The sequence below is a fragment of the Patagioenas fasciata genome, chromosome 1 (assembly GCF_037038585.1).
Source record: "Patagioenas fasciata isolate bPatFas1 chromosome 1, bPatFas1.hap1, whole genome shotgun sequence".
NCBI classification, from domain to species: Eukaryota; Metazoa; Chordata; class Aves; order Columbiformes; family Columbidae; genus Patagioenas; species Patagioenas fasciata.
Genome location: NC_092520.1, coordinates 146,326,476 through 146,559,153, shown reverse-complemented (window position 1 = coordinate 146,559,153; position 232,678 = coordinate 146,326,476). Strand labels below are relative to the sequence as shown.

The window sequence follows — 232,678 nt, the reverse complement described above, 5'->3', positions numbered from 1 at the left end:
AAAAGAAGAGCATCACAGTACCATGACTGAATTGAGGAGAGGAGTTCAGGAGTCTCTGTGGTTCTTTTTCTGAATGCCATTGAGACTGGGGTGCATCAGTGGCATAGAAATGGAGAACAGTAACAATATAGCTGCACAACACATTTCCCCATTCACAACAGCCAGGCAAAGAGAGCATGAGGACAACTCCATCATCTCACCAGCTGATCTCTGGGACAGGTCTTTCATCTCCTCCTGTGGAATCTTTGCAGAGAAGGATCCACACTGCCATTTTTTAAGTCAAGTTTCAGAAATATAAAGGTAATCCTGCAAAGTTTTGGACCCGGGTCACATAAAGTGAAAGACTAAAGAGGAAGGCAAAAGTAGGTGGATTTTTTTAGCAATATTTACTCTTTGAACAGTTTCACTTGCATCCAGAATGTACAGAACAAGACAATCTGAATAGTGGAAAGGTTTTGAGTCATCCATATAGTTTTAGAGGAAACAACCACATATACAACTAATAAATACTTAGCTCTTTTCTGATCTCATACAAGTTTAATGTCTGACTTCAGTAGGATTAGTCCCAGTTTTTACTCATGTAATAGAACTTGGAATTATGTCTGTGACATTTTAAAGCAGGTGGTGGTCTCTATGTTTGATCAGACTCTCAATTTCCCTATATCACATAGCTGCTCCTTGCATAGCTACATGATGAATACCAATCAAATTATTTAAGGTGACAGATTACAGGGAGCCTACACTTCTGTGCTGTAACAGCTTTATACTACATCTGCCTTGCGTGGAGTGATATTTTGGTCAGATCTCAGGTTGTTTCAATGCAATTCACTGGGTAAAACCAGGGGTTTTCCAAGGTACCAGCTAAATAGTCTCCCCTAAGAGCCACCATGCATAGAATTCAAAATTAACCTTACTTCTTGCATCAGATGTAACTTCATTTGGCCTTGTTTTGCTTGACGAAATTATGAGAAACAACTGAAAGCTAAATTTGCAGGTACCGGTATTCAGAATTAAATTCTGAAATCTATAATTATTCACAACACGAGAAACACTGGAAAATTAAGGAGGAAAGGCTGAGGGATCTGGGTCTCTCAAGCTTGGAGAAGATGAGACAGAGGGGTGACCTTACTAATGTTTATAAATATATAAAGGGTGAGTGTCATGAGGATGGAGCCAGGCTCTTCTTGGTGACAATCAATGGTAAGACAAGGGGTAATGGGTGCAAACTGGAACACAAGAGGTTCCACTTAAATATGAGAAGAAAATTCTTCACAGTGAGGGTGACAGAACACTGGAACAGGCAGCCCAGGAAGGTTGTGGAGTCTCCTCCTCTGGAGACGTTCAAAACCCGCCTGAACACCTTCCTGTGCAGCCTCGTCTAGATGTTCCTGCTCCAGCCAGGAAAATGAACCAGATGATCTTTTGAGGTCCCTTCCAATCCCTAACATTCTGTGATTCTGTGACACTGTGATTCTGTGGTCAAGATAGCATGTGCACACTACAAGCTCAGTGAAGATGCTCTTATCCAGAAACAAAACTGCTTCGGACAACAGCAATCTATTCTCAGCTAAGAAAAAGAACCCAGTCCTGCTAAACAAAGGTGTCCACCATAATTTCTTTTTAATTCACCACAAACTTCACATTTTGGCTTTCCCAAGCATTTTTCAGTAAGCAAATTTTGAGTGTAAGTAACATGATCAATTTTACTGCATTAGAAACACACCAGACCTACAATCTGAAATAAACTGAAACGATTAATTCTAGATAAGTATTACATCCTTGGTTTTGGAACCTTCACCAGCCTTCAGTGATGACTCAATTTGTGAACTAAGGTATGACTTTGTGGGCTTGGAAAACTTCTCTGAGATTTTTCTCTTCAACTACTTTTTCATAAAGTCTTCATAAATGCCAAAGATTTTATAATCCCTAAATATAATCTGAAGTGTCTGCTTCTGTGAGCCCTAAGGTCATTCATTATTTCACAAAGTGTTTACTAAATATTCCATTGCCCCAAGCAATTACATGCTCAGCAGGAACAGTGCAGTCTCCATAAGTGAAGAACTGCAGCAACCAACACAAAAGCTGATACCGTGAAACTCATTAGAAAGCCAAAACTGGAGCTTGACAAGGAAAACAATAGAAAAGAGAAGCAGAAACTGAGAAAAAAAAAAAAAATCCAAAATTTTGTAATCTTAAGAAAAAAAATTCAGCTGACCTTTGATAATAGCAATAATACCTTCTTTTTTCTTTTTTCTTTCTGATTACTGTCTTGTAAAATTAATTCCTTTCCATGAAAGTAAAATGCAATAGCTTGAGCTGAAATTCTGCTCTCAGGGAGATTTTTGCACTTAAAACATTTAGTGGGTCTCTACTGATAATCAGGGAACCACTTCTAACAAATTCCTCAGTTAGACCTGTAATCCCACTCTGTCCATCTGGCTGTGGGAGTGGTTTGTCATTTCATTCTCAAAAAAAATACGCGGTCAGGATTTATTAGGAGCCAGTTCCATGGCCTGGGCTGCATTTAAGTGGACATAGTGCACTCAGCCTGCTTGCATCCTCTTTATCCAAAATAGCCCTTAAGCACTTGCCAAACTTCAGAGAGAATAACTGTCTTGAAGTTGGCGAGATTAACCCTGTATTTAAAACTAAGCACATAGTAAAATGTTTTTATGGACCAGGGTAATAATAAGGTTCCTTAGTGATTTTATTACTATGGAAATAATAGTAATTTGCTAAAAACGAACAAACAAAAAACTGTACCAAACCAGAACAAGAATATGAGCAAACCTGTAGTTCCCATCCCATAAATTTTGTTTAAAATTCCTAGGAAGAAAAAATCACAGCAGGTAATCTCTAAATACTTAAGACCTGATCCAAGGTCCATGGAAGTTTCTAGAAAGCTCAATAAATTTCCAGTGGGTCTTGGATTATATACATAATAATTGAACCATGATCTATAAAATGCCATGGATTTGCGGGATAAAGAACGCACCAAATAAAACTCTTTTTTTTTTTTTTTTTTTTTTTTTAATCAACAAAATTAGCAGATAAAGTAATATCTAGGGTGTAGTAAAGGATTTGGCAGCAGTTCACAAATTCTTATTTGAAAAAATAATTCAAATAGACTTGGATATGAATGCAGTCACCTGGATGGGGAGCTGGTAAAGGAATATGAACTACATGCAAAGAAAACTGGAAATGTGCTGAACTAGGAGAAGTCATTCAATGGGTGACTGTGGAAACAGCTTTAGACCTAGGGTGAAGTACTCAAGACCACCTCAGTGACTTAGATGCCCACTTCACATGTTTGCAAATTAGACACTTCCCTTTGAAGGAGTGCTTTGGCAGCAACGCTCTCTAAAAGGTGCTGAGGAAAGAGAAAAGAAAATATTCTGGGAAATAATTTGAAATTACTTCCTCTTTGTGTAGTAATTCTTATTCATTTAGCTGTTTAGAAGCCTGTTACAACTTCAGATGTATAGTCTAGTCACATGCCCAAAGAAACTTCCTTGTAGTTTCTTTGGATTTATTCCTCCTATCATTAATATACCATATCAAAGACTTAAGTGAGTTGCTACGAGGTCTTCAGCCCTTCTGACTCCCTGATAGATGGCTCCAGTAATTTATGGAAGATTTAAAGCACATGGAAAACTCAGTGGTTACTCCAGCATAAGACTGCTTATTTAGAATTAGGGCAAAAAGAGTCCTTGGCATAGAAGTCACATTTCTTGTCCCTACATAGCAAGAAGCCTGAGAGCAGACTCACCAAGCAAGGATGAGCACTTTTTTTCTCGCATACTGGTTCACTCAATGTACATTGCATCCAAAACGAAAGAAACTAAGTATCATCCACTTATAAATGGAGTGTTTCATATGCAAAATAAGTCCTATTTTCTTGCCTTTTGGTTTCTGTTGGTAGATGGGCTCAGTATTGCCTTAAACTCAGCATCAAAAAAAATTATTGCTGCCACTGTGAAAAGTGATTATTGCTATAACTTGTGTGGCAGAGAGTGGGATGCGCTTCTGCAGTTTGGTTGTCCCCGTTCATATTCATGAACACTTTACATGAAGGTGCCTGACTAGGTGCTGTGAGGCCAAGGCACTTGCATCCCTTCTAGAAGGAAGAAGTCAGACCTAAAGTGGCCTGACAAAATAAAATATCAATTGCGCAACACAATCACCGCCACTTCCTATTCTAGTTTTACATACATGGGGGAAGTATTGTGAAAGTGATAAAGTAAATGTAGACGTCCTTAAATCTTGATTGACACCGATCACCAACAAGGGAGCACTGGCAAACACATCCTAGAAACAAGCAGTGGTGTGCCACCATTTGCATTAAACATAGCTGATGCCAGCCTCCTCTTTGCTTGCTGTGAGTACCATGAAAATGATGAGTGCAGACTTCTGTGCCCAGTTCTTGCCCAGATACAGTCCTCAATGGCTGCTGGAAGAGGAATACACGACTTGCTCTTTAGGAGCAGAAAAGCAAGTACTTATTAACAGGACACTTTGGAGATCCAGTCCCCACTCAGTGCTAAATACTCTAGCACAAACACTACTTCATTGTCAACAGATGAAGGAAACAAGCAAGGAGACTTTTCAGACACAATACAAGATTTGGTTAGAACAATGACAAGTGATTCTGGTATATTCACGGTCCTTATCAGCAATGGAGACTAGATACTTAGGGAAATGGATGAACAAACACTCACTTCTCATGTGATCTCAGTAGTACTCCAGATGCTTGAACTTCATGTGGGATAGTGAAAATACTTGGGCTTGTCCTTTCTGTGTGGCTCCTTCCTGTACTTTTAACTTAAATGCTGGTTAATGCCATTCTTGCTCTCAGGATAGGTGAATACCCTTTACTGTGGAGATCCAGTGGTGTTAAAAGAAAAGGACAAATGACTGTCAGGAAAGCTGACAAACAGCTGTTAAGATAGCGTTAACACTTGCTTTCACCCCTCTCTCTTCCCTTCACAGTTAATTTCTGGTTCTGGATAGAAGTGTCTGTGTTCCCTGGCTGCCTCGGAGTGGCTGGCAAACAATCACAACTAATACAGGGAAGTCTATGAGGTTATATGCCATGTAGTTCAAGAAAAAGTTACCATTTCAGACACAACAACTAATTCTCTAAAAAAAGTCAACCAATTCTAAATGAAAATTGAGTTATAGGGTGCTACTCAGAGTAAACCAGATTGCTGTTCCTTTCCTTCCTAATTAGTTCTCCAGATTAATTTATCAGTCTGTCATCCACATGTGAGGAACTCTAAGGAAAGGTGGCCAAAACCAGACCATGAGATGAATTATATGGCCAGCTGGAAACAGCTTGTACGCTGCAGGCTGGACATCCCTGTGTTAGGGAGTGATGGATTCCATCACAGGCTTAAAAAGAAGGACAAAATGAGGATATATTCCTTTTCTGTTAGGATCACAAACTCATTTGCAGACCACACTGTTTGCCTTCCAAACCAATGTACATCAACAGAGTAAAAGGAACTATGTATGAGAAGAAAGGGGATTTGGTTTATTGAGAGAGATTTTTGACACTGTCAGAGTCAAATGCTCAGAAAACATTAATCTAACCCGTAAAGAAATTATTTTTCCCTTAAAATAATGAAAGATTTAAAAGGTCATGACATGTAAATATAAATTTATATACCTATTGATTCCCTTTTACTCTTGGTGCTAGACTGGTTATGACATGGCTGTGATTTTTATTTATTTTTTCTTCCACAGACCTACTGTGGTCTGGAATTCCAGAAGTCTCCCATGGACTTGAAGACTTATCCCTAGTACAGTTACCTATAAATCCCAGCTGGGTGAAGGAAAGGGGCATGGACTGAGAAGCACAAGACCAGCATTTTGGCTTAAAATATTCTGTGAAGAGGAGGTCCCAGGTGTTTTCAGCACAAGTGTGAATTCTGAAAATTGAGTTAAAGCTTTCAATACTGACCAAAAATGAAAGGAGTCATGTGACACCACACATAGGTCAAAATCCCAGGGTAAACAGCTTCAAAGAGTGAAAAAAAAGAGAGGGAGAGTGAGAAGGAGGGCAGGAGAGAGCAAGGGAAGAGACAATTTCTTTGGACATTTAGCAGTGGGGACAAAATGCCAGTCCTCAAAGAAAGACGTGTAGTTTACAACAGAGATGACAAATCGGGTAAAAGACAATCAACCATTTCTGGGCTGGGCAGAGGACAAGATAAACTAACAAGAAGATTGACTAAGGTTAAGAAATAATTGAGGCCAAGAAGCTGAAGGCCACCCACGCAGATCAAATGGGAAAGTGCTAATGGGAAAGACATTTTGCAAGTTAAAAATATTACCAATTCTTTAATCTGGGAACACAGAGCTGTAAAATAACAGCTGTACAGCAAGGCAGAACAAAGTTTTCTTTGGTGGTTGAATAAAAGGTGGTTGAATGGAAAGACACCGTCTGCTTTATCAGAAATAGGCCCTGCCAGGCCTTCAGCCAGGACGGCTTTTCGTGGAGAAATCCAGGGTCGCATTCCTCTGAGATGGCAACACAGCGCTGTCCCACAGGCCAGTGCAGTAGTCTTCAAAGTAACAATGAAATATTAGACGTTTTAAAAGGATTTCCCACTATATTGATGTTGTTCCCATAACACAAGCCAAGGAGTAGGAAGGCAGAACATCAAAACACATTTGCATGCACTTGGAAACAGGCATCTGTTCTGTACGAGATAATGCTTTCTACTGCCTGTAAAGACAGCATTTGGACTGTGAGTCCATGGAAAAATCTTTCTATGGCACCTGCACCAAAGTCAGGATGCTGAGAAAGTAGCCTCCATTGGGAATGGTGTTTGAAGTAATTAAGAAAACCCACTGTCATGTTGAACCCTGTGGCAATGAACACTCTGGTATTGTCCTAGTGTTCAGTCTGACTACTTTCATTGTTATGGGGACAACATCTGGCCCTACAGTTTAGGATTGCTATGACTGTAGTGGTTGACCTAATGTCAAGCAAAGACATGAAGTATACTATGATTCAGATTAATTGCATGCCACTTGTGTGCAGTTTAGTTCAGAAGTACAACTAATGTAATGCACTGAAGATGTTGGTACGGCTGTTGCAAAGGGTTATACTTATCTGTCAGTGGCACTTCTGCTTGAGAGTGAGTGCTAGTGACACCCACCACATCATCGAACCACCACTGGTCACAAGACACAGGAGTCTTTTAAGTTCCAGAACTGAAAACACTCTTCCCTATCATCACATTTTGTAACAGCACAGAGCACAGTCTGCCTCTCTGCACTCTTTTTTCTGCCAGCTGGGTGTTCCTCACTATCACAGCTCTTAAATTTTTCTTGTAAGCTTTTTTTGTTTGTTTGTTTTGTTTTGTTTGTGTTTTTGTTTTTTTTTTTTTTTTATTTTAGTCTTATCAGCTCTTCCGAAATCCTCTGAAAAGCTTGGAAGAGTCATGAAGCAGAAAAAGACCATTATCATGCAGCGTAATGACTGACTGCTTTATGACGTTGTACCTACTACTCACATACTCCCTCCAAATGAGGTGCTGGCATGCTAGAAGAAAAGGGTAGCTTGCTGAGTTTACTTATGAATTTCCTGCAGATTATCCACGTTCATACAAGAAGGCTGAGTAGGTCACTTGCTACTTCATCCAGCATTAATTTATAGACAAGCCTGTCAGTTCTTTGTATTAAAAGTTCTGATTTACGATGGAAATCAGGCTTCCAAATTCAGTTCCTCATCTCTGAAAAGTATATTTTTTAATACAAGACTATTATTTCAGTATCCTTACTGTTCCAGGATCCGTATCATCCCAGTGTTGTTCCATATTACTCTTCAGGAACTAATTCCAAAGCATTCAGTGGCATCTAGAGTTTTACCTGATAAAATATGATATATATTAAGGGTGGAAACATTTACTGATACTATTTGGTGAAGCAATGTGTGATACAGATCTGACAATAGCATCCATTGACATCTGTTTGAGATGTAGCATATCTTTTAATTATCCTGCCTCTTATCACCATCAGCTGCTACCTCTACCTTTTACTTTCAAATCCAAGAATATTGCAAAATTAAATTTACTTATGCAAAAAACGGGGCACCTGTCTTGCACCTGTTTTAAGAATTATCAATGACAGTGAACACTGAGCTGACTAAACTGGAGAGAAAAACACAAATATTACTTAAAGTCGCAAAGGAAAAAACCTACAGAAGACTGCTTAATCAAAGTAATCTGGCAAAGAGCTACATACTGGAACAAAGCCTGCTCTTCAGTACTGGCTAAAGAATAGAGACAATTTTTCAAGGCTATGGACATTCTTTTAATACTAGCAAATGATGTGCTACAGCATTTTCACCATGATCAAACACAAAAGAAAAGTCAGACTTACCGCTGGATGAACCTTTTTCAATCACATGTGTGAGATGCAGGCATAAGAAGGAGAGGATGGTGGAAAAGGATAACAGGTACTAACCAGTTAGGAGGCAGAAAAGACACCCAGCAGTCAGCAGTTGCAAAATGGCTACAGTAAGACTGGAGCAGTTCGGCTCTGTAAAACTTAAAGGGACAGATTTATACAAGCTCACTGGGGGAAAAGCCTGTGTAAGAGCATAATTCTCCACTGGGAGAAGGCAGGCCCCAGTCCCGGAAATATTTAAGCATGTCCTTAACTCTAAGCATATGAGTACTCCTATTGACTTAAGTCTGTGTATTCCTGTACAAACAATTAAGCATGCGTATAAAAGTCTGCAGGACTGTGTTTACTGACATACAAAAAACTACCCAGAAAGGCAATGCCCTAGCATTGTGCTTGTTACAGCTTTATCACAAAAGGAGTGGGGTTCAGTCACAGTTACTTCCCCCTCTGGTGAGTTACTCTGATTATTGAATAATAGTAAGATGCTTTCTAGGAGTTCAGAAAGAAAAAAAAAAATATTAAAATACACCCTAAAAAAAGTCAAATTGTTGCAACAAATACTGCTCATGTACTGAGTCTAATATTTCTAATTTATTCAGTGCAATACCCATAATAAAGCCCTGTTTAATTGAAACAATTCAAAAGCACTTTGGACTGGTCAAAGTAAGTGAAAGTAACCTCAAGTTCTGATTTTCAACTCCCCTCTCCTCTATAACTGAATCACAGAGATGCAGTCAACAAAATGTCAATATTTTTGATGTGGGAGCAGAAACATCCCAAATGATAGACCACAGGTATATTTGTAGGCTTACCACTGGCAAAGTGATTTTATGTATAGCCAGGCTCTACTTCAATTTTCTACTCTTTAATAAATTAATAACAGCATTTTCCCTACTTGCAGCATTCAGTAACCTTCACGATTGATAAGCATTTCAGGTGTCAGAACTTAGTCTTACAATGACCTAGATGGGAAAGAGACTTTAAAAGCAGAAGACAGCAAAGCAATGTCAGAGGGTTTCAAAGGAGGGTTCTTTCTTACAACTGATGCCCATGATCATCCCAGCATGGCTGCATAGGACAGTTGGAGCCTGTACAGTGTGTCCAGCCCTTTGTGCATGTCTGAAGTTTCCTTTCAGGCATGCCAGGTGGCATCATGACTTCAGGACAGTCAGTAAGGTATTTCTGCAGTTCTGTGATATTAATAGACAGCAAATTTTGACTCAGGCTTGCTCTGAAGCAACTGTTCTACATGTTCATAGGGATGCAGCTAGTGGTTTGCTGATGGGATTTATTTGCTTATATAAAACAATATAAGTAGTTAAATGTTAACAGAATTGAAACTTTTTTTTTTTTTCATAATTTTCCCTGTGTTTAGAAGCTAATCTGAGCAGTTTTTTCTTCCTGTCACTGAGTTTACTCTATACTCTGCTCAGGTTTCCACAAATATGAAATCAACATTAAAGTCTATTGGAGGTATTTTACTTTGTAAAACTTCATTAAATTTGTATCACCAAATAAAACCCTGTGTATGCAATAACTCTGACTTGCACAGAACCCATAAACCAATCATCTTTGATTGCCTCCAGACATAAGAGGCTATGACCTTCTCAAACATCTTAGCACCAGAGGAATAAGCAAGTTTCATTTGCTACAGTATGTTTCAGGAATCGTGGTGAGTTTTTCCCCCACTAACTGAAATGTCCTGAAATATTGTGAGACTCATTCTGCACTTACTTACACTAGTAATATATATTATTTTACAGTCATATCAATAAGGGTGATATCAGACTCCAGTTCCATGTGCTTAGTCCCAGTAGTTCCCACTTCACATACTGTGTAGCTGTGTGGGTTGTAGATGTTTTACAGTGTATCATTAACACAACTGATTACATGTTACTAACATGTCATGAAAACTTGCCAGATGTAGCTTAAAAATGCATTCTTAATAAATATCTGGGCCTGAATCTGCTTTTTCTTGTACTTTGTGCATTCTGGAGCAGTACTTCTAAAGGCAATATGCATTGGAATAAGATTAAAAGGAATCCATAGGCTGAATCCTACACCAAAGAACAACTGCGAAGATGTCAGGGTGGGCTGACAGACTCTGAGCATGTGGCAATTGGAACCTGAATTTTGCTTTTAATGAAACACAACACAAACATTGTTAATAGTTTGTGTATTCTGTAACCAATTTATAGGGTTAAGTTTGTCATCTTAAAACTTTTTGATAATCGAGATTCAAAGACAATCACTTAAGGGGACTTCTTTATACACTGTCATTAAAACGAAGCTTCCTTGTAAGGCATTAATACAGGTGAGAAGAATTTACCATACAGGGATAAAAAAATCAGACAGGAAATGTTCCAATGATGATTTTAAATGTCTCTGGGTGAGGTACCAGATAAACAGGGCTAAGGAGAGTTTGAAAGCTTTTGCTTTCTGAGCCAGACTGCGCTTTCCAGAGACATACTCCTAAAAAATTAGGTACCAAAAGATTTATTAGCTGGAGAGGGAAAAAGTTTTAAAATATTTTTCTTCATTGCTTTAACATGAACCAATTCAGAGTGTGTGTGTGTGTCCCTAGACAAGAAGGCAGAATAAAATTATTCCATGATACAACTGTGCTTTGATACAGTGACTCACTTTATAACTTTCTATAAAGTTTGGTTTATTTGTTTAAAAGCAGGATTTGTGTTCCCTTAATTATATGTAGATTTAAGAATTTTGTTAAGTAAATATATACTTGTTTTTACTGTACTGGAGCATAAAAATTCATCTTTTCCGATGTCAAATCCTATCATATCCCATATTAGATGCTTATACTACACATATATACTGATCCTTGGAGTGCAGCTTCCTGCAGCCAGGGATGTGTCAAGTAACGCTCTACACAAAATTGAAGTGTTATTTAACATACACTTGTCTGGTGATTATTTTAGTTAATGTGAAGTTGCCTCTTCACTGTTGTCATTTCCAAAAGTAAAAAAGGCTTCTGTAAAGACCATTGGCTGAAGGACAACATGATAAGGCAGTAACCTGTTATGTTTGCAAAAGGAAAAATGAGGAAACAAAAGAGGTAGTCCTGATGGAGAAAAAAAGACAGACTATGGAAGAGATTTCCTGTCTAGTGAAGACAATAGGCACTTGCTTGAGAAAGCAGTGTGAAGCAGACAACAGCAGGAGAAATGTTTGCATTTGTTCTCACAGAATTGGAACACGGAGTTTTCTTTGGCAAATGAATTAGCTGCAAGAGCCAAATGTCTTCAGAAACAGCTTATCCTCTGGTAGCTGTATTTTGCTTAAACTCTCTAAAAAAGCATCTGTAATGCACTGTGAAGCATGAAGCCATTCCAAATGCAATCAGTTAGATAAGGCAGTGTCCATTCAGACTTAGCCACTTGTTCTAACCAGCTTAGTAATTCAAAGCTCTGTGGAGAAGAAACTTCAGGCTGCCTGCTGCACTGCAGGACGTCATGGATTAGGTTCTTATATACAGGCCAAGTGGTTTAGCAAGATCTCAGCCAAGATGCAGAGACCAGAGGGAAAATTCTGCTCTTAGAACTTCAGGGCTTATATCAGACCCCCACATCTATGAAATCAGAGCACAGGTTTACTGCTGTGCATTTTAGTCCTATCTGCATTCCTGGGAGAAAGCACCAAGTGAAGAAACAGCAGCTACTTGTAGGGTGTTTATCCACTTGTTTTCTGTATCTGATGTTTGATGAGAGAAGGGAAGAGACACTAGTCTCTAACATTCCACAAGAAAGAACTTTTCTTCAAGGGCATGCATCAAAGCTCCCAGATAGTCAAATTTTAAATCCATTCCTTACAGGGCAATGATTTGGTAGAAGAGGAAAGTCTCAGGGGACACACTGGCTCATGAGAAGAAATTAATGACTAGCATGCAGGTTGTACGCTGCTGGTTATGTCCTTGTTTTACAGCTTCTAGCAATACAGGTGATTAGGAAAATTCAAGTCCAGTTGAAGCCTGGGTACTGGTCACCAGCTTGGCACTAGCCTCCCTGTTGTCAGGTCTTACCTGACAAAAAATCACAGTTTTAGAGTGAATCATACATTTTATCTCATATGTTTTAATAAATCATGAAAGGCACCTGAAATAAAGAATCAAAAAAAAAAAAAATTAGAATATCTTCATTATTACCTAAGTGGATTTGGGGTCAGGGCCATGTATTCTATTTAAGTCATCACTAAAGTATGACTTCAAGAACAGAAGTCAAAAGAAGAGTCATCTGAATGAAGATCCTCCTTATATGAAGACTTACACATGTGCCTAGCTTCACATAGTGAAAGAACAGCATGTGGCAACACTGTTCGCATGTTTAAAGTAATGTCTGGATATTTTGTAGGATTAGATCCCTCGTTTGCTACTTGAAATAGAACTTCTCTAAGTCTTCATATGTTGATGCATAAAAATGAAATACATTTTTAAAATTACGAGGACTCCTGCAGTACCCCAATGACTAGAAGAAGTATTTTCATAATAGATGGGCATTAATAATAATTTCCTTACTCTCATGTGTATTATAACTTTCTCTGAAGTAGAGGTGTGAAATTAATTATCATTTTTAAGCTAATAATTTGCATCTGCTTTATCCCCCTCTTTTGTCTTAGCATTGTCCATTTCTATGATAAGAATTTTTTTCAAATATGAAACACAATGATTTATGCTCTCTTAAAAGATGGAAATCCATGGAACCTTTGTTATGTTTTCTAAGGGGGGTAGGAATTCATGTGGGATTTATTTTATTTATTTGTTTGTTTGTTTGTTTGTTTAAATTTAGGGACATCATGCATTTCATGGGAAAGAGGCAGCTGTATCCTGGTCAAACAGGGCAGGAAGCTATCTCAGGATGTAAGGACTGTCCCCCTCACTACACCTCAGAAGACCATATTTCTGTCTTCTCAGCATGTGCTCAGTTATCAGAACAGAAGATGTGTTCATACTTTGTGTATTTTAACTTTCACCACTTAATTTTGATTCCTTTTCTTCTTTACCCAGGGTGCTTATAAAACAATCATGACGATAATCATACATAACTACTGGTTTTGGATACATCTGTTTCCAAGACATGACACTGTTTTGATAGCTATTACAGTGTAATTGGAATGACTCTCCTGTAACATCATTGTGGTTACATTTATTTATTCAGCACAAAGAGAGAGTGTTCAGCTCTTTCTTACTGTTCACAGAACTGCCAAAACCATTAGAAAAATAAGGGAGGTCATAAGCACCTATATATACTTCACTGCTAGGTTGAAGATACTCTTTAAAGGTTTTCAATCAGAGTTCTTAACATTCTGTATGTTCTGTCTCTTGGAAGTCAAAACAAATATTTAGACCTGAAAAGAAGCAACCAAGTATGCACATCTTTGATCTCTGGGCCAATTCCAGGTAACATTGAAGTCAATGGAAAGACTCTCCTTGACTATGATAAGGTTTGGTTAAGATGCAAGCCGAGAAAGAGTACAAAGTATTGCCATAACAGTTACTCTGTTCTGATGGCCAAGCTTCAAACATGGTAAGGGTAGCTTTGCAGGGCTTTTGGCTTTCCTACTCAGTTGAAAAGTCTATATTTGGCAATGGAAAACAGCCCTATTTAAAGTATTTTGTAAATAATGTTAGTTAGAAGCAACAAATCTTTTCCACTGCCTATATATAGTTATCTGAAGTATTGCTATGTTCAGGTCAAGAGACAAAAAGTTGTTTAATCTGATTAAGATTTAATGTCACATTTAACTGCTTTAACTCACCATTGAGAAGCAGTTGTACTCCATGAGCAGTTTTAATGTGTGTGTCCTTAGTACTGTTAAGAGCACATCTAACTTACAAAGATCAGATCACATATCAGTAATCAGAAAACCTAAAAGTGTAGCCCCAGGCAGGCACAGAGACCACCTTCGAAATTCATGCAATTCCACATCCCAAATGAGCCTGATACAGCTTCATGGGGTGTTGATTCTCAGTTAGGTAAGGAGGTACATCACAGGAACACCCAAACAGGCTGTAAGCATGTAGGGCATCTGCATGGCCGCAGTGCTCATGTTAGAGTACACCATAGTCCCAGTTGCTCCTTGGACTGTGTTTGTATGTACAGTGACAGTGAGAGCATTGATACTTCTTGCAAGAGGAGATATACCTTGATCTGTGTAAGGATGTAAGATTTCATGTTTTTAATTAAGAATGTTACTCTCAAAGCAGATTTCAAAGGAATAATCGCTTGCATGAAACTACATGAAATCTTCTGTATTCCATTGCCATGACTACTGGGTGGTTACTCAAAGGTATTTGAATGATTATTCTTTTCTCTTTAGTCACACCAAACAGAATCTGAAATAATACCCAGGGTAGAAGACATTTCGCAAACACAAAAGCCTGCAAGAAAGGAACAAAATTTTTCCACACCATTATACTGAATTATAAAACTCATTACTGTAGGATATCACAGAGGCAAAATGCATAGATTTATTTGTATAAGAAAACTATCCATGGAGGCTGGACCTATTGGCAGATATTTAGCACAATTACTTTGATGTCTGTTCTGGGTCATAATACCTCCAGAAGCAGGAAAAATGTTTGTCTTTCTTTTTCATCACCCAAATTATCCACTGAACCATCACTCAGCATGGGCTACTGGTCTAGACAGGGTTTTGGGGGGATTTAGATTGGTCAGCAGGCAGTGGTAAGTGAAGTGACTTATTTGAAGACACCAGGAAGCTTAGCAGCAGATTCGACTACAGAACCTTAACCTCCAAAACCCCACTGTTTCACTTTTTTAAAAATCTGAAAACCTGTGAGTGTATCCAGGGCTTTGGGAATATTTTACGGATCACTAATTGTTCTGCATTTGGTTACCTGACTGAATTATCCTAGTATTTGATGGTCTCAATACAAAGAGTTGGAACTAACCTTGTCCTCTCCTGTGAAAATACTCAGAGAAGTACTTTTCAGTCAATATGTGACTTGTTCTCTTTGACTCAACAGGAAATATTTCATGTGAGGTGTCTGGGGAAAAAAAGGGAAGGCAGGGAATAACTACAGCCACAAAACCACCGTGGGAAGATATGCACCTGTTTTGGTTTTCATCCAGTATCTCATGCAGCTTTCAACCAGGATGTGAAAACAAGGTTTCATTATCCTTTTCCCACCCTAAAAGCGTCTCACTGAAAGGGTCATACCCATTAGGCTAGAGAGTAATGAAGAAGGCAGTGAAGGGAAAAGGGTGTTCTTCTTAATTCTGTATAAATATCAACTTCCACCTATGCTGCAGTATCAAGCAGTCAGAGCTGACTCTTGTCTGATATTGCAGACACATTCCTCCACATTGAAACTCCAGATCAGCACATTTTAAATAAAACAGTCACATCAGTGGTAATAGCAGCGTCACAGTACTGTCCCTTGCATGAGCTGGTGTAAAAAAAGTAAAGGCAGTAAAACTATGGTTTCTTGTAAAAAAAGGCTGAATTCAAACCTCTGTTTACCTGGAAGACAAAATAATGAATCCTCTTGAAAACCTGGTCAAGCAGTTTATTGAGGCAATGGAGAGATGTCTACCTCAATCACTGAGGGCAGACTAGCTCTCCAGAAAGGGTGCTTGCCTGCTTCAGTGAGCATTTCCCCACTGGGAGTGCCACAAGCTTCTTCTTGTGCCAACAACCAATGTTTATGGGTCTGCCAAGTGAGGCGGGCAAAGGAGCTCAGTTAAGTTAAAATAAATTTTTGAACAGCCCTGCTCAGTGTTGCAGTCTAGTTAGCCATGCAGCTGCACAACAAGCACCTGAAAGGAGAGGAATTGTTTGAGTCAGTGCCGCTGGCAGGAGAAATCTCAGTGGAGTCATGGCCAGGAAGAAAAGTGCCTTGAACACCACATTTCTAATGAATTTGTTCTCTTCTGGGAATGGTGAGAGTTCTGCCTCAGTGTCTTATAAAGCATAGTATTCATCCCTGTTTATATGAAACCAGTTCTCCAGTCCATTCCTTTAATGTCTCATTCTCGCTCACCCTGTCATCCAAGGGAAGAAAATTAATTTGCACAGACCTTGCCTTTTCTTTCTGAAGAAGGTCTCTTCAGTCATGCAGAGGTCTTATCTCATTCTCTCATCTTCTATATACTGTTCATGTCCACAAGATCCGCACACAAGAGCCATATGGCTCTTTGTAATCACTAAGGAAACAAGCCAGCACAGGAGACAAAATTTCATTCCTTCTTTCCAGAAATCGTGGTGGAAACACATTAGATTACCACTTTCAGTTCATGACTCCAGTGGGTGAAAACAAGCAGCGGTGAACACCAAGCTGGGAAATGAGGGAGCTGAATTTCTAATACAGCAGTGACAAGATGCATGACCTTGACTCTATATTTCAGTTCCCCACCTGTGAAGTGGGAATAGGATGATGTACAACTAACACTGTGTAGAACTGAGTATTTCTATGTGACTACAGAGAACAGCACCTGGAGGGTTCCATCACCTGGTTCTTTGGATGCCAGTTCCCCCCAAAAGAAGACACCAGGAGAGAGAAGAAACTCCTTCTACCCTTTATCAGGCAATTCAGTGACACTAAGAAATCCTTGTACACTAAGAAGGGTGCAGCTTTGAACAGGTTTTAAAAAAAGATAAAAGTAGACACAGCCACATGGAAACACAAATGACATCCGTTCAGAATTAGCTCTGCCCCTTTTATCTTCATAAGAAGCCAAGCTGAACTCCAACCTTTGGATTCTCTCGAGGCATTAGCTTTTCATTATGAATAAATGGCTGATCAAATTTTGACAGACAAATGATCGGCAGCAGGAGGGTTTACCAACATACCGTGCACTCCCACAGTCACCGAGGGGGAAGTCTAATGAGCAAATAATCTGCTGCAACTTTCTACATATTTCCTGTAACTGAGAACTCTTCTGTACTTTGTCTGGAATGCAGATGCTTGTCAGTCATAGGGTCATAAATAGGATTAGGGCCTGTTTCTTGAAAGGCGGGCAACTAGTTATAGATGCTCAGGTGAAAATGCAGATGTGTTCTGGCTGCGTGGCTGTTAGGCAGTTGTATCTACAAGTCTATTTAAGGATGTTTGGCTACTAACACTTCCCTAAGGCCCCAGTCCTGCAACTGCTGCAGATCCCAAATAAGATCCCTCTTCTGATCTGTAGTTGAAAAGGGAAAAGTACTTTGCTTGCTGTTGGTATTAGATGTTGGGCTCTAGAGTCTGTGTTGTCCCTAGAGTCTGGGTCCATTGCAGAGGTTGCATTTGGAGGGGTAGATTGTTTCTAGAGTTAGGGTGGTGTTGATGCAGCCATGTTTAGAGCAGGTATGAATTCTGGAGTTGATGGTTGGGGGGGGTGTAGGCAGTGGGGGTTCTATCTTGCTTGTTGTTTCTAGATCACTTGCCAGTTTCAGAGTGGGTTCTACCTGAATCCTTGGTTCTAGATGGGGGATTGAGGTGTGACATGAGTGGGGGAAGGTCCTAGAATCTAGTTCAGGGGTTTCTCCTGTTCTGGCATCTCATGAGGATTTGTGGTACTTGTTGATGACAGCAGTCCTCCTCTGTTTGTTTGTTTGTTTTGTGTTTGGTTTTTCGCTTTGTTTGGTTTGTTTGTTTGTTTGTTTTCCCCTCCTGGAATGCTTTTTTCTTGATTTGTGGCTTTTTTTTAGTTAAAGGCCGATTAGATGGGGATACTATCAGCTAATAAAGGGTAACTCTCCCAGGTTTCTAGCACGCTGACTCGTGCTGCCTCTATGGTGCAGGGAGAGAGGGATCTGGGGATTCTGGTCAATGGCAAGTTGAACATAAACCAATAGTGTGCCCTGGCAGCCAAGAGGGCCAACTGTGTCCTGGAGTGCATTCAGCACAGCATTGCCAGCCAGGCAAGGGAGGTGATTGTCCTGTTCTACTCTGCACTGGTGTGGCCTCACCTGGAGCCCTGTGTGCAGTTCTGGATGTCACAGTATAAAAAAGATAATAAGCTACTAAAGAGTGTCCAGAAGAGGGCTACAAAGTTGGTGAAGGGTTTGGAGGGAAAGCTGTACGAGAAGTGGCTAAAGTCACTTGGTTTGTTCAGCCTGGAGGAGACCTCATCATGCCCTACAGCTTCCTCACAAGCAGAGGAGGAGGGACAGGCACAAAACTCTTCTCTTTGGTGACCAATGATAGAACCCAAGGGAATGGCAGAAAGAAGTGCTGGGGAGGTTTAGGTTGGACATTAGGAAAAGGTTCTTCCCCCAGAGGGTGGTAGAGCACTGGAATAGGCTCCCCAGGGAGGTAGTCATGGCCTCAAGCCTGACAGTGTTCAAAAAGAGACTGGACAATGCCCTCAGGCACATGGTGTGAACTGTGGAGCTGTCACATGCAGGGACAGGAGTTGGATTCGATGACCCTTGTGGGTCACTCTCAACTCAGGATATTTTATGATTCTACGCTTCCTTTCTGTGCAGACAGAACTGGAAACTGGACTCAGGGCAAGATCCTACTTGTCGTTGTCCTTCATTGGTTGTCAAGCTCCTGGTCCCAGGATTCTTGCCAGTGTCTCCAAGAGTCTTGTCCAACACTTGTCCAATTGCCTTTGGTACCCCCTCTTGCACCTAGAAGCACTTCAGCCAGGCCAGGTGTAGCCATGCAACTCAGAAAAGGCTCAAAAATTCTAAAGTACATTCAAGTAGTTGCACCTGCAGCTGCCAACAGTGTGCTAACCCAAAAGCCAAAGGAAAAATATCTGGGTCTCACTGGCAAGGTTGAAATCTGCTGCATCACTTGCCTGCTCAATCCTAATACACAAGATGTCACAATTGCCGTTGCTACTGCTGGCAGAGTCGTTCTGCAACTTTGTTTGAAGACCCAGGATTGGAAAGGCACAAAAGATGACACTATCTGGTCTCCCTATTGCTGAAGTCCAGTGATGAGTTTGTGATCGCCACAGGGAGTTGAAGCACTGTAAACAGTTGACTGGGTTGATACTATTGCTTTTGTACTTTTTGTAGTTTGGCCCCAGGTCCACCTCGCATCCAGCAACTAAAACCAGGTGCTGCCACCCACCCCTCCACTGCTGCTGGTATAGTGTTGTGATGACTGAAATGTGTCACTGGTTCTGGGATGTACCCAGGAGCTATTCATGGTCATGGTTGCTAAAAAGCTGCTAAAATGTTAGGGATAAGGAAGGTTTTGGATATACCTCTTCTCAAAGAAAAGAAGATGGATTTGGATCTTGGTTTTATGTATATATGGCACACAATATGGTGGGTTTTGACTGGGTTTTTTTGTTTGTTTGGGGCTTTTTTGTGTTTTGGGTTATTTTGGTGTGTTTTTTGTTGTTTTGTTTCTAAGATGACAAATGTGGTTTAATACTAATAGGGTTTGATTTCTGTTCTAGCATTTTCTTTATTTTGTTACATTTTTATATCAATGCAGTATTAATATTTTGCAGAATCTGAGTGTCTCTAATTGTTGACATGTAGCCTTGAGGAAAAAAAAAATCCCATTCAGTAGAAGCACAGATCCTTTGCAATGCACCTAGCATTTTTGTGTTCTGGTGCATGCTGTGATGTTACAGTTGATTACACTGTGTCTTATGCTATGAATTTGCACACTTCGCAGTGCACATAATGAGGAAAGGTATGGGATCCTATGTAAGCATGGGATTAAGTGACTGAGTAGAGAGAAAGAAACATTACAAATAGCTTAGAGAGCTAAGAGAAAACATTTCAGTGCCGTAATGTGGTTTAAATCTGAACTTTGGTAAAAATATTAGTTAATTTCAAAATAAAAGCTATTATACTTTATTGTCCTAGATTTGTGTTCTGTACTGTGCTTGAAACTTGGAGTGCGTTGTTGAGGATGTTATTTCATGACTGTACCTACATACTTTGTAGAGAGTTAAAAATTCTGAACGTATTTAGCTGGCTAATGAGATCTTAGCATGTTTGGAGGACAAGTCTTGTGAGGAGCAGCTGAGGGAACTGAGGCTGTTTAGCCTGGAGAAAAGGAGTCTGAGGAGAGACCTTATAATTCTCTACAGCTACCTCAAAGGAGGTTGTAGCATGCAGGGTGTTGTTCTATTCTCCCAAATAGCAAGTGATGGAACGAGAGGAAATGGCTTTAAGTTGTGCCAGGGAAGGTTCAGATTGGATATTAGGAAAAAATTATTCACAGAAAGGGTTGTCAGGTGCTGGAACAGGCTGCCCAGGGAAGTGGTTGAGTCACCATTCCTGGAGGTGTTTAAAAGACTCATAGATGAAGTTCTTAGGGACATGGTTTAGTGACAGTGTTAGGTTAACAGTGGAACTTGATGGTCTCAAGGGTCTCTTCCAACTGAAATGATTCTGTGATTCTAAGTGCAGATCCCTACTAATTTTTACTTATGCAATCAGTTGCAAGATTAAAACTCTTTTTAGAGATATACAGCACAGGAGTAACTCTCCAGCCTCTAACAAAATGGTCTCAGACACTTAATGGTCACTGAGATCTTCTTTCTTTTGAGATATTTGTTTCAGACTGGTGAGACACTTCATAAGCATGTAGCAACAATCCTTGCTCCTAAAGGCATTTCAAATCTCAATAGCAAGGACACAATAAGTATAGGATGAGAGCTACTGCAGTGAAGTAACTTTCTTGGGGTCACACCTGAGATCAGTGACCAGAACAGGAATAAAACTTTCACCTCCCACACCTCTCTGCTGTGTTCTGTTTTTCTTTAGTAGAAAGTAGTCACTGTTGAAGCTTATTGGTTTCATCCAAGGCAAATTCCACTGGATTTCACCATAATGAAGGTAGGGAGAGGGGCTATATCCCCTTTAATGAGTCTATAAAGCTTACAAAACCTGAGTACAAAACCCTCCCAATGCATCAGCTTATTCGGCATATGAAAACCAGATGGAAGTCTGTGTATTACACAATTAAATGTACTCTAGATCAGAAAGGAGCAATTACCAAAATCATTCAAAGCAACGATATGACAGAGTTCATTTCCTTCCATTCATCTACGTTAAGGTCACAAAAGCCTCCACAGAGATAAGAGGATGTGGTCAGTGCCCTGAAAGGCTGACACACTAATTACAGACAGAACAAAGGGGCTGGGGGATAAAACACAAGCTTTGTGCTTGGGTGATGAGGTTAAGGCCACAAGGTTATTCAGCAGAGACATGGTCAACAAGGCTGTCCGTGTCCCCTGCCAACCTTAGGCTGATCCTAGTGCAGGAGAGGTTGTGCCTCTTCGGGGGTATAACTGTGAAGTGAGCATACCAAAATGCATTCTTTTGTCACAGGACACAGAAGAATGTTTCAGAGGAAATGTTCATTTTGCTGAACAGTGTTTCCATATTCTGAGATCATTGCCTATCTCTAAGTCATAACCAATCTGTCTCTCACACATACTCAGATACATACATACTACATACTGATGTTCTACCTAACTGCCAGCTATGCTTGTGTGTTTTATTTCCAGACAGTCTATCACTCGCAGCATAAATGCATATTTTTCAGGTAAAACACACTATAACAAGAATGTTGAATTGGCAGCTGACGGAGGAGGTGGATAATACCATAAAACCCTTGTATTTTTCCTAATTACATTATAAAACATAAGATGATTCCAATTTCACAATCTGAAAGATTTGAATGAGTTTTATCTTGAAACCAACAAACAAAAAGACTGACATTCTCGCAAGTTTTCCTCCTCAAACTGTCTTTTTTCCAATTTTTGATATTGCATTATTCAAACTGCCAGGAAGAATGGCTATATTTTGTCCTGTAGCTAAGTTAAAATTTCTATCCAGGATACACCAGGCAGAGCAAATGTGGTTCAGTTTAATATGATGTTTCTTTCTCTTCCTCTAACATTATATTTGCCTCAGCAACTTCCTGTAGCAATTAATTTCACTTGTCATGCATACTTGTGCAGGCAAAAAGGAGTATTAAATTAGTGCAGGACATAAAGTAGTTCATACAGAGGGACATCACTAACTACTAGTCTCCTAAGTGTTTCCAGCACATAAGAGCAATGAGATCTAAGGCATGTCCATGAATTATTTCTATGTTGCCAATAGCAGATTGGGATTGACACTTAGATACCTCAAGCAATTAATCAGAGACTTTGAAACATGCCACAAGATGGGGAGCAGACCAGGTCCAGCCCCAGCTTCAGAAGCCCCCAGTCCACATTAGCAGATTCTCAAATTTCCCCAAATCTCAACATTTTCTTTGCTTTGCCCAGATGTACTGCCACAACCACGAGGACACTTAAAGTCTGTTACTTTGGTTCTGGTGAAGCCCAACATTCCTCTCTTGGATTAAGAGGTCTGTGGAGGAAATAGATGTCACATTTGTTCCATCACTTTGTGACCACCGTAATACTGTATGATAATGGCCAACAGGTCTGTAAAAGTATTTTGATGCCTAAAGACACACGTGGAATTAGTCAAAACTACCAAGTTATCTAAGACCCAGTGCCATAAAAACCACATTTGTCTGTCTCTGGGAAGCTAAATAAGTTGAGAAGTTTGACTCAGAAAACAAACAAACAAACAAACAAAGTAAAACTTGACACTCTCTGATTTCAGTCTTGGGCAGTGTTTGAGTTCACTAAAGAGAACACTCACAGAATCTTTAATCTCATAGTTTTTCTCCTGTTTATGGAGTATTTGACAACAAGTTTTCCTCCCCTTATTCTTTCTCTCACCTTTCTGTATCAAATGTCACAGCTTTTTCATCATCCGTGCCTGTGCACCCCATGGCTCACAGGCATACTGAATTACATTAACTGAAATTCCATAGGCACTCAAATGAATGAAAGCTTCTCAAATGCCCATTGTGCTCCTGGTGTAGCTGTTAGCTGAGGTGATATATGTGAACAATCATTTAAGTTCTTCCTTCCTTCACTGTTGTGAAGCCATATCTCCTGTAGGAGAATAAGCCCCACAGAGAAAAACAGCACTTACTGTCTCCACACATTTCATATCACCTGTGGCAAGAGGTCTCAAAAAACAGTTTTCCAGGGCTTTTCTCCTTTTTGCTTCCTCCCAGCTCCCTCATCTTCCTCCCTTCACTGTCTTCCTGTGGCAGAAGCAACCGTTCTTTAACTTTTCACCTGTAAGGCAATAAAAATCCATTTTGGGTAACATTGTCAAGAAGTTCTTAACTGGCTCAGAATGTAAAACATGTTATTTGCACCACTGTGCACATAGAAAATTGGGCAAAAAGGAGAGACCAAAAACTTGATTCTGTTGCCTTATATGCTTGTCTCTTTAAGCTCTCTGAGCATAGCCCAGCTCACTCTCAGCTGTCCTTATGGAAAGGCACAGGTCTCCCACAGGATTTGAGACAAAGCAAACAATCACATGAGATTGTTTCCAATAGCTCAGAACATCTCCAGGAAGGAGAACTTGATTGTATGGGGATAAGTGAATTGATCATCAGATGACCCTCCTCACCTCCCACAACAAGTAGGTGTGAACCTGTGCTTCCCATGCCAATGTCTCAGTCATAAACCACTGGGCAAAACAGGAGCCCTGTCAAAAGGTTCATTTTGAAGAGAGGCTTTTTTTATTTGTGTCAGGTAGACAATGGAAATGTAATGACTCAACCATCGAGAGGGATGGGCTGGGGTAGAAAAGATTAGTAGTAGTCACCAAAGTTGTTTCATGAAAGTACATGAAGGAAAATAAGAGAACAAAGAGAAAATTAATAATTTATATATTTGAATAGAACAGGACCCAAGGGCAACGCAGCTCTTTCAGCAGTCCTGCATGTGTGTTCATGAACTATCTGTACCAAGAGACTGGCAAATAGTAAATATATTAAATCTCCAAAGGACTGAAGGTAGCATAGACCTCACTGTGTTTCCTGGCCTCCAGGCAACACATTTTCAAAATCAAAAGTGTTGTCTGATGCCAGCCCTACCTGGCTGTAGACTAAGTTAGAATCCCATTAAATCTCTTTCACAGGGCTTTCCTGAATGTGGGTGTGGACACTGAAAGTGGATGACTGCCATGTTTTCAACTTTTCTACCTGCAAACACCAAAACACCTACTACCACTCTGGAGGCAACTGGGATATCAATGACATTAGCACTGACACTCAAGAGCAGCAGGAAGATCTTCAGGGAGCAGGTTGAGGTTCTTGGAAGCTCATTCGGTCAAACGCACTCTCTGTCACATCAGGGACATGGAGAAAATGTTTCTGTCATTAGACTCATCAATGGATAGTAATCAGTTTAGGGCTATATACTTATTTTGAAAAAGTTGTGCAATTATTTTGGAGAATAATTCTCCCCTCCAGAGGAAAAGTCCATCCAAAAATCACAAAGCAGCTCAACCACTATATGTCATTTTTCAAATTACCAAAGGAAAGGAATGAGAATGAAGAAAGATAGTAGACTGATCCCTTTATGCTATGGCTTCTTCCTAGTCTCTGTAGCTAGGAAAAACATATTCTTATTAAAGAAGCACACTGTGCTAGCAGTGCAAAATGTGGCTAACATTAGAGCACAGTTTCCCTAAGGCAGTATAATGCCCTGCCTCAGCCTCTTACCGTCTAGCAAGCTCTCTGATTTGCACCACTGTTCCTTACTAAACACAGTATCGGCACCGAGCTGACATGTTCTGTTTATCCTAATATCTGTGTGTTTCCATTCACAGCTGGCTTGGGTACTGCTGCCCAGCACTGCTTCTTGGTTGTAAATTCACCACAAGGACTTTTTGGTTGTGAGCACAACATACTCCTAGGCTAAGATCACTGCTTCCAGAGAAAGCAAAAAATTGTGCCAGAAATGGATATGTGAAATATCACTCAAGGATCTCTACTTCCCTGACACTAAGGTATAAACTCTGGAGACTATTAAAACAAGTAGTTTTGGAGGAGGCTGACTGAGCTCCTGAGAGGTAAAGTGAGCTGATAGAAAGCATGATATTCTACAGAGATGAGCTTTATAGAAGAGTGTAGAGAGGTAAAAGGTTCTGGAAAATAAAAAACCTGAGATAATTTTAATTGTGAACCTGGTGATTCTCTTCAACATTAAAAAAAGTGGACAGAGAAAGGTACTAAATTCCTTTTTCTTTATATCTAAGGTAACACATTTTGCACAGCACTTCCAAAATTTTGCTTTCTAGAACCACAGTGAACATAAAGTTAAGCACTCCCAAGTGGATGAAAATGAGATGGAGTACCACAAGTGATGGGAAAAAAGAAATACATCTGACACTGTTTCAAGCTGAGAAGCAGCACATATTTAGCTACTGAAAAGTGTTCAACTACGGCTTGCTAATTTTCTGATTAATTAAATATGACATACATTAATATTATCTGTACACTTAGCATGCAGTTAGATTTTGATCTTGGCTACAGGGTTTCCCACATCTGTACCACTGCTTTTATTTTCTTTTATTCCCTGCTGGCTGCCTGCACTGATAACTGGTAAATTTAGAGGTGAAGAAAAGCTCAAAAGATCCAGGTAATTCTTTACCATCCTGCCTGCAGCCCTTACAATATTTTGTCTCAAAATCCACAGAGGTGGCTTTCCTTCCTACTGCTTACTAAACCAGGAGCAAAAGTCCATATTCTTCTATAAAAATGGACAATCAAAAATGTGCTCACTGGGTGTTTTGCCTGAGTCCTGATGCATCTGTTCCCTATTTTTGTACATATCTTTATAACTATAGCTCTGTTTTGATTCTACCAGTGACTGTCACAAATTCTAGCCACCTGGCACCTGTTTTCTCCCTTAGTTTCAACTTGGGTCACTTTACACAGCATAATCTGCATGTATCTGGGGGAGGCTGTTGCCTGTGGTGACTGGGAGGACAAGACTGTAACTCAGGAGGAGAAAATCTTGCAGTTGTTTGAAGGATGGAAGGGCAGACCTTTATTCTGCATCAAAGAGGGTGGCTTTGAATGGAAACTCAACTTCTCATTTTAAATATTCCTTTGAACTGTGGAATGACACGCATAGCCTGTTCCTAAGAATAGCACCCTTTTCTATTTTCTTTTTTAGTTCTGAAGAAATCTATTTCTGCCCAAGCATGGTATCTCCTTCACTTTTGGCACTGAAAATTATTTATATCAGAAATTCAGATTCAGGAAAGAAAAGATGGAATTGATCTCATTGAAATGCATTCCCAGATGAATACCTCTACTGACTTATTTTACCTCCTTCATTTCAGCTCTGTGTTGGAGGTAATGTCCTCATTGCCTCTGCTTACTGCTCTTTGGTTCACACTGCAATATGGTCTCACAGCACACATACAGGATGACTTTTGGAGGGGACTAACCTGGAAGAGGCATCCTGAACTGTACCCAAAGGGCTCCAGCCATGAATAGCCTTTCAGTTCGGAGTACCAGGTTGGAAGTTGTCCAAAGGAACTCCCTTCTCAAAGGTGTGTAAGGTGGACATCTGGGCTACAGCTCACACTGCTTCTCTCTGCTATCCTGCTTCCATTGTCTGTACTCCTTGCTCTTGTACGCATAGACAGTGTGACCCTTAATTCTTACAACACTTTAACATATTCCTAACATCACAAACTCAATATAATATCTAAGGGGTTTGCATAGCTTAATCATTAGTTTGTGGAATTGGATTCAATTTGCAAGAAGTCACGCATAGCCTGTAGCAAGACAAGAGAAATTTCTGACCACAGAAGAAAGATACTGAAAATGGTCTAGCTAGAAAAGTTACCAGTGGAAATTACTAGATCAATATGCTAGTACCAATGAAATCCAGATACTATAACAGCATTCCAATGCTTTAAGCATGTTTATATTATTACCAAATTGGCCAGCCTTTGTGGTATCTGTGTGTACTGAATGACCACATGATCAAAATCTGGAAACTACAGTGCGTAATAAATTATCATCCCCTTCAAGAACATCTATGTGTAAGTGATGCCTATTTTTTCTCATCACTCTGGTATATTTTAAGAGAATACGATGGTAAATTGAAAATAGATATTTTTTCCATATGGCTTGGAACAAAGTTTTGGATAAACAGAAGACTGAACAGTCTGGAAACAACAGATGGCAGTGTTTTAAAGATGAAGAGATGAAAGCCTGGATAACCAGTGCCGAATGTCAGTAGTAACATATGATGGAGGCACTTACATCTGGGAATTTAGTTCTACCGTAATCCTACAGGATGGACATGTGGGTAAAGTAGAGACTATTTTTTTTAAATTAAATCTACCTGTTGTATTCCAATAGCCAGACACACAATCTTCTTGGTTTTTATTTCAATAGTGTCATTTATGGTTGTAAATAATGTTCCCAGATCAATTGGGAGATACAGAAGACTTTATACTACCAGTGCAAAGTCTTAATCTGTTCCTATTCTCTATTTGCATAAAATCCTGGGAGAAAGGTTCAAAAGAGGACAAGAATGGCAAATGTAAAAGGAACATAAAAAGGCTAAAATGCATGTCATAACTATAGTATGTAGCGAGTAAATAAATAACCTACACCATCCTTTTACATGTACCACAATTGGACATTTGTCCACAACTACTTAACACAATATAATACATTTACCATGCATTTAGCTGTGATTATAAAGCCTATTTCTTTGACTCATTGAGATGAGTGTAGCTTCATTTGAGTAATACCATACATGTCAAAGGGAGATTTGGTTCCAATTTTTACAGCAAATTACTCTAATATTGAAAGGAGAACCCAAGCCAGCTTGAGGGCTGGCTGGAATAGTTCCCTCCCTTGCTATAATGCTTAACACCATTTCAGAATGATTTTTGTAGAATAGGTAACATTTTACAGACAAATCTCTAAGGTAGAGAAGGAAACAATCCCTCTTTTATGTTTATCTCTGATAATTTATGTTCGCTTTTGGAGATGGGAGGAATGGAGGGAAAAACAAACAAACAACAAACAAAAGAAACAACCAACCAACCAACCAACCAAAAAAACATAAACAATCAAACTCAAGGATCTGAGATAAAGACAAAAAAGTAATTTATTTTTAAACTTCTTACTCACATTTACATGGTAGATTTCTTTGACTTGCCTCAGCTTAAAGATATGAGCTATGCTACACTTTCTATCAAGAATATCAAAGTATTAATGTATACTAGGTATACATGTATGGAAATGGTAGCTTGAGAAATCGACCTATGTCCTTTAAGGGCATGTCAAGAGGAGAGAGGAGGGAAAAATAACATTTCCATTTGCACTCAAACTTCTATGTGTACAACCTACAATAGGACAATACTGTCATGCTTACAACAAAGGCAATGTTGAAAATCAGGTATTGGATTTGCTTGTATGTAGAGGTCCGTCTTCTTCAGGCAAGAGCCCAGTCAACAAGCAGTCCTGTCCCCAAAGCGCCATGTATGACACCCCTGGCAACCAACCTGTAAATGTGCAGTTCTGCTGGTGCAGATAATATCCTTCAACTCCTCAGATGCACCGACCTCGACATTCTGGTGATAACACACAGCAGATGTGTAAAGGTGAAGGAAAAAAAAAAAACCAACAAATTCTGTGCCTTTTTGTGCTTTCTTCATCCCAGTAATGTGGGATAGCTCTGTTTCTGCCTCAGTTGAGAAGGGCTGGACACAAAATATCCTTCTGAGCCTCCTCTTTCCAGGCAGAGGCAGAAACCACACTATCAAGCATTATTAATATTTCTATTCTTATTTTATAATTTAGGTTTCACCTTCAGTTTCGAGACACAATTCATTCCTCTGTCTCTATACACAGACTGTTAAAATACAGTCCATCACTCTCATAGCTGGATGCTTGAGTCACAGCAGGAGATCTGTTCTCACTCTTATTTTAAGTACAGAATAACTTTTTTGACAATGTGCGAGTTAGTGTGGTTATAGCTTTATGCAATAGTCATATGTTTATTATTAATATATTTCAATGTTCACATTAAGAGAAATTTTTTCTCTAATAGAGCTAAGATTTTTAAGATGTTTTAACTGCTTTTCTTGTGAATTTTTTTGTTTGTTTGATTTTTTTTTTCATTTGTTTGATTTTTTTTCATTAGCTTTCTTGGATTTCTTTTATATTTAACAGCATTTTCTTTTTAATTTCCTGAACTTGAAATGCATGGCTTTCTGGTTCATTATAGTGTTTTTATAACACCTTTTTTTCATGTGTTGCTGGTATAGGCTCCCAAGCTTCCTCCCAACATCATGCCGCTTTGTGTCTGGGAATCATACAAATCATGGATATGCACAAGTATATGCTAAAAAAAAAAAAAAAAAAATAAGAAATTCTTCCTGAATAGTAGTGTTAGGAAATTCAGTAAGAGTACAGATTTACAGATAGTAGCAAACTGTACCAAAGTAGAAGTTTTGTATTTTAATAAAAACTTGTGTCCATGCACAATGTTGTGTTGTAGCCTATTATGCATTTAGTTGTTAACTGAGTGACACACAGGCATTTTGCACACTTATATCTCATCTTCACTTTGTGTTTTGTTTTATTTCATTTAAAGAGCTGGAGTTGTTCAGTTGGGTAACTGAAGTTACCCTGGGTTTATACAGAAAGGCAGCAGGAACAGATCAGGAGTGTGTCCTAGCAGTGACAGGGATCATGGGATCTGGATTTCCTTATCGGATTTTTGAGTGTGAGTCTCCTCTCACCTCTGCTTTGTTTATGCAGCTGATTTATGCCAGCGTCTGGGAAACGAGAACAGGCAGTCACTAAAAAAGGGTGTCTGGTCTTCATAGTCATGATGCTGTACTGAGAAACCATGTGCTGCCTTCAGCATATGCATGTTTTAAGCCATTTAGTAACTATTGGAATGAAACCCATTAGGCTTCAGGCAAACCTTGTTAGCAGCATTGTAAGGGCAGAAGATCCTCTGGGCTGCCTGGATTGCTTGAAGAGCAAGATTATGACAAATAGATTTCCTCAGGATCAGATTATAGATGTTAATTGCATCTCTCTTTAAAACGAAGAAAAAAATCCTCCAGCAAATACAGTCTTGACAGTGGAGCTGAAACATCTAAAAATTTTGCCTGGAATCAAAAAGTCTTTTCCTCTTTCAAACAGGTGAAATCAGGTGTGAGCCCCTTGGAGCCAAAGGAGTTACACCATCAACAAAGAAAGGTAATTGTAAGATAAGTCAGGCCCCAAACATCAGGATTTACAAGGTATTACTGCTCAAATGACATTCAGGCTTTGCATTAGCATCAACCATATCTCCTTTTATCCACTAATTGTGTAATTCATTCAAAAGAGCAACCAGATTGGTTTCATCTGTTACATGTTGTATGGGCCAAACCCCAGGAAAATATTTCCCTTGGCTCATCCCAAGGAAAACATTCACACACACTGTTTATTTTGATATTCTCAAATACTACTTTTATCTTATGTTTTAGCTAGATATTCCTTTAAACTTGTTCTTCTGATTCCTTGTCCCTTTGGTATCTCTTAATTAGACCTGGTGACTAATTCAGAAGGAATTATTTATTTAACAAATCCCTCTCTTTCCAATCACAAAGCATCATAAGCAAAACATTTTTTTTCCAAGTTGGTATTAATTAAAAATTATTTTCAGATGTTCAGACTAGAATTCTTGTTCAGTAGCTCTCTCCTTGTGCTTCTTTGAGATGTGTCATCACTGCTCTACTAGCATGTCCTCTGCAAAACAGTGATGCCCAAATAACTGACATGGGTGACTATGCGACAATTTGGAATGGGAAATGTTTATGTCTAGACATAGACTCTTCTACAAATACAGACTAATTAATAGTATCAAGGATCTCTCTGTTCTTCACTCAGATCTCTTGCTCACTGTTATGCTTTCCCAGTTCAGACAGAAGATGTGGTCCTGTACAGCTTGGAAAGGTCTCCATGCTGTTGTTTGTCCTTGCAGTGGCAACCATCATCTGTGAAATGCTTTGTGAGCACATTCTCCTGTCACCACTGGCTCTCTTCCTTCCCTGATACACTGGATCTCATCACTCAGATGTCTTCTACTTTTATTAAAGGCAAAGGCAGAGGGGAAGAAAATGAGAGAGCTGTATCCACACTCCTCATGTTGTCCCATATATGAATGTGCATGATCCCACATCTGCATACACACCTAGAGGAGTGTGGGTTGGTATCTGGGAACATCCCTATACCTTTCCATTGACTTTCTTGGACACTCAGCTCCAGATGCAGCTGGAGGGGAGAACTGATCTCTCAGCTCTCACTGTGCTTGTGGCAGATATGTGTTGGAGGACCACAGCAGACCTTGAGGATACACCTGAGTGAAGGGTTGTTTTGTAGGAGACGAGGGAGTCATTGGCTTCTCCAAGGGTTTTGAACCTCATGAGGGGAAGAAATTGGTAGAAAAGCTGACTTTTTTTTTTTTTTATCAAAAAGAAGAGAAAATAGGAAGCCATACAAACCTGCTGGGGTTACCTGCAGCAGAAAGAACCACTGCTGTCTGGAATGCACTACAGGCACAGACCCTCCTGCACTGGAGATGATGCAAGCCTAACTTCACATGTACATACATCAATGTGTCTATAAGGTCATAAATCACAACAGAGAACCCGAAGCTGAGGCAGCCCCAGAAACATGTAGATGAAAAGGAGATGACAAAAGGTCCCCTACAGCACTCCTGACACCCTCATGGGTTTGCTGCTGGCCCTGGGATGGAAGCCTCAGCACAGGAACCACATTTCCACTGCTCACATGCTCCACCTGAATTGCTGGTCTCAGCCCAGCCAGCCATGGTTTCAAGGTAGCCTTATAGTCAAGCACCAGCACCAGCATCTCTTCTCATTCAGGTTTTCCCATCTGACAAGCACAGGCAGACAAAAAGTGTCCATCAAAAATGCCTTTTAAAAAGGAGGCAATTTCAAAGGAGTTTAGCATCTTTGCAATATTTTTCTTGTTGTTGTGTTTGGTGTTTGGTTTTTTTTTTCCCTAGTTGATTTTTTTAAGGAACTTAACCACAATTTTTATATAGTTTTCAGAATAGCCTTTTCAGCTCAATTTTGGCAAAAACAATCAGGAAACTGCAGAGAGCTGAATCTGGAAAGTGAGGTCAAGCTGACCACTTCTGTCAAAAGACATCTGTGGAAATTGCATGGAAAATATCTGCCAGCAGGGATGATCACATAGGGCTTGGAGATGACCACATAGGGTTGACTCTCATTTTTAGAAGTTAGGGAAGACTCAAGAAGAAGAGGGGCTGACATCCTCTGAGCCTAAAAGAGGAAGGAGACCCTCCTCCTCACTGTAGGCAGGCAAAGGAGCTGTGCTCGCAGATGTTCCCTTTTCCCTTAAGCTGGGTGTCACACACTTCCTGGGCTGGTGACAGGACACAGGCCTCGCGGATGTTGCTGGCGGGCTGCCGGAGGCTTCTGTGATAAATAGGTCCTGTTAAAAAGAAAAAAATATCACTGATTCAAGTGAGAGCTCTTTGCATTCAATTTCACCAAAACAAATGGTTGACGGTTTTTTTGTCATTGTTGTTGGGAGTTTTTTGTTTGTTTGTTTTCTAGAAGGTGTTAACTTGAGGAAAACAAAACAAAAGAAAACAGTAATTTCATCCCAAATGAAGAGCTTGCTGTTATTTTGGTTCCCAAGGTGCCACAGTGCCTCCCAGGAGCTCCACTCCTTGTGCCTGTGCGGGGCCTCTGTCTACATTTCCTGCACCGCATGATGCTCACTGCGATGCACGACCTATTTGTAAACAAGGTAATATACAATACATATGGACTCAGAAGAGAGAGGAAGTGGAAAATAAGAGGCTGAAGATCATATGGGATATGTAAAGCTTGCCTCATGTAATACTTCTTCAGAGCATTAGCTTTTGTTGAAGGATTAAGCTGTCATAATCTCCACTAAAGCCAAGAGAATAACAAGCTAGTTATGATTTTATATATATATATATTTTAGGTTGGAGAAAATCCCAAGTGGCTATTTTTCCAAGGAAGAACTTCTGTCAGTGTCATTTATGTTGAGAGTTTCTGACTGAACTTGGATCCATGGAGTAGCTTTCAAAATGCTTTCTCCTCTGATGGTTTGAGGCATGTTTTATGAACATATGCATTTCACATCCTGCCTCATGAATATGTCCACCTCGTTTGAGTACTCTAGGTATGTGGTATTTTTTTCCTTCTGCTTTCTTGCTCCATCTGCTGGAACCAGTTCTACATGGCACTTGAATGGACAAAACATCTGTACATTCACTTTGTAAAATCCAACCAACCAACCAAAAAAAAAAAAAAAACAACAACAAAAACCCCACACAAGCAAACAAACAAACAAACAAACTCTTAATCCAGTGTTGTCTTTACAGTTGCTTCATTTTAGATTTATAAGGAAGTGCACACTTTGTAAACTAAATCTCCCCCTTTTTCAGGCTCTTAATCAGAGTCCTGATAGTAAGACTCCTCTAGATGTAAATGTCCTCATAAGTTCACATTCTTACTGACTTTCAGTGTTTCCCAACTTGTATGAAAGTATGTTGTTGCTTCTCAAAGGATTACATGTAATAAAACAAGTAAAATCCCTCTCCCAGCATCAATAGAAGGATGTATTGTGTAATTAGCTGTTTAAATTGTACCATGCATACGTAACTGACTTTTAATTTTTTTTTTTTTTTTTAAAGCTTCAGAACAGATGGAAAAGAAGCTGAAACTCTAGATGACAGAGGAAATTTTACACCACACCTGTAAGATTCAAGTTAACTTTATTGTCAGCTTTGTTTATCCCTTTTTAAAAGAAGTGGCTACTGGAGAAGTTTACAGAAAATAATCCTGTTAAGAACTGGCTTGTTAGGAAAGGGTTAACTTTCTGTTTAAGTACTGGGTAGAAAATGTTAGAAGTTCTATCTGTATTTGTGCAGTTAAAATCTCCACAGTTTTTTGTCTGAATTTCTTCTGTCTTTTGTGCATAATATTCAACATAGACTCAGGAATCACTCAAGAAACAGACTTTACCTTGTGGGTCAGATTCAGGTAAGGCTGTGATTTATTCCTGTAATTCCGCTTTAAGCAGAGAACAGTCTGTGCTCCTATCTATGAAATTCAAGTGAAAATATTCAAACTTGTGAAATACCAGTATTTTTGTCAAGGTCTATCTAACATTACCATTAATAGTCAATGAAAGAATAACAAAGTAGACCAGGATGTTTTATGCAGTAAAATTTAGAATTACTGACACTAGTGAATCTTTTCCTCTGGTATTGTTATGGCAGTTGGAGCTCCAGCAAAGGATATGGCTATGGGCTGAAAAATGATATTGGTGAGTTCTCAGATGCATATGTCTACCAACAAACAAGGTGCAGAGACCTTTAATTGAACAAGAACAGAGTTATTCTCACAACTTCATAGAGCTGTTCTCCTATTCCCCTCATTATACCTCCCTAACTAGCTTCTTTCTGGTTTTAATGGCATTACTTAAATTCTCAGAACAGTCTTTCCCAAAAATGCAGGGTTCAGCTAGAGGACTGAAATAGCCTTTCCAAGTTGATGGATCACATTGTTTCCCTGTTTATTCTCTCCCTGAACTTATTAGTATCAAGCACTATAGAATGGAATAACAGGTACCCTGTCACCAGAAGTTGTGTATCTTGTATAAACTACATAGATTCAACTAGATTATCAATCATTGTTTTTAGATTCCTACTTATGCTATTTATAAGAGTATCATGTACTACCTCCTCTTTTGTCAGAATTCCATAAATAAAATATTTCTTCATTTAGTTCCTCATATATTTAAATTCAAGGATCAAAATTTTCAAAAGTGAATCATAGTTGTGTCTGCCTTAAATCCATGCCACATGGAAGCACAGAGTAATAACTCTTTGGAAAATCAAGTTTACTAAAGCCAACCCTAAAAAGACATCAGTATGAATGTAGAAAAAATTGCTAGTCAGTTTTTTCCCCATCTCAGGAGAACACAGGGTCAAATCCCAAACTGCTGACTGCCCGCATTTTCCATAGCATTGCCATAGTCAGGCTCATTGAAGACCATAGCAATGGAAGAGTTTGCTGTGCATAAGCTTTTTTTTCACTACTGTCACATTTCTCTGCGTAACTGGTTGAAAGCTGTATGCAAAGTTGCCTTAAAGAAACAGTCTCTGATCAAGGTGATACTGAAACCAAAATAAAAACTTCCACTGATTCCAGTGAAGTTTGAATTTGGGGTTCTTGTCTCAGGTGGCCACATTAGAGACAGACATAACATAGTCTTGCGATAGTAAAAATTTTACTTATTAAGATTTTATCTGTAGAACTAGGGCATCAGTGGTAATAGCTTAGAAAACTCTGTACATGTGAGCAGAAGAGTTGTTTTTAATGACTTTCTTAAGAATCAGAAAAAGTAAAGCTGCAGGATTGTATTGTCGAGTGAAAATACACATAAATGAAAATATTTCATTACATCATTATGTATGAATGAAGTGTATTATCAGGCTGTCTCAGGAGTTGTTATGGAATCTGACTAATTTTAACAACTCTGTTGGTGGTGCGAAAGAAGCAGTAAGGCAGCTTGTTAATTAATGCAGTGATTAATAATTTAATAACCAATTAATAATTGAGTACATTTGCAGATGATGGGTAAAGGACGAGAACTGTGGGGAATATTCAGAGTTTGGGTAGTACTGAGGGAATTAGGAAGGGTTGAAACACATTTGGAAAATAACTAAAGCAGAATCTTCCTCGAAAAATTTGCACACAGGCCATACAAAATCTATACTCATTTTATTGCTAAAAATATTCTTCAACTTCTGTTGTCTGTGGACCTTTCAGATGAACCATATGCTGATGCCCTTTACAAGGTAAGAACTGGGAGTTCAGGTGTACATCCTCCTCCTATCTCCGTACCTCTAAGTGCAATAAAGGCTTTTCAGATAAACCAATAGAATTGGTTTATCTGAAAATCTCTTGTTACTGGACATGAGATGTCTTAGCCGGTATATGGTGTAGAGGAATTTACCTACAAGGATAAGTCACAAACAAAACTGGTTTTCTTCTCAAAACCAAAAGAATTAGACCAGATGGGGGAGAGGAAGACCATCTGTGCCTAATTAAAGGGTGAGACTGCATAACAGCAACAGATGTTATATTATTGTAGTCAGAAGAGTTTATTGCTAACAGTGGTAAATATTGTGCATGTTGAGTTCTATATTTCCAAGCAATAATTTAACAGACATACTTCCACATAGGCTACCCTTTTCTTCCTGGACTACGTTTCATTAGTTTTGAATGTCATGAAAGGTCAAGTTGCCGAAGAGTTCTCAGTAGCAATATTTTCTACACACTGAGAACCTGAGGACTGAAAAGCCAATAATACTCATCACAAAAAAGGCATCTAGTACTGACGATTAAAAAAAATGGGCAAGTCTATGTGAAGAAGACATGACAAGCAGCTTCACTCAGCTCCTAAAAGACTTCTTTAAAACTAGAGATAAACACAGTGAGAGGGTTCATCGGGTTGTGTGGATCGAATGGATTCTGTAATTCATGGCATTTAAGCATAGCATGACTTAGGAACAGGGACCCCCTTCAGTCTGGGCCAATTTCTTCTACTGAATAACTCCTGAAAGCTGCTTGAAACTATCTTGCACCGACACTCCAAAGGAGAAGCTGTGGTAAGCGAAGAAGCAAACTCTTTCAGCTGCCATGGGCTTCTACTGGCCACACAGAGGTGGACACACTTTTCCATTGCCTGGTAATTACAAGGTCACATCTGATTCTATCTGTTTTAAGGCTTTACACAAGCCTCATTCCTCCCTTTTGTTACTTCATATTCACACTGTTCTGATTAGATGTGCAATTATATATATTCCTATTAATGTGACTCCACATGAAGCCTGAAGTGTGGATTTGATGGTTTATGACTGGGTGTAGCACTCAGTGTAGTATTAACTACTCACACACAAAGGCATGTGGGGTTTCACTTTTTTGCTCATTTCTTTTAATTGGGGTTTTCTCTTAATTTATAGTTGAAAAAGTCTAAAGAGCTATGAAATTGTGAACTAAATGTGCAGAAACATCTATGCAACTTCTCTTATTTTATTCCTTTCATTGCAGAGATTTTAGCTCATTTTCATTACTAAAGCAAAGAGTGACTATAGCTCACAGGTTTTATTACCTTTGTGTTTCTACTTCAAGCCCTGTATTCCTCTTCCCTAGAGAGATCTTTCCACGCACATCTCTTGAAACAGTCATTCTCTGCTTCTGAGACACAAGTTATGGTAAGGGAGTGCTTTGTGGGTAGACTTACAAGTATCATGCTGTTAAAAAGGGATCAGATAAAGTCTTGCTTTGTCCAAAAGAGATAAGTTAGAAACTGGGAATGAATGAATGCCCAATCAGTGATCTACAATTACAGGGACTGATGGGAAGCACTTTCAGGAGAATCCAGAGGTTGCCATAGAAAAGTAACAAAGAATTCAATCCTCAGGGACTGCACCTGAGTTAAGTACCAAACATGCAGGAATTCTCAGTGAATGAATCTTTCAAGTTTAAGAGAAAAATAGAAGCCATATCACAGATAAAGATAATTGAGCTGTCTGTCCTGTTTGTGATATCATGGTAGATCCCATCTGGAGGTCAGCCGTGATTGTTGTTATGCTGCTTTCCCAGCCTTGTTTGGGTGAAATGTATAAACCTCAGGAGAACCTTCAGAGCATCGGTGTACGTCTGCTGCCTTCTCTAGTTCCTTTTGCTAGGAAATCTAGAAACACATTATCATTTTTGGACCATAGCAAGCATTTCAGTTGCTTGTTATGGAAATTCTGTGTAACAACAGCCTAATTTATTCAACTTTTGGATAGCATTTTTCTGACTCTTTTTGAGTGACTCACAGTTTTTAAAAAGACAAGAGGGTATTTCCTGGGAGAGGGAGGGTGCAAAAAATGATTTAAGAAGGACCTTAACTCTGAATATCCTTCATCAAACAAGTCACTGGAAAAGAGAGTGCTATGCAACTTGTAAGCCTCTATCTAAACCTGTTTCTGCATGCACTCCCACATATCTGGGAAAGGAAGGAAGAATTACGATAATCTAAAGGTCTGGCGAGGTTGATATTTCTACTGTTTGGAAACATAAAGTTTTTCCTCATCAGAGGCATTATGAAGTGAACAAAACTGATTGCGTTTCAATCAACTAGAGTTGCAGACAATGAACATAAGCAGTTCCAAACTTGCAAATCCACCACCAGAATACCCTCTAGTGTAAACGAGGGAACAGATGTCATTAATATTGACTTACATAATATATTAGACCACGCAATACCCAACAGGGCTTGTTGGTCTTTTGAAATTGAAATGAGACAATTTGTTTTTGAGGATATACAGTATCTTAATTTAAATATTAACCTTAAATGAGGTAAACCGACTTTTATGTCTATGCGCTGCCACAGATTTCCACCAGGGAGCCAATTTCTTAAAAATGATACTCGTTCAGGCACCTACCAAATTAAAACAAAATAAAACAAGCATGATCAAATAGGAATCTAGCAGTCACTAGTTCTTTCAGAGATCTAAATATTTTAAGCTCTCTGACTGGGAAAGTTAGGTTCTGATCTTCTGCAACCTAAAGCCCAAGAGCATAATCTGAAATGCAGACATCAGGCCTTCCACTACAGTGCAGGAAAGAAGACAGGCATCCTCTAAGTGCATGCATCTACTGTGAGAGTCAGTCCGAAGATGAAGCAGTATTTGCCTGAACATTGCCATCAAGAACTTAGAGAACTGAAGCTGAAACCAAAAGAACATATGGACAATGACTTGGAGAGAGGCCCAAGGAGAAGCATTGTGTTGCACTGTTTCTCCGATTCGGGGGAGCTCCTACTAACAATGGCTGCTGTGTGGACTTTGCCTGCTGCTTCAGCCAAACGAGCACCAGCCTCCTGAAAGTGATTATTATGAGGGTCTCTTCGACCCAGGGACAATAGCTGCCATCCAGATGTGTTCTCACCTGCAGCCTCAGTTACATGTGTCCCTCACCTGCTCCCTCAAACAATGGCCAACAAAAAGGAGCATGCCCAGAAGCTCACCAGGGGTCCTGAGGTCACCCAATAGACCAGAGAAAGACTGCTAAATGCTGGACACGTAAGCGTTGGCAAAAGAAAGCACGAATCTTTCGAGCCTGTGCAGTACAAGCCTGGGTTGCAAAATCTAGGCAGAGACTGGCCTCAAACAATGGGAGCAAGAGGGGGTGAAGAAGCATAAAAGGTGACTCCAGAATAGACACCATGGAACATCTTCCTGTCAGAGGATCCTGAACCACGACGGAGGACCGGCAGGACTCCACGGGACCGAAGACCAGAGTGACGCCTTTGGAACTCGACTGGTGGTAAATGCAACCTCATTTCTCATCTTTACTTTTACGTTTCCCCATTTCTTTCCTCTTTCTTTTCTTACTCTCTCTCTCTATCGTGTGCCACTTTACAGCAAATTAATAAACACTGCTTGATTGAATTATAACCCCTTGGCTTTTTGATCACCTTAATTTTGTGCTCTGAGATCAAGTTAAAAGAACCATCATGAGTCCACTGCCGAACGGACCATGACATCTGTCCATCGCAGATATCAGTCTCTAAATGGGGTGAGTAAGCTGCCTGCTGGTGCCTTTCTCTCTCTGGTGACTGCAGAGGGAAACTACATAAATTTTAACGGCCTATTTTGTTCGTACAAATCTCGTCATAGCTGAGTCTCCCCAAGATGCAATAGCATAACTTCCAGGACTGGCAAGAATGTAGTTCACATGATCACAAGTGACTGTGAGGTATTCATATTAAGAAAAAGCCTAAACTGCATTTAAGGAAAGGAGCTCATTAGCCTGGAGAAAAGGAGGCTGAGGGGAGATCTTATTGCTGTCTACAACTACCTGAAAGGAGGTTGTAGAATGGAGGGTGCTCCTAAGTAGCAGGTGATAGGATGAGAGGAAATGAATGGCCTCAAGTTGCACCAGGAAAGGTTAGATTAGATATTAGGAAAAAATTACTCACAGAAAGGGTCACCAGGCATTGAAACAGGCCCAGGGAAGTGGTGGGGTCACCATCTCTGGAGGTGTTCAAAAGATGTTTAGATGAGGTTCTTAGGGACATGGTTATTACTAAAGTTAGGTGATTATTTGACTCGGTGATCCTGAGGGTCTCTTCCAACCAAAATGATTCTATGATTCTATATTTTTGCACATTTTCAAGCTGTATTTGTAATTTCAAGAGTATATAGTCAAACTGAGATTTGAGCAATATCCCTAGCAATTAAAAAAAAACCCACAGCTTCAGAAGAGGGATGAACTCTCTCTGAAATCATTTAAAATTCTGCAAATGAGTTTTGACAGGGCAAAAAGAAGGAAACATTTGGAGAGGTCAGACTTTTTTTCAACAAAGTTAAACATTTGCAATTTTATTCAAGTTGACATTGTAATTTCAAATTCGATCTGTTATATAGAAGGGATAGACAACCCTAAATGAAATTTTAAAAATGGAACTCCAAAACGAGACTTTTAATTCTAGCCTGTCCTGAAACAGTTATCTCATTTTTGTTTTCTTTAGTTTAGGTAATGAAAATAAACGAACAAACAAACGAAAAAACACCACAACCAAAAAACAAACGAAACAACCAAACAAAAAATAAAAATCCATAATTATTTTTACATCTCTCATTAAAGCACCAAAAGTTCTTATAGAAAAAAAAATCTTTCCACCAAAGAGAACAATGAAGTTATTAGGCTTCAGAAATATATAAAATATCATTATAAAGTTAAAGAGCAATCATACAGTACACAATGCCTGAAACTGAAGCACTACTTCTTTTGGTTTGTGTTTTTGATGGCTGTGAAAGCATTTTTGAGAAGACAAAATAAGAAGAAAATCTTATTTCCAGACTCTGAATTTCAAGTCAGGTTAGAGGCAGAATCTACAGTAAAAGAAACAGATTTTTTAACAAATATTTATTTTCATTTGTAGCAGAAAAATGTTATTCATTAAGTGCTTATAGATGAAAGCTTGCTTAATGTATGTATTTATGTTCCCATGACATGTAGTTCTGCAAAATAATTTAGTTTACAGTAAATGCACAGCAGCAACAACTTTTGTTACTTCACACACAATGTACATGAAAATGCCACGTGATTTACAAGACTTGCTTCCACTCTCACTCATCAGTTTCACACTGGTGTTGGTTTAGTCATGTGATTCCTCTTGATACTGGCTGAATTCCCAGTTTAAACAAAAGGAGAACTAAACATGCAGGGTTTTTTTTGTGGTTGTTCGGGACAATGAGTAACCATGAGCTCCCCTGGTTCTAGCAGCTTTATTTCATTCTGATGCATATGTTGGTGGGCTCTCTGTCCATTACCAAATGCATTCAAGCTCCTGCTAAGCAAAACACTGTAAATCTGTAGATGAAAGTGCTCAGTGAATTTCATTCTTTTTGTTCCCACAGCTCTGTGTCCTTAACAACAGCTCTACATGCTCTACAGAGACAGCACCAAGTGACAATGTACATCAGGAAGGCACAATGACTCTTGAGACTCCAATTGTTTATAAACCATCCTCTGGCAGCTACAAGCTGTGAGAAAATGTGTTGCGTGCACCCTGTCATGGTCAGTCAGATCTGCCAAAAGATAGATACTAGAGCATGAGTGTCCATTCTATCTCCCATGCCCCACAGGGTATCTTCAAGACAAGGGATGGCTGCGGTCCTACCACTGAGCCTGAACAAGTGAGGAATATTCCTGTATGCCTACCCAGGTCACATGCATCACCACAAAGACCAGCTACAGCTACAATGTAGCCCTTTATCTTGCCTTGAGAAAGTCTGAAAATGCTGCAGTCCAGATAGCGTATAAAATGTAACAGAGATCCTTGCATATAGAGTTTTTAAGCACGCAAAACAATCCTCCTTTTTGCTCCCTGTCTCTTCTTTGACTGTCTCTCCCTCTCAGTCCAGGTTCAGAATCACATCACACAGTAACAGGTATTATGGAGATAAGCAAATATGTTACCTCTCTCTAAGGACTCACACTTCCGTGTGCTGTGACCTAGAGGAGGCAAAGCTGCCTTTCTGACTTCGGTTAAACTGACAGAAGCTGGCAGCCCGGATCCTTTCACCTTTAGTCCCACTTTTGTGTTTCTCCTTGTCACGTGCAATAAAGCTTTCAATCAGCTTCAGTTTTTCATGCTCTTCCTTTAGGAAGAAGTCAACAAGTACACTCTTCTCCTTTTTGATCTGTTCACTGATGTCCTTGGGGATGTCAGGAATCATCCAGTCAACCAGAACACTGAGGAACATCACCAAGTTCTGTAAACACAACAACAGACAGGAAACAAGTACAAAAAATCCAAAACACTTAGAGCAAAACTAAAGTTTTGTTATAGCTATGAGGCAGATATCAAACACATTTTGCTGACAGCATGTAGTATTAAGCAGCTGAGTAAGGTCTTAGTTCAAGAAAGAGTTCACACTTGTACACAGCTAAGCCTCAGCGGAGCGGCTGAATTAAACACATGCTTCAATTAAGTTTGAAATGGGAAAGGACTTGGATTCACCAAATGAATCACAGTCTAAGTAGCTAAAACAACCTTATTCTTTACAGGCGTCTAAAGGTTCTTAGTTTTCAACATAAAATTCGTTAAGATTGAATCCAGAATTCGTTACTAGAAGTGCAATGTCAGTGAAAGCATCCTCCAACACAGCCACACTCATGTGTTTCCAATGTGGCCTGAGTAGACAGCAGACAACTTTCATGGTCAGCCTGTCCTGAAATCCTTCAGTCTGCTGACAAGCAGGATTTTTTACACTACTGCAGCATCCAAGCCACAACCCTGAACCTCAGGTGTCAAGGTCATTACAGGTGATGCTCATAACACAGAGGCAGGAAGCAGCTTGGGCAAAAAGTTTTACTTGTTTGTGAAATTAATAGATAATTTATGCTTTGCAGTCTATATTTTCATGATAATGCTTTGAAAACTGTTGTGTTGTGCAATGCCTCCAAATGTGTGAGCACATTTACTGAGAAGACTACTAGCGTGAAGTCTCTGTTCCATCTGACACAATGGAGCTAATTATCCAGGGAATGTACGCTGGCAGAACAATGTGCAGGCTAGTTGAAGCTCAGCATAACTAGTTGATTTCAAATGTTTTGCAGACAGTGGTGGAAAATTACTGAAGACAGAGTGAAGAAGCAGAAGAGGGCAATATAAACCACACAAGACTCACAGTCACACTTCGGAATATTTGGCAGGTGAGGAGAAAAGACAGGTAGGTTTCAATACAATGAGTGGGCCCCATTTGACTGTAGAAGGATTCCAGATTATGGAGGAAGGCAGAAGGCTTCTGCCATTCAAAAGGCAAGCCATGATAGCAAATCACTTGCCAATGAAATCTCGACACGGGGGAGAATTTACTTCGTTAACTTGTAGAAAGTAGCAGAAGACCTTGGAGGATTTATTACTTCTGTTTATTTCTTGTTTTGGGTAAAGAACGGGATTTAACAAGCCTACATAATATTTATATGCTTTTTACAAGTGGTGTCTCTGAGAGTATAAAAGCTGACAAAGTCAGCTTAACTGAAACGTTCAAAATCCTGGGGTATTTGGGGGATCACTGCTAGTGCCAGGGGCTAATGCAAGCTGTGAGGCTTCCCTTCCATGAAGGGAAGGGTCTGCTGAGGAAGTGCTCCAAAAGGAGAACCTGTGCTGCAGCCCATTGGCATCTCACAGATTGGGTGCAAGTACATCAGGCTAGGTATTTGCAAACAGAAAACCTCTATTGGACATGAATTTATTTGGCACATGCATTTCCATCTATTTATTATGTTATTTCTGTGACTGAAACTGCAGTAACTCAACAGACTTACCTGAAATAGAATAACAAAAGCCAAGCGAGCAGATAAGACTGCCCAGTACTGTTTAGAAAACTCGTACTGATTAGGGGACCAAGGCGGTTCTCTGTAGTCTTTGAACCTGTCAATAGAGACAGCTCAATTATTACACAGTTCCATCAGTACCCTCCTGCACAAATTGCTTTAATTAACATGATTTTCCAGTCATAAAACCTGAAGACTCAAGTCCTCCAGATGTTCATACTTCAACCCTTGTTATGAAATACAACTCCAGAATTAGAATTGAACTATGTCCACTGAATTTAGCAAGCTTAGAAGGATTTTCACAGTTGTAACCAAAATCAGAGCATAGTTCTAATGCTGGAAATTTCCAGATTTTCCTGGATTTGCAATTGTCCTATTTTTTTTTCTTCCTTTTAAATTCTAAATTGACACAAGAAAATAACAACACAAGTCTTCATTCATCTCACTTAAATCTTGATTAATTTACGTAATACTTCAGGCCATATAAAATCTGATGCTTTGATTGTTCCTGTCTTTCCGTTAACGACAGGGGGAGCCATGGGAAAGGCACTCCCTAAATTAACTGTGTAGCCTTAGACAGTACAAAACAGAGCTACAGTGGTTTGGCTTGAAGTCTGATGTTTTTAGTATTATCATAAATCATTTGGAAGTAAACAACAGGCTAATAAAACTCACAGATGCTCCTAAATTAGAAAGTTGTGGAAATAGCAGGAAACACAGAAAGCAATAAGAAATACAGACAGGAAACACAGTAAGAATTATCTGGGCAAATGAAAAACAATTAAATATAAAACAATTGAAGGACCTTTAAAAGGGTAGAGTTTGAAAGAAAGTGCAACGCAAATAGCCCAGATTCTACAGTCTCCAGCAAGTCAGCACAAGTTTGAAATATGGCAGCAGACAGTATGACTTGTGGATGTATAAACAAAAGGCATGATGGTGCTGGGGGGTATTAGTCTTTCTCTGAACAGCTCAGGTAAAGCCACACTTGTAATGCTGCTGCGTTCAACCATTCAGTTGTAGGGATTTCAGAGGAAGGGGAAAAAAAAACAACCACAAAAACAAAAACAAAACACCACAACAAAGAAAGGATAGGAACAAATTGAAGGCAGTTTTAGCAAAATAATGCAGGCGCTGAGAAGACTGACTCACCAGAAAAGATTAAAGAAGAGCACATGTATTGCTCCATTTTGGTAAGTAACAGCCGCAATTGGACATGATAACCATGCACAAATTGTGCCCTTAGGACTGAAAGGGATAATTTAGTGCTGTTCACAGTGTTTGACTAGGAGTAATGGGATGGAATTAAGAAAGGGAAAATCTGTTTTGAATACCACAAAACCCTTCCTGACAGCAAGATTCATTAAACTGTGGAAAAGCCTCCATTGGAGATAATGGCAAAGGTTCATAAAATCTGTCAGCTTCAGTTTGCAGGTGTGCTTACCAAAATTACCTTCAGGTTCTATCCACATGATTTTGCATGTTAAATTACACATTTACAATCCCACACAACCCTACATCCCACCCCTTCCCCTCTTCCTCCCCTCCCCAAAGTTCAGTCTGAAATGCTAGATGTAATTTTGTGCTGCAACCTACTGGAGTCAAAGGACATGAGGTGCAACTCAGGATGGCAAGAGGGAGGAGAGAGAGGAGAGGGAAACAACTTTAAATTGGGGTCTATATTAATTTATGGAAGCACTATCTGGGCTGTGTTAGACCCTGGATTATTTGTTTTGTGCAGTGGTGCGTGCACAGTAACAGAGCTCTTTGTCCTGTCTTACATGGGACTCCTCTTTGATCCTATGCTGTGCCTGCACTGTGAGTTTCCCTCTCTGATACCTTCTGTATAATGTGGACTCTCACATGTTGCTCAAGTCTATGTACAAGGGCTTCAACAAGGCCCAGAGTCAGTTCCCTTGAACATCAGTCAGTTCTGCTTGAACATCAAAGCAGAGGAAAACCACTGCATTAGTTGTGGATTTTGCCTGGCACTACAAATCAGTTTCAGTCTTGATATGGAGCCCGTGTTCACCTGCAAGGGTTACCAGCTGTGATGGGTTTTCTATTTATTGTACTCTGAGTTTCACAAGTTGTGTAAGTGTTGCAGGACATCAGACCCCATGGAAATTCCACCTGGCTCAGCTGGAAATCACACTGCTTATGATGTCTGAATCTACATTCAACAGAACACTAGCAAATGATTTATGGTGAAGGAAGGTATTGTCCGAGTTACAGACAAGGTAGATGGGTTTTCTCCTCACCTCCCTTTCTAATTATTCTATGGCATATGGGACATCGAAGTGCAATAACCTGGTCCTTTTCTAACAACTATATTTTACAGGTAGTTTCTTTTTTTAAAAAGACCATGTTTTCCCTGGCATCTTCAATTCTTCATTCTTAAAATACTTGATTAAGCAGATATGCTAGGAACAGCAAGTGACTTGTGGTGCAAAGACTATTGTGTTTCAAAAGCATTAAACAACTCTAATTCCACTGAAAAAGGACAAGACTATGAAGTAGCCAATGTGGTTTAAGTATAGTGTACATGAAAGTTCTGAAGGAAAAAAAGAAAAATGTACACTGGAAGTAGAGAAATGTTGGGGAAATGAGGATGAATGGAGAGGACTAGGCATGACTTAGACAAAACTGAACTGAAGCCAGATTTAAGAGAAATATGCTAATATATTTCTTGAGTATATTGCATGGGGAAAAAGAAAGACTGGCAGAAAAAAATCAAAATGTAACTGTAAATGGAACTACAAATCAGTCTAAATAAACAGATCTGTTTAATTGTCATTTTCAGCTGGTCTTTGAAAAGAAACTGAAGGAAACATGACTGAATCACAAGGAAGTATTGCTTTGACAGTGCAGGAGTATATAGAAATTGTTCAGGGAAAAACATTAGAATCCACCAGTTACTATTGGGAGTAGATGAGATGAATACCAGGGCATTAAGAAAATTAATTCATTCAAAGACACTTTATAAATTTGCTGAATATTGGACCAGATACATATTAAGAGAAAAGTCCCTTTAATGATTCTGCTTTCTTCTTTTCAGTGTGATCAGCCTGCTTTCATGTACTCCATTATCATACCAGATTATAAAGATTAAAAGGGATAAACCAATAAAAATGTCACTTAACAAAGTAAAGTTTACTCTTATTTTGCCTTCAGCTACAAAAATATCATTTTGCTCTGAAAAAAAAATCATTACAATTAATGCTCTGCATTAGACTGATGTTACAGCAATGTTTATTTGAAAACAATGTTGAACAGTTCACAGCATTGTACAAAATGCTGTTCAAAATATTCAAAGAATGTATTCTGGAGGTTCAGTGGGAGAGTTGTTTCTGGCTTGTTATGGTTATTTTTGAGATACCTTAATCTGTGGCAATGCCCATAAGGAGCAAAATGCAGGCTTATTGTAACCACATATATCTCCAGAGGTCACAGAAATCTAAGAATAAGGGAGGTCAGCTTGTTCCCAACATATTTTCCAGAAACAGAAAAGCAGATTTTATTTCCAGCATAAGGGACAATGTTTGTTGTCTGTCTCTTGGGACACAAGCTAGATACCCCACATTTTATCACAGTGGTAGTTCTGTCCAAAACGGAGATTTTGATAAGATTCAAATGAGATGAGTGATAATGAGAAACAGTGAATAGGGATGATGGCATATTTTCCTGATTATTTCCTGCTAATGAAACAGAAATTCTCTCATAGTTGCTTTTCATTCAGACTAGTACATGATCAAATATTTAGTATATCCTTCTTGTTTGCAGTCAATTTTTTTATTGTCAGTGGCATAGATATTATAAGGCAGGGACCACTTTTATACCTAGTGTGCATTATTCCCTTATTCTTGTATTTTGCTGCTGTTCAGTCCATGTTAATCTGAGGACTGCATTTCATCACTGTTGCTAATGTACACATTTCCAAATACACAGCAGACTTACACCATAAATAGAGGCCAGTGACTGAGGCCAGGTAAATAGTAGCAAAGTGAAAGCAGCAAAGTCACAGCGAAGCAGGAGATTCATATGGATCAAGATGCTTGTTGAAGGAAAACACAGGCTAATTTAGGGATACAGATTAAAAAGTGCTGGAAACTGAGAGTAGAAAAGCATTTTACAGACTTACAAGTCTATCAGAAAGTATAGAGGTGATGCATACTCTCACATGTAACATTATACTGAAAAATATCTTCTAGCAGCAAATAGGGAATAGCAGAGCTCACATGGAACAACATTTGGAGAAAAGCGACAGGCCCCAGGTTTAAGGTGCTTTACCCTGTTTGCCAGAAGCAAAACAGCAGGTACAGCACAGCATGCAGCTTTTAACACTGGAAAGCTATTTTTTTTCCTTTCTGTCTGCCCTCAGGTCCCATCTGACTGCCTCCTCAGAGGCAGCACAGATGTCCTTGACAAAGTTCCTGACATTGGGAGGTGGCTGTGCTGCCTGAATTAAATGCTTCACCTGTTTAAAAGTTGGGAGCCTCACCTATGCATTCATATAACCTCCTCCCCTATTGTCAAGGAAGGAAGGCTGGTATGTCCCCAGGACAATCCCAAGAGCAGTGCCCGAGATAGAGGGACAGATTTACCTCTGCATTTACTCTACTTCCAGTGAAAGAAGCAAGACATGCAATTTTTATGGCTTACAGTTGAGTGAGACAAATACCTTGTTTAAAATTAGTGTGAGCCTAAGTATGATTAAAGGTTGCTTGCACAGGAGCAGGAGATAAATATGTACAGACTACACTGAATAATGCCAATATGAAGACTTCTTTCTTGGAAATGATTGCATTATGATATTTAATGTTTTTCTTAAAAGGGGTATGGATTTGTAGGTCTCATTAAAGATCTTCCACTTACCCCCTCTCAAGCTATTTCAACTTCTTATTCCCTAATAAAATCAGAAAGAAAACAAAACAAAACAAAACAAAAACAAAACACAAAAACAAACATGATTTTGTGGGAGATTGGTCCATAGCCTACATTTTAAAATGTGCAGTCTTTTAGAAGTGAGGGGAAGTTTTTGGCTACTTCAGGAACACAGCTAGAGTATGATCCCTTAAATAATCAGTGAAAAGAAGGGAACTGTTCTGAAGGCCAATTTGGAGCACCTAAGTTAGAAACATAATTACAAAGTGAATTTCCTTTGAAGTAGCTGCTTGTTTCTAGATACATTTAATTTTAGAAGGGTAGAATCAGCAAATACTTTTAATTAATTGAATTTTGTGGTTTCGATTTTTTTTTATATAATCAAATTGTTAATTTATTTACAATATTTTTTCCTCCTTAACATGAAGAGAAAGGTTTTGGTAGGACAAAAATTCATGCCCTAACTTAGTTACAATGTTTCCATGTCACACTGTGAGCTGCTTCTACAAGTTTATAGGAGACTCCAGCAGTCATAACTTAACAGTAACCCTTCAAAATTTCCAGCTGCTCTAACTATCTCTATATTCTCTGTAAGTATAATTTCTTTAAGAAACTCTGAATGTCAGATATGTAAAAACACAGGGATTGCTGGAACCTATAATGAAGAAATCTATTTGTGTATTGAATACCAATTTGTCAAGGACAATTAATTCAACTGAATCGGAGGAAATTAAAAAGAATTCTGAGCACTAATTGAAAAACACTATTTGATAGCTATGATAACTAGCAGTGTTTTCTGCCAGTATTTCAGTATTAAATAAAGAAGGCCAATCTGATGATAGAGTATATGTGAAAGTCACCTATAAGATTTGTCTTACTCTGTTCTGCTTGGTAACTGATTTTCTGCTTTTGCTTTGACACTGATATCGATAGAATTTGGCTATAGATTTCAACATACCCATTTTTGGCACCTTTTTTTTTTATCTTGGAGTAAAACTGCACAAAGAAAGCAGGAGACCAAAGAAGTGAGTTAGAGACAGGAGACTGGGAAAGACAAAGGTGAAACCAGGGTAGGCTCAGATAGCAGCTATCTGAAGTATCAGCTTCAAAACCTTTAGCACCCATCAGAAAAAGACTGCAGATGTACGCAAATATATCATGCAACAAAACAAGGGAGGTCAATTAGAGACCTGTGTATAGTCAAACATAAATGAAGAATCTCCTTCCAAAGAAAATGGAAGAACGAGATTTGTGATGATTTCTTGCCATTGTAGAGGCTAAGTACAGTGTGATTTCAAGTGAGTCCAAAAGGAAGATGAGACAAGCTGTCAAACATAGCATTGATCAGAGGGACTCAGTTTTGAACAGCCTTGGTTTGTACTGCCTTAAAACAGTTCCTTGAATTTCTGCATATTTTTATAAAAGGTAGAGGTTAATTTGAGAGCCCTGGAGCCATGTTAGTGATTTCTCATGCAGACCGGAACTACCCCATCAGTATCTGCACTGTGGGAGAAGCGGACTAAACATTCCTGACATATTTTAAAGGAAGTTGAGCCTCGTTTCCCCAGTCTGAAAAGTTTAAACTGAAATTCACATATAGATGGGGAACAACATAGGTTTTGAAGATGGGCAGAATATACTGAAAACTAAGATCTCATTAAGTAAACACAGAACTTAATAAAGAGAAATAAAGCCTGATTCTATTTAGTGAGGTCCATTTTAAAAACATATTGTTTTTAATGAAAGTTATGCCTTTTAATACAGAAAGGATTTTTTTATTTTAGAAAGTCTGCCTAAATTGTTTATTTTGCCTCTTAGTGCATCAGAAAAACACTTCTAAGAACCTTCTAAGATAGTGAGAATACTGTTAAATACTATATTCTTAAAACCACCTTCCTAAAGACAGAAATATTATCAGCTCCCACTTGGAAAAAATTTGTCTCGCAGGAGACCCCCAAAAATTACTTTGACTATGCAAACTGTCATTAGAAGTACTTTACCTGCAGAATAAAATGTCCCGTGTGAACAGGGAGTTTTCTGGCTGTGTTCCAGCCTTGAGATGACTGACATTGAAATATGAGAGCGTGTGATTGATGAAGCCATGCATGGTTCCATTTTGACTGTATGCATATTGATACATAAGGCGTGGAATGAAATCAGATGTGACAGCAATTACAAATGCCTGAGAGACAAATAAAATGATCATACAATCACAAAACAACCCAAAACCAAACCAAAATGAAACCAAACCAAACCAAAAAACCAACAACAACCAGAGTCATGAGTCTATGTGTTTCAGATTAAGTTAATTCAGGTTATAATTTTCATTTTCAAGTAAGTTTAGAGTGGTGATGAAGTGAGAGTTAAATGGGTGTTGCTGGTACAAAATGTACACTTATATAAATGCACAGTAACCTGCTCTGTCTCTCCAGGGGAAGGCTGTCATTAGGGAAGTGGAATATTTCTTAAAGCAAAGAGCAGAAAAGCAATTAATGTACCATACATTTCCCCAACTCTTTTCATCCCTGGAGCCACTAGGACATTTATCACTAGTTTTAAAAGAACTACAAAAAAGACATAATAGCTAGCTGGTATAATTGGGAGCATAATTTGGTGTAGTTACATAGTATTATCTGAGATAAACCAGTTGAGCATAAAGTAGTTGTCCTCCATTTCCCCCTTGGCGTTAGGATTTACACATCTGACATCGGTGGATCTCATGCTGGAATAAAACTCCTGGAATTGCTAAATGAATCAGACGCAGAATTATCTACGTAATACCGGCAGGAATTCATTAGACTAATTTAGAACTACATTTTGCTAAATGGTTCTTCTGCATCAATGTTATTCAGATGGTGAAGCAGAACTGGGCATTTAGTATTTTTAAAAACTGAGTATGCACATATTTACATTTCTGTCAATAAAAAGTAGCTTACTGATTTTTTCAATGGAATCCACAAGAAATAAAAATGTTCAGCATTTGTTTGATGTAGAAAATAAAAAAAGATCATAAGCCTGCAAACTATATTCAGACAAAACTGAAAGGCTGCAGGGTTTTGCTCATCTACCACAGATCAGTGCTCAGAAAGCCTGAAATCTATACCTGACAACAAAATTATGAGTATGTGCAAGGCTGCACAGATTTCCTACCTTAAATCCGGGAAACTGCTGAGGCAAAAGTGAACAGTGCTCCACCCAAGTCAAACAAAACTGCTTCTTCGGAGGCATTATAGTTCTCCTAGTTGTAATGATAGCTTACACACTGCTACAGAGTGCTGTTGTGCTGGAAGCTATTGTATTAGATAAATCGCACAACACTTCTCCACAAGTTTCCCCTTCAGTACTGACAATCAACTGCCTTTCTAAAGAGCTTTAATATCTGTGAGTCAAAACCTCACTAGATAATATTATGATTAAACTCCTTGGGCATGAGTCTTTTTTATCTTAAAGCAAGTACAATAAAATTTTACTTTAGAAATACATTTAGAACAATAAACATATCTGTATACCAGACACACATTATGTTAATGTCATCATTCTTTTTCTGTTAAATAATATATTTTTCCATTAAGATTTTGTAGCTTGTGGAGTATGTAAGCCAACTCAAAAAAAACCTACTCTTACATAAAGACTCAGTCTGTAGGAGAAAAGATGTTTAGGGTTATAATGATACGTCTATATGTTAGAACAAATGTTACTGTTTTTTCATCTAGCTAAGGACTTTCTGCTCCTAGAATCTAGGATGTTATGTTACATCCTTTTTATTCATATCAACAGTTATACTAGCAAAGTAACAGAAAAAAGCATGAGTATGAATGAGAAGTAGGATAAATCAACTATCTGGAGTGTTGCCTGCTTTCTTTGCCTTCATTAGTTGTTCTAATATTAATTAGTCTTCCTGCCCTACATAACACAAGGATAAAGGAGAATGAGATGAGTGAATGGTCATCTCTGTTGTAATTAAACCATGTTTTACACTTCCACAAGAATGAACTGGATAATTTAGATTTTATTTTATTATATTTCATAACAAATGGGAAAATCAGACATCACTTTTAAATTATTTTAGAGGGACAATATAATCTCCCAAGATCATGGTTAGAAACTGGTGTAGCCAAATACTTACATTAATGATAACGGAAAGCTTTCCAATACCACTCAAAATGTTATACCAAATTCCTGTAAGTTAAAAAAAAAAAAATTATGGATATACTATATTTTTTTTTCTTCCATATTGAATTGTTAGTGTTATTTTTACTGTAATGTTTTTTCATTACTTACCTATATCTTTTTCTCTTACTGTGTCTGGCCTCCTTAGTTCAGTAACAAACTTTTTGGCATCAAGCCGGACTTCTATGATGTTGTTCAGAAGGGCAAAGAGAGGTGCCAGAGGGAAGGAGGCAACAAAGAGTGTGACAAAACCAAACTGGATAACTGGAAGAAAAATATGAAATGTTTTGTGGTATCTTCTGAAAGGAACCAGTAAATGAAGCTGACAACAAATAGTTGACGAGCTTTGTGGGTTACAAAACCCATAAAACTCCACAATTTAGTCCAAATGATAAATATCACTAAGTAAGGTTACGAAAGAGAGAAAGGTATGGCATTATGCTTAATGAATATTTCTAATAATGCTTCCAGTCTCCAGCACATCAACACAAGCCATTGTAAACAATAAATCCAATAAAGGACTAGAGTTTTAGAGTGTATTCTTCTGCTTTTGTACATAATTAGTAGATTAAAACGGTGCTCTTCTTCTCTACCCTTTTACCTCTAAGGAAAATGATACACAAGTAAGCAAGAGGAGAAATTCTACAAGTTGTCACTGTTTCTTTCCAGCTTCTTTTGAAAAACTTTGTGGCATTCTGTCAAGAGCAGGAACGGAATAAGTATTTTTGTGGATGCATGAGCAACTCTTATGGTCTGTCATTTTCATCCCTCCTTACATCACTAATATCCTCCAAAGTTAAAAATCTTCCTCTTAAGCACTAGAAGCATTAGCAAAGGAGAATTCTGCTGTCACTTTTTTTTTTTTTTTCTTTCCACTGGGTTTGCAATTTGGGTAAAGTAGTTTGGGAGAAAAAAAGTAACTGGTCCACTGGTCCTAAAGAACAAGCAGTATTGCAAAGCAGCGCAGACCTCCTGAGTTCTCTATATTTCTTCCACAGGGTTAAAAACTGACCAACTAACCAAAGAAAACCCTCTCACTTCGCAGGGTGTGGCACATTTTATATCATCCTGTGCACAATACTAGACTACTACACCCATAGTATAATGATATAAACAAAAAGAACACATCATTTTCAGAGTGAATTATGCCTGTTTTCTAGGGTATAGAATGACATGTCTCCATTCAAACAAATTATCTTCTAAGCAGCTAAGGAAGGAATGCCACCCTGCAAAACAAAATGCTGAAACATCTATGTTTTTTTCTGACAACTCTCAGTGCTCTACAGAGGCTTTGAATAATGTAGTAGAAAACTATGCCCCTCCAAATCAGCTTCTTCAGTTTTTCGATGGGCCAAGTACAGAGTATCCCTAAGTTCCCCTTCTTTCAGTGGCATTTTAGGGCACACACGAACTACTTCATCTGGGTGAATCTCATTTGGGTATAATAAGAGTATGAAAAGGGCTGACCTTTTTCTTTTTTTTTTTTTTTTTCCTTTCTGCAAGGTGCTGAGGAATCAAACTGCCTAAAAGGCTGCATCTTCTATGGAAAGTAGGAGGCATCAGCGGTGAATGTTACTCATGAGACTAGATAATTTCCTCGTAAAAATGCTACATTATTTAAAAGTGATACTTCAGGGAAGTGAGAGGGGTTTATTACTCCAGAAAACTAGTGAGCAGAAGAAAAAAGAAAGACTGACAAGCATGTTGCCCAAATGCAAAGGCAGTAATCCCAACAGGATTAAACTAATAAATCTGTGATTTGCACTTCAGAATTAAATAAATAGTATTATAAAAAAAAGAAAAAGATTGATGTGTATGAGGCATTATTTATTATGGATTCTTTTTCAGCAAATCCCTGTATAAGTTCTCTCTCCACTATGGGAGAAATCGATTGTACTTCTTGTGAAAATCAGGGTTTTACACAGCCCAACTCCTTACTTTAAAATCTTTTCCTTAGGCACTGTTTTCACAACCTACAACTAACTGATAAAACAGCTTTCTCCAGGATTTTCTCTCGCATACATCTTTTTTGTGTGTAGCTTGCAAGTCTTCTGACTGACATACCTGCTCTTCTCTTCTCAGTGACAATATATTTGCACAGTAAAGCATTATCTCTATATTATATATACAGTCTTTTGATTTTCCTTCTCATTGTTTTACTTTCAAAGAGCATATCCAAACATACACTAAGATGGAGCTTTTTCAAGGCATACAAACATCCTATCCCTGAAATCATACTTTCCCGAATATTTAATGTTCAGAGTCAGGAAAAGGAATTAACAAGGAAATAAAAACAGATGTTAGAATAATGTCCCAAAAAACTGTGAAATTCTTAGAAATGCACATAATGCCAAAATATGCCTTATTTGGTTTTAAGTGAATTTAGTAGGAATAGAGCTGGAAAAAGAAAAAAAAAAAAAGATATTTGCAATGTTTTAAGTATAAACCACACACACGTTTGCTTTGATGTTGTTCGCAGCTCCTTTTATTCATTGCTGAGGAAAATGCAGTTTAATGCTTTTTTCATGTTCATGAAAGAATTTTCCAGGTATTCAAATGACTTCTGGGCGATTGTGTAAGTATGTCTTTATATGAAGTGCCAGAAGTGTTTGTGTGGCCATCTTGAAATCTCTTCAATCTTCTAGTCTCCTTTTTATGAAAGTGTGAATGATGCAAAAAGCAGGTAAAAAAAAAAAAAAAATCAGGAAAAATAAAATCAAGGACACCATAATTTAGATGGTCTTGTGCAATAAATTCGCAAACAATCATTCAAAACAAGTGGTCTGTGAACAGCCTGGGCAATTTAAAGGTACTTGTTTAGTTCGACCAGTATTTGTAGAAAAAAAAATATGTTTAAAAAGCTCTAGGGATTAAAAAGAGAAGAATCCCTGATGTATGTACAGTTTGGGTCCCAGAAGCAATCTAGTCACAGCAACCTGGAGTTCTGCAGATGCATCTCAAGTCACAGTGGAAACATTTACAGCACTTTCAGGGCACTCACAGAGACTCATCCATCAAGGACAGCTGATGTGAGACATCTTATATTTGGTGGGAGGACTTGATGGCAACTCTGGAATACCCTTTTTACATTCATGCTTATGCCACAAGGTCTCCTTACAAAGCTCTTCCAGTGTTCACATAGAACCCTGTGACCCCACATAGGAGTCCTGCCTGACTTGGGCGATTACTGAGGGCTTTGAGGCAAAAGGCTAAGGACACCTGTGCCAGGAGTTGGACCTCTGGACATTCAGCCTCTTTCATAGCTTTCCTATTCAACTGGTAGGCCAGCATGGAGACAATAGTGGTGAACATCACCCATCCCCGTGGCACAAGCTAATGAACAAAGTGACTGAGGATTGTATATAAGGACAGGTCAAGGAGCAGGAAATTAAAAGTGCTGTCAGTGACAAAATACTCTATTTCTGATGAGAGAAAACCCCAAACCTCATAGTGTTGTTGCCCAGGACAAGTCACCTTTGCTATCTGACTTAGACAGGAAAGAGGCAAAGGACTTGGAGGCAGTCCATGAAATTCTCAACACCTGATGCCACATTTGCATTTCATTCAGGCTTAGGCTGGCTGAGCCCTGAGACAAAAACTATAATAGACATATAGCATGAAGAGAAGTCTCTCAGTCCACAGTGTTTCTCAGAAATCCACTTTTCACAGAAAATGTTCCTGTGTACCCAGGGCCTGAACAGAACCCAACCCCAACAAAGACATAACACACACTGTCCCTCGAACTCTGGTCTCTCCAAATTGTGACTAAGAGCACAGAGGAAGGCTTTTAAATTATGGATCTGGACAGTGTTGGGTAGTGTTCTTGTGTAAGTGGCACAGAATCAGTTCCTAGCATAAAACCTGAGTGAGTATCACTCAGGTTCTACCAGATTTACACACTGAGTAGTGTGAGTAACCCTACTATCTTTTACGCCAAAGCCTAACCTAAGAGAAGGTAATTTTTTTATGGTTCTGTTGCTTATTTTCCTTCTTCTGTATCAATAATATCTGCCATAAGATGATGTGTTACTGGAGGTAAACAATGGAAGCATCACTCCTGTGCTAAGAAGCTTTCCAAGTCCTAAAATGAAACTTTTAAAAATATAGCCAAGCCTGTCTGAGAAACTAAGGAAAAGGTGTCATTTACTACTTTTTTTGTTAATACATCTATGCAACAAGTCTACACACAACAGGCTATGTCAGCATTTTCAAATCCATCCTCATTATAGAGATTATAGAGAAATGTAGGTTTCTCTGCAATGATTTTTTTTTTTTTCTCTTTTACTGCCTCGCAAAGTTCTTCCAAAAATCTAAGATTAATCCTTATGGTAATCGGTAGCTACGGACATCAGATTTGATCATTTTCATCTTAAAATTCAAAAGGGAGTTTTTCCATTTATTTTTAACAGAAGTTGAATGATTAAACCCTTTATTATTATTTCTCTTTGAGAAAAAATGTTTTCAATTAGTTGCCACATGAACCTTGGACTCTTAAAGGGGTTAGACTGGAGAAGGGAAGACCAAATGAAATAAGAATCTGAAAGTAATTGCTGATGTCAGTTTCTTCTTAAGAAAAGAGTAGCGGTGCAAATTTCATACATTCACATGCATCATTTAGCTGGCTTTGGAGCCAATTTCAAAAAGTTTGTTTCATTAGCAATATTTATGGTTACTCTAAACATCAACTTCTTGCCAACTCCTATCACTGCAGGCTAGTTACACATGTTGCAAACTTGCTACCAGCTGTATGAGGAAATTTTTATACAAGCTGCCTACTTTGGGAACGCATGTGGTCTCATATATTGGGCTGGGTCAAAAGTCATTGCGTAGTTCTAGAAACAGGAAGAACTAGTGACAAATTTGACACATGTTAAAAATGACAATTTATGTTTCGGGATTCCTTGAGCAGAATTTTCTGATCACTAAGGACCATTAAGACTGTGTCTGCTGAAGAGTGTCTTCTAAAAAATACAAATATATATCAGTTGGTAATATCAAAACAAACAGTCATCAGAAATTTCACTGGTGCAAATCAAAACTATGTGCATACATGCTATTGACTGACAAGGCCTATTCAAAAAAGAAGTTCAGCACAGTCTGCTGACAGAAATCAAATTCAAAGTTCAGCTTGCTGAAGAAATGACCCACAAAAGCTTTCCCCAAAGGAAAACTTACAGTTTATTTGCCATGGTAAAGTGTTGGCCTCTTCCTCCCACACTGCTGGTATCTGTAAAATGCCACTGAAGTCAATGGAAGTCTGCCTGACTTTTTCTTTTTTCTTTTTTTTTTCCCCAAGATTTATACATGACTTTTAACTTTAAATTAATAGAATCAGAGAGTAGTTTGAATTGGGACTTCCGAAGGTCATCTAGTCCAATCACTCCTTGCAATAAGCTGTCTTGAATCACCTCCCTGTCCTCCATGTAACTTAGCAGAGCTTCTAGGAGGATCTGTTCCGTGATCTTCCCAGACACAGAGGTGAGGCTAACAGGTCAGTAGTTCCTAGGGTCCTCCTTTCTACCCTTTTTAAGAAATGGGTGTGATGTTTCCCTTTTTCCAGTCACTAAGGGACTTCACCTGACTGCCATGATTTTTCAGATGTAATGGAGCACCTTGGTAACTACATCAGCCACTTCCCTCAGGGCTCTGGCATGCATCTCATCAGGTTCTATAGACTTATGTAGGTTTAGGTTTCTCAGGTGGTCATGAACCTGATCTTCTCTTAGAGTGGGAGGGACTTTGCTCCCACAGACCCCATCCTGTGGTCCATCCAGTCAAAAGGTGTGGGAAAAGAGCTTGCCAGTGAAGACTGAGGCAAAAATGTTGTTCAGTACCTCAGCCTGTTCTCTGTCCATTGTTACCAGTTTGCCAGTCTTGCTCATCAGAAGCGGTACACTTTCTTTCACCTTCCCTTTCTGGCTGAGATACCTTGTTATTCTTTCCATCCCTAGTCAAGTTCAGCTCCAGCTGTGCCTTGGCCTTCCTGATGCCATCTCTGCATGTGTGTTTCCCTCTTGCCCTTTTGTTTGACCGGAAGGTCTCAGCTCAGCCGTGCCAGCCTCTTGCTTCCCTTTCCTGATTTCTTACACCTGGGTATTGAGAGCTCTTGCGCTCTATGGAAAGCATCCTTAAAGATCTGCCAGCTCTGTTCTGGTCCCTTGTCCCTGAGGGCCATTTCTCAGGGGCTCCTGTTGACTAACTCATTGAGAAGCTGGAAGTTGGTTTTCCTCAAATTCAGGGTCCTGACTTTAACCTTTTCCTGACTTTCATCCCTCAGACTGCAAACTTCATCAGTGCATGACCACTGCAGCCCAGGCTGCCTCGAATCTTGGCATCACCAATTATCTCGCTTGCATTGGTGATCATCGGGTCCAGTATTGCATCCCCTTGGTAGGACTGTCTATTACCTCGCTTAGTATGTTATCCTCAATTATTTCCAGGTGTCTCTTGGATTTCCTACAGCTCTCTGTGTTAATTTTCCAGCAGATGTTGGGGTGGTTGAAGTCCCCCAGCAGGGCAAGAGCCTGCAAGTAAGAAGCCTCCTTTAGCCGGAGTAAGGTTTCTTCAACAGGCTCCCCTTGCTTGAGTGACCTGTAGTAGACACCAATAGCAAGGTTCTCTTTGTTGTCTTGATTTCCAATTCTTACCCAAAAGCTCCAAACCTGCTCATGGTTATACTTCAGAGACAGCTGTTCATGCTCTATTTTTTAATGTACAAGGCAGTGCCTCTGCCACTCCTTCCTCACCTCTCCCTTCTGAATCACCTGTAGCCATCGATAGTTGCACTCCGGTCATGGGATTTGTCCCACCAAGTTTCAGTAACTGTAACTAGGTTGTAGCTTTCTAGCAGCACAGTGTTTTCCAGCTCCTCCTGTTTGTTGCCTATATTGTGCGCATTGGTGTAGAGGCACTTGAGCTGGGTTGTTGAACATGTCAGCTTCTCAGAGCAACCCTCCTAATCTCATTATTTCTACTAACTTACCTAGACTTAAAAAAGGTGAGGGGTGGTGGCCAAGGGAGGAAGCCTCTCCAAGGCTTTGGCCTTCCTAGTATAAGAAATCAGAACAAAAGGAAATCCCAGCAGCTTTGAAATGGACATTCCAAATCTAAAGTGATATAGTTATAATCAAAAATGCCTTTATGTGTGTCATATCATACTATAAAAGACATCCTGATACTGCTCCAAACTCTATCCTTCAGATAAGTGGTACCTCACCGAGGATATTCTGCTTGATAAGGGAATGTAAAGATAAGGTATGATTTGCCGCTTGGGGAGTGGGCCAGATTCCAGGTTTCCTTCGGAAGGGTCACATGTCAATCCTTTTGAAACAAATTAGCAGAAGAAACTCCATACAGGTAAAAAAGGCAAGGCCTGTTATTAGGGTACAGTCTAGTGAATGGCAGACCTGTAGTCAAGAGTCTCACCTTGTCCAGGGACTTTCTGTGTAGAATTAAAGATGTCACTCATCCTTACAAACAGAAGCATTCTAGAAGGACAAATCTGAATGTAGTGAATATTCACACACAGATACATAATCTGTTCATGCTTGTTTCTGTATGAAACCCCATCATGATCTGAATCGGAGAACTCATATGCTACAGGAAGCCAAGCCTACAGTTTCTTGTTCAACAGCTTCATTCCTGTTTGAGCAGGTAGCCACTGATACCAGCGGGACCTTCCCTGAGTAAATCAGTGGGAAAATTAAAAATAAGTTCTGAAACAGAAGTCAGATTTCTTTCTTCTCCTTAATATCGTACCTCTTTTTACATCACAGTAATTCTGCTTTTTTTAAGCAATTCAGGAAAAAAAAATTTAAAAAGCTTCCTCTGCACTTGCTGCATTGTTTCCCTTCCCTCCCCCTCTCAAAGTAAACTTACAAAAACTGGTAAAGAAGCTGTGTAACTGTGTCTTGCCTCGCAATTTCAGCTTGATGCCCTTCAACAACCATCCCAGCTTACAGGTTCAGTGCTGAGCTGCACAAAGTGCTTCCTGTCAGTGTGGGTGGTCTGAGTCACTCCACGGTGAATCTGACAGCTGAGTGCAGTGATATGGACCCAGGGCAATGAGCAGGCTGGGGAGGTGCAGCTTGGGTTTCACTTGCTGACTTGAATCCCACAGGCAGGACACAGCTCACTGTGGCACACCACAAGGCTCAGTGAGCTATTCCCTTCACTTGAGAAGCTAATTCTCCTCTTGTAGACAGATGTTTAGATTAGTAATTCACCATTCATTTGCCAGGCATCTATCTAATTATCCCTGAATGTCTGCAAGATGAGGCACTCAACATTTCTTATGATCTAGGCACAAGGGACTAATCTAAAATACAGGCTTAGTCCAGTAATTTATAACATCAGTAGCTTAGACCTTGTTGTCGTAAGTTATTCCAACAAGGAAGACCTTTGCATCTAAGTGTTGTCCTTATCAGTGGATCAAGAGTGATCTCTTACATAGATGTCTCGAATCAGGGTGACAGCATCATCTCAGATGCAATTGAAGTTTGTCACAGGTAGCAGAGAGCGGAAAATAGTTTCCTCCCACACCTGAATTCACGCTTTTCGGTAGGTCCAGCTACAATTAAGAGAAAGTACCATATATAATGTTAGGAAAGTGGGATATTCTAGTTCATAACACTCAAGGCTCCATTCTACCTCTGTATCAGCCAGCCACACTTCCTCGCTATCACACAGAGTACTCAGCAGTCTCTGGCCCTTCAAAACTGGGAAGAACTCTGGGTCTTCCTTACCCTGCCCATGGTTTTCACTGTAATTACCCATTCATGCTGAAACCAATCACATGTTCTAGCTCCCAGAATGAATAAAACAAATTACCACAGATGTGCAAGGAATTAAATATTTATAAATAGTTGTTTTTACTCTATCTGTTTATTACCAACAACTACAGATCCTTGTCCTCAGAGAGAGCTAGCTAACCAGGAAATTCTGGATGTTAAAGACATTTCTGAGTTATGTTTGAGCATAAAAAACATAAAAATGCAAGAGGAAATGTCTGTATTTTTTCACCATTGTTTAATTCAAAAATTGCAAGTAATTTTGCTTAAAGTTTCCAGGAAGAAAAATTATCTTGAGCTGAAACGCCTAGAAAAAATAAAACCTAAAAGACACTTTTTCAATATAGTATCATCATGTGCAGAGGGGATAAGGTAGTAGAGGCTGCAACACACAGTCACATCCTAAGGTGAGTTGAAACAATTGAGAAGTGGATCATGGCAGGTAAAGGCTTTCTTATATCAAGTTAATGGTACTACAGAGGGCAAGGTTCAGATCCATAAACATATTCATAAAAGAGATCCCCAAATCTGCCATTATAGAAAATAATTCATATATACATGCATATTTTTGTATTTACATAAGTCCATATTTTTATAAAATCCCCTGTATGTATTTATAAATATATTATAAATCATATATTTAAATCAGTATAGCTATTTCTATAGAGAGAGATAAACTATACATGGTCTTAACTCTTTTTTTGTCATAAAATACATTCTCTTTCAGAAGTTTTGTGAATAGTGGCTGGTTAAAACAGAAGTTGACACATGCAGTGTTTAACAGATGTCTGGTTTTAGATAATATGCCCATTGACAAGCTGTGGTTCTCTCCTAAATACATTTATGACCTAAAGCTTGGGTTTTTCTAGATTATTTCTCTCCTTTCCCACACCCATACCAATCCTCCTTTCTCCTTCCCTGCCTCTCCGGGGTCTACTCATGAGGCAGCTACAGGGCTGAGCGGTAGACTGCAATTTTTCATTTGCATCTGGTGTGAAAAGCCTGGCCTTTTACTTACTCCCTAACATCCCTGTGTGCTGCTTCCTCTCAGGTTCATTTCCCTGAGGACAACTGAAGTTGGACTGTGTCCCAGGGCTGCAAGACTGAGTTATTTTGCGATTATTTGCACCTCTGTCCTCTTGGGTTCTGTTGAGTCATAGAGACACTATTTGGAATTTATAACAAACACACATTAGAATGAGAAGAAGGCATGTATATATTTCACTTTGGAATTCTCTATCAGATGTTTGATATTTGTCCTCAGCTAGTTCATCTATAGCATACTCCTTTATCCATGTTTGACCTGCTCCTGCTGTAGCAGTGGATGAGTGTTAGCAGATGTACAGAGATGAATGTGATCGAACAATCTCAGTGAAAGCTGAAAGGAGGCAACAGAGGATTTCTTAAAAAGCAGAACTATACCAAAAATGCCTAGTTGTTGGGCTTGGTCTCTGTATCTGTTTATATAAGACAGATACTGTACTCAGAATTTCAAGCATAATTTCATAAGTATCAGAGCAACTTGGGACAATGGAGTTATATTTTCTCTTGAGCAAAGTGCAATCAAGATGTCAAAAGGATCAGACTTTCAAATTATAACTATTGAGGATGATGGCACAGTGCCAAACATGTTAAAATGAAAATAAATTATTAATGATATTTCATTTGAACCAGCTCAGTGTTTTAAAGAATCTTTCCTGACTTCCAGATAGCAGAAAGCACTTTAATGCTACATCTCTGATGACATATGGTGGGCACACTGACCTCAGATCCTAAATCAGAGAGTCGTTTAACAATATGCAAAGGGTGGATCAAGTCACTAAGATGTCGGCAATCCACACCTGCAGATAATAGAAAGTGCATATAGTTCCTCTCTGGTAAACATTGCATCTTGAGAGGGGCATTTCTGTGAAGCAGCAGATCCAGGTCCTGGATCCCACCTTGTGGAAATCAGGAACTGCTGTCTTCCTGGCTTGACAGTATGGTCACCAAATATACAACTTGCCACTTCAATAAATATTTTCTCCCAGCTCCACCTGGTTTTCCACCAAAATACTTATGTTCTCTAATGTGGAAAAGCAAACTGTGGAGAAACCTCGAAAAGCTACAGATCTCTCCCGTAGTTTAACAGCAATTTAAGTGGAAAACAGCAAATGCATACGAATATATGGATGATGCACACATGGTGGGCACCAGCTTTATAAAATTAGGATACTATTGACTTTAATAGAGTTGCTCCTACTTTACATGGGTTTGAAAGGTGACCAAATGTCTGGCAGTGTGCACTGTTAGTGACGTCAGTCACTCCAGCAGGGTGATGCATGCAGAGGAAGTACGCACATGCTATTTAAAAAGCTACAGAATGTGCTGGTTAAAGAACTGTTGGGAGACTGAGAAACAATTCCCAAGTGTACTCTAGATTTGCTTAGAAAGTATGATCATCTCAATACCTGCATGGTGAAGCGATCCATGAATAAAATTGGAACAACAGCTCTCTATTCCACTGTCTCTTTCAGCTGACTGAGAAGCTCTCCTGTTGTATATGCTTGTGGATTTTAATTTAAGCATAACTGCGTAAGTGATTCAACATGTAATGTTCAATCATGAACTAAGTCATCAGAAAAAATAATCCTACAGTGTTCAGTTGTAAAGGGTAATCTACCTCTATAAGAAAGTACACATTTATATTTTGGAATCTACACATTTTTACTATATTTGAAATATTAATGACTGATATTAATTTTGAGAGGAGTTATACCAGATGGATGTGCTGCCATCGAGAAGGACTTTAGCAGGATGGAGAAATAGTCCAAGAAGAATCTTACAAAGTTCAGCAAGGGAAAACACAAAGTTTTTCACCTTGCAGAGGAAAAAGCGCAAGCACCAGTAGATACTGGGAAGTGACTAGCTGAGAAGCAACTTTGCAAAAAAGGACCTGTTATCCTGGTGGACTATGTGCTGAATATGAATGAGCAATGTGCCATAGCTACTAAGAAGGCCAATAACCTTCTGGTTAGGCAGAGCATTGCCAGTAGGTCAAAAGAGGGAATCCTTCCCCTCTATGCAGCACTACTGTGAGCACGTCTGGACTGGTCTTTCCAGTTCTATGCTCCCCAGTACAAGAAAGACATGGACATATTGCAGCGTACCCAAAGAAGAGTCTTTAAGATGATTAAGAGACTGAAGGACCTGGCATACAAGAAGAAACTGAGAGATTTGGGATTGCTATATCACAAGAAGAGAACGCTCAGGGGGAACTTATTAATGTAATGTATTCAAATACCTCTTCGGCGGATTAAAGAAGACAGAGCTGGACTCTTCTCAGTCATGACCAGTGAATGGACAAGAGGCAATGGGCACAAATTGAAATATAGGAAATGCAATTTAAACATAAGAAAAAGCTTTTTTTTATTAAAAGGGTGATCAAAGGCTGGAACTGATTGCACAGAGAGCTTATTGAGTCTCCATCCCTACAAATATTCAAAAATCAACTGGACCAACCCCTGAGCAATCTGCTTTAGCTGACCCTGCTTTGAGCAGGGGACTGGACTAGATGATGTCCAGAGGTTCCTTCTAACCTTAGCTACCTGTGATTCTCTGGTTTCTATGCACTTATCTCGTTTGAGAACACCGGACTCCCACAGTATAAGTGTTAACAGATACTAGGACTCACCATCATTACTATGCTGGTAACACGGTAGTCTCATAGCTCAGTTGTCTTGCATGTAATTTCTGCAAGCTACAATAGTTTTGGATTTTTTTTCCTCTTTATCACAACAATTTATGACATACCATCATATGATATATAGTTATTAGTCCTATGTAAAGCTATGGATATTGCAGAGAAGGAAAGGGAATTAAGAAAACCTACTCATTTCCATGTATTCTGGAGTCAGCCCAGTGAAAGGTTCCAAGATGTAGTCAAGTTCCCACTGTTGAGGGTCCTTTGACTGACTGATGTCCATTTCCTTTGGTTCGGTTCTTTCATCCTTCAGCTTCCTGAAGAACTTCTTTAACTTCCTGAGGAAAAAAAGTTCGGATTGAACCAAGTCTTTTTTTTTTTTTTTTTTTTTTTCCACTACAAGATTTGGTGTAAGTCTTTGCACAGCAACACGAAAGATCACATTACTTTGGTGACCCATAGGCTTTGCTTATACCATCCTCTGAAGATTTCATGATGCTTATTGCCAGGTGACAGGTTGCTGGGACCAGCAGTTGCTGTGTCCCTGTGTGAAGAGGAAAGTTACAACAGCATAGTGCCGTTAAAATGGAGTTGAACCTAGTGCTTTTTAATAACTGTTTCTCTCTAAATACATGTTGAATGGGCATCTTCCTGAAGCACAAGCATCCTGGACCTAAATAATATTAATACTAAGTAATGCTCCCAAAACCAAGATGCTGACCACCTATCCCTTAAAAACCAACCAAACAAAATACCAAAAAGTGATGAGATATCTTAATACCACATATCTAGGACAGGTGCACTTTTCTCTCACCATGAAACCTGGGAACTTCCAATATAGTATACTTTTAATGTGAAAATGACCAGACATATTGCCAAACAAAGTGCGGGGGGGGGGCAGGGTGCAGGAATGTACTGATTCCTAAACATTGTGAACTTACAAAAATTTTAGCTTGTTGTTCAAAGCAAACGGAAATAAGCACCTCTGCCTATAAATCTGCAGCACCAAGAAAAGAAATGTCTCCATGATTCTGACAGGTCCAAAGCCATTTAGGACTCTAAATATGAATATTGTTGACTTAAAGCCAGCCCTGTGACCACTAGGAAACACCTAGAGCTCTTCAGGCTCCAGTACTCTCTTGTCACAAGCATATATACCTGAGTTTTTTTAAAACAGACAAAAAAAGATACTGCTTGTGAAACCTTAAAGGGGAAGAACTCTCCTTTAACCAAAATGATGCTACAACTAATAAAAATAGTAATATATGTATCCATGAAATGTTAAGTATAAGCAGTGTCTTAATTTTGCTAAGGGCATCAGAGAAACACAATTCCCTTGTTTCTATCTACTATGCAAACAGGGTTCAAACTACTGGAGAGATTTGAGAGACAGTTTCAGCAAAGTCAGTAGAATTTCGTCTCAGAGAAGTATATAATTCCTGTCCCGCACAAATGGAAATCCTGCCTTAGTCACTTCAGAGTCAGTAATTAATTATTGCTAGAAAAGTGTTACTTCAGGTATATGCAGTAACAGCCTCTTCAGTAATCCACAATGCAGCTGATACTGGAACTCACTGAGGATGAACTGGAACTCACTGGAGCTTCTCTGCAAGTTTATTCCTAAGCCAGTGGGAACTACAGAGTTTGATAACTATTATACTAACATAAAAATTGAAACATTTAGTGAATGCTTATGTGAAAAATATATATTTCTGAGGTATTCTTTTTTCCTGAGAGTCTACTGATCATGCACAAGGCAACATATGCAGATTTATGTAGACCCTGAAGAAATTTCTTCACCAGGAGTTAGATGCTTTGTCTACTTCCACACCTGTATAATCTTCCTTCAGAGATTTCTCATAAGAGTTTTAGAGGTTCTGGATTTTCCTTCAGATATACCATAAGGTGTATAAAGATGGAACACTGGGCTAGCACACAACCACTATTATGATGAGACTTGGAAATTCCCAATTTCAGTCAGGAAATATTTCTGCCACCAGAAAAGTACACATCTTTCAAGACCAACTATACTGGTGAGTTTTCACTGCCTCTGAAACAGAAAAGCAAAACCATTTCCTACCATGAAGTGAAACACAGATCAATTATGTCTCCCAGCTACTGTAGATGAGAAGAGGTTCTATCAGAGGTTCTTATTTTGACCATGTGTTAGAAAAATATTGTCCATTCTGGCCAGACTACAAATTACTCATACTGGTGAACGATTATTTGTGCAAGTATTTCTTTGGACCGCAGTAGGAATAGTAGTATCAATCACTGTCCCACTGAGATGGGAATACAAATTTAATGGCACTGACAAATACATGAATTTCGTAAGCAGTGTGATCCCGTAGTAAAATGAATCTGCCTCTAAAAGAAGAATAAAGTACTTCCAATGCCCCCCCCACAGATGTTGCTTTAAATGCATATGTATCACGAATTTCATGTTATTTTACACATAGAGAAATTCAGATGGAAAAATGCAATAGAATGAGGTATTTCTTTAAAATCAAGGAAGCAAAATAGAGCTGAATTAGCATAAAATGTCAAGACATACATATTTTATGTCTTCCTTTTGCAGATGAAATTTATCTTTCACAAATGTGTACAAAATTATTTTATAGTTCCTCACACATGTTCCATGTGAGTGAAAATCCAGACTAATTCCAGTGATGTTCTGCCAGTAGTGAATGCAAGGCTCTCCCATGAACTTTTCCTCCACAGTTTGTGATCAATCCTTTGAACTAGAGGTGTGTGGCCTGGAGACAGGATTGTGTGGGGAAATGGTAGGGGTTTTCATTTGTACCTCCAGTGAAGCAGAGCCGTTTTCTCAGATCCTAACATGGCAGCAGGGCAAGACTAGCTGGCAAACACACTGAAGGCTTTGCTGGGTAGGTTTATTGCTTTGTTCCTGAATACACAGTGAACCACACAGGAATACTGTGTTACCACATAGAACAAGGCTTCATAGCAGCCTGGAAATGACCTTAGTGGCTACAGAATTTCTACACCAACCGATGTTTACAGGACACATTCACTTTCATCGCCAGTATGGAGGAAAAAGGGATTGGCAGACACTGTTAGAACAGATCTAGGTTGCATCATGCCCTGTCAGTGCCAGGATCACAAAGCTTCAAAAATCAACAGATTAACTCCAACTTTTATTCCAGGTACAGCTAAGATGTAGCTCATTAGTCTGATGGTAACATCATCAGTATTTTAGCAATAGTTAGATATATTGGGGCTAACCAAATACTTTTGGTACACAGAACATTTAGTTTACACAGTGTTAATGAAAGTGTGGAGATATTTAAAATGCTTCACAAGAAAGAATTAGATGTATCCTTACAAAGACATTCATCTCCTACATCATGCAGACTCAGCCATTTCAAGACACTAAAATTTCCTTTCTCCCCCCTCTGCTTTTATGGCAATCAGGGGAACTTGTCTGTGACACAGGTGATGTAACATTCAGAGGGTAAGAGACTGGGGGCAAGATTTAAAACAATCTAAGAATTCCCAGGAAGCTCTTCCAGCATATCCTAATTAATTTCCTAATGTGAGGGACTCTCAGAAGACAGTGAACAATAAGTTCAAGACAATACTGATTTCTGTTCCAATAAAATGACACGAGTTACAACGTCCCTCACATTTCCATGGGCAGATGGGATTGAAGAGCATCTTTCTGTTGTTGTGCAGCAGCTGAGATAAAATTTGAGTGTGTCTAGATGTGAAGTCTGTACATGTGTGATCTAATCCTCCGGTTATAGCACCATGGAGTCACACATAACTCCCCTGAGAAACCAGTAACTAAAACAATAGTTGTTTTTACTGTTTATTTGGAAATAGAGTAATTCCAGGGCTCAGTTACTTAGAATAATTTTTAATTTTTGACCTGGTTATCTATAAACCAGGCACAAGGAGTGACACCTTTAACCATTTTGAGTTAAGCTTTGATGCACATTCTTATTTTTATGTGATTTTTTAAAAGAATCAACTCACTGATTCTTTCAAATTTTCCTCAAAAAAAAATAAAAAAGTATGTTTGTGTCATATCCAAGTATGTGAAGCTTCAGATCAAACTGAAATGTGTTAGAAAGTTAAAGGAACAGAGAATGGGGATTTGGACAGTGTTCTCTCCAGCTATATAGCAGCAGGGCTTTTAAAATGAGTTTTGCAGGAATATAGCTGCACATATGATTGTGTTATTAAAACTGTAAGCTTTTTAAATGCACCTGTGTGAAATCTGTTTCTTTAATTACTCAGGTCAGCATTTTTAAACACAATTGGCAGACAACAATAATCAAGAGCTATTCTAGCTTCTGATTTCTGCATGACAGGCAGCCCCATCAGTGAGAAAACGGTAGGTTTGCCCACTCAGGATGAGTCTCTGAGAAGCTTTGTGCTGAAGACGCAAATGCAGCAAAGTTTCATGACTTCACTGGTAGCCATATGAATCTGGACAGAGAAAAGTGTAGAACTGTAGAATAACCACTATTTCTGGTTCTTTTGCCAGTGAATATCGAAAAGCAAGGTCTATTCTTGAGGAGACTGATTTTCATGGAAGAATCAATGTAGGATCAGAGAGAAAAAAAAAAAGGAAGAACAGGTTTTTGTCAGAAAGTTATGTCTAGAGCAAATAAAAATGATGCTGCAGTTGCTCACAAGGGATTGACACCAAATTGGTGTGTTAGATAAAAAGTGTGAATATGGTTTAATTATGCTGTTTGTAATTCCTACTATAACTAGTAAGCATCCCATTATGCAAGGTAATCAGCATCTGAAGAGAGTGCAAAATAACTGCAGGAAGATTGGAAAATTCCCCAGCCCTGAAGGACCCACTAAATTTTCGAGAAAGAAAAAAAAAAAAAAAAAAAAAGAGGAAAAGAAGAAAAGAAGAGAGAAATCAAAATCAAGTGATCCCGGTTGGGCTACAAAGACATGGTATACTTACAAAAAGCCTCCTTCTCACAAAACAGACAGATGATGCAACAGTTGCTCTGTTTACACAGTAGAAAGGAGTAGCAGGATTTGGTGGATCTAGGAGAAGATATGAAGATGACTTAAGAAAAAATGAGAAAGTTGTGTAGTGAGACAGAATGAAATGTAAAGAGATTGGAGAGGCAGGGCAGCTGGGAGACAGGCTGAAATAGGGCAGATGCAGGGAAGTGATTTTGTTGGCACAAATATCTTTGGCTTTACTGGCTGTGCAGTCCTCGCAATCTATCTTCACCAGAGCTTGCTAGAAGGATTGGAACTGAAGATCCATTTACCAGTTTCTTAAGACTCTCAGTTAACAAATGTCCTTGGGTACTGCAAAGGCAGATCACCTGTGACAGCCACCAAGAACTGGATTTGAAGTACTGCAAGGCAATACTTGCTAGAACAGAGATGTAAATGGAGAGTCTACATGAAATGATGGAAAACCCCTAGAATTCAGCTGCCAGGGATGAATTTTTATTTATATCAGGTGGTTTCTAAGGTGTTCTTTCCAGTTGGTGCTTTTTCCTTCATAGCATGATAGAAAAGGGTACATGGAGAAAGCTAGACAGTCAAAACTACTTGGTAGAATAGCTGGAGCACTTGTGTCTAGAGAAAAGGAAGTGCAGTGATTCAGACTCTTGTGTCTCTGCCTGCAATTTTGTTTGCTTCTTTGGGAAAGGAGCAGTGAAGGTCCAGACTTTTCTTCAGTCATATTACTGCAATCTGTTCACATAAGGAGACCTCCTCATATTCACAGGTAGGGGGTACAAGAAGGAGGCAGGGGGAGAATGAAAGGGCTTTAATCTCTCATTCCATTCCACAAATTTATGGTGTAGTCATGATTCCTTGGCACAATCAGGCCTCCTGGATTCTATAGCAATTTCAGTTGATTTTGGGTGTTATCGGTTTCTCAAACAGAAGAAAACAAAACAAAACAAAAAAAAAAAAAAGGAAAAAAAATCCCATTAATAATTATTTATTAAAGGTGAAAAGAAACATAAAAGATCATTACTATGAAAGGGTGTCTTTAAATTGATTTCAATAATGGTAAGTGATGGAAACGTATTGAATAAAAAGGCCAAAATCATGGCCCCACTAAAGTCAATGGAAGTTTTGCCATTGACTTAAACAGGGCCAGGATTTCACTCTGAGGGTTTATCACCAAGATCAAAGTCAGAGAGTAACAAAATAACCACATGGATTATTTTCAGGAAGTTCAGAAAAACAGAACTGAAGAAGATGAGTGTTATAGAAACTCTAGGTTAAGGCTCTCAAGCCCTGCAGCCTTTTAGGGTCAATTCCTGTGACAACAGTAAAAGAATTATGGTATGTAACACAACTGGGTGAACTGTGACATATTTAAACTTGTGAATTCCAGACCCGTGGAACACACATTGTAGTTCAAGAATGCTTAATTTTCCACAATTCAACTGTTGTTGCATTTACCTAGATGTTTTGACATTCTTGGGTGCAGAAATTGAAAAAGAAATCACAGCAAAGATTTAGAAGACCAGCAAGTCCAATTTCTCACAGCTGTGCAACAGTTTCTCTGGAAATACTGAAGAAAAAGGCAAGAATGTGGCCTAGTGACCCAAAACAATACAGGACTGCCATCCGAAGTTTAGCTCCATATCCTTTCAGTGAGTACTGACCATGGAGAAGCCAGAATGAAGACACTGAATGATGGTTCCCAACTGCAGCAACATAGAGATATAATGGATGGTTGTTGTTTATAAACTCAGTCTATCATTTACTTAATTTTTGAGGGGCAGACAGCAAATGGAAGCAAGCAATTAAAATTCCTTGGATTTTACGATGAATGAAATAGAAAGATTTTCTGAAAATAATCCTGAAATCCCTGAATTTCAATAAGGAAGAAAACTCTTTTGGTGTGGTTCAACATTTAACTTAGCAGAGAGATACTTCCATGTTACAGTAAAGAACAGTTCCAGATTCTGAAGGACAAATCCCTTCTGCCTCTCCATATGGATAAGGTTGATTGCAGCCCTTGTACTCTACCTTCAGTGAAGATGCAGAGTCAATGGAAGAATCTGTGCTGTTCACACTCTGACTCTCATTCCCTCCAAAGAGACATAAGGTAAGAGGAAAAAAAAAAAAATCAGCTGCTGAAACTGGAGAAAACTAAAAAAATATATTGGTAGAAAAAAAATGATCTCACAGAGGAGATGAGCTGACTATAAGAGATTACCAAGGAAAACAGGTGGCAGAACAGAGTGAATAGGATACAGACAAGAAGACTGTAGGGCAGAGAGCAAGGGTATGTTTATCTACACATCTGTCACATCTTCTAACAACAGCATGTATAGACATAGTAGAATATTCATGAGACACTGACGTGCCAGAACTACTACTTGGGCAACAGGTGTGTTTGGAGTCCCTTTTTGGTCTGGATTTATATGTATACAACAGACCTATGGATGGCCCTCTGAAAATCTGTTTGATTGGCAAAGTGTATCTGTGTGGCTGTGTACGTGAGGCAGATGAGGCAGAATACAGTACCATTGACGATGTTGTCCAAACCAGTAGAGCGGTCCATTCAGAAACAGAAGGTTAACTCTGATTTATTTAACTGTACACTAAAGCACTGTGTCTCTCTCAGTGAAAACAGGTCTGGTGAGAAGGGCTGAGCCCTACAGATATACATGTGATTTTCTTGAGAATGTAGACAAGCAAAGGAAAACCAGATGTGCTTATTTCAGGATGACAAGATAGCATTGTGTCTGAAATGAGGTATTTCTCTGGGAAGGAGAGGATGAAAGCATGTTTTTAAACAGTTGTTCAGTTCTAAAAATTGAGGCGACCATTGATTGTTGGCAGAAGGGTGGGGGAGCAGAAATGAAAGAGAAAAATGGGATGAAATTGTCACATTCTTGCACCAAGAGTTGTAGTGGGGAAATTGAGAAATAATTTGCAGGAATTCTCTGTTTAGACTGGATCAGCTTCTGCCTTCGTGAGTCAAAAATAATAAATAAAGTATTCTAACATCATAAAATACCCATTAAAAAGGTCTAGTAGCAGTAAGTTTTTGGAAGACAAGAAAAAAATCACACCAGGTTTACACTGGGAAAGCTTTAAGCCTTCAGCATGTCAGATATTTTGGGAATGATTTACCACCTTTTTCTCAAAATAAACTGTAAACTCAACAAGATGGAGACAGAAAACAGGCCTCCCTATTGAACTTTGACACAAGAATAATGAAACCATCCATAACCCACATTTTATTTGTTTGGGATTTTTTTTCTCTCTAAATTACTTTAAAAAAAAAAAAAGTTTCTTGCTAGAAAAAGGGAGGAAAAAGGTTCATTTTAAAAATATTTCATAATCTTTTAAGCACAATTCATCTTGGTTTCTAGCTAGCATTTTCAAGACCGTCCTTAGGGATGTGATCCAAAAACTGCTAACACCAGAGCTGAAAGATTTTGACTAACTTCACTGGAGTTCAAGCTTGCATCTAAGCCAGACTCTTCACCTAATACAACATTTCACAGAGCACTGTCACCAACAGGATGATTCAGTTAGCAGGAACAGGAGCAAACTTCCTAAGAGGCAGGAGCAGGACATTCTCAGTGGGTTCTCAGTGACTGAAGATCCCCTTGACACTGGAGATGGATCAAGAGAGATGTTTTGCTGTGTTTGGAGCAGAGGACACTCTGGAGTAAGCATCCTGTGGCAGAGCACCACTGAGCAGTGTGTCAGCATCTCTCCTGTACTCTAGTTCCTGTGTTATACTGACATACAGGCACCTTAGAATTGTGTGGGTTTCATCTGTAAACGCATAAAAATAGTCGTAGATCAAGTAATACCTTTTAAAATCTTTTATGAGCTATTGGTTTTCTCCATGCCATCTCTCCTCCACTTTATACTAATTTGTATTCAATACTGCTACCCTGAAAGCTTCTCTAAAACTTCCCAAGAGATCTATCATACCTCGCCTGTTTTCTCAGGTTTCTAAAATTAATATAGATCAATTATTTAATATATTCAATCACTTTCTTTAAGCCATTTACTGCAGATATAGCCAATTATTCAACATAAAATACAGCCAGATCATTTAATCACAACCAAAAATGTGATTTATCATCATATTCAATTAGAATCTACTGAAGGCAGTGGCAAAAGTCCCTTTCATTTGAATAAGGATCAAGCCTTTATTTTACCGTGTCATAAGAATAATGCATGGTAATGGAGAAAGCTGGGATACATACGGGATTGCAATTTCAAACAGATTGTTTTGAATTAGTTGCTTTCCAAGCATGATGATGCTGAGCTGAATACAGAGTTCCATCAAACAGCCTCCTGGAGCACACTGCAATTAAACAAAACCATAGAGTGTGAAGGAAGTAAGAGAATTAATTTAAAAGTATCCACCTGGGAGAGATAGTGATATCTGTATGTGCCCATTGCCCTGCCACCAATTTCCACAGGAACACAGAGCTCGTTGATCATTGCAGTTCTGTGCTTAACAGGGTAATTCATCTCCACTCATAAAACTACATTATGAAAAATATACAGGGCTCTGAAATAACTTTCTGTGCCCTGGGGCTACTATATTTCCTTTTAAAATATTTACTATATAATCAATGTAATAAACATTATGCAGTATCACCAATAGTCTTCCAACCTGATGTCTCCCAAGGGTGAAGAAAGTCTTCGATCTTGTAAAGGCTTATGCATAAGCTTTATTGTAAAACCTTGAGTACGTCTATCGATTTCCAAGGGAATACTTGCAGCAGTTCAAAGGAATTTTGGAAAAAAAAAAATGCAGGCTTAACACAAAATGGTTAGAGCTTTTTACGCTATTTAAATTCCTAGACTTTTGGTGAGCTACAGGATGAGAAGCCAGTTTCCAGTTCTATCTCTGCCATAGATTTCCAAAGGGACTCAGGCAAATCATATAATTCTTGTGGCTTAGGGCCCAGCCATAAAGCATAAAGATGGTGAAGTTTCACCTAAGAAAGATTATCAGGTACTCAGGACTGCAGAAAGAACATACAGATGTCTCAGATGGAAAATCTGGGTTTATCTATTTATGTTGAAGATTTAACATCTTGTTTTAACATGTTTTCTGTTCTTCCCTTATTATCTAGACTCCAGTGAAATATGATGTACACATAGCTCTTTTTGTTAAGGATTTTTTTGTTTTAATTTCATATATACTTACTTCTTCCATTCGATAACCATCAAACACGTATACATAATGACCAGGACGGCCAACAAATCTGAAAGCAATAACAATATATGAAATAATATAAAAATAGGAAAAAAGTTAATTTTATCAACATAACTGTTCATTCATATTAGCTAAAGTATTTCAGAACTAGTTACTTCAACCTGAATTTTAGAAGACTAGACACCTATTCAGCTTTGATTATTTAAAAATATTTCAAAACCGTAGGCCTCTACAAAGGTTTTTCTACTATAGTTTGATGAAATAATTTCAATAAAATATTTTTTCTGTGCCAAATAATAATAACAACTTCTCTCTCTTGGTTACACAAAGAACTTGGGAACACATATCCTAGCTCACATTCTCTTCCATCTGAGTAATGCCCTGAATAGAGTTATTTACATGTCTATAAGCAGCCAAGGCTCTTCTGTCTACATGAAGAGAAACAGTGAGATTGTCTTCATTATAACCATACAACATACACACAGGCACAAAAAAGGTTAAAAAAGAAAATGGTAATTTTTCATTAATGTCTTACAATATTTACAACTGCTGGTAAAATGTATCATTAATTCTAAAATCAATGATGTTGAATAGGATTAGCGAAGAGTATAGATTAACAAATTTTACAGCCCCAAAAGGAACAGAACAATGGTATGAAACATAATCCAAAGGAAGTTTAAAAAATTTTGCCAAAGTTTGAGTAAACAATCATTTTAAGCTTCCCATTCAAAAGCATGTGTTATACTGTGGATAACTGGGTCCCAAAAGACAATGATCCTGAACCCATAGGAAGTCACACTTATTTAGCAAGACAGCTGAATTAGCTTTTTGGTCAACCAGTTCATTTGCCAAAACATGCAACTTCCAGTTGACTATTTCTTAATTTAACTTAGTACGGGTGAATAGAGAAAAACATTGAGAAAGTAATAGAGCAAGTGGCTCCATAAGTTTAGATGAAACAGGAAAATCTTTCAATGCTAAATGATGTTTCAAGAAAAAATAGCTAAAATGTGGGAAGTGAAGACAACTAAACACTATCACTCATAAATGCAACACCCTTTTTTAACTAGGGCAGTACTAAACGTTATGACCAGTCATTCAAAAGCAAGCTTTGGACAATCCTGTTCATGATATATTTTTCGCTGCTGGTGAAGACAGCCAGTCCCAGAAATAGTTAGGTAGCCCTTTGTGTCCATTTTTAAACACAGATCAACTAATATGGACACATATATATATATATGCACATAAGTATCTATATACACAAATAATACACAAATGAGTATATCTTACCTTCCTTTAAAAAAAGCAACGTAAAAAATTGGTGCATAAGAATTCACAAACTTCAGTAGAAATGCCTTCAAAATCAGTCTCTCCTCAAAGGTTTTCTCTGTTTTGGGTATCTCTGTGGGGAAAACAAAACAAAACAAAACAAAAAAAGAACCCAAAGAAATCACTCAGCAAATATATAAACTTCCCTGGTATCCCCAAATACAAAACCAAACTTCAAACTTTGAGGTCATACTGTTTTTTTTTCTTTTGTACTTTTAATTTGTACCAATGCACCCTAGTTCTGTCATTGACTCCTGATTTCCAGAAAGTGTTTCCAAATTTCCAGGTGGAAATCAAAGATTCTTTGCTAGAAACTTTATTAAAGAAAAGATAATTAACTTGAGTTTCTGAGAGACATCTGACAGCTTATCCCAAGTTGTTCCTGGCTGTCTGTCCAATAACATGGCAGAAAAAAACCCAAAACAACAGATCCTGACAGCTGGCCTGCACGTGACAATGCTTTACTTTTCCAGTCTCTTTTATTGCCTTGCTGAGAGACCTGGGCAGACCACATCAACTTCCCCTGCTTCAGGCCACATCCATGAAATCTTAGCATTGAAGCCTCTGTCATTCGTTCTGATACCTATTTTATTATTAAATATAAAATAAAATTAACTATATTTTATTAACACCTATTATTATTATTATTATTATTATTATTATTATTATTATTATTATTATTATTATGGATCTCCTACTAGTTATCTGGAGTTTGAAGAAAGAAAATTGGATCTTGATATTCAATTGCATAAAGCTAAAGCAGTAAAAGCAGCTTCAGTGCATATAAGCATATGTATATTAAGATACAGAGAAAAAAAAAGCCTTTAAAGCCTTCTTAACTTTGTGTGTACAAGATTTTTTTAGTATGAGTTTGTTAATGTGCTTAATGCTAAACACAAGACTGAGTACCTTTCCGAACAAGGTACTAAGTGAATTGTTACTTGTCATGCAAAAAAATGCTTTTTTTTTGCTAATACTTCTCCATTCCACTATATATATTCTGCATTTCTAGAAATCTTCAGATAACTTGTAAACATGTGTATTAAATATTTCCAGTATTCATTATTGCTCCCAGATTTATTTTCCATTTCCATGGAAATTTTCTAGCAACAGAACACATAGGTATGAGACAGGTGTTTTTCAAATTGACAGTAGGATCTTCTTTAAATGATTCTGTATGGGTTAAACTCCCATGCTCATCCTGACCAGTTAACTAACGTGAGAGCAGATAATTTTATTGTGGTATGTTCTTGACAGAATTTCTGTAGCACAGTGGAAATGTGAAATAATAAGGTAGATACAAATACTGCTGTATTTGTACAGTTTTGTTTTGGGGCACAGTTTAAGTGTCTTGGTTGCTTTGAAGTTTTTATCTCTAAAAAAGAAGAACAGTGTTTATTTGAGCACTAAACCAAACTCTAATGAGTACCCCCTGCCCAGCTTTATTTGTGATACTTTCAACCGTATTTTCATAAAAGGTCAGCACATAATCCAATGAATCCTAAGCCATCATTGGCTTGTACATATGATAAAGCTTAATTAACATTTGGAGGATTTTAACAATTTGTAGATGACCCTAGATAGATCCTCAAGACCAGAGCTCAGGGCAGCAGGAACATCAAATAACAGCGGTGCAAGTTTTAATTTGAGGGAGGAAAATCCTAGCCTTTCCTTTATGGAGAACTCCCACAAAGATGAGCTCAGCCTGAGGATGAAAATTTGCACACCATATATGGTTCCAGAGACTCACTCGGCACTTCACCCCCTCCCCACACTCAGATATACTATACCATAACAATAGAGGCATGCATAGAATTTATCCTTTTGCTGGTGGAGTCCGCTACACCCGAAGTGCATCCAGTCAGAATAGATGCATTAGTAAGAGTGAAAACTTTTCCCCAAAAAATTATACACTCATATGGTTTGTTGTGCAGAATGTCACATCAAAATTGGGCAGCTGAAACTTTCCAGGTAGAGAATGAGCTGAAATGTCTGTGGCATGGACCCTAGCTCACGAAGGAGTTGCTGCCTTTATAAGGCACAAACACAAGTACTTTTGATTTTGTCCCCATTTGACTGATCCTAGCTTGACCTGAATGAAGTTACAAGTGATCAAATGAGCTGTAAATCAAGTCTGACACCACCTGATTATTGAAGATGAGCTATTCAGCCTGAGAATACCTGAATATAATCTGCACTTTTACTGGTTTGATCTGTGATAAAGGGGGCATCAGCTGCCCACTTTGCTGGGTCCACAAAAGGTGTGTGAAGCCCCAGTGCATCCTGTATGAAATCTCTGTATTGGTTACAACAAAACAGATACTTTTTTCCCCCCAAGCATTGATTCAGCAGATACTGAGATCGATCCACTATTCTGATCCTATGATGAATCTGATTGCTATCAGTGGTACTACTCTTGTGTTTACAGGTGCAATTTTTCACTTGAACAAAGTTTCGAGTGTATTTGTGATTGGAATAGGTGCCTATGCTGTCAAGAGCTCTTTCTCCAACCCAACAAGTCTGTTCCTCAGCTTGTCGGTTAACCACAGTGTGAAAAGAGAGTATGTTTTGCTCTGCTCAGCAAAATGAAAGTTCACAAGGTAAGGAGCACTTATCAGCATGAATGAATTGTATTTTTTTTTTTAACATTTTGATTACATTTGGCATCTGAGCCTTGAGCTGGAGAAAGCTGCCTGAATGAACTTTCTAACTCATGTAATTTGTAGCACTAGAGATTACTCTTACTGGACCCTTCATAAACAAAACATCTGGTGGTTAATTAGGAATGTTGCCTAAATAAAGATAGTAGGATTAAAATCAAATGCAAACTGTCAGAGGAGCAATAATCAACAAGTAAGAAATTCTTGTTCCTTTTACAATTCAGAGTGGTGCATGTTTCAAAGGGAGAGATTTTCCTTCTGTGCTTTCCCCAGAGAGGCAACGGCAGTGGCTGGCCCTTCTCAGACTTTGCCTAGAAATTGCCAGAGAGGAGAATCATCACCTTCATCTCTTCCTGCTCTTTCCACACAGCAGTGTCACACTTTAACAATTCTGCCCTTTCTTACCTGGGCAGGTGCAGCAGACAGAATTGATCAGGTCACACACAGTTAGCAGTTTGTCAGTTACATGAAAGCTGAAAATCTGGGGTACAGTTTTCGCCTGGACAGTAAGTCTGTGCTTCCTTATGCCACTAGAACCGAGTTCGTTTGTGTGACCCTACTACATTCTGCCCAAAGTCTGATGCAAAACAGAAATAAACAAATTAACCCCATATGGAGGCATGCTGTGAAAATGAATTTCTTTGTCTTCATTACAAATGTAATCTAAACTATCAGTCCTTACTAGTGAAACTACAGGACCACATTTCAAAAATTCAGGATTGGGACTTTATTATGACAGCTAAAAAACTTGAGTTTATGCTTTTATTCAAAAATAAGACTAAAAGAGATGTGACTTTGAAACTGTCTTGAGAAAGTGAGAATAAAAAACACAAGTCTTAAGACTTGCTCAGGTTTTAATCTGAAGTTTGTTAATTCCAGCCAGCTTCACATTACTGTAGGTTTTACAGGGAGGGAATCTGCAGTTGCAAATGAATAAGTCAGGCTTCAATTGTCAAAATGTTTCTAATTTGGATGTCTAAATTTAGATGCTGACAATTGTCAGGTAGGAGACTTGCCACAATTAAAGACATTTGTGATTGCTGACTGATTTTCAATGTTTTGAATAACTGAGTTTATGCTCCTAGACTTCAAAGAATCTAGAATTAGAGCTGATGTATAAAACTGTGTGAAACAATACTTAATGACAGCTATAAGAATCTCATGTTAGGGCCTCATCAGTAAACATCTTTGTCCTAATTTATATAACAAAACAAATGTCAGCCTAAACCCTTAATAGTAAAAATCTTTGGTCTAATGTATACAAGAAAACAAAAGTATAGCCTAAACCTCTACAGTACTCAAAGGAATTACTCACTTTTAAAAGATTTAAATACATTGCAAGGCTTGTAACGATACAATGACATTCAAAAAAGAAATAAATAAATACAAACCCTAACTGAAATAGATATAATATTATAATAGTGTCCAGCACAGACATGCCCCTATATTGGCAAAAAAATGTTTTGAGTAGTAAAGATCTGGTAAAAATCACATCAACAAAATAAATGGTAAGCATTTTCCAGTGTAGCTTTTCTAGAGCCTGCCACATCTTTGAAATAACTCAATGACTTTCAGTAAACCAGGCTCCTAGAGGTGAAGATATACAACAAAATACATACCAGGTCAAAAATTTTCAGCCAGCTCTAGATAAGTAGAACTTGGCACAAAGCCAGTGCAATGCAGCAATACCAGCTGACATCCTGTAAATAGCACAGCTGCATTAACATGGCATTGCGACCAGGCTAATTAGTCCTTTCAGTGGCACACTGCATGTTGCAACTTAGACCCCCGTTCACAGGGGCATGTCTGAGCATCTTATGCTATAGGTCTGAATATTTTCACTGTCATTCTTCAGTGGAAAATATTCCTACTGAGACCTTCTTGCATACTCTTCTGTCAATACATGTAATGTACTAATGAGCAATGTGTTGAGATAGTTTTACCAATTTCTGTCAGCCATTTGGCAACAGCTCCATAAATTTCATCAAGTATAAGTATCACGACGAGGTTAATGATGACAGCAGTTGCAGTCACAGTCACTCGAACATTTGACCTGGTTGTCCCATTTGTGCTGAATGACAAAGCTGCTGCTGTGATGATTCGGTATACAATCACACCAAACACTGCTGAAAATGTCAGCATAATCTGCAAAGAAATGCACAGATTGATTAGTTCAAGTTTGGTGCTAGCATTTAAACAGAAGCTTTGATGGACATGTTGGCTTTGTCCCATGAATTGGTATTGTGTGGTTACTTCTTAGACCAATGATAATACGGAGATAATCAAACTAAAATATGAGAATTTGAAACTCTCTAACAGGGACACCATGAAGGAAATGGATGCAGAGCTCTGAACTGGCACGATGTCTCTTGAAGATGTGCATGTTCCCTCTGATTAAAGCTCTGCACATTATTCATGCAGTAGTGGTAAAACTCCAGTAGTTTGCGTTCAAATGCAGGTATTAAGTAAGGTCTTTTATCTGGCAATAGGTTCAGATGGCTTGGACTGAAGGACTTACATGCATGTGCCATTAAGTAAACCAGCTTTACTGGCTGAAACATCTTTACCTCTGCAAAACAGAAGTGGCACCTTCCTCTCCAGTTGTGTCTGCTCGATGTTCGCCAAAATTTAAAAAAAAAGAAAAAAAGTTTCCCCTTTTTATTATTTTTTAAGACTGACCAAAATAGGATTCCTAGGACTTCACTTTCAATTTCTGTCCCAGAAATCAATTGCTATCCTGGTGTCCTTCATGGGCTGGCTATAGCCCATGATATGAAGAAAGCCCTGCTACTTAAGGGCAAGTTCCCACAAGAAGAATTTGAATTTCACAGGACTGTGGTATTCTGTTTTCAAAAATGAACAAACAAACAGACAAAAAAAACAACCCACAGTCCATGATTAAAAGAAAATAAAATAACAATTTTAAACTGGCAAATTTTTGTACCCATGACAGGAAAGGAGGAGAAGGTACATTTTTCTCTTTGATTTTTGCCTTTGGCAAGAATTCCAACGTACATTCATAATTTTAGGTAAAACATCTAGAGATCCTCAGATGAAAGAGACTATCTAAATGTGAAAGATTAGACTATTGCAATTATTTCAAGGGGCCTAGGGGCCCCTTGATTCACAATACAGTTCAAGGAAATTTAATAGTTCATTTTAATGACCCAGTAATAGTTTATTGAATTCCTGTATCCACAGGAAGACTGTCTTATGAAAAAGTATTATTGCAAAAGAACCAGAACAAGAACTAGTGCTATATTAAAGGTTGAAGGTGAAAACTGGGCACATTTAATTTTAATGGGGAACTTATACTAAAAAATAATGATTTGGAGAAACTCCTGGAGATATCAGATGAAATTCACAAATATGTTTTGTGAGAAAAGAGTAGTAAAATGCTAGTTCTAGTAAAATGTGTAATTTTGACCAAGAAATGTTTAATTAATTTTAAATGAAATGTAGGTGAATGATGAGTTTTTGCTTCATGCTAATATTTTTCATTCCAATACTGATCTAAATAGGAAAATCTAAACATAAAACATTTTGAAAACACTTCAAATGACTTGAAACATTATTTCCTTTCCTTTTGTAGTATTCATTGTGCATATTTTTTATCTTTTCCTTTTGATTTACCTGCCCTACCAAACACACAGACAAAAATCTGATTCATGTTGAACATAATGATTAATGATAAGCATGTCTTGCTCTGACAGAAATGGTGCAGGAACATGAAGATCAGAACATTTGCCTAACTTGCCCCTCACAGAAGCAACCACTACATCTCAAATAAAGAGAGAAAACAAAAAAGCACCACCTGATTGTAATCTAATTCACCTTCCAGTTCTACAATCACCTTAAGCTCTTTTCTTAGTTTGGCTCATAGATTCCTTCCTCTTAATCACCTTCCAAATACTCTTTTTTCTGTTTCTTTTCCCTGTGGATTTCTTTGAAATTGACAATGGACAAGGAAAACCAGCAAAGTAAGCTTGTATGTATCATTCTGGAGATGATGAGCTCTCTGGGCCTCCATAGACACCTATCTCCATCGCAAGCTTCCACTTGGAAACAATATCTTAATAGCACAGAAAGAACAGTCATCAAGGACAGACATCACTAAACAGAGAAAGAGAAAATTTTAGGTTGTGGAAGTTGAAGAGCGAACCCTTAACCCTGACCAAAGGATTTAAGGGATTCTTAGCAATGAGTAAAATTACTGGAGGACGAGATGCACTCAGAGGCTTGCACTGTTGAGGTCATTTTAATCCATGCAGTGCCATAGCAAGATATATGAAGTTACTCAAATAAAAAGTTCTATTTGTTTACAGAACAAAGATGCTGGTTTTGCTAAAGCACCAGGGCTTCAGAAAATCTTTGGTTGCCCAGCTGTTTTTAAACATCTGCATAGACACAGATGGAAAAACACTCCTTTAGGAGTGTTCATTATCTGTGCATCCAGCAATAAGAGAAAACTGAGGAGGGCTTGTAGGGCTGTGCAGTAACTGGGAGTATAATTCTCATTTCCCAGATGGTCACTGAGAAGGAGTGGTTCCTATATCTTCACAGCACTTCTCCCATTTCTTACAATATCTTTTTTGTTCAAATTCCAGATCAGATGTTCACCTTTTATTCAAGTGCTAATTTTGGGTTTTGTTGTCATTGTCAACTTTTCATCTGGCCAGTTCTATTCCCTACTATGGCAGACAGTTTCTTCACTGAATATCTAAACTAGTCTGTCAAGGACTGAATTGCTTAGAAACAGATGTGAAAATTGGCTGCAGAAAAGGTCACCTACTGAGCTTGGTATGAATGAAGACAAACAGGAAAGCATACTAGATCTGAGAAGGAAGCTATAAAACCCCGTGGGCTAGACTGATACCTTCATCCAAGTAGGATAACAATTTAATGTCCAAATAGTTCTTGACTCCCCAGTGGGGCTATTCTAGAGTCAAGTATTATGCCATGTGAGTAAGAATAGGGCAATAACGTCCAAAAGAAGGAACAGGCTGAACTTTTGTGCCATGACACTAATTGATTTTCTTCCTTCCTGTGACAGAGCCAAATGCAATGAACCCAAAGAAAGGCTCCAGTGACGACATTGCTCCACACCATCGTGCTCTCTCCCAGCAGCTACCAACATTTTCATCACATACTCGGAAGTTTTTGTCACAACATACACCTTCTAAATGTGGAGTTTCTAAACCGTGACATATGTTATTACTAATCACACACAAGCTAAACTTGCATATGCCCAGCTGAGCTTTGACCTCCTGCTGCCAGTGGTCATATTGGGCAAAAATAAGGCCTATGAAATTCTGTTATAAAATCCCTGCAAAAGACACTGCTTAAACCAAGGTTGGTTCTTCTGCTACCTTTGCAGGGGCTTTCTGTACAACAAAAGAGTTATGATCAGATTTTAGGTATCTGTAAATGTGTAAATAATCCTTGGAATTATTTGGTAGTGTAAAATACCAAAACCAATTGGGCAACAGAATCAAACCAAACATTTTTTTTCAATTCACAATTTTAAGTAACAAACATGATACATAGCTTAATAAAGACAGAAGAAAAGTCAGAAAAAAATACAATGCAGTTCTTTCAAGAGGATTCACAAAAGCGAAGTGAACAAAAGAATTACATAAATTAAAAAGAAAGAGAAAAGGTTTTACAACAAGAAAGCCTTTAGCAGCTTCAAGAATCACCAGGGAAAGTATGGTGTGTACAGCTGGAGGAAGGAGAGACAGAATGCAGCAGCAGCATCCTATAGCAATGGATAATACCCATGGGTTTGTGTCACCAGACCCTTTGGGCCTGGAAAAGGTAGTAGTAAGAATTCAGTGATCACTTCTGCAGCACTAGAAATTGCAGCATATGAGTGTTCATTTGTGTCTGAATGTTCTATGTCTGTGTGCTGTATATGTGCACATGCACATGTAAATTTGAGATTTCATCACCTTTTATGTACATAGTGCTTACAGCTTAAAAAATTTTCTATGAGGATAACAATAACAGGGGTAGATGAGACCAATTTAGTTTCCCCACTGCAATTCTATTGCACAGACTGACAGCAAATTTGACTCTGGTCTTTCCAATTCCTGTCTAACTAACCTAGCGGGGAAAAAAAAAAAAAAACAAAAGAAACATTGCCTACAGTAAAGAGTAGATTGTAATCTTTGCATACAGTAAAAAGTAGATTGTAATCTCCACATGGGAAAGCAGAGCTGGCTCTCCCTCATCAGGAGCTGACTTGAATTTCATGCATGGTTTCTAAGTTGTCTCCTGTAAGTGCTTACATATTACTAATGCTTGCAATATACTAAAAATTTAATTGTGGCTATTTCTCCAAAAGGTGAAAGCCAGCATAGCTCCACCATTCACTAACAGGAGCTGAAGGATTGGAGTGCTACATTTTATTCTTATAAATCTATCTCTGAGATGTTGCAGCAAGCAGGGAGTGTAATATATAGGCTATGACTCAGGAAAGAACTTTAAACTCATGCTTAGGGGAGATCTAAACATGTGATGAAAGAGCCCATGTAAGCACTCTGTCTGTGAATGAATGACTTGTAAAAGCTAAATCGTGGCTATATGCTTAGTCATAGTCAATATAGTCTGCTTTAAGTCCCAACTGATACCAATTAGAGGTTCTGTCTAGAAAGGAAGTGCTTGGTATGGCCTCAGGACAATACACTCACTCAAAATGTTCATAGAATCAAAGAATCCTTTCAGTTGGAAGAGACTGTCAGGATCATCAAGTCCAACCATAACCTAATTCTAGCACTGAAATGTTTTAAGTACATACATATTTGTATGAATGATGTACCTAATATGTAGAGAAATATACTTAATCTACAATACCTTTATCTTCCTAAATAGATACATATATTTATAAAAAAGCAGACATTAATTTGACTTCAATGTGGATATAAAATGTTTTTGATTGTCAGAAAAATAAATTAAATCTTCACAGGACATCTGTTGCAGTCCCTGCAAATTCCAGTATATTAGAAATACACTTAGATATTCTAAAATAATTTAGTCCCTAATTTCCCATGTCAGATGCTCCTGTGGTATAAACAAGCATATTTCATTGCAATTTTATACTGGGTTTAGATATGAATACATGCTTTCATTCATGAATTTCTGTAATCAGAGGATAATGGGATCCTTGGCAAAGTAATTTAAGATTTATTAGCCCGGCTTTCTTATTGCTGTTTATAAAGCCTAGCAGCTTGATGACGTGTTTGTGGTCTGCTGGAAATTTCACTAGGACAGTGGTGTCCACACTTTACAGCTGGCTGACCTGCACACCTTATTCTCGTTCTCAAGTGCAGATTGTCTAGCATGATCTTCCTTGACTACAGTATAGTTCACCGCTGAATATATGTTGAATGCATACTTCTCAGCAACAGATTTATTTCACCTGTATATCATCTATTCAGTAGGTTCAACACTTCTGAATGTCATTCTGACAGAGCATATGCAATACTACACACACAAGCAAATACACAGTGGGCTTCCCTTCATCAGATACTGGAGGATGGAGCAGAAATCCTGTGGCAGAGACAGCATCTAGTAACGAGCTGCTGTCCTTAGAGCAAGTCATCCAGCCAAAAGCCCTCTCTTAAGGAGCCTTTGGAAAAAGAATAAAGCTGGAAATAGGCACTGAGCTCTGTGTCTTCGTAGTACGATACATATTTCTCACAAACTGTAGGTTATAACACTAGCTTTCTTCAGACCCATCTTAGAGAATACTAATTCAGGATTCCACTCAAGATGCTCATTGCAACATTTCTCACACTTAATAAATGTGCAGAAATGCAGATTTTATTACCATAAATAAAATCAATCCAAAGTTTGCTGCATATCCAGGCATACGGTCACTCCATGTCAGCTTCTCCTTTTCATCCTGTCACAAAACACAAAGATAAAACAATAGACATTACAGAAGTGCGCAATAGCAAATATTAGTCTTAGTAAGATCTATTATTGAAAAAAATTCTCGATTTCCATACTCCTGCTGTAGTTTTGAAGATGAGTATAAGAACTAGTACAGATATATTAAAGAATTTAGTTTCAAAGAAAATATTGTAAAAGTATAAATAAGACATATAGAAAATGTCTGTAAAAAAAAGAAATTATAGTATCCAACTATTATTTTAGTATTTAGAAAAATGTATTGAGCTCTTAACAAATTTCACAATGTCAAGAGGAAGTCTTGAGATTCACCTTAGTTTACATTTAGGCAGAGCAGTTTTCAACCATTTATTTTGAATTGCTTTTTGTAAAACTTCAGAACAATAGGGACAGAAATAATGAACAGAATGCTTTTTACCATTGAACCCAGATTTTTTGTCTAATGGTTACCTTAGCCAAATGCGGTCCCTAAGATAGTTCTTGAAAAGACACCCAAATCGTTTTCCTGATACTTGGTCTATAGAGAGAAACTACAAAGGCAAGTCACTCGTGATCTCTGCTGCCAGGCTTGTTTTCTTCATGTGCAAACAGCAACTCTTTATTCATTGCATAATTTAAAGCAACTGTGAGCAGTGAAATCTAGTATACTTTTACTCTCCCCACATGAACCTGACTCCATTTCTAGCAACATATACATCTACAGAGATATTTGAAAGTGGATTTCTATAAGAAATATAATTCCCTTCTCTCAAAATAGGTTTCTTAAAATAATAATAAGGTCATTACTTTGTTTAAGTTAAACTAAAACTATATAATCAAATTAACTAAAGAGAGAGAGCCAGCTGCTGTTTGCATTTCTGTGAACCACCATTGCTGTCGCATGAACTACTACTTCACTTACATTGGAGTTAACCCAGAGTTATTCTGAATTTAAATGAATTTAAATTAGATTAGAATTCAGGTCAAAGGTTTCAAATAAAACATTTCTAAGGCTCAATTGTCCTCAGATAAAAATAAAAATCAGGGAATATTATACCTTTGTAAAGGGCTTTCCCATGGAGTTTACTGGCATGTGGAATTAGACCAAAGATATTATCCTGTCTACACATCCATTGTGGTGATGTGGCAGTGCTGCAAGCACTGTGGGAAGTAGTATTACTCAGCATCCCCTCTTCTCAGTTCAGCTGTTGAAGCAGACAAATTAAGCTTGTCTCCTTTGGGAGAATGCTGGCAGGAGTGGGCCATAGCAAACCCAAGCAGAAGCACAAAGCACAAATAATTTGGCCCAATGTATGCAGTACATAAATACTCCATACAGTACATAAATGGAGTCCATCATTTAGTTGGAAGGCTACTTTAAATAGCATTTCTGTGAAAGCACAGATGCATTTCATTTCATTTTGGCTTTTACAACTCAGCAATTACATAGGACATAAGGAAGCTCTAAGTGATTATACTCCAAGAAGGCCTGAAGGACACCATGTCTAACAATTTTACTAGGGGAAAAACACTGAAGAAGCAAAACAGCAGAATGAGTTAATACTAGCCAAAGCAGTTAAAGGAAAGAATAAAATCTTTTGAAACCATACAGAGGTGGAAAGAGAAAATTGTGATCCATACAAAAGGGCCATGAAGAGGCAAAAGTGACCAAAACAATACAGCAGCAAAAATTTTTTGCGAAACAAGAAATCATAATATCAAGATCAAACTTTCACATATCCTAAATAATTCTTACCAAATCCTAAGGGATGAAGTGACTAAGATTTTTGTTTCATGTTTTGTTTGATTTTTGTTGTTTTTGTTTGTTTGTTTGTTTGTTTTGTTCTTTAATATTTCTGGTGATGTAAGACATACATAGTATTTTGAAATATTAGCCAGGATTCTGTCATGATCTATTGGCTTTCCAAGTCAAGGAAAAAAAAAAATCATATGCTGGAAGGCTCTTGATAACGTCAGTAATTTAAAAAACGGATAAATCAGGGAATACCTTAAGAAAGAGTTGTCCTTTATGAAAAATAAATAGCTATTTGCCATGTTTGCCCTACCTTTTCTTTTTTTTAATAGTAAAATTTAAAAAAATAGTTACAGGAAGGAAGAAAAACTAGGAAAATTGAGCAGTGATTGACATACAATTTTGGAGTTTAATATCAGAAGTTAAAGTGTGCCTAAGCCTGCATCTTTAGGCATCAAGAGACATTAGGATTTAGGGGTCCCAACTTCAGGACAGTTTAAGGACTGCAATTACAGTGTTTACCCTCATTAATCTCAGCATATGCATTAAGAATGCAGAGGCAGTTAGCAACACTAATCATTTTGGAAGTCCTAGGTTTAACACCTGAATATTTGTTTTACATAAATTATTGTTTTTCAAAAGCACCTTGTGCCTGATTAGTTCAATAAAATAAGTTCCTGAAACAAAGATTTATGAGCAAAACTGATTCTTAAAATTTCAGTTCATTACTGGTATTAAATGAAATATGGACTGCCTCTAAAAAGATTACCATGCTAAACAGGATAAAAATAGTCCTTTCTCTTGCATTGGGTTGACCTTGGCTGGCCACCAGATGCCAACCCTGCTGCTCTATCAGTCCCTCTCCTCAACAGGATGGGTATAGAAATTAAGATGATAAAGCTTGCGAGTTGAGGTAAAGACAGAAAAATAACCTACCAATTGCTATCACAGGTAAACCAGACTTGACTTGAGAAAAATTAATTTAATTTATCACTATTTAAAATAAATTTGGATGGTGAGAAATAAAAACAAATCTATAAACTCCAGTTCCACATTACTTCCCTCCCAACTTATTTCTAGGGCCAAGTTCAGTCCTTCTTTCCTGACTCCTCTACTTCTCTCCCCAAGTAGTGCAGGAGGATGCGAAGTGGAAGGATATGGAGTCAGTCCATAAGAGCCCCTCTCTGCTGCTTCTTCCTCCTTACACTGTTCCCCTGCTCCAGTGTGGATCTTTCTACAATCTGCAATCCTTCAGGGGAATCTCCGCTTGGACACCTTGGGTACCTCTTCCCCTCCTGTTGCTCTAACCTTGGTGCTTTTAGGGCTGTTTCTCACACTTTTGCCTCTCTCTCCTCACTGTCAGGCAACATTTTACCCTTTTTTACAAACACTTTTCCAGAAATGTCACCATCTTGCCAAGGGGTGCAGCTGTGCCCTGCAATAGGTCCATTGGAGCAGCTCCAGCCTCCCGTTATAGAAGTCACCTCTGCAGTCACCACTATCAGTGCCTGAGCAACAGTACCCAGTACATACAGAGTGTTGGTGCAATGACATAAGGAAAATCACGTCTGTTTTTTAACACTGAACAAGACAAAACAAGTTGAATGGAGTTCAGTGGAGTGACAGACACTTCAGCAGTGCTTTCCCAGTCTCTTCTTGAAATGGATGAGATGAAGTGGGGAATTAGGAACAGAAAAGAGGAGAGCATGTGCATGGGAAAGGAGGAGTAGATAAAGGAAAAGAAGGTCAGCATGACATCTAGTCAGCTTTCTCTTTCATGTATATGCTTTCTTTAACCTTAGGTGACTTTAGCATGTTGCCATTCTCCTCAGCATCTAGCCAAAAGGAGATCAGAACAATGTGCCCAAGTTGCTATGCCATTATGAGAAGAAAGAAAAATCTGGATGAAAATACTACCAAGTTACTTAGAGACCATACATGACTCAAACCAAATTCTGAAATTTATATCAACATAGCAGGCTGCTGAAAGATACTTTCTGTAAATGCTCTTGCTAAGAATACCAAATCTGTAAATTTATTTTCTAGCTCACCTGATTCTACTCTCTGGCAATAGTGCCATCTAGCTGCTGCAAGACTGTACTGTTAGGTATTAAGAACACCTTGTCAGTGATCAAAATGTTACACTTGCACTCTGCAGCAAGGAGTGTTTATGTTAAATTAGTGGAATTCATTAATATATTTTTCCCACCATATATTAAATACCCCATTCTAATAAATAAATTACATTGAAGAACACTGTCTAGATGTTAGATGGAGGTAGGAAACCTTTCCTGAATTTTAATCAAAATCTATCCAAACAGTCAGGGAATCTACCTGGAACAGTCCAAGAGGTATATGCATTTATTGGTGTAGCAAGATGAAACTGGTCATTCCCCAAGAGAAACTGTATTGTAGAGAAAAAATTATATGAAGACAGAAAAACTCATTATAGAAACTATTTTTTTGTGGTGAACAAGACAAAGTGAAAGGTATGTTTTAAAATCCTTCTTTCAGTTTCTTCAAATTCACTGATCTATTTGCAATTGTATTGGAGGAAAAAATAGTTGTTCTGAGTGTAGTGAAGCATTCCTGCTTTAATGTTTAACGTGGTGTTGAAAGTGTTCCGTGCAGGTATACAATTCTTTCCTATTAGAAAATATAAAAAAAACCGAACCAAACCAAACCAAACCAAACCAAAATAAAATAAAATAAAATAAAATAAATTTAAAAAAAAAATCTCACCATCTAGGTTTTACAGGTTGGTTCATTTTCTTATGAGTTACCTAACATGGCAAAGATCCAACATGTGCAGTTTTGCATCTTCAAGTGGGCCTCTGAACTGTGGAAACCTGAAGATACACTGCACATGTATGACACCAAGTGGCGTTGTGAAAACAGTTCTGTGCTTCTCTGTGAATTAAACCACAACCAGTTTGCTCAGATGACACGTATTTCAGTTATTTATTCATATTTTCCTGCAAGAGAACACCTTCTCAAAGCAGGTGCTTTTAACCATCAGCCATGCACTTGGGCAGTAAAGCAACATACTTTCTCTCTTCTGCATCGTGCCTTGTAACTCCGGTTCTGAAATTCAGGCTCCGCAGTGAAGTTGTACCTGGGCCACCCCAACGACTTCACTGGACTTGCGTAAACTTAGTACAAGATGCTCAGGGAAGAGCAGAATCCAGGACTCCTCTCTCTTGACTTCCTAAGGTCTTACACTGCTAGCAACAGCAAAAAGCTGCAAAATCATATTTCCGATCATAAAATCCAGAAGTTCATCTCTAAGTATGACCAGGAAGCATCAAACAAGTAACTGTCGTTTTTATAATGTCACTTTTCTAAGTAGAAAGAAAAGCTTTAATTTGTGTAAAAACTGTACCGTCCAAATGAGCATATAGAAATAAGAATTGTGGTATCAAATATAGCTCTTCTGTATCTGAGTAACACCCAAAATATAGTATGTGCCTTGCAGGTTCAAAATAAATAAAGTAACAGGCTTCTTCTGAAATAGAAAGTCCCTATAATTTTACTTTGAGGATGAAATAAGATAAAAGGTAAGGAGAAAAGGATTCTTGTGGGCTATTTGTAGGTGAAAAGAAGTTCAGAGGCAGAAAAATCCTGCAGAACAGGCAATTTTGGAAGACAGTCTATTCCAGGATGGTGATACAAAAAGAGGTACAACCGAGGCACATCAGCATTTCTGGAATGTTGTAGTGGCCCACAGTGGTAATTAAAGCTAAGAAACTCTTTGAACAAGTTCATGGGACTGTTGCAGTCTGTATTAGGGACCATTTGCCCTAAAATTTCTGAGAGGAAAGACAAAACCGCTGCCACCCTGGGCATCTGTCAATAACAATGTCTATCCCAGTCTGAATCTGTCCCTGGGAGTTCTGCCTTCACACTCCTACAAAGGTGAAAGAGCTTTTGGTTTAAGACCCATCAAAAGAAAGAACATTTTCTGTTCTTCTCACTGAAAAAAACAGTAAGGACATTTTAACAGTAAAGATGGCTCTGTTTTTTGAACAATGTTCTGTTTCAGGCTTTCACTTGGAAAATGAACTGCCAAGACTCATTTGACACCAATTGAAGGACTGCAAAGCCTTTAATTAGAAACTTTTTCTGATTTTGAAACATACAGAAGAGCACAGACACTCTGATAGTTTTCAGTGAAGCTTGATGGACACATTCTAAATCATTTGCAGAAGCAATGCAGAATAGAGAGCTATGAGAAGTGTGTGCAAGGCTCAGTACTAGGATCATCAAAATTAATAGAATTTAAGGCTAAGGAAGGTTATTGTTAGGCATCCAGTTGTGTTTTCCTTTGTAACCACAGAATTTCCATGAGGTGATTTTTGCTATGAGGCTAATAAATGTGTTTCAACTAAGATTCTTTTTAGAGACACCTCTGATCACAGCTTAGGCATTTCTGTGATGAACAGTCAGTCACAAGCCTTATTAGGTCATTCCAGTTGCTAATTATCCTAGCTGTTGAAAACGCATGCATTATCTCTAGGCTGAATTTGCCTATCTGCAACTTCCAGTCTTGGCATTTAGCTGCAACTTTGTCAGTTAAGAGCATCTACAGGCAGATTTTTGGTTTTGGCTGTAGGTTCTTACAGACTGTGTTCAGGCCACATCTTGGCTTTCCTACCAGCTTAGACCACTCACTTAAAATAGAAATAATCGGCCAAGTCAACAGCTGCATTTCTTCCCCTGTCATGTGATTGGAAACAAATCTCCCTCAGACATGGGCCACTCACTTGGACTTCCATGTAACGAGGCTTATGAACGCATGTGTGAGTAGTCAAGTCCCTGTGCCTCAAGATACACACATGCACGTCCCTTCCAAAGGACCAGATATAGGATGAGCAATCCAGGGAGACCTTATCGCAAACTTTCAGTACTTAAAAGGAGCCTATAAGAAAGATGGGGACAGACTTTTTAGGAGGGCCTGTTGCGATAGCACAAGGGGTCATGGTTTTAAACTAAAGGAGGGAAGATTCAGGTTAGACAAGAGGAAGAAATTTTTTACAGTGAGAGTGGTGAAACACTGACACAGGTTGCCCGAAGAAATGATAGATGCCCCATCCCTAGAGACATTCAAGACCAGGCTGGACAGGGTTCTGAGCAATTTGATCTCATTGAAGATGTCCCTGCTCATTGCAGGGGGGTTGTACTGGGTAACTTTTGAAGGTCCCTTCCAACACAAACTGTTCTATGATTCTATATGATGGTTACTGTGTTAGGTGAGTGTCATACTTGCAGTCATGGAGCTCAAGGAACCTTTGCAGAAAAGAGGACACCAACCTCTTCTCTGTCAATAGAGATGCTGGCAAAATGGAGGAAAGGACCCAATAATCCAAATCCTTTCTAGTCTTCATCAGTCTTAACACTTTATCGCTAGACGTAGTTAACTTAATACATTGTGGTTTCTCTGTTGTGTTTAAAACTAATTTTGCCTTTGATCCTCATCTTCATGCATCTACTGCATTGTAGCATATTGCAAACATTATTGTGTAAATGACATTAAGGTGCTTAGTCTTTACATCACTGTTTAAAATCATCTTCTTGATATTTACATATGGTTCAAGTGAAAACTGGCAGCACTTCTCTTTTTACGATGACAGTTTAACATATGGCTTTACAAGTATGAATTATTTATATAAACTTGATGCCATTCAGAACATTACCAGAAAAACACTACACAAACAATACAGTTACATCTGCAGTCATAAATATTCTTTGTTTATCAATGCTCTTTGTTGATGATTAATAAATCATAATGAGTCTGGTTCAGAGAAGGCAAAGGGTTAGATGTACAAATACACTTAGACATCTGATAAGATTTCCAAAATAAGCTCCTGACAAAGGTACATAGGTCTGTCATAGTAGGGAAGGTGGTAGCAGAATGCCACAAATTAAGTTCATTACATATTCTGTCACTTTCTTAATTATTTTTTTTAGTGTAGGTCCTGAACTTTCTCAAAAAAGGTATTGAAATGCCACATATACCTTTAAATATATAAATAAAAGAATGCATAAGGAAAACATATTCTGAGCTAGACATGTCTGATTTGTGTGATTAGATCAATTTAATATGCTTTGATATTGACTAGACACAGACTTATCTGGCACATTAAACAAAGGGACAACAAGATGAGTTTCAAAGACTGGCTTTAGAAAAAAATCAGTTATCAGCAATAATCATTACCTTATATTGTCCTGCATTTAACTGGATTTGCAACCACTTTGTACCCTGAAATTCAAAGCACTATTACTCTAATAGTTAATCTGGTTTCACACTTTCTTCTGTAAACTGTGAACATCTGATGGAGAAGTTAATGAAATCATAAATGCAGCACTTTTTAAAACAATGTATCTAGTGTAATTAAAAAACAAAACAAAACAAAACAAAACAAAAACGACAAAAACAAGAAACAAAAAGCAAGCAACCAACCAACCAAAAAAACAAAACAAAACAAAAGCTTTTTACTAGTTCCCATAATTTAGTACCATTTTAATATTGCAATGATTTTAAACATTTTTCATTGTAAATGATTATAAGTATAGAACTATCTTTTCTTAGTAAGTCCTTTTACATATATCAGTTACACAATCAAAATCCCAACTACATGCAGTATCTCTCCCTACAATATAAAAAAATTCCCAAATATGTTCTGTTTTGTAACTTCAAGTTTATTTGCCCCAGAAAAATAAGAGTTTACCTTAAATCTATCTGTAAAATCACTCATTTAGTCACCATTATGCACTATAAGCAACGTGTGCCCAGTGGAACTAAGTCAGTTGGCAATTTTGCAACTTCCAGAGCTTGAATTACAATTCTTTATGTGGGATACTCTTAGCAACATTTAATAGTCCTATTACTTCTCTAAACTGCATGTATTGGTTGCCTTAATGTGAAGAGAATACAATTAAAATTTTTAACTGTGTGTTTGATTTCAGTTCTGGATGAGATGTATTTAGTGTTAGATTCTGAGGAAATATGTCCTTTCTGTGTTTTGAAGCTTGTCTAACCCACATCTGGACCAGTGTTCTAGCCTGAAGAATCTAGGCTGAAATTCTTGCTCATGTGAAATCAATCACAAAAAACCCATTGACTTCAATGAAGCAGAATCTCACCCAAAGGCTTTGGCATTGCACACTTAAAATCAGATTCTCCATTGTTTTACACCATGTGAAGTCACTTATCCCCACACAAAGCGGGAGAAAGAGGCATGCGACACATTATCGGTTTCATTTGTTTGAAATTTCCAATTTAGCTTAGACAAACTGTGAATGATCACACTAACAGCAGAGGAGAGTGAAGTGGTGTACATTTTAGTAACATTTTAAGTTGCAAATTATATGTTTGAGAAGCAAGGAAATAATTAAAAAGGGATGTGGCTATACTAGATTCTTTCCCTGATTCCAGAGCATTTATTACCAGCTGTAAAATGTCAATTAAGTTTGTATTCTAACATTTGAATATGCCATAAAAATTGGCACTCAATTGCAGAATACAATCTACAGAGGTGCACTTTTGCCAGCACTATATGGATGACATGCAGAGAAGAGTTCTGGGTAAACAGTTAACAAATGGAAGACTTGAAGGGTGGGGAGGGGTACAAGAGCAGAGCAGCCTGCAACTCTCTCCATGTCTGCTCCAAAAAGAAGACGTTTAGAGGTACAAGAGTCCTGCCTGCGTGCTTTATCCTGCTGAGCCATTCTACCTGACTGTTTAAAACCAGACAGCAAAATTTACGGTTGTACCATTTCTGCATTCTCTTTAACCAGTGCTAGATATGCATCACTGTATCCTTAGCACACAAAATGAACAAGGACTGGGAGGTGGGAAACAGAAACACCAGACATGTTACATGAGCAGAAACAGATTAGGGGAAGAAGGTACTCAAAAGCCTCGCTTCAGTATAGCAGGAGTTAATTGCTACCGGCTGCCTCCGCAGTCAGTGCAGAAAGAGGCACTTCCAGAGGGAAGAGTCAGAGAGTCCAACCTGGTTCTCGGTCTGAGCCTGTGTCTAGGACAAAAATGTCTTTTGGCTGATTATGGATAAAATCTATATTGAGTAGACATCCATAATGAACACCTCAGTATCTTCACACACACGCATATACAATCTTGCCCCATAACCCAATACAAGACCGGAAGAGTATAGGATAGTAAGGAGCTGTCAATGAAACACTGGAAGGCAAAGACAGAAATTAATGGAGTTGGAAGAGTAATGAGAGACATACATTATGATACTACTAGCATTATCTTTAGACTTTTGGGAGCTGTGATTTCAGGGAACTACAAACAAGAGTGTTTGCATCAATTTTCATTTTGCCAAAACCTATTTTTAATTATAATTTGTATTATTGTAAATTATAGACATTTTTGACATTATAAAATTGGCAGTCACTTCTTATGAAGTGCAAAACTTCCCAGTGCTCCCAAAGCTGGAGTTTCAAACATCTAAATCAAAATGCCTGGTCATTTGATTTTGTGGTGGTTTGTTTGGGTTTTTTTGAGTTTGTTGTTGTTGTGGTGTTTGTTGGTTTTTCAGCACAAGAGGGTAGACATATTAGTCCAAATCTGACTGACAAGCATATCTAAACTACTTTCCACTAACCTAATAACAACTGCATATAAAACTATTTAGATCTCACAGATCCAAATATAAGATGTAGAACAAAAGTTCCTTACGCTCTAATTCCATATCCTTTCTGATTTCCAACAGGGAAATAATATCTACCCATACACATCTCTGCATTAGGTAATATTTATTCAAGTTGTATATATGTGCTAAAACTGTACAGAAAACACAGAAAGGTCTCCAGGGAGCTCCTTTCCACCAGCATCCCAGGAAATAGTCGATAGTTGGCAGTAAAATGTAAATCTATTGAAAGTTGTCTTGAAAGACACCTATTGCATTTGATATAAAACAAGTTGGCAAAATTGGAAATAGTGGGAATAAGTGTTATACAGTTTATTATCTTGAAAATGCTTGTCTGATTCTTTCCTATAATTAATAAAAATGGAGTAGGTATATCAACAAAATAAATTTCTGTAGTCTTATAGCAGAAGAACATTGGAAATAGTGACAATCTCTACATGAAACTTGGATGTAGTATCTCGTCAGAGATCAGTATACTGTTTGTCTTATATTTAACATGGCAATGACTCTGAAAGTCATGTCAATTGAATTTGCAGATCATACTAAATGAGGAGAGATCTTGAATAGTGAAGAGGACAGGGACTTAAATACTTGACTGTCGAGAAGACAGAAATACAAACATGAAATACAATGAGATTCAACTTGGATAAATTAAGGCTGATACAATTAGGAAAATTATTAGAAACCACAATAATGCTCAGTTAAGTAAAAAGTGATAATAAATAGATTCTTGGAGAGCACTGAGTTACTGTACAAAAATAAATCTGGAGAAAATAGAAATAGTGGTAACTTATACGTGGGTCATCCTTACAGGTAGTCAAGAAATAAAAGTTTTAAAGCGTGCACAAGCTGCATGGGAATAAATTCAGCATGTTTGAATTCTGCAGAGTGAACTAATTGAGTGTCACGCAAAAAATGAATCATCTAATGCATTGGGTTGAAAAAAACTCTGGTGTTCACATATAGTGAGGAATGAGGCTGCATTTATGGCAGTTGTTGTATAAACAACAATTTGGAGACTGCAAGAATAATATGGGTACATAAATACCATTGAGTGATGACTGACCTGAGCTGACCCTACCTGTGCTACTTCTAGAACTAGAGAAAGGATCCCCAAGATGACTGAATATAAGGCCACTGAGAGGACCTCAGGAAAGAGCTGGGAGTTGAATAGGGTGATTCGGGATGTTCCATTTCCCCTCAGAGACTTGTTCAAAGTCCCCTTACCAAGCTGAAGATTTTCTGAACTTCTGGTGTTGTCACAGAAAGTTGACAAGATCCTGTTTCTAACATTACTTATAAACTGTTAATAGGTCACTTAACAAAGCTGTGGGAACAGGGACAGAAGTATTTAGGAGAAATAAACACCTTCCAATCAGAGGTAAGGCTACAAGGGAGACCTCTCCTGCAGCATTTTTTGCCATGTACTTTCTGTGTTTTTAGACTACTGAAATGTCTTTTGCATCCTGGAGCATCACCACCCACTGCAGTGGCCTGTGTAGAAGACTCCGAGATACTACTGTGGAACACAGAAGAACATAACATTGCCACATAAACAATGCCTGTCTATATCTCTTCTGATACTGTCCCAATGGCATGCCAAAGACCACCAGGCATTTATGGTGATATGGACTCTTGCATTTAAACCCTATGTTGTAACCAAATTTCAACAAAAGTTAAGCAAAATAGTTTCTTCTTCTTTCAGTGTGAAGTTATCAATGTAGCATTTCGTCAAAGTTCCCAAAAATATCCAGACTGATCCTCTCATTTGCTACATTTTCTGTGCATTGACTACTGGAAGACTTTTAAGGAAGACTCTGTCCAAGAGAAAATTACAGGGATTTGTTGGAAATCCTTTGTTGACACAAATCTGATATAAAGGCTTCTATAACATGTCCCATTCCTCTGGCTAGCATATGATATGTAGCTGAAATGAAGGTGACAGTTACAGTCAAGGCCACCTACGTTGCTGGTTTGTCTTTGGACGAAGTTTCAGCTAAATGGTCTGTGATTTGTGCAAGCAGATCTGCAACAGGCATCTATTGAAGTGTCAGAGCTTCATGTTATCGTTACATAAACACACACACACACACTGGTTATATTGCCCAATGAGACAAAATAGTATCAAAATAAACAGTCTCCCCAAGTTTTCCATTGTGTATTGTAGTACAGTCAGTCTCAGAACTTCCCATTCAATCATGATTTAATGGAAGGGTAGTACTGGGGCAGAGAGAACTTGTGTAGAGACCTCACACTCATGTTTCATTCTATGTACCCAGGCTCTTTCAAAAGGCAAAGGCCATGTTTGCTTTTCACCTTCCTTTGAATGTGCCTTGTTCACTGGTATACCTGCAGAGACAAAGGAAGGAGGAAGAAAAGATCTTTGAAATCTAGAAATACTGAGGAATTCTCCACTATTTGCAGTTTTGAAATCAAGGACATACACTTTTTTATAATTTTCTGTGTGTTTTAGTTTGATCACTTGTTGCGGATTGGTTGCAGGATTCATTTAGTGAAATTCTGTAAGTTGGGTAATAAAATAAAATGGTTTATATCAAAATTAAAGCAAAAACATATTTTAAAAGAAATATATGTGAAGGAAGCAGATGAACAGTCTTCATGTCTATTGCTGATATGGGTAAAAAGTAAGTAGTGGCTCAAATTACCAACAGAAATATTTATACTGGACATGAAGAAAGTCCTTGGAACAGTAAATCCTTCAGTCCTTTAAACAAGCATAGCTAAGGCCTAGGTCATGTTCCCTAAGGATGATGTGGCATTTTCATCACTGCAGATTTTTAAGACCAGGTTAAAGAAACATCTCGTGAACATGACACTGGGTATAGCTGGTCCTGCTTTGGAGCACAGTGAGGCAACTAGATATCTTCATGAGTTCCCTTCCAAGCTTAATTTCTGCATTTTATTTTTTGTGTTGCTTATGACCTTTATGGTCTTAAATTAATTTAAACTACTAATAACTTTTTCTATTTATTTTTCTTGTTCTTCAGAAAAATATCAAATGATAATAACTCTCATGTATTTTTCCCAAATTACCAATAAGAGAAATTAAAATTGAAGGAACTACTGGTGGTTACTGACAGGATGTGAAGAGAGTTATCATCATACACAAATTATTGTCTCATTATGTATCCACACACTAACTCATGCACGTAAGTACAACAATCTAAGCACCATTTTGAGGGAACATTGGCCACTGAAGACGTGATCTTTATTAAATGAAAAAGGGTGTTCATTATTTGATAATTACCTCACAAAAATCTATTAATATACCTAGAATATAAGTACCAAACCCAACAGTAGTCTGCTTGCCCCTCAGCCTCCAACTGGGAAGTGTGACTTCCTGTCCCAGCAAACATATAATCTGAGTCCTTGATACTGACAGAGAAAGCAAGCAGAGGTGACCTGTAGACCTTACAGGTAAGCAAATATGTCTTCCAACAAGGCAAGGTTCTGAATCAATGATCTAAGGCATTCTGTCACTCAATATCAGGCCAACAAGCTATGGTCCACCCAAATCAGGAAGCTCACAAAACTTTGTTATCTGGCATTCGCTGAGGGAATAAAGGAAATAGCTGATGTCTCAGACATCAACTCCTGCTTTAAGGGTTGTGTTTGCTGGGTAATCTTCCGCTACTACTTCTTCTTCTTCTTCTGGAGATGAATTCTCCCTTCATCCTATAGTTTTTCACCAGTCCATGACTCCTCAGGAATGGAAGACAGATATACTGAAGGCCCAAAGAGTTGTGGTGAATGGAGTCAAATGCAGTTGGCAGCCAGTCGTGAGTGGTGTTCCACAGGGATCAATATCGGGACCAGTTCCGTCTAGTATCTTTATCAATGATCTGGATGAAAGGATTGAGTACACCCTCAGAAAGTTTGCAGACAACACCAAGTTAGGTGGGATTGTTGATCTCCTTGAGGGTAGGAATACTCTATAGAGGCATCTGGACCAGCTGGATTGATGGACTGAGGCTGTCTGTATGAGGTTCAGCAAGGTCAAGTGCTAGGTCCTGCACTTGGGTCACAGCAACGCCAAGCAACACTACAGGCTCAGGGAAGAGTGTTTGGAAAGTTGCCTGGTGGAAAAAGACCTGAGGTTGTTGATCGAGAGCCAGCTGAACATGAGCCAGCATCCTGGCTTGTATGAGGAATAGCGTGACCAGCAGGACAAGAGGAGTGATCATCCCCCAGTATTCAGCACTCATGAGGCCCCACCTCAAATACTGTATTCAGTTTAGGGCCCCTCATCACAAGAAAGACATTGAGATGCTGGAGAGAGTTCAGGGGAGGGTGACAAGGTTGTTGAGGAATCTGAAGCACAAGCCTTCTGAGGAGCAGCTGAGGGAACTGGGGCTGTTTTGCATGGAGAAAAGGAAGCTGAGGGGAGACCTTATCTCTGTCTACAGTTACCTGAAAAGAGGTTGTAGCATTGAGGGTGTTTGACTCTTTTCCCAAGCAGCAAGTGATATGACAAGAAAAAATGGCTTCAAGTTCTGCCAGGAATATTAGGGAAAATTTCTTCACAGAAAGGGTTGTAAAGCACTGGAACACACTACCCAGGGAAGTGGTGGAGTCACCATCCCTGAAGGTGTTTAAAAGATGTATAGATGAGGTTCTTAGGGACATGGTTTAGAGTTAGATTTAGGTTATGGTTAGACTTGATGATCTCAAGGGTCTCTTTCAACCAAAATGATTCTATGATTCTAAGGAGATGATGCTCACCTAGAGGATTTATGAGCACAAAGCCTTCCCATAGGACCCCACAAACTAAACACACATACATATGCAAGTCAGTGAGTTTAGTGGGCTATGGTTTCAGGTTGGAAATGTATTCTTTCTGACTTTTTAAGTTTGTTTGCTCATCCTTGTCTGCAAGATAGTGCAGCATCCTTGCCACAGATACATTTGATAATTAAATCTGAATTTACTGCTACAATTAATTCAAGTTCCATGAATTCCTGAGGAGGTACATATTACACGCACTCTTACTTTCCTTTTTCTGTGAAATTTACTACTACCAGTTTATGTAGCTCATGGGACTGGCACTGTGCAAAATTCACCAGCTGCAAACAGATGGTGACATTATAATTGCATCACCTATTGCTTAAAATGCACCAATGCTATTTTTTTCATGTTTGTAGAAATTGCTAACTGAAACTACAAGATTGTAACAGAACTAAGACTATATATTCCTATAAATAATAAGATGGAATAATTCCTTCAGAAATAAAGTAATTTCATTTAAGTCCAAATAAGAATGAGCAAATTAACAACAGATTAAGCATCTGGAACCCTTTAAATAATTTGACTAAATGTGCATTATTAAGAAAATATGTGTTTTCTTCTACTGAGATTTATGTCCAATATTCATATCACCACAGATGAGTTTCATCAGGCAGCAGGAGAACCAGCTGAAAGAAAACATTTTGCTTGTTGGCTCAATAAATGAATTATTATATTTGTTCTATATTTTAATGAAGGTGAAAAATAACACTGTGCTAATCCTGCCAGTCATGGCCTATGTGTGGTGGGTCAACTGAACACTGAATTCTGGTTTACAAAGATCTGGAAGAGATACAACACTGCCAGGGTCAAAGGAGACTAGTGAGCCCAGTGAACTCAAACGTCCAAGTTCAAATTTCCAGCATTGCACTCTGGGGCCTTTAGAGGCCCAGTGAGGAATTTCAGCTCCCAGTTTTGTACTAGTACCCCAACACAGAGAACCTGCCAGATAGATGCTCTTCAGAGAAATTACATGTGCACCACCCACATATAACCTTTTTCTTTTTCTGTGTTATCCTATTGTCAGTACCTGCAGGGATGCCAGGTGGCTGTTCTTCATGCCAAACAAGTTATTCAAAGATGTTATTCAGTATTCATTGCCAGCCTTTGAATCCAGAATGTCCTCTGGGGACAATGAGTATGTGAGACATTTCCCCAGCAGTTACAAAAGCAGCTCTGTCATAATTTCCAGCCCTGTGGATTTTTGCTATTCTAGAAATAATTCAGACTCCATAAGGCCTCTTTGTCACAGAAATTCTGGAGTGCATATTTGTCCATTCTTGCCTTATTTTTTAGCAAGACAGATATTTCCTCTTCCCTGCGCCCCAGCAGAATACTGCTCTGGGTTGAGAAGCAGGTGTCTATGCTGTGGTGCCTCACAGAAAACCTACCGATGACTTTGAGCACGTCATTCTTTTCTTAGCATTCTTCTTCTGGTCCTATTTTCCCATATATGCTATGTGGCTCCACCTTATAGGAACACCAGTACACACCTAACTCTTCCTTATCAAATGCAACTTTATTTGGAGACATCAGCTTCTGCCTCTCTTTGCAAAGGTCTCTGTCTTTTCTCCCTCTTGCCCAGTCTTCCTACTCTATTTGCAGAGTCACAGAATCACTGGTTCCACTACAACAAACAGGTATTCTACTCCTACTTTTTTCTCACTGCTCCTTTTCATATGTCCATGTATTCCACCTGTTCTCTTCTAGCATTCATCTTAGACTGGGTTCTTTCATTGACTGGGGTGGTATTTTGTCATAGAGTCCTGTAAAATATTCTGTTTGTTTCTAAAATATCTGCTAAAATTAATCTTAAATATGGTAACACAACGATTCCTTTTCCAGTAACCTGGTGAGATCAGAAGGATAAGAATAATGAAGAAGATGGAACAAAGAGTCAATCTTAATCTAAAAAGAGAGTAAAAAATCTGTTCTGAATAGGTGACAATGAAAAGTTAGGTTTCATAGGCAATTAAGCAAGCTAAAAAGGGTAATAAGTGATTTTTTTTTTCTCCAGTAAAAACAAAAGAAAGGAGATGTCCCAAATTAGGATGAAAAGCTAAAGTGTTTTCAAAAGTGTTTTTAATTACTGTGAACCAAATGTTTTACGTCAAAAACTTTAAATATTTTTGTTTGATTCATTCTATTTTTAAAAACCCTCTAATATAAATTGCATTTTGAAATAAAAAGTCATTTAATAACAGCAGCTGGAAAGTTGTCACTCTATAAAAGTTGAACTAAGATATTTCATTAAAATCAAAACTTGCTTTATGAAAAAATAGGATCAGTAAACAATATTTTCCAATTGAGAGGCATTTCAACTCTACAACTTTTTTACCAGCTCTGCTTTCAATATTCTTCCAACACAGTACCAACAGGTGTCTATAGAAGAAAAATGGCACAGGGAGATTTCTAGAGTTTTGTGCTCTGTGAATACCCTGCTGTTAGGCTTAACATGCATGTTGTGTCTTGTCATGTCAAATGACTTCTATTGGTAATGGTAAGATTCTGCATAACATGTAGTTGCTGGGACTGAAGACACAAAAAACTACTTCATCTCACTTGACTCTGAAAAAAAAAGCTTGACAGATCTGCAGTCTGTGCTTTCTTGTATGCAGACATATTGCATTCAACATATTCCACACACTTCAACAACTGATGGTAAAATAACCACTTTGAAAAGCAATGAGGAACGGTAAGGACCACTGCATCTGAGGTGGTTCCTACCTGAACTCAAGGCCAAAATTCACTGCTGCAGCACTACATCTTTTCGCAGGTTGTAGCTTTGTGAAAGATTGTCTTGCCCATGACTATGTCTCTCAAATCTAGAAGTAGTATGGCCCTGAGCTGCATTAATTTTGATGTTTATTTTTGGATAGCAAAGAAATGAGATGTTATGGAATGCTGTTCAGATGTGTCAACTGTTTTCTGATGCCTGTGTGCCTAGAAGAGACTGATAAGCAGAGAATGGGTAAGAGGAAGAGAAGGAAAACTTGCACAGTGACAACATGTGGTGCAAAAATTCAGCATCTCCAAATACATATATTTTTTCAGAAAGTCTTTTAAAATTTTTATCAGAACAGAAAGGTAGATTCTGCACCACCACAATATATGTCCACATTTTTATAGAGAAGCTTGAGACAAAAACAGCAAAAAAACTAACTCATGCGATAGTAATGAAAGACAAGTATCAGGTTCTTATCATAACTACATAAAGAAGGAAGCTCTTGTTAAATGTGTGTAACTAGAGAGAGAGGAAAAATACAGTGATAAAACTGATCTTCAAGTTCTGTGGATTCAAAATTCTATGTCATGTTAAAAATGGTACTGCAAGGGCCCCGATGTGGCTGAAATTCATTATCATGCTCTTGAATGGAGGAGTCCAGTCATTACATTTAAATTCCAAGCTGTAACACTGTTTTGAGTCAGTAGCTGTTTTGTATAACATGCATTATTTAATAATTCAGCACTCTCATTCTGTTAATGCAAGTTTTAAGTGAAATCAGAGAGTCCTGAACATTCAGTAACTCACCCAAGATAAAGTTATGTTCAATGACAATCACTGATGCAACTCAAAAAGTGTACACCTGGATAAATCCTTCACTTGCAGGGAAAGTCAGTGTGGCACAATCATATTCCTCACCATGCCTCACAACGCAGATAACCAGAAAAACACAGCACTTCACCTGACGGGTGTTTTCATTTTCTTGCATACTTGATATCAGATCGTGTTCTGCTACTGTCTGTGGGATTTGGACTCCTCCTGGACTCCTCACGTACAGGAGGATCCACGCTTTGCCTAGTCTCTATTCACCATTTGGCTATTATATAGATGGATAGCCACAGTATAACACTACTCATCTGAAAGTATCTCCTTAATTATTTTTTATGTTTTCATAGTTAGCAGAATTCATAGGCTAAAGTAACGATTAACCCTCTGAAGAACCTCTGCTGCAGACCTCATACACATCACAGTAATTGATATATTTCATGACCTTTTGGAAAGAGCACTGTGAACTATGATATCATACCTCATCTGAAGCAAATTTTTAGTCCATGCTTAATAGTTTGATAACACTTGTATTAATAAAGAAAAGAACTCTGCCTAATGCTTGACATAGGAAAGGTGTAGAGTCAGCAAAATGTTAATTGTAATAATAAGTCTCTTTTTACGGTATCATCTAGTTGCTCATCAATCTGCCTAATCATTAGACTTCTCAATTGTACTAGCTTTGCTTCTGCTTCTTCTGTATAAAACTAAGTAAAAATTGAGTGCTAGGGCACAAGTCAGAGAATTCAGCACTTTAACGCCTATGCAGAAACAGTTGCAATAGGCAGAGAAATACAGAGAGTGCTCGAGCACAGGAGCAGTCTCCACAGCAGCATCACACACTGGGGAAGAGTCAAGATACTGATAGGGATAAGAGGTGTGGCTTTGTAAAGGAATGACCATGATCTAGGAACTTCAGTGTAACAAGCAAATGCCGGACAATCACAGTTCATTCACAGCTCTTATCAGCAACAGGCAAGTGTTCTCTGGGATGTTTAAACATGGCTTTAGAAGAATCTAATATAAGGGCAGCAAGAAAGACCAGCAACTAGTACAGTAATGGATTATTAGAAAATCCAAATTTTTGAAACATTCAAGTCAATTTTCCAAAACACTACAAAATTTTTGCTTTATCACTTCTTTGCTTTACTTTCCTTCTGGGTTTTGAACCTTCACTATTTTTGCCATTTTGTCCCTTATCAGGATATCTAAAAGTAACAATTTAAGAAAATAACATGATACTTCTCAGCTATTCACATGAATTCAGGAAATAGGGCTTTCCAAAAGCATGAGATATTCTGGGGTACATAATAAAACTTCTATCGTTCATAAACATGAAAATCTATGGGAAGATTTTGAAGATGCTGATCCTTCACGGACGGAAAATTAGAATATGTTTTGGGTCCAGTATTGCTGCTGACTCAGCAGTTCATTTCACCATAATTCTTTTAAGAGCATATAGGTCATATAAATGCTGCAGGTGATATATTGTTCTCTTCCTTCAAGGCTTGAACCTGGGCTATGACTATTATAGATGCTGAAGTCCTGGGCAAGGAGCCAGGTCACTGGAGTACACCCTTTCCAGCCCAAAATCTGGAACAGAAAACTATTTTCATGAGCTTTTTCACTGCCGTAGTGGTGTTACAGGGCTCTATGTATCAATTTGATTTTTGTGCATATATTTCAGATGATACTACTAAAAGGTTTCTTTACAGATGACTGAATGTGGGCTAATGAGATGGTCCTCAATGAGCCAAACTGCAGGAACGCTGACACCGAGGTCCCCTGTGCTTCAGGAATACAGATGAAGGAATTACAGCTGTCAGCTAAAATCAGAGTTGAAGAGCAGGGAAAGTTTCATTCTTTATCTCACCCTACATTCACACACTTAGGTAAAACAGAAATTAACTCCCAGATTGCTGGAACTCTATCTCCTTGGACTTCCAGTTCAATACTCAGAATACTACATGCTCCTCTGAGTTATGGACAGTGGGAAAAGACTTCTGACACTTCTCCAAAGTGTGGGCCAAAGAGCAACACCGTGCTTCTAAATACACAACAATTTGTTCCATATATGTTCACCCTTTCTACTTTAATAAAGGCAAATAGCACAACAGAAATTCAAATTATTCTTTAACTTTCCTGATGAAAAACATCTGGGCCATGCATGATCTGTTTTCTCTCTTGTCGTTCCATTTTGCCAAAGGCCACTGTCAAAATCCTTGTTATCTATGTTACTGCAAGAGCCAACTACTCTATGTAAAGCACCTACGATTGGTTTACATTTTTTTTATGTTAAAATGCAATAAAAAAAATAGAAAATGTCTTTTGGCATATTTTTATGGCATTTGCATGCCAAAAGTTACAATTTAATAATATTAATTTAGTATTTAAATGCATCGAGGCTTGGGAGTAGATTTGAATTATTCCAATTTATCATAAGTGTTAAGTTTGGTTTGCTAAGTGCCCAAACTGGAGCTGAATGTGGCTGAATATGAAGTTAAAGTTGACCTGTGCTTCTCCCTGAGTGTTTGACAGCAGTACTGAAAGTGAAAACATATAATTAACATATAATTATTATTAAAGATGGTCATTATTTTTATAGGAGTTTGTGTGTGTGTGTGTGTGGATTTTTTGTTGTTGTTCTGGAGGTTTTTGTTTGTTTGTTTGTTTGGTTTGGTTGAGGTTTGTTTTGTTTTGTTTTAAAGCTATTTTATCTTGCTTGGAAAAAAAAAAAAATCACCTTCAGAACACATACATATTCTTACGCAGACAGAATCCTTAAAATTCCATTTCACTGGTTATAAACTAAGAAAAAGAAACAGTGATTCTCCCCCAAGAATGGTGCCATTTGGAAAGAGGCAGTGCAAGACCCTCTGGGATAACAGGGATAGAACATCAGAATAGCAGTTACCTGAAGTAGAATCCCCTCAGCATAACAGTAACTGCAAGGATTTGCTTAATGGTACTAGAAATCTCTCCCAGTCTCACAGTTCAGATGTGATACTTACTATGAAAACTTTTGCAAATGTATCATCTTATATAACAGAGAGCAGCAAATGATAGTTTTCCTCTCAAATGAGGAGGCGTGGTACAGAGAATGCTTTCCAGCAGAATCACTCTTTGCAACAGCAGGATCACATCAAAGCAGAACTTATTTAGGAGGTTTGGGTTCCTGATGGAGATCTAAATATCTGATCTAATGCTGCAGCCACATAATGCCATTAGCAGTATAAAGAAATCAACAACATATGAGTTTATGTACACATAAGATCAGCAGAAATAAAGTTCCTCGTAAAACAGTGGATTCTCCCTTAGAATGAAGGTCATGATTTCATGATACATCTAGTTACTGTCAGTGAAAACAAAAAAAGTCACTAGCATCAATCATATTTTACTGTATTGTGTGACGTTAATTGTTCTAGAGTGCATCATTATACTGCAGAAATGTATACATATGATACTATCTATCAAAGCATACACATACTTATTGACTTCCATTAATGTGACTGAACAAAACAAAATCCACATTTATTTAAAACAGGTCCTGGTACAAAAAAGACACAAGGGGCTACCATATAATCAGATGGACTGGGAAACGTGGTCTATTAGCTAAATGTGCTATTTCTGGTACAAGTAACCAAACATATTTACTCATTTCATAGGAACATCAGAAAAGCATACCCAATGCACAAAGTGAAGTACAGAAGTTAGCTATAAAAATACACTAAAAAAGAAATTAGTACAGGTTTTTGAGCTGAGCCCTGTCAGAACTGCTCATATGATTCAAAATTGATGGAATAATCTTACATTGGAGGAATCTCTTCTGCACGGTGGAGCTATCTCTCTGAGACAATATGCTTCAGAAAACTTACATAGGAAATTGTTAGTAATCTGATATTCCTCTGCCTAAGTAATACAAGAAAGTCTGGCTATAAGTATTTCAGTCTCATACAACACTCATTCTTCCTTTATTCAATGCATTAAGAAACATTTATCAAAGTGACATAATTTTCTAACTTTCCGGGATTATGTATTACAACCTTGCCCCTATTTAGTAAAGAATTTCTAACATATCTGTATTTGGCAAATGCCTGCTAATTGGCCTCAAATATAAAATGTATCATTCAAATGCACCATATGAATCAGGAACAACTTTTGTGGAACTTCGGACTGGTAACTGCATAACTTCCTAACTTGACTGGATTTATATCAGTGAAAGAGCTAATATGGTAAATATAAGTGTAACTAAGAAATTAAAATTAATTTTATTCAAGTTATTAAAATATTCTGTTAACAAGAGAACAAAATGTACAGTCTTCATTCTCACAAGTGTTAACAAATTTGGAAATTCAGAATCATGGGGTTTTATATTTGGTTTTGACGTTTTGTAAAGGAAACTCTTCCCACAGAACATGAAAACTGAAGAAAGTGAAAGAACAAAAAAAAAAAAAAAAAAAGAGGTGTAAAGTTCATATGTGAAAGAAATCTTCATTTTTCACTGATAATTTTGTTTTGTTTGATTTCCTTTCTTTTTTTTATACAGCAACATATGCAGTGGGTCAGATCTTGATTTCAGTTCCACATATGTAAGTTAGAAGGACTTTCAATTAAGCTTTTGTGAATTACTCCAGATTTATACTAGTTTAACAGAGATCAAGGTCTTGTTCAGAAATGGTGGCTTATATCAGTCAGAAGCAGGCTGGAGCAATTACAATTAATGGGATAATTACAATTTGCATGCACATATATTATCTATGATGATAGGAACTTCCAATTTTGGGAAAGCTAGTATATTCCTCACATAATTCTATCTTTCATTACTACTGGAGTTTATATTCAGTGGCAAACTCTGCGGTGAAATGATCATCGTTTTGACAAGCAGAATAAGTCTAATGGCATGTGCAAAATGCTTAAGCAGAAACATAAGTATGTGTCTGAATATGTGTAAAATACAAACTCCATTTGCCAGGGGATCTGGAGACAGCATCTAGATGCAGACTGGTGCATTTAGGCCTGCTACAACAGCAGATATGGTCTTGACCTCCAGGAAACAAATGAGTATTTAAAAAAATAAGATCTTCTGCTAAATCTTCTCCTTAGGCGAGAACCATCTTAAAAGCGCATAACCTCCTTCCACAGACATACACACATGCACAAACATGCTGACACATGAGAACGTATGCACAAGCATATATTTCTAAAGCTATCCCAATACTGTTTAGATATGATAGCAAGGCTCTTTTTAAATCAGGCTTTTCATGCAGAGTGAAAAAGCATTTTGATGTTGAGGGAATGTTTTTATAATCAGTTTCTCCAGTAATGACCTTCATACCATAGCATAGTAAGTGACTTTCCTTGCATCGTGATCAGCCAGTTGTCTGATATGTATTTCCAACAACAAGAAAAGGTGAAATAGCAGGCCAGCAGCAGGTTTACAGAAATGTGGGAATTCTGTTCGTGCTGTTTGCAGAAGGCAATGTGAATAGACACTATTCCTACTCAGAAAACAATCAAGGTTGTACAAATAACTGTCATTTTAATCTTCCCCTTACCTGTTAATGAAAATACAGCTGTAAGCTTAATTGTAGCCATTTCTATAGTAAATTGCAATTTGCGTGAAAGAGCAAATTATTTCTATAGTTACAATTTGACACTAGAGAATTTGATATGATTCTCATTGCAATAGACAGATCATATGTTTCCTAGATCTGAGCTCTGTCTCTCATATTTGTATTTCACTGCACATTCCTTCTAAAATAAAGAAGCTTACACAAGCTAGTGAGCATGATGTTCTTCAAAAAAGTTTTGAATACTTGTCACCTGAAGCTCAGCCCACATTGAAATATACTATAGACCTCAGGGAGATTAAAAGGAAGTGTTTCTCTTCCTTCATATAGAAACTTATGGAAAGTAAAGGGCAGATTAAGTCATGAGTGGAATTCATATTTTCATCATTTCTCTGCTGTTAAATTCACAATAACATAAGTAAATTAGAGTTGTATGAAAGCACATTGTTGTTTCTGAAAACGACATCTTGAATTTGCACCTGACTACAGATTTGTCATTTTTGGCTCATTCATAACTTGTCTTTCAATCTTCCTATCATCACCCCTAACTATAAGCCAAATTCATCTTGTTCTTGCCTCTGCTATGATTATTACATACATCTCCACTTTTCATTCTAAGTTTTATGATTCCCATGGCTGTAGTCTCCCCACGTCCCTATACTTTAAATCATAAACAAATTCAAAAAGTTATTTTCAGACATCTCTCCAGATGGACAAAAACACATTAACAGATACAAATTTACTAGTCAAGGCTTAAGCTGGTTCCTCAATAACATCGCTCAGTGAAATCCCTGTGTTCACTGCTCATGGAGAACATGGGAACACCTATGTATCTGCATGGATTTAAACAGTACTGCATTGCACCATCTCCTACAGATCACTGTCTTATCAGTATCATCTTATCCAGCTGGCCTTCCTTTCAGACACCAGTGCCTCAAATTTTCCACAGGTTTACCCTTCTCTTCCAGTCCACACCTCCAGCAACAGTCATTCATTAAAATTTAGAGAGGTCTTCACACCTTCCCATAAACAGAGTGACTGCTTATCATGTTATACAGGATTCCTCTACATATCCATAAAGAAAAAGGATTTTGTTTCTTTTTATCAGTCAGTACTGGCTGCAGAATAACACAGAGAAAATAATTACCTCTTTCTAAAGAAAATCTTACTAAGGAGATGTGTGCTATCCAAATCTTAGCAGCAGATTCATGGAGTAACTCCATAAACCTTATTGCAGATCACTACCAGAGACTACAAGCTTATGTACAGCTTCAGGCTCACCAAGATGAACAGACTTCAGTAGCTCAAAAAATACTTTCGTGCCACTAGGAGAAAATCAGTGTTTCTTCTCTGACTCAAGTAACAAGGGGAAGAACAGCACAGTTTACATCCCACCGTATACCTATAACAGGTAAACTGGAAGCCAGCATGGCACATGGGAAAAATACAGAAACATTTCTTCTTAAGACTGGCCCGTCTGAGAAGATTCATAAGATGCAGCAGCCCCAACTGTGTAGTCATTCACTGAGAGAATGTCAATGCTATAACCATTACCTTGCATTAACACTGCCTAACTTTTCCAACAGTAGAATCACCTAAAAGAAATTCCAGTACAGAAATGGAAAACAAGACTCATTATGACCTTAAGCATTACTTGGCTTCTTTTTAGTGTTTACTTGCATGATCTAAATGGAATACGATCCTTACAAACTTGTTCATTAATGTTCACATAGAAAAAGGTAAATATGCACCTTAACTCCAAAATAATTCACTGTCAACATACTTTTCACATAAAATATTGCAAAATATGCATAAATACTAATAGGAAGAACTACTTCTTCCCTCGTACTTCTTCTGAAAAAATCCATATTTTCAGAAACAGCCTTGTAAAGGAAGACCCTTGAGGAAAAAGCTTACTTAAATAACTTTCAAAGGAAAATATGAAATCAATACATTTGAAATCAAATACATATTGATTTTGCCATTTTCCTCTTCAAAAAGAAACTGCCTTAGTAAATTTCATGAAGCTCTCAAATCTTGACACAATCCTTAAGACACACAGCTTTAATTGCTTTTGTTTATGGTTAATTTTACTGCTGTGACTACTTCCCAGTTAGCAAAATTAGTTCTGGTGCTAAAATCATGCACACGCAAAAGCATTTTAAAAATGTTCAAATTGTAATGCTCTTTGTTCATAAGCTATTTTTGATGAAAATCTGTAACAGTTACAGCAGCTGTACAATCTCTAACAACCTGACTCAAAGTCAGATGAAATGAAACAATACTCCCTTACTTTGATGGACTTCAGCTAGAGTATAATTCTCACTGAACAAAGCCAGCAACTTCTAGTATATGGATAATGATGGGTTTACTACCCGATAAACTCTTGATAAATTCTGATTTTAATACTATGATAAATGAGACGATATGTGTCTGCTTTGTAGGATAAAGCTTTCCCTAATGCTCTCTCATGCCAAGACCTTGTACTGCAAGCTTTCCATTTGTAGCTCTCTTTTTGATTTCAGTAAGGTCTCTGGAAAAAGGAAAAGCACAATCAAGCCCTTAATAAAATTTATTAAAATCCTGATGATATACAACCCAATTAAGGAGTACCTCTCCATTCTAGAAGAGCTCTTTACATTCTCTATAAAATATTTTATTCCTCACCACATAAAACTTACTGTGTGCATTGCCATCTGTCAGTATGAAGTACTAGCCTTACCAACGAAAATGGGGTAACTGTCTACAATCTATTGCTGATTTAATAATGAAAAGACAATGCTGATCTGCTGAAGAACTTTTGAGTAATTTTCAGTCATGTTGTTAGCCACATTTTGAAAACCACAGCAATATTGTGATAGGCCACTTTCTAAAAGTAGGATCTTCCTAATTTCATTTGCTAGTACAATACTTCTGTCAAGTGGCAAATGTATTTCTGCCTGTTTTGAAGTTTCCTATATGTTACCAAACTGTAAAAATGCATATCATGTTTCCTAACCACCTCACATTCTATATTATTACAGAGTCTTTTTTTTTTTTCTTCCTTGCTGGTCTGTGTTGCAACTGCTTTGTTTTAGATGCAAGACCTTTTCATTGTCAACCACATTATCAGCACATCTCTCTTTCAGATATATATGGCACATTTCAGAGCACAACATCCCTACTTCTCTTGAGCTGAATCTCACTACCAAAGCAAATGATCACAGAATCTGTAAATATCCCACAGTATCTTTATAGCCAAGCTGGGCAGATAGGGACTGAGTAAGCACAGTATAAGATGGGTGAAAAATAGGTTGGGATCAGCAGTACGAAGTCCTTCAAAGGCTGATACTCAGGCAAATACAGTTTAGTATATTCATTAACAGCCTGGATGTTGGGACTCTTCACAAGTTTGCAGATTATAACAAATTGGCTGAAGTGATTCACACCCTCAGGAGTGGGGTTGCTATTTAGGAAGACCTCATCAGAGTGGCATAATGAATCAATTCACACTCATTAACTTCTGCAAATAAAAAAGCAAAATCCTACACTTCGATGGAAGGCAATGGCACAGCCTGTGGTCCAAGTGGTAGAAAGAAATTTTGCTGAAAAGGATCTGGTGGTCCCCCTGGACAGTGGTTCGAACACAACTCAGCAGTGCACCCCTGCTGAAAAGAAGGCCAGCAGCAGGGCAGGATGTATCAGTAAAAGAATAGCCAACCGGTCAAGGAAAGTAATTCTCCCACCCTGTTTAGCTCTTCTGAGACTGCATCTAAACACCTTTGTCTGGTACCTCAGTACAAGAAAGGTGTTTATATACCGGCAGAAGTTGAACATGTTTTAACCATTTCAAGATGGTTATGAGAATGTAGCTCTTACACAGAAGGAGAGGCTGAAAGAAATGGACTTCTTGAAGGTGCAGAGTGATAAATTGAGAAGTATTAGACACAAGTTGCAACAATGGAGATTCCAGTCAGGTACCAGATATCAGAGATAAGATCTTCACAATAGATTCCTCAGAAAGGCTGGAAATCTCTATCCTTGGAGATTTTCAAAACCTGATTGAACAAGACCTTAAGGAAGCTGTTCTAAAGTTGGCCCTGCTTTGAGCAGATGAGCGGACTGGAACATTTCCAGAGATCTTATCTGACCTATATTGTCCTATGGCTCTATTTTAATACCATAACTAGATTACCTTTAATACCAGTCCTTCTGAACAGCACCCATATTTCTTTAATCCTTTTTCTTCTCTGTACATGTGCACCTACATTTTTTGTTGTTTTTTAATTTGCTTTGCAAAATTTAGTTCAAGTTTGACTTTTGCCAATTCTTGTTTACTCCTGCTCTTCTTGTTTCCCAAGACACAGTTTTCTGTCTTGAACAATCTGTTTTCCTCCACTATTTTTCAACATTCTGATTGCTTTCAAAATCTTCCTTAAAGGAAAATATCCATTAATGTATTTCTGTGATCCTATTAATTAAATCGTATGGAACCCTTCTATTCAAGTGCTTTCTGTATGTTTTTATAAATCTAACTTCAAGAAAACCTTGCCCACATTTTAGTCCCTGATTACTTCAGACCAGTTAGTGTTGAAAAGAAGTTTCATACTTTTCTCAGTTTTCCTACCAAAATTAAAAACCTCATCTATGTCATGAAGAAACCTCATAATTATTTGATCCAACTTTATCAACTTTTTACAAGATTTGCTACAACTAACATAGGCAGATATTTTCAGTTGTGGATATGCACCTCAGTGTATGAGACACTTGTTTTTAAGATGGTGACTTAGAAAAACAGAGAGATGCAAAAGAAGTACCAGAAGCAGGGAAATTATTACCTACCTAACCAGGAAAACAATAAATGGCTTTGTCAAGTGAAAAAACAATAGCAACAATACAGTAAGTAAACGTAAGTTTAAAAAAAAAATCAAAATTAAAAAACCCTATGGTTTATATAATTTTAAATTACAATCAGTTTTACTAGCTACTGGTTTATTACAGACATTAAGTGATTGCCACAGTTCTTTTTGTGCTTAATCGTTTATTTCTCCAGAATCTGTCTTAGATAATACTGTTGTGTTGTGATAAAGAAACTGTTGTGCAATGAGTACCTGAATGGTATTATTTATTATTATTATTTTTTTCTACATTTAGATAGCAACCTTTTCCAAAGAATCAGATTGTTTTGTCTCCTGATCCTGTCTATGCTTCTTTTGAAGACATGCACAACCCTTAGACAGCATTTACCTTTTGCAAAGATGTGATGCCTGGTGCCAGGCTATGGATCACACCAACATTTTCATGGGGTTATCACAGTTCCTTGAGGAGGAAGATGTCTTATTGCACTGCTGTTTCAAAAATCTGAGCTTATTTAATTTCAAGAATAAAAAAATAATTACAAAAAGTTTCATTGACAAATCTTGTTAAACTACAGCTTTTTACCCTTATCCAGCCAAACAATATTCTAAAGTGCAGCACTAATATTGAAAGAACGCTGAAGGAGTGATCCTCAAATCAGATTTGTCCAACCTTTTCCATGTGCTTACGAATCACTTAAGAATTCCAGAAAAAAACAACACCATACCTCCTTGTATTTTCACTGGTTTATCTGATAATATTTCTAATTACTATCAGTTGGACTCCATAGAAGAACTACATGAGTTCAAGAAAGTGAAAACAGAATTACTCTGTTTGGGTTGTTCTGAACATGCTTATGGAATATCATATTTGGGGAGCCTTTCTTTGTAAATGACAGTGCAAGATAAGGCAGAACAGCCCTGGAAACATCACAGTCACCTCTCCCCAATGCCTTTGGAGCCTGTCAGTGATGTGGATAGGTCTTTACCTTATAGGGTCATAATCACTGGCCAGACTAAAGAGAGGTCAAAGCACCCAAAATACGGTCCTGCTCCAGTTGTTACCTTTCAGGTCCAAATATTTGAGAAGTACTAATTCTTTCAGTCCTTGCAAAAGAAAACTTTAGAGAGCTTTTTGAAAAGGCACAGCTGGCCAGATTTTCAAAAGTGCTCAACTCTCAGCAGCTTTTACTATTCCCTGTTAAGCTCTTTTGAAAACAGCCATATATAAAATGAAAATTAATTGAATTCACTCTGGCCTATATTCCTGACAGCTGTGATTAGAGCGTTATACATCAAGCTTGTGGATCAATGAGCAGCATCCCTCCCTGAGAACAGCCCAAATGTAAACTCTCTGAGACTGTAGGTGGAATGTGCTACCCTCAACAACAGTTCATCTTTTAGCAGCCACCTCTGTTGAATACCTGAGCTCCACCAGCATCAGCACAGTGCATCTGGTAGTGACTCAAGGTTTCTCTTCCTTATAAAACTATAGCCAACACGCTCGGTTGGTTTGGCAGCGAAATGCTTTGGCATGCTATATGAACTCCAATTATTTTTCAGCTGAAATAGAACGTAATCCTTAGTGAGTTTCATTGTGTACTGCTAAATTATTGTACTGAGCCACTCCTAAGGGCTGTTTCACATTTAGCGTGAGTGCATGCAGAACAGCAATGTATCTGTACAAAGCTTCAGGAGCAAAATGGGAAACCTGGAGAAACTTTGGGCTCTCCAGGCTTTCAGGATAGGCTTGCCAGGGTTCATTGTTTAAATTTCATCTGCCTGGCTGGGGTTTATTCTGCTTGCCTGAAATTTCTAGCTCCTATACTTTCACCAAAAGCTATCCAGTGATTTAAAGCAGCCTCCTAACTTCAATATGATCTTTTTCCCTACCAAACACTCTGAATGCGGCTGGCTGACCCACTTGTCATTTGAAATGATCTTGCCATTAGGTATCATACGAAAGATGATAGTTCTCCTCACCAACAGCCAGCAGTTTCTCACAATCCTGATGGTTCTGTTGTACAGCAAGAAACCATGAAATGAACAGCTATGCTAGTGCCTCATAGTCTTTTGGCCATATTGTTAAGTGAGCATCAGGTAGACTAGCTGTGTACCACTAGCACTTTGACCACATAAAGCCTTTCTGCCTTGGACTTCTGTCCAATGAATTACATCAAAAAGTATGTTAGAGTTGAAAATTTGGACATTCAGAAATTGGGAATTCCAAAATCTATTCAGAAATGAATGACAGAAGATTCTGACCTGAAGAGTTACTGTTGTACACTGTTGTAAGCTACTGAAAATACTAGACCCAACATTAGAAATTCACATCTAACAAATGACTAGAATGAGAATTGTATAATATTACAATGGAAAGAAATGAAACTACTACACATACCTTTACCATGAGGTGGTTGTTTTTGTTTTTTTTTTTTTTTTTCTTGCTTACAGCTTATATGTCCTTGTTTGTCAATGTATAGATTATGCAATCGCTAGATATAATTTAGTGCTTTTATTTGAAGGAAAATAAGTGTTAGTCTTAGCTTCAGCAGTTAGTCAATTTTGACGTCACAGAAGAGCATAGGAAATGTCAGAAACTATAAATTCTGCTTAGCCAGACCAATACCAAAATCGTATTTCATATATAGAACATCTTAAGTCCAGAGAGTGTTTCATCTTTACAACCAGTGATGTGTATCTTCTCTATTAGCTGTGTTACTTCATGTCAATATATCCTTGCAGGTCAGATTTTATTTAATTTGTATTTAATTCTTAAATTTCCATGAACAGCATGTAAGCAGTCTTCATAACAGGTCTCTAACTATAGTATTTCCACCAGATTCAAGAGAAACCGTAGTAAGTTTTGACACTCTTTTTCAGGCACATGTAACTGCTTGTAAGGCAGATATTTGTACTGTAGAATGTGAGGGGATGAAGGAACATATCATGCCCTCACCAAGGAAAAGTAAATCCAGGACAGAAAGAAATTATACCTAGTGACTACATTAAAGGAATAGATGTCTAAGAACAGATCTTAGACAAAGTTCAGTGTTTTGATACAATTAGTCAAGGCAAAATATACATATTGGCCTGCTGCTGTGACAATGCATCATGGCATGGTGACAAAAACAGCTAACAATATTTTTTTCTGAAACACAGTCTTCCCCTCTACCTCACCATTTATGAGGCCTTTTCGTCCTTAAAAACAAAACCCAAACAAACAAACAAACAAACACAAACAACAAACCGACCAACCAAACAAAAAACCCCCAAACAAACAAACAAACTAAAACAACAGGCACAAGGAGATGGGATGGAAGAATACGGTAGCAAGTTTTATTCACTTTTCATTACTTACACAACTATGGGCTTTGAACAGTTCAGTCTACATTGCTTTTGGCTGTATGTGTCCTAAATGGATAGCAATTAATTTCTGTGAGTTGTTAATAATTATTCTTTTCCTGAAAACCCTGTTATTATTTTTATTCTTTCATGATATCTTTTTCTGCTTTTAGATTTTAACCCTACTTCTAACTCTTCACCTTCGTTGGTCAGGTTGGTAATGCTCCAGCTCCCATGCAAACCCATTTAGATTTTATCTTTCCACATAGTACAAACCTAGAAAAATACACTTTTATTTTATAAAAAGACAAATGTATTTTAAAATTATGCTTAAAGATATACTTATTAGTTATTCAATCTTAGCCATTCTGAATGTTGCCAAAATTGTAACTGTCTACTTCCTTTCTTCTACAGCCTGTTAAAAAAATCTACTCAAATTTGTGCTTCACTTCATTTTTCTGATTCAGTTTTTGTCTCTCTGAATCTGCTCTAGATTTTTCATTTCATAAGGAGAAATTAAGCTACAAAAATGGTCTTAAAAGTCTGTGATGTTGCCTGGCTTGGCACTTAGCTGAAGAGGTTTAATTTTCATCAACAGTAATTTTATACTAGAATAAACAAAAGTCGATGAAAACTTACGGTTTTTTGGTGTTTTTCATTTGTTTGTTTGTTTGTTTGTTTGTTTGTTTAAATATGCAAGTCTTGTAAATCCTGAAGAACAACGTGGCTGAACCTATTCATGCTGGGTTTATTTATGTAACTGAACAAACCTGAGGTAGGAATAATTAAGGGACAAATATTTGTGTGATAGCCACTGAAAAAATGAATCTGTCAAGACCAGGACTTATCTACATTCTAAGGCTTTAGATCCTCAGACATTTTTAAAATGATCAGATCATCAGCAAAGTTTCCCACATTCTCTACACTAACTTCAAGCAAGCTATTCCCAACTCTATAGCACTTTACAGTCCCTTTAAATGTGGAGGAGAGGAAATATGTGTTGAAGTTCATGCAGACAAATTCAGCATGAGACCTTTTCTACTACATAGCCTGATACTTTGCCTCATTTCACCTGGATGAATCAACAGGTATGCACTTAAACACCTGGGAATATGAAGCACAGAAAAAAAAACATACCATACACTTAGAAAGACTCAGCCACAGGTTTGTGTGGAAAAGTAGACTAAGGGGAAAAAGATATATTAAGATCTGAAAGGACAACAAAAATAAAGGCAAATAAGCCTTCTAGTACACCACCTGCAATGCAAATAGTGAAAAATCAAACATAAAAATAAAATTGAGAAGATCTAAAGGACATGCCCTAAGTTATAATCCCCTCTCTTTCACAGGAGGTCCTGTAAACGTTTAAAAACAGTGAGATCATCTCCTCTAGCCCTGTAGTGGTAACAATATGCATGGATCCCTTGCCATTTGCCAGGAAAGAGAAGGCTCACAGGAGCAGGAAGGCTCACAGACCATGCCGGAACCCCCGTCTTCAGACAACCAGAGATAGATGCTCTTCTCTTCCCTTGAACTGAGTAAATTGTTGCTGTCCTTATTCAGAGTACATTTTCCTCTATGTTTGGAAGCACCGAAAAGAAGTGGCTGGAAGGCACTGTAGTTGCATTGCCAAATTAACCATTAAAAAAAGAAAAAATTCATTTTAATAAAAATTCTAGTAATAATTTTTCCTGTCACTTCCAGTGAAATATATTGATTTATAACCTATTAAAAATGTGATATTCCCCTTGTGGTATAACACTATGTGAGTTTACTGAAGCACACTACGTTTCCCTTCCTTAGGGAATCAATTACATCATTTAAAACAAGTTTAGATGGCATGGTTTAGTAATTTGCCTTTAGTAAACCCATGTTACTTTTTGTCCCATTTCTCAAGTACTTTTGGTAAAGCTCAAATTACATTTTTTTCAAAATGTGCCTATTGTGGTCAAACCAATTTGTCTACACTTGCTTGGATCATTTCTTTCCTGTATTTCACATAATTGCACAACAGTCAGAGTTTGAAGGGACCTCTGGAGATCCTCTAAGTCCAACACCCTGCTTAAAGCAGGATCAGTTAGAGCAAGTTTTTCTGGCCTGTGGTCAGTTAAGCTTTAGTTATCTCCAGGAATGGAAACCCCACAAATTATCTGGGCATCTTGTTCCAGTGTTTGACTCACTGTAAAAGAGTTTTTCCTAGGTTTAAATGGAACTTCCAGCATTTCAGGTGGTGGCCATTACCTCTTTTCCTTTCACTGGACACCTTTGAGATGAAGCTGCTTTCATCTTCATGAACCGGTTTCATTCAGGTATTTAAACACACTGATAAGATGCCCACAGGCCTTCTTTTCCTGAGGTTCGAACATCTCAACTCTCAGCCTCTCAAACTCTCATACAAAGGTTTGCAAGATGATCCAATACTGTAAGCAACTTAGTGACGCTTCAATGGACTCACTCCAGTATGCACATGTTTCTCTTTCACAGGAAGGTGCAGAATTGGGAATAGGACTGCAGCTGCGGTATCACCAGAACTGAATAGAGAGGAAGGATGCCCTCTCAACCTGCTGGAAACACACTCTGTAAGGTGTTTATCTCAATCCAGGTTTCTCCCTTTCAATTCTGTTCCCTATTTGGGAGGGAGATGGGGAGGTGGAAGGGGAAGGATGAGTGAGCAAGTGGTTATTGTGGTTGTATTGCTAGCTCGAGTTAAACCATGACAACTACACAGGTGTGTCAGTTATTTTGTGGGGGTTTTTATCAGTAGGTTTAAAAACCTTTCAACAATTTAAATTTTCTTTGTAAAAGCCTAATTCAGAATTAATTTTTTGTAACTTTTTATTTCACTTTACAGCTACAAAAAGACATTCTAATGTCTGATGGATGTCTTTTTTAGAGGTGACTAAGCCTAATTATATGCAGAGTCCTTTCCTGTGTTTTTTTTTGGTTGTTTTTTTTTTTTCCAAGCATGCTTTGGACGCAAACTGTCAATAATTTTTAAAACTTTGAAATGTTAAGTCTCTTCTATGTTCAACACCCGAAGCTCTCCAATCCAGCATACTTCACTAATTGACACCTTTTATTTCTCAAAGATTACCTTATTGCAGTAAAAAACTGTATTTACACAGTATTTTTCATTTATCAGATATGGCATATTTGCTGTCAGTATTGTTTCTGGAATAGCAGTGCATTTCAACAAGTATGCCTGAAACAATTTCTTAACTAGAATTTTGCTACTTTTCTTCATAATGCCTTTTGTTATGATTCACAATTTTGCAAGGATACTTCCATAATATAGTGCACTTCACTTTTTATGTACCAGTGAGTTGACAATGGATCCAGTGAGAAGAAAATCAGTACCATCTTTATGTTCAATGTTTATAGAAAGAAAACTTCTTTGAAACAGTTTTAAGTCTTTTCTTGATTTGCAAATTAAGACCATTCATTCCTCGTGTCTGGATTTGATAATATTTCCCTTTTAAATAATGCCCAAGAAGATGTAAGCTTATACCACGTTGTCTCTGTAGAACTGATAGTGATTGTACCATAAGTAAAGGTGGGATCTCTTCCTCTTTCAATGGCAGAGCCACTGTACCTTGCTATACTGTCTGTTCTTACCAAGGAAAAGTAGATGGATAGAAAATATAGGCAGACTAGAAGAGACCATGATAGGAGCTGCAGAAAACAGAAAAAGAAGAAATTCTGGGAGGAAAAAAAAAAAAAGGTCGCCTGACTAAGCGTGGCTTTTGTAATACATCAACAGGAAGACAGAACTGAAGCTGTATTTTTGATACAGCATTTGTAAAACAAATCAGCCTGAGACATTAAATATTTTCAAAGATTACAGTAGGTAATTTTTAAAGATATATTTGCAATCTAAGAGACAAATGTCAACTCTTTCCAAATGGTATTTAAGTTGTTTCAAGAAATGAGGTCCAACCCATTTTTCAGGCAATTAATCTCAATAAGAAAACCAAGTGCAAAGTAGGAAAATCAGGTCCAAAAGAAGTAAAACAGAATGCAACACTTAGTCCACTAAATTGCTTTCTCTAAGCCACTGCAATTTGTCACACAAAGAAAAGATTGCAACTTGTGTCCATGGGTTAGGAAAGCTTCCAGACTGATGCTCGAAGTACCATCCAATTCTAAACATATCAGGATGAACTTTGCTGTTGTTTGGGAGGGAGAGGTGTTGACAGACTGCCATGCCAGTAAGGTGGTAATTTTAAACATGGACCACTTTAATTATGAGATTGAGGCTCAATTTTTCCATCGGGCCAAAGATAGAAGTAATCTTTAGAACAGTTCTTACACTCTAGCATTAGACAGTTATAAAAGCTTTGTAGCATCCTCCTTTGATTTTCTGGTTTGATTTCATGGAACTTCAAGAACAGAAGAAAATCACATTGGACTGATTTTTGAACTGTTATCCTTATATACAAAGACATACCTAAAGGCACATACACATCACTCTATCATCTTTCGATGGACTCCTTGATGGAAGAGAAGATGCACTAGAGGTTTGTTTTCACTGTTCAAAAAGGTATTAGTCCATCTTTACTTATATAATTAGCTGTGTACCAGTCTCTGAGGCTAGAGTTGGAGTATGCCATTGGAAATTGTTACATTAGTCCACGTATCCAAATAAGGTTTAGATTTTCACTACATGAACAACAGAGATAGAAAGAAACAGTGAATCTGGCATCGTGTATTAATAATTAAAAGTCTGCTCTTCCTAAATTCAGTTATACAATACCCAGGTGGTATCAACAGAAAAAAAAAAAAAAGTTGACTTGATTAACCCGGTAAAAACTCAAGTTTATCTATTATATGAAATGCCATGGCATGAAGGAGCTTCTGAACACAAGGTCATCTTATCTCTAAATTAAGTGAATAGTGAAAATCAGCACATCCGCAGGCAAGTGTTTTTCAGTTAATCATGATAATAGCTGCAAAAGTTGTCTGGTTCAAACTGACTTATTTACTTTTTTAAGCTTGGAGTATGTGGAATTTCAATCTACATCAGATGGATGCCCAAAGGAATTAAATGTAAATGCAGTTTATTTCTTTAAAACTGCAGACAGGATTTCAGTATGCATCAAATAAAAAATTCTTGGCAACGAGCTTAACTGACTGTTGTTTCCACAGCCAATTTATGTAAATTTTGTCCCAAATCTGGGCTTCTGTTTTGACCTTGGAGATTAATAGCATGAAATTTACCCTATAAATATGCTCAACAGAAGGTAAAAAATATACTCCAAGATACAGGAGTTTGTCACCAGCACACAGGAAAAGAAAGCTTCTTAAGTTCAAGTATCTGCATTAAGCTAAAACCCAGCAGCCTTCTGGAGATTTATTTTTTCACCTGAGACTTTGCTGTAACCCTCTAACCTGTTATTATAGTCTTTAACTGGGTACAATGTGATAGTAAGTCATCTGCAGTAACTGCAGACGTAAGGACTAAAACTTTATTACTCAGGCAGAACTCCCATTAATTTCAAGTACTGATGAATAAAACCTGTAGGAATGAGACTTTCCATTCGGTTTAATAGGAAAGAGACCTGCATCATCTTTAATTGTGTCAATAAGAAGCTTAGGCTTCAATTCAAAAAAGCACTTAATTGTACCCATATTCAGGATACTGAGGCATGTGCTTAGCTTTAATCGTATGCTTAAGTCCCAGTTACGTGATTAAACACTGTGAGCTGTAGTACTGCCCTAGAAAGAATGCTTCCTTGAGCCAACATCTTAATAAGTAACACAAATAAGACCAACAAACAGTGGCCTGCCTTCTCTTGTTTCTGGGTTCAAAGCTCTCTTCTGAAAAAGATCAATATTTTTTTATTTTGGAAGAAGAGATCTCACAAGCATTAGATACTTTTTTCTGAAAATTCTGGGTCTGATCTGCACTGTTTGGCATTCAGCAGTTGAACAAAAAAAGTATCTAGTATTCCTAAATATCATTTTGATGTCTAGACAAAACGATGATTTATTCATTTAGAAAAGACAAACAGTGATTTCATCTACCTATAATTTCAGAGAAGAGTAATGGAAGCTTGAGGAGTAGGCTGATGTTACTGTAAGGTTGATTCTGTCATGTCTGGAAGGACACTGAGATGAGGGAAGGGCCTTGACAACCGCAGAAAGAGCAATTATGTACCCATCTTCAAATAAAGGACAAAAGGATAATCAAGGAGTCAGCCTCACTTTGGTCTCCCGAAAGTTGTTTTGAAACCCACATCTGAGCAGATAAAGGAGAAGTAGGTAATTATGAGCAGTCATTTCTGATTTACGAAAAGTGAATCATGCCGTACCAACTTGTGAGAAAACTACTAGGCTTGAGGACATGAGGACACTTGTCAATGTCATTTGCCTTGACTTCAGCAAAAATACAATTTGGATTGTCTGGCTCAAAGGGTATTAGCTAATGAGTCATACTCTACCTGAAGAACTGTAACAGCTGGAGTACTGCTGGGTTCTATACTAGGACTTCCCCATTTAACATCTTCAAAGAAGGATCTGGAGGAGGTGATGGAATGATTGCTCATTAAGTTTACAAATTACATCAGACTGAGGAAATATCAGTCAATATCCTCGAGTACATGGCTATCATCCAGAGGGACCTAGACAGGCTGAAGAAATGAGCCTATACAGACCTCATGAAATTCAACAAGGACAAATGCAAAGATTTGCCTTCGACATGGAAAATTCCTTGCAGTACTAGACTCTACTGACAAGGCCCATCAGTGTCTATACAGGCAGCAAGCTGAACATGAGCAAAGGCCAACAGCACATGGGCTTTATTAACCAGTGGTTAACCAGCAGATCGAAGGAAGTGATTACCTCTGCTTCTCAGCACTTATTATCCTGCATCTAAAATATTGTGTCCAGTTTTGGGGCCCTAAACAGAAAAAATAAATAGCTCAACTTATGTTAGTCTAGCAGAGAGTCCTGGAGCACTTGTCCCATGAAGACATGCTGGGGAACAAGACTTGCTCACTTTGCTTAAGGAGGTCATCAAGAAGACAGAGCCAGTCTCTTCACAGTGGCACATGCTGGGAGGATGAGAGACAATAAGCATAAGTTGAAACACGACAAGTTCAGGCTGGATATAATGAGAAGCTTTTATACCATGATGACAGTCAGGCAGCATGTAGAAAGGTTGTACGAATTCCATCCTTGGAGCTTTTCAAGACCTGACTGGATAATACCCTGAGCAACGTGGTTTGATATCATAGCTGACGTTCTTTTGGGCAGGAGTTTGGATGAGCTAAAATCCTATAGGCCTTTCCAACCTGAATTATTCTGTTATAGTATTTTTCTAAGTGTTTTCTTTCTTCATGTCAAGAGTATTGGAAGAGCCGCCTCCTTCTGAAGAGTGACTGGAATATAATTCTAAATGCTGGACCGCAGAACTCCAGAGATACGTTGGGTTCATTAACTTGATACAAATAAGAAAATCCCATCTCAGATTTTCAAAGACACAGGGAGAAAGTGGGACATTTTAGCTACATTTTTCTTCACTACTCCATACATAGATAACCAGTTTCCAAGACAACAATAATGAAGAGGTTTGAGCACACACATCTAAATGAGAACACACTGAAAGATGTTGTCAACCGTCTCTTGAAGACACAAATTCTATTTATGAATACTATGGTATAAAACTGGTGTAACCCAGGACTTAGGTAAACATTAAAATAATCAGAATTATAAAATTTATCCTTCAGATGTTATTCTATCCAATTAGCTAACCAAACATTGCTACAAGAAAGAGAATGAGATCTCTCTCTAATATTATCACCATAGCTGTCCTCATTCATCTTTTGCATTCTCGATTTTTTATTTTCAAAAGTACTGACGCAAGAAATAAGTTCAAAATAAATAGATAGATAGATAGATAGATAGATAGATAGATAGATAGATAGATAGATGGATGATAGATATAATCAGGTATCACACATTCCTATTTTCTCATATGTTTGGAAAGCGAAGTTATTTGCCAAGGTGAAGCAATGAAAGAGGTTTGAAAGACACTGGCTAACTTAAGAAATACTGAATCAAAATTGTTTGTTTGTTTGTTTGTTTTTAATCACATTAATAATAAGGTCCAACAAATGCTAAAAAAATATTTTCTCAGTATTAGTTATTAAGGAACTCCGGGTTTATTCACAGTTCTTGTACAGTTCTGATTGTTCAAATTAGTATTTATGACCAATTCTCTTAGTTTCTTCTATGAAGTTGCAGATAATATATAATTTTTTTTCTTTTGTTAATCTTATCAAGGGTTTGCTTATAAAGAGATGGACTCCAACATCTGAAGCGTTTCTTAGGCCTTGTGGGAGATTTACTTATGCAGAACTGGGTAAGGAATCACCTTGTAGCAAGAATTATTACTTCATGTTTCACAATGCTGACAATTTTAAAAATACATATATGTGAAGTATTTGTCAGCAGTGTACAGTTCTACCTTATATTTATCTATATCAATCTTACCCTAGAGACCTTCTTCAAACCAACTTGCTTTAATTCAGTTATGAACTAAAACAATGGTTTAAAAGGAAATATTTCTCTTTTGTTCCAATTACCAGCTGAATTAACAATTTAAATAACTTATTCTGCCACTTTCATATTTAAAATGAATTAAAGGCAAGGTAGAATGCCAGATGCTATTATTCCCAGGGTTTGCTCCAAGTAAGGACATGAGCCAAGAAACAAGCCCTCTTTTTCTATAAAGTTTTCCTTAAGAAGTATGTAGAATGAGTTATTCAGTTTCCTGCCAAATAGGAAAGATAAGAATATATACAGTGTTGCATCATGTTTGCCAGATCAGCTGGACATTTAATGAAAAGGAGACAGGGCCTGATCCATCTCTCCCAGAAACGACTGGAAGGCATTCTTTCCATCAGCTCCAGTGAGAGTTGGATCGAACCCCATCTCCATGTTTTCAGGCACAAAACCAATTTTCATTTCCTGACCTGCATGCATTTCCATTGAGAACATTACTATTGCACAGAGAGAGGAAAAAAACTTATCAGAAGATTACAAATGTCCAACACCTTTTTCAGTTAACATTCTGCAGATACAATAACCTTATCCTATTTGTTAAATATTTCTGTCTGCATCTTCTATATGACTGTGTATTAAACAAGAACAACAAAAATAATATAATTGCTTTAGTAGAATAATTGCATCTGCCATCTTTGCATGAATATGTTATCAGACACATGCATTCATGCATGAACACATAAGCATTCATTTCTGCTGCAAGGCCAAATAAGCCTTCTAACATAAATGGATCAAGAAGCTCTATTTGCAAGCCTTTATTTATGTGACTGCAAAGAATCAAACATTGTTATTGATGATATGCCGGATCCTCGCAGGTTTCCAGAATGAGTCCCTTAGAACTTGTCATTTTTCTAAATTGATGTAATAATTTATAAGGACTATCTGTTTATGCATGTGCTACCTAACCTGAGGCATTTCATGTAAATAGTTCAACTCCTTTAGCTTTAAATGAATTATCTTCAGAAACAGTAGAACCTTAGGTTGTTACTGGAAGAGGAATTTCACAGCAATCTTTTGTGAACTGCTCTTAGCCCTCACAGTTTCTTTTCCACTCTCAAAATAACTGATAAAATATTTATTAAAACAGCCTGAACCACACAGGGTGGTGTAGGCTGAAATTTTATTCTTTGCTTATTACAGCAGCACAAATGCCCTAATCAGCATCTGAAGTAAAGCTGTATTCTATAACACAAACCCCATTAGCCAAGTAGTACCTTAGATCTGTAATACTTTCTATTGCCAGTGTCATCAAGCTGATTTAGAATTTGTTGCCTGGGTAGAGTGACTCATATGTTTACTGGGCTTGACAGGTGTTGGGCACCTTCCACACTCATTAAAATTAATGACTTCAACAGCAGACGGTGAAAACTGTATGTTGAGGTAGGTTTCCTCTTAACAGGTATTCCCAAATTATCATTTAAGAGAGTAAGCCAGTGGTGTCAATTTTCTTCTGCAATCACAAAACCAGTCCATAACCAAACTCCTATCCCTTCATTGCAAAAACAACCCAATTAACTTCACAGGCACTCCTTGTTGGAGTAAGGAAAGAAAAAAAAAATGTACTGTACACAGAGCTTTCCACATTAAAGCTTAATTTCTTGCCATAAAACTAGTCACATCCTCACCGGAACAGAAGAATTAACATATTGGAAACAAGCCAGGAATTTTGTAGAAATGTATGCCTTTAAGTAAGCTCTAAATCAGTATTCTCACAATAGCCACAGATTTGGCATCATTTCTATCCCAACAAGCCACAGCTGCTGAACTGGAGACTTCTGACTTCATCTTAGATAAGTAATGAGAAGTTTCAGGCAGTGGTGCCAGAGCCTGTCCTTTGATATCAACACAACACACTACAGTTGTTGACCAGCTACACCCAAAAGATATGCCTTTAAATTACACTAGTCAGCTAAAAGTATTCAGGCGAGAACTTCACAGAAACTTCTGCTATGACATTAGACTGTCAACCAAGATATGAGGATACTGAGACCTCACAGGCATCTGTGTATTCATACAAGACCAAGAAATTAGAACTGAATATTTAACTACATAGACTTCTACTTTGATGCAAGTCCAGACACTAGATCTGCACTATTAATATGACAAAGTCCTGTACCTTGGCTTCCATCCAACAAGACAGAAGTACTGAGCCAGAGACCTCACAGAAACCTGTGCCTTAATATTAACCTGCCATGGAAAAACTCCTGAGCTAATGGTCTTGCAATGTGTAAAACATACAGCCATCTGAAGGAGGAAAAAGAAAATACTAAAACCTCTAACAATTAAGCAGAAGAACTATTGCAGTCTTAAATACTCATCCCTTTTAACATCTAACTTTTCAGGATCATCTAAAGCAAAATGTAGTGGTACATTTACACAGTTACATTAAACATAACAGTTCAGTTTAAGAACTGGGCTTTTTCCTCTTCAGCAGGCCTCACACAAACAGTTCTTGCTCTTATAATATCATGAGACAGTGAGGTACAAACCACAAAGCAACACATCTTCCAAGCCCAGACTAGTGTGCAGTTTGCTGGAAAGAATTTGAGGGAAATCAAAAAAGTGATTGCAACAGAATTAGTAAGCAAAATGTTAACTGACAGAAAACTGCTCAGAAGTTTGGAATATATTTCAGTAATTTGTGGAGAGATAGTAATCAGTAAGTTGCAGGATGGATGCATTTATTATAATAGAAATTTACCTTCAACCTTCATAGCCATATGAATAATTGTTTGATGCCTATGAGTAACTCTTTGATGGCAAATCTTGAAGTACTCTATTTTTACAAAATCTAGAAAGTGATTGAAATTACTTCGGGTAACTTTTCTAAATATTATTTCAATTACCTAAGAACTAAAATATCTTTTTTTTCAAAATTAGTTCATAATTAAATATTACTATTTTTTCCCCAGTTTTGCAGTTTGCTGTTCAAAATATCTACATCAATTTCCAAAATAGGATTTTGTATCTGGGAAGGACATTGGAGAAAGTTTCCATGCAGATGCCTCAAAAACCTGAAGTAAATCTTTTCTTTCTGAGTGCTATTTTTCCATCTACATTGTTACAAAAGGTAATTGGAGATAAAATTATTCCAGGAAAGCCTTTCACTTCCAAATGTCTGAAAGGAGTTATTCACATTTTTATACTGCTGTATCTTTACATTTTAATTGCTTTCTTTTACCTTAAATTAATTTCTAATTTATAATGCTGCTATTTTTCTGTGTCTCATTTAAGCAAGTGAATCATCTAACACTGCCTCATGACTACAGAAGTCTAATATTCTACAGCATCAATCACTGACTTGTTTCCAGATTTCATTTACTTTATGTCAGAAAAACCTGAACGAATGGCAGCAGCTGCTTTATCTGTCTTTAACAGTCTTTGATCCCTCACTTGGAAGGCCTAGAGAACTACTTAATGTGTAACGGAAGACCTCCCCATAGTGCTATGTCAGAGTCCCTGCTCATGTTGGGCAAGACGCAAAGCCCACAAAAGCAATTGAGAATCTTTCAGTTAGCTTCTGTGAGGCTTGCTTGGGCCCAACAGGAGAAAAACAGCCTCACTGAGATGAAAGGTTCAGTGGGAACACTTCACAATCTTGACAGTGACCGGTGGAAGAAAGGGGTAGTTAAGTTCTTTCATAAGCTGCAAGGCTAAATTTATTGGACCAAACCTGGAAACTGGAGTACTTTCCACTTCAGATACTGGTTCTCAATGTTTAAACAAAGTAAGTTGCTTCCTTCTACCTGGAAACTGGACATGGGTTTGCAATGGTTTGGATTTTTTGCCACATGTGGCGTAAGAGAATAAGCAATGTTTAACTAAGCTTTATGGACAAAGTCTACAGAGACTTAGAAGTGCTTAGGAAATAGACCTCAACCAGCACTTTACAAGAGAGGACTGGGAAAATAAGTCCTTGTTCTTAGGTTGAGATAGCCAGAAAAAGCCTAAATACACTTCAATCTAAAAATTATATTCCAATTATTATTTTTCCATTCCTACTGGAAATGCTATCAAAACTACACAACTGTGTAACTGCAACATAACTAAAGATGCCAATGTTACCTATGCAAATGAAATAACTATGATAAAAGCTGTTGTCTTCACTGTCCACAAAGTACTGAAATCCTAGATCATTACTATAATGCCTGTGGTGATTATCTTACTAATAATTCACCACTCTACAGATTAGAACTTGAATCACCTGTCATATTGCTACGCAAAATACTTTACTTTGCAGAGCTGGCAAAGAGATGACCTCAAAACCTTTCAATGATGCTGAAGGGCTGCATACACCAGATCCCTAACAAGCAACTTAAAAGGCTAATTAAGAGCACCAAAAAGCGCCTCTTGCAAACTATCCAGAGACAGACAAATAGATAATCATGATAAAACAAAACACATTATAAATTCAATATGAATGAAAAGAGTAAGTTGTGTCTTACTTCATGTGAATTTTCTGCTCTCGTGTTTTTATTTTTCAGCTTTTTCTGCAACAGCTTGGTTTCATACTCTGGTCTGGGATGTTCCTGAAAAATAAATAAATAAATAAATAAATAAATAAATAAATAAATGTGATTATGCTTAAGAGAAAAGAAAGAAATAAAAAATATTCTGGTCACTTATTCGTGATCCAAGACACCAAGATGATTCAACAGTATAGCACTTTTAGAGTAGGGGTATCACTACCTAGAGGGATAGGATATGTTACGGGATGCAGGGAAGAGTATTTAGTCATTGCACAGGACTTATTATGGGAAGCTTAGGGGAAGAATCAATGGTGGGAAAGGGAGGGATCTAGGCCACTTGGAGAGGAACAAATATAGAAAAATAGAGGGATAAGGAGATAAATAGGGCTGGTCACATGTAGACAGTTTGCTGGTCTGTATGGGGGTCTGGCCACTGGCAACTGGAGCAAGTGCAGGTGTGAGGCTGAGTATGTGAGCACTAGTGGAGATCAAACTGAAGCAACTGGTAAGTAGGTAAAATGCCTGAAATCTCTAAGGGTAAGACCTTGGCCAAGCAGGCCCCAGGGGAGCCCCAGACAGCTGCCAGAGAAACCACAGGGTCTGGAGGTCTCTGAGAATGAGACCCACTTGTGTGTGGCTTTTTAAGGTCAAGACTAGGTGGGTTGGCTGCAGGGGGACCAGGGAAGTCCCAGCCAGCTCTGCGCAAGTGGAATACATGCATGAGTGAGCAACTGGAGAGGGACAGTAGCCTCATAGGCTTCTACCTCTAGGTGCCAGCAACTGGGCACAGTGGGGTCCAGGGGCATCTACTGGGGCAGATTGAGTGACCCTAGAGGCCGGGGAGATCTGCATCCTACAAGCATACATATAGATATCTATTTTTTCACTAGCAGACCTCCATGCTTCTCAGCCAGGGAGAGAAGCAGGATGAGGACATTGTGCTGTCTTTGTGTGTCTGCTGTGTGTGTATGTCTGTGTGATCTGTGTGGCTGGCCATGCATATATGCAGGTATGTAGTGTATGCATGTGCTCTATGTACCTATGTCTACTGGGAATACATCTTAACCTCACTACAGATTGGACCTCGGGGCATGGCACTGCAGCTGCCTTGTTTCTCTTGGACTGTTGGATCTAGTCCCATTTCCCTTATCAATAATCTTTCAAGGTTTGCTTGCAGATTACACTTCTCCAAATTAGAGCATAAATTAAGCATGGTAGTGCAAACTTACCAGGATTTTAAGGAAAGCAGCTCATAAAAAGAGAAAAAGACTACATATCTCCTCATTCCTGCCAAGTTCTGAATTAATTTAGAGCCTCGAATTTCGATCTGATGCCTCTCACAAAAAGCTTATTCCTACAGAATCTGTCTTCTATTTTTTTGTACCAAGTGTCACAGGTTGCTAGACCGGACTAGAAGACTAGAAATAGTGTATAAACAATATCAGCAGTGTTTTGCAAATAACCGCATCTGAACAGTCCTTATTTATTCTGTTTGCTTCATGACACAAGATCTAGCTAAAAGGTGCTTCATTGTATGTAAACATGAAAATCCATGTTTTGGTTTATACAGGAAGGTGAGGAGAAGATACTGAATGGCTTCAGAGACATCATGGGAAAAACACTCACTGCTCAGAGCTTTTTCAGAAATGCCAGTATTCCATGACTAAAAATGTTAATATTCCTCTGTCGCATTCTGAGCATGAGTACACCAATCTCATGCATTTCAGAGGACCAGTATCATTTATCATACCATTTGTCCTTACTACAATTCAAACATATGCTTATCACCCAGGTCACAAAACCGACTTGATAGCACTTTTTAGTAATCTGATAGCTGTGAAGAGAATAAGAACCATAAAAAAAAAAAAAAAATTCATTAATCCTTATGGACAACAGAACAGGGGTTGCATGGAACTTCAGCAGTCTTCCTTGGGTGACACGTGCTCATTTTCTGCTATCTGTAACATTGGCACTTCATCATACACCATCTTGAACATTCTCTGTTGCACATTAGTATGGAGACACAGTGAAACTTCCAATATATTGTTTATCTTGATCATGAGATTTTCTTGATGCGTTGAACAGGTATGTGAACATGCTATCATTTAAATCAGGGGTGTCAAATTCATTTTGACTGGGCACCACATCAGCCTCATGGTGGCCTTCAAAAGGCCAAATGTGATTTTAGGACTGTATAAATGTAGGAGTAACAATTGGCTTAAACGGATATTTCTTTTTGGTTTTGAATTCTATGAACACATCATATATACTTCTGCCCTAAAGGAAGTCCCACAAATGGTACATACCTTCTGCTGCTCCCAGGGAATCTAGTACTAAGATGGGAGGCTCGAGGGAACAAAATTTCTGTAAAGCCCAAGTATGGTTGTGCCTCTGAGACTATATCACTAAGATGCTATAGCAAACAGATATAATGAAATTGCTAGAATGACAGTTTGTTTTACACTTGTAATTTCATGCACTATTCAAATTAATGAAAAATGTTCTAAGGGTGGAGGTATGACACTCTTTGCATCACAGACTTTTTTATGTTACTTATGCCTCATGTAAAAATCAATACCACAATGAATGAATTTCAGGAATCATTATAGCACTTCTTTTCACAAGGGTCACTGTTGTAATTACTTACAAAGTGCTGTGAGTGTATGTGGAACTCCACGAAATAATGAGGCATGGCTAATCTCTGACATTACTGAGGCTGATTAGCAGCAAAAATTGTGGTGAGCAGGAGGGGGAAAGGAAAGACAAAAATACAACAATAAGTGTTTAAAGATGCTGTGGTCAATGCATGTATCTTGATGTTTTGCGAGTTTGCACTAGCTTGCTGATTTGCATTAATTTTTATCATGCTTCCTTGGATAAGGTTTGGAGATCAGACGGAACAAACATCTTTAGACTTAAATGAAGAAAGGATGAAGACATCAGGCATGGATGGCTACATGAGAGGAGACAGTTTGATGATAGTAGGGAAATGAGATAAATGAAGCTGTAAGAAGCTGAGGAGATCGAACAACACTGTGGGAGCACCTGCAGAGCTGAATTGGCTCTCTTCCTTTTTTCTTATTTTCTGCTAAGCAAAGCATTCTGGGACACCAGGGACAGCTGTCAGAGGTCACAGCAACTTTTGAAAATTGGCTTGAAATGAAACAAGGTAAGAAAATAAAATGCCAAGCAAAACATTATACAGTAGCTTACTTTTTTTGTTATTGACAGTTTTGCTTTGAGTGCCTATTCTGTTCAAATTTGGTCAAGTTATACTTAGTTTTCCTAGTAAGACATCTCAATATCCTTTTATGTGAGATTCATACACCTACATCTGGATTGGAATATTAGTTGATCTTCATCATTGAATACACCAAGTCATCCTACCCTTGACTGAACAGACCACAGCACCTCCTAGAATGTATCTATATATTCTTTCTTATGAGTATATTGCATGAAACATTTATTTACAATACAGATTTAGAGATACTTGATCCTGATCATATGTACATAGACGTGAAGGAACAATTCCATTCTGCTGTGAAAAGACTGTGATTCAGAATCAGTTCTTTGTCTGAAAACGGGAAGAGCTCTACACTTTGTTCAATAAGCTAGAAATAGTTGTGATGACTTGAAGAAGGCCAAATGTCCATGTAGGGATAAATATGAATCCCATGATGCTGGAAGTTTTCCAGTACAGCTGCCAGACACTTATTGAAAACCATGTGAGCCAAGGTACTTTGAGGCCAAATGAGTGTTAAGAGTAGAAGATGATAATTCCCACCCTGAAAACAAAGAGCCAAATCATGGATTTTTTACTCAGACAAAACTCATATTGACGTCAGTGGGAATTTTCCCTGAGAATGGTTTCCAGGATTTGCCTTAAACACACAACATGTGTATCCACTATACATTGCAAATTAAGGCTGTGTAGGTAATGATCCAGTTTGATAAGATTATATATAATATGAACCAATCTCTCCTTAATTTCTCTTTGATTTAGGAAGAAAGTGACAACGGAATTTTACGAAGCATGACAAACACAACTGGGCTGCTATGAAAAAATAGAAGCTTAGAAACTACCCCTAACAGATCTAAGGAGTTACCAGCAAAACATAAGCCAACCTACTGCTTCATTTTTACACTTTAGGCAAAGTCAAAGAAACACTGTGAACTTATTGAACACCCTTATCCTAGTATGCTGAACACAAGCAGAGCAGCAAAGCTGTGCACACTGGTAGGAAGGAAGGTTTCCACAAATGAGAACTGGAATTACTCAGTTGCAGCTCTAAATCAAGATGCAAACTTGGAATGGACAGAACAGAGAGCACAGTTTTACTTTGTTTTAAGAGGGTTAATTATTACAAATCAAGCACTGATCCCCTTGATTTCTTATGAGGATGACACAGTGGGGGGTGGGGGAGGAGAAGTCCAAGGAAGAGATTGTCGTTCACATTAATTATTTGCTTAGGGTATCTTAGTAATGGGATGCTCAGCGAAGGAAAAGTACTTTTATATCTCAGCACGTAGGAAGGGATCTCTGGTAGATGTTCACAATCTTTTTAGTCCAGATGACTTACACAATAAATTTAAGTTAAATTAAAACAAAAGCTCAAATAAGTCATCCAATATTATTACAAGCTTAGGAACGTTAAATGACAAAAGCCAGGTTATATGTTCAGATGTCCCTTGAACTATGGGATTGAAAATTTTGCTTAAAATTGTTTATTCTACTTCATGATAAGTCATTGCTGAAAAAAATGAGCTGACAAACATAAAAAAGAAACTCAGCAGTAAAGTCAAATACTAGCACATTAAAATGGGGCATCACTCAGCCTGACTGTAGAACAACTTCCAGTTTGCCTTATTGCTCTTTGATAAATCAACTTTGATATATCATCTAACTTTGATAAAATATTACCTGTACTCTTGACACTTTAAGGTGTCTGTGCACATCACTGTCGTGTTTACTGGTGTAGGTGTTCTGTGATAGTAACAAGTAATCACAGCCATGGACTAGGACCCTATCACTTTAGCCATTATATAAGCATAGAATTCCTTCTCCAAATAAGTGTTCTTAAAGAATTGATCATTTCCTGTTTGTGCACTGCCCTCTTTTTTGTCTCATAATGTGAAACAGTAGGAACACTTGGCTTTGGAGGCACTCTTTAGGGGAATGTGTTTATGGAAATTTTTATCTGTCAATATTCAAGATTCAGTGTACTTTGGATGGACTACAGATTTGTCACTCTCGAAAAAGAAATGCAACAAATACTGCAAATTCCTTTAAATTTTATCTACAATAAGTGTTTCTCAAATCATAACATTATGGCCTCAAGATAAAATATCTTACAATTTAGCAAGGTTAGAAACCAAAAATTTCCTTCAACTAGGACAAGATATTTTTCTTCTAAGCAAGATCAAAATTATGAGACACTGGGCCATGAATTTGTCATTAGTGCAAGGTTACGCATTGCACACTATACACCACAGTGACCCCAAGAAACTTTGATAGAAGGTTGAAAGAGGAAGTCACTGATGCGTGAAAGACTCAAGTATTTTGTAGATTCATCCTGTTACAGCTTGTCAAAGGTCATAAAGTTTAGATCTATCATTGATCGGACAAGTAACTGTCAAAGTTAAATGCTAAATCAAGTTTACAACATAGTACTTACATCAATCTGACTGCAAACATCATTAATTTTCCTGTATTGCCATTACAAAAGACAGATCAGTGAATATAAGGTATGAACATTTCTAGCATGTCAGATCTCAAAGTCTCTATCAGTTTCTCCCATTTTAATAAGGTTGACTTATAAATAGTCCAGATTTCTGCCACACAAGAAACTCTCTTTCAGGTAATATCATATCGGATTTTTTTTTATGAAACAGTATTTTCTCAGCACTGGCTATTTATGATATTTCTGGATTTTCATTTCCCTGGAGTTTCTTCCTTTCAGACTCCATGCACCTGGAACTCATGGCTTACAGGCAACTTGGTTTACTATAATAGGTAAAAGCAATGGAACTCTGTAGCATTCTAAGGTATACTTCCTAAAAAATCTTAAACAACATATATCAGAAACAAGCTAAAAAAGCTTTACAATATCAAGAATTACCTAGTCCCAGGAGGTCTATATTCTGACCAACCACAATCTTTCCAAGCATTTGTGAACTGTTTAAGTTGAACCATGATCCAGATTAAAGCATTGGCTCCTCTTTAATGTGGAGGGATACAGATACTTTAGCTAATCTGAACTAACAATCTGACTGTAAATATTTTTACAGTCTTTATTAATTTGTTTCAGCTGTACCAGTGCCTCTTTTAATTGTTTCCCATAAATATCCCAATGACTGTATTTACAGCCAAGAATGTTCATGAAAACAACTTGAAGCAAACACAAATGTTGAATTTGTAGTTAAAAGCTTTTATACGTGAGGCTTGAATTTAGCAGCTTGAGCTTCACAGCAGCGTAAGCCAATCTAAGCCTGGGCTTCCATATTCTCAGATTCAATTTCACTTTACACAAGCCACACATTTCCATTTCTGTCCTTAACACTGACACCAGTGTATATACAGCTTCATGGCATGACCAGGATAAGAACTCCTACCCTTCGTACCCCTGGCTACCCTTTAGTTGTATCAACTGTCTGAACTGTTCACCACTCAGTTGTTTTTTTACCTTGCAGTTGAAGCAGCAGAGTAGGATTAAAGCATGAAGATGAGTTCTAAAATGAATCTGTGAAGTTCTACTGATTTGAAATCAAGATCCAGAATGAGAAAAAAGTGCTTATGTTTTCAAGGGTTAGAATGAGGGTTAGAATTTTTTCTGTAGCTCTTATCCTGAGAGGTGTGGATGAATAAAGAAAAAAAACCACACTTACGTGCTCTTGTAAAGTAATGGATATAGGAAGGCCATTTGAAACTGGTATCAATAGAACACTGTCTCACTCCACATAATTACCTCATTTATATGGATGTAATATAGGAGAGTTTTTACAGACATAAGTTTGGAACATTTCACTACTCATAAGTATCTACATGCATATGAAAATAAAGGAATTTTTTTTTAAATTAAAAACCTAAAGCAAAACTAAAGAATAGGAAACAATTCCAACTGCTGAAATATTATGAATTCTGAAACTCTGCATTCATTTTAAACAATTGACAATTTTTGCTGTCATTAAACAATAACACAAAGCACTATTCTTAAATTCTAAAAGCCTTTCCCAAGTTCAAGAGCCCTTTTAGAAATAACTGCCATGGGGCTTAGTACTTCATGTAGATTGAGAGAAGAGATAATTCTGCTTCCATCTTATTTTGGTCTTGATTAATCTTCTTGTGTCAATGACACTTCCTGGGAAAAGTCACAGAATAACAATGACCTAACAATAAATGACTTTACAGAATAATAAATGAAATTTATACCACTTTATCCTAGTTCATTAAAATAAAAATTCCTTAACACATTTCCACATTATTTACATGTGTAGTTGGGGTTAAGAAAACGGTACCCTCCATTCATACACACAAGTAAATGTAAAAAGTATTTTACATTTAAAAGGAAAAGCTCATTTCCTTAAAAACAAAGTTCTTTCTCCAAGCAAGAAAATGCATAGTGATGTTGCGCTGAGGTTGCTGAAACAACTGCCTGAACTAGGACCAAAGTCTAATCTCCTTTTTACCACCAATAGCAGGTTAATATTGGAAGCTGTCAGCATGCCTAATTTACCTAACACTGAATCAGCCCAAGACATCTTCAATGCACAGGAAAAATGCTCTTGTTAGTTGCAGCAGAGGAGGACAGAGAGGAGGAAAAATGGGGTGAGAAAAAACAATGGTGTCTAAGATACCTTTGTATGAGAGAGCTGCAAGAGGTAGGACTACGACTTTGGGGACCTGAAAGGAGCAGATAGGGTTTGTGAGAATATTGAAGCAGAGATGGTCCCTCTCTGCCTTCTCATACCCATCTCACTCAGAACATGCACTCCCTTGTACTACAAGATCCCCTAACCTCACTCCGTATCTTGCCTGTTCTGCAAGAAGCACATAACTAGCAAGCCTTGCTTATCTACCTACATCTCCTGAGTCACTGTGAGGGAAGATAGAAGAAGAAAAGACCTAGAAACGATCCCTGTTCTTAGAGTGGCAGTGCTGGCTAAGGATACAAGATGTGGTAGATCAGGGCACAGAACTATTGGAAAGCAGGACTTTCTGTTACTCATTTCGTCCAACAGTAGCTCCTATTTTCCATCATGCATTCCATGACCATGCTCTGGGGAGCAACAACTGCAGTTGAGAACTGTGTTGTACAGGCTGGAAGAGTTTATTCTAGCTCCTCCTCCACAGCTTCACACTCCAAATAACTTCCCTCACCTGCACTTACACCAGAGAATGTGAAGATGTGATCCTTCTCTCTGAACTCAGGGGACTGCAGGAGGAAAGAATGCCACTCCAGGTGACCCAGCCTTTGAGTAACCCATCACAACATCCAGAGCAATCAAAGCTACCTATAAGGAGCCAAAAATCTCTGCAGCTTGTGGACAATTCAGTCCTAGAAAGGACACATGAAATCATTATAATAGAAACTGAATTTTAAAAAAACCAAAACCAAAAGCAAATACAGAAACAAAATCATGTTGTTATGTATGGTAGAAGTAAAAGAGGAAAAGTAACTAGAGTCTCAGCATATTGCGGTACAAACCTGCATCAACAGTCTTAGAATGAAAAAAAATATAATCGTATATCTTTACCAACTTGTCGACAAGCAAAGGAATTATCACCTTCTTTGGTTCTTATGCTTTACCAATCAAAACATGTTTAAAGTGTGCCACCATGTGTAATTTTTTAACAGAGCAACAGCTGGTACTACATATTTTTCCCTAAGGCTTGAGAGATAACATCCATTTTTCAACATTCCTTCCCCAACTATGCTAATAAAACTCTTTTCCTCTTAAACATAACATGTAAATCTAATGTTGAAAGGATTTGTTCAGAAGATTGTGTCTATCTTAGGACCATTAAATAATTACTGTGAACAGGAATTTAATTAAAGTGACAGAAGATTCACTAAAAGGAGTGATTAAACCCAAGAAAAGGTAGTAAAAAATATAAATACAAAGAGATCAAAAATATTTGGAAACATGGACCCAACACAAAAATCAGAATAGGCATGGAAAAATGTAAGATCATGCATCTGGGGAAAAAGACTCAAAACAAAGATCTCGTTAGCACAAGAAACCTGAGGAGTAGAAAGGATGAAAGATTTGAGACAACATGAAATATTGTAGCTACTCATTTCCCTTTTAGCGTTACTGACCATTTTTTCCCAAGATGGCTAAGCTGTGAACATACAGTTATTGTATTAGTGTCTATTTTTCACTCCTCCATTTTTTAAGCAAACAAAGATGTCTTATACTACCTGTTTTAATAGACACTATTAGAAATTCAGTAAGGGAGTACTATAATTTGCAAAGTGGAAAACAAGCTGAAAATATCCAATTAATTAGGTCATAAAAAATTTTGAAAATATAGTAGAGAAGATAGAGTTAAACCATGACTGAATTGAGGAAGAATGGGATAAACCTGTGAACACAATGTCACCAAGTCTGCTTGCTATTTAATTCCATTTTACCCAATTTACTTTCCTTATTACTTTTGCTTAACTCAGCAGTAATCCACAGCCTTCCACTGAGGGTTTGTCACAAAGATACCCCAAAAGTCAATTTTAGGCTGACAAAAAGTTCCAAACCAGACTTTATTCTAGCTGGAAAAGTGTAGCCAATAAACCGACTAGAAACAGGGTTTATACAATTATTTAACACTCGACAACACAAAATATAGGTTGGGATATCAGTTGAAGAAATTATTGGGATATGACAACGTAAGAATAAAGGGGATCTACAACGTACACTCAGGCACTCACAAGAAATAAAAAGCAGAGGCCACTCACTCCAGGTTACCCACAAGGAATAATCACTTGCCTGGGTTAGGCAAGGGCTCGCGCTTGGGCTAGACAAGGACTCACACTTGCCTGGGTTGGGCAAGGACTCATTCAAGGATATATCCAGTAAATAATCATTTACCACAGAAGGAGGTGAGGTGCTCTCAGTCCCAGGACGTTTCCTTAGATGACGTCCCAGACTAAGGAGCGGGGTCCAGTTCACAGACCCGCTGCTCTGAGAAGACCACTCAAAGGTGGTCTTCAGCGAGAATCCCGTTTTATAGCCTGGTCAGATCTGGTTGTGGACATTACAACATAGTACAGAAGCTTCTCAGCTTCTCTGGGTATCTCCTTTGTTGAGGACACAGTCAACTGACCAAGGGTCCCACCCCTCCTGCCCCCCAGCTGAGCAGAGGTGAAGTCAGGCTGCCTCGGCGCAGGGGAGGATGTGACTGTCAGCACCTTGGGCCACCCTAGATGTGCACGTTGACACAGGCACAATGGGACACAAAAGGTGCTAAAGAGCCATCAACTGCCCTATTGAAGGTTCCAGATCTCAGGGGGATGTGCAACTGCCACAGGGTGGGGTTTTTTTTTTGTTTGTTTGGTTGGTTTGGTTTGTTGTTTTTTTTTTTCTTGTTTGTTTTGTTTTGTTTTGTTTTGTTTTGTTTTGTTTCAAGTCATGAAATAGCAAAAGGAGGAACAAGACTTCGGGAATTAAGAGAATTTTACAGAGCACAAGATTTGAACTTACTAGACATGTTTCTAATGGAGACAGAAATCTAAGTTCCTCCTTGTTGTACTGAAACAGTATAACAGCATGACTATCTAAACAATAAGAAGACCTCGAATCATCGGTATTTCAGTCAGTGTGGACTTTCTGTTCATTTATTCTTCTGAGTTCTGCTCCAAATTCTAAGATTTCTTCTTTTATAATTACATTTCTATTTCAGTTTACACAGACTGTTGGTAAAAGAAGGTAAAAACTTTTCCACGCATGAAACTTAAAGCAGGAACATACTGACTCCTAGAAATACAATTTCTGAAGATTCATTGAAGTCAAATAGTTTTTACTCCCTACATTACTCATTAGAGTCCCTCAGTATTTCTTCACCAGCTCCTTCACAAATAGAAGAGGGTAGGCATTCTTCCACCTCTACCCCTGCTTTATTGATGGTTATATCCGTTGTCACACAAATTGAAAAACAAACAAATACACAACCTGTTTGACTGGATTGCATCTGTGGCACCTTGAGTGCTTATTCATGATATTCCTAAGACTTTGTCTGTTTTCATGTTTGTAGCCTGTGTTTGTTTCTTTTCTTTCCCATTCCTATTTAGTTATCAGTTGCTCAATTTCTTTTCAACACAGTTACCTATTTTACAGTCTAGTACCCAATGCTACCTATATTTTTGCAAATTTCAGATGTACAAACAAATCCTCTAAGTCAGTACAGCTTCCAGCTGCAAATATGCATGCAAGCATTAGGGAGTCTGTTTTCTCAGACTGCCATTGCCAAGATATTTACAAATAAATTGACTAAATTAATCTCTTGTGTGATTCTTCTGAAGCAAAATATTTGGCCTAGTGTGTTCAAAGAGTAATTTTACTGAAAATTTTCTAGTCAAGAGTCCACAAAAATCACACGGAAGACATTTATTTCAATACAATTCTCACAATATACTTCGCAGCTCTTCCACTTTCATGGTTGTTTTCTTCCCTGTTTGGGTTCCATAACTTCCCTTTCTAAAGAAATTGATAAAATAAACAACTCCATCGAGTCTAAAAGCTGTTAAAGCTTCTCACCCTTTCCTTCTTCCTCTATTAAGTGATCTTGTGCATTTCACTGCTAGTTCCTTCTGGCCTAACCTTACCAGACACAATTTTCCATTTTCCGACATAATTTTCAATACTTGTAAAGACTTGAACACCTCTGAAACATTTTGCCAGTATCTGTCTTACAGACAAATTTATCCTCATCTTTATGATTCAAATGGATAAAAGGTGAAAACAACCTGTTCTAACTTCTGCATTTTTGCTGAAGCACCAAGAGCTGCTGATGATACGGTGTGTGGCTTTTTGCTTAAGATGTCAGGTCAAGAGACATGTCCATTTTGAGTATCATTCTTCAAGAAAGAGATTGATCAACTATGTAAGGAATGTTTAATAAAGAACTGTTGTTTTTACATAACTGAAGGACCTGGCACCTGATCTGAGCAGGTGGGAAAGACCAAGAGACATCAGACTATGAATCCTTAATGTAAAACACAGTCTTTTCCCGGAATATATACTGACAACTGTATATGTACTGATACCCGTATTTACAAGTTAATTTAGGGTGAAGGACCGAGAGACATCAGACTATGAATTCTTAATGTAATACACAGTCTCTTCCCGGAATATGTACTGACAACTGTATACATACCGATACCTGTATTGACAAGTTAATTTAGGGGGAAGTGTAGCCAAAGTACTGGGAATCCATATCTTAAATAGATTGATAAGGGGAAGGGTATTGTGTGTGTCGGGATAGTCTGTAAACCCTGAAGTACCCAACCAATGGGGAACAGGGGCGGGAAATTGTGGGTGAGTTTTTGAGGAGATATAAGCAGGGGCTTTTTGCCCTATTAGGTGTACCTACCTTTAGGTAGAACACCCGGTCTTGCAAAATCATTATTAAAATATGTTTTGCTGAGAAATCCTGCCTGGACCCATTATATTTGTAAAATAATTGTTTCCTACAAACTAGAAAATGTCCAGAAGGGAACAAGAATAAACAGACATCTAGAAAATGATGTAAGAACAAAGACTGAAAGAGCAACAGCTAGTTCATTGTAAAAACAAACAAACAAAAAAAGGTGACAGAGATATGATATTATGTTGAATTTTGCTGAAAAGAGGAAAGAGGTAATCTCTTTATCTCTGAAAGGAAGAACAAGAAAAAAAAAAACCTTAGTATTTAGCAAGGAGATTTAAGCTAGACACTAGGAAAATCTTATTAGAAGAAACGGTAAATAAGTATTAGAATAGATTGCCTAGGGAGGAAATGAAATCTCCACTGCTGGATTTATTTAAGAACAAATTAGACAAATGTCTTTTTAAAATTATTTGAGTAGAGTTGATCCTACCATGCACAAGGGATGACCTCTCTAGGTCTATTCCAGCCTTATTTTTATGATCCCACGTTCCTAATTCTTCAGCTAGTGCTGAGATGTGTCTGGCACTCCTTCACTTGTCATAAACAAATTATTCTTTCTGATCCCACAGTTCCTGTCCACAAACTTTACCACTTCAGAGCTCTTCGTCACAGGACCTCACAAATCTACAGATTCCTTCACAGCATTTTGCAAATAATGAGCTAAACCTTAGGATTTTGTACTGCTAGTGATGAACTTGAAATTCAGTAAAATCTGGTGCATTCATCAAGTGTGCTGCAGAGGCAAGAGTTTGCTCTCCACCCTCTCAGTCTGTGCTGTAGTTAGCACAAAATTGCTGTTCTCCCAGGTAACAGTACGATGTTCCACACAAGACAAGCAGTAATTTCTAATGTGCTGATGCACTTGGCTTGCATCACAACTTATGAAGTGCAAGTACTGGGTTGTATTGTGAGTATCATCCACTTCTTAACTGGATAGAGAACACTGAAAAAGCTGAGAAATCAGAGGTAAAATAGGGAAGGCTGTAGTCAAGTCACTAATGAAGGAGTACTCCAGCAGTCTCCCTTACACTAAAGACTGCATTTGGGGATAGTGATGGAAGAAGAATAATACTGGAGTCTATGGTCTGTTCTCAGGGCTATTTTATAATTTTATCCAATGATTCTTATCTGAGAAACAGACAAAAGTGGTATAACATTATCACCATACTACAGCATGCAATTTTTAATTACTGAATATGACCTTATTCTAGAGCTACGTCAGTATTTATTGCTAGGAGATATGTAATGGAAGCTTCAAAATCTACCTGTTCTTAGTATGATATTTAGGGCTAGTAACTGCACTTTATTTAGTTTGAGTTAGAAACTAATCCTCTGGTCAAAGTCAGTGATTTAATTAGATCATAGGCCATGACGTGAAACAATTCCTAAGAACAAATCTAAAACCAAATTTAGGGACTTTGTAAATACTAATAAACAAGAATGCCTCACCTTTTGGTGACCTCGGGTACAGTTAGAAGCCCCATGTGCTGGTTGCAAAGCACTTTAAAATTGTTCTTAAGAAACCATCTGGTATTTACAAAAGCTCTGTCAGTGAGTATGTAGAGTTCAGGTTGTTGTACCTAAGGCATCACAGATGCAGCACAACCCTGAATGCAGATACTATTTATGTTATACTGACATGCTTCAATCATCATCACAACTAAGTTTTGTTAAACATAATTAAGTAGCATCTATTTATTACACTCTGTACATAGGTATATGGCCATCCTCAGCAAATAATTATCTGCTGTTATCTTATAATCCTTTTCATCATTAATGATTAAAATTAAAGACCTTACCAGTAAGATGTAGGGGATGATTTCTTTAATTATACATTGGTACTCAGAACTGTATCAGTTATAGTCATTTAAAAAACATAGCTATGAACTGCCTTGTGCTGAAGAACACTCATGAGAAATCTAAATGTCGATGCATGTCACCAGATATAGAATAATTTACACAGTAAATTAGAACAGAGAGAGGACATTTACCTCTTCTTCTTCCAGTCCAGTTAGATCCCAGAAGTAACTCAGTCTCATCTGCAAACGCTTCCATTGTTCAAGAAACATAGTAGCTTTAAAAAAAAAAAAAAATTATAAATCCAATGTACTATGATGAATGTTTGTGTTACTTATAAGCCCCAGCATATATTTGAATCCCATTATGCTAGGTCCTTTCTAAATAAGAACTAAGAAACAATCCCAGGACCAATTTTAAAGAAAGAGCACAAGCAAAGCATGGAAACAACAATTACTGTTTGTTTACAAATAAAATAAAGAAAGATAGAACATGGATTGCCCAATGGCACTGGTAAGTTCTTTTCACAGATCGGAACTGAACCCATATCTGCTGATATCCCCCCCCATTTACGATGAGTCGTATAATTAATGAATACAAAACATATAATGAAACAAAATGTAGGTCTAATCTGTAACACTCTAACTTGCCAAACAGATTTTGCTGTTGAATGTTTTTGTCCTGCATAGATACAGTGATTTTGTCCTAAAGGACTAGCCAGTAGTTGAGTCTCATGTTTTTCCTTTTTCATTAAGATGAAAGAACAGTTGTACTGTTGTCTCATATTTATGGTCTCTTGACCTTCTCTCATAATTACTGTTTCCTCTAGATAGTCCTTTGACTAGGTGCTCATGATTTATGGACTTATGGATTTATTAGAAATAGTACTTCTTACTCTTGTCCCACAAGACACGTATTTTCAGATGTCTGTATCAATACTAAACCAGTATATACCAACTAAAATCTATAGCTATAAACAACTGAGGGCACTACTTCCAATTTTATTATGCTTCATTTCACTTTTTCAGTTGTTGAAAAGGGGATTGTGAAAATATTGTTAGACCATGGCAGTTTTTTTACCACTTTGAACATCTTTTAGACAGCTCCACAAGACAGATAATAGTGGAGAATTAGATCCAGCTTTCCTTGACTGCATCTACAGTTGGTGTGAACTGTAAGGTAACGCTGGCAAAAGTTAGAGTACTATTAGAATAAGCTGCTTTTACAAGACAGAATCTATTCCAACAGTAAACTGCAAATGTTTTCTGCACTGGTATCCTCCCATAATGTAAGAAATAAATATAATTTAAACACTGGACTCTCAGTACACTGAAAGTAAATCCAGACATTAAGTCATTAAGCTGCTATCTCCTGTTCCTTCTTTACAGAGAAGAGGACACATAAAAACTATATTTAGCATGTTTTGAAAACACAAAGGTTTTAAGATATCCTACATACAGAAACATTTGGTTATTTTATAGGGTGTTATTACTCGTTCTATTTTTTTCCTGTTATTCAAAAAGTCAGTTCCACATTTACATCTGTAAGAACTTACTTGGCTAGATGAAGTAGCTGTTATAAAATTAGCAAGTTTGCACTGATTGAAACTAGCAGAAAATTGGTCTCATGATATTCAATTGTCCTCCTATTGAATACATCTGACAACTGAAATTCAACATCCCACACCACCAGTGACATTAAGCACAATTAGCCAGGCATTACTCTGTGTTTTGTGAATATGGTCATTTGCAAACACTATTGCTGGAATCATGAAAATACTTTATGAGGCATCAAGATCAATTAGTAAAAGAATGATTCTTTTCAAAATATTAACCATATGGTAAGTCACCTGCCTTTTACAGAATGGGAGAAGTCAAGCAGGATGGAAGACTTCATGTGCCCATCATGAAGTCAGCTCTTATTACCGTACTTCACTCTTTTAACTATAAAATTGTAAGTTACAAGACACGCCAGTTTCCACATCACTACAGTATGTCTAGTGAAAAAGCACTCAGGCAACATTTAGCCATCATACTGTGAGGCAAGCTGGCTAGATGTGTGAATAAGCTTTGTCATTCAGCAGAATGAGCTCTAGATAGAACCAGTAGAGTTTCCTAGTAGTAGGGCAGCAAAATTTGTTACAATCTAATACTTAACAGGCAAGTTGGGCAGAGTTACTAAAGGATACTTTATTTGACTTTGTTGTTCTTTGTGTATGTCTGCTGTAGTTTCCTGCACTGACAAGCTCAGTTATCACAGTCTCAAGAACAGACTTTCCCAATCCATGGGAAACATTTTTTGGAGGTGGGCTACAACTCAGAAAGGGTTTTGTTATTCTTAAGTGCCATTTTTTGGCATATTTTTTTGATTTTTTTTTTGTTGTTGTTGTTTTCTGTTTCTTTACAAATTCTATTAATTTACCTTAGTATAAGGACATATCAACATTTTGCTTTGCACATTGCATTGCTGGTACTAAAATATATTTATTTTGGATGAGGCTCCATTTGCACAGATGCAAGTTTACAGTACAGATTCTCTATCAGGAAAATACTATTTATCTATGAAACAGTAAATTAATTGTCATTCATACATATGCTGTCTAAAAAGATACACTGAAACTTGGACAAGGCAGCATATTGCATGCTTCATGGCAGCAGGTAAACTGTGACACCTTATCTGTCAATCTACCTTGTCGTCGGCACCAATCTGAAATAGGAAAATGGCATTGTGATAAGCTATAAATTCATCATCTTTTGTCATTTCTCTCTGTCATAGTGCTTACATACTCTCTAACTTCTGTTGAAGGATTTCCAGGAGGTGCCAAACATAAACTTCTTACTTCCATGATCTGTTCTGTTTGCAAGTTCTTCAAAAATCCTAGCTATCCATACCCGCCACCAATCTACAGTCATTTCTAAAACAAGCTGTGAAATTTGAATAGGGTTGCAAAGTATAACACACTATTTGCTGAGGGATGGCTATAGTACAAAAATAAATTTCATCTTTCTTATAGGCCCATTTTAAGCACTGAAATGCCACAATAAGGTCTCCTTGGAGCCTTCTCTTCTCCAGGCTGAACAATGCCAACTTTCTTAGCCTCTCAGAAAAGAGCTGTTCCAGCCCTCTGACCATTTTTGTGGCCCTCCCATGGATTATCTCCATCAGGTCCATGTCTTTCCTGTGGTGAGGGCTCCAGAGCTGGATGCAGTGCTCCAGGTAGGGTCTCACTAGTGCAAAGTAGAGGTATAAAATGAAAATTTCATTTTGTGAACAGTGAGTAGGGAAATAAAAAATCATTTTACAGTAGAAATAACACCTTTAACTTTCACAATAAACAAGACCTAGAGTGAATGAGGGCAATAATACATAGAAGCACAGAACACACACTTTTCAGGGCGAGGCCAGAAACAATAATACTACAATGCATTCATTAGTCTTTATGAAGTATTTTGGTATTCTCAGTGAGACGGGGTATATTTGTCATTAAAGAAAACCAAGCTGGTTTAAGTGTAATACTTTAGAACATATTATAATTAACACAATAGTAGTCCCATTGTTCTTGGAATCCCTTAGAGTTTTGATAAAATTATGTGACTAGGTTGTCCCACATGGAAGTGCACTCTGTGCTTAAACCCTTTTAGGTACCTGCACTACACCATTCCCCAAATACATTCCTGCCCAAAATGTAGAAGGTGTTAGAGGGACCTGCCATGGGGACAGAAAAGGAAGAAAAACATAGCAAAGCTTATAGCAGTAGAGGAAGAAAGGACACATTTTTTCTTCCCTGAACTACCCAACTCCTCTCCATTTATTCCAAAGCTTGTTGTTGACAGCAGAAAGCCTTGTAATATTGCTTTCTTCAGTCTCAGCACAGGCAGCCCCTCACTGGCCCTCCAAGGCTTGCCAGCTTCATAAAGCCATATGTTCCCATTCAATCCAATATCACTTTTCTATACATAAGGCTACTACATTCTACTGCTGTGCATTACAGCTTTCATTTCTGTCAGTAGCCCAAAGATCAAACGACACTGCTAACGTGCAAAGCAATACTCACCCCAGAGAGCCATGAAGATGGAGAAGAAAACCGTGGCAGGGTTGTCAAACAAGTGGCTAGCTCGAGCAGTGGCACATGCAGAGCTGAGGTTCCAGTAGTCACAGAACTTGTCACACAGGGGGCACATGGTGAAAGCATTGCGTTGATCACACATTTCTTTACTATGAATTACAACAAGTTCTTAGATTATTACTACTCAGAAAAGGGGGATATACACTATTGATATTAAGCAGCACCTCATAGCTATTACAAGGTATTTGCACCATATGGGGCTTGAAGTTTCAGAGAACAGAAGACATGTGTCTCTTCAAGGCACATTTCCATGCACTGGAATATTAGAATACTTACAGGCATCTTACCAACAGAACAATGCAACATAACAACCAATCTAATCTCTACATTGTATTAGTGAATTAGCGAAGATTGCATCACTGAAGATTGAGGTTAAACACACTAAAAGAAAATAATTAAAACACAGTTGAAGTGGAATTTGCCATCTCTACATTCAGTTACATTATTTGATACAGATCAAATTTAAATTCATTTAAAAAAATTCCAAAGTGGTTGTAAAGGAAATTCTGTGCCCTTGACAAAACACATATTTTTAACACGATGGCACAAAAATCCATGTCAAATACCATGCTACTTCGTGTGTTTGGACTAGCCATAAAAGCTGCATAAAAGCCAGAACCAGCACTCAGGCATGTTGGTTGGTCTGGTCACAGATAGAATAAATCTGCAACATCATTCACAAAATACACCAGGTTTTGCTATAAACTGACACATGTGAACTGAATTGAAAATACTACCAAGAGTCTTGTTCTTAGCAAGAACGTTTTATTTCACAACATTTATTTTGAGATTTATCTCCACCCTGGATTTTATTTGTGAGTTATTTGTAAAAATAATTTTTGTTTACCCAGTATAGAGTTTTAACACCAATTTTCATCTGTATCACCATCTTCCATAAGGTTTTGGCTAAGTTATTCAAGTGGGATCAGTTATTTTAAGCACCTATACTAGTGCGTTTTAAGGTTGTTTAGATACTGTGTGCACACTGATTTTTGGGAAATCAGATAACTTTACATCTCAGGATTCTCATGTTTGAATGGTCATAAATGTGGTATTCTTGGTCACCATAGCTCCTTGTTTTTCTAGTACAGAATTCTAACCTAGTTTTCAAAAATATAGTTTTTTAAAAATAGGGAAAAAGTCCCCTTTTCCCCAGTAGTAACTCTTATAAAGACTTCCACTTATAAAGGCTTCCACTTCTGCCTGATCAGATATTAAGTTGTATTTCTTTTGCTCAGTTTACAGCATAGGTTCATCTGTCCTCAGGAAAATGTGAAATAAGAGGCTTTCCTATAGATCTAAAAATCTTTAATTTAAAGTGGTTATTTTATTTCTTAGCTTTTTTTTTTGCTATGTACTTACTCAGTTTCTAAAAATCTTTAAAAAATTATCAGTCTCTTTAACAAGCCAAACCCTACTTGACACTGCTGAGTATACTTCCAGTTTTTGTTTGTTTGTCTGTTTTATAAGGTTTGTATGAGAAAGACCATACCTGCACATTCTTACTCGGATGAACTGAGTAGTGCAAAGCCAAACTGTCCTTGTCAGGACTGTGAGCTAAGGAAAGACTTGCAACATTGCTTCATTGAAAGCTGGCATACTGTGATCATCATTGTTCCTGTATTGACCATTATTAAATACCATTTTTTTCTATGACTTCAAATGAAAAAATCATGATTCAAACTATAGTATCACTACATTTCATATTATGTAATTTGAAAGGCACACAGCTGTTTCCAGCTATCATACTGTTAAAAGTAATGCTCTCTTCTATTTCAAAAGGCAGTAGAGGGTGCTACAGATACATCTTAGCCATAAATCTCCTTTAAGTGTTAGCCCAAGCTTTCCCACAGACAAGTACAGCCTATCAAGATTCATTCAGATCAAGCTAAGAAAACAAACTCTGACTCTCATGTGTTGTTATTCATCGTTTACTTATCAATAATAATGTCCTACTCCAGTGATCTGCTTGAGAAGTTGCTAGTTCATTTTAGAGAATGCAGGAACTGCCACATGACACTGAGGAAGTGTCTTTTTTATTATTATTATTTTTTTTTATTCCACTGAGAAACAGACATTAACATCAATTTGGCAGTTTTTGTTTAGTTTAACACCTTCAGGACACAGAGCACAAAACTCAACGTTTTTCTGTAACTATCAAGAAGGAGAATACTGTCGATATCAAATTGCTAATTCTGCTAACTATTGTTCATATTACTTGTGCAAATAGCTTGGTTTTATTAGGAAGAACAAAGTAATCTAAGAGTATTGGACAGTGTATTTACATTAACTTTAGTGAGTTCTGCGTGATGTCTTTCTGGGTAAGTATGGACATATGTGCATTCATAAAAAGCAAATGGATGTAATAAAAAAGAATTTCCAATAACACAGTAGACTCATTGAACATTTCTCTTTCAATTGCTGCAATACTGAACAGTTAAAGAAACGCATGTCGTTCAAATATCTTGTCTACTCAGTGGAAGTATATTTCTAATGTTCATAGGGTTGTTAATGATACATCACTGCTCTTCAGACATGTTAAAAGCAATTATTCTCACTAAGGATTACAAACAAAAAGCACAGTATTACAATTTTCAAGTAACAGATTTTTGATCACAGAGTAGCTTACCTAGGGATGTCACTCTCAATGGTTATACATCCATAAAGAAATACAATAATCCCAACTACTGAAGATGGAATGAGGAATTCTGTATATAAACCCAGCCATGCAAAATAAAGTCCTATCTTTTCTCCAAAATACTTTCTGAAAAATAAGAAAAAAAAAAAAGGTATGTGTCAAGGTTTTAATTTTCAAATGTGTTTTACAGATTCTTACAATCCCCAAATATTAAAATATTAATTGTCAAAGACATGGATGAAAACCCTGAATTTCTTGAAGTCAGAATCACCAATGGAAGGGGATGATTTGGGAAGTTAGGACTTCTCCTTTCTGAGAAGTTAGGACAGTCCTGTATCATTATAGTACGTAGAATCATAGCATGGTTTGGGTTGGACAGGACCTTAAAGATCATCTAGTTCTAACCTCCCTGCCATGGGCAAGGACACCTTCCACTAGACCAGATTGCTCAAAGCGCCATCCAACCTGACCTTGAACACTTCCAGGGCTGCGGCATCCACAGCTTCTCTGAGCAACATGTTCCAGAGTCTCACCATTCTCATAGAGAATTTCTTCCTTATATCTAATCTAAATCCACCCTCTTTCAGTTTAAAGCTATTACCCCTTATCTTATCACTACACACCCCTGTAAAAGTCCCTCTCCAGCTTTCTTGTAGGCTCTCTTTAGGTACAGGAAGGCTGCTATAAGGTCTCCCTGGAGCTTCCTCTTTTCCAGGCTGAACAACCACAACTCTCTCAACCTGTCTTCCATAGAAGAGGTGCTCCAACACTCTGATCAGATTCATGGCCCTCCTCGAGACTTACTCCAACATGTCCATAACCTTCTTATGCTGGGGGCCCCAGAGCTGAATGTAGTACTCCAGGTGGAGTCTCATGAGAATGGAGTTGAGGGGGAGAACCGCCTCTCTTGACCTCCTAGTCACACTTCTTTCTAGGCACCTCAGGATACAGTTAACTTCCCTGGACTTCAAGCTGCATTGTCAGGTCATGTCCAGCTCCTTACCAACCAACATCCCCAAGTCCTTCCCCTCAAGACTACTCTTAATTCATTCTCTGCCCAGCCTCTATTTGTGCTTGAGATAGTCCAAACCCATGTGTAGAACTTCATATCTGCTCAGGGAAGACTGCAGCTTTTGCATCTCCTAAATGAAGTCAGTGAAATATCCCTCACTTCCATCAAGAGTAGCAGAATTTCAATCAAATATTTAGCAGAAAACACTGGAAAGGATTTAGCTCTTCGAAAGTGTATTTAGATAAACCATTATTCTTTGCCTCTGTAGTCCTCCTGGATTCAACTGGTGAAAGTCATGGAAATTACACCTATGGGAACATACTGATGGTGTGCTCTGGTATCTTAAAAGACCAATGATCTTGAATTTCTGTTAAACCAAAAAGGTTTATTTGTACACTTAGCACTGGCTTTTCAGAAAGAACACTTTTTTTTTTTTTTTTTACAATTAACAGTCTCTAGACAGTTAGTTTGAAAAAAAAACACGCACACACACAAATAAAAAATAATAATAATTATAAATAACAAAAACAAAAACAAAACAAACAAACAAAAACCAAAACCACAAACAAACAAACAAAAGCAAACAAAAACAATACAAAACAACCAGTTTCTGTTCTGAGGAACAGTTCCTTGTAGATGTTGATAAATATGTGCTAGTAGTTCAGCCCAACATCTTCATGAATCACACTGTAAGATGAAACTCACTGGTCATTCCAACATACTGTTAGGAGTGATTACAAATATTACAAAACACTAAGAGCTGCAGGGAGCTCAAGAATTCACCATCATTAAAGTGAGACTAAATTTAGATAAAGTGCAACATGGTTAGAAACATTTCAAAAGCCAGAGAATATGATGGAAGAATGTTGGACAGAAAGCAGCTATACAGAAACCACTCAGGGCATGAAATTGCATTTGAATTAGAGAGACATACATTGATGTTGTGGTGGTAGAAAGAACAAAAACAATCTCAAGATAACATGTCCAATAAAAGAAAGACAAGACCTGCTTCTGTAAACACTGAGCAGAATCCCAGTTTGAGATTGATTCTGAACTCATTCACACTAAGAAATTTTTACCTAAGCGTAGCACCCTAGATTTACATTATTCCTAAAGAAAATGGCTAAATGGGATTTTTTGAGGCTCAGGATTTCTTCTAACAGACATAGTTCTATTCTGACAGACATAATGACAAACCTCCATATCTGTAGAATTGAGCTCAAGCCTGTTCAGCAGCATAAGCAAAACTGATTTTTTTCTACTCCCGAAAGCAGGTCTCAGGGCCAGGCTGCTCCTGCCACAGGAGAGATGGGGGCAACAATGCAGGCAAGGCAGACAGCCATGAGACAAGCTAAGCCTCCGCAGTCAAGTTTTTGGCTCAGATTAAAGGAGTAAGTGTAGAAACAGTGGGGTTTCTTCTTATTACTACAGTTCCTGCTGTTGTTCTTACACCATGACAGCTACAGCTAACTTCACATTCCTAGGCTTTCACATAGGAAGGCAGTCAATGCAGTCATGTCCATTTCGGTGTTGCCTTACATGAGTATCTATATTTGATTATGTTTAACCAACCTCATCCTTTAGGAAGGGCATATGCAATAACGAAAAGGAAAACAGATCAAAAGCGCATTAAGGTGATACACAGACAATATTGTCTTCAGCATAAGGGGATGTCATAACCTGGAGAATCAGCACAAAAGGGTGGAAAATTTCGTAATTCTTCTGAGAAAGCAGTACAGCCCCTACAACTGACATTTGCATGGCTGTCATATGTAACATACTGTGTGAAGTATCAAACAACATAGGTGGAATCATGACAGAGTGATTCAAATGACAATAACTGAATTAGCTGTATAATTCTCTTTCATTTCAGGAAGAAAACTTGTGGAAGTCAGGAGGGGAATACTATTTGCAGTAACCAGTCTTTAAACAACATATATGAGCTAGGTAACTCTACATTCACACCACAGGATAGTTTCTAAGCACCTTAGGACAAAAAATTATCATGTTTGCAGAGAATACAAGGTGGTTCAAAAAGATGGGTCTAATTTCAAAGAGATAGTGATTTCAGATTGGGTCCTTCTTTTTGAAACAACCTGTATAAGGAACTATGGTATAGAAAAATATATAAAATTATAATCTTAAATATTCATGTTGTAAATACAATCCAAATACTGTAGGATTAGCATGCAACCTGGCACATGCCAGGTAATTTTGGAGGTAATTTTTAGTATGCAGTTTTCTTCACATTTTTTGGTTTTTGGTATTTTTTTTTAATATGAATTGAGGGAGGAAATACTTGATTAGAATATGGAAATAATCAGATGGCATATAGGTTTTCTTCAAGCATGATGTGTGGGTCAACATGGCATTGGAGCAGCACAGGACACAGGGAGACTCAATTTGTTCTCAAGTTTCCTCCTGACTGGAAGGTGGCACACCTTGCATTTGACAGTAAGGCAAACTTCACATCCTAAAAACATGGAACAAGAAGAAGGAGAATGGGATTATCCTGATACTTGTCTTCTCGCTCCTTCCTTATTTATAGAGTTGTGCAACATGCATAGCCCAGTGCTGCAAAGAGGTCAAAGCAGACATGAAAATGGTCCATAAACTGGGTTGTTCTAAACTGTTTATCGTTTTGACAAAGGGCCACAAATTAACACAGTGTTCAAATCCGAGAAGCATTCAAGACCAGTTGACCAGGGTCAATGAAGTTGAAGCTTCCTCTAGAAGCCTCTTGCCTTCTAGTGACAACTGTCATCTGTAGCCTATAAAGCAAAGGGTTGCTATTTGTATCCCTGCCAAGACAAAGTGAAAAGAGTTCAAAAACGTCCTGTCAGTATTCAAAAAAACAGTTCCCAGGAAGAAAACTGCACAATGTTCTGTAACTTAACTGTTTTGAAAAGAAAAACAATTAGGACTGCTGTGGCCAAGCTCAGTCCACCAACGTGCCAGAAAGTTAAATAATCAAAGGAGAAGCAATGACAGTGCTTGAAAGCATGACGACAAATTTAAATGTGAGTTTATAAACCTAGCAGAACACATGATGTGGACATGCTTGTTACTTTTTTGACATGTCCCAAGACCTGTTCTCCCTTTGCTCAGGAATCAAGCCTCTACAAACACCTGTGACAGCATCTATTGCAGCCACAGCTGTATTCAATGATTTTTGGCTCAGACCTTAGGAATATCATGAGGTGTGTTTCTTTCTAGCACTCCTCTACAAATTTCTTAAGAAAGGCGTACTGAACATAGCTTTACAATGTTTGAAAGCATTCCACCCCTATTCAAGTCAACAGTTTCATGCTAGCAAATTACAATGCTATTTGACCTTGAAAGCAGGATAAATTTTCTCAAATGTGGACATACTAGTCCATCTATATTTTCACACTAAAAGGAAAAAAAAAAAAAAAATTATTGTAATGAATGAAGAGGTGAAAAACATGTTCTTCTAGGGTGGAGTAAGATATATATCAAGAAAAGGAATTTTGACAATTTTTTGCATATTTACACCAAGATGTTGACATATTCTCTCATTTATATTGTGATAAAACCAGTCTTCATCATACTCAATGAATTGCTCATTATTTATGCTGGTCTGGAAACAATGAATTGAGGTTAAAGTTTTCCCCTCTGTTGGTAGCTAACTCACATCCAGTTCACATATATCCAGACAAAGCTGTGTGCTTGTGGATGACCCACTACAAAGTGTCAAGAAAAAAGTATGCCCGCTGCATTGCATGAGCTTTATTTCCACATTAGTTGTATTCTAATGTAGAGAAATGGCCCTTTATATACACATATGCAACGAGGGCAGCAGTTCTCATCCAAAGCAAGGGGCAAATGGCTTTGATAATAATTATGCATCACTCCTTTCAAAAGCAGCAGCCAAGCATTTTGTTCTGTGTGCTGTTAAAGTCTAAGGTGGAATTTTGTACCTTTCTTTTTGGAAGACTTTTTGAATGCTGGTTAAATGGCCACCTACCAAGCACTAAGTTCTCTTCAGTAAGGATCATGTCTCTAAGGAAAGATTTGGCCAAACCATTCATAACTTCTTCAGAAGCTGAACAAAATCACTTTTTTTATATATAATTTCTCAAGAACAAGTAAATGATAAGGAACAGCATTAAAAAAAAAAAACACAAAACATCAAAAATCACCTGTAAAAGTACATTCCCTCTCATGGCAGATTTAAAGTAAGTATTGGAAAGACCGCAGTAAAAATGTTTACTCAATTCCCTCTGCTTCACCCATATAACACTTGAATCAGACATCTGCAATGCACTTCTGTTTGTCTGACTGCCAAACCAACATCAAAAAGAATAACTAATAATTAAACTCTCTGCTTGCATGTTGGTCACAGTGCTTCCATGCCAAGTTGTGAAATTTATAAATAGACTAAGATTTGGGAAGGGGGGAGAAAGGGCAAAGAAAAAAACCAACCAAACAAACAACAAACCAAAACCAAACCAAACCAAACAAAAAAAACCACCACAAAACAACAACAACAACAAAACAACAAAAAACCCACAAACGCTTAGTTTTTGACTGCAAAAATAAGTGTGGGATACCTGGAATGTGAATAAAGCATGTGGTTTGTGACACACACTGGAAAGAACTCTGGAATTGTTCAGGAACAAAGTTTTAAAAGCAAGGAAAAGACACTGTGGACACTGAATCACCTAACTGGAAAATCTGTTCCAAACTCTTCAGTTTTTTCATTTCCACACACCATTCTAGGTCAGCTGTTATTTCGCATTTGCCACAGTTCATTCCACCACGCCTATGGTGGTGGAATAGTTTCTATGCAATAGTTTCTATGTAAAACTAAACTGATTTACAGGTACTTATTGGGCAGACTTTCCTCTGCGCAAATGGTCAAATAAGTCATATGTATTACTTATGCCTTCAAAATAAACTTATTCATACAGATTGGTATTTCTACTGTCAGGAGAAAGGACAAACAGTCCTCTAAAAGTATAGATTCATGTCAGACCACCTTTTCTACCAGAGCTACTTTTAAGACTGCTTAAATATAGAGAAAACCCCAGTTACTACAACAGAATCAGGAGCAGGACATAACATCTCTTTATACCCCACCATTTTACTCCAGGTACAGCTGCCTGTGTCCAAACTTCTCTGCATTTGTCATTTTTTCTCCACTTGAAAATTTTCCCAGGACAGGATTCAAGCATTTATTACAACCATCTGGGACACCTTGGTGGAATTACAGCTCAGCAGCAGCAGTGAGGCTGTAGTGCATCTAGAGATCCTAGAGATTTCCACCATGTTTGTGCCTGACATCATATACACACATGTTCTGTCCAGACAGTCCCAAGAAGAAACATATCAGTACTAAATCTAGATATACAGAGAGTGCACCAAATGGAGCAATATGGAAGCCAAGAAAGGCTTCTGGCAGAAGACTAGCCCCTTGGAACAACTTGCCAAGAGACTTAAAAACTTTTTATAGTAAAATATTAAGAGGAGAAGAAAAACAACTACAGAACCTCAGCTAAAATACAATGCAGCTAAGTCTGAAGCAAGAAAGAAAACATCCATTAAAAAGGTTGACTGGTTCTGCCTACAGAAAACAAAGGAAGGAACTTCTGTCCAAGGTGAGAGTGCATGGTTTTCCCTAAACTGGAGAAAAAGATCAAGACTTTCCATTAGAGAGTGCTTATGAGGGTGTTAGTGAAAATATTTGATAAGCCAATGCAAGAATCCTAAATCAAACCCTAAATGCTAAAAGCTAGCTCTGTCCTTCATGTTTGTGGCCACATCTGCAAATGTCCCTCATTCACTTTAGAACACTTGGGACCAGATTGGTAAGACCTGGAAATAAGTTCAGAGTTACGACATGTCTTTTGAATTCTGTACAAGCTCTGGTAGCTTTCTCTAGCAAGTGATGGACTGAGTCATCTGCAGTGTTTCTGTCTGAGAGCATTCACCGAAGACCAACAGAGAAACTATGAATCTGGCCCTTTTTGCCTCAAAGCAGAACAAAACAAGATGCCACAAGACCCATTTAATCAAGCCCTTATAGTTAAAGTTCTTTGTTTGAAAACATTAGTTAACAAGTGTTCACTGTCTCCTCCAATGGTACCTGAAGTCTGGAGCCAAACCTCCTTAAATTACATATTATACCAGCCACAGATATATTTTTTTCTCACAAGGCACTTTGAAATATTATTTGTCACCTATTACAGGACAAGGAAAAAAAAAAAAAAAGGACCACTGTCGAAGTATTGTGACCCCTCAGAGAACAGTAATTTTGAAATACACTTAGATGTAGAAGTATTTTTCCCTTAGTCTCTTGGTTCCTAAAAAATAAGTACTATCCAACACAGTAACAGGGTACTGCTTAGGGAGAACGTGATCTATGCAGAAGAAAGTAATATCACGTTCTCAAACTTTAATTTCTTCAAAAACCTGGGAAAAGTATCTAGAATAAAAACCACAGAATTTGTGTATTAACTGCAATTTAAAATAGCAGAAGATCAAACTTTACCTGGTAAAGAAATAAAACCAGGACAAGCCACTCACTGGGCTTCATAGATTCACAAATCCTAATGCTTCCATTCCAAGAAATTGTCAGAATACAACTGAAAGGGCATAATTTGTGGTGATGGATTAGAAGCTGAAAAAAGCCTTTTTTTTTCTGACTGTAGTACAAAGAATAATAGAAGCATAATAAGTGGATGTAATGTGGCTGTGACAGAAATTAAGGTTGACTACCTGCTAACTGTATAAACAAGCAACAAGATGCTGGTTAGTCAGAAGCGCTATATCTGCATTCTCCCCTCTGTTATGAGACAATACAAAGCTTCAGTGCTTCTACAGAGTATTTTGGGATTTTTGCATGGTCTTTGTAAATTTCCAGATCCCCGTGGTTAAAGAGACCTTTTATCAGAGAGCCAGACACAAAGAGAACATAGTTTTCTGGAACGTAAAAACAGTAATGTACTTCTACATAGCACTTTAGGTGCAATAGTCACAGTCCTTAACCTCATGCAGTGTTTAAAAATATGAAGTGTCTGATTACATTATTCTGTTGATGCCTGGATTTTCCTGTCATGGTATTTGCCTACAAAAGTTCTACGTATCTCTGAAACTGCAGCAGCAACAGAACATCTTACTGAAAAGAGACATTTTCAGCAAGACTAATAATGCAGTGTTTGTCCTGTCACTTCCAAGAACTCATCCATAAGACAACCTATGTACACTCAGTATCTCTCTTTAACTTTCTTAACTGGATTCTTTAGCACACTTTAGCACTTAAATATGTCAGCAACCCTCCAAACTTAGCAAATTAAAAATACACAGCAAGTAGGCTGACTACCTGAGGCTGAGTCAATACCAGCGTAAGTCAATAGAGGTTCCTATAAGGAAAGGACTACACTTCATAAAAACCTCGACACATCAAGTGACGCTCTATATAAGAAACAAATTATCCGTTCAGTTATACATGTAAGATTTACTCTCACAATACACTCTAAAAGCTCCTAAAAATGAAGAGTAACGCATTTAATATGATACAGTGATTCAGCCTTTCTTTTAGACTGGCATGGAAGTTACCTTGTCTTTTTCATCCTATTTTCTAACACTTATTATGGCTTGTTTTTCTGGCTTTTCTTTACTTACAAATAAAGTATTTGCCCAAGTTCTTACCTTGAATAAATGTGGGGTCACTGATACTTTCTCACGTTCCTAATCTTCAGTTTTCACAAGATCATTTGCATGATTTTCATCATCTAGGTTAACAGAGTTTGAAACTCAAATACTAACTTTTTTTCATAAATATCTTTGATTTATAATAACTAATATTTCATGGAAGCTTTCTGGCTTTTCAATTTAACATAGCTAAGCTTTGCTACACAGTCTGAATTCATTTCATTATTTGTTTTAGTAAGTACTTTTAAGTACTTGCACTGTATTAGTATTGTCAGATAGACACCATCTAGTGGCTAATAAACAGATGTATAACTTCCAATAAAAGACAAGTATAATAAATTCTTTTTTTTTAGTCACAGTATTACTGTACACCTTGAGATAGCAAGGCTTGCCTCTTGGCACTTTGAGACAATAAGAGAGTTACAGAACTTTCTTGTTTAACTAAAATTTAAACTGCTAGTCCTCAAGACTTCTGAGACTGTGATAAATGGAAAGGCAAACAAAACACATTCAGATGCATCCTGTAAGTTAAATGCATGCAAGAGTTTCTGGATAATTGTCTTTCAGGCGTTCAGTAATCCAATGTCCCAGAGATCAGGGGGAAAGGTTGAAGAAAGGAAGATATAGTCTTGGTGAAAGAGGATCAGGTTAGGGAATACTGAAGCAAACTGGACATACATAAGTCTATAGACCCTAAAGGGATGCATCCACGACTGCTAAGGGAGCTGGTAGACACCATTGCAAAACCACTCTCGATAATCTTACATTGATGATGGCAACTGGAAGAAGTCCCCAAAGACTGGAGGAAAACAAATGTTACCCCCATCTTCAAGAAGGACAAGAAAGAGGACCCAGGGAACTACAGACTGTTCTGCCTCACCTCAGTCCAAGGGAAAGTGATGGAGCAGATAAGCCTAGAAATCATTTTCAGGCACATTAAAAATGAGAATATCATCAGGAGTAGTCAGCACAGCTTCACCAAGGGGAAGTCATGCTTGACCAACTTCATAAACTTCTATGATGAAGTGACTGACCTGTTAGATGAGGGGAGAAAAGTAAATGTTGTCTACTTGGACTCAGCAAGGTCTTTGACACTGTTTCCCATAGGATCCTCAGAGAGCAGCTGTTGATGCATGGGCTCGATGAGCAGACAGTGAAGTGTATAGAAAGCTGGCTGAATGGCTGGGCCTGGAGAGTGGTGTCAGTGGAACAAAGTCTAGTTGGAAGCCAGTGACTAATGGTGTACCCCAGGGGTCAATATTGGGTCCAGTCCTGTCAAGGATGATCCCTCCCCTCTGCTCAGCAATGGTGAGGCCACAGTGGGAGTACTGCACCCAATACTGAGCTTCTCATTACAAGAGATACATGGACATACTGGAGAAAGTCCAGTAAAAGGCCAAAAGAGTGATTAAGGGGCTGGACCACCTCACATATGAGGAAAAGCTCAGACAGCTGAGACTCTCTTGCCTGGAGAAGGTTCAAGGGTGATCTTATTAATGTATACAAATACCTGAAGAGAAGGTGCAAAGAGGATGGAGTCAGGCTCTTTACAGCGGTTCCAAGTGACAGAACAGCAGGTAATGGGCACAAACTGAAGCACAGGAGATTCATCTGAACATCAGGAAACAGTTTGGTACTATGAGGGTCACAACACTGAAATAGGTTGCCCAAGGAACCTGTGGTGTCACCCTTCTTAGAAATACTAAAAAATTATCTAGTCATAGTCCTGGGAAACTGGTTCTGGATGGCCTTGTTTGAGCAGTGGTTTGGACCAGGTGATGTCGATAGGTTCCCACCAGCCTCAACCATTCTGTGATTCTGTAATCTTTGAGCACTTCAAATGCAACTATTCCACCAAGACAGTAATGCACAACAGCAGTAATCGCCTGCTCAAATATTGCATTAAGATGTTTGTCTTTCTGTTCTTTTTACTGACTGTGGAAGTTCAGAGATTTCTCATGCTGACAGTCTTCATGTGGGTATTTTCTGGGCATAATTGTTACATGGCGCCCAGTTCTTAATCTCTTCTCTTGCTATCTTTGTTTGGTCCACTGTTGGAAACAGGTCACTGGATTGGACAAAACTATGGTCTGTTCTAATGTAACTTTTGTACAGAGACAGTTGGGACCCTCATACCAAGCATCTTAATATTAGGGTATACCTTTAAACCAAATGACAAGGATTGGTCTTAACTCCTTGTCAGTGCTAAAGGAGTCAGAAAAGGACCTCCTTTCACCCCAGCATGCCATAGACAGAACTTTCTACTGATATTAAGATGTCAAGAACAGTTTTACAAGACAGATAAACAGAACTGTAACCACTCAAATGCAGCAACAGTTTTCTCCTTCCTGCAGTTCCAAGCCATATACACCTTTAGATGCCTCCTAGATGCCTACAAGTATTTTCATGTCTGTATTTAAAAATGTGCAGGACTTTCTCTTTTGTTTCAGTGTGGCCTCCCACCTCTGGTTTTTGCTTCTCCAGTGTAAAACAACAAACTTCAATTTCGTATCAAAATACACTGATACGACCTCTAAAGATACCTGTTGGATTGGGACGTATCACTCAAATCCATTAAAAAATTGAAGTTTCTGGCTGTGAAGTTTAAGGCGTCATACAGGCACTGTGGAATTTAGTCTGAGTCAGTTCTGCACACAGATAAAACAGAATTCTAGCTGCCTACAAAACTACACAATCCAAGGGAGAGGCACCAGGAAGCTGTGTGGAAACAATCTCAATCTTCAGAACCTTGGCTTTGCACAAGTCCTCACGTAGAAGTGTATAACTTTTGCTGAATCTAGTTTTTGAAAATTCCACTGAAGGAGTGAGATATCTGGATGGTAATGAGTATCTTAGTGCTCACACAGTGGCCTGAAGCCTGGAAATTATGTTTATCAGAAAGCAGGGATCTGTTTTTCCTCAGCACTGCAATATGAGCTTACTGGTTTAAAATTCCATCTCTCCTACAAGCACCAATAAATAAGACCAAGCTCTTGCCAAAACAGACAAAGAGAGAACCACTTCCTGCAGGGTTGGCGAAGTCTATGAAATCCAGAGCTGTAAGTAAATCATCTCACCCCAGCTACAGGCCTGCACCCAGTAGAATAATTCAATATAAATTCTTCAGTGATTTATGCATCATGAGGAAAACCCCTCTGCTTTGCAATAAACACAGGCTGGAACACTCGTGTAAGCCCTGCGATGAGAAGTTCCAGGGCCTGAATGGGAACTCCATGGAACTGTAGATGAAAAGTCTGTCCTAGCATCAAGCATCTAATATGTAGACCATATGTAGACCCATGTAGACATGACATGATAAAAAAGTCCATTCATAAATAAACTGGGGTCAGGAGGGGTAATGAGCTCACAGAGACACTGGAAAGGGGAAAGAATTATAACGATGGAGAAAGAGTTCCCTTCTCAACAGCTAAGACTATGCACTAGGTTCCCACCTTCTGACTCCCTCCAGGAAGGTCTCTGTTGTAAAAACTGGCACAAGGGACATCAAGGCTGAGTGGATCCTGGCACAGCACTTCTCACTGTATCTACTGCTTTAATGATGATGAACTATAAGATGAACATACCCATGTTGGGACTGAATCTTTGTTGTAGAGTTCTTTGGAACTATAAAAAGATGTTGGACTCAAAGTACAAAAGGATTATAGTGAGAAGATACACTCAGATTATTGCCTTAGGCACGTTCTCAGCAGTGGTTTGAAAAGGAGTTAGATGGACTACTGCCAACAAAGTTACTGGCAGAGCTCATGGGCATTTTTCTACTTTATGCTATGTTTGTTTGATTACAGCACTTTCCCAGGCCTAAAGCTGTTTTTTTCTTTTTCTTAATAAAGAGTTCCTTGCATGTAGCCTCAACATCTTTGTGAATGTTGAAGATATACCTGCTAAAGACAGTCAGGAAAGAGTTGTATAGTGTTCCCATATTTCTGTATTGGAGCTGAGTCATTTAATTATTTACCAAGAACTCTTTTTTACCACACTATAACAGGACCATCTCTGGATTGCTTGAATCAGAGTAGTCTCAGAAGAATGCTACAGTAATTCACCAGACTAAGGGGGAAGGTACAGCACTCTGAACACACTGATCACTAATATCCAAAAACAAAGCAAGTTTACTTGTCCTTCAAAGGGAAAAGCAATCCCAAAAAATGAGGAGCATCCCACTGTCATACAATGAAGAAAAGAGGCTATAAAAAAAATCATCAATGCGTAAGCCTGAAACATGCTTGGTTTCCACTGAAAAGGCATTTCTGTTAAATAAGGAATCAAAATGTCAGGTAGAGAAAAGTTCCTCGTTGTAAGAGTGCACAGACCGGGTGTTGTGATATCTTACTCTGAAGGTAGCACATAACCACCCGATCTTGCAATTTCTTCAGTAGAGAGAAAATATCCTAACATAACTATTCTCCAGGTATTAGGAACTGTAGATTATCCTGCACATCTACCATGATGTTTTCTTTCCTTTCTGCACCATTATGAAAGCTGGTGATAGTCAGGTAAGGCTTGCAGAGGGAGGGTGTGAAGGCACCTCACTGCTCTCAGTCTGCTGGCTGTGTATGGGACAGAGGTCTAACTGTTCTTGGCTTTCAGATATGGCTTTCAAAAAATATATAGGTATTTGTTGCAAGACTGATCTGCTGGGTCAGCCAGCCCACTACAGAATGGGGCACTATATATAGATCCATTCCAAAATATTAGTCTGTGCTGATCCTGCTTAGCTCTGAGGCAAGCATTACAGAGGACTGTTCAAACCCTGTGAGATAATCACATATCACACAGTTGCTTTCTGCCAAAGTAGTTACATTGCATAAAAAATAAAGATTGGACATTTGATTAGGTTAATTCACAGTACCACCAGAAGAGTGACAAGTAAACCGAGGAAATAAAATGTACAAGAGAATCTGCACTTTGAGGATCAATAACCACAAAGTTATCATAAACAATGCCTGAAAAATATTTGAGTGTACTTCATGAATTACAGAGGGCACTGCAGACATTTATTTTCAAGTTCTTAGACCCCCTAGACAGTGTGCGGAGACAAATGTTCTCTCTCCAGAGATTAAGGTGTCGCTACAAAGGACAGTAGTGAAAGAAACAGTGTTTTGCTAGCATATTAAGCAGGATACATCGCCACAGTTAGGGGAATGCTGCATCATAAATTGATCTTAGCCACACTTTTGCCAGAGAAGAAACATTTATCTCCAAAGGCAATAAAAACACCCTTTCAGCAGAACTCTCTCTTACTTCATTGCTCCTTCAAAACTATGCTATCCAAAGTAGCATAAGCAGATACAACCAATTAGGTTTCTGTGGTGAAGACTGAAGAAATAAGTTAAAAGTGAAAAAAAGGACAAACCAGTAATAACGCTTTTGGGGGTTGATTGCTTACATTGAACGCTGCACTACAGAAGCTCCAAAGCACTGAAAGTGAGGCAACAGTATCCAGAACCAGGACAATCGAAATTCAGAAGAAGTCTGTCACTACTTTAAAAACTACCAGGAAGAGAAAGCTACGGGGTGTTCTGCTTTGGGAAAATGAAATTCAAATGCAAGAACAGGGGGGGAGACTGTTTGGTCAAGCGTAGGTTCAACATGGGCACACTGCGATGAAGGGCTAGAATTCATTACACACAAAGTTGAAACAATTTTCCATACAAAAGAAAAACATAGTTAAAAATAGTGAGGAAGAAATATATTAGACAGACAGTTTGAGTAACAGAAACTCCCGTTCTGATTTACATGCTACACACTATAAATAATATTTTGGTTAATGCACTTTTCCACCTACGCCTGCAATAAGAGTTATTGTATACATAGTCTTAATCTTTACAATGACCATGTCTTCCCAGTTTTATGCTTTACAGGAAGATAAGCATATACATGCACTTGGAGCTTTGAAAGTAATCATGCTATAGATAATTAGGTGAAGTCAGGTGAAGTCCTAGTAATAGGAAATAGAAATGAAAACATGAAGAATGAGATGGGTTAGAAGGTCATAATGAGCTGAGACCTGTCAGAAGCACTAATACTAAAATAACCTCCACCACAATGAAAAATGAGCTAGCTCTGCTTGTCTTCCCTTGGGTAAGGTAATTTTGTACTAATAACAAGATAAAAAAAGGGGATCTCTCCTTTATGATGATCATCCCCTATCTGGAATTTTACTTCATACACAGGTTCTCATATGCAGGTGCTTCAAGTTGTCCACCAAGAAGATAGCTTGCCAGTTTTCCAAGAGTTAAGTAAGCTTTTGTCTTCAAAGGATAACCACCTGTTTGTAATATCAGTAACCTTAGCATACTCACTTCATCTATCATTTAGACCTAAGTGCCAAACGTTGCATTCAACCAGTAATATAATTCATTATAAATTCTATTGCATTTCTTATACTTTCTACATGTTTTCTTGACCTGCTCTAACTCATTACAGGTGTACTGCTAAAAGAGGAGAGACAGTGGCTGTAGGCTGTACCAAGGAAAATTTGGTCTGGACAACAGGAAAAAATTCTTCCCCAAGTGTGGCACAGCACTAGAAAGGGTGCCAGACATGTCATGTCCTCTCTGTCCTTGGAGATTTCAAATCTTGTGACCAACTTGATCTGGTTTTCAAGCAAGCCTGACTTTGAGCAGGGAGCAGATCTAGAGACATCCAAAAGTCCCTATTTAATATCTATTCATTTTAGAATCTCACAGTTAAAACTTTGAACAACATAGATTTATAAAATATTTATTAGAAATATCATAAAACCTGTTTTCTTTATGCAGGTTCATAAACTCCCAGGGAGTGTCCTTCCTGTCTCTGGACCAACAGTAATATTAACCCTTAAGAAACAAGCAATGCTTTAAGTGCAAAAATTTTTAAAAACTGGGTTTGAACTTCTATTCATTTGAGGAAAGAGCATCATAAAAATAGAAAAATATTCAATGAACCATAGATATGTTTTAATAGAATCTTTTAAATTTGGATTGAGAGGAACTACTGTTGATAAGCACATTCCTCTGCTCTCTACTAGAAATCCATATTTAAATTAGTATGAGAAAAAAAAAAAAAGTAACAGACAAACCTCTAGAGCCCTGTACGTCCTAGAACTGCAATTTTATTCCCTGTTGTTCGTATGTCACTCATGCTTTCCAAGTTCAAGGGTGAATGAAAGAGAAGGTAAGCCTCTTTCAGCACTTCTAGCCTAAGATATCTGTTAGCAGATACTTTGTAATTTCCCTCTCAAAAATTTTTATTGTCCTCTTCAACTGAGTTGAAAACAGACATACAGGAAAGGCAAAAACTGAATTCATATCCTATATTTAGACATTTATATGCTTTTGAAAATAAAGTACTGCCTTAGCCAGGCTTTGTTTTAAGCAATGTTATTTACTATCTGGATGTGCACTGAGAGAATGGGTGCTGTAAAGATTTTACAAAAACCCCTCAATTCACACATGATCTGCACTACATACTCCCTTCAAGTTTTTAACTCTAGAATAGAAATATGTATCACTCCCTGTGTTCTCATTTGGTGAAACCCTTCTCACTCACAACCGAATCTCCCAATTCACCAAAAAAAACCCAAAAAACAACATAGTGTTCCCTATAGTCCATAGAGGTACATAAAGTCAGAGCACAATACTTTTACAGATTAAGACACAGGGGTGAATAGAACTGTCACTGAATATTGTAACGGTCCTTTAGGTCCTTTATTAGGTTTTACATTTTTAAGAACTTGAAAATATGCTAAGATTGACTATGAAGTTAGCAGTCACTCAGGATATCAGACCTTAGAAGAGACCTCAGAGAACTCCTGGTCTGTGCCAAAACTGAGTGTAACAACTATGTAGCTCCTACCTTTGGTGTAAAATCACCTAGAAACTGTCAACAACTCTATGGTCAGAAGCAAGGAACTAAGGCACTGGGAACGATTTATAATAATTCTACAGTTCCATATCTAGTCTTCCAGCACAGGTAATTTAGTTAAAGCATGAATTCAAATTTACATTCTTGCTGTGTAAATGTGAAACAGCTAAAAAGTTCAACAGTTAAAAATATTTGCACTGTTAAAAGTTGTATTAAAAGTTATACTAAAAAGTCTAATTAATTTGGGGATGTGAATATTACTCAAGCAATATACTTACAGTTCATGTATTTGAAAACATCAGTCAGAACAGGCTTTGAATATAAGGCAAAATAAATGCTACTTCTGTCCATCAAAACTTGAATATAAACTTGTTAAGTTACAGTGCTCCCATAACAAAAAAAAAAGTAAGTTGAGTATAATCTAATCAATCTCAGAAAGAAGTGTCACAGTAAATTATCAAAATGCTTGAAGCGAGGCTGATGTGTGCCAAGGGAATAAGTGTCCACACTGAGACTGAGCTCAAATCCTCCCCACAGTACAGACGTACAAAAATTTTGTTCAGTTGCAGAAAGAAAAAGGTGGTAATTCTTCAGGTATATATACTCTAAAGCTTTGACATTATCCAGAAAATAAAAACCACATTTATTTTAGTGATAACAGTCAAACTTACAGTCAAACTAAGTATGGAAGATAAAAGGAACAAAAATAATCTCTGAGAACAAAGAATCAATTGCACATGTCTGGTCCTTTCTTTTTCTTTCTCACAGAAGTTTAAACCACATAATTTCTATGAAATCATATCAGTATAGTGAAACATTATAATGGAGACAGCAAAATACAAACGAAGATGGAGTGTAGGCAGATGTAGCTCTATTTGTCATTCAGCTGAACTCTCAGGTCTGGTAAAACCTGAGAATTCCTGTAGGCAGACACAGTTTAACTTAAAATTTGTAATATTTGCTAATAACATAACAAGTGTTCTAACGTGGTTCTGATTTACCTATTCCATACTGTAGCCTGGCCTGGAATAACTGGTATTCAAAATGTGTATAAATCCTGCACAAATACTTTAAAGCAAAAAAGAAGAAATTTCAAAACCTTGCAGAACCTCAGTAAGCTTTGATGGTCTTGATATCATGTGCCAGTTTGAAGCATTTCACTCCCAATAAAGAGCAATTCTGCTCACATTAGATGCTAGTGGTTAAGACTTTGAGAAACAGTACATAGCATTTTAACTTCAACTCAAAATACAATAAATATATTTTACAAAGTTTACTGATTATCCATATTACTATTACCAGCTTTTGCAGGTTATGATGCTGGGGCACATCACTTAAGATTATTTGAAAGGGAAACACTAATGAATATCATCTTTCTTATGCACACAAAATATCCAGAAATGACTTTTTTTTTTTAATGTTTGTTAATATCACCATTTATTTATTCCTAGACAGTTATCTTATGTAAGCATATTTCAAGTCAGCAGTTTTCACAAACATTTCCTTTTCTCATTGTTCAGTATTTGTAGCATACAACAAAAATTGTTTTGGTTTGGCTTTCTTGTAGATAAATGGTGGAAATCCTTCTAAAAACATTATAGTTTTGTTCTGTCTTATTTTAAGCCCAGCTTCAATGTTTTTAATCTCAAAATTCAAAATATTAAAAAAAAATACACTAGGAACATATGTGGATGTGTTCAGATGAATAAAACTTGTAAAACCAGGAGTAAAAAAATCAAATCAATTTCAAAACTGTCATATACTTTCACACTGATTCATGATGTGAACACCAGCTTTTCATTATTCACCAGACTTTGTGACCATACTTCCAATAAAAAATCATCAGTGCAAATGGAAATTCTTATTTTTTGAATTATTTTTTTTAATCTGAAGTATGACATTCTTCCAGGAATAAGCAGTATACAGAAACAGAGGTACATTACTGTTTAATGTATTTTTGCTACAGTAAACTATCGTCAGAGCTACAGTAAAGCAGTGAGAGCATTATTTTTTGTGCTTTGATCAATTCAAGGTTTCGTTTGCTGAAGTAACTGGAAGGAACTTAATTAATCTGCATCAGTTAAGAATGAGGTTCCTTAGTGTTCTATACAAGTCCATATTACCTTATAAGGTGAATAGGCTGAAACTTGTAAAATACTCCGTATCTTGCCCATTCTCGATACAGCAACTAAATAAAAAAAAAAAAGAAAAAAAAAAAAAAAGAAAATTAACTCAAAACACATGCTCACATCTGTTTTTACAAACATCTTCTAAGAGTTAAATATATATGTACCAAAAAAATCCATTTCCCATACTTCAGTGCAAACTCCCAAGTACATTTTTGAGTTATGGAATACTTCAACCAAGCCAGCAATGTGAGCATGCTGTACACACATCTTTCTCCACATATCTACTCCCTCCTCATTACATTTATTAGATGGTGATATTGAACAGAAAGGCTCAAAAGGAAAAGATTCTATAGTCCTATGGATATCTTTGGCAAGATGCTAGAAATAATCATATTTACAGAGACTTTTTAATGTGATTTAATCTATTTAATGTCTGGAATCACACCATAGATAAGTACCGACCTGTGTTTCCAGGTCCAAAGTGAAGAGAACTGGCATAAGAGTTCAAAACTGATAAACTGGTATGTAAAAATATACCTAGAGGTAAAAAATGTGCCAAAACAGCCTGCTCTCCTGCTCAGGTCCTGAGGCTATCATACCCAACAGGGCCCATATAAAAGCCCCTTCTCTCCCCATGCTGCACATGAACACAAAAATTCACACATTCACTATTGGAAACGCAAATTCATCCACAGCTTACAGACAGCATAGAGGAACATGCAAATTCTGCTGAAACTTCTTATGATGGGACAAATCCAGTGGGAATAGAGTCAGGGATAAAAGGAAACATTTCAGGACCTGTTATATATTAACCACAATACATTCAACTGAAATAGGCAAGGAACTTGGAATCGTCTTCCTCATTCCCTCTTTCTTTGCTGTGATCTATGTGACACAACTTTGTTGAATTTTCAAAAAGAAACATTTGACACTCTTTTACAAGAGACTGTAAAGGAAATTGTTAATTATGGTGCAAAAGACATAACATTGTTCTGAAACAAAAGCCAACTGCTGAATAGAAATTGCCATGCAATTAAAAATTTGGTAAAAGAGTTAATTCAATAGCGGGACGTTTTATAACTCGGTATGCATTTATTAATAATCCAGAAAAGACATTAAAAGATGAAACTTTCCAGAATTACATAAAGACCAAAAGAAGCCCAGAGGAAACATCAGCAGGATCTAACAAAGTTAGATGACTGTTCACCACATTTTATCCTCAGAGAAATATAAAAATCAGGGCAGTCCTGTGCAAAAGACTAGAATTTTCTATGGAACCACCTGTATTGTTTGCATTTCTTTCACTCTTCTATGCTGTGACAAGACTGTACACAGTCCAAGACAACATGCTAGTTGAAAACTATTTATTGAAGTACAGAGTGGATCAAAACATAAAAAAAGCAAATAGACAGAATATGATGATAAATTGAACTAAGTTAACCACATCACTACTTACAGAATATAAATCTGTATCATCCAAAAAGACAGTTGTCATGCCTTTTATCCTACTTTCAAAATAAAAGTGGAGGGGGTCCAAAACAAGAGCAACATACGAGAGGTGTAATCAGATCCTTTAAAATAAGGCACCATGCCATTCCTAGTAAAATTGGAATAGTGATGAAACTATGTTTTGAAAATGAGCTTCTGAGTGGAATATCTTTGGGCTCCAAGAGGAGACCTCATACATCAGTTCCTCACCTGTCTCATAGAAATTGTAGTAAATATGAAGCAATTGAGACTTCTGTTCTTCTGTAAACTTTGACTGGGATTGGGCAATGTTTTAAAGTTGCTAGTTGCTACAAACCAAGAAACACATGCACACGAGTACAGAGTCAGGTACATACAGAGATTTTCTACAGAGAAGTTAAAGTATTTTATAATTCTTTGTTTACTTTCTTCTTTAACAGGAAAAAAAAAAAAACAAAAAAAAAACAAAAACAAAAAAAACCCTCCAAACATAGTAAAAATCAGTAATTTTAAAATAGTAAGATATATTTTTTTCAAAATGTTTAATATGTGGAACTCATTGGCTTAGTTGCAGACTAGGTTGCAAACTGTTTAGTTCTATCTATAAAATAAATGCTCATTAACTATGGCACTTTTTTCCCAGTAAATAATAATTTATTGCACAATGGAGTTATCCAAGTATGGAAGAGCTGGAAAGGATGTTATTAACAAAGTATATATAGTTTTTGCTATTATCAGTAGTTGCACTAGATAGTCCATTTTGACAGCTAGCAGCACATTGCACCATCTTATGAAGTTAACAGGACAATTTTAAAAAGTGTGGAGAAATTTTAGATGAACTTCAGAGTTATCTTGACATTTTGTGGTTTTCCAGTCACATTTTTCTATTGATTATAATGCCTCTCCTCCTGTAGATGCTACGTGAACGAACTGAATAAATACCAGGTGAGCAATTAAGATCTGGATCCTGAAAACATGTGCCTGACACTATTATTGTTCAAAATATGAAAGCTAGCCTCAAACCATTTAGGTGAACAGAGCTATGCCGTTACATACTCTCATACAATACTCATATAATACAAAGTATTTTCTGTTCATAGATCAGGAAGTAAACCCTACACTTGCTGAAGGATTTGGGAATTTGGCAATGAGGTTTAAGGAGCATGGAGTGTTGGCTTTTAGAGTATTGCTCCTACAGAGCACAGTCTTGCAAAGTGCTTTGCAGCATTGGAAAGAAATTATGAGATGAGGTTTGATTTTCTTTGGCTTCAACAGGAGTTGAAGAGGATTGCTCTGGCTACCATATTCTTATTTTCATATGAACACTTGTGGTTACCTATTCAAAATCACTCCTTGCCATTGCCTCAAAGTATTACCTACAATTTCATTTATTTCCATAAATAATCTTACAAATATATGGTTGCACTGAAATATACAAATCGAGAAAGTTAAAGCTATTCAATTATTATAACTACTTAAAAGCTGTAGATTGGAATTTGAAGAGGAAAAAGAAAAGTATTTTTAGAATTGCAGTCAGTTCAGGAACAGGTTGCTATGGCATTATGTCAGACTATAGAACCACACTGGTTATTCTGATTTCAAGGCACTGAAGGTGAGTTTATGGTATGGATATTTTCCATTCATTTTTGCTGCCCACACTAAACCTTTGTCTCAACACAATTGTACAAGATTAAGCTTAATCTGGAAGCTGGAATGTGTTTCCTTTTAAGACGTTTATTAAATTGAAAGACATTTTAGAAACAGTTTTGTAATAAAATTTGTTGTGTTTTATCAGTTTCCCTTAAAATAAGTACTTTCTGTAATTTTATAATAATATTGTCCAATCTGCTTCTAACATTCTAGGGATGCTCTTGTATATGACAACAGTGTGTTTCCCAGGTAGGTAACAAAGTCCTTACGTATTTCTCAATGTCAAACATATCTCTAGCAATGGAGGGCCACAAGTTGCCAGTGAAATAGAAGCTTAAAAACGGATCAAGTCAGTCTTCATACTCATTACAAGTTATTGCCATGATAATGTGGAACAGTTTTCTTAAAAATATTTTTTCTAGAGCAGAAATCACACTAAACAGGGCAATTCCTTTACTCCAGTCAACAATCTTAGGAAATAGAGGGGCTTTCATTGACTGCAGATTTCTTTTTCTCACAGGATGTGACAAAAATATTGTTTCACAATGCACTTTCTCCAAGAAAAGCCTGAAGAGGGTTAATAAGGATTAATCTTCTATATTATGACCTGGTACATAAACCTCAATTACTTGTGCTGCCTTATTGGCATAAGTACCCCAGACAGGCTCAGTTCATCATTCTTTGGACTTATACAACAATTGAAATGGAAGATACAGATAAATTAAAACGGACAAAATAAAAATGGGCAGAGAAAACTGAAGCTGAAAAATGTCCTCCTTTCCTTTAAACCTGATCAGGGCTTTTCAGGAAATTAAACACTGGGTCTATTAGATTCAGATAGAAAACAGATGATGTTATACATAGAAATACTACAGCAGATTCAACGGCTAGGCAGCAGAGACATATGTGAATAATCAATGAAGTATTTCTGGAAAGAACCTTTTATGTTTTTAATACTTAACACTTCATAACTGAGGCTAATAGGCAGAATAAAAAGAAGGCAGCAAAAATATAACTAGTAGGGTGAATAATTTTCCAGACACTAGTCCCGTTAGGCTCTTTCCCCATCCTTTTCCACAGTACCTAATCTTCCTCCATTGACTAATGTGTATTTACCTTTCTTCTCTAAAAAATTTGCCAACCTTTTAAGCCAGTAAACTATGTAGCTGACTTTCAGAGTCTATTACTGTACCACTGTTACCAGTTACTCAGAGAAAATTCTGTAAGTGCAGAGTAGACAATTTCTTCATGAACAAAAAATTCAAAATAATTGACACAAATATCCAAGTTTCTTTATAGTTTGCTTTCCAACTTTGCCTCTTTTGCTTATCAAGGTTCACGTGCTAAATTAAATCATATATGGCACATGTAGACATCTAGTGGCTGAGTGTTAACACTATTTACCAAAAACTACAAAGAAGATTACATTTCCATATTTTTGCTAACCCAGCGCTGGAGAAATCAAACTTATTTGTATGACCTATGAACTCAATCTTACTTTCAAATTATCAAATAATTATAATTTTTGGCAATTATACTATTGAGAACACCAGCGTGTTTTGCCAAATTCATGATGTTTTCTTACTTCTTCTTTTAATTCAATAACAGAGGGTATATACCAACATGTAATTCCACAGAGTTAAAAACATTTCTAAAATTATGTACAAGTCACGAAGAACATATGCAATTTAATTCCTAATATAGTAAAATATTTTAAGTGTCTAAGCATTCCCTTTTTCATCATTCTTCCCCCTACCTTGCTCTCTCTGCAATATTCCCTCTTAATTTCCTGTCTTATTTTTTGTATATCAAGGGGGAAAAAAAAAAAAAAAAGCAAACATTAGAGAACAATGTGAACAATATGGAATGGATCTTAGTGGATTACAGGAATTAAATGTTTTTGCTTATTTTTAAGAGTAAGCAAATATATTAAAAACAGTCTGGATTCACATAGTCTTTGATTATGCATTCATTTCTCTAGTGCAGACGGTGGGTGATATATTTTCAAAAGTAATTTAATAGCTAGAAAAAATTTATTTACAAAATAATTGGAAGCAGATTTATAGAAATTACATATAATTTAATTGAATGCAGAAACAAATGAAAAATACAATTACGTTTTATTCTAGTAACCATTGTTCCATAGTATCATCTGGTTATTGAAAGAAAATAAACATGTAAGTTATTTAACAACTTTTGCTTCCTGACAGCTGAAAAATCTTGTCTATGCATGTTGGAGGAAAATTGAAGCATTTAAAGATGTAAATATCAAATTAAATTCACTGAAATGCTTCATAAGAGGACTTTATAAAGGGTCTTGTGAAAAATATTTTATATGCAGAAATAGAAGAAAATAAGTAACGCAAAAAATACATGCATTTGTAAATACATTTACATGCTTGAACACTGGCTAATGCTTTACGATAGCATTTAGCAAACTAATTAATATTTATCACATTAAAGCTAATATGAAACTAATTTTGCAATATATTTTACCTTTCTTTCATTCATGTCATCATTTTGACCTTCATATTCACCCTAGAGAAAAAAAATAATTTAATAACTGTTGTAAAACTACATAAAATTCAAGAAAAGATTGCTCAGTTGTTCCTACATTGTTGATTTTACTTTTAGGTCACAATTTGAAATGTACTTATGTAAGATTTTTCATGCTAAAATCACACAGAACGTATTTTCATTGTAACAGGAAATAAACATGCACTATTGAATTATATTGTCAGAGAACTAGATTTTAATCCTATATACGTACATCATGTAGTGGGTATGCTGCATCATAAACATTGTTTGCTATTAATGTGTTAATACCTAAAAGAAAAAAAAATTAAGACAGTCAACCTCTAGGCACAGTTAAACAGCAAAGATCAGTATAGATTTCATTTCATGACATTACATAGAGGACTGAGCTGAATTCCTGGAAATATTCAAAATCATGGCAAGATGAGTATACACCAACCTAGAACTACTTGGCTGTGGAAAACATGTTTTCACAGAAAGGCTCTTTTCTTTATAGCCCTTTTTCTTGAGTGAATTAGTGTGGTAGGAAGATTGTTTCGACCATTTTCTCATCCTGACAGCAAAGAGTTATGTGACTGTGGGGGAAAGCATCTGGGGAGTCCTTCTTGAATCTTGACATTGATCAGAACCACAGATCTTCATTAACTCACCCAAACAATTAAAAAACCACTTTCACATAAGTTTGTGATTGAATAAACCCTTTCCATTCATTAACTGATGTTGGATCAAGTCTCATTACCACTGGAACAAGTGCTGAGTTTTCTACCCTTCCTCATATCAACACACAAAGTTTGAATCCAAGTTTGAATCCATGCTTCTTTGTTTGCAGATGTAAAATCAGTTCGTGCTCACCAAATCCATGGTTATTATGGCAAGCTGGATGTACCAGGACAAAAACAACTGGGTCCTAAAGACCGCAAACAGGAAGTATGGTGAAAGGTACAGAAAGATACACGGACATGGCGCTATCACTGCCACCACACGCTACAAGGGCTTTAGCAACTGAATCCTCAGCTAATGACTACAGCATCTATAGACAGGCACAAGGCCACTACTGACTCTCAAGACCTATAACTCTCATCGCCAGTCTTCAGCCTCTGCAGGTGAAAACAATTGCTCCATAAAATGACAAAGTTAAGACTAGTAGTTTATTCCAGACCTCTTTGCTTTTGATGTCTAGTGAAAAATAACCAGCTAGATTGTCTTTAGGGATGAAAAATATTCCATAGTCAAATTTCACAACTATAATTCTGAAATGTTTGGGAAAAAACTTCTGGTCAGAGATACTAGATAGACATTATCAATAAATTTCTCCCTTGGTACAAAGGAAAATATCCTTATCACTACATACATTAATAGAAACAGGAATTCTTCATATTTGGATCATGCCAAGACCTCTACTGAAAGCATTCAATGTTTGGAAAGTTTGCAATGGTTCAGAGTTATGCTAGAAGAAAATATGCGTTCCTTGTGTAATGTTGTAGAAGTGGAATCAGATTCAGCCTTACACAGATGTAAAAATCAAGAAGCAAACACGTTTGAAGTGTTATTTTCCTCCTATTGTATTATGAAGCATGTGTATGAAAACCAACGAATGCTATAAGTCCTTCCAACGTCACTGTCTTAGCTCTTGTGCAAAATAAGAAAACAAAGAAACAAACAAAAAATAACAAATATTTGCTTCATGTTAAATTGGACCTTGAGCTGACCTGAGCTTGACATGGATCAGGTTGTATTTTAAACTTAGAGTGAAAAAAAACACAAACAAACAAACAAAAACAAACAAACAAACAAAAAATCCCTGCTAGTGCTTTAATCTCTAATCACGGCTTTTGTTACACTATAAACCAGAACAAGATATTAAAATGGACAAAACCTGTAAGAGGAAAAAATTGTTGGTAAAATGCACCCTCCCCTCCTACTGTGTCCTGGTAGGATGGACTTCTTCTCAGCTCTAGGGGCTGGCTTTTCTGTCAATAGGCTTAGTGTCCCTGCTGGACTTCAGGTTTCTTATTTTACATACCTTACACTGCCTTGTCTCTAAAATCCTGCACTCTAGAGACATCTACTTGCACAGGCGCCACAGCTCCCAGGGAACTCATGGTCTCTCCAGACACCAGGAGGGTTCCCTGGATGTCAAGTGGAGCAATCCAGCACAATAAGATACCATTCATTTCTGCTGCCCCCCCAGAGCCTTTGAGCAGAACAAAACAGTGAACAAAACAGACACCAGCTGAACAATGTTTTAGAAATCTTAGAATCATACAATCATTTAAGTTGGAAGAGACCCTCAAATCAATGAGTCCAACCATAACCTAACTCTAGCTAGCACTAAACAATATCCTTAAGAACCTCGTCTATGCACCTTAATGAAGAATGCCTGACATTTTCTCAATCATCTTTACGCTTTTTCTAAAGGAAAATTTAACTTCAAATATTTGTTCTGGAGAAAGCCAATTATTTTTTGTTGAAAAAGAGAAAGTATTTTGGTTTGGTTTTTGTTGTTTTTTTTTTTTATATATAATTTGGAAAAAAAAAAAAACAAAGCAAAACAAAACAAAACTTTTTTTTTTTTTTTTTTTTTTCAGGGAAACCTAAATTAATGTGTTTTTCACTCCAGCTGCTGTCCCAAAGAAATTTGTTACTGCAGCTTCATTGCACAGTTACACCAAGACTGTGCAGGAATTTGTTGCTATAGCACATTTTTTCTTTGCAGATATATTATCCTATCATATTGCGATCTGCACATAAGTGGCCAAAATTACAGAAGGACCTCCAGAAAACATGCCAGACAAGTACTATTGCTTCTTCTCCACTAGAGAGACGCATGTTATGATATCATGATGGATGAAAGAAAATAGTAGAGAAAATAAAATAAGTACACTTGCCCATGTTCTGAATCTCAAGAAGACAAAAGCTTCAAATATTTCAGGGTTACCCCAGAAGTATCACACAATGTCTTCAACAGTCGTAGTTTAACCATGTTTCATTGTGCAGTTCATGGACAAAATTTTTAAAGATGCGGTGATAAAAATAACCTGGAAAGATCTATTATTTTATTGAAATGGCAAGAAAAATCTGCTCCCAGAAGAAATAATGCAACATATTGCAGTTGACATCTGAATTTTCAGAAGCAGATCATATAATATCCAAATCCAATTTTATAGCAACTCATGAAAGCAAGTTATATGCTGGACCCTGCAGCTGTAGAAATAAAAAGTAAGCTCCCATTGCCTTGTCCTATCCAAACCACGGACCAGAAAGTCTGATTTTATTCCTCAGAAAAAAACATTTGTTTCAATCTCTATTTTTTTGGAAATGTGCAAGCATACTTTTATGTTCTGCTAGAAAATAAAATATTCTGTGAGATATCTAAACAATTCCTTTTAAAACAGCATGTAGAATTATCTTCCCTCCTCCTTACCCATGCTGTTTCTGGCCCTTGTAGGTGTGCGCTTCAAAATTTCATGTACCTGTGGAAAAGAGCAGTGATATAGCACACAAATTGTCTTTTAGCATAATTTTAATCATGGATCTAGCAATAATATAAATCTTTAAAATAACAGGCTTCTATAGAGCTCATTTGCATCTACATTTAAATCATATGTTTTACTTATATATAAATGCCTGGCTTGAAGCCGCTAGTTAATGCTTAAAAATGCTATGACAACTCTTACTGGTGGATTATCTGCCCTGATATCTGTAGGTTAGGTCCTGCTGTGTCACATTCTTTCAAAGCTAAATGAAGTATAAGAACTTCAGGTAAAATTATAATTTTACAGTAAGGAAAATCAAAACAAAATTCAACTTTGTAAAAAAAAAAAAATCTTTCATATTTGGAAGTATAACATCAAGGTGCACATAAAGTGATTGCTAAGTATGTCATATCTATGAAAGCTAAGTGTGTATGGATGAACATAATGTGTTACGGAGGAGTTGGCTTTGCATACGTAAAGAGGAATCTTGACTCACCAACATCCTAGAAACATAGCAGGATCTCAGCAACATTATACAAGGTTTCTCACCAAAGATTGCTGGAGCTAGGCAGTTACTACAGGATTCTACAGGAGGTCCTCTTATGGAATAAAATCTGGTTAAAGATTAGGAAACAGGGCTTAATAACAACTTCGAACTATGGAGAGGAGTTGGTACCAGTGTTTCCCTACAGAGCATCTCCAACTCCTAGACCAATGGGCAGCTCCAGGAGGGTATCTCTTACATAGTTATGACTGCATAGTGTTTTGCAGGAGCAGAGAAATACAAAGCAGCTGAAATTAGCAAAATAGTCACCAACGCTCTTTATTAAATCAAATCCCATTCAGCACAAGAGGTCAATTATATGTTACTTTTGTTTACTTACAATTCGGCTACGAGTAGCATTGTCAAAAAAGGTGTCTTTGTCTTTAACGTTATACCTAAAACATTGGAAGGAGAAAAAATCAGTTGTGTTTTCAGACATGATAATAATGAGGAAGGTAAAATATAAGATTCTGATTTAGAAATCGTTTAGAAACCACAGCAAGTAAGAAAAACAGATTCTTAAAGGAAATACAAATGAAATAGTACAGCATAATAGGCTGTGCTATTTAAGGTCTAGTCATTCAGAGTTCTACCTAGATTGCAATCATAGTGGGCATAAGAATGGAAAAAATATTAACTAATGTAAAATGCCTTTTGAGTAAGGAGAGCTTGTCTATTGTTTACACAAGATGACCTTTTAATCTTTTCCTTATAACATACCCTCAACACTGTAACATTCTGAGGTTATGTTATTAGGTTTTAACTACCCTTATGCAGATGTTCATTACTCTTTTCCAGGCAACTAACCAGTCAACATTTTACTTGCTTTCAAATAATTATTCCACTAGAGTTATGCATTCCTGTAAACCTTAAAATCATCATATGTGAAATTAGCCATCCCAATTTATTCCTCTCAATCTATTTGACTTGTATTCAGTATTAATTAAAATAGTCAGGACAATAAATGACATGGTGGGTCATTATATTTATTACTGAATTTTATTTGTCAAATATAAATACAAAGAGACACCCGTGTGGGGAAAAAAAATAAAATAGTTAAATAAATAAATAAAAGAAGAGGAGTGTTTTATGTCAAACTGTGACAAGAAATATTATTCTGAGTGAAAGGGCAGGTGTCAAGAATTCCTCACATATTATTAACCAAGTTTTAATTACTATAATAAATCTATCAAGAGGAAAAATATTATGCAATTTTTACTAGCTCTTTCTTTTTTCAAAACAGGGAGAAATATCCTTAACCAAATAATCAGGGATTTGATGTTAGGATTTTTACAGTTCCAGCTAAAAACATAGGTATTTTATTTGTTGCACTGCTTCCAGTGCCTTGCCCAGCAGAAGGAAGTAGAACACTGGCAGAAAGTCTCTGCAACTTAGATTTCTATTAATCCTCTGAAACTGAACTCAGTGACAATGCATGTTCATTTACTTCAAATCTATTTACTTGGTCTTCAAAAAATCTAATTTTATGCAGATGTATGTTTTTATCACTTGGAAGTCTTATCCAGGAATAATCTGACAACTTGGATATTTCCTCAGGATTTCCAGAAACACTCAATAAATTTCTGAATTTTCATTGAAATTCAGGTAGAAAAAATGACAACACTAAAAATGATGCTATAGCTTCCTTCAGTGCTTATTACAATTTTAAGTACTCACAAATATATTTTCTCTCTGGAAAATGGATAAGACAGGCTTTTCATTTTGGTATTTTCTTGTTGTGGCACCTGGGGTTGCAGAGGATCAGTCAATTTGCACCATATTTCATTTAATGTTTTGAGTATTCCCCCTTCTTCTGTGATTTCATACATCTGAGCAAACAAAATATTGTTCATTAGAATGTCACTTGAAAAAATCCACTAAAACAAATGAACAAAAATAATTTGCTGTACATGTGTGTTTAAATCTGTAATGAAAATAAGTGTCTTCTCTAAAGACATATTCATATATAACAGCAAGCATATTAATTCATAAAAGTTTCAGTTAGAAAGAGAAGTTCTTGTTGTTCACAAGCAACTTTCAGAAGAAAAACTCAGTGCAGAACTGTTAATTCGAGAAACATCCTTACTAACTAAACAAGGAGCTGCAGGAAGATGACAGAAAGGTAGAGTAATTATTTTGACTTTGCAACTGGGAATGGAGGGAGCAGACAATGCAGGAAGGGACTTTACCTGCTGCCTATTATACTGCCCCAGAAGAGTAAATTATTCCTAGGTAGCTGTTGCTAGTATGGTCTGATAGCATGTGTACACATGTCATTAGAAGCGAGAATGCCCAGGCTCATGACCATGTGTCAGGTTTAAGTGCAAGGACCTAGCTTTTGCTGATCAAATTGACGCAAAGTGCTAGGGAGTTTTTCAGAGATATGAAGGTATTTTTCCTGAAACGCAGACAACCTCACCAAATGTGAGTTTATGTCCCCCTCATAGGACATTCCTTCCAGCCCTTCCAGCACTTTTGTTGCCCTCCTCTGGACACATTCAGGGACCTTTGCATCCTTCTTAAGTTGTGGAGCCCATGACTGCACACAGCGCTCAAGTTCAGGCTGTACCAAAGACAGAATACAGCAGGATAATCACCTCTTTTCACTGGCTGGTTATGCTGTGTTTTATGCACCTCAGGGTGCTGTTTGCCCTCTTGGCTGCCAGGGCACACACCCCTGACTCACACTGAGCCTCCTGTTTACCAGCACCCCTAGGTCCCATTCTGCAGGTCTGTTTTTTAGCTGCTCCTCTCCAAATTTAAACTTGTGCCTGACATTACTCTGTCCCAGGCAGAGAATCTGGCATCTGTTCTTGTTGAATTTCATGCTGTTGATTATTGCCAAATGATCCAATCTACTTAGATATCTCTGCAAGGCCTCTTGTCCCCTAAGAGGGTCAATATCACCTCCAAGCCTAGTATCATCAGCAAACTTGCTAAAAGTGAATTCAACTCCTGCATCTAGATCATTAATAAATATTTTGAGAATAACTGGCCATAGATTTGAGCCCTGAGGAACAGTGCTGGAGACTACTCACCAGCCAAATGCAGTCCAGTTCACTACAACACTTTAAGTCCTGCTGTTCAACCAGTACTCAATACATTGTAGATGCTCTCTCACGTAAAGAGCAACTGCACCACCTTGCCTTGCTGACCTGTCTTTCCTGAGAAGGACATAGCCATCCATGACCACATTCTAGTCATGTGAGCTGTCCCACCATGTCTAGAATTGCCACCGGATCCTAATCTCCTGACCGAACACAGGTTTCTAACTCCTCCTGCTTACTCCCCATGCTGCGTGCGTTGGTGCACACGCATTTCAGGGAGAGAGCTGAGCACACTGATTTCACCCTAGTGGGATGGGAGACCTCACAGTCTTCATCAATTCCAGACTGCTGCTCCACTGGTGCAGGCCAACCTACAATCCCATCCCCCTTTGAATCTAGTTTAAAGGTCTCCAAATGAGACCTGTTAAATCTTGCCCCAGCATCCTCTTGCCCCTGTGAGACAAAACTTTCTCTTTCTTTTTTCCTTTCCTTTCCTTTCCTTTCCTTTCCTTTCCTTTCCTTTCCTTTCCTTTCCTTTCCTTTCCTTTCCTTTCCTTTCCTTTCCTTTCCTTTCCTTTCCTTTCCTTTCCTTTCCTTTCCTTTCCTTTCCTTTCCTTTCCTTTCCTTCCCTTTCCCTTTCCCTTTCCCTTTCCCTTTCCCTTTCCCTTTCCCTTTCCCTTTCCCTTTCTTTTTCTTCTTGAGCTCCATAAAGAGTTCCCTGTTCAACCAACTGGTTTTGTGCCCCATTTCTTTGACTTATGATATACTGGAATTGCCTGCTCCTGTGCCTTTAAAAGGTGCTTCTTATGCTGGAATTACCTGCTCCTGTGCTTTTAAAAGCTGCTTCTTAGAAAGTGACTAGCACTCATGGACCCCTAAACCTTCAAAGGAGACACTGCTAACTAGATTGCTGAGTAGCTTAAAGTGTGCTCTCTTGAAATCTAAAGTAACAGTTTTTCTGACTTTTTTTTCTCAACATGTTTGGAAGTGGATAAATATTTTCCACTGAAAATGCTGTGTTTATGGTTTCATTGGATGTTCAAATAAATAAAAATAGCATCACAGAAAATACCTAATGTACCCTGAAAACAATCTTTTGTCTCTCTGAACAAAAACATAATCTTATTCGTAGTGGTTGCTGGCTGATTTTTGTTTTCTTTACAGGAAATTCCTCTACTATCTGTCTTTAATGGAAAAACAAAACGAAACAAAACAAAACAAAACAAAACTTAAGACATGAACATAGTTTTCCTGTCATGCTTGCTTTCTCATAGTACATTGGTAACGCTCCATTTCTGCTGTTGAGATAACAAAAAAAATAATGTAGTCTATAAGAGCTGTCAGAAGTTTTCTCCTTAAAAATATCATAATACTTTTAAGTTACACAAAACAACTTATTACCCTAGAGTGAATTTTCAGGGAAATTGAGGTCTGGTTTCCTTATTGGTAGACATATTTAATTTGATCTTCTATACACCAAAAGATATTACAGGTACAAACTTGAGTACTGTTTTCATAACTGTCTAATCAATGACTGCATGTCCATTTGCTCATTGAATATTTGTCATACTATCCAATAAATTTCAATATATGACAATCACATTCCACATGAAGTGTGCACAGACCTGATTAGTTCATTGAAATTTGTTGCTTTAAAGAAAATGATGACATAAATAATGTAATAGATAAGAGTTAAGTGAAGTAATTTGATGATATTTTCAGATGTCTTTACCCCAGATGATTTAGTGTCTTTAGGGCTTTATGATTTACTGTGCATTTTTTATCCCTTTCAGAGAAGCGAAGGGGATGTAGAACTATTTGTGACTAGGGTGGCCACCAGAGACTATTGGCTCCTGGAGACCCTAACGTGGAACAATACGATGGCAACGTTCCTCAGTTAAAATAGTGCAAAATTTGCTTTGGTGCATCTGCAAAAAGCTAAGAGGGAAAAATTCCCAGAAGGGAAAAAGGAGGGAGAAATTAGCAGGCACTAAAACACACAAAAGGAACAAAGTTGAGAAGGGATCAAAGAGAGCAGTTGAATATGTAAGTCCATTTCTAGAAATGGCCTAGACATCTATCAACATGACAAAAACAACAGAGGTACTGTAGCTGTCCAAACCTATTCCTTTTCAAATCTTTTGCTGAGTGGAAACAACCATTTTGGAAAAAAAAAAAAAAAAAAAAAAAAGAAAAAAAAAGAGGCAACAAAGAAAACAACAACAACCTTGTGGGAAAAAATAAAATCAGTAGTTCAGCCGATGAGTATCACTAACTGAAAGCACAAGGCAGTTGCACTAACCTTAGTGGAGTTGTTAGCCAGCATACTGAACCATTGAAGGACCACAAATTTCTGGATCTGCTTTTCAGAATTTATATTTTCCAGCAACTTCACTGGAAACTCTAGATATTCTCAATTACTATGACTGTAAAGAGGATAGTGAGCCAAAGTTCTCCTGACAATGGGCAAGTCTGAATGGACTAAGTCATTGATAGCACTAAAACAGACTTTCTCAGCATCTCCAGACTTTAGAGAAATCTTAAGGCAATGACCAGCCATCATTCTATCTCCCATCCTGTACTTCATCTTTGAGGAAAGTTCCTTGACAAAAATCCAAACATCCAGTGACTTCTCAGTTCTCAAAACCCTCCTTAAAACTCACTTCTGTCATCACTCTTCTGAATGTCGTCTGTCAGCCAGCTGCCTCTGTGGCCTTTGAAATCACCTTGAAAATCCCATCTTAAATCTGATTCTGAGCAGTAAATCATCTCAAAATAATTAGTAACTTGAAAGCATAGGCCTAGCAGTTCCTTTGTCCTGGCTTTGAAATAAAGTAACTCTACGGGATTCTGTACATTTAACTACCATTCTGATTCACCCTTCTTCATTCATACAACTCCATAGAAGATGGAAGATACTTACCTTTTTAGTAGGCATTTTTATTTTATGGAGTTCCGCTTCTCGACTAAGTACTTGCCAAGGTGCATGTATACGGACAAAACTCAATCCTTGGCTTTTATTCTGTAACATAAAATAGTGGAAACAATGTATTTCAATATTATCCAACAGAACATAGTAATAAGGTTTCAAGATGTCAACTCTAACTAAAACATGCAACAGTAGGCAATCACAGAGAATAACCAACTTCTGCTACAATTGGGTTTAAAAGTGACCTTTTCTTTAAAAGCTGAATCTTTACCTGCTCTAAAATCCATTAATCTTCTGCCTACAGTGTAACTGTGTATGCACCATGAAGACAGAAGACTACAATCCCAGATTTTGGAACTGTGTGAACCAGAAGCCCCCGGGCTGCAGCTTCCACACTCAGTTATTTTGGAAGTCATCTGAGTTCATTAGGGGCTTTTGTGCCTGTCTAAACCAACAAAGAAAAAAATATTTCTTCTGCTCTGGTTGAGCTTTACTTTAGGTTCACATTTTCAGTTTTGCCCAACTATTTCCTGAAGACTTTATCAGATCAGAAGTTCCTTACAGGCAATCAGGGCCAGCATTCACTGCCCTAAAATTCTGCAGCTGGAGTAGCAATCCCAAACAAATCATTCAAATTTAACTTCTGAAGAGAGACATGAGCCTAATGTTTATGTAAATAAGTAGTTATGCTGTGCAGAGGCACAAGACTACACAAGAGGGCCTCTGTACATCTAGTTTGCTGCGATCTGGGCTATTGAAAGGGTCCTGTCCTGGTAGCATATGTGACCTACACAAAGGCACTCTGAGATCAGAAAGCAGCACTCCTGCAAAAAGCATGAAAATGAAAAGTCGACAGGTTGATACAGACTTTTTCTCAATGTACAAAAATGAATTATATCAGTAAATTATACAAATTAATGGTTTCTGTGGAAATACACAGAATAAAAAGCAGGAGGCAGATTAGAAAGAAGATCTGAGGACATACTTTGGAAAAGACATGGAAGTGGACAGGAGCAGGCTTGAAAGATTTTACATAGATCCAGGGAAGAAATCATAAGGTTAATGATTTTTGCATAGCTGTGTCAATTTGGGGGCTTTATTGCTGTGGTACGCTGTCACTTTGCATTTTCCCACTCATCTGTGTGTAAGGATCAGAATAGTCCACTTCCTTCAGTGGAGCATAAATCTCTATTTGCATTTCTTCATGTGTCCTGAAATTTAGAAGTGAGACAAGAAAGCTGAGGTAGGGTCTCCATTTTAATGAGGAATATAGTCGGGTTACATGTTGAGGTTAAATACAAATCTTGGGTGTCCACCTGTGAGCAGATGACTGTTAAATGTACAAACAGTTGCATAAGTCTAGAGAAAGCATGCTAATGCACATAGATTATTGTCACTATAATGAACAAGCAGCATAACTACAAAACTGGAAACATAGCATATACTTATGGAAATATTGAATCTTATGTTGGAAATTGACTCCAAGAAATTTCTTTTTACCAAAATGCTTAAGAAAATTTTTAAAAAGAGAAATATGAGTCACAGTCTGAAGGTAGGTCTAAATCTAAAAAAAATATTGTTGCACATTTACTTCAGAAAAACCTCTCTACTCAGCCACAGTGAATTGTTTTGTTTTGTTTTATTTTTCCTACTATTTACATTGATTTCCAAATAAAGCTGTCATATTACAGTGCTATCAGAATTTTGGAATCAGTATTTCATATTTTCAAAGTGTATAAATGCTTATATGCATTACACACATTACACGCATTTCCTGAATGTTTCATGATGTTTCCTGAATAAAACAACAAATGAACGAAAAACAAAGTTAGATGGAAACCCTACTGTTCATATTGCAATCATATCATTCTTATTTCCTTTATAGCTGCAACATGAACCACAAAGATCACTACCTCCTTTTCAGCTAACATGGACTGATGTTATTTTTAAGAGCAGAACAAGCTGCAGAATGTCTCTCATCCATCCACTGGGGAAGGTAACACTAAGAGAAGGAAGTAAAAATTTACTGGGCATGAGCAGATGTTCCGGTAATCATTTGCTGAATATGTATTAATAGCGGATGAGAGTTTGAATTTCAGTTGGTGAAGATCAGGAGGCTTTTTCTGAGCTTTTGGCTAAAATCAAGCATGTGTCTTCTGTCTGGGGAACTATATTCCACATTGGCAAGAGGAGGGACAATCTAAGCTAATTGGTTGTTTCCAGATCAGGCTCATATGACTACACAGATTGCAGACAAAATCAGCCAGACAACTTGAGAGAAAAGACCAGATGAAGAATACAGACTTTGTATATTTAAACAAAAATATGTTGCAAAGTTGTGTTATTCACAAAGTGATATCATATGCTGAGGATTCAGAGCCTTAAAAATCTTTAAAAGTCTTAAAAATCACCACATGATAGGAAACTGAGATCCTTTTAATAAAGACTAATTAAAAATAAATAAAGTAGAGAAAATGAGACCAGGTTGCATGGTAAACAAAAAATACAGAAAAATAGTCAACTGAATATTTAGCTTGAGATTGTTTCCCACATCTTCTTATATTTTCCTAACATTAAAATTTATCAAGGAAATTTAAAATAAATTTTATATAATCAATTTCGTCATATCTCAAGGGATAAACCTTCTATCCAGTTTTCTATTGAGCCACCAACATAACCTATACCAGTTACAGGCCTGCTAAGGCTCCTTTTCCCCCTTTTTCAGCCTTCACCTGCAACAGTTCCAGTTGCCTGTTTCCATGCTCTTTTTGTCATTATAATTGTGATGACTGACAAAGGTCTGTTTAACTTATTCCCAGAGCATTTATTGTCTTGCAGACATCACCAAAAGTTGGAACATATTTTTTTCACTGCCAGAGTGGATTTATAACTGTCTACTGGAGACATCCACTAAATGGTATCACTTGATTATTCACCCAAAATGATAAGGTACATGTGCCTGTGAATAGAATTTCATATTTGCTCTAATGAATGCTGTCAGTCTTGTATTTTGAGTACTCACAATCACCATTGCTTATTCATTGTACTCTAGATGTATTATTAAAGTTAATGTGCTGACTAACATTATTTTTGTCTGACCATTCATTTGTTTAATACAACCATCCTTAATCAAGTCATTTTTCACTTACAGCTGATGTCCCACAGGATTTTATTCTTGGCCCTGCATTATTCAATGTCTATATCATTGCACTCCCTGATTATATTACTCAAATGACTAAGTATTGCCATGCAGATGATGAACAGATTTGTTGCTCTCATGATCTCTTTTTTTTGGTCAAATCTGTATTCCATATGACAGAGTTCTTCAATTAAGTTTTGAGAGTGGATGTTTTTCAATAAGTTGGTTCTGAATTATTCAAGATATATTTATGTCTTGGCTCTTTTTGTATTTTGTAAAGTTGAATTGGGCCTTCCCAATTCAATAGGAAAACTCAGCATTGAAACTAAATGGAAGAAAATCTGGTTTGGTTTTCAAACAGCATGTGAAGAAAAAGCTACCAGGTATTTCTTTCAGTCTATTGTATATTTCTAATAGTTTAAAGCAGGACTTTAACAGCAGGTTTTGTGTTTGGTTTTTTTTGTTGTTGTTGTTTTTTTTTTTTTTTCTCTCTCTCTCTCTCTAGTGGAAATGCATATGCTGAATAAAATTTGAATTTCTCAAAGGAGAAATTTTCTATCTTTCATGCCTTAACAGTTAAATACATTAGCACCTGCATCAACTGTCATCTAAGATTTATTGCAAACTTATCATCAACAAAGCCATAGCAGAAAAATAAAATAATTAGAACTACAAAAGCTCTCAAATAGATGTGTATAAAGAATGTACTCTTATTGATTATAGTTTGGCTAGTGAAAACTCAAAAAGTTGTTATTTTTTTTTAATTAAAAGTTGAATGTAGTGGAACATGGCTAGGCAATCAAAATGGTTAGACTAAGTAGAGAAGATTTCTCTGCCCGAAAATTTTGTCATTGAACTTAGGTTTCTACAAAAGCTAGATATCAAGTGAGAAGTTTGCTATTCTTAAGTTAGTGTCACATCCCTATTTCTCACCGATTTTGGTAGTTACAGTTGTCCAACTGTAACATGAATTATTTTTGAACCACTTTAAGACAATTTCTATGCTTGTATTAATCTCTACCAGTTAACAATTTCTCAATTCCAGTCTTTGCACAGACAGGCCACAGACTGAGGAGGTGCACCATGAAGTATTCTCTATTGCAACAGGAGTCATATTTGTCAGTCACAGGTAAGAAGATAAAAAAAGGCAAAAGAGTAATTATACTCTGGTAGAGCCTCAGGCTTTTTTGTGGTTAGCATATTGTTCCTATCAACTCTGTAAATATAAAATTCATTGCTGAATGCTACATTTTAGTAAGACTTTCTTATTATTTCCTTATCATGAAGTCACTCACCACCTATCCTATATTAAAGGAATATCATTATATATAATGTTTGTATTAAAGGAAATCAGTTATTTTAAAATACTTGTGCAAAGAAACAGATTGCTGTTGTGTATCTTAGTAGGAAGAAAAGAAGAACACTGAAGGTTAGAAATAAGCTAAATAGAAGTGATTAACTACTGAGTAAGGGAGTCCAAGGGAACTCTTAAACTTTCTTATGATTTAAAAAAAATATATATACATAGGGAATGGAAAGGCATAAATCATAAAACCCGAAGCATGTAAACTTCCTTCTTAAAAAGACAAAGTATCTGGTCCTTAAACATTTTATCCTTCTGTGATTAATAAATAGACAGAAAAATACCAGATGTGTACAGACAGCAAGTTTCTAATAACTCCAGCTAGTACAAGCAGTCATCTCTTGTTGACATGGGTAATACCAGCCACACTTGGAAAGTAACAATGAGACAGTTTGTAGGGGTCACAGGGGAGAAGACAGGTCCCAGTAGCTCAGTAAAAGTAATCATCTTCCCATTTATTCCGTCACCAAATGGGTCAGTCACGTCTGCAAATGTAATTGTTTGACATTAACATCTAGTGTCCTGGAAACTGAGACAAATGACATGTGATGTGAAAGCGCAAATAAAACACAATTTCATGTTATATCACAGAACTCTAGTCACATGAGTTTTACAAAACCCAGGCCAAATACTAGGCTGTTGGCCCCCTGCACAGGTAGCACATGATGGAATGACATGGCGTTACCAGATTCAGACAGCAACTGTGAAAGAGTCTATGTTTTGTGCCAAAAGTATTGAATGTCTATCTGTACAAGGACTGATATGCTAAATTTAATATTTTGTATCCAAGATACAAAATCAGTTTATTGCCAAACATACATATTAAAGTGTATGTCAGTTGCATTATAAAAAGGGTAGTGCAATAGTTTGGATGAGACATCAAGACCCAGAATGTCATGACGTGGAGATGTCAGTCTAGAGCAATTCGCTACTTATGTTATCTATGTAATTGTAGGTAAGTAATTAATTCTTTCTGTTGCTGACTGAATGAAGATAACGGACCTCCTATCTATCAAAAGGTGTTTGTGGAGATAAATATGTTACAATTTGAGAGCTACTCAAATAATACAGTAAACAAAAAAGAGTGTATGGGTACAGACAGTTGCCATACTACCCATCTTAAAATTTTCACATTTTCTTTCTAAAACTGTAGCTCTTTTACGTTTTGCCAAACTTCCCCTTTTCTATTTTCATTATTTCTCTTGGGTACAGATCTGCCTTACTGTATGGCTGTATAGTACCTAGCACAACAGGATCCTTGTTAATGACTGCAGATTCTCTTGCAACAGTATTAGCAGCAATCCCTAACAGCTCCAAGTTGCCCCACTCCTGACAGACAAGCAGTCACACACAGCACAATTGTAAAGATGCAAAGCACAGGCTTGTTCACTGATGGTGAAGGTAAATTCCACCTAGTTCACAGAATTAGGTTTATTTTTAGCTGCTCAACAGTATATGAAGCAAGCATGCTTAAGTCCAAATTTCAGACCTTAAGCAAAGTTGCAATAATTTACACATTTTGACAGTCTGCCTTTCTTCATTTCTATCAACAGAAATGGTGTTAATGTCCTGTTTATTTTACTCTCTAACTCCCACTTCTGAACATAAACAGTTAAAGAATATAGCAGTGTGTATAAGCAAAGAACAGAACACCTTGGAATGAAAGATCTGGCCAAAATGCTTTAAAAGAAACTATATAACTTTAATTCCTTCGAAAAAGTACTGTGGAATGAAAGAGTTGACTTCCCACATCCTTTGCAATGTTTCTTCATGGTGTTACTACCTTTCCAAACAAAATCTTCCTACTCCTCTATAAAAAGAAAAAGTTTTTGGATAAAAAATTATACAGGAAGCCTAAAAACACAGGTAGGCTTCCCCTGAAGAAGATGGAAACATTTAATGGGATACAACAGAATGAGCTGTTAGAAACTCAAACACAAACGTAGAATAGATTGTTAAGTCTGCCAAACACAAAAAAAGGCAGAGACCTCTGCATTACTGAAGCACTCAATGCAGAACCTATATGGAGGCAGGCAACAAACATGTCAGGATTTACATTAAATTTTAATTATTTTTGAAAGCACACTTTGGATTTCAGAATCACTGAATTTTTGTGGTTATTTTCCAACTATTTATCTATGGCCACTGATTACTACAACATAAAAAATGTGACTTTCAGATGTAAAGCAAAATCTTTCCTATTTCTTTAGAATAACTATATCAGCAAATTTCTCCTATGTTAATAGCACAAATCTTGCTACAAAAGCATATCACAATATCAATAGATCTTCTGAGACTGAAAAATACAAGAAATAATAACAAAATAAAAAAGTGAAAAAATACCACTCAAACCAGATTTCCTCAAAGAGGAACGGAGGAGGGTGTCTACCACTTCCTGTATTTGGCAGTTTCAATGGAAAAACACATAATCAGCTGGCCTGGATACATTCAGTGCCAAATTAGCTGACAAATAAACCAATATTCTATAAAATACATAGTATCAAACTTGATTATCTAATAAAATCAACAAACTACTTGAGGCTAAAGAGTTAATGTTGAAAAGGGCAAAATGTAATTCCCCTTGAGGGAATAAGACACACTAATCTGCAAAGAGATTTATACCCGAAACAATTTTCCAGATGAAGCAGTAAGATCATGGAAGTCTATCTTCAGACCAGATAACAGGCATGTTACCAGTAGGGGGATTAATGAAAGAAAGACTGAACCCCTACTCCAGCAAACTCAATCTCAAGAAGAAAAATATGGAGGAAAAACAAAACAACAACAACTATAAACCAAGCAAGCAACCAACCAAAGAAACAAAAAAGCCCACACAAAAAGCACAACAGAGTTTTTAGAATACAAAACTGAATAACTGAGGAATGACACCTTAAAATACTGCTTTATCACTCAATATTTGATCTGGGTTATTAACGAACAAGCAAATAAAGGAATTATCTGCTTCTGTGTTGACAGGTTTTAAATTTCAATTCATTCTTAGGAAAAAAATGTTGGTGAGTTTACTTTAATTAAAAATGTTAAGAGATGGTACAAATTTATTTTGTTTACTGAGTATGTTCTAATCATAAGCTAGAAGACTTTCCAGAATGATGTCTCCCTTTGAGGTCTCTCACCAAAAATCAGGACGAGTAAATAGAAGGTTAGCTGTATTTTCTGAGGCTTGATGGGAAGGAAATTAAGATGAAGATAATGCTCTGGTTGGCTTTTTTGTTGACAGGAAATTCAAAACCTCCCTGGACAGTTATAACCTCAGTATAAACAGGGAGAGAAGGGAGAGAAGCACTAGCAGTCACACAGTAACATCATGTGACACATTCTGGGTAAGGCGACACGTCCTGGGGTGGACAAATAATTGGTTAAGCAACAGGAAACAGTAGGTAGAAGGAGAACCTGCACTGCTTAAAAAAAATGTCACCGAAGGGGTTTTGCAGCATCAGCGCTGTACAGAATCATCATGAGCGGCCTGGAAAAAGAGATAAGCAGTGAGAAGGCAAACTCCACCCATGAAGTTTTTCAGGGTAGCAAGGATAAGGGCAGACTGCAAAGCACTGCAGAAAAGCTTTGTAAGAGCCTGAACAATGGCAAATGATTTCAATGTAAAGCGATATCTGTAGTTTACAACCAATTTCACGTATAGCACACTGGGCTCTGAATTGACCTATATTAGTTAGTAATGACATGTTGGAGTTGCAACAAAAAGTTCCTTGAAAATATCAGCTCATTATTTAAAAAAAAAAGAAGATGTAAAGAAAACATCACATTCCATTAGGAAAGGAATACACACCAACTAAAAAAAAAAAAAAAGTTCTGTAAACGTAACAATCCATGCTGTATTCACATCTTGAACTTAATGTGCAGTCCTTGTCTCCTCACCTCCAAAGAGATAGATCGGATCACAAATGGGTTCAGAGGAGGGCAACAAATAGCATAAAAGCTTTGCTATGACAGCTGTGGCATCACTGAATAGAATGAGACCCTTTGTTCTAGAAAAGAGACATTGTAGAATTCTATAAAATTATGCATGGTAAGGAGAAGGGGTGTGAATGGACTACCTATTCTCTTTTTCAGGGCAAGAACTAAAGGGACTCAGATAAAACCAGACTAAATTATTTGGAACCAGATTCATAATAAACAAAAGGACATGGATACTAATGTAGTGGGTAGTACCTCTGTCTTGCCAGAAGTCTTTGTGGGTATAAAAACTGTCCAATGTTTCAAGAAGAAATGATACCAGATTTTGGAAAAGAGATCCATGGAAGGTTAGACAAACTACATCTAGTAGGGGAAAGTACCTGAGCTGAAAGTAGCTGTCATCGGGAGAACATCAAAGTTGTCATAAAACTTCTTACCATTCTTATTTTTTCCTAAATATTTTACCATTGCAACTGTTACACACAGTATTGTGTTGGCAGACTGTCTCAAACAACAGGATCCTTTTGTGGCACTGAAGTCAAATCTGATAGGAGGGACTTTAGACCTCTCTTTTTCCCCATTATCTGACCTCCTGCCTCTTTCTGTCATCTTTTCTTCAATCAACTACATAACCAAAAAATACACAGTAAGCAATCTAATTGCCTCACCCTTGGACATATTACAGGTTGCTATGACTCACTGTTGACACAGGGGTCACCTGCATGCTAGTTAAAGGAGCTGTTTATCAGCCATCTGTTGTTGGAGCAGATCCTGACTGCTGAAGATGTCTTAGTAGGTGTTCACATCATGCCTGGGTTTCCCACCATATCACAGTCTGCAACATCTCAAGTCTAGAGAGTAATGGGGACTCAAGAGCTGTCATTAGTTCATAATCTCACCACTGAGCAGTTCCTCTGTTTTCAGGTTATGTTGAAATCTGGTGATTCATTCATAATAAGTAATACAGATTATGATACAGGTGCTTTCCTTCTGAGGTTTTAATGAGACTATCAGGTTAGGTTGTCAGATGATGTAATTTGGCACAGCTACATCAAGTTAACAGAGCTATTTAGATGGGCCTGACTAGAGGTTATAATCCAAAAATTTAATACACTTGAGTCTGGACTCATGAAGGTTTATCAGCAAAGGGAAAAGATCAAAGTTAATTTTGAATCTGCAAAGACTGACTGAAGGAAGAACAAATCCAGACAAAACTTAACACATGGAAAATAATTATAAATAAATTTATTTTATTGTTGAGACATAAGGACCAGAAATACTTTAATCTTCACCAGTCAACCAAAGGAAAGCTAATGATGCTGTTTTGCTATCTGTCCCCATACCCTGGTTACTTGAGAAAAAACACTTCTCTTCTTCCATAGTATAAAGGAAATTGTTTTGTTGTTGGTAATTGCCAGCAGGAATAAGTGGGAGCAGGATTGAAGCACAGTATGCTCCATACCTGCTCCAGAAAGTAATTTCTCTTTTGAAACAAAAGATCTCACACCGGATGAGTCAAGATACATCAATACTCAAAAACTGATTTGAAGGCTACAAAGTCTGGTGAGTCTATTAAGTAGGATTAGAAAATGTGGAATTTAACTTTACATGGGGAAAGTGCTGGAAAAGGTCACTAAAAAAAAAAAATCATGACACTGTGTATAAAAAAAAATCCTTTCCTATCTTGTCAATGTTACAATTTAAACTTCTTCAAAGCACATGTTCTTCAAGGGAGTTCATCCCATCTCCAGACTGCAGTACTTTACTGCAGTTAGTTGCAACAATCATACCTTTTTATTATTATTAGTTTGTATTTACAATCCTGGTGTTATTCCTTTTAGGTTGTACAGCCAGGTGTGGGGAAGAGACAAGAGAGATTACAAAAGAGTACAATGGCATTTCTTGTACTTCTTCAACCAGCAAGGTGACCAAATTCAGGTAAAAGCATCTCTCTTTTTCTTCTACTAAATACATATGATGCAAGAAACCAAACTGCATTTCCAACTGCTCAGCATCAGCAGAGGTATAACAGAGCCATAGTGACTCTGGGACTAATTCCTTGCCTCCAAGGACTTTCTATAGAAGTAGTTCCCAGCCAGTGAGGCACAACCATGCTTCAGATGAAGTGTGGAGACCAAGCTGATAAAGTCTGTTGGATGCTCGCAGGCTCTTCAGTTGACTAGAAGGCAGTAACAGCAACAGCAGCAGACCTGCAATCTGAGTAAATCATCAAGCAAAGAAAAATAATTGCTTGAAACGTTGCAGCTGAGCCTCACATGAGAAGCTTGGCAAACAGGCTTGGAATTAGTGTCCAAGAAATACCTCGTTCATAGATGGAAAGTGCAGTATTATGCTATTTCTGGGGCTCTAGGAGACCCAACTCTCCCAGCTGATGTGGTACCTAGGCTGTGATAATCACTACTGAAAACAGGTAGAGAATGGAATATATTCGATTTACAGAAATGTTGATTAGCCAGCACTTTCTAGTGATATCTATAGAATGTGCTGAATTACCAAGAGTTTTGAAAATCAACCCTCAGTACACTATCACATCAGGTACCTCTCCCTTCTATACTGCTAGTCTCAGCTTCCCAAGAATTGTGGTCCAAAAGACAATCACTCAGTCGATATCTGTAGAGCACTTACTACAACACATAGGTACCCACAATACAAGACATTAAATCCTAACACTATACTGCATTCATCCATCATGTTTTGTACATGTTATAATCCATCTTTGCCAGATTTAGCACTCATCTCTACCACCATAAATCTGGAATCTTGGATTTACAAGTGCAAATTTGCTCCTTTGTAACACAAAAATGAAAGAGGAATTAGCCATCAGCCATATTGCTTATTTGACCAGTCATCTGTCAAGTAAAAAAAAAAAAAAAGAAAAATCATAGTAGCTGAAATGATGTGAGTTTCAATTTCTACTACAATTCTTGAAATTAACTGCTAGCAAATGTCATTACTATAACAATGTTTGTTAAAGCTTGACACATTACAAAATTGTAGGTTCTCCAATACATTTTATACCACCATTCAGCAAAAAAAAAAACTTTTCAGTAAGATTTTATTTTTGGATTGCCATTGAACTATGAATATTTATGTACAAAGTGGAACAAATCGCTTGTAGAGATGTAAGGATCAGGTGCACCATTAACATTCAACTCTGAAAAAGATACTTAGCAGATAGAAAGTAGAATATGAATATTAAACTGATACAATGCCAAAGTTATTTGTACCTTGAGGAAAATCAATTAGCAAAGCAAAAATATAAGATTTGTTATTCCAAACCTGGTGGTATCTTGCAAATTAAAATTTACAGGAAATCACTGCCAGATTTTCATAATGAATATAGTCCTATTCACTGATAGCAGTAAGCACCTTAATCCACATTTTAAAATCTGTTTTATGCCTCATTGGAAGTACTTTCATTTTGTCATTTTCATAAATCTTTTGCTTGTTTTTGTTTGCATCAACACACTCAAAGAAAATCACATGGTATCTAGACAATCTTTTAAAAAATAATTAAATATTGCATCACATTTATCATTTTTGTACCTTCATATTGGCATGTTTCTGCTATAGTTTTCCCATATTTCTACCACACTGAATAGTACTAGTAAGTACTATTATTTTCTGATAAACATTAAAAGTTCAGAAAATGGATGCTACGTAACAAAGCCACATACACACTGTGCTAGGCTGTGATTTAATAATGGGAAGATATGTTCAGCAACAGAATAACCAAACCTTGCATAGCAAAAGCCAGCTATTCTCAGGAGAGTTCTGCAAGTCTTGCCTGTTGCTCAGAGGCTAAGGATGCTTAAGCCAAATCTTTCCTGTCTATTTGCAGGGGGTCTCACTGAACCTATTTGTTTAATACTGATCACAAGATGTGCTTTTTTTTCTCTTGCTATGCAGTAGGGAGAATATCCTGATACGAGCTACTTGAAGTTATTCTGCAAAACTGGAAGCAAGAAAAACAAGCAAAACAATCGGAAGATTTAGGCAGTAACTCGGAAATGAGTAGACTAAGGCATGGCAATTAACTAACGGTGTATTTTGGCTTACTAAAGAAACAATACAGAAAATCATGTCTTTGCCTTCCATTACTACATAACTATATTGGCAATCATAGTGCACAAATATTACATTTGTGGTCAAGGATAAATTCATTGTAATATCTTTAACCGTAAAGTTCTTTGGTCAGATCAAGATCTCACACAAGTTTGAGAAAATAGCACATATTACTGATTCTTTTTATTCTTACTACAATTTGTCTTGATTGCTCCATTCTACTTCCTTACACTCAAACGATAATCTTGGTAATACAGGATCCACCTTTTTCTTCTGTACTTGTTCAGAAAACACTGGATTCTCATATATCATACACCCCAACAGTAGTTTCAATAGTAGTAACCACACAGATCCAGATCTGCTTATATAACTTCTGCACATGATGTTAAAACATTACAAATATAACTTCCACTTTATCATTCACTATTAAAAATATTGAGTAGGGCTTTTGCCAGAAAATTCACACATCAATCACAGATAACTGAACAGATGTTTTGGCTGAAGCAGACTTTGACTGGAACATTCACACATACATGAAATGACCTCTTAATACTGGTAGGATATTATAATTCTAGAGGCTTTTTAAATTTCGTTTCAACAAAGACCGTTAACTAAATATTTGCAACATGTGTTAGCTCTTTTCAAATATTTATAGAACTGGTTTATAAAAGAAAAATACAACTAATTGCAATGCTTCCTTTTGACTAAAAGCACAAACAGACACACACAAGTTTATATAACTCTGAAGTATAAAAAGTGTTCTAATTCCCCTTAAATCCATACATTAGTATATTAGCATGTATATACATATGCACAGTACACAAACATACAGTATTTTTATATATACCCGAATTAGAAACCCCTACTTGAGCTTTGACCCTCCAGGGAGACTACCATAGTGTTCAAACCTTCTCCCCCTGCTCCCACCAAAGGCAAAAGCAGCATTTGGGTTTCCAAGAGGGCAGTGTACAAATATAGAGTAAAACTGAGAGTAAGTCCTGAGCAGGACGCTCCCTGGATCATGCTTTGTTAGTCTTTAAGGCAGCCTCCACTGGTCTCTTCATTGTGAGCCTTGTGAGCACTTAATCTAGCAGTCTCACAACTCACACAGGCGATTGGTAAGCTACCCTTTCACAGTACAGGTTGATGTAAGTTATAAAGGTTTTGGTCCTAAATTTTTGCCTGCCCTGTGCCATGTGGCTACACGCCCATCCCTCCTCTCTCTTGAGCCAGTAGTCACATTTATATAACTGGATAGTTTCTTTAGACGGATCAGTTCCTTGAAAATTAAATCCTAGTTTTAAAGAGCAATTATTTTCCAACTGGACCCAAACTTTGTAGAGTCAACTCGTGGCAGCACTGCAAGACAGAGAAATGTGCAAGACACGTTGCTCACGGCAGGAAAGGAGAGATTCACAGAATCTGTAACTTGGATCACCCTGCCCTGTGCCTTCAGGATGCTTGCAAAAAATGAAAACAGTGATATTTCCATCAAGAGACTTGCCAGTTGATGGCCAGATGTGACACAACACCCATAAACCAACAAATACTTTCCAAGAGAGTCACTTGTGAACCATGGCTCACAGGTGAAAAACAAACTGGGATCCCTTGTGGGGCAGACTGTGACTTATGTCGTTACCATAGTGCTCTCAAATGCCTTCTGCAACAGAAGAGCTGAGAGAAGTACAGAAAGTCCTCTAACGAGCAAACTTCAGTGCCTAACTGAAGCTGAGCTTTGTCACCTTTGGGTAAGCATTTTCTTAAGGATGGTGTTACTTGAAAACCGGAGAGAATAAGGGAGAAACAAAACTTTGCACAGGAGTCTTTGAGAGAGAAACAGTCATAAACTATGAATTCCTCATGTACGTAGCAGTCACAGAGGAGTGGATGTCTTGTATGTTGTGACTTCATGTAGGCCTGTGACTGACTGATTGTAACTGACGGGCAGCAGGGAAGGGTGAAGGACTGACTTCGCATAGACCAAATAGAATTGCTACAGGCATAGGATATGAAGATGAAACAGCACCATGGACAGAAATGGAGAGTCCTGGAAAGGGCAGTGGTCTGTGGTAGGTTTGCGAATAGTCCTGCAGAGGACTAGTGTGAAAGTACATTGGTGAATATCCATAGGCCAGAGATAGGTGAGCAGCTCAAGCACTGGTGAGGTGAAACAGTTACCGTGCATTGACCTATGAAAGCTGAGAGGTGCCACTGGAGGTAGAGAGTAAACATTATCCAGTGAACTCACAGAGGCCTGTGACAAGCAAGCAGGCTTGCCAGAGGCACAGAGCACTGCAGCATGTTGACCTTTCCTGCAAAAGCCTGCAAGTACACCTACATAGCAAACAACATGATATGAAATTTCCTAGGTCCCACGATGCAGAGTGTGGACAATGAAAGGACGCAATAGCCTTCAAATGACCTTCCATAGTTACAGGATCTTGAGGATGTTACTTTCTAGTAACAAAACAGGGTTCAGCTGAAAATATGTAAATTTTGGTTGGAAAAGACTCTCAGGATCATAGAGTCCAACAACAACCTCACTCTAGCACTAAACCATGTCCTAAATGGTCTGAGACTTTAATCAGGGCAGTAAATTTTTTACGCCTTTAATCTTGGCCCCAGCAAGGCAGTACTTCCCTCAGAAGTGGGTCAGGCTTGCATATTGAGCCTTTCGTTCTTTCAATCACAAGTTGCCTTTTTTGGCTTCCTGTAGCTGTTTTTGATGGAGGCTGGATGGTTCTATCACCTCTTACAACCTGCCTCAAGGTTGTAGTTTGGTTCTGCTTGCAAGGCCTCATACCTAACTTGGTAGGTCCAGTCCGCTCCGTTCTTATTTTGGAATGGACCCTCCTCCTTCTAAGCTGGGTAGCAATGTACTGCTATTGTCCCCTATTTCTCAAGTCACTGCATTCCCCATCCAGGGTCTCATACCTGTTGAACAGAGGCACATGCTGGAAGGGTGGTAAGTCACTGCAGCTAGGACTCATTCCCATAATGCCTAGCTTAGGAGGCCAGTGCTTTCTCCATTAGGCCACTGGGTCTCCAAAGTAAGTAAAGAATGATTATTCAAAGCCTGTCACAGTACAGAATACGAGACCTAAAAAAGAAAAGCAGCAATACCAGAAGTTAGGACTCCAAGTGATTTGGAGAAAATACCTAAGCATAGGATGAGCAGGGATATCCTCCCTCATTTTGAAAGCATTAAGGAAAAATAACAGTACAGACTGTTTTGAAAAGGTGGACCCAATTTCAAATTGAAGTGATTTTGAATTAGGGCCATCTTTTTGAAACAGCCTGCAGTTTGGACCGGCACTTTGAAGGTGACAGTTTGAAGTCTGCTTAAGTATTTACAAGACCTTGAATACATTGTCTATCTCTGAGATGCTAAATTTTCTTTCTATTACTAAACTACTCCAGATAAACAATGACTGAGTTCGATGAACATGTAGACTGAGTCTGCAGACAAATCCCTCATCTCCCAGCTCATAAAGTGTGCCATTAGTAAGGAAAGTGCACTGCACTCCTCTGAAAGAGGAAGATTCTTCTTCCAGGTATTCTTCCAGTGTACTTAACGTTGGCAGTAACCTACAGAAAGTAATGGTCACCTCTACACTTTCAAGCAAATGTTTCTAAGTAGTGCCTTTGTGTTGCCCCTAAAAAGTTTGCTGTTTCCAAAGGTAAGAGAGAATATCAGCCTACATAGCTTCGTTTTTGCCCCTAACTACCGGTAGCTCATTCTCTCGCAAATACGTTTTGTTCATTTCCTTTACCACTAGAAGTCTTATGACCAATGTCATCTACCTAAATCCACCTGGAGAATTTCCTTAAAAGTATAATATAGAGGTCTCAATCCTATTAGTCAATTCAATAATGCTCTAAAATTATTATAGAGGTTGAGGAATAGAGGAAGAAGTCAGCAGTGAAATAATGAATCAGTTCCTGGATGACAGAGCTTGAGTATGGAGCTAATGCAAATAAACCCACCAACTCTGTAAACAAAACAAACAAACAAACAAACAAATCAGGTGATGAAATAATTGTTATAGTAATGCTAACCTAGGAGAACTGCACAGAAATCAACATTTATCTCTTCATTATTTTTTTCTCTGGCCGATCACCCTGAACACATACCTGTACACATAAGGGAGACTTATTAGAGTGCAAACAGTTTCAGTCCTGCGTATCAAGAAGAGAATTCAATCTGAAGGGTAAATTTTCCGTGCTGTGCATGGGGATTTAGTTATCTAACTCCCATTAACGTTAATGGGAATTGTGCAGCCTGATGTGACTCTGCTAAAATTTTATTCCTTGTTGTATTCAGGCCAAAGTAATTGCTGATCTGGAAAACCAGAAACAAATGCATGATACAGTTTCGAATTATTTACCTTGTCCTATGATTTAAAAGCGCTTACAGTGACTGGCAAAGATACTTCTAGCTGAAAATAACATGATTACCATCTTCTATAAAAGGGGTGCCAAATTTATTTTCACCAGGGGTCACATCAGCCTCACGGTTGCCTTTAAAAGGCTGAACGTAATTTTAAGAGTGTATAAATGTAGCAGTCATTACATGTATAAATGTAGCAGTCTTTACATGTATAAATGTAGTAGTAGTTACATGTATAAATGTAGCAGTAGTTACATTTATACAGTCCTAAAATTACATTCAGCCCTTTGAAAGCAACTGCGAGACTGATGCAGCCCCCAGTGAAAATGAGTTTGACCCACCTGTTATAGAAGACTTATGTATCACAACTTTCTTTTTGTTTGGTGTTTGTTTTTCAGGATGTATGCTTTATAAGAACTATGTTTTTTACAGAATTAATCTCAGTTTGGCTAAGCTGCAGCTGAAGGTTTTTTCTCTTCCTGAACTCCCAATCTGTGGTATGTTGAAAGCTTATCAAGTAGAGCCCCTTTAAGGAATAATCTGCTACAGTACACAGCCCAGACCATACTGGAGAGGGGTAAGTGACCTTGGTTCTTGCAGAACCACAAGAGCCCTGCCTCCATCTACATACACTGAACAGGTTATTGTAGAAATGAGAGAAGAACTTCTGTGAGCAGCTGCCTGAACACATCATAACATGGTAACAATGCATATGCTGTCATGGTGGCCATGAATTGAATTGTATTGAATTTTCTTCTATTTGTACTTAAAAACAGAAAACACAAACACAACTCTTATCAGATTTAAAAGGTAGCTTGTTGAAACTATTTTTAGAAGCATGAAGTGCTGCAGTGTTCCCAGAATAGTTTTTATTGAAGAGGACATTCTGATTTCTAAGGGAAAACTACTTTCTTCTTTCTTTTTTCTTTAAAAGATTCTTCCACTAGCCATGCTTATCAGCTTGAATATAAATCCATTTTTCCAAAATGCCTCCCTCTCATATACAATATAACATTTTTAAATGCACACAATATAAAACATCTAGTTGTGCATCTGAAAGGGAATCATTCCTTCCCTGTAGTGGTTTTCTTCCTGCAGAAATATACTTGCTTGTCTAGTCATAATATCATGAGCCACAGAGCTTTTAATAGCTCAAATTTGGGCAGAATGACACACATCCAATCATTCAAGTCATCAGTAAAGCAAAAAGACCTTAAAAGAGTCTAAAACATGTGAAAATAATCCCACAAGCCTGAGTCATTATTTACATTACCTTTCCCTGGATCTGCTAAAAGATAGCAAATTCCACTCCCTCACTCCGCACACAGATTAACAGCTGTGGTTTTTTTTCCCCATAAGGCAGTCCTGTATTTCAAAGACTAGTTTCTATAGTCAGATACTCCCCCTTTTCCCTGTTGGCATCCGTTCCCAAATGAGGGAGCAGAAACTGGTTAATTCCACTTTACAGCCGCTGTACTGTTGGTTGATTGGTTGGTTGAGAAGATTTTTATTTCCTTTTAATGTTCTTGGGTTGTTTTTTGGTTTTGTTTGGTATGCTTTGTTTGTGTTTTAGTGGTTTTTTTTTTTGTTTGTTTGTGGGGTTTTTTGTTGTTGTTTTAATTTTTCTTCTCTCTCTGACATTCCAGTTTTAATTTCTAACTCCCTCTCTACCCTTGGCCCCAGCCAAGTCATTCAAGAGTATTCATTGTCACTTCTCTGATTTGTGAACTGAGAAAAAAATAATACTGGACAGATGCTTACTATGACAATCCAGAATTCCCAGATGGTGAAGGCTTTTCCATAGCCAGTTGCATCAGAAGCCAAAACAGATGTAGCAGACATGGAAGATCTGTTTCTAAGAAACCATTCACTGTTTCACTTCAAACTGTTCTTTTGCCCTGCAGTGAGAAGATAATACACCTCTGGTTTGCTCTCCCTGGCTCTGGAAAAGAACACTATATCTGCTCACTGGAAGATGTTCTTCACTCTAATCTTCCATAGAGAGAGAAGGGACTTAAGAACATATCTTGTTCCCTGCTTTTTCCATCAACATAAGCAAAATCAAATTGCTGACACAGAGCTTTCAGACAGAGCTTGCCTTTTAATCTGCTTTCATACAGGCCAAAAAACATGAGGGGAGAACAGAGAGGCACAATCTTAGTTCAGATGTTTTATAATGACAACATAAACTGGTAGATAAATGAATGTATATATGTATAGAAGCAACATACTGAACAGGGAGCACCTATCTAAGGTGTTGCATCCTCTCCTAGGTAGAATTCTCACCATCTCTTCACTTATGCAAAGAAGTTGCAGGTAGATCTCCCTGCTTTCCTTTGCATGAGGTGTGAAATCATGACTAAGAAGCAATGACTCCAAAAATAACAAAATCATATGGCAACAATTCAATCAGCATAAATGCAAAAGTGATGACTTCTTTGGTATCAAAGATACGTGTAGCACTCTTTGCTGCTATAGACAAAATAGGCACTTGCCTGGGGACAGTAAAGCAAAGGAAGTCCCATCTGCCCTACAAAAGAATCTCTGAAACTGAGGATTTCTTCTTCTGCCAGAAGAATAGGTTGAGATGCATCAGGCAGCAGGTACTGCAGCTGGAGCAGTCCTCACCCAGAATTTGTAGGAGCTGATTCCTTACCCCAATCATCAGCAGCATTATTTATGTCCCTCAAAATGCCAGAAAAGTAACAAATCCCAGGACAATGATCCCCAAACTATCTCATATTTTGCTACTTTACTTTCATGAAAGTACTATTCAAATTGTACTGGCCCAAATAGTTTTCAGAAAGTATCACTATTTCAGCCTCCAAGTCTCCTCTGCAGGCACTCTAGCTACTGCAGTGTCATCAATGTAGTGTGGCATCCCTGAGGGCTTCCACTATTGCTCTTCAAATTGTCTCCATGGATTTATTTTGCAGATTAAAATTATGCTGCAAACAAGAACACTGATTATTAAAAATGTTTTCATGAATTCATCTGTGAACAAGCCAAGCAGCTGATTTTGTCACTCTTCATTCCCTATCCTACAAATGTCCGGTTCTCTCCCTGCTATACCCTATCAGAGATGTACAGGCCATTTTTGTGGGCTTCTCATCTATCCAGCAATTTGTAGAAATGGGAGTGGTTCCTCCAGCAGGTGAGAGAACTCAACACAGGACACAGTGATATTGACACATACACTTGGAAGGCTACTCACCACTTCTACCATGCAAGTCTGATAGAGGTAGCATTATGTAAAATACATATTTTAAAATAGGATGGTTTTTGCCCAGCTCACAGTGTAAAAGTCACCAGAATGCACACCACAAATCTACTGCTATCTGAAATTCAAGAATTTTGATGTCTCCATTTCCTGAAATGCAGACAGTGGATGAGATATATAATTGCTGGCCCAGCAACTCTCTAAATGTTCTGATAACATACAGGCCCATTTTTTCTACATCTCTTCAACTTTCTCTAAATCCCATGGAAGCCATTTTAACTAAGGTACCTAATAGCTAAGCATGAAGTGTCTGGATGTTAATTAAAATACAGAGTGAGTCTGTCTACTATTTCTTCTATTAAAGTCACAACACAATCATTAAAAAACAGGATTTATAGTATGGACTTTTCAAGTTTGACAGCACAGCCATTCTACCTAGCCACCTGTTAACATGGATCATTATTTTAATACTGATTGAACACACCTAACTCCCATGAGGCTACTACAAAACCCTCTCTAAAATGCAGACATAGTTTCCTCTTAAATAGTTAATCAGCTTGTCAATATTTTCATCATGTCCACTTCACTATCAGTGAAAATTTGGCTCACTTGTTTAACTTTAATTCTGTAAGAGCTGTGTATTACATTTCAGCCCCATATAAGAAACATACAAGAGCAGAACACATTTTAGCTAATTAATGCTTCTGTAATTGGAGTCACTGAAAATTAACCATCAAACATTTATGTAATTGGTACAGAAAGAGGTCCCCAAAGAAATATTGTCTTGTTCCGAGTGCTGTACTAAGAGAGAGTAGAATACAAAGCCTAAAGAAGTAGAGCACAAAAGACCCCAATCTGCTTCCAATACTACATTACTCTGTACGCATTCACATTGGCTTCAGAAGGCATTGATTGACATGGATAAAGGTCTTGGACACATATTTAATTTCTCTATCCTTTTAAAATCAACGTTAGTTACTATTAAACTTTCTTTTGCACTTTAGATGAGTGAATATTTTGAGACAACTACAGCATTCACACTGAGCAAGGAAAAATGTTCAATCCAAATAAATAGAACTCTTGGACATCAGAATTCCACTTTTTCACAATGAAAATTATTAACATTAAAATAAGTTACATATGATGTAAATGTGATATTAGAGAACATGTCAGACCCAAGAAAAAAACTCATATAGCAAGAACACTGATGGTACTGCTCAAAAAAAGCATCCTCAGCTAGAGCTGTGGAAAGGAGGAGACACAGAAAGAAAAAGCCCCTCTGTATTGGATGATTTACCATGATATTATTTTGGCTACTCTTGTCTTCTGCAGCTGGCAGAAGATAAAAGATAAAGCCTTTTCCCACTGGCAGATGGGGAGCACCTTAGTGTGACAAAACAGTGGAATTTAATCCCATAGATAAAATCTATCTGCAGCATGATAAGCTTTTCGTTGTTTCAGTTTGGCAGTGAAGGGGTTGGTTGATTGGTGGTTTTAGAGATGGATGTTGTTTTGGTTTGCGGGTTATGGGGGAAAGTTTATATATTTGGTTTAGCTTTTAGGATTTGGGGTGGGGGGGTGTTGTTTTTAACAAAAGTTCAAAAGCAGGCCTTGGAAATCAAGCAGAAAAATCCAGTCACAGCCACCATCATCAGTAGTGCTCTTATCAAGAGTTCTCCATAAGCTGATACATTGAGAGCCTTAAGGACTTCCTTGTCTTAGAGTGTCATGTAGACAACAGAGTTTAACAAGACATCCTTAAAACTATGCTAGCTCTAAAATTCAAGTTATTATACATGAGCTTCTTGGAGGGTAATTTAAGCATGGTTTTAAAATTGTAATCGTCTTTCCCTTGAAAGATATTTTCATCTCCTAAATGCTACTTAGCAAAGTACATTTCATTTCCAACATGCTCAAAAGTGATCTCACTTTATCAGAAAGCCAAGGTGCATCTCCAGTGTCTTCTTATTCTATTCCTATTGTGCTTCACCATACATAATACGAACTGAATAAAACACATGTTGCAGTTGCAGTCATTAAAGCAGCAGTACTGAAATTTAAGTGAACTATTGGTGTTCCACATTAGGTAAAACACAGCAGGGAGGAAGGGAGGATCAACCCCAAGAACAGCCTGCAATGTCAATGGTACTTACTGCTCTTCCTGGGAATCAAGGTGAAATATTTGAGGGCACTCTTAAAGTGGCCCTATCTCAGGCAATTCTTTGTGTATCTCATGCAAAATTTGACTTGTGCAACTAGTGTTAAATAGGGTTTATTTAGAGATGACTGTCATGGCTTCAGCAGCTAGGTCACAAGGGTAAATGTGAGCAGCTGGCATTCCTTTGCAGTTTACGAAGACATGCCAAACGATCTGAGTTCTGGCATGGACATCTTTGGGAAAAAAAAGGGGTTTACTGTATTTTTTATTAATAACCATGTTACTTTTAAGTGAAGGAAGCAAATCCTAATAATATTTAACATTTTGCAGATTACCATAAATGTTCACAGGATCTGTATTATTGGGGCCTATATTAGTCACTAGTTAATATTGTAAAATACAAAGTAATTAATACCGCATGCACATACAAGAGTTAACATCAGGCTTATTTCATCTAACTTTGCAGACTGGCCAAACAGGCCAGTCACAGATGCAAATGTTATTTTTACTCACAGCGAACAGTAGTTGTGTTATTATGTTGCTGTCATCAGATGCAACTAGGGAGTTTCCTCTTCTCCTCTATTCTTTCTGCCAAATATCCTTTCACATAAACCTAAATTATACTAATGCCATTGTTTTCATGGGCACAAGCTACACTGAATCACTCAAATGTTTTAATTTGAAGATAACCAGTCAAAGAGCTCCTTAAACCTGATCTGCCACTTGTGATCTCTGATGCAGAGAACATCAAGTTTGGAAAGTGAGTTGTTATAACACACGAATAAATGCTATAGCTCAGGTCTGACTTTTGCAAGGAGCATAGTGAGAAGGTTGTCAAACCTCATTTATGACAAACCACCATTATGAGTACTCAATGTCACTTCACAGAGGAAAAAGTTGTAACATTCAGCTTTATGCCCATTGCCTTCATTGTGCACTTTGTCTTGGACATGTAAAATAAGACTTCAGTAGGAAAACAGGAAAACAGAAGAACCCAAGAAGTTTACATTAAGAGAAAACAAACTTTCTCTGGAGGACAGCAATAACAATTGTTAGAAAGTTATAAGTAATTTGAAAAGAAGTAAAAAATTCCTTAATTCACAAATAATAACTGGCTAGATATGGAGACAAACTGTACTCTTGCCTATTTTTCACATATCCAAAAAAAGGATAATACTGCCCTGTCCACATACAAATTATGCATCTGCATTTATTTTTTTTTCTCTGTTTTTTTTTTTGTTTTGTTTTGTTTTGTTTTTATTTTTTACACAATTAATTAACAAGACAAATGAGAAAGGTGTTTGCCCCTAGCTATTCAACATATCACAACCACGTTAACAAACATTTTAGAATGCAAATTCTCATTTTTTCAAAAAGATAGTTGTGGAAATAAAGATTTTTAAATTGTCATAACGTTATCCTGTGTTCTTAGAGATGAACACCCTGACATCGAAATAGTTTTAGTCTACAAAAACCCAATGCAAAAGGTGTTGTGCTTACTTCATTCAAGTTCATTAAGCTTAAAGTCTTGTACTTCAGCTAAGGTTAACCAAGGTGATAGATTAAGCAACTTTCCAGCCACAAGGAGACAGATGCCCTTAGAAGTCATTAAGTGCTGAATCAGCTCTATTGCTCAGTAAATATATCCTTCATGACTCCCACAATATCAGTAAAAAGAGGGCAATGGTTTGATCCCTTTTGTCTGGTTGGTTGGTTTTGGTTGTTTTGGGGTTTTTTTTTGTTATTGTTGTATTGGTTGTTGTTGTTGTTGTTGTATTTCTTCAATGAGTTTAACAAGAATCAGAACTATATCGGCCTTTTCAATGATCATTTTTTTTAGCTGTATAGCTACCGTAGGCCACCTAGAAAAGACAGTGCAGGGATGTTCATTGAAGACCACCGACATAGCAGATACCTTTTTGCTCTCTTCCTTTCTGTCACTACTGCTTCAAGCAAAAACTGATGTTGTTTTAGGAAAGAGATTGTGTTCAGGAAGAGTGTGACCAGCAGGTGGAGGGAGGTTATCCTGCCCCTCTACTCTGCCCTGATGAGGCCACATCTGGAGTACTGTGTCCAGTTCTGGGCTCCTCTGTTTAAGAAAGACAAGGAATTATGGGAGGGAGTCCAGCAGAGAACTGCAGATATGATTAGGGCTCTGGAACATCTTTCTTATGAGGAAAGGCTGAGAGAGCTGAGCCTGTTCATCCCATAGAATAGAAGGCCGAGAGGGGATCTTATTTATGCTTATAAATATCTCAAGGCTAGGTGTCAAGTGGATGGGACCAGACTCTTTTCAGTGGTTTCCAGTGACAGGATGAGGGGTAACAGGCACAGAATGAAGCACAGGAGTTTCCATCTGAAACATGAGGAGAAGCGTCTCTACTTTGAGAGTGCCAGAGCACTGAAACAGGCTGCCCAGAGAGGTTGTGGAGTCTCCTTCCCTGGGGACATTAAAAACCTGTCTGGATGCATTCCTGTGTGATCTGCTCTAGGTGTACCTGCTTTAGCAGGTGAGTTGGACAAGATGATCTCCAGAGGTCACTTTGAACCCCAACCATTTTGTGACTCTGTGATATCTTATTGATCTTAAATGAATGTTTTTCTTTTCAAGACTGTATACTGTCTGCTCTAACCTGAGGGTCCAAAAGTGGAATCCCTCAAACAGGAGCTGTAGCACTGTGTTTTACACCAAAAATACAGCATGCTGTGATTAAGACTGTTCTGAATCTAATGAACCTATAGACGCATATTTATCCCAGGACTAAAATCAGAAGTTGTTCTCATATCAGCTCAATATACAATTTTAATGAAAATAGCTGTACCCTTCACATGTGACTTCTCAGCATATTCTACGAAATTCTCAGCAATATAACAGACAGCAGCTTCAGTATGTTTTAAGAGGATTTAACAGGAGGAAGGAAAAAAAAAAAGAAAAAACACCAGTGAAACAAGAAAAATAAGTAAAAGACACATGTCTTGGCCAAAGAAGAAAAAGGATAATGTATAGTCCCATTTTTCTCAGGAGATTCTGAAGGGAAAAACACTTTCCCTTTTTGATTAGACAACACGGGGAAGGAAGGGGGAGGGGAGGGGGGGCAAGAGTGACATACACATCTAGAAAAGTGATGGGATTTCATTTTTTGTAATTTTCAAATCCAATTAATTTTTCCCATAAAATAACTCATCATCAAATAATTTCCTCAGAACTTTCCAGTTCATTTACAAAAAGCTTTTTCCTCTTCAGAAGAAAGCCATGACATTTTTTTTTTCGTCTTAATCAACTCTCTATAACATCATTTATTACTTCGTATATTATTTAAGAGTACACATCATCACTTGGAAGTAGTCTGAACCAGAATTTGAATCCAGCTGGACTTCAGCTAAATAACGAGTAAAATAATCGAATTCAAGTCTCTTGCTAGACTTTTCAGGTTCTGATGAAATTCACAACTGGAAGAAGCCTCAAATAAATCTGTTCTCATGGGTTTTATGTAATTTGGTTATAAAAATCATAGCAGGAAGATAGTCATGTGTTAGCAGTATTGAACCTTAACCCAAACATTTAGCATAAAAGAATCAGGATCTGAGGTCACTTTTTTCTGTTCAGTGCAAGGATGGCTCAGCCAGGCTGAGCAGTGAAATACAACCCATAGCCACCTGCAACTCAGCAAACTGAGCAAGGAAAATTTTAAGAGTCAAAAGGCCTTTCTATTTCTTTCTATTCCTGCCAGTGATTTAATGTGTATACACTATGCCAAGCCAGCTAGACTCAGATTTTCAGATGCAATCTGCAATTTGGTCCACATTTTGGAAGTGTTGACTGGTTGCACTGAAAGCAATGTGAGCTGCAACTTCTCAGCACCTCTGAAAAGAAGCCCTAAGTTTCTCAGATTTGGTGTCAAAAACAATAGAACACCTAAAACTAGAATTCAGGAGGGACTTCCCTTCAATGGATGTAAATGTCTCTGGCTTTTAAAGAGGTCCAGAGGGATAGCACGGCACTCCATTCGTCAACATGGGATTTGGAAGACCCATGCTCAATTGACCAACTGGCTGCAGTTAAGTAACCTAACCACAGCTCCCAGCTGATGTGGCCATAGTGCTATCCAACATCACACACATGTGGTGAGAATAAATACATTAAAGGCTGTGAGGTTCTGCTGTTGCAGTACAGAAGCTGTTCATTTTGTGGGTTGAATGAAGAAACAACAGAAAACTGATATATGGCTGTGAAGAAAGCTAAGAGTCACACTGAAAATCACCAGGTTATTCTGAGAAAATACAAAATGTCTTAACAGTAATTTGTATTCCAGCAAACTACTTAAGAGAGCCTTTCTTCATTTTATCAATATTAAAATGTAAACACTTTTTTTTTTTTTTTTTGGTAAGAAAAGTGTTTTCACATGCCATAAGAACATTTAGATAAAGAAATAAGTTTTCTACTGAAGTAAGATGAAAATTGGTACTCAATTGTGCATTAAACAACAGTAACAACCACATATTTCCCAGGTAGTAAGAACCAAGCAACACAGAAACTCTCCCATCATCTTCTTCTTGGCTTCACAACACATTTTAGGCAGATATAAAATAGCTTGTACAACATATTTCTGCAGATCTCTAACTGGAGGTTGCTGTGACAGCAGCGTTTGACCCAGGGATGTTACTGTTCAGCAATAAGAAGCTGTGTTCATGATCAGCTTCTCAAGCTGGCTATGAGACACACCTTCAGGACATCCTACACTTGCTGTGGCTGCAGAAGCAATGGTGGGGAGCCAGTGAGGCTGTGTTAGAAGGAAAGCAGCACATATTTTTAAGAGATGGCATGTGTGTGACTTGCCTCTTGGTTAACGTTCATGTAAGGCAGGAATGAAGGCAGACTGGGTCAAGCCCTAATGTGTGGTCACAGCTGGCCTCCTATCCTCCCCGCCAGCATGGTGAGTGGGCAGCCATGCTCTGGGCACCCAGTCACCGCCAAGCTGCTCTGACAGCACAGTCCAGCCACGGTAGCATGTTGCACATAACGACCTCTGACATTGAAGAGGTCATGACCTGTCTGGGCACCTGCTGCTGTGAGTGAGGAGCAAGTCTTCCCCTCTTACCTCAGGGTCTTTCTCTATCTCCAGCCCTGCTTCCACCAAGTTGCGTTCGTACTCCTCCCGCTGCAGCTGCTTCTCCTCCTCCAGGGCATCCTGTGGGCTGAGCTGGATCACCTCCACCCCCAGTGGCCCCAGCTGCTCAGGCAGGACACGTTGGCCACTGTCCTGCTGTTGTGGCTCAGCATGGCCCTTACCGGTCCCACCATTCAAAACCCAGGTCAAGGAGGCAGATCCACGTGTTGGCTCTGGTGAACCCACACCAGGCGGGTGCCGAGGGAGACGTTTTCGATAGTGGTAGGCTAACACGTAGTCAACCTTTCTCTTGCTGTCTCTGAAATGCATGCCACTTGGGGATGCCTTGTCCACAGCCCCTTCTTGTGTCCCATCCAGGTAGTTGTTGATAATCTGAGACAGAAACACACGAGTTTCACAGACAAGAATGCCAAGAAGCCCAAGAAGAATGCAAGCCTGGGTTATATCTCAACACACACAGAGCCAAAATTGGAGGTCAGCCAGGGGCAGGTATGACCTAAAACATGCACTCTGCATACCATATTAAGTCACTTTGACCACAAAAAAAAAAAAAAAAGAGTGGCTGAAGACAGCAGTCTTATCCAAATGCGTGGCATACCTACTAGATGGATAGGTACAGAGGCATACACCAACTCTGTCTCTCCATCCTACATATGCACAGACCATACATGAGAAGACACATTTTGAAACAGGATAAAGAAGTGAGAGTAAGGATCATGTTATGGATTGGGATATAAGAAAGGATCTGCTGTGGAGCAAAACTGGGCAGGGGAGGGAAGAAAGATCTGCGTCTGGGAAGAAAGGGCAGAAACTGATCAGAGCTAGAATAAGATATTCTCAGTGTAGTGCAAGGGAAAGAAGAGTAGGGCTGGACAGAAATGCTTTGGAAAACACCGGGGATTTGTGAGGATATGCCCCATGGACAGCTGACAGTGCTAGCTGACCTATATTTTAGCCTATTAGGAAAAGACTATGTGACTGACGAGCAACACTGAAAAAGGAAACCAATTACTAAAATCATTCAAATTACCTATATTGTGCTCAGTTGCTCCCTTGGACCATCCATGTCTCCTCACCTCCACTCCCCAAACCCTTCTGGAGGGAAGCTGTTCCAGCACTAACCCCTGCCATCATGCCCCAGCCTGGACAGCAATTTTGTGTCACCTGTGTTGAACTCTGATACCGAATATAAGGCATTCACTTTCACCTCTCATTCACTAAGATAGCCTATGTGTTTTCCAAAACTGTTACCAATCACCATTTCCAGCTCAATGTTGTAACTCAAAATCCTCCACAGAGCTCTCTACATTGTCATTCATTAGAGTGACACCAGCCTTTCAATGACAGGGGAATAAGATAAGGGCAAACAAAGAGGGCCAACCTGATACAAATAAATCAGCCCATAACCTAGTACCAGACATTTTTGACTCCCAGAGGTGGATATACAAGCAAAATCTTGACAGGTACCAGTTACAGATTTCTTTTTCTCCTTATCTCCCCTTCCATTACATGCTCTGGTAGTCCTGAATGCAAAATTAACCAAGCATGCTGTATAGCAATTTTCTCATCTGTTAACACAACGTGGATTTTTGAAGGTTTTATATAAATGTGCATACTATTATATACCACAACATCTCCCAAATTCTTGCTTTTGATTGCTTTGCATCACCTAGTTTCCCACAAAGTAGTTTTCAGTCACCATACCACTAAATAAATCTTGTTTTTTATATGCATACTACATCCTTCATTCTGTCACAAAATTATCACCAAATAATCTGTTCTGCACATTACACTTATCACACATTTTATATGTAAAGTGTGTATATAGTCCCTTTAGGCATATCTATACTCACATTCAACACTATATTCTGGCAGAATATAAAACTGCTTAGGAGACAACATTTTCTTGTAATTCCCCATTTCCTAGTTAGATACATTTTCATGTAGTACTTACAGGTGGTCCATGAAAACCTCCTGGATCCATCTCTGCCACAGTGAAGAAAAACCTGTTGCAGATTTCAAGCCTCCCTTCCAGAGAGTTTGATGCTATACTGTGTGGAAATAACGATGTCACCACCACCAGGTCACTGGTACAACACAATGAGTTATCTGATTCTAGAGGAGGCGAGCTCTAAGCATACTTTCCTCCCTTACTGGCCAATATGGACAGAAATGAGAAGCACAAACAAAGTGTGGGAGAGGGAACAAGGAGGTTGGAAAAAATGAAAAGCCACTAAGATGTTTTTCTGTTTATTACCATGCGTAGCCAGCTGCCACATCCCAGCCACCTGAGAGAGCACCATGGCAACATTTGATGTTGCTGGAGTTACGAAGAATAGGATGAGAAAATACAACAATACTTCTCTCTTCCTCCTTTTCTGTTGACTCTTTTCCTCACTCTTTGCAGCAAAGTGCTACTCCTATTATAATGGGTGTCTACTGCACAGAAATCAAATCAAAATTCCCATAGATTTCAGTAAAGACATTTTCTGGCCCTAAATTTGCACTGCCTTCCTCACCATGTGACGTTCTGGTACAAGAATACTTTGTTAGGGAGGAACAAAAATAAGTTTAGATTTCAAAAATGTCGCTGAAGGACTCATCAAGATATTTCCTCCCCTCTCACAGTCATTGTAAAAGCCAGAATCAGATTTAAATTATTATCTTCAGTCCTACATTTATTGCTTCCTGCCATTTCCAAGACAAGTAGCCAGCACACCAAGCAATGAGAAAGTGGGAAGGTAGGATTAACATTTCATGATGATTTTATTCTAGTCCTCTAATAACCAATATATCACCACAAACATATCCCAAGAGGTGTCTCCTGTAACAACAGCTCTGCTTTGAAGACCACAGCCACACTACACTCCCACCTTCCAATCCAGCCCACAGTAACACCTGGGCATGTGCTGGCCCAGGGTTTGCACAAGGATAGCCAATTTAGTCATCAACCTGCAGATGTTTTCCTGCAGTAGAGATAATACCAGGCTCCTTATTCCTGCTCTGAAGGGTTTTGGCTAAAGTAAATAAAAGCTTGGTGAGACTACAACAGTAGCAATTAGTTCTTTCTGCACACCAAGAGAAACTACTGAATTACCTAAGGCTATAATATCAGTTTACTTGTACTTCTCAATACAGCATGGATTCGTTTAACACACAGGAGGAATGCACCACACTCACTTGCTTCAAGCCTCTTCCTCATCTCAAAGGCATTAGAGGTAAGTCAATGAACATAAAATCCTACTTACAGAACTGCTGAAGGACTCCATACAGTTTGGTGGTTCAAAAGCTCCATTGATCCTGCTGTTGTGCAAAGAAGTCCGGTTTTGAGGAACTGTGAGGTATTTGCTGTTGCATGTTGAAAAATAGTCCCTTGCTGATTTTGATGTCTTCTGTATGTTCAGAGTTGGGTATGAGGAGGCTAGAGGAAAGTCTAAGAATAAGAGATGAGTATTGTTGCATAGAGCAGGTTTTGTGCAGGTATTTTTCTAAAGGAATGGGAAATACTACAGTTAATAAACATTATTCAATTTCAGATGTTGTACTTCAGTAAATGGAGAGGTGTGCCTGCAACTGTAAAGAAACAGGTACTTACCTGTATGAACTGTTGGGGCGGGGGGGGGGAATAATGCAACACTGCACTTAATTTGGTATTTCCCTCATATGTCAACAGCATTTGTATTCCTACACTTCAGTCATGAGTTGAGGAGCTAGAAAGTTTGTGATTTGTAGCTACCTAAGCACCCCCAGGACATGAACAAGCTGTGTCTTCAGTGACAGCACCCTTGTTCTCCGAGTGCAGTATTCATGCCTGACAGAAGCCACTGCAATCAGAGTCATGTTTGCCTGTGGCATACAACTAGGCCTGAAAATGGGCTGTATTTCAGTTCTAGTGTGAAGTGAACAAATTCAGTGGCATCAGGTACAAAGTTCTGGTTAATAGTCATTCTACACTAGGAGCTCTTAACTTTTGGACACGTAATGGTGTGAAATTCTCATAAAGTACATCTAAGCTTATACATACATGTTTTGGCTTGAGGGACTAAAGCCTTGAACCTTTTAGGTTTAGATGTGTTCTTCAGCTCTTGTACTGAAAAATTACAGGGTCACAATGCAGCATGATGCAGGGTCTAGAGAGGGTGAGGAGTTACATACCACTCCCTGTTCACCACCACCACTGGCAAGCTATAGCTCTGCAGTAGAGCAGGGTACAGCAACGGTAGAATATGAGAAGAATGCTTGGTCACAAGTAGAAAATGTAGAAAGTCAATCCCATACAGGCAGTAGCACAGTTCAAAAAACGATTATAAAATGTAGTGGGTACAGAAACGCTTTTGACGTACCAAAGTTTCATACTCTTCCGCCCTCTAGTGGTGCTGTAGCTGAAATGGGGTTGACCTTTACCTATAGTTTCTTTGAGAAGCCTATTGGGGTGAAAAACTGTGGCTTGGTCCTTCAAGCATTAGTGTTTTCTAGCAAAGAGAAGGCACAGGTGTAGAAGACACATCTGCCCACGTAGTTAGCCCTACTGCCCCTAAAGAGACGAAGCACTGTGCCTTTTCAGTCAAGACTTTTGTCTTCCCCAGGAAGAAGAAATAATCAGAACGTTCACCAGCTCCCAGGGAGACATGACATCCCTTCTCTTCTCGCGTCTCTTCTCACCTTCTTACCTGGCAATGCTAGTAATGCTGCAGTTGTCTTCTCCTAGCTTCACCTTCTGTCTAAGAAAACAAGAACATTCAACAAGGGTGATTGTAATAGGAAATTCCCTTCTGAAAGGAACAGAGGGCCCAATATGCAGGGCTGACCCTCATCTTAGGGAAGTCTGTAGTCTACCTGGAGCCCGGATCAAGGATATTGCTCGAGAGCTCCCCAGACTGGTGCACCCGACAGACTACTACCCGCCGCTGGTCTTCCAGGCAGGTGACGAGGAAGATGCTTCCCGTAGTCTGAGGGGAATGAAGAACGATTTCAAGGTCTTGGGAAGGATGGTGAAAGACTCAGGGCCTCAAGTGATCTTCTCTTCGCTCCTTCCCTCTTCAAGTGATGATGTCGGGTGGAATGGGAAAATTCAATCTCTAAATGGTTGGCTCCAAGACTGGTGCTACAGGCAGGGCTTTGGTTTTTTTGATAATGGCTGGTTTTATAAGACCCCAGTCTGGACAGTGTTACGCGGGAAAGGCTTATCTCGCAGGGGCAAAAGGATGCTGGGCTCATTTGGAGAGCTTTAAACTAGGCTCAAAGGGGGATGGGGTTGTAGCTGGGCTTGTCCCAGTGGGGCAGCATTCTAAAACGGGTGAGGATCGGGTGGCATCCTGTGCCCCTAGGGAGAAATTGGTGTGCTCTGCTCGCTCCCTGAAATGCCTGTACACCAATGCGCGCAGCATGGGGAATAAGCAGGAGGAGTTAGAATCCTATGTTTGGTCAGGAGATTATGATCTGGTGGCAATTACAGAAACACGGTGGGACAGTTCACATGACTGGAATGTGGTCATGGATGGCTACGCCCTTTTCAGGAGAGACAGGTCAGCCAGGCATGGTGGTGGAGTTGCTCTCTATGTGAGAAAGCAACTGCAATGTACTAAATTCTGCCCAGGAGCGGATGAGGAGCGAGTTGAGAGTGTATGGGTCAGGATCAAGAGACAGGCTGGCAGGGGTGATACTGTTGTAGGTGTCTATGATAGGCCACCAAATCAGGCTGAGGAAGTTGATGAGGTCTTCTATGCACAGCTGAGAGTGGCCTCACAGTCACAGGCCCTGGTTGTTGTGGGTGATTTTAACTTCCCTGATGTTTGCTGGAAGGACTTTTCAGCCAGCCAGCCACAGTCCAGGAGGTTCCTCCAGTGCACTGATGATAACTTCCTCATGCAGATGGTAGAGGAGCCGACTAGGAGAGGTGCACTGCCGGATCTCATCCTCACTAACGAAGGGGGTCTGGTCGAAGCAGTAAAGGTTGAGGGCTGCCTGGGTTGCAGTGGCCACGAGATGGTGGAGTTCAGCATCTCGTGTGGCAGGAACAGAATAGCAAGTAGAATTGCAACCCTGGACTTTAGCAGGGCTAACTTCGGCCTTTTCAAGCAATTGCTGTGGGAAAGCCCATGGGCAAGACTGCTTGAAGGAAAAGGGGCCCAAGAGAGCTGGATTGCATTCAGAGATTGCTTCTTCCATGCTCGGGATCAGAGCATCCCCGCACGTAGGAAGTCGAAGAAGGGAGCCAGGAGGCCTGTGTGGTTGAATAGGGATCTGTTGGGTATGCTCAAGCAGAAGAGGAGAGTTTACAGGTCATGGAAGCAGGGGCTGGCCACTTGGGAGGAATATAAGGCTGCTGTTAGAGGATGTAGGAAGGCAGCTAGGATAGCCAAGGCCTCCTTAGAATTACAGCTGGCGAGAGGGGTCAAGAACAGCAAAAAGAACTTTTTCAAATACGTGGCAGATAAAACTAATACCAGAGGCAATGTAGGCCCACTGATGAAAGAGGTGGGTGCCCTGGTGGCGGAAGACACAAAGAAGACAGAATTCCTGAATGCCTTCTTTGTCTCTGTCTACTCTGCTGGAGGCTGTCCTGGGGAGCCCTGTACCCCTGCGACCCCGGATGAAGTCAGGTCGGTGGAGGAGTTTGCTTTAGTCGATGAGGACTGGGTTAGAGAGCAATTAAATAGTCTGGACATCCATAAATCCATGGGTCCAGATGGGATGCATCCACGGGTGCTGAGGGAGCTGGCTGAAGTCATTGCTAGACCACTCTCCATCATTTTTGCCAAGTCTTGGAAAACGGGAGAGGTGCCCGAGGATTGGAGGAAAGCAAATGTCACTCCAGTCTTCAAAACGGGCAAGAAGGAGGACCCGGGTAATTATAGACCGGTCAGCCTCACCTCTGTCCCTGGGAAAGTAATGGAACAGCTTATCCTTGGTGTCATCTCAAGGCATATCAGGGATAAGAGGGTCATTAGGGGCAGTCAGCACGGCTTTACCAAGAGTAAGTCATGCTTGACCAACCTCATAGCCTTTAATGAGAATGTAACAAGGTGGATGGATGATGGCAGAGCGGTGGATGTGGTCTACCTTGACTTCAGTAAAGCCTTTGACACAGTCTCTCACAGCATCCTCACAGCTAAATTGAGGAGATGTGGTCTAGACAATAGAGTAGTGAGGTGGGTTGCACACTGGCTTAAAGAGAGAAGCCAGAGAGTGGTGGTCAATGGTGTGGAGTCCAGTTGGAGGCCAGTATCTAGTGGAGTGCCTCAGGGGTCAGTACTGGGGCCAATATTATTCAATATATTCATTAATGATTTGGATGAGGGAATAGAGTGTACTATCAGCAAGTTTGCTGATGACACTAAGCTGGGAGGAGTGGCTGACACGCCAGAAGGCTGTGCTGCCATCCAGCGGGACCTGGACAGGCTGGAGACTTGGGCAGTGAATAACCTGATGAAATTTAACAAGGGAAAGTGTAGAGTCCTGCATCTGGGCAGGAACAACCCCAGGTTCCAGTATAGGTTGGGAAATTACATATTAGAGAGCAGTGTAGGGGAAAGGGACCTGAGGGTCCTGGTGGACAACAGGATGACCATGAGCCAGCACTGTGCCCTTGTGGCCAGGAAGGCCAATGGCATCCTCGGGTGTATTACAAGGTAGGTGGTCAATAGATCGAGAGAGGTCCTCCTTCCCCTCTACTCCACCCTGGTGAGACCCCATCTGGAGTATTGTGTCCAGTTCTGGGCCCCTCAGTTCAAGAAGGACAGGGAACTGCTGGAGAGGGTCCAGCATAGGGCAACAAAGATGATGAAGGGAGTGGAGCACCTCCCTTATGAAGAAAGGCTGAGGGAGCTGGGTCTCTTCAGTTTGGAGAAGAGGAGACTGAGGGGTGACCTTATTAATGTTTATAAATATATAAAGGGTGAGTGCCATGAGAATGGAGCCAGGCTCTTCTCAGTGGCAAACAATGATAGGACAAGGAGCAATGGGACCAAGCTGGAACACAAGAGGTTCCACTTAAATTTGAGAAGAAACTTCTTATCAGTAAGGGTGACAGAGCACTGGAACAGGCTGCCCAGGGAGGTTGTGGAGTCTCCTACTCCAGAGGCATTCAAAGACCGCCTATACATGTTCCGGTGCGACCTCACCTAAGCGTTCCTACTGCAGCAAGGGGATTGGACTAGATGATTTTTCGAGGTCCCTTCCAATCCCAAACATACTGTGATACTGTGAACAGCAGAGTGTAGTTACTTTCCAGTCTGGGAGGAACTGCCATATGAGATTTGCTACAAGGCATTATGAGAAAATGACCTTGCTCTTCTCTGCTACAAGAAAGCACTGGGAAATATGGGTAGTTTCTTCCACACCTTCCTCATGGTGACAGAGATAGGGAATGAGGGAAAGCAGAAACAGCTGTGTCTCTTGCTCAGTGTTCATGTGACTGAAGAGTGGTTCTCCTGCACTGCTGAAACAGTCAACTGGTGTCAGAAATACATTGCATTGCATCTCAAAAACAGAGCATTGAAGGAGGAAGCTGTACATATGCAGGAAACTTCATCTGCAGGGATCATCATCTTCAAATAACTTAGGAAAAAGCTAAAAGGATCCATTCTAATAGATGGTGATAGCAAAACTTTCACTTCTTTTTTTTTTTCTTGGGGGGGGTGGGAGGGGGCAATGGCATGTATTGCTAAAATCTGGAAGTCATATTTTCCCCCTTATTTAATTAAATCCCTTATTTTTTCTTTCAAGAGTCTAAGACAGACATGTACTGCTGCTAATCTTCTATGCTCTCAACACAGGCTAAATCTACTTGCCCACAACCACGTGCTAAGAGAAGAGACAATGAAATGCTAAAGAAGGAAAAGCTTGGGGAGGGAGGATCTGACTCCTAAATGTTATGATTATTCTTGTGTTTCCTATCAATAATAAATTAGGGTGTTCCAGTACTTGAACAGTAAAGTAGGTTGAGTCGAGTCACCAGTCTTCCTCTTCTGATCTCTCAAGGAGACTTCCTTTACTTTAATGAAGCACATAATGACACCACAAGGGAAACTCCAAGGAAAATAATTAATAAGTGAAGGTTTCATTCCCAAAGGCTACAAACAATGTTTCTCCAGTATCTTCAGACTAAGCCTAGGATATCTCACAAAGCCTTTACACAGTTAATTAAAGATCATTTTTTTCTTTTAAGTCCTTTTAACTAGGCCTAAAAATAAAAAATAATAAAAAAGAAATCTACAGTTCATTTATAATAGAATTATTTTATTTCCATAATGCTTCCCAACCTTCAGAAACTCTGTCATGAACATGAGGTTAACACTGGTAAACTGCTGAGGCAGTCAGGGACTTCCAGTCAGGATAAGCTTTTTGATGGAAATGCAGTTTCCATACCTGAATTTGGAAGACTCCTTTTCTCCCAAAAACTTTTAATCTTCCCAAATCAAACTGACTGAACCCAAATGTTTTGTTCTGAATGTATTCCACACTTGACAGTGCTTGTCTATGGCATCACAGTGTCTCAGGGGCTTCTGCTTCAGATGCTGCCTGACCTCATTCTACCCTGTAAACCTTTATGAAATCTGGCCTTACATGTTCTCATTCTGTAAATATTCTAGAGGAATTAGTGTTTATAGAAACAAGCTGTGTGTATGTATGTGCTTATATATTTAAATTTTTATATGTGCATACATGCGTAGCTTTGGTACATATATATATATCCCCAGGGAAAAACGGTAGAGTTAATCTTGAATTCAAACTGGAAAGCAAATGTTAGAGAACTACAATCATTCTATAAAATAGCATGGGAACCATCCTTTCAGTCAAACTTCATTATGCTGCGAACGGTTTCCAAGGACAAGGTATCTCCAGTATAGAGATCAGTGATCACCTCTTGTTCTGAAGTCAGTTCACAGCTAGTGATCCTCTGCTTGGTTGCTCAATCCCTCTGCACTCTTTTGTTTCAGCTTTTTGTAATTTTTAGGGTTGGCTGCATGTGCACCAGTTGACCTCATCATATGAGTTTCTAGTTCCTTGTCTAAAGTGCAATAGTGAAGAAGCCACACATACTGCCAAAAATGGAAGGACTGAGAGGGTGTATTAAAGGATCACATTGCTTGTGAAATATGTAGTAAAAGAGTCTACCTAATTAGGAGCTCTGTATTAAATCCTGAATAACAGCCAATTATCTGATCTGAGTGGTCCAGATGATCAGATTATCACATGCACAACTACTCACAGAATATATTGTAAACGATTTGGCCACCCAGGCCACAGACACTGGCCTGATTTCATTTATCTTCCTCTCTTTCCAGTTAAGTATCAGAAATGGGCTGCATTTCTGAAAGACTCCACAGTCAGAGTACACCTGTGCTGACACAGATTGCTCTGCAAATCTGTTCAAAACATCTGCAGCTTAGGATCATGGTTTGGCAAGCTTGTTATTTCTTCCACCCTCCAAGTAGGTACAAAAAAGAACTACTTGAATTTGCTGCTTCTGTGTATTTTGACTTAAACATATCTTCTTTAAAAGTGATATATATAAATAAAAATATGTACCTGGGTTATATGTGTGGTTTTTAGGTACCCACTAAGCTAATTACTTCTCAGTTCTGAACATGCACATCTAGAGTTGCTGATTTCAATACAGCAAATCATACCAGTATAAGTATGCAAGCATTTTCATCACACTGCAATTTTGTTTTTTAAGGTGCCACTGCTTGTCTCTTCAAAATATTGTTTATTATTTACTATTTCAATCAAAGAGGGAATGCACATTAATTAAATAAACCTTTGTCAAGCTTAAAGAAAACAGGCCACCAGAGGAAATGTCTAGGAATAATTTTTTATGTAGGAAATCCATTCTTTATTTAACATTACTTGAAGAAAAAGGTCCAGTAGGTTTCATTGAAGATAATTTAGATTAGTCCAGTGCATTCTCAAACTCCTTATTTGAATTAAAGAAGGATAGAGTTTGACCATTAAATTTCAGGTATCTGATATTCCTTCAGGATGGTTTAAGAATTACTTAGATGTTTAGTCCCCTACTAAACTGCTTCTACTAACGTCAGTCCCATAACTAAACTCAGCCTCAGACAGTTATCTCTATAGAGAGTATTTATTCTCTGATCATATTCTAGAGGCTCAGAAGGAAAGGGGAAAGACTGTTATGTATGGCCCAACATAAAGGAAGACAACTGAGATACTGACTCATACCCAGGATATGCTCCTTGGTGTGTGTCCTAGAGGCTCAGGATGTGGCATTTCAAACTGATATCTGCGTGTCTGGATTCCATTCCAGCTACACTCAGGCAGTCAATGGCATTAGCTAAGACTTCTCATGTGTGTTTTTCCCCTTCCCATCTGCAGTTTGGGAGGTACTGTACAAGCACTCCAACTGCCAGTTGCAAATTTGGCTCTTGTGTCTCTTGTTGGAAACTCAGCTGGGGGGGAACAAGTAGGAAGTGGCAAATCTGAAAAATGATGTTTTCTGCTTCTAGCTTCACTTCTTCCTTCCTTTGGTTGCATCCCCAATTTAATTCCTTGAGAGGCCTGCTGACTCATGGCATATGGCTGGGACAATGTGATGAAAATGGGAAGTAGTCAGGGAATTGCGTAGGTCTGTGCTGCCCACCTTAAACCTTAGCAGGACTGTTCCATCTTGTCTTAGCCTGTGTTACTTCTTCCAAACCACACTTTTACTTCCATTTTCCAGAAGCTTCCTCTAATTTCCACCTCTCTGTTTCAGACTTCATACCCCCCAATCAGAAATTTGTTTTCATTTGTACTATGCTGCATTAGAGACAATCCAAAAGCCTTGTCTGTCTTCAATTCCTGACTCTTAAAAGGCACTGATGGTAGTCTTGAAGACACAGTGGAGGAAATCACACTCTGCTATAGCTGTTGAACTTGGTAGAGTTGTACACAAGAAGTAATTCTGGCACAAGGTGAGATTCTTCCCATATCCCTATGCACAACGATGATTCAGGAAGCTGTTAATATGCAATAAACAGAGTGACTTGTCCATAACCCTCTAGCCCTTTGTGTGAATGCATATTCACTGATTCTTTAAAGTAAGCATTACCGGCACAAAGGATAATAACAATCCTCATACAGTCATTTTAGGGAAAAGGAGGCCTAGGGCCATCTGCTCCACAGGGAAAGGTGAGCCTGGAGCACCATGATAGAGCAGAGCAGTGAGTAACCCTGCTGACAGGGAGCCCAGATACAGAGCAGCAAGTCCAGGTCAGGATCAGGGCTGGAGACAGCGATCAGGGTCAGACACAGCTCACTGATCACCCAGCAAGGCAGCAGTGATGAGGTAGGTCTGAGATCAAGCTGGGAAGCAGAGCCACTGGGTCAGGACCAGACCAGCGAAGATCTGACATCAGGTGTAGGTGCAGCTGCTGTGATGTAGCACATGCAGAGGTGAGTGGTAAAGCCTCAGCTTAAAAGCATTTCCCAAAGGAGAGGAGGGCAAGCCCTCACTTCCAGCTTTCTTTATCATAGCTCTGGTTGGTGAAGGAGCTGGCCTTTAACTCAGACAGCTAAATTCTTTACTATGGTCAACTAAACATGTAGAAGGGGGTTGCGCTCTGGGCCCTGACAGTCTACCCCTAAACTGCTGCCAGAAACAACAGCATTGCAACACCCCAAACAGACAGGGGCAAGCAAGGGGGAACATGGCTCCTTGTTGGCTTTGACTGGCCTGAATAGCTATGGTGACTGACACAAATGTAAAAACCCATGGTTGTGTCCCTTGTAATCAGGAGCCCTCACCTTCAGCCCAGGAAGAAGGAAGAATGCACCTGAGTCAATGGAGATGCTCACCTCTGGCACCCGCTATGAGCCAGGGAGCCTGAAGTATATATCATCAGGACTAACTCCAACAGTGAAGGATCAGGGATAGAGAAAGGGCACTGGAATAACTCAACAAAGATCAACAGTGGACATTAAATCTAATGGTTTGTTGCATAATGTGATCTGCTACACAAATAATTTTAGGAAGGTGACTGGGTGGGAGATCACAGAAATAGCAGGATTAGGTGAGCTACATGACAGTTCGGAACTCACAGCAGAACTATGACCCCAGAAACCATGAGATTATGTGCAAATAACTACAGAGCTTTTGACTGTACCAGTAAAGTAATAGTGACACAACATCAGCACTGGATGCTATTCTAAACTTGTACGCTGGGAACTCAAACAAAAGGTTTTATGTACTGAGCTGATTTGTTCCTTGCATATGGGAACTGAAAGCTCACTGCTGCACATTGTCTTCTGAAAAAGGATATTGCTTGCTCCTCCCAGTTGCCTTGCAAAAAGGCAAATGCAGATGGAAACAGCAGAAGTCCAGCACAAAGCATTTGCCTAGTGATTGTCTTTTCCACATGAATCACAATGCTGACCCACAGCTGCAGTCCTGAGGCTTCAGAAGAAATGAACTCTGTGTTTTATCTCTGAGCTTTCCATATGTAACCTGGGCCACAGAATTTTTTTTATTATTTGGGATTTTTTTGAAAATATCCTGAAAGTATACAGAGAAGTCCTTTTAAAGCATTGCTCTGTTCTTTACCCCCTTTCCAACTTCATAGGCAGCAATTAACAATGAAACAAAGAATAAACTTACCCAGCGAGTGTGTTTCCATGTTGTCTGGAGGTTTAGCTGGAAGTTGCGTCAGTGCTAATAGGATGCAGCTACACTGATTGTGAGTACAATCTGCTTCTGCATTGGCTTAAGTAGTGAACAGCACTAGCAGCTATTTCCATCCTGGCTTGATCCTGCTTTAAGCAAACCACAAACTGAAGCTAATTAGAGAGACCACCTGTTTTGGTGACTATCCTCACAGAGGAAAGAGAGTGGAAAAAGGCAAAACTCCCATGACCTGAGAGGCAAATGGCAGTTCTCTGCTGGAACTTCAGCATCTTGTCTTCGTGCTCCATAACGCCTCAACAAGAAATGTAACAACAGGCATATTTTGTCCTAACTTCCCAGAAGGCAGTGGAGAGGGAGTGGAGAACAGGAAGAAAAAAAAAGCTAATACAAAATCAGGGCTATACAACAGAGCCAGCTCTGTCCAAAAGCTATTACACAAGGATTAGACTATCTTGGAGGTGTTTTCTGTGGGGAAAAGTGTCTTTATATCTGCAAAGCTTACAGTGCTTCCAGGCAGGAGGTAAGTGCAGAAACCTTTTTATAAGGCTCTATCTCAACTACTCAAGTTACCTTACTGCCTGGATGCTGCACTGTCATTCCTGCATGAAATATTCAGGGGATTATCTTGTAATCAACTCTCTAATCAGAACAGGTGATGAATCCAGCTTAGCCTTCCACCTCAGAATTTAAGCAATGTGTTGGGAAGAAAAGTTGTTGGTGATTAATGCCATATAAGAAAGGACTTTTATTTGCTGACAATAATTGGAAGGAAGTGTAATTATTTGGAGTTCAAACTTTCTTCTTCTTTTAGCATATTTACGACACTACATCAATTTCTCTTGTGTGAGAAGGGGAAATGGATTTATTCAATGACTGAATAAAGAATAACAGTGTTTCTACTAGCTTGTGAATTCGGATCATGCACTGTGTCATGACCGGCAATCATAGTTGTCTGTATCACAGGATGTACTGATGCACTGTGGATAAGCTATCAAAGATGCCAGGTTTATATAGGAAGCAGTGTGGCTGTTGTGTCCCAAAATTTGGACTGGCTGTAAGGCTGAGAAATATATGTACTGGTTTAAACTCTAGAAAAATTTTCGCTGAGTAGTTGCCCTTTGAATGAAACAACTATAGGCAGACAACAGAGAGTGAGATTAGATTAAGTTCATCTCTTTATTTTGGCTCAACTGAAGTGTCATGTGAGGAATTTTATGTGTAACCTACACTAACGTTATATGCCTGATTTACTTAAAAGAGAGAGAGGGTCAGAAGTCCTGACTCCATCCTTAACAACTTTATACAAGTCAGTCAAAATTTCTGCACTAACCTTTCTTCCTGACAAAAGGGGAAAACTAATGATAAGATCTTTCTTTCTGCATACAGGGAAGACAAGTATATTAAGTGTTACAGAATACTTCTTTAACAATTACTTCAGTATTTACACAGAATAATGTCTTCAGTTAGGAAAAGTTAAATTACCCCACTATTTTTAGTCCCTTCTTTGGAACTTCATTTCCAAATTTCTAAGTTATGTATCAATAGGTATCAAATACTTGTCCTTCTTGCCCTGCTGCTATCTTATTTTAACCTCAGATCTACATTTAAAAACTTCCTTCAGTTGTGAAACAGGAAACAACCTGGATGCCACGGCTCCTGGACTGACTAATCTAAAAACTATTAGATAACAGAAATTAAAAAAAAAAAAAAAAAAAACAAAAACAAAAACAAACCAAAAAAAACCCCACAACACAGAAAACACAGGGGTTGATGTACATAAGGTCTCTAACAGCAGGGATGCTGCTTCAAACAGGCTTTTGTTTGCACACTAGTCCATGCATACAACTTTTGAGGTGGTGTGCCTGGAAATATTTTTGATTGCATAACCACTCCATCCATTAGAACAAAAGAATTGTTCTTTGCTTGATTGCTTTGCTTCGGTGTCCATCTCAGTGAAGTTTATGCTTACTTGGCACAGGGCAACAGTGCAATCACATAGAGTTCCTGGTAACTTTTTGTTAATAAAGTGGGATCACAGAATATTTCAAGGGAAGCAACTGTTGAACAACTTTTTTCCTTGATGTTTTATAACCAATTAATGTTCTCCCTGGATAGATAGCAAGCTTACTGCTTTGTGTACAGTTATCTCTGGGAAAGGGGAATGAAAACTTGCTGAAAATTATGCTATATCTACTTTACTTACTGCACAAATTAAATACTGAAACAGAAAGGCATATCCACCAATTTTGGAATTGCATAGGAATGTGGAACCACGTCCTGCTGGGATCCCTTTGCACAGAAAGCTCTGCCTGAACAAGTTCAAATTACTGGCTCCTATAAGCCATAAGGATGGGTCCATTACAGGTAATGCAGTTAGCTCAGGTAATAAATAATATACACAGAAGGCAATATGAGGAGGAAGCAATATCCATCTGGTTAAAATGGAGCTGGGTCTGTAGCCTACTTTTAAGGACACTTTCCAGGAGAGAAAATCATATCTGGGCATCACTGTGTTTCCTGAAGTACCTGGGTATGATGTTAGTTGATAATGCAGAGATGCGACAAATAATGCTAATTTGCCAGATCGTGTTTCACCTGCTGCAGAAAAGTGGTGCTTGGAAGTCTGTAAAAGTTATCAGAGAGATTAGATCCTTTTAATAATTAAGAAGTTATATAAGACTCCTCCTCAAATCTATTTAACGTTCCTGTAAATCTATCCTGTAGCATGTTCAATGATCCAGAT

The 232,678-nt window shown here is 38.0% G+C and overlaps 1 protein-coding gene across 1 annotated transcript; it reads right to left on the bottom strand.

Annotated features, from left to right (window-relative positions):
- Nucleotides 1-41,361: 41,361 nt before the first annotated feature.
- Nucleotides 41,362-216,614, bottom strand: ANO2 (anoctamin 2). The gene is made up of 25 exons (XM_071803662.1): nucleotides 216,276-216,614; nucleotides 188,882-188,980; nucleotides 184,589-184,740; nucleotides 183,252-183,306; nucleotides 182,316-182,364; nucleotides 179,127-179,182; nucleotides 178,853-178,894; nucleotides 173,234-173,298; nucleotides 154,547-154,681; nucleotides 151,846-152,006; nucleotides 147,986-148,068; nucleotides 141,367-141,378; nucleotides 133,328-133,411; nucleotides 101,873-101,899; nucleotides 87,722-87,796; nucleotides 81,834-82,035; nucleotides 77,192-77,303; nucleotides 75,893-75,950; nucleotides 74,937-75,037; nucleotides 65,920-66,068; nucleotides 53,371-53,523; nucleotides 53,216-53,268; nucleotides 51,090-51,271; nucleotides 44,197-44,302; nucleotides 41,362-42,638 (listed from the first exon to the last, which is right to left on the bottom strand). Exons 1-25 carry the CDS (start codon nucleotides 216,612-216,614, stop codon nucleotides 42,357-42,359), a joined length of 2,832 nt encoding a protein of 943 aa, XP_071659763.1. The 3' UTR covers nucleotides 41,362-42,356.
- Nucleotides 216,615-232,678: the final 16,064 nt, after the last annotated feature.

What these genes read in the sequence shown, in the direction of transcription:
- ANO2 (XM_071803662.1), bottom strand. Translation starts at nt 216,614, where the DNA reads ATGCATTTCAGAGACAGCAAGAGAAAGGTTGACTACGTGTTAGCCTAC. An exon ending in TAAAAATGCCTACTAAAAAG is followed by an intron (nt 184,741 to 188,881) that starts GTAAGTATCTTC and finishes TTGTTTGCTCAG; the next exon opens with ATGTATGAAATCACAGAAGA. An exon ending in AGCTTTCCGTTATCATTAAT is followed by an intron (nt 51,272 to 53,215) that starts GTAAGTATTTGG and finishes TTTGTCTCTCAG; the next exon opens with GCATTTGTAATTGCTGTCAC.